General features: G+C 46.2%; 2 protein-coding genes and 1 long non-coding RNA gene across 15 annotated transcripts in view; all 3 read right to left on the reverse strand.

Annotated features, from left to right (window-relative positions):
* Window positions 1–8607: 8607 nt before the first annotated feature.
* On the reverse strand, window positions 8608–10902 carry LOC136588707 (uncharacterized). The gene is made up of 2 exons (XR_010787600.1): window positions 10241–10902; window positions 8608–8733 (listed from the first exon to the last, which is right to left on the reverse strand). It is a non-coding gene; the product is annotated as an uncharacterized lncRNA (long non-coding RNA).
* Window positions 10903–12609: 1707 nt separating this feature from the next.
* PIGW (phosphatidylinositol glycan anchor biosynthesis class W) lies at window positions 12610–170131 on the reverse strand. 9 transcript variants are annotated; one of them, XM_066587833.1, is made up of 7 exons: window positions 169897–170131; window positions 156082–156211; window positions 150991–151110; window positions 130303–130419; window positions 111258–111377; window positions 98260–98391; window positions 91838–92638 (listed from the first exon to the last, which is right to left on the reverse strand). In XM_066587833.1, exons 1-7 carry the CDS (start codon window positions 169923–169925, stop codon window positions 92453–92455), a joined length of 834 nt encoding a protein of 277 aa, XP_066443930.1. In that variant the 5' UTR covers window positions 169926–170131; the 3' UTR covers window positions 91838–92452. The 9 variants fall into 9 exon arrangements, with proteins under 9 accessions (XP_066443883.1, XP_066443873.1, XP_066443892.1 ...); XM_066587829.1 differs by having other exon boundaries at window positions 150991–151113; window positions 169897–170127; XM_066587786.1 differs by lacking the exons at window positions 91838–92638; window positions 98260–98391; window positions 111258–111377; ... (1 more) ...; window positions 156082–156211; window positions 169897–170131 and adding exons at window positions 12610–16207; window positions 16321–16384; window positions 48112–48234 and having other exon boundaries at window positions 150991–151079.
* Window positions 170132–201989: 31858 nt separating this feature from the next.
* LOC136588552 (leucine-rich colipase-like protein 1) overlaps window positions 201990–288358 on the reverse strand; it is a 148950-nt gene continuing 62581 nt past the window's right edge. For 2 of the 5 annotated variants that reach the window (XM_066587888.1, XM_066587877.1), the window contains 3 exons: window positions 243765–243884; window positions 205252–205383; window positions 201990–202884 (listed from right to left, as the gene is read on the reverse strand). In XM_066587888.1, coding sequence (XP_066443985.1) covers window positions 202699–202884; window positions 205252–205383; window positions 243765–243884 — 438 coding nt within the window. In that variant the 3' untranslated portion in view covers window positions 201990–202698. Of the gene's footprint in view, window positions 202885–205251; window positions 205384–215766; window positions 215859–243764; window positions 243885–288358 lie in introns of all 5 variants that reach the window. The other 3 variants (XM_066587904.1, XM_066587896.1, XM_066587912.1) reach the window with 3 other exon arrangements.

The following is a 288358-nucleotide window of genomic DNA, read 5'->3' on the forward strand; positions in this document are numbered from 1 at the left end:
GATTTCCCCAGGAGCTACTATTGAAAGTTAGTCCTGTTCTACCTAGGCTTCTCGCAACCCAAAGGTTGTACCTATTTACAGGTCAGAAGGGGGCTTCATGGCTTATAATTGGCCTGTACAAACATGGCCTGTATCTCTGCGCTACGTTCCACAATACTCAGACTAGGAGTAGTACATATAAACAAATACCAACAGCCAAGCAAATACCTTCTCACTCAAGCGACATATCAGCCCATGTGGGTTATTATTGACTTTAGGTCTTACTTACAAGAAAGCATGCACACCTACCCTCAGATCTGGAGAAAGATCAACCAGGAAACACAGACCAGGTTGGCAAGATAATGTCTTACCGTACAGAGCTGTTTTTCAGTCTGTGGTTCTGGTGCTCCCTCCCACTCATGTTCCGAGAGTCGGGGTACAATGACCTACCTTCTGTCGCCTCAAGCCCCAACGTTGGGTGGCAAGTTTGTTAGGGATAATCCAGGGACCCCAAATTATATGTTGCAAAGTTCCAAATTATTATATATCCGGCCGGAAGGAATCAATGCGATACAGACAGCTCTCTGTATTCCGAAGAATTCTATGTATATTGCTACAGACAAGAGTTATCAAGAAAAGGAGTGTACATGGCTTTATGCCAAAGCTTCACATAAGGTCTCGTGTAAAACTATTCACTTAAGCAAGTTTTCATTCTCATGTGAAACTAACATTGTATATATCTACAAAAACTTATAACATTCTTTGATAACTGAACAAACTATTTCAGGAGAGTCTCTCTCGGTATTGTAGTCCATTCATTACTTTAGTTGCCCACCTTTGTCCCTGCTAAAGCCATAATATGTACTTCTTGAGTACTGGTACCCAAAACTGTCAACAATATTCCATGTGTGGTCTGACCAGTGACTTATAAGAGGAAGAACAATGTTCTTGTCGTGCACCCCGGTACCTCTTTTGCTGTACCCCATGATCCTATTTGCCTCAGCCACAGCTGCCTGACACTAGTTGTTCTAGTTAAGCTTACAGTTAACTAAAACCCCCAAGTCCTTTTCCATGTCTGTGTTCCTCAGTGCTTCCCCATTTAGTGTGTAATGGTAACATATATTTCCTCTGCTCATGTGAAAAACTTTACATTTATCCGTGTTAAATCTCATTTGCCACTTTTCTGCCCAAGCCCCTAACTTATCTAGATCCTCTTGCTATCTCCTTGCGTCCTCTTGTGTTAATATCCCTACATAGTTTTGTGTCATCTGCAAATATTGATTTTTTACTGTGCAATACTTCTACCAGGTTATTAATAAATATTTTTAAAAGAATAGGGCCCAAAATGACCTGTGGTACCCACTAGCAATGGTGACCCAACCAGAGTATGTACCATTTATAACCACCCCCTGCTTTCTATCACTGAGCCAGTTACTTATGCACTTACACATTCTCACTCAGACCAAGCATTCTCATTTTATATACCCACCTTTTATGCAGCACAGTATTGAACACTTTAAAAAAGTCCAGATACACAAGATCCAATGACTCTCCCTGGTCCAGTCTAGAATTTATCTTCTTGTAGAAGCTGGTCAGGTCGGTTTGACAGGAGCGATCTCATAAACCCATGCTGATACGGAGTTATACAGCCATTTTCCCTGAGGTACTCCAGGGTAACATCTCTTAGAAATCCTTCGAATATTTTACTCACAATAGAAGAAAGACCTACCTGCCTGTAGCTTCCAGGTTCACTTTTTGACCCTTTTTCGAATATTGGCACCACGTTGACTACGCTCCAATCCAATGGAACAGATCCGTCACTATAGAGTCCTTAAATATAAGAAACAAGGGTCTTTTTGTCACATTACTTAATTCTCTTAGAAACCCAGGAGTGTACGCCATTGGGACCCGGCCGTTTGTCTATTTTAATTTTTTTAAGTTGGATCTGGACTTCTTCCTGGTTTAGACTGGTGACTTTAATGGAGAGTTTACTTGGTCACCCTGCATCTCATCTGACATTTCATTTTCCTCTGTGCATACACTGGAGAAAAAGCTATTTAATAGATTTGTTTTCTCCTCATCACCTATAATTTTTCCTACAGTTTTTATTAAAGGGCCAACACTTTCTATATTAAGCTTTTTACTATTTATATGTGTAAAGAACAGTTTAGTTAGTTTTACTCTTTGGCAATAAGTCTGTCTCCATCTTTGCTGCTCTTATTTCATTTTACCTCATTTTTTTCCTTATACGTTTTTAGTGCTTCTTGCTGCCTTCTTTTTTTAGTCGTTTAAATGCGTTCTTCTTCCTGCTTATTGCCCCCTTTACATCTTTATTAAGCCATATTGTTTTTCTCCTATTATGAGGATTGTGTTTTTCCTTTTATGTAACTCTACCCATAGAGACTCCACATGTTCATCTCTCTCATGTATATCCTCACATAGTGTGGGCTTTAAACAGGGTTTTACATAAAAACAAAATTTTTATGTAAAAAACTTTTCGGTTTTTATGATTTCTTTTGAACAGACTGCAAGCCTGGGGAAGCATTGGGGGGGACTTATAAATCAGCATGTACAGGACAATTGTGGAAATGACAATGTAGATAGAAGACTGGCTACATCCGGACCATATTTTAATATTGGACTGTTTCAATGGGCAAAGGAGAAACTGCAAGAATCATTTCTTTTTCCTTGTCTAATATAGTACAAGACAAGGGGGAAGGAGAAGAAAATTTCTACTGTAGACTATAGACCAGATGGACTGACTTGGGATATAACTGCATTGAAGAGATGGGTAACACTAGGTTTGCTTCAGCATTTGTGGACGGACTAAAAGCCTCCCCTCACCCTTATTACAGGCAGCAAAAGGGATCGAACTAAATGAAAAATCAGAAAAATCTGCCCCTACCAAAAACATCATGATAGGCCAAGGAGAGGGCAAACCTAAAGCACACAATTTTAAATGTAATTTTTGTGGAAAACCTGGTCATTTCAAGCGTGAATGCAGGGAATTCCTGGGACAAAAATGTTACCATGCAGGGCGGCGCAGGGTCCCGCGGTCGGCGTGCGTCGCTCCGGCGTTGCCGTCCTGGAGCTCTTGTGTCGGGGCTCTCCCGGCGGCTAGGGGCGGCCGGCGTCGTGGGCGTGTCCGCCCGTAGGGTGCCGCCCGCACGCCTCCATCCTTCTTATGCAGCAGTGGGAGGAGTTGCCTCCTTCCACTCTCCACCACTGGGCGGAGCCTTGTAGTTAAAAGACTGGCAGTGATCTGAGCTCACTGCCAGTTATTGGTTCTGTCAGCGTCTAGTTAGTCTGTCTGCAGCTAGTCTCAGCCAGCTCATAGTTTGCCTGTCAGCTTCCTCCAGCTTGTCTGCAGTTCAGTCTGTTTCTGTTTGGTCATTTCCATCTGCCTCCCTGTTGACACTCTGCCCCGTTAGGTAGTTCCATCTTGTATAAGTCGCCAGGTCCCTAGCCAGGGTTTGGACTGCCGTCCAGCTGTCCGCCTGGGGTTAGCCAGGGTCGAGGCAAGTAGGCAGGGACAGTGGGGGTGCGGGAAGTTCAGGGCACCCCACCTGGCGCTCAGGGGGTCAGAGTGCCGTAGCAAAAAACAGTCTAACATTATGCCCCGTCCTCCTCTGGAGGGACAGGCATGAAAAACAGGTGACCCCCCCTTTTTCCATCACTGTAAAAGCAGAAGGTATAGTGGTCTACATGAAGGGGGAAGTTTTACATCATGAATTCCATTTCTTATAGATATGCAGAGTACACAATCAGTAGTGCGGTTAGGAGGGAAAACTGTTGCATTACAAGAAACTGAACCCCTTTCCATTCAAATTTAGGGGTCAAATGGTAATGGCTAAGCTGCTGGTCAGTAATGACATTCCTATCTCTGTTCTTAGCACTGACCTCTTACAAACCTGATCAGCATCTATCAAATTCTCACTGGATGGATCGGCACAGGTTGAGACCTCAGATGCCAGTTCAGAAGAATTTTGCAAACTAACTGCTCTCTTGGTGGATCTGGCTCATGTGTTTGTCCTGACAGCCACTGAAGACACCCAGCTTTTCGCGGTTCCTGATAAATTGTGGGCCACCTCCAAGACAGACATAGGGAAATTGAATGTACCACCTCTGATGGTATATCGGAATCCAAAATATACACCCCCCAGGGTCAAACAGCATCCCCTTAGTTTCTCACAAGAAGATGCAATTGGGGAACAAGTGGGAGTCTTGGTTCAAATGGGGGCTTTGCGCAAGATATGTTCTCCAGCAAACACCCCTCTTTTTCAGGTCAAAAAAAAAAAGAGACAAAAAAGGTCAGCCAGACACCTACTGGATGGTCCATGAACTACGTGAGGTGAATAAGGTTACGGTTTTGGATACTCCTTTAGTACTCAAATGCCAAACCTTACTGGGGCTAGTACCCTCTACCGCCATATACTTCACAGTGTTGGACTATTTCAGTGTGCCCCTCCACCCAGATTGTCAGTACTTTGTTGCCTTCACCTTTAAAGGTATACAGCATGTGTGGAGGGTTCTCCCGCAGGGAGCTCAAAATTCACAAAACCAACACTCAGGCACTCCAGTCAAGAGTTGCAAGGTTGGCCCACCCACCTGGAGTGGTACTTCTGCAATATGTTGATTTTTTTTTCTGTGTGCACCTGACTTGGAAGCCTGCCAACGGGTCCCATTTTCACTGTTGATGTTCTTTGCAAAAATTGGCTGCAAAGCTTCAAAGGAAAAACTTGAGTTTTGCGAAATAAAAGTTTTCTTGGGTCATTGCCTGGCTCAAGGAACCAGTCACTTAACAGAGGAACAGAAGGCTGATGTCCAAGCCATTCCTGTGCCTTTCTCTGTTGCTAAACTCTGCACCTTCTTGGGTCTTGTCTCGTACCGCCATCCGTGGATCCGCTCAGCTTCATCTCTTATGCAGTCACTTTATGTCTGCCTCTGTCACTCCTTTCTTACCTGAGGCAATTGACAACTTTCATACTTTAAAACTCTCTATCCTCAGCTCTCCAGTCTTGGGAATTCCTAACTACACCTTTACCCTTCACCCTCTTCGGCACTTAACTTCCTGGTCACGCAACAGCAGTACTTACGCAAAAACACAGAGGCCATCCTCGACCACTTGGGTACTACTCCATGTTTCTGGATCCAGTATTTCAGGGAGCTCCCTCATGTATCCGTGTGGTGGCAGTAGTACAAGCAATGGTTAACAAATCCTCTGATTTGGTATTAGACTACCCCTAGTGCTTCTCACCCCTCATGACATCCAGAGCATACTAACGCAGGTTCAACCTAAGCATTTGTCCCTGGCACGTCAAATCTGGCTAGAATGTGCCCTTCTCATGCCTCCTACCATCTCTTTTCAGTGGTGCCATACTCTGAACCCGGCTACTCTTCTTCCAATCAAGTACTCTGGTTCAAATGAGGGAGGGGGAAGATCTAGGTACTGCAGATCAGTTATTTTTAAATTCTTTGCAACAAGATTCTGATCTATTTAAAGTAGAACATCAGCATGATTGTCTGGCATTGTTTCAAAACCTGCAGTTTTTTGTTGCATCAGTTACTGGAACCCCTGTAGACAATGCATATTTTGAGCTTTTTGTAGATGAGTCGAGGTACCAGGGTGCGGATGGACTATTCCATACCGAATATGCAGTGGTCACAACATGATGTCCTAAAAGCAGAAGCTCTGCCTATGCATGTCTCAGCACAAAAAGTGGAACTAAAAGCCCTCACTGGAGGGGTGTAGAGTGGCAGAACGCAAGATGGCAAAGATTTACACTGATTCCTGGTATGCATTTGGCATAGCTCATGATTACGGCCCAATATGGAAGGCCAGACAGTTTCTTACCTCAACTAGAATAACCAATTAAGAATGGTGCAGCAAGTGCAGAGTCTTATGGAGGCCCTACTTCTACCTGACAAAGTAGCAGTACACAAGGTGAAAGCTCACACCAAAGCCAACACTGGAGAAGCGAGAGGCAATGCCCTTAGTATACTTTACAGCCAAGGCAGCGGCCCTCAAGCCATGGAAGAAAGGAACAGAAGATACTGACAGCACAAGTCAGAGACAAAAATGTGGACATTGAAAAAACTTGGACATTGATATGCTAAGGACTTTACAGTTACAAGCCAGCAAGGAAGAAAAGGACAAATGGACTAAAATGGGAGCAGCAGAACAGGACAACGTATGGCGAAGTCAACAGAACTTGCTTACCACTGTCCCTGTACCCCATGATGGCTCAGCTGATGCACGGAAAGACACATCTATCAAAAGCAGCAATGATGTCAACGCTTGAGAAAGGTTGGGTGGCTCCAGGATTCGCTGTAGCTGCTGCATCATTTGTCCAATCTTGCATGATCTTTGCCATAAGCAACCCAGGAAAGAAGGTAAAGGTGCCACAAAAACACTTGCCTAGGCTACTCTACCCATTTAAAAGATTGCAAATTGACTACATTCAGCTCCCACCTGTTGGGAAGTATGAATATGTGCTTGTTGTTGACGTCTTGCAAGTAATCGCAAAGAAGCTCATGAATGAGGTAATCTGCAGGTACGGGGTACTGGAGGTGAATAAGTCAGACAGAGGTACACACTTCACAGGTGAAATAATGCAACACATCATGTCTCCTATCATCCACAAAGTAGTGGGAAAGTAGAAAGGATGAACGGTACCCTGAAATTAAAATTGCAAAAGGCAATAAGGGAAATGGGCAAACCTTGGACAGAGTGCCTTCCATTAGCCCTTTTCTCAGTTAGGTACATACCTAATAGATAGACAGGATTGTCTCTCTATGAAATTTTGTTTGGCAATGTGCCAAGGCTGGGCCTGTACTTTCCTCAACAACTGCAGGCACAGTTTGGGACACTATGTACAGTCTCTAAGCAAACGTCTGAAAGTAACACACGACCAAGAATTCGCTTCCATTCCAGATCCTAATTCTTTTGAAGGTACACATGACCTGCAGCCTGGAGAATGGGTTGTCATCCAGAGGCACATGAGGAGAGTGCTGCAACACAGATTTGACAGCTCTTACCAAGTCTTCCTCACCATCAGCACTTCAGTGAAGCTGGAAGGAAAGCCAAAATTGGATCCACCCCTCACACTGCAAAAAGAAAACCAAACCCCATGGGCAATGAGACCTGTATCCCTTACAGCCTGCGGTATAACGGTCATGGTCTTTGCATTTTTCCTCTTGTTTCCTACCAGCTAAGGAAACAGAGCAGCCAAGGCATGTAAAGAGGTGGATGCAATGGGCAGAAGGGCACGCCAGCATGTAAGAAGATCTGGCCCAGGATGTATTAAATATTACTAATATGTGTATGGCCAACCTTAAGAGCAGTGAGGACATACTGCGTACCTGTCTGTTGGCAGTACCTACCTCAACTTCAGTACTAAAAAGTGTATTCCCAATGATTCATAATGACAGCGAGGTAGAGGACAGTAATGTCCAGAATTTTATAAATATATATCACTACTGGCGAGTGCCCACAAGTAGATCACACCCAGTGGGCAAAGATGACTATGTTTCAAATCAGACAGATGGCGGGAGCAGAGGTCTGTTATAACTTCATCTGCAACAAGTCTGAGATAGCGATCAGTAGAAGTAAATAAAGTCTGCGGCAGCATTAGTGGATGCAGATAAAAAAAAACAAAAAAAAAAACAAAAACTTTTAATCCTCCATTGTAAAAAAGCTGCAACGTTTCGATCTTAAACAAGATCTTTGTCAAGCATAACAAACCATTAAACTACATCTCCTATATATAGCAGCAGCATTAAAAAAAAAGCAAACATAAAAACAGCTGACAAACCCCAAATACCTTCTCCATATGTGTATAGCTCGTCTATGGCAGCCAGAGACTGCAGCGTCCATCATAGCGTAACTAGCATGTGCGGGGAATCCAAGTCCCGCGATACTTAAGTGATGACAGTCATCATTATCAGTATGACTACTACGCATGCGTAAAAAGTGAATAGCACGCGAGACTTGAGTGATGATCTAGTCACATGGCTAGTCCAAGTACTATGCACACGTCACAAAGCTGTGCATGCGTAGAGAGTCAAAGAATTTTTAATACGGAAGCCCCGTACCAACAAAACCAGCAGGTTAATATGGAGACTGCACATATGCGGAGAGCAAAAGGCATTCTGCAAAACCTAGCATGACTAACTTGTGTATTATATGTGTAAATTAAACAGACTAACAATAAAGCATCCAGCCTCTAGTATCATTAATGCGATAGGGGATACATATATATGTAAAACCCAATTTTGACCGACAAGGTCAATATATCAACTGCACTTGCAAGGCACAGCCCCTGCATATAAAGCAGCTGTCAAAAAGTGGATAAAAGTTGATAAAGTATTCATATAATCCTATTATGTAATATGGATTTGACGAATATCAACAGTATTGCAAAAAATTACCTAATGTATCTAATTTTAAACCCATCCTACTCGGTATATATATTAAACTTCTATCATCCATCGCATATCATCGAATGTGTAGTACTACTGGTAAAGAGATGGCAAACATTTGAATTCTACAACTAACATGTTTGACCAGAGAGAAAAGTAAACGCAATAGATATAGAACCAAATGAACAATGGCGTCACTCAAGTCAATGCAAATAAAAATTCTCTTTATTAAATATTAGTATCATCATTGATGGAGCCGCATCAAAAGCAATAGAGAAAAACATATAGGACAATCAGCCAGGGACGAGTAACATGTGTAGACATCACAAACACCTATAAAGAAAACAAAATAAACACAAATGTAGTTAAAATTCAGAATAGAAAAAAGCCATAAATACAAAATCTACAAAAACCTATACGGAAATCTTTCTATAGATGTGGCACATATGGATATTCCAAACTTAGACCAGATAGAAATAAAGTGTCCAATTCGTGTATCCATCTCAGTTCCTTACGCTTCAATAGACCAATTCGGTCTCCACCCTTTGGCAATGGAGCCACCCCGTCAATTATTCTAAATGTGTGTATGTAATATAAAAATTATATATATACACACACACACACATATACACACACACTAAATATATATAATTATTATACACACACAATACATGTGTGCGAGTGTATATATAATATATATATATATGTAACACTGTACGTACACACACACACACACACACACACACACACACGTCTTGATGCTGGGAGTTCTCCACGGTCACCTTTGGTACATCAAGAAGCAGGGGAGTTAGGCCAGTGTCCCGTGCAACACCCAGGGCATAAGCAAACCACACCGAGGGCCAGCGGCCTCAACAGCCTCTATCTAGGAACTCCTGTGAGCTGTGCAGAGACCAGCAGTCATCAGCCCATAGAACTAGATTGCTGAGCAGCTTCACCCAGCTCCGCACCGCCAGCACCAAGAACCCGTCACTAGACAGCAGAAATGTGTTGGGTCAACAGTAGGCATGACAAGTGATAGGGGCTCTCAGTTTACTGCTAAACAAGTTGTATAACATGGCATTGACATCAACATCTTGGCACCCAGGACAAACCATACCCCCACCAGCTGTGCTCTGTGTAGGAACAGGAGGCTTCACTCAATGGCTAAAGGGCAGCAGGAAGCAAAAGCAGTCCCAACGCTGCTGAGGGCGGAGTTATCACCTTCAAAACCCCGAGTACTCTGCGTCATGTAGCGCGGTGTTGTAGCCACCATTTTTTTTAAATGTAAAATCAAATTTAACGATTTACATAAAAAGCTGAATCAAGAGCCCCTTAAAGGGTGAATTACTTTGATTTCCCAGTTGTAGAAATAGATCATAATTTTAATCTAAATCCAGGGTACAGACAGGCAGCTTGAACGCCAGAACAAGGCGGCCAGAGCCAGGGTGAACACAGAGATAATCCAACTCCCCAGAAACAGGAGAGTCCAGGTTTATATAGAGAATAACAAACACATTAACAGATGCCACTGACTATGAGGGCATTAACCCTTCAGTTACTGAAGGATTCCATAGTGCTGAGCGCAGCCTGCATAGTACAGATGGGTCTGTCCAACAGCCTAGGTCTAGAATCTTCCTGCAGGTAGAAATACAGGGAGGGAAAACTAACAAAATCCTGTTGTCTATAGGCCACCAAAAATAACAGAAAGAAACTGAAAACTTATTACTAAGAAGAAAAAAAAAAAGAGAAGGGGTGTCAAACCACAATGAAGTAATTATGGGCAAAACCTGTGAATCTCACAAGGGTGATAAGTTCTTGAGAATTAAAGATAACTACCTACCCCAACTTGTACGGGAGCCAACTAGAGGGAGGCCATCCTGGACTACTTATTATTAACCAACATACCAGACAGAATCATGGGGTGCAGGTTGAGGGACACTTGGAAAATAGTGACCACAATATAATAAATTTCCAGTTGTCATTCAAAGGGAGCTACAAAAAAAAACAAAAAAAAACAAAAAAAAAACTAAAACTTTAGTAAAACAAAATTTGATCAGCTCAGAATAACACTTGGCAACATTAAATGGGACAAAGTCCTCAAAAATAACAGTACAAGCAAGAAATGGGAGAAGTTTAAAAACATCTTAAATACCTCATGTGAGCAGTTCATACCCTTCAGAAATAAAAGAACTACAAGTAGAAGGAAACCAAATGTGGCTCGACAGGACTGTAAGGCAGGGGAAATGAGCAAAAAGAAGAAAGCATTTAAAATATTAAAACAAAAAGGCAGTGAAAAAGCACTAAAAACACTGGGAGAAAAACAAATTATTGAAGGAAAAGATCAAAAATGGCCAAGGAGAAGGCAGAACTACTGATTGCCAAAGAAAGCAAAAATAACTCTAAACTATTTTTCAAATTATATAAATGGTAAAAGGATCTACACTAAAAGTACTGGCCCTTTAACAAATAATGCAGGAGAAACCATTGAAGATGAGTAGGGGGGGGGGGGGGTAGGCGAATCTATTAAATATTTATTTTTCGTTGGTGAATACACTTGAGAAAAACCTGTCATGCAAGATGCAGGGAAATAAAACAAAGCCCTCCCCCCACCACCACTAAATATCACCTGCCTAACGCAGGAGGAAGTGCAGAGTCAGTTTTAAAAATTGACAAATCGCCGGGGCCAGATAGAGTACACCCAAGGGTTCTAAGTGAATTAAGTGACATGATAGACAGACTGTCATTTCTTATATTTAGGGACACTATTGAGACCAGGGTTGTACCACTGGATTGGCATATTGTCGTTCCAATATAAAAAAGGGGGTCTAAAAAGAGAGCCGGATAACTACAGGCCAGCAAGTCTCACTTCGATAATTGGAAAAATATTCGAGGGGGTTCTGAGAGACGCCATCCTAGAATACCTCACGGAAAATAACTAAAGTTACAAAGTACAATTTAAATAAATTCATTGACAAATAGCAGATTTGTCACGATCCGGATTATTGTTGAGGCAGCGCAGGAGCACCTTTGTAACTTTAGCGCTATTCATCCTTGTGGGTCCAACCATACAGTTGGACACAGAAGCCCTGCAGCGGACCCCAATCATCAGAGGGATCCATCGGCACTAGTGTAAAGATCCATTGTGATCTGATAAGCGGACCTGGACGAGGAGGTGTTGGTGAGACTGACAGCAGGAGATCTCACCATACACCGGGTGAGTCCCTTTTATACATTGTCTTTTCACCACTTCATTATAGTCACTATGTTCATTCAGGCCTACACTCCTGGCAGCCCCTTAGAAGCGCCTCCCTGACGTATTTATGCTTTTACAGAAAACAACGGTATATCTCCTCATCAGCATGGGTTTATGAGGGGGTCGATCATGTCACAGCAATTTGAACAGCTTCTACAATAAAATAAGTTCTAGGCTGGACCTGGGAGAGTCTATTGATCTCGCATATCTGGATTGTTCTAAATTATTTGACACTGTGCCGCATAATACGTTGATATATAAAATGAGACCGCTCGGTCTAGGCAAAAACATCTCTAAACTGGGTAAAGAACTGGCTTGGAGATAGAACGTACAGGGTGGTTATAAATGGTTCGTGCTCCGATTGGGCCACCATTGCTAGCGGGGTGCCACATAATCAGTATTAGGCCCCATTCTGGTCAATATATCCATCAACGACTTCTCTGCACACTCGGACGTCAGTGTGCACCCGGGATCCTCCTCCCCAAGTCCTTTCCCCTTGGTTCCGCAGGAGAGGACAAGGGAGGAAGAGTTCCAGGCTCACACACAGATGTCAGTGTGCACCCGGGATCAGCACCAAGAAGAGGAGGAGCTGTGCTGACTACAAGGAGGAGGTAAGCATATGGGTTGGGAGGGGGCTATTATTACTGTGAATACTGTGAAGTTAATATTACTGAGCGGGTTAATCTAACTAACAGAGTTAATATTATTACTGTGGGGTACCCTATTACTACTGGTGCCACTATGGGGTACCCTGTTACTACTGGTGCCACTATGGGGGTCAATTTTACTGTGGCCACTATGAGAGTCACTATTACTACTGTGACCACTTTAGTCACTAGTAGGGCTCATTCACATGGACATAATCTTTTTGTATAGCGCCAACTTATTCCACAGCGCTTATTTTGGTCGCACAGACACTGCATTTTTGCCCAACGGAAAATCATTTATGCCTGCGTATTTCGGCAATGCAAAAAAAAAAAAAAAAAAAAATGCAGATGGGCCCAGTAAAATGGTGCACAAATATGCAGTGAATACACAGGTTTCCTGCGCATTTACTGCGCATTTGCGTGGCCCATTTCCTGCAATGGCCTACTGCGGTGGGTAGTACACAACATAAATCGGTCATGCTGTGTAAAAATATACATTCACGTGAATGAACTCATTGAAATCAATGGCTTCTATTCACTGCATATTGCATACGCAAATACGCTTGTGTGAACAAGCTCTTACTATACAGTCTTACAATTACAATCAGCCCTTTGAAGGTAACCATAAGGCTGATGTGGCCCTCGGTGAAAATAAGTTTGATACCCCTGGTCTAGAGGAAAGAAGGTTTCATCACCAACACAGAAGGGGGTTCTTTACTGTAAGAGCAGCGAGACTGTGGAACACTCTGCCTGAGGACGCGGCAATGTCAAAAATCGATAGGAGTTTAAGAACGGACTAGACGTCTTTTAGAGGGCCATGACATTACAGGATAGAGACATTAAATAACCAGCGGGGTTGTTGATCCGGGTCTTGGAGACAGGAACTATCAAACGTTGGTCCAGGGAGTATTCTGACTGCCATTATGGAGTTGGAAAGGAATTATTTTTCTCCCACAATGACTTCTGCCTCATTGGGATTTTTTTGCCTTCCTCTGGATCAACAAAATAGGGTGGAAACAGGCTGAACTAGATGGACATTGTCTTCTTTTGGCCTAACATACCATGTCACTATGTTGGGCAGAGAGGTTCTGGGTAGTGCGATTCGGTTTGTTCACTCACTTCTAAAACCGTGGCAGAAGTTTGTGGCTATAGCCCTGTCAATGAACAGAATGCTTGTGGAATTTCCAACATGTTTCCATGTAAAGTAGCGAGATGTCACTTCTACACTTGGATCTATGCCTAAAATTCCACATGCAGATTTGGCCCACACCGATTGGTAAATCTGCATAAGAATCCACAGCAGTATAGCTGTAGCTTTCCATTACTGTTCTAGAGGCAGAATCTGTGCTGAAAAATCTGCCATGTGAACATACTCCTAAGGCCTCCTGCGGCCAGGTCGGATCCCGCTACGAGATTTCAGGTGAGCTGTGCCCCTGTAGTGACTGCTGCGGCTCACCGGCTCCCGCCATCTTTTCTCTGCGCTGTGCAAGGGCTGGCCCACACAGAAATAGGCCATGCCACGATCGGTTTTCTGCGTGTGTTTTCACGCAGACAAATCGCGACTGTGTGCATAGGATTGCATCTGATGCAATCCTATGGCAGCGGGCACGAGCGGACATTCTGCAGGAGACCTAATACATACATTAATTCTGGTGCCTCCTTATTAGGACTCCGTATTACGTTGTTCCTTGTTACTCCTCTGCGAAAAGCTTAAAATTAAGCGACAGTTTAATAATAACACAATGAGTATTCAGAACAAATATGATAAAAAAAATACTCCAACATTGTTATTGCATGGGAAACACAGGTATTTACTAAGACAGGCACGTCAGAAGACCACTTGGGTGCTTTTCAAGTTTTCATATTGTATAGAGGAGGCAATAAAAGGAGATAATTCCTGGCACCTACAGTTTTTCGTTTTCTGAATATTTTTCTCAGTTGTGCAACCCAAATTAGTTTGTACTATATGGACAAAAAGTCATTTTAATATACCGCTATCTAACTCACCTTGAGGAAGGAAGAAATAAATCAAATGATCTATAATCCTTTTTTTCAATCGGAACATTTTTCATTGGAGACAGAATACAATACAATTTACACAAAACACATTATATATATTTTGAGTGGCGTAAGGAATAAGAGAAAAATAATTCTAATTAAATGCGATATATTTCATCATGAGTTAAGGCTTTCATAATCATAATCCGGCCTCGGGGAACGCAGTGAAAGCTCTCCATAGCGTTCTAATGGAGAGCGTCCCCCCCCCCCCCCTATCCACGAGCGGGGAATCATTGCGATTCAGATAGGCTGACAGCGGAGATCCGTCTGCCAGCTCCTGCTCCTGCGCGGCGGCGAACTGCCACGGGATACCGCAACGCCCTTGGACAGGCAGCCTTAATTATTTACCCATTATTCACCACAACTTAACAGTTATATTACTTACATGTAAAATATATGATAACAAGCAGTTTACAGACATGTATGTAAGAAGTACGATGAGAGAAAAACAACTGCTACTGTGAATAGTATCTATCTTTAGGTTTACTAGACCTGTCAGAATGTTGGAGTGCAAGAAGAACAACAACTGATTCCTATTGATAGCATGAATTAAACAGAAATCCATTTCTTTTCTTTGGTCTTTTTTCTGATGAGAATGCGTGAAGTTGCCTATAGTCCACGTGCTTGGAACGCAGCTTCCAGGTAACAAATACTGAACAAACACTAGAATCAGATCACAGAAATAGATGAAGCTAAGCCAACCTGTACACTGGCCAATAGCCCAAATACAAAATGGTAAATTGGCCATCCTGCGGGAAATTGGCTCAACGTAATTTTGAACTACAGTCATAATTATGAAGATCATAATCGAAATTATTATTAACTTAATAAATAATTCTAGCAATTCTTTTACAAATATCCTTTTCTTTAGAAGATAAGATCCTATTTGAACGCCAAACATATAAATGACAACATATCCAATTACAGAGAATATCCCTTCTCGGTTTGATTGAAGAAACCCATGTCTTTGGCTTTGATCACTGCCATACAAGATAAAAGTTTTCAAATTAGTCATTTCAAGAACGATTTGATAAGTACAAATAATGACTGTGGCCACAATCCAGATTTTTTGTTTCCAAATTAAAGTCAGCAGAAATGATGTAAGCACTCTGACGAATGCCAAAGTGAAGAAGAAGTTCCAGTGAACACCGTACTCCGAAACGTGCTCATGATAATCTATCGCTCTCACACTGATAAGTCGTCCGAAGCCAAGAAAAACCAAAGGCCAGACTGAAAAAAGCTGCTTCTTCACTCGGTGGAATGCAGATGTGGTTTCTTCAAGCGGCGATCTAGCTTCTGGGGAAACAAGGGCATTTGCAAAAGTAAAACATGCCACGCCGAGATCCATTATGCCAGTGCCGTATGTTTCTGTTTTAGCGTAACGCCTTGGAAACACAGGAAAGTCCACAGCTAAAATGGATATAGCAGTAAACAAATTAATGAGAACACGAAAAGTTGTAACAGATGGCACATGCTGGTCTTCAATCCGTGCATGCAGAAAGGACTTGCAGATCTTTTTAAGTGATGTGTTTTTGTACAAAGTCCTGTTCCTGTATATCAAGTAAAGATGTAACACACACATTACTGAAATGCATCCCACCACTAGGTAGAGGAAGTCAGAGAGGACCGTGCAGGACAAGACCTGTGGAAGGACTAACAAGGAAAAGTCAAGAAAAAGGCAAGACTTCCATGAGTAAACTATTTTCCCAAACTTCTGATAAAGGGAAATAAATATCAAACCCCTGCTGAGTATGCAGAGAGGGGCTATGCTTAAGCCCAGTGATATCTCTCCGATGCTTGTCCCATTGAGGTTGCTTACAAAGGATTCTTTTAGGTGCTTTTCAGACATCTGTGATAATAATAGAAATGGAATATTTGCATGAATGTATGAAACAGAGGTTCACTTCCTTAAGAAATTAACAAAAAAAGAAACCTAGAATAAATGCATATGTTGAAAGTTACCTTTTCTCTGCAAGAAGTTTGGATACCCAGTCAAATGGCTCCCCCTTTTCCATAGAGAGGTTACCTGCATAGAGAAAAGATACATTGGCGAAACGCAGAAAGCAGAACTAGACCCTCACAGTCCAGTGACTGCGCACCTACAACCAGAGAAAACAAAAACGTGCAATTCACAGTAAAATAATGACAGGACAGTAACTTGGGGGCAACTTTAAAGGGGTTTACTTACACTTCTGGCTCTGCATTAGTCATCAATAGTATTGTAATTGGTGGCCTTGCTCCCACTGACTTCAATAGAATCAAAGCTGCCCTTAGGCTTCCGACTCCGACCCCAATGACACTGCACTGGCAGAGATCACATCAGATCCTAAACAGTGGATCCCTGGTAATCAACTATTAATGACCTATCCTGAGGACAGAAATACAAAATCTGGGCATCACCAACCTCCCTTTCCTGTTCACCTTATCTAGTTAATCGCTTGGAGTGCAATAGAATATCAGAATCACCGGGGTGGTACGCCAAGTATAAATCCATCTTCAAGTAGCACCATGAAGTCAGCATATCCACAGTACAATTTTATTTAAACCCAAACACATACAAATGGTGGCGACAGTTCAATTCCCCAGAACCCTTTTCAAGCCTCTAAAATCAGTCAATACAAAGCTAATATACATCTCCAGAAATATATATCCACAAGCAAGTGTACAGCAAAACACATTTAAAACATGATACATTTTCTCCGATGTTATCATAGCTACATATTGCACAGGGTAGATAGCCAATCAAATCATAACTTGTAGGTGAATGCCGCTAGGTTTTCAGCAATCTGATCCACAATGCTCTGGCATCTCCACCGAAGACCATGCATGTCAGTCAATCCTCCCAATGCACCTGCTCCAATCAAAGAGTCCATAACTGCGTGAAGTTGAAGTCTCACAGGGTCCGCCTCCTAACCTGTACTTACATTACCTATTGGATACATTAGCAGAACAGAAGTCCTGCTAAGTACAAAAATGAGCCTTGCGTGGCGCAGAGTGTAAGCTCTCGCTCATGACCTGAAGGTTGCAAGTTGCAATCAGGAGGCTGGAATCCGCAATGGAACGCACAGAGCCCACGGTGCACCATGGGAGAAGACCTGCTGTCCACCTTGGGTGAAGATCCTGGCGGCCATCTTAGCAAGGTAAGTAAGAAGTCGCCGCAGCGCGGGGATTCGGGTAAGTACTATCCGTTTTGTTTTTTTTACCCCTGCATCGGGTTTGTCTCGCGCCGAACGAGGGGGGGGGGGGGGGGGGGGCTATTGAGAAAAAAAAAAAAACGTTTCGGTGCGGGACAACCCCTTTAATAAGGCCTCATGTCCACGGGCAAAAGAAGAATTAAAATCCGCAGCGGATTTTAACTCTTCTCCTGCCCGCGGATCCACATCCCATAGGGATGCATTGACCACCCGCGGGGTAGATAAATACCCGCGGATGGTCAATAAAAGGGATTTTTAAAAAAATGGAGCATGAAAAAATCTGGACCATGCTCCATTTTCGTGCGGGTCTCCCGCGGGCTTCTATTGAAGCCTATGGAAGCCGTCCGGATCCGCGGGAGAACTAAAATAGGAATTTAAAAGAATTAACTCACCCGCAGCGGGCCGGGAAGGTCTTCTCTTCCTCACAGCCGGATCTTTCTTACTTCGGCTCGGCGGATGTGCCCGGCGCATGCGCGCGGCACGTCGGAGACGTGCCGCCAGTGTGACAAGTTTATCCGCCGGCCGAAAAAGAAGATCCGGCCGTGAGGAAGAGAAGACCTTCCCGGCCCGCTGCGGGCGAGTTAATTCTTTTAAATTCCGATTTTCAGCCCTCATGTCCGCGGGGCAGGAGGGACCCGCTGCAGATTCTCCATGGAGAATCCATAGCGGGCCTGATTTTCCCCGTGGACATGAAGCCTAAAAGTTATATTTTAGTTTCATTAGTTTGTAGGTCTACGAAGTAAGTCCCTTTACCTGGCACTGGACCTGTACTGCCTCTGTGAAATATGTTTCTATATGGACCAATTATGCACTATCCAAAAACAATCTCACTATAATGGGTGCCACCAAAAGGTTGGCCCGGGGTCCACTTCTGATCAGTTCTCACTTATTTACGTGAGTAAATATAGTCAGTTTATGTATGGACTGGTTGTATACCGACTAGAGATGAATAAGCATACTCGCTAAGGCAAACTACTGGAGCGAGTAGTGCCTTATCCAAGTACCTGCCCGCTCGTCTTTTAAGATGTGGGTGCCGGCGGGGGAGAGCGGGGAGGAACGGAGGGGAGATCTCCCCCCTGCTCACCGCCGCAACTCCCTTCTCACCCGCGCCGGCAGCCGAATCTTTAAAGGCGAGCGGGCAGGTACTTGGATAAGGCACTACTCGCTCCAGTAGTTTGCCTTAGCGAGTATGCTCGCTCATCTCTAATACTGAGCTAAATTAGTCTGACTAGTACTGGGAAGTACCATTAAAGGTTAGCCCAAGATGAAGAAAAAAGGGGAAAAGACCATGAATACTTGATCTCAAGAACTCCCAGAGGCATAAGGGAGTTTTATTGTTAATAGTAATTCCTCTAAGAGGTTAATCTCCCCTAAGGCTAATAGTTATTACACAGAAATAAATCTGGTCCTGGTCCGACGCGTTTCACTCCAAATTGGAGCTCTGCAGGGAGCCAGATAAGCCTCTCTATATCGAGTACAAATGATCTTTAAAAACACTATTGTTTGAGTGAGCACCAATGACTTGTGAGAGCACAAAAGTTTAATATGTGCAACCCAGACTACTAGATCTCAAGTTTTTTGATGTTTGCAGAACCAACCTATAGTGATGAGGGAGGGCCAGATGTACGATGAAAACGTAAACACCCACCACCATATAAATGACCAAAAGTATCGCCTTGGTAGAATCCATATATATATATCTCCTTGATAGGTACAATACCACAATCGGTATCTCAGTCTATTACCTGCCACTTCAACTCAACAGATGTAACCCGTTTCTATATCTTTTGGAGGTATCTGATATTTCCTCCACTAACAGGTTTTTAGAATCTACTTACTACCTGAAAGATATCAGAAACTCTCTATTAGCCAATCACTAATTCATTTCTCTTCTTTTCCATCTTCTTTCTAGGGTCATGAATATAGCCAATAACTAAAAAAAGTAAATAAACTGAGGATAGAGAGAGGAGCGGCAGGCCGACAGTCAGAGGTAGGCTAGTGGTATCCCTTGTTCTATAATCGATATCTAGAACAAAAAGTCCCCCCCCCCCACTTCTTTTGTATTATATAATCTACAAGTTTTTAAATACAAAAATGCAGGTACCGGGCAGCATCAGAGAACGGTGCAGGTTACAACTCAACCATGTCTGGAAGAGTTACTTTATTGGATGCAACTGCAGCATAAATCAAGCAGCACCGTTTGGACCCCCAGCAACAACTGGGTCTGTCAAGCAAGGAGTGCTGCTGGAGTTAGCTTTTTTTTCTTGGACATTAAGGGGTCCTGCTAAAGGGGTGTCACAAAATTCTTTGCAATTCTTGTGAGTTTATTTGGATGAAGGAGAGTTAAAAACAGATTTGTTCATAAAACCAGCAGGTAGGAACAATTTACAACATATGAGACAAAAGCTCTATTGCAGGCGCCGCCGTCAGCCTCTCACCACCTTAGTGAATACTGACCAGGGGGCTGCGGCTTCCCTGCCGGTATTCACTCAGCAGCACTGATCCCGGCACACACTGTAACTTCAGTGTGCGGCCAAGTCCTCCTCCCCCGATGTCTCCTCTCAGGTTCGCGAAACCCAATGAGGTAGAAACTAATTTTCCTAGTTTAAGGGGAAAAAAATCCTTCCCAACTCGCAGGTGACTGATTGCAGCTATTGCCTGCGGGTGTCAGCTGTATAAACATCCGACGCCCATACTGTATGAAGAGAGGCCGCTCCGCGATCTTTCTTTATACATACCCCGAACCTGCACGACGTAAATGTACGTCACATGGTGGGAAGGGGTTAAGACGGCCTGTCCACTGGCATAGCGGCCGCCCGGGAGCCAGCAGACAGATCTCAGCAGTGAGCCTGACAGATAGGCTCACCACGGAGCATCGCAACAATTCACAGCATGCTGCGATTGGCCCGCTGCGAGTGGAGAATGGCTATGATTCGCCGCTCGTGGACAGGGGGGCGGCGCTCTTCATAGCAAAGCTATGGAAAGCGTACATTGCGTTACCCTGCGGCTGGATTATCGCTGCAGGGAACGAAATGCAAAAACGCCCGGACAGGCAGCCTAATTTAAAAAAATTTTGACATTGTTTTAAAAGGTTTGTTATATTTAATTGCTCATTGGTAATTGATATACACGTGGTATTAATGACTCATCGATGTAATAACTAATTTATGCAAAGGTTCATTCACACAGAGGGGGAAGTGGTGCGGATTTTGGGCTGCTGAAAATCTGCTTTACACGACTGAGGAGGATTTTTTTTGCAGATTTTTATGTTTATCTGCAACAAACTTTAGTCCTACATTTGAAAGTGTGAAATCAGCTGCGGATCCACATGAAGAGCTGCAACAAATAGGATTTTGATACGGATTTGCTCTAAAATCGACAGCGCAAAATCTGCTGCGGAATCTGCTGCATGTGAACGTACTCTTATAACTTACAATGTATTTCTAGATTAACCCTATACTACACACTCACCTATCGTAACTAAATAGTATAGGTGATTGTAATAGAAGGGGTTAATGTTGGCTTTGTATTGAAGATAAGGACAAGAAGGGGTTAATGTGGTGCTTGAGACCGGCTGCTCAGCTCCCTTCTAATCTTGCACACTGACAGGAGACGGGGGAGCGAGCAGCTTTTAGGGTGCCTTCACACTTGGGATCGCGATATCGCTGCGGTTCTTTTTAACGCGAATGTCAATAGCGCTTTCTAATGTTGAAGACTAGAGATGAGCGAACGTACTCGGATAAGCACTACTCGTCCGAGTAATGTGCCTTATCCGAGTATCGCTGTACTCGTGCTGAAAGATTCGGGGCGCTCCGCTGCTGACAGGTGAGTCGCAGCGGGGAGCGGGGCAGAGCGGCCGGGAGAGAAGGAGAGAAAGATCTCCCCTCCGTTCCTCCCCGCTCTCCCCTGCAGCTCCCCGCTCCGCAGCGCGTCCCGAATCTTTAGCCCCGAGCACAGCGGTACTCAGATAAAGCACATTACTCGGACGAGTAGTCCTTATCCGAGTACGTTCGCTCATCTCTATTGAAGACGCATCGCACAAAAATTGCAAAACACAAACTGGCGATTTTTGTGCGATGTGTTTTTAACATTAGAAAGTGCTATTGACATTCGCGTTAAAAAAAACGTGATATCACGATCGCAAGTGTGCGGGCACCCCTACAGGGCTGCAGATCTGGGAGAGTTTACTACAACTAACTTCCAGCCAGTTCTCCGATTGGCTGTAACTGCAATTGCGTCATCAGGACCTGGGCCAATCAAATGGCCATGACAACAGCTGAGCCGCAGGCTTTTAGTCGTGGCCTGCTCTGGAGCTTGGGATTGTCCGCCGAGAACAGGACATCCAACCAGCGCCCAGGCAGTAGCTTGGAAAGTTGGCGGTGGTGAAGGGGTGAAGGAGTAAAATCTGCGGTTGTTGGCAGCAAGGAGGAAAATAGTGCTAAATGCTGGATAGCAGACGTGTAATGGCCAGTGTTATTGCTCGTGTACACCTTAACCCCTTAAGGGCCCAGCCTTTTTGATGTAAGGATTCTTGAGGACTTTCAGCAGCATTTTCCGAAAGACATAAGTATATTTCGGTCAGGTGGCAGTAGAACGGTTGTTCTCTGCATGGGGGGCTGTCGTCGTCATGGATACCATTTTGGGGCACATGTAATGTATTGTAGCACCTATAGATTCTGGGGGGGGGGGCTGGATGAAAAAAACATCAATTCTATGATTTATGGCATTCACTATGCGGTAAACACAACTGTTTTCTGCAGGTCAGTACGACTCGGACGATACCAGGATTAGACATTTTTTAGGTTGTTCCCCTTTACATTAAACCCCCCCCCTTTTTTTTTTTAAATGTTCTTTTCAAAAGACAAAATACCTTTTCCTTTCCCACTGCTGGGGTCCCGTGATGGGGTTGTGTGACGAGCAACAGCTTTTAAGGGTACAGCGGTACCTCGGCTTGCGACAGGCTTTTACCCAAATGTTTGCTCTGATTTAAGAGCCAAAACTCAGGTTCCAAGCCGGCTCACACGCTGAGGCTCGGGGTGAGAGGGGCTAATACGCACCTACCGCCGGCGGTGCAGTCCTCACGATGGTCTGCAGCGTTCTCTTCCACGCCAACAGGGCATTTCTTCCTAGAAGCGGGGCTTGAATACCCCACCTCCAGCACGCTAATGCTCTGATTGGTTAATCCAGCACATTGGTTAATCAGCCAATGAAAGCCAGCGCTGGATTAACCAATCACAGCCATTCAATTACATCCTTCATCGCAGGGAACACTTTCCACAGAAGAGTTTTCTCTCTTACAACCTCTGCATTATTTTAGTATTGGAGAACAAACCCTATTTTTAGGACACGCGGGTACGCGGTCACACGGGGCAGCAGCATGGCGACAGCTCTTCTTTTTTCTCCTGTGTAAGGCCTCCTTCCCACGAACGGATTTCCGCCGCGTAAGTCGCGGCGAAAATCCGCTGCGTTGCCCGCAGCTATTAGGTTCTATTGAACCTAATAGCTCAGGGCACACGGTGCGGAATTCCGCACCGTGAAATCTCCCGTCCTCACCCGCGGCATGCTCTATTTGTCGCCGGTGTACGCGCGGACGGCTTCCATTGCAGTCAATGGAAGCCGTCCGTTCACGCTATCTTCCACTGTAACAGCGGCCATGTGACGTGGCGGCGGTGGGCGGGGAAGCGTCATGCGGGAGCGAAGACACCGGATCCGCTGCTAAGTATGGGGTCTCTGGGGGGCGCCGTGACGGGCTTCGCTGCGGCGGAGCCCGTCACGCTCGTGTGCAGCCAGCCAAACGGCTTGAAAACTCGGCAGCCACAGAGAAGTGGAAATGTGCGCAGAATACGAGGTGCCGGCCTATACGGTAGACTGGGGGAGCGGGCAGAAGGAAGGAGGCGGCGGGCAAAGGCCTACAGACTCGTGTGGCATGGTGCAGCGGGATTTACCTCAGTGGTACGAAGAGCCAGCCACGACAAGCCGCTGGTGGAGCTTCTACACGCGGTCGCTGCATCTTTAGCACCACGGGCCTCCGTACACAAAAATATAGTGGGCTGAAGGAGGTCGGAGGTCAAAGGTCAGCGGATATTTCTCGGTCACATGACTCCAGCAAAGGCCGGCAGCATGCCGCGCTCTGTAGAGGCGCAGGGTCAGCGGGCGATGCTTGGGGAGTGACCTAAAGCGGGTGTCCTCTCTTAATACTAACTTTATAAAATAAGAGTCAAAACGCTTAAAACCAAGAGTACTTACCTGTCCCCAAGGCTGAGATAGGTGACGGCCACCTTTCAATCAGAGGCTGCGGTGTTACCGTTCATACTAGAACACATGGTGGCGCTGCAGCCTCTGATTGGATGGTGGCGATCACCTGGCCTCTGCAGTCAGCAGACGCAGCAGGAACAGGAGGGCTTACATTGTTTAAAGTTTATTCTTAGCGGACACCCTTTAACCCCTTCAGGACAACAATACACCTCCCCCTGACCTCATTAATGGGCCATAAACCTGGACAGACAGCTCTTTAATTCATAGCTGTGGCTTACGGCCGGTCACCAGGAACCTGCTGGGCTTCTCCTCTCCCTCCGGCAGCAGCTGGCAAGGTTCCAGCTTTCGCCTCTGCTCCAAACAACGGTCGGACGGCAAGTCCTGCCGCCCAGGTCAGTGTTCACATCACAAGTCCCGCCGCCCAGGTCAGTGTTCACATCACAAGTCCCGCCGCCCAGGTCAGTGTTCACATCACAAGTCCTGCCGCCCAGGTCAGTGTTCACATCACAAGTCCTGCCGCCCAGGTCAGTGTTCACATCACAAGTCCTGCCGCCCAGGTCAGTGTTCACATCACAAGTCCTGCCGCCCAGGTCAGTGTTCACATCACAAGTCCTGCGTCGCTCACTGATTGGCCTGGTTGCGTCAGTATGTGTATACCGGAAGCTAGGGGTTTGACAGGGGGAACGCCCATCTCACACCCCCAGCTCCCGCTGGCATATTAACACATTCTGCCGCAGTTCTACAGCGCGGCCGATTCAGCCAATCAGCTGGCTGGAATCGGCACCACGTGACACAGCGGCGTGCCCGCGCATTGCCGTGCACGATGAGCTGTGCCCGCGCGTCACGTGGGCTGTGACGTCACCGGGCCTTGCATTTGCCCGCGGATTTTGAACAGTATTGATCTACGGAGGAAGCAAGCTGATGGTTGGAGCCTTTTCCCCAATTTACAAGAGATGGGAGAGTAAGATTTGTGCTCTACGTGTGGTGAGTACCCACCTGAGATTTGTGCGCTGTGCGCTACGCTGTGCGCTACGTGTGGAGACGCGGTTACCTGAGATTTGTGCGCCGTGCGCTACGCTGTGCGCTACGTGTGGAGACGCGGTTACCTGAGATTTGTGCGCCGTGCGCTACGCTGTGCGCTACGTGTGGAGACGCGGTTACCTGAGATTTGTGCGCCGTGCGCTACGTGTGGAGACGCGGTTACCTGAGATTTGTGCGCTACGCTGTGCGCTACGTGTGGAGACGCGTTTACCTGAGATTAATGCGCCGTGCGCTACGCTGTGCGCTACGTGTGGAGACGCGGTTACCTGAGATTAATGCGCCGTGCGCTACGCTGTGCGCTACGTGTGGAGATGCGGTTACCTGAGATTAATGCGCCGTGCGCTACGCTGTGCGCTACGTGTGGAGACGCGGTTACCTGAGATTAATGCGCCGTGCGCTACGCTGTGCGCTACGTGTGGAGACGCGGTCACCTGAGATTTGTGCGCCGTGCGCTACGCTGTGCGCTACGTGTGGAGACGCGGTTACCTGAGATTAATGCGCTGTGCGCTACGCTGTGCGCTACGTGTGGAGACGCGGTTACCTGAGATTTGTGCGCTGTGCGCTACGTGTGGAGACAACACCCAAGATTTGTGCGCTACGTGTGGTGAGTACGTCATCTGAGATTTGCGCGACGCCACCTGGCGCAACCTGTCTTTTTTTGCAGATTTGTGCGCCTTATTGCAAAATTACGTGTGGAGAGGATCCTGACGTTTGGATGCGTTTCGAGAAGAATTTCGCTTCGCTCGGACCCCACCTGACATCACTCAGCGAGGTAAGCTGCTGCATCTGCCCAAATTTTCATCGCGTGCATCTGCTCATATGCGCATATTTGGCGCATATTTGCAGGTTTTCGCTTGCATCTGCTGATATGCGCATACTTGGCGCATATTTGCAGGTTTTCGCTTGCATCTGCTGATATGCGCATACTTGGTGCATATTTGCAGGTTTTCTCCTGCATCACCTGATATGTGCATATTTGCAGGTTTTCGCTTGCATGTGGTGATATGCTCTCCGTTTTCCACAGGACGACTCGTGTGGAGAGGAACCTGACATTTGGCTGCGTTTTGTACAACGTACGGAACCGGAGATTGGCGTTTTAGGTGCTGATCTCACATTTGCCCCCCGCCTTTGGGAGAGGACGACTCTTCTGGAGAGGAATTTCGCTTCGCTAGGACACCACCTGACGTCACTCGGCAAGGTAAGCTGCTGCATCTGCCAAATTTTTCATTGCTTGCATCTGCTCATATGTACACGCATGCCTGTATGCGTACACGCATGCCTGTATGCGTACACGCATGCCTGTATGCGTACACGCATGCCTGTATGCGTACATGCATGCGTGCCTGTATGCGTACATGCGTGCGTGCCTGTGTGCGTACATGCGTGTATGCGTATATGCCTGTATGCATGCCTGTATGCGTACATGCGTGCATGCCTGTATGCGTATATGCGTGTGTGCCTGTATGCGTACATGCGTGCGTGCCTGTATGCGTGCGTGCCTGTATGCTTATATGCCTGTATGCGTGCGTGCCTGTATGCGTACGTGCGTGCCTGTATGCGTACATGCGTGCATGCCTGTGTGCGTGCCTGTATGCGTACATGCGTGTATGCGTATATGCCTGTATGCGTGCCTGCCTGTATGCGTATATGCGTGCATGCCTGTATGCGTATATGCGTGCATGCCTGTATGCGTGCGTGCCTGTATGCGTACATGCGTGCGTGCCTGTATGCGTGCATGCCTGTGTGCGTGCCTGTGTGCGTGCCTGTATGCGTACATGTCTGTATGCGTATATGCGTGCGTGCCTGTATGCGTACGTGCGTGCCTGTATGCGTACGTGCGTGCCTGTATGCGTGCGTGCCTGTATGCGTGCGTGCCTGTATGCGTGCGTGCCTGTATGCGTGCGTGCCTGTATGCGTACGTGCCTGTATGCGTGCATGCCTGTATGCGTGCCTGTACGCGTGCGTGCGTGTCTGTATGCGTGCGTGCGTGCCTGCGTGCGTGCGTGCCTGTATGCGTGTATATGTGCGTGTATGCGTGTATACGTGCGTGTGTGCGTGCATGCGTGCGTGTATACGTGCGTGTGTGTATGCGTGCATACGTGCGTGCACGCATGCGTGTGTGCGGGCGTGCATGCCTGTATGTATACGTGCGGGCGTGCATGCCTGTGTGTATACGTGCGGGCGTGCATGCCTGTGTGTATACGTGCGTGCGTGCGTGCATGCCTGTGTGTATACATGCGTGCATGCCTGTATGTATGTATGTCTAATTCTTCTGTCCAGGTTGGGGGAGTAGTGGTCATTGTAAGTGGGTTGAGCGGATCTAGGAATCAGTAATACTGGTGGGATGTGACTGTTAACCTGCTGTTTTCTCGTCATTTACTGCAGATCTGACGTCCTTGAGAACGGGAAGGCTGGCAGACAGTGAAGAGACCCTCAACGTTCAGCAATCTTGAAACCCTTCTTTTTATGAACTGTTTTTTTCCCAGTGACTCCCTTTTTTTAGATACGCTTTTTCTTTAAAAGAATTATGACGCAGGATCCTGAAAAACTGCGCAATATTTTACTGCAATGCATTAAACAGAAAAGACCCACAAACACAGCGGCCTTTGGTCTATATCACGGAATGAACCTTGTTGTAACATCCACACTAGCAATAAATTATAAAATCTGAATTGGGTGGAGTCTGTCTGGTTTTCACTATACATTGCAGTTGGCGGCGTGCCCTGTCCTGCTCCTGATGCAGTTGGCGGCGTGCCCTGTCCTGCTCCTGATGCAGTTGGCGGCGTGCCCTGTCCTGCTCCTGATGCAGTTGGCGGTGTGCCCTGTCCTGCTCCTGATGCAGTTGGCGGTGTCTGTTATGTGGCATGTGTATGACTCCTGTTCTGTGGTGTGGCTCCTCGGATCTGCTAGGGCCCAGTTCTTAAGATCGCTGGGCCGCCCTCTTACTCGGCTGATGTCCCCGCTTAGGTAGGGCCACTGTCATCCTCCCTGTAGCACAGGCTTGGTTGCCTGGATTCTGTGTGACTCTCCTGTGTTCCCTGTGTGCGTGTATACTACTAGACTACCACTCCTTTAGTCACGATCGTGTGGGCCCTCTGCTTTATCTGCTCACACGATTGTAACAGTCTCTTCAGAAAGCCACTGACTACTCCTTTCTTTTTGGGCCCAGTGGTGCATACAGACATAACATTAGGGCCACGCTGTGTATACTTGTGAACACGAGACAAAACAGGGGTATCCATTTCGGAGGTTCAATCCTTTTGATGTGCAATATAGAAAAAAAAAGGTCTTGAAAAGGACATGTTTTCTAAAAATTAAATATTATTTGGTCTCCTAAATTGCATTAATTCCTAAAAATAAATGTGGGGTCAAAATACTCCTGACCCTCTCAGAGAATACATTAAGGGGTGCAGTTTTTAAAATGTGGTAATTTGTAAGTATCTATCATTATGACTAAGGATGAGTGAGTATACTCGGTAAGGCACTACTCGTTCGAGTAATGTGCCTTAAACGAGTATCTCCCTGCTCGTCCTTAAAGATTTGGGGGCCGCCGCAGGGGGAGAGCGGGGAGGAACGGAGGGGAGATCTCTCTCTCCCCTGCGACTCACCTGTCAGCCGCAGCGGACCCCGAATCTTTAAGGACGAGCAGGGAGATACTTGTCTAAGGCACATTACTTGAACGAGTAGTGCCTTAGCGAGTATACTCGCTCATCCTTAATTATGACACCTAGCAGCCTTTGCAAACTTGGATTGGTGTAGGAAAACTAAGGGCTCATGTCCACGGGCAAAATAAGAATTAAAATCTGCAGCGGATTTTAACTCTTCTCCCGCGCGCGGATCCGCACCCCGTAGGGATGCATTGACCACCCGCGGGTAGATAAATACCCACGGATCGTCAATAAAAGTGATTTAAAAAAAAAATGGAGCATGAAAAAAATCTGGACCATGCTCCATTTTCATGCGGGTCTCCCGCGGGGACGGCTCCCGCGGGCTTCTATTGAAGCCTATGGAAGCCGTCCGGATCCGCGGGACACAAAAATCAGATTTTACTCACACGCTCCGGTTCTTCTCTTCGCCGCGGCGCCATCTTCTCTCATTCGCGGCCGGATCATTTTGCTTCGGCATGGCGCATGTGCGGGGCACGTCACCGACGTCATCATGCACATCCGCCGAGCCGAAGAAAGAAGATCCGTCCGCGACGAGAGAAGATGACGCCGCAGCGAAGGAAGTATCCGGAGCGTGTGAGAGGTAAGTTAATTCTGATTTATTCCTATTTTCAGCGCTCATGTCCGCGGGGCAGGAGGGACCCGCTGCAGATTCTACATGGAGAATCCGGAGCGGGCCTGATTTTCCCCGTGGACATGAGGCCTAAGTGTTCCTCTAAATTCCGAAAAGAAATGTTAAATTTGTACATCTCCTAAATGGAAAAAATAAATTTACAAAAGTTTTAAACCGTGCATCCAGAATAAAGTGAACAGATGGAAATCTATATGTTCGCACAGATTTGTACAGTATGTTTGCACTTATTTTATGACATTTGACAATGTGAAAAAATGAAAATTCAAAATTGTGCAAAGTAGCAATTTTAATAAATATACACAACTTTTAACAGTCCTTTTTTACTACCTAACAGAAGTACAACAAGGGGAAGAAAACAATGTCAGTCACTTGGATATGCAAAACCTTTACGGACTTATGATATGTCAAGTGACACATGTAAAGTTCCAAATTTTCGGTCTGTCACTGAGGCGCAAACAGGCTTGTTCTCTAAGGGGATAAATAGCTTAGTGTATAAACTGTGAACCGACTAACGAGGGACAGTGAGCAGCATCACATGCAACCTGACAATCCTCATCGTACTGCTCCATCAGATCCTGATGTACTTCCATAGCAGGTGATGGGCCATTTCCAGCTTTTAAGCGTCCTCCGGAGCCAACATCTGGGAACTTCTGGCTCTCTGGTGATTCAACTCTGTGGTTGCGAGCAGCGGAAACGGTTACCACAGTGCAAGATTCTGACCAAAACGTATCAGCTGACCTATAACGAGGAAGAGAAAAAAAATTGACCCTGCCTGCAACTGGCTTAATTCCGTGGGTTTTCATAGTTATTGCACTGTCCCTGCTTTTCTTCACTCCTACTTTAATAGATAGACATCGTATTTGGACAATTGGTATGGTTCTCCGAAGGTTTGTTCAGTTAGTGCAAATTAGGTGCAGTATTGTGATGGAACCTGTACGTGTGCTAAAAAAAGGAATTAAATGCTCAAATCTAATGTAATGTCTTTCGGCCAATAAGACGAATTTAACACAGCAAGTGTGTGTGTGTGAGAGAGAGGGGGTGGCTGAGTAAGTGGGTGAGCATACATGCATGTACGCATACAGGCACGCACGCACGCATACAGGCACGCACGCATATACGCATACAGGCATGTACGCATACAGGCACGCACACAGGCATGCACGCATGTACGCATACAGGCACGCACGCATCTACGCATACAGACATGTACGCATACAGACATGTACGCATACAGGCACGCACGCACACAGGCACGCACGCATGTACGCATACAGGCACGCACGCATGTACGCATACATGCACGCATATACGCATACAGGCATGCACGCATATAGGCATGCACGCATGTACGCATACAGGCACGCATACAGGCATATACGCATACACGCATGTACGCATACAGGCACGCACACAGGCATGTACGCATACAGGCACGCATGTACGCATACAGGCACGCACGTACGCATACAGGCATGCACGCATACAGGCATATAAGCATACAGGCACGCACGCATACAGGCACGCACGCATGTACACATACAGGCACGCACGCATATACGCATACAGGCACGCACGCATATACGCATACAGGCACGCACGCATATACGCATACAGGCACGCACGCATATACGCATACAGGCACGCACGCATATACGCATACAGGCACGCACGCATATACGCATACAGGCATGCATACAGGCATATACGCATGTACGCACACAGGCACGCACGCATGTACGCATACAGGCACGCACGCATGTACGCATACAGGCATGCATGCATTACGCATGCATGTACGCATACAGGCATGCATGTACGCATACAGGCATGCATGCATGTACGCATACAGGCATGCATGCATGTACGCATACAGGCATGCATGCATGTACGCATACAGGCATGCATGCATGTACGCATACAGGCATGCATGTACGCATACAGGCATGCATGTACGCATACAGGCATGCATGCATGTACGCATACAGGCATGCGTGTACGCATACAGGCATGCGTGTACGCATACAGGCATGCGTGTACGCATACAGGCATGCATGTACATATGAGCAGATGCAAGCAATGAAAAATTTGGCAGATGCAGCAGCTTACCTTGCCGAGTGACGTCAGGTGGTGTCCTAGCGAAGCGAAATTCCTCTCCAGAAGAGTCGTCCTCTCCAAAAGGCGGGGGGCAAATGTGAGATCAGCACCTAAAACGCCAATCTCCGGTTCCGTACATTGTACAAAACGCAGCCAAATGTCAGGTTCCTCTCCACACGAGTCGTCCTGTGGAAAACGGAGAGCATATCACCACATGCAAGCAAAAACCAGCAAATATGCACATATCAGCAGATGCAAGCGAAAACCTGCAAATATGCGCCAAGTATGCGCATATCAGCAGATGCAAGCGAAAACCTGCAAATATGCGCCAAATATGCGCATATCAGCAGATGCAAGCGAAAACCTGCAAATATGCGCCAAATATGCGCATATGAGCAGATGCACGCGATGAAAATTTGGGCAGATGCAGCAGCTTACCTCGCTGAGTGATGTCAGGTGGGGTCCGAGCGAAGCGAAATTCTTCTCGAAACGCATCCAAACGTCAGGATCCTCTCCACACGTAATTTTGCAATAAGGCGCACAAATCTGCAAAAAAAGACAGGTTGCGCCAGGTGGCGTCGCGCAAATCTCAGATGACGTACTCACCACACGTAGCGCACAAATCTTGGGTGTTGTCTCCACACGTAGCGCACAGCGCACAAATCTCAGGTAACCGCGTCTCCACACGTAGCGCACAGCGTAGCGCACAGCGCACAAATCTCAGGTAACCGCGTCTCCACACGTAGCGCACAGCGTAGCGCACAAATCTCAGGTGACCGCGTCTCCACACGTAGCGCACGGCGCACAAATCTCAGGTGACCGCGTCTCCACACGTAGCGCACAGCGTAGCGCACAGCGCACAAATCTCAGGTAACCGCGTCTCCACATGTAGCGCACAGCGTAGCGCACGGCGCACAAATCTCAGGTAACCGCGTCTCCACACGTAGCGCACAGCGTAGCGCACGGCGCACAAATCTCAGGTGACCGCGTCTCCACACGTAGCGCACAGCGTAGCGCACAGCGCATTAATCTCAGGTAACCGCGTCTCCACACGTAGCGCACAGCGTAGCGCACAAATCTCAGGTAACCGCGTCTCCACACGTAGCGCACAGCGTAGCGCACGGCGCACAAATCTCAGGTAACCGCGTCTCCACACGTAGCGCACAGCGTAGCGCACGGCGCACAAATCTCAGGTAACCGCGTCTCCACACGTAGCGCACAGCGTAGCGCACAGCGCACAAATCTCAGGTGGGTACTCACCACACGTAGAGCACAAATCTTACTCTCCCATCTCTTGTAAATTGGGGAAAAGGCTCCAACCATCAGCTTGCTTCCTCCGTAGATCAATACTGTTCAAAATCCGCGGGCAAATGCAAGGCCCGGTGACGTCACAGCCCACGTGACGCGCGGGCACAGCTCATCGTGCACGGCAATGCGCGGGCACGCCGCTGTGTCACGTGGTGCCGATTCCAGCCAGCTGATTGGCTGAATCGGCCGCGCTGTAGAACTGCGGCAGAATGTGTTAATATGCCTCCCGCTGCGGTCAAGCCACCAAGGTCCTCGTAGCCAAGTGTGCAAAAACACTGCCTGTAAGCCTCACCCCAAGGTCCTCCGCTCACAGACGCCGCCCTCACTGCTGGTGTTCGGCTTCCTGTTCGCTGCTGCCGCTCTTCTGCTCATCCGGTGGGACAGTCAGCTGCGTGCACGGCGCTTCCCCGCGGACAGCTGCCGCCCTGAGCGCTTGTGCTTCTCCGCTGGCACAGTGAGATCCCTGGCAGCCGGACCTCCGATGACAGCTACCAGCGCCCTGAGGGCTTCTGCTTCTCCGCCGGCAGAGTCAGATTCCTGGCGGCGGGTCCTCCAGTGACAGCATGGGGCCATCTGCGCTTCGGCTCCGTCGCCGGGAAAGCTGGGAAGGGCGCCGGCGTGTGCTCCTGCACTCTGCGGCCGGGGCATAAGACTGTCTGTCCCCCCAGCCCTGCAGCGGTCGGTATGCCACACTGAAGTCGGGTGGGGGTGCCTGTTGTGGTGCACCCGGGGGGCATATTAGCAGTCTACGCTTGGGTTAAGCAGCGCCGCTGATTAGAGCCACCTGATTGGCTCTTCGGCACCACGTGACTAAACAGCGTGCCCGCGCATTGCCTTCAGCAGTCGTGCACTACACACTACAGTTAAGCAGCACTGGGTTAGGTTTAGGGTTAGGTTTAGGATTACCTAAACACTAACCCTACACCTAACCGTAAACCTAACCCTAAACCCTAACCCCGTGCTGCTTAACTGTAGTGTGTAGTGCACGGCTGTTGAAGGCAATGCGCGTGCACGCTGTGTAGTCACGTGGTGCCGAAGAGCCAACCAGGTGGCTCTAATCAGCAGCGCTGCTTAACCTAAGCGTAAACTGCTAACATGCACCCGGGGGGCGGCCCAGCAAAAACAGCTGCAGGACGCTTTAGCCTCATTGCTAAAAAATGGAGCCCGGTTCTGCCGTTTGCAGCAGGCCTTGGTGTATGTTTTTTCCCTCCACTTTGGTCCCGCTGTATGTTTTCTGCGGGCACTTTAGTGGGCTTCCAGGACTTTTTTGCAAGGCTGCTGAGCAACCTTTCAGGTACAGGGGGCGTCACCCCCTTATCAATCTTGAGTTCACCAGGACTTCCTGGTGGCGTCAAGATACACTAATACTGGCCGTGTCTAACCTCTGCCATCCTTGGAGAGTCGATGGCGAGTGCGCATGCATCCCTGCTTCCTGGCGCACTTCCGCACTCGCCATCGACTCTCCGTGGACGTCAGAGGTTAGATATGGCCAGGTCGGCCTGAGCGTGCAGCAGCCAACCACTCACGCACGAGGTAAACAACAGAGGGACCAAGCACATTCAGCTGAGCCAATCAGAGGCAGCCTTCACTCACCCATTCATGAATTCATGAATGGGTGTGAGTGAGATCTGCCTCTGATTGGTCAGGCTGTGACCAATCAGAGGCAGCTCATTCAGCAGGCGGGGATTTTAAATCCCCGGCTGCTGAATACTACAGAGAGCAGTTCAGGAGAACTGCCGCTGGCCGCAGCTGAACTCCGTCTGCTGGGAGCAGGTGAGTATACATATTTTTTTTTTTTTTTTTTTTACACATTTCTGGATGAATTGCAGGTAAGGGCTTATATATTTAAGCCCTTCCCGACAATTCATCCCGCGATCGCCGGCAGCCCATTGCTTTCAATGGAGCCAGCTGTATTGCCGGCTCCATTGAATTCAATGGTCAGTGCTCGTTTAATCGAGACGAGTACCGCGTGGTGCTCGTTTTGAGTAACAAGCATCTCGAGCACCCTAATACTCGAACGAGCATCAAGCTCGGAAGAGTATGCTCGCTCATCTCTATTTAATACTTATTCCCAGACGACCATAAAATCATCACCAGACTTGATATGCTTTCCGTCGGGCGGGCCCGAGACCCCCAGAGAAGGCTGGATAACCGCAAGGACACTAGAAGCCCATGTTTAATACCAAAAACTGTCAGGTGGACTGACCCCGCCCCCTGGATAACCTCAGGACACTAGAAGCCCTTGTTTAATAACAAAACCGAGGCGGAACCACCATACACTAAAAACCCTCAATTATCAATACCCAATTATCGAAACCATCATTCTTAATAAAAAACATCAGTAAATAAACCATCACTATCAATAAAATTGATTATCCACGAAACCATCAGGCGGGCTGACCATGCCCCCCGGATAACTGTATTTATTAACAAAAAAAAAAAATTGCCACTGCCCATGGACTTTCTTTATTATCATATGTAAGGTTTTATTAATCAAACATCGGGTGTTCTCAAACCATCAGAGAACCGTATTTTTTAACCAAAAAACTGAAGGTGTTATTAATCAACCAAATCATCTGTCGGGGCTGACCACATCCCCAGGAAAACCGTATTTACTAACCAGAAAAAAAAAGGTCAGACGGGCTGACCACGCCCCCTGGATGACCCTGGACCTTTTTATTTATTTTCAAGTGTAAAGTGTTATTAACCAACCATTCGGTGGGGCTGACCATGCCCCTTGGAAACCGTATTTATTAACCAGAAAAAGAAAACATCAGGTGGGCTGACCACGCCCCATGGAGGACTTTTTTAAAATTTATTTTCAAATGTAAGGTGTTATCAACCAACTGGAAAACCGTATTCATAAGAAAAACCAACTGCAACTTAAAAAAAAAAAAAATTTAATTATGAGTGTATAGACTTTTATTTTTTTCCTCGCTAGCTGAACCAAATACCCATATAAACACGTTTTTTTCTCCACCAAACCTTCCAACAACACCACAAATAATGAAGAGAACATATAAACTCCATGCAGGTTTTGTCCTTGGTCAGATTTGCACATAGTATTCCAGCATTGGAAAGCAGCGGTCCTAACCACTAAACTACGCACCCTGCAGAATCAACAATCTTTAGACCTTTGGCGGGATCTCCATCTGCCAGGTTAACAGTTGCGAAAGAAAAAACTGCCCTATCCATCAAGTCAGGCAGGCCCGCGACTGGTGCCTGGCTGGTCAGTTTTTGATCAATTTGTACTGTAATAATCTTAAGACCGTAACCAAATCTCCGTCACTCGTTTCTCTTGCGGGGTCCAAAAACTTTTTCCAAGCATTCTAACATGATGACTTACCAGCTCGACCGACCTCCGGCGCTGCCAAGGGTAGGGTCCTCGCCAACCTGCCCCGTTGACTGCCGCGTTGACTCCTTCTGTGTCAGGCCAAGTGCTGCCTCCCGCTCCTAGGCAAAGCCCCTCGAGCCCATTCCCTCTGCGATGCTCCTGCCTGGACCTGACCTGGCGGCTCCCGTGAGTGCATCTCCCTCCTGCGGCGAACCTACCTGTCACTTGGCGTATGACGACAAAATGGAAGGCGGTCAGTGACGACCCGACTGGTAATGCTGTTCCTGATGCCTGCTCTCTACATCACCGCTACCAGCCTCGCGTGCCCCTGCATTCCTCCTACTGCTCACCGACCTCCTCCTCCATTCACCTTCAAGCAGAGAGTGTGAGAGGCACTGTGTTCCCTTGTGACCTCCATCTACCTACTGCCCCCCCCCCCCCATGTCTGGTTATATACAGGGGTCTGGGGATTTACAGTATACTATGGCTGGTTATATACAGGGGTCTGGATTTACAGTACACTATGGCTGGTTATATACAGGGGTCTGGGGATTTACAGTACACTATGGCTGGCTATATACAGGTGCCTGGGGATTTACAGTACACTATGGCTGGTTATATACAGGGGTCTGGGGATTTACAGTACACTATGGCTGGCTATATACAGGGGTCTGGGGATTTACAGTACACTGGCTGGTTATATACAGGGGTCTGGGGATTTACAGTAAACTATGGCTGGCTATATACAGGGTTGTAGGGATTTACAGTACACTATGTCTGGCTATATACAGGGATCTGGGGACTTACAGTACACTATGGCTGGTTATATACAGGGGTCTGGGGATTTACAGTACACTAGGGCTGGTTATATACAGGGGTCTGGGGATTTACAGTACACTATGGCTGGTTATATACATGGGTCTGGGAATTTACAGTATACTATGGCTGGTTATACACAGGGGTCTGGGGATTTACAGTACACTATGGGTGGCTATATACATGGGTCTGGGAATTTACAGTATACTATGGCTGGTTATACACAGGGGTCTGGGGATTTACAGTACACTATGGCTGGCTATATACTGGGGTCTGGGGATTTACAGTATACTATGGCTGGTTATATACAGGGGTCTGGGATTTCCAGTACACTATGGATGGTTATATACAGGGGTCTGGGGATTTACAGTACACTATGGCTGGTTATATACAGAGGTCTGGGGATTTACAGTACACTATGGCTGGTTATATACAGAGGTCTGGGGATTTACAGTACACTATGGCTGGTTATATACAGGGGTCTGGGGATTTACAGTACACTATGGCTGGTTATATACAGGGGTCTGGGGATTTACAGTACACTATGGCTGGTTATATACAGGGGTCTGGGGATTTACAGTACACTATGGCTGGTTATATACAGGGGTCTGGGGATTTACAGTACACTATGGCTGGCAATATACAGGGGTCTGGGGATTTACAGTACACTATGGCTGGTTATATACAGGGGTCTGGGGATTTCCAGTACACTATGGCTGGCTATATACAGTGGTCTGGGGATTTACACTATACTATGGCTGGTTATATACAGGGGTCTGGGGATTTACAGTACACTATGGCTGGTTATATACAGGGGTCTGGGGATTTACAGTACACTATGGCTGGTTATATCCAGGGGTCTGGGAATTTACAGTATACTATGGCTGGTTATACACAGGGGTCTGGGGATTTACAGTACACTATGGCTGGCTATATACTGGGGTCTGGGGATTTACAGTATACTATGGCTGGTTATATACAGGGGTCTGGGATTTCCAGTACACTATGGATGGTTATATACAGGGGTCTGGGGATTTACAGTACACTATGGCTGGTTATATACAGAGGTCTGGGGATTTACAGTACACTATGGCTGGTTATATACAGAGGTCTGGGGATTTACAGTACACTATGGCTGGTTATATACAGGGGTCTGGGGATTTACAGTACACTATGGCTGGTTATATACAGGGGTCTGGGGATTTACAGTACACTATGGCTGGTTATATACAGGGGTCTGGGGATTTACAGTACACTATGGCTGGTTATATACAGGGGTCTGGGGATTTACAGTACACTATGGCTGGCTATATACAGGGGTCTGGGGATTTACAGTACACTATGGCTGGTTATATACAGGGGTCTGGGGATTTCCAGTACACTATGGCTGGCTATATACAGTGGTCTGGGGATTTACACTATACTATGGCTGGTTATATACAGGGGTCTGGGGATTTACAGTACACTATGGCTGGTTATATACAGGGGTCTGGGGATTTACAGTACACTATGGCTGGCTATATACAGGGGTCTGGGGATTTACAGTACACTATGGCTGGTTATATCCAGGGGTCTGGGAATTTACAGTATACTATGGCTGGTTATACACAGGGGTCTGGGGATTTACAGTACACTATGGCTGGCTATATACTGGGGTCTGGGGATTTACAGTATACTATGGCTGGTTATATACAGGGGTCTGGGATTTCCAGTACACTATGGATGGTTATATACAGGGGTCTGGGGATTTACAGTACACTATGGCTGGTTATATACAGAGGTCTGGGGATTTACAGTACACTATGGCTGGTTATATACAGAGGTCTGGGGATTTACAGTACACTATGGCTGGTTATATACAGGGGTCTGGGGATTTACAGTACACTATGGCTGGTTATATACAGGGGTCTGGGGATTTACAGTACACTATGGCTGGTTATATACAGGGGTCTGGGGATTTACAGTACACTATGGCTGGTTATATACAGGGGTCTGGGGATTTACAGTACACTATGGCTGGCTATATACAGGGGTCTGGGGATTTACAGTACACTATGGCTGGTTATATACAGGGGTCTGGGGATTTCCAGTACACTATGGCTGGCTATATACAGTGGTCTGGGGATTTACACTATACTATGGCTGGTTATATACAGGGGTCTGGGGATTTACAGTACACTATGGCTGGTTATATACAGGGGTCTGGGGATTTACAGTACACTATGGCTGGCTATATACAGGGGTCTGGGGATTTACAGTACACTATGCCTGGTTATATACAGGGGTCTGGGGATTTACAGTACACTATAGCTGGTTATATACAGGGGTCTGGGGATTTACAGTACACTGGCTGGTTATATACAGGGGTCTGGGGATTTACAGTACACTATAGCTGGTTATATACAGGGGTCTGGGGATTTACAGTACACTATGGCTGGTTATATACAGAGGTCTGGATTTACAGTACACTATAGCTGGTTATATACAGGGGTCTGGGGATTTACAGTACACTATGGCTGGTTATATACAGGGCTCTGGGGATTTACAGTACACTATGGCTGGTTATATACAGGGGTCTGGGGATTTACAGTACACTATGGCTGGCTATATACAGGGGTCTGGGGATTTACAGTACACTATGGCTGGTTATATACAGAGGTATCTCCCCAGTTTACACAAGACAATGTGATGCCGGCAAACAAGGATCTTCATATCCACATAGTAAATCAGATCTGCTGACAAGGGAGGGTTTGCTTGTTTGTCAACTGATTGCGGCAAAATTTCATAAGAGAACGATCAGCAACGAGCATTCATATTAACCCTTGTGCTGCTGATCATCAGCCCATGGTAAAGAGTTTTAGATAGAACATAAGTCCGTGTGGCAAATTCAGCCCCGTGTTAAGTTAGGGCTAATTCCCACGGGCGGATTTCCGCCGCGTTGCCCCGCAGCTATTAGGTTCTATTGAAGCTAATACTGCAATGCTCATGGTGCGGAATTCCGCACCGTGAAATCACATGTACTCACCCGCGGTATGTTCTATTTTGCCGCGGGGCGGACGGCTTCCATTGCAGTCAATGGAAGCTGTCCGTCAAGCTATCTTCCGCTGTAGCACAGCGGAAGATAGCGTGAAAGCGCTTCCCTGCCTACCGCAAGCCGCGTCATGTGACGCTATGGGCGTGTCACATGACGCGGCCGGCGCGACACATGACACTGTCGTGCGTCATGCGCTCTACTGCGCATGCACTCGGGAGCGTCATGCGGGACGTCGGGTGGCGGATCCAGAGGTAAGTATGGGGTCTCTGGGGGGGGGCGCCGTGATGGACTCCGCTGCAGAATTCCGCTTGCGGAGCCCGTCACGGCCGTGTGCATAAGGCCTTACCTTTACATGAGACAGCTATTGTATGAATAATCTCTGGAAGCAGCAATTTCTGTGATAACGGTTCTTTATTAACATGGCCACTGACAGGGCAATGAGTGATAATCTGCTCACTACTTGCTGGTCGTCTCATTGCAGCTCACTGAAATAATAGTTGCTGGTTAATCAAAAGTCCTCTTGTGTAAAGTAACAGTCGTTTGTGCTTGACTGATTTGTGCATTTGTTTAAATGGCTGTCTCCTATGATGATATGTCAGCAAAGAACTATTGAACAATAAGTTATCTGCGTAAATGCAAATAATAATTCCCACTTGTACACTTCAGTGACACTTTCTGAGCTGGAGCCTGACAGACACTTCCTTCATGCAAGGGTGCATTCACACGAGTGTGTGCGTGTGCATACATATGTGTGCACAAAAGCGGCGCACCCACATACGTGCACAAACATGCATGAATTTATGTCCGTGCAGCATTGCTTTCAATGGGGCCACGGCTGCTGCCAGTGGCCCCATTGAAAGCAATGGTCTGTCGGCAACCGCTGCAGTGATTTTCAGGGAAGGGCTTTAAATATAAGCACTTCCCTGAAAAATCATTCCTATCTGGTGTAAAAAAAATAAAAAAAACACAGTCACCCCTCCGCCGCTGGCAGGGGCTCAGGCGCAACTAGTCGCTTGGGTCCCATTACTGTAATGAAGTTCTTCCAGCAGGCGGGGATTTAAAATCCTTGCCTGCTGAAAGGGCTCTGTCTGATTGGCTGAGCGCTTAGCCATTCATTGAATGACAGCTGAGTGCTGCCTGTGATTGGCTGAATGTTGTGACCAATCACAGGCAGCGCTCAGCTGCCATTCAATGAATGGCTAAGTGCTCAGCCAATCAGATGCAGCCCTTACATCAGGCAGGGATTTTAAATCTCTGCCTGCTGAAAAAAGTTCATTACAGTGACGGGACCCAAGGGGCTATACACGTCTGAGACCCAGCAGCGGCGCAGAGGTGATTATGTATGTTTTTTTTAATTTTTTACTACAACTAGGATTGATTTTCAGCGAACGGCTCATATTTAAAGCCCTTTCTCAAAAATCACTGCATGGGTGCTGGCATCCTATTGCTTTCAATTGAAATCAATCGGAGAGCTTTGCAATCCTCTGTCACAGCTGCGGCAGAGTATTCTTTGCTCCCCGCGGGGAGTCCCATTGTTACTGAACATTGTGACAGTGCTGTCAGTATTCAGTGGTGAGGGGACTCCCCGCGGGGAATAATGACACGCACCACTGAGCTATGGTGCACGCATGTCCTATCTTTTGCAGGTGCACACGTTTTCATGCTTGTTAAACACGGACATGTGAACACACCATAGAGTACCGATGGTTCTAATAGACGAGTGGTTATGTGCGCACATATGTATGGACATAAACACGCTCGTCTGAATGCGCCCTAAAGTTACCTTTCAGCATCACAGATTGAATTCCTGACCACTTTGTCCGGAATATGAAATTGTCTTTTTATATAACTCCATATTCACAAACAGTGCAAAATTTATGCTGCAAATCCACCTTAAATTTCTGCGTTAAGTTCTGCAATAAAATCAGCCCATTATTAGCGACCCCTGGGACCTGCACCTATCTCTAGTTGTGGACCCCACTGCCCCGGACTGACTGTATGTAGTGGCCAGGTGTGGTCAGCAGTTACGGAAAAAGCCGAGTAGTCCTATAATATGGCTTTTGCTTCAGCCATAAATAGTGAAGTACATACAGCAGTCTCACTGTACTACTGGTGGGCTTCTTAATATTACTTCTACATAACATGGTATATGGGCATCTTCTTCCGGCACCTTGTACGCCATACTACACAGGCCAGTCAGCAACCACCACATTGTGACATAACAACTGCCATATTGTGACATAACTATAGGGGTGGACAAAAATATGGAAGCACCATACAAAATGCATGCCATAAATTACATGGAATTATAAATCATATTTCAATAAACATGTAAAGTCCAATTTTAGGTGGAGATAATATGACATAGATGCTGCTGGGCAGGAATGAACATCTGCCTGAGCAACAAGGTTCCATTAGTCAGGCCTTTGAGTCAAACAGCTTCTGTTACCAGCTGGTCCCAAAACCCTTCGGAGCACAACAAAAGGGGAAGTAAACACAAATTTGGTGGGGAATCTCTCAACCAAGCAGGGGTCAAAAGAGAAGCTCAGTACAAATAATTAAAACCCCATGCATTTCATACGGTGTTTCCATATTTTTGTCTACCCCCTGTATGTACTGTATTTGCATCTAGCAAAAAGATCAATATAAATGACATTGAGGAAAAGCTCTGTAATACTTTGGCAAGACACCTTGTCCATCATACATATAACATAAGAACAAGTGACAAAGCACCAGACTGGAGGAGACGGGAGGAGGATTCATGATACACAAACCATCGCATGGCACGCTGTGTAAGAAATGAGCTCGTTAAGATACAGTCACAGCCGGCAGCACAAAGGAGGCACTATCACTGTGTAGGGGGGGCAAAAATGGGGTAGTATAATTGTGTGTAGGGGGACTACTCTTGTGTAGGGGGCCCAAAGTGGGCACTATTACCGTGTGGAAAACCAGTGAATATATAGCTCCAGCACGTCTCACAAAAAATAAGACAATGGGTGCCTGCACACGAACGGAATTTCAAGCGCGTTATTTTAGGCACATAATCCGCCCCAGACCGCAGCCAATATACTCCTATGAGGATCCGCAGTTGTCCCCAGACGGACGGATTTGTATCGCGTTTTTTCACGCGCGTGAAAAAATCAGCGACCTGTTCTAATTTTGGTCGGATCACGCGCGTGAAGCCTCCAATACAAGTGAATGGGTGCGTTTTTTCACGCAGTACATCCGCAGTGCAGCTGCGGATGGAGTCACTGGTTGCTATGACTACAGGAAGTAGGCATGGTAGGAGGCGTCCCAACACACAGCACAGAGCTTCACAGGCAAATTTCAGCAGCAGCACTGCCCTTCCAATCACCTCATCCACCAGACAGCAGCCAGCAGACACCAGCCTGCAGCCACCAGCCTGCAGCCACCAGCCACCATACGAATAATGATCGACATGGGGAAACTTGTCGCAATGATGCAGGACTTCCCTACCATATGGGACAGTAACCCAGACTACTTAGACAAGAATAGAAAGGAACAATCCTGGCTTCAACTGTCCGCCCAGGTTTATGGGGATGCCTGGACGAACGCAATAGAAGCGGAAAAGAAGAACTTGCGTGAGTATTATTCGCTATTGCGTCAAATGTACTTTTTTTTTTTCATTTTAACCCCTTAGTGGCCAGTTTTACTTTTGTTTTTATTGTGCTTTTTTCCATCCCCACTTTTAACCCCTTAGTGACGGAGCTTTTTTGCTTTTTTCCCTTTTTTTCCCCTACTCCCTAAAAAAATCGTAGTTCCTTTATTTATCCATCGACGTCGCTGTATAAGGGCTTGTTTTTTTGCAGGGCAAGTTGTATTTTGCAATGGCACTATTTATTGTACCATATAATTTACTGAAAAACCTTTAAAAAAATTGTAATCGGAGAGAAAAAAAAAAGACTTTCAACCATCTTTCGGTGCGTCCTGTTTCTGCAGCGCGCAAAGTGCAGCAAAAACGACCTGATATTTTTATTCTATGGGTCAGTACGATTACTACGATACCAAACTTATATAGTATTTTTTTTGCTGTAGTACTTGTATATTTTTTTATAAGATATTTAATTTTTTTAAATTATTTTCTGTGTCCATTTTCCGCATGCAATAACTTTATTTCTTTGGCGACATAGTTGTGTGAGTCTGGGTGTTGGTTTTTAAGCTGTTTTCCAAGGAATGGGCAGTTCTCTAGGGGTTGGGTTTACAATAAGGGGCATCTGCTGGTTTTTCTGCGCGTTTTTTTCCGCAACACATCCGCGTATATCCGCGCATGATTTTTCACGCATCCGCACCTATCCGCAAGCACATTTAGGTACCATACGCGCGTGAAAATCCGCTAGCGGAATCCGGAACGCTCGTGTGCAGGCGGCCTTTGTTAGAATATTTTCACAGAAAGAGAAAAACGCCTCACATGTGCGCACTTCAGCAAAAAACTAAGCCTCAGTCACAGCATATAGCCCGTACAAGAAGAAAGCAACCTAAACCGCTTTATTCTAATAAAGATCAATTTTTGATAAGAAGTGCTGCAGCTATATAGTATGCATTGTTTTTTGCACATTGCATTCCTGAGACACCGGGTCGGCGTTGTCCTCCGTACCCTCCCCTTAGCGGAGGTTGGCTCTTTGGCATAATGCTATGGATCAAGAGATTTTATGTGAGCTGTATTTAACCTTTTACTATTTATATTACTATGTGTGGTGGCATAGAGAGGGTACTATTACTGTGTGTGGGCAAAAAGGGGCTCTACTAGTGTGTATGGGGGCACTATTACTGTATGTGATAGTCCTGACTATAAATCTGTTTACTTCACATATAAGTCCATGTTCACACTGGCAGTAGGGATTGTGAAAGCCTCTAACAGCCTAAAGAAACACATGAAAGGGTTAATGAAGACACTTATGACTTCCAACTCCACTTGTTATTAAAATTCAAAATTGAAAAAATCACGGAAGGCGGCCATATTTACTGATAGTGAGATACAAGCACAGGAACACCCCAGATCCCTGCAGCAGGCAGTATGCTATATGGGGGAGGAGCGTTGGTGCAGAATACTGATGTACGACCGCTCTCACACCTACCGTACACTGGGGGGGCTGCTTAGTAATATACATGCACATAGATGAGGCTTGTATAGAGGGCCAGTCACACAGATATGTGTAGTGCGCCATGCAGGCAGCAGCCTGGCCCTTAAATTCTGGGGGGCCCAGGTTGTCAGTGCTTTGTACACTTAGGGCTCGGTCAGACGATCGGAGATTTGCTTGCTTTTCTGCACGGAAAAAAACACAATGCATGTGCAGGAAAAAATCTGCATGACCAGGTCCATTTCCATCCACTGCTCTCTCCTAGTTCTCCTCCTATCTCTCTGACCGCTCTTTCAGTGTCTCCCTTGCTGGCTCTATCTCCTCTCCACTTCCTCTCGCTGTTGGGGTACCCCAGGGCTCGGTCTTTGCTCTCCTTCTCTTCTCTATCTATACTGGCCCAATTGGACAAACCATCCACAAGTTCGGCCTCCAATACCATCTCTATGCTGATGACACCCAACTATGCACCTCCTCTTGTGAGATCTCTGGACCATTCCTCCAAAATATCACCGACTGTCTGTCCATTGTCTCTAATACTATGTCCTCCTTTTTTCTTAAACTAAACCTCTCTAAAACTGACCTCCTCATTTTTCCACCTTCCAACCGACCTCCCCTCAACATCTCCATTCCAGTGTCTGGCACCATCATAACCCCCAGACAACATGCCCGATACATTGGGGTCACGCTGGACTCTGACCTCTCCTTTACTCCCCCATATCCAATCTCTGGCCCAAACATGCCACATGCACCTCAGAAATATTGCTAAAATACGGACGTTCCTCACACAGACACTCGTGGTCGCCCTCATCCACTCCTGACTCGACTACTGCAGCTCGCTACTCATCCGCCTCCCCTGCACCAGAGTCGCTCCACTCCAATTCATACTAAATGTGGCAGCTAGGCTCTTTATTTTATCCAGTCATGACTCAGACGCCTCTGCACTATACCAGTCACTGCATTGATTGCCTATCCACTGCAGAACTAAATTTATGCATGATGCATGATGCACTACATGTATCTGTGTGACTGGCCCCCTATACAAGCCTCGTCCATGTGCAGGTATAATACTAGCAGCCCCCCAGTGTATGGTTGGTGTTAGAGGGGTCAGACATCAGTATTCTGCACCCGTACCCCTCCATATAGCATTGTGTCTTTCTGCCTGCGGCAGGGAGCTGCTGTGTTTCTGCTCTTGCATCTTTGTATCAGTAGGTTTTCTGGGTTTTTTTTTTTTAGTTGGATTCGATCATTTTTAGTGAATCGTTTGAAAAATTTAAACTCAGTGTTTGGAAATGCAGCGTGGGGCATCAGCAATTGTATTGTTTTTTTCCTTGAATGACAACAGTATTTTATGTCGTCTTTAGCTGCGCGGCTCGTATGGATGAAACAAGGTTTTAATATTTTGTATCTGTAAAACCCATGCATCCAAACACTGCATTGGAAATGTGATATGCAGTAAAAGTGTGCGGCGCACTAATGCTACATGTACAAGCACTCCGAGAGTGGATTCAGCTGTACATTTCCAGGAGGGATAAAAGAGGATCGGCTCCATGTAGGGTTAGAAGATAAATTGCTCTGGATTTTTTTTTATAGGCAATGCAAATAGTTACTTAGACAGACATGTCTTATAGTTCTTGCTTTCATGGGGTATTTTGCCTCACCCAATGTTATGCCCAATTCACACCATTTTAGCATTCCATGTATTGGCAGGCAGATCTTGGCTGCAGATCATAAGGGATACATCTTTCTCCATGCAGATTTTCAAATCCACATTGCAGCAATAATATTGGCTTGATAAAGGTGTTATTATTACACCGAAACGCGTTGCCTATGCCTCCTAGAAATAAAGTGAAGACTTGAGCCGCTTGCCGTGCAGTAATATTTGCGACCGGAGGGATTTTGAAGAGTCAGCACTTCAAGGAGGGGGCTTCTTGTTCTATACATCCCCCCTCCTCCAGAGTAAGTGCTGTTCTTATTTCTTGCTTGTCTCGGATTGAAGACCTATTTGGGTTATCTTCTTGCATATTTTACGAGCACAAAGCTTTTTTATTTAAAACTTGTTGTTTGCTTCTTTTCTGGGGGCCATTCTCCGTGAGAGAAACCCCCATATGTCGTTGTAGCTCTCCTCGACTATGAAGGATATGAAAATGCTAAAATGAATAACCCACCATTAATCCTTTGGCGCTATCTGAACTGTTGTGATTTTTGAACATTACAGCAATAAGAATTGACATGACAATCACACGGAAACCAGATCCGGCGGGCGAATGCGTATTTACCCCATTGACAAGAGCTGCAGCAGAACTCCAAACTATAACTTCAATATTCTACCATGGATTAAATGGACAGACCCAAGGAAGAAAAATCTAGCATGGATATGGCAGTTTGAAACCCGTGTAAACGACACCTTAGGGCTCAGTCACACGGGCGTTGTGCCGCACGAAATTTTGAATGCATCAGTTATGCGTTCAAAAATTTGCGTGCCCGAAGGAGGCGTCACGGCAGGAAAAATTCTGCTAGCAGCATTTATTAGCTCAAAAAGTGCGCTGCCCGCTATCCCCTGCTGTGACAGCTGCAGCAGGGAATTCCTTGGATGTGAAACCCCTGGATGCTGCCACATCCAGGGGTTTCACCTGTGGTCAATGGGGCTGGCGGCAGCTGCGACAGCCCCATTGACATACAGAGAACATTGTGATCCTCTGCTACAGCTGTGAAAGCGGTGGCTGAGGATTTCTTCATCTCCGCGGGGAGTCCCATTGTCACTGGACACTGACAGCATTGTCACAGTGTCCAGTTAAAATGGGACTCACCATGGAGATAAAGAAATCCTCTGCCACAGCTGTGGAAGAGGAGAGCAATGTTCTCGCATTGAATTCAATGGATCTGGCAATATTGAATTTAATGGGAGAACATTGCTCTCCTCTGCTGCAGCTGTGGCAGAGGATCGCGATCTTCACTATATGTTCTCAATGGGGGTCAGCGCTGCTGCCGCCGGCCCTATTAAGGGCAAGGTGTTTCACATCCACGAGTTTCACATACACAGAACACCGGTTTACCGCAGTTACATGCTTTCTGCGAACCGGTGTCCTATAATTTTCGCCGCGTGTGTTTATGCGCATGTAAAATCCGCACATGTGCACACTCCCATTGAAAAGCATTGGTTCTATTTAAATGCAGCCGGCAAACACAACTGACAGATGTGCGTACAAACGCCCGTGTGACTGAGCCATTATACTGTGTGTGGATAAGCAACCAGGACAACAGCTGGTTACAGGTACTCACCGGGCCGAGACATTTCCGAGTTTTGTCATATTTTGGTACACAAAATGCTTTGTACACAGAGCTCCCAGGATAGCAACACCCGCTGTTACATTGGTGACTGCGAAAACATGGATTCCCATTGTTCTAAATGTAAAACAGACAAAATAGGAGTTAGTGAAGATTATTACATGCTTGTCAACTCTTCCATAACGTCCATGAGCGTTCCAAACAAAGGGGATAACTCCCAGATTTACGACAGGGTTGTCAAATCTGCCATATGTCACCAAAGCCTCTTGAAAGATGTCAAGATAAATATCCTGTGGCCCTGGCGGCAGATGTATGGCAGGCAGTCAGGGACATGCAGACTTCCTGCTTATCTCTCCTCAGGGTTCCCAATCTGAATTTTAAAAATAATAGTTAGAGATAAGCGAGCACCAAAATGCTCGGGTGGTCGTTGCTCGAGTCAAACTTTCCGCGATGCTCAAGAGTTCATTTCGAGTAATGAGCCCCATTGAAGTCAATGGGCGACTCGAACATTTTTGTATATGACCCATGCCCCCGCTTAGGTTTTCACTTGTGAAAATCTGGAAAACCTACGAAAGTGATGGAAACGCCATGGAAACGGATAGGGGAGGGGAGGGCCAGCATGCAGGGCTGCATCTCAGGCTCCCAGGTCTCACTATTAAGCCACAATAGCGGTGAGAGTGTGCCCCCCCCCCTAACAATTTTTATTTCGGACAAACCCTCATTAGCAAGGCACACCTTAGCTAAGCACCACACTACCTCCAACCAAGCACAATCACTGCCTGTGGGTCACACCGCTGCCTCTTCTCCTGGGTTACATGCTGCCCAACCCTCCGCACGACCCAGCGTCCACAGTGCACACAAAAGTGTCCCTGCGCAACCTTCAGCTGCCCTCATGCCACACGCTTGCTTCATAGCCACACTACCCTCATGTCTATTTCCAAGTGCGTCTGCCATGAGAAGGAACCAGAGGCATACACTGCAGAGGGTTGGCAGGGCCAGGTAGCGACCTTCTGTAAAAGGGAGGGGGGGCGATAGCCCACAATGCTGTTGAGAATCAATGAGAAATTGACGTTCGATCTTCATTCCAATAAAGTGCCAACCTCCGTCAGAAGCTGCAAACGTGGGCATGAGTTACAAAGCTATGGGGAATCCATGTGCCCACACAGTATTCATTCTGTCTAGGTGTCGGATAGCTCAATCGACACCACAAGGGGAAGTCCATCTGCACTCTGCCCCTTACCCAAGTCAGTCAGTGTCTTTGCGCCAGACAGGTAAATCACTGCAATGGGAAGTCTGTTTGCACCCACAGCATAGGTGGGTCCTAGGCGACCCAAGACATGAACCATGAAGAAATCAGAGTGCCCAAACATGGCAGACTTTCACTGCGTTGAGGACATAGGCCTCTGCACAAACCCTCAGCAATCAAGGGCATGAAGCGGTCACCGATGCTAGTTCAGCTGCAAAGGTCTCAGTAAATCACTTAAGTTTTTTTCACCGCTCCAATGACTGGATTAGCCAGAAAAAAATTCCACAGGCCCAACCTTGCGCAGTTGCAGTTCCCCCGGGACGTAGGCCTCGGCCAACAGCTTCAGCAATCGTAGGCATGAAGCGGACTTCGATGCTAGTTTATCTGAGACGGGCTCATTAAAACAGTTACGTTTTCTTTCACCGCTCCAATGACTGGATTAGCAGGAAAAAGTTCCACAGGCCCAACCTAGCACAGTTACAGTTCCCCCGGGACCTAGAAATCGGCCAACAGCTTCAGCAATCGTAGGCATGAAGTGGACTTCGATGCTACTTCATCTGCGACGGGATCATTAAATCAGTTATGTTTGCTTTCACCGCTCCAATGACTGGATTAGCCAGGAAAAAGTTCCACAGGCCCAACCTGGCATACTTGCAGTTCCCCCGGGACGTAGGCCTCGGCCAAGAGCTTCAGAAATCGTAGGCATGAAGTGGACCTCGATGCTAGTACAGCATTGAATGTCTCATTAATGCAGTTACGCTCCTCTTTTTTTGCCCAAACCAGTGTATCAGACAACTGTCGTAACACGACAGCAAATACATGATGCCCAGTGCTGATCTCCTGACCCCAAGCAGGAGATGGAGGTGGCCTTACAAGGCCAAGAAACCATGACCAGGACCCGCTGTAGCCTGTGTGGGAAGTATGTGAGCGGGCTCTTGGTCAGGCTCGGTCCCAGCAAACAAACTGTGTGACCCAAGGTGCCGCGAGTTACATAGCAATGGGCAATCCGGGTCCTCTCACACTATTCATTCTGTGTTGGTGTCGGATAGCTCAATCGACACTGCCAGGGAAAAGCCATCTGCACTCTGCACCCTACCCAAGTCAGTCAGTGACTTTGTGCCCGACAGGTAAAACATCGCAATGGGAAGTCTTTGTGCACTCACAGCATAGGCGAGCAGAAGGAAACCCAAAAAAGTAATAAACATGAAGAAATTACAGTGCCCAAACATGGCAGACTTTCACTCCACCGAGGACATAGGCCACTGCACACACCCTCAACAAACGCGGGCATAGAGCGGACTTCGATGCTAGTACAGCTCATTAAGCCAGTAACGCTCCTCTTCAGTGGCCCAAACGAGTTTCACAGATAACTCTGGTAACACGAGAGAAAATACATATTGGCCTCGCCCCACAATTCATGACCTAGTCAATGAGTGTTTTTGGGCCTGATAGGTAAAACACCACGATGGGAAGTCTGTGTGCACCCATAGTATAAACAGACCCCTGTAACATTCCAGTAGAAAAAGTGTAAGTACACCCCAGTAACATTTTGGTTGCAGTAGTATAGGCAGACCCCGGTACCATTTCTTTAGTAGAAGTATAGGCAGACCCCTGTAACATTTAAGTGGCAGCATTATAGGCAGACCCCTGTAGCATTCTTGTAGCCGCAGTATTGGCAGACCCCTGTAGCAATTACGTGGCAGAAGTATAGGCAGACCCCTGTAACATTTTTGTAGCAGCAGTATAGGCAGACCCCTGTAACATTTAGGTGGCAGCAGTATAGGCAGACCCCTGTAACATTCTTGTAGCAGCAGTATAGGCAGACCCCTGTAATATTTACGTGGCAGAAGTATAGGCAGACCCCTGTAACATTTAAGTGGCAGCAGTATAGGCGGACCCTAGTAACATTCTTGTAGCAGCAGTATAGGCAGCCCCTGTAACATTTATGTGGCAGCAGTATAGGCAGAGCCCAGTAACATTTTTGTAGTAGCAGTATAGGCAGACCCCTGTAACATTTAAGTGGCAGCAGTATAGGCAGACCCCTGTAACATTCTTGTAGCAGTAGTATAGGCAGACCCCAGTAACATTCTTGTAGCAGCAGTATAGGCAGACCCCTGTAACATTTACGTGGCAGAAGTATAGGCAGACCCCTGTAACATTTAAGTGGCAGAAGCATAGGCAGACCCCTGTAACATTTACGTGGTAGCAGTATAGGCAGACCCCTGTAACATTCTTGTAGCAGCAGTATAGGCAGACCCCAGTAACATTCTTGTAGCAGCAGTATAGGCAGACCCCTGTAACATTTACGTGGCAGCAGTATAATGAATGAGAGTGGAAAGGTTCTCCTTATACCGTGGATCAAGAAGGATGTACACCCAGTAATCCGTGTTGGCCTGAATGCGTCTAACGCGAGGGTCACGGGAAAAGCAGCCTAACCTGAAGTCTGCCATGTGTGCCAGGGTCACAGTACGTAACACATCGCTGTCCTCACTAGGAAGATGCCTTTCCGGATCCTCCTCCTCCTCTACAACCCATACACGCTGCCAACATGTGCAGTGTAGAATTCCAGCGTGTGGGCACGTCGCACAGCAGTCGATGCTCTGGCAGCTGAAACCGACTTTGCAGGGTCCTCAGGGTGGCAGCGTCCGTGGCGGACTTGCGGAAATGTGCGCAGACACGGCGCACCTTGCCGAGCAGGTCAGACAAGTGGCGGTAGTTTTTCAGAAACTGCTAAACCACCAGATGAAAAGACGTGGGCCAGGCGTGGCACGTGTGTGGGGCTGCCGAGCTGCAGAGCCGCCACCTGGTTACAGCCGTTGTCACACACGTCAATGCCCGGTTGGAAACTCAGCGGGGAAAGCCAGAGGTCGGTCTGCTCTGTCATACCCTGCAACAGTTCGGGGGCCGTGTGCCTCTTGTCACCTAGGCTGAGGAGTTTCAGCACGGCCTGCTGACACTTGCCCAACGCTGTGCTGCCGTGCCGCGCCACACCGACTGCTGGCGACGTGCTGCTCACATTTCTTAATTGAGAGGTAGAGGCTGTGTAGGAGGAGGGGGAGGGTTTAGAGGAGGTGGCATAGACCGCCGCAGATACCAGAACCGAGAAAGGACACGCTATTCTGGGTGTGGGTAGGACGTGTGTGTAGAGATGAGCGAACACCAAAATGTTCGGGTGTTCGTTATTCGGAACGAACTTCCCGCGATGCTCGAGGGTTAGTTTCGAACAACGAACCCCATTGAAGTCAATGGGCGACCAGAGCATTTTTGTATTTCGCCGATGCTCGCTAAGGTTTTCATGTGTGAAAATCTGGGCAATTCAAGAAAGTGATGGGAATGACACAGTGACGGATGGGGCAGGCGAGGGGCTACATGGTGGGCTGCATCTCAAGTTCACAGGTCCCACTATTAAGCCACAATAGCGGCAAGAGTGCCTCCCCCCCCCCACTGTCAGCATAAAGATCGTCCTCCTCTGGCACAGCTGTAACAGCTGTAGCAGAGAAGAACGATGTTTGCCCATTGAATTCAATGGAGCGGCAATACAGCATGTTCCACTGAATGCAATGGGCTGCCGGCGATCGCAGGATGAATGGTCGGAAAGGGGTTAAATATATAACCCCTTTCCTGCAATTCATCCAGAAATGTGTTACACTAAAAATATATACCGGCGTATAAGGCGACCGGGCGTATAAGACGACCCCCCAACTGTCACCTTATACGCCGGCAATACAGTGGAGCAAAGAATAAAAAGCATTACTTACGTTTTTAGATGATCTGCGGCGCTCCTGCAGGCTGTCACTCCCTCCTAATCCACGGCAGACAAGCTTTCTCTATGAAAGGCTTTAAATCCCTGCCTCCAGAAAGACACGTGCCTTCAGCCAATCACAGCCAATGACAATGATGTCATTGAATGGCTGTGATTGGCTGTGTTTCTGGAGGCGGGGATTTCAAGCCTTGAAATCCCCGCCTCCAGAAACACAGCCAATCACAGCCATTCAATGACATCATTGTCATTGGCTGTGATTGGCTGAAGGCACGTGTGCTTCTGGAGGCAGGGATTTAAAGTCTTTCGTGGAGAAAGCAATACTCTGCCGTGGACCAGGAGGGAGTGACAGCCTGCAGGAGCGCCGCAGATCATCTAAAAACGTAAGTAATGATTTTTATTCTTTGCTCCACTGTATTACCGGCGTATAAGGTGACAGTTGGGGGGTCGTCTTATACGCCCCGTCGCCTTATACGCCGGTATATATTTTTAGTGTAACACATTTCTGGATGAATTGCAGGAAAGGGGTTATATATTTAACCCCTTTCCGACCATTCATCCTGCGATCGCCGGCAGCCCATTGCATTCAGTGGAACATGCTGTATTGCCGCTCCATTGAATTCAATGGGCAAACATCGTTCTTCTCTGCTACAGCTGTTACAGCTGTGCCAGAGAAGAAGGATTTGTCTTCTATATGTTCTCAATGGGGTCAGCGCTGCTGCTGCTGGCCCCATTGAGCGCATATAGAATGCATCCATAGCGAACCGCGGGAGGGGCAGACTTTCATATCAGGCGGACACCTTATCTCCCCAGCCACTCACAGCAGGGGGGTGGTATAGGGCTTAAACGTTGCAGGGGGAAGTTGTAATGCCTTCCCTGTCTTTATATTGGCCAAAAAAAAGCGCTAACGTCTCAGGGAAGAAAGTTTAAGTAACCCGGACACCGCATGGTGTTCGTTACGGATAACGAACATACCGAACACCCTAATATTCGCACGAATATCAAGCTCGGAAGAACACGTTCGCTCATCTCTACGTGTGTGGTCCCAGGCTCTGACTCAGTCCCAGCCTCCACCAAATTCACCCAATGTGCAGTCAGGGAGATATAGTGGCCCTTCCCGCTAGTACTTGTCCACGTGTCCGTGGTTAAGTGGACCTTCCCAGTAACCGCGTTGGTGAGGGCATGATTGATGTTGCGGGAGACGTGCTGGTGTAGGGCAGGGGCGGCACACCGGGAAAAATAGTGGCGACTAGGGGCCGAGTAGCGTGGGACTGCCGCCGCCATCATGTTTTTGAAAGCCTCCGTTTCCACAAGCCTATACGGCAGCATGTCCAGGCTGATCAACTTGGCAATGTGCACGTTTAAAGCTTGACCGTGCGGGTGCGTGGCGGCATATTTGCGTTTTCGTTACAACGCTTGCGCTAGTGACGGCTGGACGTTGCGCTGAGAGACATTGCAGGATAGGGTCGAGGACAGCGGAGGTGAGGGTGTGGGTACAGGTCGGAAGGCGCTCGTGCCTGTGTCCTGAGAGGGGGGTTGGATCTGAGTGGCAGGTTGGGGCACAAGGGGAGAGGCAGTGGTGCGACCCAGAGGCGGTGAACGGCCTTCGTCCCACCTTGTGGGGTGCTTGGCCATCATATGCCTGCGCATGCTGGTGGAGGTGAGGCTGGTAGTGGTGGCTCCCCGGCTGATCTTGGCGCAATACAAGTTGCACACCACTGTTCGTCGGTCGTCCGCGCTCTCACTGAAAAACATCCACACCTTTGAACACCTAGGCCTCTGCACATTGGCTTGCCGCGAGGGGGTGCTTTGGGAAACAGTTGGGGGATTCTTCGCTCTGGCCTTGCCTCTACCCCTGGCCACCCCACTGCCTCTTCCAACCTGCCCTGCTGCTGCACTTGCCTCCCCCTCTGAAGATCTGTCCTCAGTTGGCTTAGCAAACCAGATGGGGTCAGTCACCTCAGTGTCTAACGGCTCTTCCTCCGAATCCTCTGTGCGCTCCTCCCTCGGACTTACTGCCCTTACTACTACCTCACTGATAGACAACTGTATCTCATCATCATCGTCCTCCTCACCCACTGAAAGCTCTTAAGACAGTTGCCGGAAGTCCCCAGCCTCATTACCCGGACCCGGGAACGTTCTAAATGTTGGGCATCGGTCACGACAAACTCCTCAGGTGAGAGAGGAACCATTTTTTCCCAATCAAGGCAGCGACCCGAGAACAGTTCCTGGGAGTCTGCCTGCTCATCAGAATGTGTCATTGTAATGGAGTGAGGTGACTATGAGGAAGGAGGAGCAGCAGCCAGAGGTTTCAGAGTTGCAGCAGTGGACGGCGTAGAAGACTGGGTGGTCGATACATTGCTGGATGCATTTTATGCCATTCACGACAGGACCTGCTCACACTGCTCTGTTTGTAATAAAGGTCTACCACGTGGACCCATAAATTGTGATATGAAGCTGGGGACCCCAGAAACTTGCCTCTCTCCTAATCCCGCAGCAGCCGACTGCGATTGACCTGGACCAGGAACTCGGCCTGTGCCCACACCCTCACTTGGACCTCCGCGTCCTCGCCCGTGTCCACGTCCATGTCCTCTATCCCTACCCCTACCCCTCAGTATGGTGGATTACGAATACAGCAGACACAGAGCGGTGTGAATAATTATGGAATTATTTGTGTAAAGTTGGAGGCTGCCAGCGGTATTGTAACGCTAACTCCAGGCAGAAACAAAGAATACGGAAGGCTGCAAACAGGCTTAGCTGTGCAATACTGATCTACTGCAACTCCCACCAGACACCCAATAAATTTCAGACGGTCAGAGGTAGCCGTAAGAAGGAGCTTTTATTTTAATTTTCTTGAAAAAGAATACAGGCTATATAGCGGGTATATGACTTTCCCTCTATCAGTGACTGTGGCCGTAAGCTGTTCGTGAACTTCACGGCAGACACAGACCGCTGTAAGAAATTATGGAATTATTGATGTACAGTTGGCGGCTGACAGCGGTATTGTAACGCTAACTCCAGGCAGAAACTAAGAAAACAGAAGGCTGCAGACAGGCCTAGCTGTGCAATAATGATGCACTGCAACTCCCACCAGACACCCAGTAAATTTTAGACCGTCAGTGGTAGCCGTAAGAAGGAGCTTTTATTTTAATTTTTTGACAAAAGAATACAGGCTATATAGCGTGTATATGACTTTCCCTCCATCAGTGGCTGTGGCCGTACGCTGTGCGTGAATTTCACGGCAGACACAGACCGGTGTAAAAAAGGCTGACAGCGGTATTGTAACGCAAACTGCAGCAAGAAAGAAAATTATACGGAAGGCTGCAAAAAGGTCTGGCTCTGCAATAGTGATGCACTACAACTCCCACCAGACAACCTGTAAAAGGCACACAGTCAGAAGTAGCCCTAAGAAGGACCGTTGGGGTTCTTGTAGAGAGGATTCTACACTACCACTGTCCCTCTCTCAGCAGCACTGCCCCTTTACTCTGTATAATTGACTGCAGACTGAGAACGCTATAGCTGTAATAGCCTGCACAGCCCGAGATGAAAAAAAAAAAATTTGGTGCAAAACTGCTCCCAGCAGCCACAACCTTAATGCACACGATCAGATGTGGCCCTAAGAAGGACCGTTGGGGTTCTTGAAGACAGGAACCTACACTAACACTTTTCCTATTGCAGCAGAGGCACTCTCCCAGTTTGTGTCTGAGGCGAGCCACGGGCGGGACTGCTTTAAGTACTCAGCGGTCACTTGATCTCACCAGCCACTCACTGCAGGGGGGTGGGATAGGGCTGGAACGTGACAGGAGGAAGTTGTAATGCCATCCCTGCATTTCTATTGGCCAGAAAATGGTGCTAAACATGCAGGGAAGGAAATGGAATTGACTCAAGTACCGCATGGTGTTCGTCTCGAGTAACGAGCATCTCGAGTACCCTAATATTTGAACGAGCATCAAGCTCGGACGAGTATGCTCGCTCATCTCTAGTATCAATGTGTTAAAACACACTTTTTTAAAAAGACTCATCATTTCAAACATGCCCTTCTTTTATACAATTACATGGCAAATTGAATTAGGATCATGGCACAATATAATTTTTTTTTTCTTTCAATACATTTTTATTGTAACTTACTTTGCAAGATTATACAGATATCGCTTGAACTTTAGTGGCTAAATAGATTCAACAGGTGGTTACATCCTTGTTCTCTGTAGATAGTCAATTCTCAGTACGATACATTTTGTAAATAAGAAAGAGGAGACAGAGTTACAGTTAAATTCAGTGAGAGCAAAAGGGGGATGAAAAAGAAAAGGGGAGGAGGAAGAAAGAAAATTAAAATCAGGCAAGGCATAAGGTTAGTATCACATTTCAGACAAGTCAACCTTACTTGTCAAGCGTAACTTTTAGACATCACGACGGAAACATTTTGTTCCAAGGATTCCACATATTTTCATAATTAACTAGATTATTGTTTTTAAGGGCGAAGATTTTCTCATATATGCTATGTTCTGAGATCAATTGTATCTGCTCTTTCATTGTAGGGAGCTCCGCAGTTCTCCATTTCCTGGCTAACAAAAGTTTTGCTCCCATCAAAATGTGTCCAATCAGCCGTCCACTCACGGGTTCTATTTTCTCTAGATCCAAGAGTAGCAGAGCCGTGGCTGGTGTATTTGGGACCGTCTGTTTCGTCAGTTTGTTTAAGATAACATAGATATCCTTCCAAAAGTTTAAAATTAAAGGGCAGGACCAGAATATGTGTGAAAGTGAGCCATCTTGGCCACAATTCCTCTAGCACAAGGCCTCTGGAGTTAAGTGTCTAGTTTTAAGTTGTAAAGGGGTGTAGTACCATCTCATTAGTATTTTCAATTGTACCTCTACCAAATTTGCACATCTGAAAGCTTGTTTTGTGAATCTGAAAGATTTTAGCCATACTTCTGTTGGATAATTTACCCCCTGATCTCTTTCCCAATTTAGAAAATGGCACTTCTTCCCTGTTTTCATATCTCCCACCATTAAGTCATAGAAGTGTCTTGTTATAGGGTTTTTAATTTGTCTAGTCATCGTTAGACTTGTATAGATTGATTGTGGGAATTTAAATGTATGTATGGGAGTTTTTGTAGTAAAGAGCGAATTTGGAATTCCGAATTGCTCCATTAAAGGTGTAAAGGACCTAAGGATATTGTCTTTAAACAGGTCTGCTATATATTTGATTCCCCTCTTGATCCAATTTGCATGTTGTGGATAAGAGTTTCTAGAGTTTCCATAGGGATTTGTTTTAGTTGGTGGGAACTTGTGGCTTCTTAAGTTTTAAGAAGTCTGCCCCAGGCCTCTAAAGTTGCTTTCATGGGGAGTGAGATCCTATTTAGATTCGCTAAAAGATATAGAATTTTTGTAGAGATGATCGAGCATACTCGTCCGAGCTTGATGCTCGTTCGAGCATTAGGGTGCTCGAGATGCTCGTTACTCGAGACGAGCACCACGCGGTGCTCTTCTCGATTAAACGAGCAATGACCATTGAATACAATGGAGCCGGCAATGCAGCCGGCTCCATTGAAAGCAATGGGCTGCCGGCTAGCGCGGGACGAATTTTCGGGAAGGGCTTAAAAATATAAGCCCTTACCTGAAAATCATCCTAAAATGTGTAAAAAGTAAAAAAAAAAAAATACTCACCTTGTCCCGGCAGAACGATGTTAGCCCATTGATTCAATGGAGCCGGCAATACAGCCGGCTCCATTGAAAGCAATGGGCTTCCGGCGATCGCACAATGAATTTTCGGGAAGGGCTTAAATATATAAGCCCTTCCCTGCTATTCATCCAGAAATGTGTAAAAATAAAAAAAAAAAATATATACTCACCTGGTCCCGGCAGACGGAGTTCAGCTGCAACCAACTGGCAGTTCTCCTGAACTGCTCTCTGTAGTATTCAGCAGCTGGGGATTTAAAATCCCCGCCTGCTGAATGAGCTGCCTCTGATTGGTCACAGCCTGACCAATCAGAGGCAGATCTCACTCACACCCATTCATGAATTCATGAATGGGTGAGTGAATGCTGCCTCTGATTGGCTCAGCGCAGCTCTCAGCTGAATGACAGCAGTTCAGCACCACAGTGCAGGGGACAGCAGGAGAAGACGCGGCTGTTCCCCGGCAGCTGAAGGGAGGTGAGTATCTATTTTTTTTGTTTTTTAAATCACTTTTAATTCATTTCCAGGGAATGGCTTATATGTAAAACCCTTCCCTGAAAAAGAATTCAGGTGTGCCAGCAGACCATTGTCTTCAATGGAGTCGCCGGCAGCAGCAGCGGCTCCATTGAAGAGAATGGCTGCATTTTTATTCTTTTTTACACTAAAATCTTTCTTTTTCAGGTAAGGGCTTATATTTTTAAGCCCTTCCCGAAAATTCATCCCGCGCTCGCCGGCAGCCCATTGCTTTCAATAGAGCCGGCTGTATTGCCGGCTCCATTGAATTCAATAGGCTAACATCGTTCTTCTCTGCCACAGCTGTTACAGCTGTGGCTGAGGAGAACGATCGTTATGCTGACAATGGGGGGGAGGGGGTCTCACTCATGCCACTATTGTGGCTTAATAGTGAGACCTCGGAGCCCAAAATGCAGCCCTGCATGTTGTCCCTTGCCTGCCATATCCATTTCTGTGTTTTTTACATGACTTTGGTGATTTGCTAAGATTTTCACAAATGAAAACCTTAGCGGAGCACCAGTCATATACAAAAATGCTCGAGTCGCCCATTGACTTCAATGGGGTTCAGTAATCGAAACGAACTCTTGAGCATCACTGAAAGTTCGACTCGAGTAACGAGCACTCGAGCATTTTGGTGCTCCCTCATCTCTAATTTTTTGCGGTAATAATTTTTGCATAAATCAGGGAAGATAGGGAAGAAATGCCCGCCACTTCAAATTCTATATTAGGCCAGCTAATCATCCCTGAATTTGAAAACCATGGGAGAGATTCTTTTAATAGTAAAGCATTACAATATGCCTCTAGGTTAGGTAGATCAGCTCCTCCCTGGGTTCTATGAAGAGACAAAATAGAGAGGGACACCCTGGGGGTTTTTCCCAACCAGACGTAATTTGCCAATTGTTTTTGAAGTTTTGACATTATTGATTGAGGAGTTGGTATTGGCAGAGTGCGAAAATAATATAGTATTTTAGGGAGAATTAGCATCTTATAGAGTACCAGGTGTCCGAGCCAAGTAGTCTGTTGTTTTTTGAAGGCATCTAATTCCTCCTGAATCTTTTTCAATAGCGGAAGAAAGTTATTAGGCACCAAGCCCAACAAGGGAAAGCAAATATTAATACCTAAATAAGGAATACTCAGATTTTGCCATTGAAAAGGAAATTCTCTTTTTATCTCACCTTTTTGTTCTGCATTGTCATGTATCCCTAAAATTTGTGATTTAGATACATTCAACTTATAGAAGGAGACTGCTGAGAATTGAGTAAGAATTGAGTATACACTGCGGAGAGAGACTTATGGGTTAGTTAATGTTAGTAGTATGTCGTCTACAAATAGGCTTACCTTGTGAGGCCTGGCGCCAGCCTGAATTCCATATATATTGGGATGCTGTTTAATAAATTCCACCAGAGGTTCTATTATTAAAGTAAAAAATAATGGAGTCAGTGGGCAGCCTTGTCGGGTGTTGTTTGATATGTAGAAGGAATCAGACAATGTTCCATCTACTAAAACTCTAGCTGAGGGGGAGGTGTAGAGTGTCTTAATTGCTCTGAGTATGTTTCCTACAAAGCCAAATTTTTCTAGGGTTGAGAAGGCATAACCCCAATGAAGCCTATCAAAGACCTTTTCAGCGTCCAAGGCCTCTAATTTTGATATAAGATTTTAAATTCTCCTTGTTCCATCTGGCGCTTGACTCCCTTTGGTAAAGCCTACTTGGTCTGAATGTATAACATCTGGCAGGACTTTGAGGAGTCTCTGTGCTATGATTTTTGAATAAAGTTTCGTATCACAATTTAAAAGAGAAATAGGCCTGAAATTAGCCAGAGAGGAGGGATCTTTACCGGATTTGGGAATGGTGACAATCGTAGCTGCCAGCATTTCTGTCAGCAATTTGCCTTGCTCTATACTTTGATTAAACGCCAGGGTCATGTGAGGAGTCAAAATATCAGCAAAATATTTATAGTACTCATTAGAGAATCCATGTGGTCCTGGGGATTTTTGGGATGTTAGCAATTTAATTGTGTCTAAGATCTCTTTATGTGAGATAGGCTCACTCAGGGAGTGCTTTTGGGGTTCTGAGATGGTCGGGAGATTAACTCTAGCCAAAAAGGACCAGATTTCTTTTTGTGTCGGTTGAGGAGTAGAGACGTCATCTTTCAGGTTATATAATTTACGAAAACACTCAGCTATCTGTTTTGGATGATGTATTTTTGTTCCCGTGTTATTTGGGCATAGGATGTAAGGAACTTTTGCTTTTAAAATTTTCTTTTTCACTAAGCTGGCCATCAGTCTGGAAGGTTTGTTGTTTGATGTATAATAGTTTGCTCGGGGAAACTTTATGGCTTTATCGTAATTATCCAGTAATAAATTACGTAGTTTTTGTCTTAACATAAAAAGTTGGTCTTGATCTGCTCTTGAGTGGGAGGTTTGGAGAATCTTTTCCGTATTTGAAATTTGTGAGAGCATCTCAGTTATCTGTCCTTCTTTTTCTTTTTAATGGTTGACGCTCATCTTGATGAGGACCCCCCCTAATAAAAGCCTTATGTGCATTCCAGACCGTAAGGGGTGAGACTCCCGGAGTGGAATTGATAGCAAAGTACTCTAGTAAGGCCTCAGAAATACCTTTCGGGTGTTGTGCGATCCCAATCAAGAAAAGATTGTTTCACCAGGTTCTGGCTCCCCCCGCATGTTGTCCCCACGAAAAGATAGCTGATATCGGCGCGTGATCCGACCAGGTAGCGGTGCCAATCTTTGCTTCTGTAACGAAAGATAATGACCATCCGTCCACCAAAATTAAATCTATCCGAGAGAATGTTTTGTGTCGAGGGGAATAGAAAGTATATTCCCTAGAGGAAGCATTTAAACACCGAAATACATCGTATAGTGCTTTTTTGTGGAGCCAAGGCTGTAAGGTAGAAGTTTTCCTAGGAAGATAGCAGGAAGAATCCATATCCCAATCTGGTATAAGATTAAAGTCTCCACAAACTATTAATCTTCCCATTGCATGCCTCCGCAATTTCTTAATGGTTTTATTTAGAAAGCTTATCTGTGCGGAATTGGGCGCGTAAACATTCAATAACGAAAACGGGGTGGAGTTTAATTTACCAGAGAGAAGAATGTATCTTCCTGTAGGATCTTGTTCTAAAACAGAGATCTCCGTAGTGACCGTGTCTTTGAACGCAATCAAGACACCTGCTTTCTTTTCAGATGCACAGGCTTGGTAAATATTGGGAAACCTCCTATGGGACATTTTTGGACAAGCGGAGGCATCAAAATACGTCTCCTGGATATAGAGGATATCAACATTGCTAGTGAGGGCTTCTTTCCACACTGAAGATCTCTTAAAAGGGGAGTTCAACCCATTGGCATTTATAGATATAAGTTTAACCGCTATATCTGGCATATAAAATATCATACAGTAATGTGGAAGCAGTCGGATGTCTTACATTAACAAGAAAAAAACAAACATTTTTTGTAAATAAGAAATTAGATTTCTTCAAAAGAATCCTATTAAGAAAACAAGTCAGAACAGCAAGTCCATTGATTCCACAACTGGACTTGTATTTAGGGGTGCGCAAAGTTAATCTGAATGAGAACTGCAGCAAAATATCAGGAAGTCCTTCACGGATAAGATTTCAGAGATTCAATGGCCCATATCTTCAGGCATGGGCCTCTTCTCCTGTGTTCTAGGACACCTAGACGGACTGCCGTAACTGGCTCTACGATATGTATGTCCCAAGTGGACAGCAAACTAGACGCTTCTTTCGGTTTGGAGAGAATATAGGTTGTACCATCTTTCTGGATTATTAGTTTGCACGGAAAGCCCCACTTATATGGAATTTTTTCTTGTCTAAGGGCGTTAGTGATGGCTGAAAATCTCCTCCTCGCCTGAAGCGTAGCTTGAGAAAGATCTACGTAGAGACATACATCGCTGAATGGCATTGGTAGCTGATTTGTTTTCTGAATTGCTTGCATGACAGCCTCTTTGATATGGAAGAAGTGTATGCGTGCGATCACATCCCCTGGTGTTTTTTCGGGTATAAATTTAGGTTTAGGTAATTTGTGGGCTCGGTCAATAATTAAATCAGTAGTGGCCACACCTGGCAAGAAAGCTTTTATCAATTGTTGTTGATATTTAGTAAGCTCCATTGGCAAAACCGACTCTGGTATTCCCCTGACTTTAACGTTATTCCCGCGGTTTCTGTCCTCCATGTCAGCTTGTTTGATTTTTAGTTTGTCCACCTCGTCAGATAGAACATAATGAGAGTTAATAAGGTCATTATGGGAGTGTGTTAATTCTCCCATTTTGCTTTCAGTATGGGTAATCCTCTCATCAAACTAGATTTCAGTGTAGATGTTAGTGAGTCGAAGTTAGCCTGAAGAGAATTTTTTAGTGCCACTACCATCGCCTTCATAAAGGTTTCCGTCACTGGTTTCTCCGAGGTGGGCATATCAGAGATCATGTCCTCTACATTAGATGAGGGAAAGTTCTCTGGGTGCTCTTGCATAAGCCTCTGCTTCTGTTTAAGAGGGCTAGCAGAGGGAGACACCTGCGTTTTTTTCTGGAGAAGGGGAGCCGGTGCCATCTTAGACACATGCAGTGTCCCTCTGTGGGAGTTCTTCCCTCTAGAGGCCATTATAAACTCCTCTGCAAACAAAAAAGATCTAACAGAGGGGTCCTGGATGGGGCTCACCTGAGTTTGCCCCTTCTGGGTGGGCTGTGTGATCAGCGGTGCGGGGCTCTCAGATGTAGAAGACTCACTCCCTTCCTCCGACGGAGCGGGTGCAGAGGCCAGGATCTCGGGAACAGCGCTGCGCGTCCTGCTGCGGGCTATTAAGAAGTTCTCCAAGCATCCCGGCTGAGCGCGAGAGGGCTTGCAGCGGTTCATCAGCTGATGGAAGAAGCTACAGCAGTGTCGGTGAGAGGGCTGAAGAATCGCTGTAAGTTGCTTTTCAGGCTGCAGGTTCTCGGAGCTCCGGTATCAAACGGCCATTCCGGTGCTCAGTCAGACCACGCCCCCCACAATATAATTTTTTTTAAAGGGAACTGTATTTGTACCCAAAAATAAGTCTTCCACAACAATGTTTTGTGTTAACAATTCTTTTTATAATCAAACTTAAAATGTAGTCAACACAAAATGCCTTCATTGGCAATATATATTTAATAAGGAAAATAAATGTTTATGTTTCTTGTGCAAACTAGAAAGGAAAACACAAAGTAAAAAAAAAACAAAATATATATAATATATATATATATATATATATATATATGTTCCTAACTTTCCCAGCAGCCCCGGCTTGCTCGAGGCTTGGATGCGCCTTGGGAATGACCCCTTTTTCGTGGACGACCCCGTGGCCTTCGGGTAGGAGGGCTGCCCTGTCCCACACCTCCTCGGTCTGGCCTTCTCCAGGATCATTTTCTCCTACCTCAAGCACACATTCCTGGAGTGGTACTGGAAGTGGTAGAGGCTGCAGAGATGCCTCATCAGCCTCTCTTGCTTCTAGGGCGCCTTGTACATCACCCACAATGTTGGGCCCAACAAAAGCAGGTTCTGCCTCAGAGTCCCTGCATTGCCCTGGGTGCCTACTTTCACTGGGCTCTATGGGGAGGCCTGGCAGGGGCACAATCCCTGAAGGGCCAGGAACCGGGGAGGGCCAGGGGGTTGGCACAGGAGGCGCAGGGAGAGCTGAATCCTCTGTTGGAGGTGCTGCCCCAGCGGATGGCTCTTGAGAGGGAATTGTGTGCACATCATTCTCCTCACTCAAAGGGCTAGGACCCTGACCTACATGCCTCAGGGAGGCATATTCGGAGGGACTGTCACCAAAAGGTGGTGGTGTATACGTATCCTCCTCTGAATCCTTACCATATAGGTCAGGAGAAAAATCACTCCTTCAATCCTTTGCATCGTGGAGCCAGCGTTCATAGGCCCGCCTCTGGCGGTGCCTTCCCCTGCCATTGAGGCACCACAGGTCCAGCATCCAGAACACTTCATGGGCTGGTTCTGGCTGCATGGCTGCATCAAGGACGGCCTCAAGGGCCCTTCTCACTCTCCCCTGCAGCATTGGGGGGACCTCTCGACAATGAGGGGCTAGCCCCCGGCAGAACATGTCCACCCAATCCTCATCAACCCAAAGTCTCAGGTACTGCAACACTGCTATTTCTACCTTTGTGCCAGACAGGTAAAACACTGCGATGAGAAGTCTGTGTGCACCCACAGCATAGGCGAGTCCAAGGAACCCAGAGACAGTCTGCCCAACCATGGCAGACATTCACTGCGCCGAGGACATAGGTCTCTGCACAAACCCTCAGCAATCGCAGGCATAGTGCGGACTCCGACGCTAGTGCAGCAGTGAGCATCTCATTTCTGCAGTATCGCTTCTCTTGTTTGGCCCAAAGTAGTGCCACGGATAACAGTGGTAACGCAAGAGAAAATACATATTGGCCTTGGCCCACAATTCATGCCCTAGTCAGTCAGTGTTTTTGGGCCAGATAGGTAAAACACAGCGATGAGAAGTCTGTGTGCACTCATAGTATAAACAGACCCCAGTAACATTCCAGTAGCAAAGGTATAAGCAGACCCCAGTACCATTTCTGTAGTAGAAGTATAGGCAGACCCCTGTAACATTTCTGTAGCAGAAGTACAGGCAGACCCCTGTAACATTTCTGTAGCAGCAGTATAGGCAGATCCCTGTAACTTTTCTGTAGCAGCAGTATAGGCAGACCCCTGTATCATTTCTGTAGCAGAAGTATAGGCAGACCCCTGTAACATTTCTGTAGCAGCAGTATATGCAGATCCCTGTAACATTTCTGTAGCAGCAGTATAGGCAGATCCCTGTAACATTTCTGTAGGAACAGTATAGGCAGACCCCACTAACATTTCTGTAGCAGCAGTACGGGCACACCCCACTGATATTTCTATAGCAGCAGTATAGGCAGATCCCTGTAACATTTATGTATCAGCAGTATAGGCAGACCCCAGTACCATTTCTGTAGTACAAATATAGGCAGACCCCAGTAACAATTCTGTAGCAACAGTAAAGGGAGACCGCAGTACCATTTCTGTAGCAGAAGTATGGGCAGACCCCTGTAACATTTCTGTAGCAGCAGTATAGGCAGACCCCTGTAACAATTCTGTAGCAGAAGTATACGCAGACCTCTGTAGCAATTCTGTAGCAGAAGTATAGGCAGAACCCTGTAACATTTCTGTAGCAGCAGTACGGGCACACCCCACTGATATTTCTATAGCAGCAGTATAGGCAGATCCCTGTAACATTTCTGTATCAGCAGTATAGGCAGACCCCAGTACCATTTCTGTAGTAGAAGTACAGGCAGACCCCAGTAACATTACTGTAGTAACAGTATAGGCAAACCCAAGAATCATTTCTATAGCAGCAGTTTAGGAAGACTCAAGTAACATTTCTGTAGCAGCAGTATAGGCAGATCCCTGTAACATTTCTGTAGGAACAGTATAGGCAGACCCCACTAACATTTCTGCAGCAACAGTATAGGCAAACCCCAGAGCCATTTATGTAGCAGCAGTATAGGCAGACCCCTGTAACATTTCTGTAGCAGCAATATAGGCAGATCTGTGTAACATTTCTGTATCAGCAGTATAGGCAGATCCCTGTAACATTTTTTTTAAAAGCAGTATAGGCAGACCGCAGTACCATTTCTGTAGTAGAAGTATAGGCAGACCCCTGTAACATTTCTGTAGCAGCAGTATAGGCAGACCCAGTACCATTTCTGTAGTAGAAGTATAGGCAGACCCCAGTAACATTTTTGTAGCAGCAGTATAGGCAGACCCGAGTACCATTTCTGTAGAAGAAGTATAGGCAGACCCCTGTAACTTTTCTGTAGCAGAAGTATAGGTGGACCCCTGTAACATTTCTGTAGTAACAGTATAGGCAAACCCAGGAACCATTTCTGTAGCAGCAGTATAGGCAGACCCCTGTAACATTTCAGTAGCAGCAGTATAGGCAGATCCGTGTAACATTCCTGTAGCAGCAGTGTAAGCAGACCCCTGTAACATTTCTGTAGTAGCAGTATAGGCAGACAGCAGTACCATTTCTGTAGTAGAAATATAGGCAGACCCCTGTAACATTTTTGTAGCAGCAGTATAGGCAGATACCTGTAACTTTTCTGTAGCAGCAGTAGGGACAGACCCTTGTAACATTTCTGTAGCAGCAGTATAGGCAGATCCCTGCAACATTTCTGTAGGAACAGTATAGGCAGACCCCACTAACATTTTTGTAGCAGCTGTATAGGCAGACGCCTGTAACATTTCTGTAGCAGCAGCATAGACGGACCCCTGTACCATTTCTGTAGCAGAAGTATAGGCAGACCCCTGTAACAATTCTTTAGCAGCAGTATAGGCAGATCCTAGTAACATTTCGGCAGGAACAGTATAGGCAGACCCCACTAACATTTCTGTAGGAACAGTATAGGCAGACCCCACTGACATTTCTATAGCAGCAGTATAGGCAGACCCCTGTAACATTTCTGTAGCAACAGTATAGGCAGACCCAGTAACATTTCTGTAGTAATAGTATAGGCAAACCCCAGAACCCTTTCTGTAGCAGCAGTATAGGCAGACCAAAGTAACATTTCTGTAGCAGCAGTATAGGCAGACCCCTGTAACATTTCTGTAGCAGCAGTATAGGCAGACCCCAGTAACATTTCTGTAGCAGCAGTATAGGCAGATCTCTGTAACATTTCTGTAGGAACACTATAGGTAGACCTTACTAACATTTCTGCAGCAACAGTATAGGCAGACCCCAGTAACATTTCTGTAGCAGAAGTATAGGCAAACCCCAGAACCATTTCTGTAGCAGCAGTATAGGCAGACCCCTGTAACATTTCTGTAGCAGCAGTATAGGCAGACCCCTGTAACATTTCTGTAGCAACAGTATAGGCAGACCCCTGTAACATTTCTGTAGCAGAAGTATAGGCAGATCCGTGTAACATTCCTGTAGCAGCAGTGTAGGCAGACCCCTGTAACATTTCTGTAGCAGCAGTATAGGCAGACCCCAGTACGATTTCTGTAGCAGAAGTATAGGCAAACCCCAGAACCATTTCTGTAGCAGCAGTATAGGCAGACCCCTGTAACATTTCTGCAGCAGCAGTATGGGCAGATCCCTGTAACATTTCTGTAGCAGCAGTATAGGCAGACCCAGTACCATTTCTGTAGTAGAAGTATAGGCAGACCCCAGTAACATTTTTGTAGCAGCAGAATAGGCAGACCCGAGTACCATTTCTGTAGTAGAAGTATGGGCAGACCCCTGTATCATTTCTGTAGCAGCAGTATAGGCAGATCCCTGTAACATTTCTGTAGGAACAGTATAGGCAGACCTCACTAACATTTCTGTAGGAACAGTACGGGCACACCCCACTGACATTTCTATAGCAGCAGTATAGGCAGACCCCTGTAACATTTCTGTAGCAGCAGTATAGGCAGACCCCTGTAACAATTCTGTAGCAGAAGTATAGGCAGACCCCTGTAACATTTCTGTAGCAGCAGTATGGGCAGACCCCAGTACCATTTCTGTAGTATTTGTATAGGCAGACTCCAGTAACTTTTCTGTAGTAATAGTATAGGCAGACCCCTGTAATGTTTCTGTAGCAGCAGTATAGGCAGACCCCAGTAACATTTCTGTAGCAGCAGTATAGGCAGACCCCTGTAACATTTCTGTAGCAGATGTATAGGTGGACCCCTGTAACATTTTTGTAGTAACAGTATAGGCAAACCCCAGAACCATTTCTGTAGCAGCAGTATAGGCAGACCCCTGTAACATTTCTGTAGCAGCAGTATAGGCAGATCCGTGTAACATTCCTGTAGCAGCAGTGTAGGCAGACCCCTGTAACATTTCTGTAGTAGCAGTATAGGCAGACCCCAGTACCATTTCTGTAGTAGAAGTATAGGCAGACCCCTGTAACATTTCTGTAGCAACAGTATAGGCAGACGCCAGTACCATTTCTGTAGCAGAAATACAGGTAGACCGCTGTAACATTTCTGTAGCAGCAGTATAGGCAGACCCCTTTAACATTTCTGTAGCAGCAGTATAGGCAGAACCCTGTAACATTTCTGTAGGAACAATATAGGCAGACCCCACTAACATTTCTTTAGGAACAGTATAGGCATACCCCAGTAACATTTCTGTAGTAATAATGTAGGCAGACCCCTGTAACATTTCTGTAGCAGAAGTATAGGCAGACCCCTGTAACATTTCTTTAGCAGCAGTATGGGCAGACCCCAGTACAATTTCTGTAGCAGCAGTATCGGCAGACCCAAGTAACATTTCAGTAGCAGCAGTATAAGCAGATCCCTGTAACATTTCTGTAGGAACAGTATAGGCAGACCCCAGTAACATTTCTGTAGCAGCAGTATCGCAGACCCCAGTACCATTTCTGTAGTATTTGTATAGGCAGACTCCAGTAACTTTTCTGTAGTAATAGTATAGGCAGACCCCTGTAATGTTTCTGTAGCAGCAGTATAGGCAGACCCCAGTAACATTTCTGTAGCAGCAGTATAGGCAGACCCCTGTAACATTTCTGTAGCAGATGTATAGGTGGACCCCTGTAACATTTTTGTAGTAACAGTATAGGCAAACCCCAGAACCATTTCTGTAGCAGCAGTATAGGCAGACCCCTGTAACATTTCTGTAGCAGCAGTATAGGCAGACCCCTGTAACATTTCTGTAGCAACAGTATAGGCAGACCCCTGTAACATTTCTGTAGCAGAAGTATAGGCAGATCCGTGTAACATTCCTGTAGCAGCAGTGTAGGCAGACCCCTGTAACATTTCTGTAGCAGCAGTATAGGCAGACCCCAGTACGATTTCTGTAGCAGAAGTATAGGCAAACCCCAGAACCATTTCTGTAGCAGCAGTATAGGCAGACCCCTGTAACATTTCTGCAGCAGCAGTATGGGCAGATCCCTGTAACATTTCTGTAGCAGCAGTATAGGCAGACCCAGTACCATTTCTGTAGTAGAAGTATAGGCAGACCCCAGTAACATTTTTGTAGCAGCAGTATAGGCAGACCCGAGTACCATTTCTGTAGTAGAAGTATGGGCAGACCCCTGTATCATTTCTGTAGCAGCAGTATAGGCAGATCCCTGTAACATTTCTGTAGGAACAGTATAGGCAGACCTCACTAACATTTCTGTAGGAACAGTACGGGCACACCCCACTGACATTTCTATAGCAGCAGTATAGGCAGACCCCTGTAACATTTCTGTAGCAGCAGTATAGGCAGACCCCTGTAACAATTCTGTAGCAGAAGTATAGGCAGACCCCTGTAACATTTCTGTAGCAGCAGTATGGGCAGACCCCAGTACCATTTCTGTAGTATTTGTATAGGCAGACTCCAGTAACTTTTCTGTAGTAATAGTATAGGCAGACCCCTGTAATGTTTCTGTAGCAGCAGTATAGGCAGACCCCAGTAACATTTCTGTAGCAGCAGTATAGGCAGACCCCTGTAACATTTCTGTAGCAGATGTATAGGTGGACCCCTGTAACATTTTTGTAGTAACAGTATAGGCAAACCCCAGAACCATTTCTGTAGCAGCAGTATAGGCAGACCCCTGTAACATTTCTGTAGCAGCAGTATAGGCAGATCCGTGTAACATTCCTGTAGCAGCAGTGTAGGCAGACCCCTGTAACATTTCTGTAGTAGCAGTATAGGCAGACCCCAGTACCATTTCTGTAGTAGAAGTATAGGCAGACCCCTGTAACATTTCTGTAGCAACAGTATAGGCAGACGCCAGTACCATTTCTGTAGCAGAAATACAGGTATACCGCTGTAACATTTCTGTAGCAGCAGTATAGGCAGACCCCTTTAACATTTCTGTAGCAGCAGTATAGGCAGAACCCTGTAACATTTCTGTAGGAACAATATAGGCAGACCCCACTAACATTTCTTTAGGAACAGTATAGGCATACCCCAGTAACATTTCTGTAGTAATAATGTAGGCAGACCCCTGTAACATTTCTGTAGCAGAAGTATAGGCAGACCCCTGTAACATTTCTTTAGCAGCAGTATGGGCAGACCCCAGTACAATTTCTGTAGCAGCAGTATCGGCAGACCCAAGTAACATTTCAGTAGCAGCAGTATAAGCAGATCCCTGTAACATTTCTGTAGGAACAGTATAGGCAGACCCCAGTAACATTTCTGTAGCAGCAGTATCGGCAGACCCCAGTACCATTTCTGTAGTATTTGTATAGGCAGACTCCAGTAACTTTTCTGTAGTAATAGTATAGGCAGACCCCTGTAATGTTTCTGTAGCAGCAGTATAGGCAGACCCCAGTAACATTTCTGTAGCAGCAGTATAGGCAGACCCCTGTAACATTTCTGTAGCAGATGTATAGGTGGACCCCTGTAACATTTTTGTAGTAACAGTATAGGCAAACCCCAGAACCATTTCTGTAGCAGCAGTATAGGCAGACCCCTGTAACATTTCTGTAGCAGCATTATAGGCAGATACTGCTATATATTTAGAAGAAACGTTACAAACAGTGGAGGCTCATGGAAAGGTGTGTCTCAATACTATGTGGAAGAGTCACTTCTTGCAAGTGTGTCTCAAATTGGCCCTGCTCCATAAAAATGGAGATGGGCTAAGGCACAAATACAGTCTTTTGTGTGCATGTTGTATTTCACTATTGTACTCTCTTGCATATTTGAGGATTGCCACATACTCCAGAGACAAAGCAGTTGAGTTTACTCTAGTGTGCTTAGGAATGTAGCCAAACAGCATACTTAGGGCGCCCACCCACTGGCGTTTTTTTTTCCCTGCGAAATTCGCACATTTTTTTTCTGCAGGGGTCTATGGGACTTGTAATGTTAAAATCGCGACCGCGCAAAATCGCAATTTACCGCGATTCGCGGGGACACCAGAAACGTGCCTCTCTCCTAATCGCGCAGCAGTCGGCTGCGACACACCTGGATCAGGAGCTTGGCCTGTGCCCACACCCTGACTTGGCCCTCCGCGTCCTCGGCCGCGTCCACGTCCTCTAGGCCTACCCCTACCCCTCAGCATGCTGTACTACCAGTGATTTGATTTCACAGGCAGCTAATAAATTGGCGCAAGACTGCAGGCCAAATATAATTTTTTCCCTTTTTTGAAAACGAAAGGCCCCACTGCCTCTAGTGAATGAATAATCTAAGTTTAATAACTGTGCTGTTTTCCTGCTAATGTGTCACAGAACGTGAGGGTAGCAGAGTTATTAACTGTGGCAGAGCAGGTATTTTTTTTCCCAATTAAGGAAAGCAAATGGCGAAGCCAGGAGTAAAACGTAGCTGGGTGCGTATGATTTTTACAGGTTGCACACGCAGCCGACACGTGTCCACCGGCGTTAGGACGGACAGAGGCAGGACAAATAGAATTATTTTCCGTTTTTTTGCACCAAAAGGCAGCACTGCGTATATTCTATGAACATGAGAAGTTTAATAACTGTGCTGTTTTCCTGCTAATGTGTCACAGAACGTGAGAGTAGCAGAGTTATTAACTGTGGCAGAGCAGGTATTTTTTTTTCCCAATTAAGGAAAGCAAATGGCGAAGCCAGGAGTAAAACGTAGCTGGGTGCGTATGATTTTTACAGGTTTCACACGCAGCCGACACGTGTCCACCGGCGTTAGGACGGACAGAGGCAGGACAAATAGAATTATTTTCCGTTTTTTTGCACCAAAAGGCAGCACTGCGTATATTCTATGAACATGAGAAGTTTAATAACTGTGCTGTTTTCCTGCTAATGTGTCACAGAACGTGAGGGTAGCAGAGTTATTAACTGTGGCAGAGCAGGTATTTTTTTTCCCAATTAAGGAAAGCAAATGGCGAAGCCAGGAGTAAAACGTAGCTGGGTGCGTATGATTTTTACAGGTTGCACACGCAGCCGACACGTGTCCACCGGCGTTAGGACGGACAGAGGCAGGACAAATAGAATTATTTTCTGTTTTTTTGCACCAAAAGGCAGCACTGCGTATATTCTATGAACATGAGAAGTTTAATAACTGTGCTGTTTTCCTGCTAATGTGTCACAGAACGTGAGGGTAGCAGAGTTATTAACTGTGGCAGAGCAGGTATTTTTTTTCCCAATTAAGGAAAGCAAATGGCGAAGCCAGGAGTAAAACGTAGCTGGGTGCGTATGATTTTTACAGGTTGCACACGCAGCCGACACGTGTCCACCGGCGTTAGGACGGACAGAGGCAGGACAAATAGAATTATTTTCCGTTTTTTTGCACCAAAAGGCAGCACTGCGTATATTCTATGAACATGAGAAGTTTAATAACTGTGCTGTTTTCCTGCTAATGTGTCACAGAACGTGAGGGTAGCAGAGTTATTAACTGTGGCAGAGCAGGTATTTTTTTTCCCAATTAAGGAAAGCAAATGGCGAAGCCAGGAGTAAAACGTAGCTGGGTGCGTATGATTTTTACAGGTTGCACACGCAGCCGACACGTGTCCACCGGCGTTAGGACGGACAGAGGCAGGACAAATAGAATTATTTTCCGTTTTTTTGCACCAAAAGGCAGCACTGCGTATATTCTATGAACATGAGAAGTTTAATAACTGTGCTGTTTTCCTGCTAATGTGTCACAGAACGTGAGGGTAGCAGAGTTATTAACTGTGGCAGAGCAGGTATTTTTTTTCCCAATTAAGGAAAGCAAATGGTGAAGCCAGGAGTAAAACGTAGCTGGGTGCGTATGATTTTTACAGGTTGCACACGCAGCCGACACGTGTCCACCGGCGTTAGGACGGACAGAGGCAGGACAAATAGAATTATTTTCACTTGTTTTACAAGCAAAAGGCAGCACTGCGTATATTCAATGAATAATAACTGTGTTGTGGCCCTGCCTATACAATTCTTTCCCTGCAGTATCAATGGAGGGTGGAATGCTCTGCAGAGGCGATTTTGAGAAGCAAAAAAAAATGCAGCACAGCTAGCAGCAGCCTGGACAGTACTGCACACGAATAAATATGGCCCTAGAAAGGACCGTTGAGGTTCTTGAAGGCTACACTCACTCCTAACACTCTCCCTGCCTATGCAGCACTTCTGTCCCTAATGCCGGGTGCAACGCTCTGCAGAGCCGATTTTGAGAAAAAAAAAATGGCACTGCTAACAGCAGCCAACACACAGCTATCAGTGGCCCTAATAAGGACCTTTGGGGGGTCTTGAAGCCTACACTAGCTACCAATTCTTTCCCTACAGCAGCTCCGGTACAAACAGCACTGTCCCTCACTAACTCACACGGCATCTGAGCCGAACCGCGGGAGGGGCCGACTTTTATGTTCGGGTGACACCTGATCTTCCCAGCCACTCACAGCAGGGGGGTGGTATAGGGCTTGAACGTCACAGGGGGAAGTTGTAATGCCTTCCCTGTCTTTCAATTGGCCAAAAAAAGCGCGCTAACGTCTCAGGGAAGGAAGTGAAAGTAACCAGAACACCGCATGGTGTTCGTTACGAATAACGAACATCCCGAACACCCTAATATTCGCACGAATATCAAGCTCGGAAGAACACGTTCGCTCATCTCTAGTAGTTATACATTAGACGTTAGAATTTCCCTGAATGTCAGTCAGAGGAAGAGAAGGCGGGCTGAAATGGCGTCGGTACCAACGCATGCCAAAGACACCAGCGTTCAATATAACAGTTCAGTAAATAAGGAGATAGAATAATATCTCAGTCACTCAGCAACCTTGGCACACAATATGTGAATTGCAGTACGTTACCAATTAGATGGAGATGCCTGGCAACTAAGACTGCATCTACCCGGTCGCCGGAGGGACGACCGGGAACAAGTCTGGGACAAAAACTGTTGTAAAAGTAAATTAGCCACGTTTTACCTTATAATCCTGTCTATCTGTCTCTTCCAGTCTGTGTTAGAGAAGGGAGAGATTTTAAAAAGAGGAAGTCCCAGGGAAGTTACATTTAAATAGTTTAAACTAGTTTAAATAGTTACATTTAATAGAAGTTAAAATAAATAAATTACAGTGAGTAAGAGGTAGATCTAGGTTAAGCAGAGAAGCCGAAGAATGGGAAACAAGCAGGTGACGATAAGGCCTAGTATCCACAGGAGGGTCGGGGGAGTTTGACCCGTAAATTGTAAATTGTGTGATGCATAAGACTTTATTTGGTTGTGATGTGTATCCGAGGACTGCAAACGTTGAATGAGAAAATGAGGAAGCAAGTGATCAGCCAAATTCAGAGGGGTGGAGCTAGATGATGCAAGAATACGTAATGGGTCATCTGTCTCTTGTATAAGGAGCGGGTGAGAATCATAGATAGCCAGGAAAAGTTTTGTTTTTTTCTCCTGTCTCAAATTTGATGAGACATTGCAGGCAGGATCAGAATAAATTTAATAATGAATTCTCTTAAATAATATCACATTTTAAATATGGCTGCCGGATGGAAGGCATGTCTCTGTTATTGGCACTGATATTTTACAAATGGATCCATCATAATACATCTGAATGTGCCCACCATGATAACATATATGAGACCCGGATACCCACTCCTGGGTCAAACAGTATCCCCTTAGTGAAAAAAAAAAGGGGTGAAGGGTCAGCCACACATGTTAGGTGCTGTGTGCTGATGCTTTGGAAAAACTGCCGACCGGCCACAATTTCACTGTTAATTTCCCTTGCAGAAGATGGCTGTAAGGCCTGGAGGCCTCCAGAGACAAACTCCAGTTCTGTAAGAAAGTTTGTTCTCCTGGATCATTGTTTAGCCAGGGAAATAGACATCTGACGGAGGAACAAAAGGCTGCTGACCAGGCCATACCTGTACCTATATTCGTTGCCAAATTCCGCACCTTTCTGGGCCTTATTTCATACTGCCGCCCATACAACAGTATTGACACAAAAGCACGGAAGACAACCACAGCCACTGGGATACTACTTCATGAGGTTGGATCCAGTGACTCGAGGAGCTCCCTCATGTGTTTGTGCGGTGGCAGCAGTACAGGCAATGGTTGACAAATCTTCTAAGTTGGTATTGGCACTTATCTCTGGCCTATTAGATCCGGCTACAATGTGCTCTTTCCATGCCTCCCCCAATATTTCTTTCCAATGTTGTACTAACTTGAACCTGGCTACTCTTCTTTTAATCGGGTATTTCGGTTCAAACGGGGCAGAGGAGGCATAGGTGATCTGAGTATGGCAGATCAGCTATTTTTAAAAATTTTTAAAAATTCTTTGCTACAAGATTCTGACAAAAACTGTTATTAGAATCCACTGTTAATGATGCATATTTTGAGTTTTCTTTTGTAGATGGTACCAGGGTGAGGATTGATGACTCCGAACCAGATATGCAGAGGTCACACAACAAGATGTCCTAAACGCAGAAGCTCTGCCTCCGGATGTCTCAGTGCAAGAAGCGGAACCAAAGGCCCTCACTGAGGCGTGTAGAGTGGTAGAAGGTAAGACGGCAACTCTTTACACTGACTCCTGGTATGCATTTGGCATAGCTCATGATTACGGCCCAATATGGAAGGCCAGACAGCTTGTTATCTCAGTAGGACAGCCAATTAAGAATGGTGCAGCGGTGCAGAGTCTCATGGAGGCCCTACTACTACTACTACTACTACCTGGCAATGGAAAGCTCACACCGATTCCTACAATGGAGAAGCGAGAGATGACACCCTCGCCGACAGCACAGCAAAGGCAGTGGCCCTCAAGCCGTGGAAGAAAGAAGAAAAGATACTGACAGCATGAGTCAGTGGCAAAAACTTTGGACATTGATAAAACCTTTGGACATTGACAAAAACTTTGGACATTGATATACTAAGGACTTTACAGTTACAAGCCAACGAGGAAGGAAAGCAAAATGGGCTAAAAGACGGGAGCAACAGAACAGGACGGCGTATGGCGAACAGTCAACAGAACTGGCCTACAGAGGTCCCTGTACCCCATGATGGCCCAACTGGTACACAGAATCAAAAGCAGCAATGACGTCGAGACTGAACGAGAATGGGTGGCACCTGGATTCTCTGTAGCTGCTGCATCATTTGTCCAGTTTGCATGATCTTTGCCATATGCGAGTCAGGACAGAAGTAAGGTGGCCATATAACACTTGCCTGGACCACTCTACCCATTTCAGAGATTGCCAATTTGACCACATTCAGCTCACACCTTATGGGGAGTATGAATATGTGCTTGTTGTTGCTGGAGTCTTTTTCAGGTTGGAGGCCCACCCTGATACTAAGGTAAATGAGCATGTAACCACACAGAAGCTCATGAATGAGGTAATCTGCAGATACAGGGTACATGAAGTGAATGAGTTAAGCGAAGGTACACACTTCATAGGTGAAATAATGTGACATCATATCTGCTCTGGGTGTATCCCTGGCCTTTAAACACTCTAACATCCTTAGAGTAGTGGAAAGGTGGAGAGACTTAGTGGCACACTAAAAAGTGAGAAGTGGAAGAAGGAATACTCTATAACTACTTAAGTGTTTTGCACCGGAGAGAGTATTACTGACTACCCTGGAAACTACACCTGCCAGACAAATGGGCAGGGAGGAGGGAGATTTTTGAGGAACTCACTAACGGGTATTGCTCTTCCTACGGTACGATAGGAGGGGAATGGAAGTAGAATCAGGTCCAGTCCTTAGGAGACGTTTACTGGCTTTGTGGAGACATGAGGTGGAGGACCCACCTGGAAGGTAATTGGACAGGGGAGTGTGCCTTAGTAAAGCTCTTATGCTCCTCCACATCCTGTCAGACAGCATTGAGGATAATGAGGTTACCCCCAATAGTTACTTTATCTCGATCCAGCTCTGTCTGTGTTTTGTGGTTTTCTTGTCATGTTGGTCTATCCTTGTTTTCTGCATAGGTACGGCGGTTCCTTCCAGTCAAGTCACTAGGTAGTGTAGGGTCAGTATTGGCGGCCTGGACCTGTCCACCTTCAGGGCTATCTCCAGGAGGGACATTGGTGTGGATGAAGATCAGGGAGTCCCACGCCGTGCGTACCTGTGCATACTACTAGTATTGTAACAGTACACTAGAGTGAGAAGAGAGGCTCCTGGTGGTAGTTTTGACCTACACATGTACATTGAAGTCATAGGACAGCCAAGGGGGGAACCTGACGAGTTTTCAAAAATTAGAGACCACGTTAAAGCTAGATTCGAGTCCATTTTTCCTGATCATTATGGTAAATAAAATGTTGACTGGATTAATTATGTTTATAATTAGCAGCGGTTTATAAATTATACTAGAGATGCCTTATAGGGACCAGTCGACCAATAGGACCTACCTCGACTACGACTTTTCAAAATAGAATGGCCTCCAGGCAAATAAGTTTTAAAACATTGTGTATTTAGAACACTGTGATAGGTTTTCGCTAAGGTTTTGCTTTATTTTATCTGCAGTGCACTCTGCTCATGCCACGCAACATGCCGGTGTTACAACGCCCCTGGTCTCGCTACCTTGCCGCCTCTGGAAAAGGGAAGTGGGAATAATCACCTCGTAGTTTTCCTTCCAGACTGATAGATATGATTATGCACTTACTAATGAGACAGGGGTTCAGTCATGTTGATCAATCATTAGATAGTCCTAATTTTGCACTCTTTGTGGATGAATCGAGGTAGCGTCAAGAAGGCGGGTTCTACACAAGTTATGCAGTGTTTACCTGAAATAGTAAAAGCCACACCTCTCCTAACCTAATGCCTCGAGATCCCAGGTGGTAGCCTAGACCTCCACATGTACCAAAGACCCGATTGCCTTGAACCCACACCTAGGTATCAGAGGGGCATTTACAGCCTAACCGACAGTTGTGAAAGACCGCCACTCTACTGAGTTTTTAGAACATTCTACACTGGAGTTTATTCTAATAAAGAAGTTATTAATTATATTTGTTGCCAGTATAGTTGTCCTAATTTCTGTTTGTTGTTGCATACAATGTATTCCGAGCCTGATGACTGCCTGGTCCACCCGTCTCACTATGATGTCCAACAAAAAAAGCCCACTGTCAGTGCAAACGTCGTCATCATGGATCCAGAATATGATGATGTCCAACCATCCTATACCCCCATGGCAGCAGTAGCTCCAGTCTACAACACAATGCAGATCTGGGGTCAATGGTGGGGGATTGGGGTGGGACAGAGTAGGGACACGTAGTGTAGTGAGTTTAGTGAAACAGATAATTTCAAGGGGGGTCTGTAGTGGAAACCCAATATATCTATATTTTGGACTGTGGACCTTTGTAGTGGACAGTGAACCTGTTTTTGTACGCTTAACATTCTGTATAACAAATGACATGTTTGCCTTCTGTTCTGATACAAATATAGATATATGTTCTTACATTTATGCAATATTTCTACTTCCTTTAATGAAACATCTTTTTCCTAAACTCTGCTGACAAGATGATATTTAACATGAACACGCTATATTTTTCCATCTGTTTTGTAATTTTAGAAGAAGTAAAGATCAGACAGATAACCGCAGGTTAAGCAAGTACCGCTTTTAGAATACTGCAATAATAACCCAAGCAGTTTTACTGGAAACTTATGCAAATAACACGGGGGGGTTGTGCAATTAATAGTTCAAGCTATAATATCCAATCATATCGAAGGAACCACACGTGGGTCCGAGACAACCCACTCATCTCGACCACTCCCTGATGGCCAATCACAGATGACCGGAGGATGGAGGAATTGCAAGATGCTTTTCCAATAATCAAACAATACATTGTATCTATGTAATCTTTGACCTGCCCAGATGGGAAGATATGTTAAACTCTTTAAAAGAGGCTGCACGCCCAACAATAAAGCAGAATTGAGGAAGCTTATACATGCTGAACCTGTGTCAGTGTGAAATCTTCTTATGCGCATAATCAATTCAAAATTAATCTGGAAGGGTGTAAATATTCCTAATTGAGTAAGCCGTGGTTCTACAAAGGAAATCCACCACAAAACATCATGTCATCACGCTGAATTGCCAATTTTTCTACGGCCCAAACGGATGTGCTTACAATTTTTTAACAATTTTTCTAAGTTTCAAAAGCATTGATACTTTAACATGAACCAATTTTTTTTAACAGGGCTGCCTCCAGGCTTTGTTACATATTAAGCAAATGCGAGCTGTATCTTTCAATAATTATTTATGGGTTTCACCTGCCCTCTCAGTTGAGCAATGTTTCAGGGGTACATATGTACTCTTGCTACACTAATTTTTCAGGCACTCATCTATACTCATATCTAACTAATTTTTCCAGCCTTCGCCTACACTCATGGTACCCCAATGTTTCACGGGTTTGCCTATACTCTTTCGACAGAAATGTTACTGGGGTCTGCCTATACTGCTGCTACATAAATGTTACAAGGGTCTGCGTATACTTCTGCTACAAAAATATTACTGGGGTTTGCCTATACTTCTGCCACGTAATTGTTACAGGGGTATGTCTATAATTCTGCCACGTTAATGTTACAGGGGTCTGCCTATACTTCTGCTACTGAAATGTTAGAGGGGTCTGTCTATACTTCTGATACATAAATGTTACAGGGGTCTGCCTATACTTCTGATACATAAATGTTACAGGGTTCTGCCTATACTGCTGCTACATAAATGTTACAGGGGTCTGCTTATACAGCTGCTACATAAATGTTACTGGTGTATGTCTATACTGTTACTACAGAAATGTTACTGGGGTCTGCCTATACTTCTGCTACAGAAATGTTACAGGGATCTGCCTATACTGCTGCTACAGAAATGTTACAGGGGTCTTCCTATACTGCTGCTACATAAATGTTACAGGGGTCTGCCTATACTGCTGCAACACAAATGTTACAGGGGTCTGCCTATACTGCTGCTACAGAAATGTTACAGAGGTCTGCTAATACTGCTGCTACATAAATGTTACTGGGGTCTGCGTATACTTCTGCTACTAAAATGTTACTGGGATCTGCCTATACTTCTGCCACGAAATGTTACGGGGGTCTGCCTATATTTCTGCTACAGAAATGTTACAGGGGTTTTCCTAAGATTCTGCAAATGATATGTTACTGGGTTCTGTCTATACTGTTACTACAGAAATGTTACTGGGGTCTCCCTAGACTTCTGCAACATAACTGTTACTAGGGTCAGCTTATACCTTTGCTACAGGAATATTACAGGGGTCTGTGTATACTATGGGTGCACTAAGTCTTCCCATTGCGGTGTTCCACCTATCTGGCCCAAAGAAAACCACTGAATATGGCATGAATTGTGGGCCGAGGCCAACATGTATTTTCTCTCACTTTACCACAGCTATCTGGGGTACTGCAATGGGATTTCTTTATGTACTGTCTCTGGGTTCCTGGGACCCACCCCTGCAGTGGGTGCACACAGACTTCCCATAGTGCAGTTATACCTGCCTGGCACTAAAAAAAAACCCCAGACTAAGTAGGGCATGGAGTGTGGGCCCCGGCCAACATGTATTTTCTCTCATGTCACCACAGCTATCCGGGGCACTGCAATGGGATTTCTTTATGTACCTTCTCTGGGTTCTTGGGACCCACCCATGCTGTGGGCGCACACAGACTTCCCATAGCAGTGTTGTACCTGCCTGGCACTTTAAAAAAATAAAAAAACAGACTGACTAGGGCATGGAGTGTGGGCCGAAGATAACATGCATTTTCTCTCACATAACCACAGCTACCCGGGGCACTGCATTGGGACAAACAAGAGGAGCGATACAGCGCTAATGAGACGTTCACAGCTACGCTAGCATCGGAGTCCGCTCTATGCCCGCGATTGCTGAGGGTTTGTGCAGAGGCCTATGCCCGTGGCGCAGTGAAAGTCTGCCATGTTTGGGCTCTCTGATTTCTTTATGTGTACTGTCTTTAACCCCTTAGTGACTGGGCTTTTTTGTTTTTTTCCATTTTTGTTTTTTCTTACTCCCTTTTAAAAAATCGTAGCTCCTTTATTTATCCATCGAAGTCGCTGTATGAGGGCTTCTTTTTTGCGGGACGAGTTGTACTTTTCAATGGCACTATTTATTGTACCATATAATGTACTGAAAAACTTTTTAAAAATTCTTAGCGGAGAGCAATGGGAAAAAAAAACGACATTCCACCATCTTTCGGTGCGTCCTGTTTCTACGACGCACAAACTGCAACAAAAACGACCTGATATTTTTGTTCTATGGGTCAGTACGATTACTACGATACCAAACTTATATAGTATTGTTTTTGCTGTAGTACTTGTATTTTTTTTTTTAAGATATTAAATTTTTTTTTTAATTATTTTCTGTGGTCATTTTGTGCGCACGATAACTTTTTTATTTTTCCGTCGACGTAGTTCAGCAAGGGCTCATTTTTTGTGGGATGTCCTGTAGTTTCCGATAGTATCAATTTTGAATACATATGACTTTTTGATCGCTTTTTATTGCGTTTTTTTCTGGGAGACAGGGTAATTAAAAAAATGCATTTCTGGCGTTCTTTATTTTTTTTTTTCGGACGACGTTCACCGTGCAGAAAAATAATGCACTACTTTGATAGATCGGACTTTTACGGACGCGGCAATATCAAATACATATTTTTATTTTATGATTTAGATTTTTTAATAATAGATATGGCAAAAGGGGGGTGATTTAAACTTTCATAACTTTTTTTTTTTTTACAATTTAAAAAGCTTTATTGATCTTTTTTTTTACTTTACTTTGAAGTCCCCCTGGGGGACTTTAACATGCGATGCTTTGATCGCTCCTGCAGTATGACGTAATGCTATAGCATTACGTCATACTGCTTTTTTACAGGCAGTCTTTCAAGCCACCCTGATAGGCAGTCTGCTAAGGCAGTCCTGGGGCCATTCATTAGGCCCCCGGCTGCCATGACACCTGCACGAATCCCCCGATCTCACCGCGGTGGGGCCGTGCGGGACCCCCAAACAGCGTTCGGGGCATTTAAAGGGTTAATAGCCGCGGGTGTCAGCTGTAATAAACAGCTGACGCCCGCGCTGTATGGAGGGAGATAGCGGCTCTGCCTCCATACACGTAAAAATACAGGACGTAAAAACACTATGGCCCGACTTCCCATAGAGATGTTTTACCTGCCTGTCCCCAAAACACTGACAGACTTGGGTAGGGTGCAGAGTGCAGATGGTTTACTCCTTGCGTTGTTGATGAGGTATCCGACACCCAAACAGAATGAGTAGTGTGTGGACACATAGATTCCCCATTGCTATGTCACTCGCAGCACCTTGGGCCACACAAGGTGTTTGCTGGGACAGAGGCTGACCCAGGGCCCGCTCACATACTTGCCACACAGAGTATTGCTGCATTGTGGAGATGTGTAGAAGTGCTGGGCTGGCACCTGAGTCCCCTTTATGCCCACGTATGCAGCTCGTGACATTTTGCAATGGAGGTGCCACGGGATTGTAATGATGATCGAACGTCAATTTGTCATCGATTCTCAACAGCATTGTGGGCTATCGCCCCCCCCCTTTTGAAGAGGGTCGCTGCCTGGCCCTGCCAACCCTCTGCAGTGTGTGACTCTGGTTCCTCCTCATCGCAGACGCACTTATAAATAGACATGAGGGTGGTGTGGCTATGAAGTGAGCATGTGGCATGAGGGCAGCTGAAGGCTGCACAGGGACACTTTTGTGTGCGCTGTGGACACTGGGTCGTGTGGGGTGTTAGGCAGCATGTAACCCAGGATAAGAGGCAGCGGTGTAACCCGCAGGTAGCTATTGTGCTTGGTTGGAGGTAGTGTGGTGCTTAGCTAAGGTGTGCCTTGCTAATGAGGGTTTGTCCAAAGTAAAAATTGTTAGGGGGGGGGCGCTCACTCTTGCCCCTATTGTGGCTTAATAGTGAGACCTGGGAGCCTGAGATACAGCCCTGCATGCTGCCCTGCCCTATCCGTTTCTGTGGCATTTCCATGACTTCCGTATGTTTTCCAGATTTTCACAAGGGAAAACCTAAGCAGAGCATCGGTCATATACAAAAATGCTTGAGTCACCCATTGGCTTCAATGGGGTTCGTTACTCGAAACGAGCTCTCGAGCATCGTGGAAAGTTCAACTTGAGCAACGAGCACCCGAGCATTTTGGTGCTCGCTTAGCTCTAATGCTCAAGATAATAGTGTTGTTCATTGTAAAGAGTTGCAAACAGGGTTAATTATTGTCTTTCAAGCCAAGGGTGGAGGTATTTCTCAAATAGCACAGATTGTGAAATGTTCACCTGCTGCTGTGGTGAAGGTGTATCGTGAGTGATCAAATTGCGGAGCACCACAGGCCATTGATGTGAGAGGTGAATGTCCACTATGAAGGTGTACGAGAGCCTACGGATATGCTACAATTGAGCAGCTTAGCATGAAAATAAACCGGAGGTCCAAAAGACATGTGTATAACACAACAGTTCAGTGAACCCTACTGCATATGAATGGTCACTGAACCTATGCTAACAAAGGTGCATAGGAAGGTAAGGCTTCAATTTGCACGGCAGTGCTGGAATTGGACCATCACAGATTGGCAAAGGGTTTTCCTTCTCCGAAGAGTTATGTTTTCTGCTTCATTAAACAGATAAACATTGTCGTGTGAGGCAAGAAACATCAGAAAACAAAAACCCTGCAACCATTGCTGGTAGAAAACAAGCTGGTGGCGGCAGAGTTATGGTCTTGGGAGTTATTTCATGGCATTCTCTGGTTTTGCTCGTCCATGTGGAAGGCATTCTGAACTGATTTAGTTGTGAATCCATCCTTGCAAATTCTGTACACCCATACATGCTGCTTGTCTTATCTGGGGCAGATAGCATCTTCCAGGAAGACAATGCAACACATCACACAACTAGAAATGTACAACAGTTCTTAGAAGAGCACAACCAAGACTTCCAGGTACTTCCCCGGCCCCCAAATCCTCAGACTTGAACCCAATTAAGCCTCCGAGGGAGGCTTTCCCCACACACCCTCCGACAACTGTGGGATGCAGTCAGCATGGCTCCAGACACCTGAGATCACCTGTCAGTACCTTATTGAGTCCATGTATGCCATGCAGCTGTTATCCGTGCAGCACACAGTGGTTACTCTGGATATTAGCTGCTGGTCATAATAATGTGACTTAACTCTGTATTATAACTTATATAGCCTTCAGCAGGTCCATGTATCATATATAATCTGTACCTATACAGTCCTGTATCCAACTCTTATACGTATATACCACTGAGTATTGTGGAAGTTATGTAGAGTCTACAATCTACAACTTTCAGTAGCTGGAAGATCCTGTGTGATGTGTTGTGGATGGCAGAATAGCAACAAATTCTCACTGAACACAAAAATACAGAAGCCCGAAAAAATGGTGACTGGCTTGACATTGTTCTTACATCAAAAATATCCTGTGCTGCAGATAAAGGAGGATCGGGGGCGTTTTTGGATGTTCTATTTCTAAAAGCTGCTCAATTTGAAGAACAAACATGGAAAAAGATATACTCCCCTTCCATGTCGCAACTCTTCTGCTGGCACTCAGTCCCTGCTAGTCTTCACTTTGGGGTGTAAGAAGCTCACTGACACCAAGACCATGTAACTGCTGCAGCCAATCACCAGCTCACTTATGTCAGTGATTAGCTGCAGTGATAACATGACCTGAGGGTCAGCCGGTTTGTGGGAGTGGAAGGGATGCGGAGAACGTGAGTATGTCTTATTTTATGCTAGTTCTGCAACCTGAGGATCCAAGGAAAACATGACCCGGGTATAACGGAGTCGTCGCTACTGTGACCCTCTCACTCACTCCCCCCCACCCCCCCAACCTCCCATTACTTGAAATAACCATGGACACTATCTCTTAGATTAAATTTGGCCAGAACAACCATATTTATTAATAAACACAACATTAATACAATTTTAATAGAGATGAGCGAGCACCCAAATGCTCGGTTTATTCGAGTCAAGCTTTTCCTAAAATCCGAGAGCTCTACTCGAGTAACGAACCCCATTGACTACAATGGGAGACCCAAGCATTTTTGTATGTGGGACGCCGGGTCCCGAGCTTTTTTTTTTTCTTGGTTAGTGCGTTTTCTCTCTCTCTTTGGCGGGGTCGAACATGACTTGATGCTCGTTCGAGTAATGAGCACCATCGAGTACGCTAATACTCAAACGAGTATCAAGCTCGGCAGAGTATGTTCGCTCAACTCTAAATTTTAACATTTTACCCCCGTAGAAAAAACCTAAGGAGAGATCCTTGGAGCCCCCAAAACTACTGTCGACTCACCAAGCACAAGTAATAGTTGTACCTGTTGCCCATCGCATCCTACCCAACTCGGGCAACACTATTTCCCTAACCACTCCTCCCGCTGCAAGTCGACAGACTCGGGAGGCCCACCACTCACCAACTAGCCTCTAGTTGACGACCTCCCAACCCTGAGGCTGGCCAGCCATACCCTGGCTAACCACTCCCACCGTCTTTCCCCCCCACCTCCCTGCAAAGCAAAGAGGCGACAGCCTATGTACTACCAAATCAAAGGGGAAGGTAGCTATGCAGCCCCTGCCTTCCCCCCTACTGTCCTTCTGTGCTGACTCCAAGGACACCTCAACCCCCGCCAGAGCCTGCACAGCTTGACTCCCTCAAGCCTGCGCTGCCTGCCACAACACCAAGGCTCGTTTGATGCCTATATGCACTCCTTCCAACCATAGATCTGTCCCTATTTAAATGAACCACATCCGATCTCCAATAATTCCCTACCCCCCCTTATAATCCCACTTTCAACTTCAGCTAACACACTGCACCATGACATCCCCATAATTCCCATCGACTGCAGTAATGCCTCACTCCCCACCAACCTTAACTGCCTCCCATTAAACCGCAGCCCTGCCCGCTTAGCTCCCCAAAAACATATGAATGACCAAAGATCCAGACTAACGCCGGACATCGACCTGCAAAACAATAACCACAATTCAGTAATCCCCTTAACAATCCAAAAAAATTCAACCTAAACACTCCCCCCCGACCTCTAAAGCAAGTGTGGCCGCACATACAATTTAAAATGCCCAAAATCCCACCGACCTATTCCCTTAACCGCTTCTTCTTCCATACCCTGTACAGATGCCTCCATTACCGCCCCACCCTGAACGAATGCGAGCCAAACTGTCCAAACGAATGCAAGCTAACTGTCTAACCCAGCAGCCTCAAGCACCTTTTTAAATACCGCTGTAAATTGAAAACGCAATAGAAACTGTCCATCACCATGACGCAACAATGGGCCTGCACCAGTACCTAACACCCGGCTGTACCTCTCCCAGGATCTTAGTGAGCACATACTGACCCCTGACCCTCTCCAAGCCCGATCACCTAACCCCACCCCCGTTGATCCGTCTTTGATCGACGAATAAACAGTTCCAACCTCCCCTCCACCAACCTCACATCCTCTCTCTGCAAACCACCCCATGTAGACTTGCTTGGCGAAACTAACTCCCCTACCCGTAATGCCCCAAAAACACTAGCAAAAGTGCCGCTCTAAAAAGCAGGCGTTCAAAATTATAGCTCCAGATAACATCAACTGCCCCTCCCAATATCTCCAAAGCCGTGAACGTCCGGGATATGAGATGCCACCTCCACTTCTCCTCCTCCTCCTTTTTGAACTCTGTTCTCTTTCACTTGTCCAAATTAAATTTCTCCAAGAAGAGGAGGGAGAATATTTCCACATATTCATCTCTCCAGATTTTTTCCCTAACTTTCTTCTTCAAGTGGGCCCTATAAAGGCCCCTCAAAGCAAACATAAACGTCGCCTTTGGCTCCATCATTCAGGCGAATCCCCTCCCCATCTTTCTCTGTTTGCACCGCCACCGTCACCCCAGCTGAACAGCTGACCTCTAAACCCCCAGTGACGCCTCCACCCAAGGCACTTTTCTTGTGGATGGTGCTCCCGCCTGCGAACCACATGTCGAAATCGGCCAGGAAGAGGGACAAGCCTCCGTTACCCCTACCACCTGTCCCACCCCAGTCCCTCCAGCCAATGTTCCGCTCGGAGCCCTGTCTCTGCTGGATGACGCACTACGTGGCGTACTCCACGTCGCGGCAGGCGATGAGGCATGTGCTACCCCCTGCCTCCTTAACAATTCCCACATAACACCCAGCAGCGCCGTCATCTCACCACCTACGCCTGGCGCGCTTGCTAACGCAGCACCACCCCCTCTAACTGTCCTAAACTACTCCCCGCAATCGTTACCTGGCTAACAACATTTTGCACACGTGACATAGAGAGTAACTCACCTTGCTGCATAGGGGCTGTGAACCCACTAGCCGCCGGTCCGTCATCCAGCCGATCTGCACTGTCTCTGCTCCATGAAGATCTCACTCCTCTGGTCTGTGACTGCTCCTCTGAGACTGCAGCCTCTGTCGATCTTCTTGATGCCAATCCACACCTGGCCACCCCTGTCTCAACCTCACACTGTCTTGAAGCCTCTTCTGCTCGACCACGGGCCTCTGCGGGCCGCCCGGATCTGTTGCTGCTGCAGGGCTGCTCCCCGACCGGTACATCGCCAGGTGAGCAACCCCCAGCCCTCTCCAGCCTCTCCGATGCCGTGCAGCACTGGGCCCAACACCCCTCTCAGCACAAGGCCTTGTGCTGGACACCATGCCGCGCCGCCTTGCAGGAGTCCTCCCAGCCCTGCTCCCCCTGCCTGTGGTGTTGCCGGGGAAAGCCTACTCAGGGGGAGGCGGGGAAGAGCTACTTAGTTGTGGTCGGTGTGTGGGCACATGCTCGGGGCTCAACCTTGCCAGTGAACATGCCCTCCGGGGTCTCCCCTCCCCTCTGGCCCTGCCGCTGCCGAAGCCGGCCCTGCCGAAGCTGGCCCTGCCGCTGCTGATCCTGCCACCACTGCTGGCTTTGCTCATGCTCCCGCTGCCTCATATCCCGCTGCACCCAGGGCCTCTCTGGACGGCTGCTCCAGCCAGTCCAGACCACTTTCCACCGCCGCTGCCCGGATCCTCGCAAGGAGCGCCTCCATATTCTCGCCGGTAAGACTCTGACTTCGGGCTCTTACTCTTCTGCTTCTTCCCCGGGGCTTTACCTTCTTCTATCTGCATCCGGCTGCTATCTCTAGGTCTGGCTGTAAATCTTTGGTTCTCCTGCATTTCTTCTTCTTCCCCTTTGTTCTTCACTCTTCTTAGCTCCTCTGTCCTCATGCTTCTTCTTGTTGCACACTGCTGAAATGACCCCTCCTCCTACTTCTTTGCGCCGTTTTGCTTCACCTCCCCCTTTATAGTCACCCCCCTTCTTTGTTTCCAGACGTGATAAAACTGTTAGTTAAACACATCAGGAGTAGAGCTATTAGTTCTCATTCACATCGGTGTATGTGTATTTCGGTTCGTGGATGCACAAAATGTCACTGACTTAAAATAACCTAGTGCCTATTTCAGCTGCTCTGGTGGGGTTTTTTTTGCGAGTGTAATCGTTATCAAACGACCACTTGTCCGTTGGTATGTATGCATGCATGTGTGTGCTTATCATGCTCTGCCCACTGGTGATGTCATTGCAGGTCCTACAACATATATAAAACACAAAGTCGGACAGAAAAACAAAGGTAGGGCTCTTGGAAGAGGAGAAAAATAACAAAATGAGAATACAACTAATCAGTTATTATCTCAGACACAACTCAGTGGTCCTTTTAAAAGACACCAACCTACAGCCACCACAGAGATCTGGTGGGCTGAAGGACCTGTGGTGATGCCACTGTTATGGGAGGAGCCATTGTGCTGTTTGGTAAAAAGAGATCTGATGGGCTAAATGACCTGCGGTGATATCACTGCTTTTGGAGGAGCCCTTTGGCAGTTTGTTAGAAAGTTCTGTATACTGGATGAGCTAATTTCAGCCACCAGAACCTGTTTTGACATGGGGTGATCACTGTATTCAGGAGTCTGCTGAGCTGGTGATGTCTGTAAATCAGCATGCATGTACCAAATGTATGTGTATGTGATGTGTGTGAATCAGGATGCAGGTAGTAGAGCTGTGTGTATAATATGCTGTGTGTGTCATGTGGGGTCAGGATGGATTTAGCAGAGCTGTGTGTTTTATGTGTTGTGTGTGTAATGTGTGGGGATCAGAATGTATGTAGTAGAGTTGTGTGTGTAATGTACTGTGTGTGTAAGGTGTGGGGTCAGAGTTGATGTAGTAGAGCTGTGTGCGTAATGTGCCGTGTGTGTCATGTGTAAGAATCAGGATGGATGTAGCAGTGGTGTGTGTGTAATGTGCTATGGTTGTAATGTGTGGGGTCAGGATGGATGTAGCAGAGCTGTGTGTGTAATGTGTGGGAATCATAATGAATGTACAGTGTAATAGAGTTTTGTGTAATGTGCTGGGTGTGTAATGTGTGGGAATCAAAATGTATGAAGTAGAGCTATATGTGTATTGTGTGGGGATCTTAATGCATATACCATAGCTGTGTGTGTAATGTGCTGTGCGTTTCATGTGTGGGGTCAGGATTGACGTAGCAGAGCTGTGTGTGTGTGTGTGTAATGTACTGTGTATGTAATGTGTGGGATGAGCATGCATGTTCCATTTCTCTGCATATCATACCCAATGCATTGCATAGTGGAATGGACAGTGTTTCAGTTCTGTTCAGAGCAGGGAATTAAAAAAATAAAAATCCCACTGCGCATGTGTTTCTCTGCTGGCAGAGCATGTGTGCTGTAATGTGTAAAACTGTGTGGAAGACCCTCAGCATTTTGCGCGCACAGCCGTGGGCATGAGCCCTTACTCCTGTTCTAGACTCCTGGCTGATGCACTTTGACAAACTGCTGCTGTGTGAGCCAGACAAGACGAAGGCTTTTCAGCCTCTTTCACACGAGCGTGTGTGTCTTCATGTTGGTCACACACAGCTGGAAATCTAATCCCAAAATTAATTTGCGTTTTCTCATCCATCCACACGGGTGTATTGCGTAAAAAATACGCTGCCGTGTGGAATTTCGTTGATCGGGAAAATAACTTCTACTAGCTGAAATAGCTTAGAGCCAGCTGTTTTCGTTTCCAAGCGGCAGATGCAGGTAAACTCCCCCCCCCCTCCCTTTTTTTTTAGCTACCATAGGAATATATGGGAGCCTGCAGCATTTTTTTGTTAAAAGATAGGTCAAGACTAGAGATGAGCGAGCATACTCAGAAAAGCACTACTCGCTCGAGTAATTTGCTTTATCCGAGTATCGCTGTGCTCGTCCCTGAAGATTCGGGTGCCGCTGCGGCTGACAGGTGAGTCGCAGCGGGGAGCGGGCGGGAGAGAGGGAGAGAGAGATCTTACCTCCGTTCCTCCCCGCTCTCCCCTGCAGCTCCCCGCTCCGTGCCGGCACCCGAATCTTCAGGGACGAGCACAGCGATACTCGGATGAAGCAAATTACTCGAGCGAGTAGTGCTTTTCTGAGTACGCTCGCTCATCTCTAGTCAAGACCTACCTTTTAATGCAGCAAGAAAAATTGGCGACCGATTGGCGGTTGTCTATTTGACGATTTTATGGCACAATCTTTTTCATGTGCCTATAATTCACCCATGTGAATGAATGCATTGGAATCCAATGCTTCACATGGTAGCGATTTTCGGCTGACGTTTTATCGTGGCTAAATAGTTGCGATAAAATGCTGATGTGAAAGACGACTCTGAATATCAATGTTTTTATTTACTTACAGCAAGCAGAGCTCTTGAAAGCAGAAAGGAAACACAAAACTTAGTAGGAAGTTGTACAAACTTTACTTTCTTACGGGCTTATTCACATGAGTATATATCGGCTGCCGTTTTCACCTCCTCTCTCGCTTCCCCTTTGGCTTTTTGCCATGGGAGGGGGCGAGACGGGGACGGCGCTAAGCTTCCCCTCCCCGCCTCTTGTCAAAGCCAGCAATGTGAGGGTGCGGAGCGGGTTGGAGCTTAGCTCCACCCCTGTCCCGCCAACCTTCTATTGCAAACAGTGGCAAGGGGCAGAGAGGAGAAGGGGGAGGGAGTTTAGCAGTTACGCTACTAAACTCCCTCCCATCTCCCTTCTCCCACTGCTGTCATTGGCTCCCATAAGAGTTAATGGCAGTGACCGTTGTCCAGCCAGGAAGATAGTTTTTATGCCACGGGAATACGTCTGTGTGATCTGATGCATTGGAATCCGATGCATCAGATGGTAGCCTATATCAGCTGGCCGCTATATGCTCGTGTGAATAAGCCCTAAGACTGACAACTTCTTGTAGATCCATGTAGATACTGGTGGATACTTTCTCAGCTCTTAGATTCAGTTATTTGCTGTGTTTGGCTTCCTGCAGATTCTTCTGTTTGTGACATTTAAGAGCAATTTCATCATGTTCACTTGTGAAGCTTTTTCTAGGTCCTTGAGTAGGACGGCTAGGTCTCTAGGTATACCTTTTTCACATACAAGTCCACTCTCACATGGGCAGTAATCATAGAGCCCAACATCAGGCTGAAAGGAGAGATGATAGGGTTAATGAAGACACTCATGACTCCTAGCCATCTGTCACTAACATATAAGATCAGCGGTGGGAGACGCAGCGTGAGGCCGGGGGTCCCATTACTGAGAACCTCATGTCTGATGCTACACATCCAGTGTGATGTTATTCTGTGAATACTGATGTCACTGTGGGGCGTTTTACATCCGTTTTTGTGTATTTAGCGCACAAGTGTCATCTGATTGCAATCCGGTTTTCACATGGCTGAAAAAAATGCGAGGTGACCCAACTGGTAGAATTTAAAACTCCTATTGAATTCAATGAGTGTTAAAAAAACCAGCACAGAACTCGCTCCCCGCCATGCAAGAGCATTGTAAGAGAATCCCACCAGAGCCGGACGTGCCGCAACTATTGTTTCATAAGCACCATTGGTCTGGGACAGAAACTGCACATGTAAGTGAACCCAGTGACTGCAAGGGCCTGGGAAAAATGCCCCATCATCACAGTGTGTGCGCGGGCTCCATACGTTTTTGATGCATGTGTATATTTTTTGCATCCATATTTAATGCATTTTCATTCATGTAAAACACTAAACGAAGAGCAATTGTTTTAGCGCCCCCCCCCCCCCTCCACACTGTCTCCTAGCAACATGTATAAAAAAAGCAGTGAATGCGCGTTCCCATTGACTAAAATTGATGATACACACAACAAAAATAGGACCTGCCTCGGGGGTTTTCACACACATAAAATATACACTTCTGAATCCACCAATGCAAATCAATGGGATTGTATGCCGTCCATTGGAAATACAGCTGCAATACGGATAGATAATACGCCCCTTTGAATTGTTCTAATGGGTCCAAGTCTTGTCCAAATTCTGTCAGTTTTTAAACTCTGATAGAACCTAAATGATAAAATCCTCCGTGTGAATAAGCCCTTATAGCAGTTTTTCAATGCAGTTTCTGGGCACTCAGCTTGTAGAGATGGAACACAAGGTTTTAGGGTGCATCTAAAATTGTGGTAATTTGCAGTAAAAGCTCATGTCACATCACTGCTGAGTGTACAAGCACCCCACTGTGTATCTATTCATACACTTCCAGGAGGAATAAAGGAGGAACAGCTCCTTGTAGAGTTCCAGTATAAGATACTTCTCACCTTGCAGCACAAAAAACACACGGAGATATCACTAAATGCTTTCAATGGGGCCTGCAGTAGCGCCAGCCCCATTGAAAGCTTAGGGAGTATATCGCGGACTTCTGTCACAGCTATGGCAGGGATTTCCTTCATTGATGAATGGCTAAGCACTGCCTGTAATTAGCTGAGCACTCAGAACATCAGGAGGTGGGTATTTTTAAATCCCCACCTGCTGAAAGCGCTTGACAGCAGTGCAGGGGAGCCAGCCGGAGGACGCGCCTGAGTGGCGGAGAGGGGAGTACATAATTCATTTTTTTCACCAGCTAGGGATGATTTTTAGGGAAGGGCTTATAGTTCAAGCCCTTCCGTGAAAATCATGCTGCAGGGTTTGCCTAAAATGACTGCTTTCAACGGGGCAGGCAGCTGCGCGACCCCATTAAAAACAATGGGATAGCATCTTGGGCTGTCATAGCTGTGGCAGAAGTCTGCGATATACTCCCTATGTTTCCAATGGGGCTAGTGCTGCTGCCGCCATTGAAAACACCAAACGATATCGCAGATTTCTTCTCTGCGATGCAAAGTTCTACTGAAACATCGCAAATAAGTATGAAACCATTGAAAATCATTGGTTTCAGAATCATCGCAAGTATTTAGTCAATCAGACATGTGAGGAGAGGTGACGGCTCCTCTGTAGGATGGTCATATGTATAAGGCCGTATTCACACCGCTGATACTTCTGTGCAGGTTCTTTCCGTGTCTGAGATGACTGAACATGCACAGAAAATTAATTTATTTAAATAGGTTCATTCACATGAGTGAATTTTCTCACAGATTGATGATCCAAACTGGAAAAATCGTTGCGTGTCCACGTTTTGTGCAAATCTGGCACAAGAATGAGCCCCGTAACCTGCAGTGCACTGCGATGCGTGTTGCTCCCCAGAATCTCAAGCGTAACTCACTCTCACCCATTTAAATATGGCCTCACGGCGACTTCACATGGCCATAAGCATTTTTGCACATGCAATATATTTGCGCTATGAATGACTCCTTCTCCGCATATTGGCGCATTTTATTGTACTTTTTGCACATGCAGGGATGTTCATGTCCACACGGCAGGCAAACACCCCCCCGATTTAAATGGCTATTTTTCGTAATGAGTTCCAGAAGTGTTATTTTTTTCACAGAATTATGCATCTGTGTGCGCGTTGCACATCTTTGATGGACTTCTATGAGGACTCTCGTTGCGCAAATGAGCATGTCCTATATTTTTTGTGCACAAGAGAAATGCGTTTAACCCCTTAGTGATGGCCCCATTGCCTTTTTACATCCTAGCTAAGTGGGCTTTAATCCTAGAGGATGTAAAAACATGCATCCTCTTTGGATTAAAACTCTCTTAGCTGAGGATGTGACAGCTCTATGCTGTCAGTGCCCGCAGGTAGCGGACAGCATGGAGCTTTCATCCTGGGCTGCTCCAATGGATAGCGCCAATCGCAATAAAGTTTAAAAAAAGTTAAAGATTCAGCTGCCCTAATGTATCGGATCCATCAGGGCAGCTGGAATTACTTACCCGCCTTGTCTGTTTTGCCCCGCGGTGAAGCGGTCCTCCGGGACCCGGCGCCGCTGTTCTTCGCATGCACGGCAGACGAATGACGCTACGCGCATGCGCAGTAGGCCGGGAGCCCTAGTAAATTTAAAATCTCCTGGCTCTCAGCTCCTGAAGGTAGCCGGGAACCAGGAGATGTCACCGGGGACTGCATTGAGTGGTCCCCCGGTCCGCGATCCCCGCAATCCAATGGATAGCAGCGATCGCGAAAAAGTTTTAAAAAAGTCTAAAAAAAAGTTAGTTTCACAACCCCACATGGATCGGATCCATGAGGGGTAGTGAAAATGCTCACCTTGGGTCTTCAGCAATGTTCTGGTTTCCCGGAAACTGAAGTTCCCTGCTGCGCATGTGCGCCCAACGTCAATCATCGGGAGCGCACACAGAGGAACTCAGGCCCTGGGAAATTCAAAATACCTCTGCTCCTGCCTACTATGTGTAGCCAGGAGCCAAAAGATTTCACTGGAGATGTGAACACTGTTATCCAATGGATAATAGTGATCATTTAAAGTAAAAAAAGAAGTGTAAAAAAGTTTAAAAAGCTGACGTTTCATCTCCCCTCACGGATCATATCCGTGAGGGAGGATGAAATTACGTATCTAAGGCCCCCGGATTTATCCGCTGACGTTACCACAGCTTCTGTGCACGCGCCCGTCGACAAAAGGGAAGACGCATTTGCAAAAGCTGTGGATTGCCAGGGTAATTTAAAATCTCCCTGCTCTTGGCTACAAAACTTAGCTGAGAGCCTGGAGCTTTTACGGGCAGCGGCGTTGAGCGGTACCTGGTCATGTGTTCGACGTTATCCAATGGATAGTGGCGATCACGTAAAAGTTTAAAAAAAGTTGACATTTCATCTCCCCTCACTGAGGTGCCCAGTGAGAGGAGATGAAACTTTTTACTGGAGGCCTCCATGTTTGAACCTCGTCTCATTCCTCCTCCGCAGACCTTCCCGAAATTCTGCGCATGCGACCGCCGGCAAAATACTGGACACATGCACAGGAGGCATTTGGCCCATGAAACTTAAAATCTCTTTGCTCCTGTCGACCAACGGTTGCCGAGAGCCTGGAGCAGTGAGTGGTCCCCGGTCACATGATAAAAAAAAAAGCAATCTACCAAAGGCCGGTCTCCCATGACCGGATAGGAATTGCAGATCCCGTATGTGTCTGATCCGCAGTAATACGCAGAGCAATTGCATTGGATTACACAATTCAGCTCACATTAGGGGGTTGGAATTACTTAATCCACTCACAGAAAACAGAACAGCAGGTTCTATTTTACCACGGATATCCGCAGCATAGAGCCCATTGTGCTCCATGGTCGCGGATATCCCGCAGACCATACATAACTACATTGTCTACCGCCTGCTGGTACTCATGTCATCGCTAAGCGATGGCGCCGGAAACACAAACAAAAAAGGTGTACTGCGCATGAGTGCCTGCGTGAGTAGGCAGTTATGCGCAGTACATCACGAGTCCATATGCAGTGCCACGGCCAGGCTCACAGCTGGGATCCGCTGTGGCCCTCCACAAGCAGATTCCACATATGGCTGTGTAAGACCGGCGTTATTCAGAGCGCTACCTGTAATACGTAATTTACAAGAAGCCCCGGGAACGCTCACCTTCCTGCTGTTCCAGGAGCAGCTTGTTGAACGCTTTCTGTGTGAAACTGCCACGGAGACTCACAGAACGCCACTCTACACCACATCCCCGCCGCTGAGGTCATGAAATACCCCCCAAAAAGGATAAGTGGGGGGGATACCAGATTTTATTGCCCCATGTACCCATCCCAACCAGGCCCCTGTAATTACCCCGGTCTTCGGAAAAAAAACCACACAGTTTACATTATTACTTTTATCTAAAATTTGGGGAAGGCCAAAAAGGGCGCGGAGCGTGTGTGTGTGGGGTGGGGGTGTGGGTGGGATTATTTTTAAGGAGTCAAATTTTCTTTTCCGCACAAGTGAGCAATGGGGCCTGGAATTTATTCAATTGTGCTCTGCAATCTAATAGGTGTTCCTTCCATTATAGGCCTAGCCATGTGTTCTGTAAGTAGATTAGGGCCAGAATGGGTATGTTTCTGAACACAGAACAAACGGGGGATGCATTTTGGGCTGAAAGTCTTCATTCCTATGTACACTGTACAAAAAAAAACAGTTTTTAAACAATTGCCAAAAAAAGATGAAAATTGTAATTTTTTCCTTCTTCTTTGGTTAGATTAATTCAAAATATGCAATACACCCCTAGAGGAATTCGTTAAGGGGTCTAGTTTTCAAAATGGGATATTTTGTGGGGTTTTCTATGGTTTTGGCCACTCAAGGGCTAGTGGGCAATAAGTGGGCAATACAAGTGGACTGTATTGGCACTTATAATAAATATACACAAGTTCTAACGGTCTATTTTTACCACCTAAATGAAGCACAATATGTCGCAAAAAAATAATGTCAGAATCACTTGGATATGCAATGCATTTACAGAGTTATAATATGTTATATTGTGACATTACATGTCAGATTTTCAAAATTTGGCTCCGTCACTAGGGCACAAACAGGCTTCGTCACTAAGGGGTTAAATCCACTTAAATCTATGGGTTCTGTTTTCCGCATAGTGTGCACACAAATATGCCTGTGAGAGGCCGCCTTGAGGGCTTATTCCGACGTGTGTATATTGGAGGGGCAGGGCGGGGGCGGAGCTAATTTCTGCCCCATTCTGCCCCCTCCCTTTGCAAATAGTGGCAAGGGGCGGAGAATGGGTGGAAGCTCAGTGCACTGCTCCCAGCCTGCCCACCTCCTCTCTCTGCAGAAAGAAACAGCGTATATCAGCCGGGCGTGAAAACCCAGCCAATATACACACATCAGAATAAGCCCTAAGGGAGAAACCAGTACAGCAGTTGCTTACAGATACTCACCTCAAGGTTACATTCTTCATTTTCGGCTGCTTTTGGTCCACATTTACCACTCTGGTAAGTCCTTGAAACAGATGTGCTTCGGCAGCACCCACTCTTACATAGGGTACTTAGAACACAGTAATTTCCATCTTCCTAAATGTAAAAGAGAGGAAATAAATATTGATATGTGAATTATAATTCTGTGTATAAGGCCTCCTTCACACCACCGTATACAGGCTTATGTTTGGCCGTATGCAGCGTTTATTTGCATGAATGAATATTTGACGCAAACTTTATTCGTGCATTTCATGTCATTCATATGGGGTACTGCTGCGTGAATGTTAATAAATACACGGAGGAAGGAACGACTATTAGGGACAACTCAGACCGTCATTTTTCCCATCTGTGCTGTCCATGTAATTCACGGCACACGGACACATATTTGCCAATAAGGCTATTCACATGAGCGCTATTTCATGTGGGCTATGTCCTGTTCTGGTCCGTGTCATAGATGAGGGTAAGATATGTAGAATATGTAATGTCCACTACCCGCTGCTCAGACACTACATGGACCTGCATCCGTGTGCTGTCCGCTGGGAGGCGAGTCCTAGATTGTCACGCACAACGTGCAACTGTCTGTCTGAACGCAGTCTCAGCCCTCATTCACACAGAATGTTTGTCGGCATTTCAATTGTCCTTTTGGTCCTTTTTTTTCTGTAGAAGTTCTGTTTAAAGACTGTAAGCGGTGAGAGCTTTATGACAATACCCGACAGATGCTTTTTATTAAAGTTTAAGAATACTCATTAGTGTGCATATATACACGTTTTCATGGAGGCTGCTAGCAGGTCTTAAGGTCCATTTAGACACAACGATTATCGCTCGAAAATCAGTCAAAAAATGTGTGATAATCATTACTTCTAAATGCGCGGTCGTCATGCACTGCTTATTCATGGCTCATTTCTAGCCAGCTATAAATTAGCAATGAGCCTTATCAGCACCTCATGCTGATATCTCAGCTGGCAGTACTGATAGCATTCTTTCAGCTGGTATTCTGCTGGCAGTTCTCAGCGGGACACCAGCTGAAAGCACGGAGAACAATGCAGCTGTTTGCATAATCAAAACAGCTGCATTGTTTTCCGAGTTATCGCTGCATTATCCCACTACATAACTCTTAAGTAGCTAAGTAGCTACTGTAGACTATGCAAAGATAATAGCTGAAAACTGTCCCTCAAACTGTTGAGGGACTGTTTCTTCACCTAGAGGAATCAACACCATGACAAATGATTGCGGTTATGAAGGCCAAAGAGGTCCAATGTGTTACTAGTTGTGAGTCACTAATAGAGTGGCCATTCAGTGTATGTTTATAAGTGGGATTGGAGGAGAAATGTCTGTGTATGAGGGTTATGGAGTAATGCTTCCCTCCAGCTGTTCCTCCTCTCTATCCGTGGCTGCGGGTGGACGGGGTCGGGGAGGGAATGGAGTTTATATTCAGATTTGTACATTTTAAAATATAAGAAATCAGTTACAGGACTCCGATGAGAGATGCTGGTGCTGCATTGGTGGATGGTTCTAATGGAAAAAAAAACTGTGCATATAATTAAAATATTTTTTTGCTATTCTACATGGGGGATTATTTTGTCTCCATATAGTGTGTAACAACTTGAGGATTGTTCTCACACCAGATCGTTATCTTCCCTCCACCAGATAGATGGTCGCACACCAGTAGACTACATCCAGGACAGAAGTTTGGTACAAACTTAACAAATCCGTCCATTTTTGTGGCAAACCAACAGAACCCATAACATAATCTTCACACTGTTGTCATGCATCAGAGTATACACAATCAGATACAATTTCCTGAGCATCTGGCTGCTATATAACACAGTCATTAGGCCTCTTTCACAAGGAGGGCAGCGATATCAGCGCTATAAAATCGCAGCTGTGTTCCCGCTATTTTGTAGCGTCACTGGTGCGTTTTTCTTGTGAAAAATCATGCATCGTTTCACTGCTGACAGCGATAAAATAGCGGGATAAACTCGCATGATTTAAAAAGAAGGGGAAGGTGGTGGGAGAAGGGAAGAGGAATTGTTTTTCTTTTTTAGTGAAAGCGTATGGTAATATCATTTGCCATAATTTGCACTAATATGGTTTAGGATAAATTAGGGATAAATCATTCTGGGGTCAACAATAGCCACTAATAAAGTATATAAATATACATGTTTAACTGAGTACTATGAATATCAATTTTTTAAAACATACAATAACAAATTTGTCTGTTAAACCTGTGGGGGAAATTACCCAGCATCCCAGCTTGTGTGATATTATTTTAGATTCTACTGTTTCAGAGAAATCATTTCTTGTATTAGAATCACCATGTATGAACCTTAGGCTTTGCTAGAATCTCAGCCTGCCTTAACCAGCAATAAACCATAGCCATAGTTAGTCATAAGATTGATAAGAGAGGGAGCTACAGATTGATAATAGATAATGTAACAGAAATTCATAGGTATAAGCAATATACTCACCCACAAATAAAGCAATAAAAGATAAACATGTACTGATAAGTAGTTATGCTGAAACATTATGAAATGTTAAATGTTTAGACACGTATAAGGAAATATCAGAACTGCTGAAGAATGGAAAATATTAGGTATCATGAATGGACTTTGATTGAATATGTGGCAAACTACTGAATGATGTAAACAAAATATGTAATGTTTGGCTCAGAATCAACGTCACTTTAATTATATGATATGCTTATAAAAGACCTCTTGTAACGCCAATAAAATCGACGTAGATGAATGTGTACATTAAATGCATATGTACGGTCTCTCTTCCTGCCGATCGGTATTACTTAAACAATGATGAGTACTCCTTACAATTTGGACGCCGGATGACATACTAACGGGAGTTTTTCCCTAACAAACTTTAGAATAAATGTGCAATCTATCTATGATTCGCTGGCGAGCGCTGGATCTACGTTGCACATACTTTCTTCAAGTACCGAAGGGGTTAATCATCTGGTGGATTTTAATGATAATTGGTTTTAAGGAAGCAGATTGGGTTGTGTGGATGAGGTGAACAAGATCTCTACGAAGATTGAAAAGCGTTCTCCATGAACATGTAGCAACTCTGATGTATTGAGCACTATTCTTCAATAAAGCAAAGGAATGTTTTGTCACAATAGTCCGAGCTCCCGCAACTCTTTTCTATATGTGAATAGAACAACCACTGGGATCGAGTAGTAGTGGACGTGAATTCATTCCTGCACGGCAAAAGAAAACAAGGAAAAAAATAAGAGCGAGCACAACTCAGCGTAAAGGTGGGAACTTTCTTATTTATTCACAGATATTATTTTTGGAAACCATATGGGATATGAGTTGTACTATAGTTCAGTATCACCCAGATGCTGTATGACACAATGAGGGGTCACACAAGAGCAGCACGAGTTGGGCAAAGCTAAGGATGAGGAGCCATAAGGGCATCCAGCGAGCACATGGAACGAGGAGACAGGGAGAAGCGTGTGGGCTTGGTTATTGTGGTTAAGTTTGCCTTTAGGATGGCGGGTAGGCAGTTCCTTTCCCCAGCAGATAAAACAATAAGTACAGCTAGGAGGAGTTCAGTGAAGCTTGGACCATCGCTAGGAAACTCTTACATAGTGAGCATTTAATGGAAACATTATGTGATAATGAGTTGGAAGTCATGAAGCGGTGGAGAAATGCTGGCAGAGAGACCATGAAAAGCATGCATAGTCCCAAATCATAACAGAAAACACAGAGAGCCAAGTAAAGAGATTCCAATGTACAGCGTTTCCAAGGCTGCCATTTAGAGGTGCAGGAAGGAGGACATGAGTGCAGAGAATACAGTTTATTCCCACTCTCATTAGCAGAGCCTGAGTGGAGAATGTAGGGCATAACAGCCACACTGTGCCCTCTCACCTATTGTCAACCCTGTAATTGGTCCCAAGTAAGGGCACAGACACAGGGTTCGTGCAAGAAAGTCTGTGCCAGCAGCCAGGTGTGGGGTTCCCAAATGCCCCATTGCAAGAAGTAACCAGGGGGAGGAGGACCAGCCCAGATCTGGAAGAGGAGGATTACCCAAGCAATATCACAGCACCAGAACCGTGGCATGACTAGTAATTAACCAGATTTCCAGCAGCAATAGGCGTGTTGGGACTATCATCACTGTCCACAACTATGGAGAGAAGGACCAGACTGTTTCCAGCAGATGTGTACCCCACAGGTGCCATTGCAATGCTGGAAGTTGAATTAAAGTCATTGACTGTGCTTTCATGTACCCTCCAGGCACCATGATGGGCCACATCAGAAATGACACCAATGGGCAGTGCCAGGTTGCTGGATAGCATAGCGAGCTCCTCTCTGGTGCTGGATGCAACTAGCAGGCCAAAACCCTTCTTACTCCAGCAAAAGCATGACCCAACTCAGACACATCAGACAGGGAAGTGATGAGTGCAACCAGGGGAGTTTCCGGCACAAACTAAGACTAAACTAACTAAAAATGCATCACAAAAAGGGGCAATAGCTTGTTACATAGTGTTACCCCCAAGAGGGAGGGGAACCATACTCGTGTTTCGGTGGTTATACAGAAATTACACAATGGAGGAGGATGTACCAAATAGATTATTAGTTGGTCACCACAAAACTCCATCAGCACCAGTATCCTGTGGTGGCAATGAAGGTGGGGAACTAGCCAAAATTACCATTTACATGGGCAGGTGTACAGTTTGCAAAGCCTCTTCCATATACAGTAATCCAATAAACAGGGAATCTGCACTACACGTTCACAACTCACACCCATGTGAATCACAAGGTCTCAATTTAGCACACTGGCTTGTCAACTGCTTATCACAATTCCCAAGGGGGTGCTACTGGTTGATAGCTACCCTGCTGTGTCGTTGCTCTCTCGCTAGTAGCCTGCAGGAAATATATACCAGGAAGACCGATATGCATAACTAAGCGGTATATCACAATAATGGCAAGGAGGCGTCTTTCACACAACTGAATGCATTTTCACGCTGGCCACATATCACGTGAAAAGAAAAGAGCCGCAATCATGTCCCAATCTAAATTAGCATTTTCTTGTCCATTCACACAGGTAGCTGCTATGTATTAGTGAAATATACACTGCAGCTTGGAAATCCCTTGGTCGGCATAAATCCTCGGAATGACTTCTACTGCTTTACTAGAGCCAGCTGTAACCTTTTCCCAGCTCTGAACGCTGCTAAACTCTCTTACCCTTCTTTTTTTTCAGCTTCGCTACCTTGCTACTTTTCAGCTGTTGAATTACCTTGATGGGGTGGGAATTTCATCAAGTTCTGCTTTTTTTCTGGCTGTTTTGCAATGTGATGTATTGCTGAATTTTGGACCATGCAGTTGGGGCTAAAGCTGGTCTTATTGTCCAGACCACTAATTTACAAAAAAAAAGCCTCATCTCTTAGGAGTGTTAAACCATCTGCACTGCAGAGGTGAGCATGCTTTTCAAGCATGTTTAGTAGACTTTTCAGGTGAAGTACACAGTATACAGTACTTACCCCATCCTCTACACTTGCGATTTATCTGACATGGCCTAACAAGCTTGGACAGTTACAATGAGGTCCACAAGTTATAGGTTTTTACATCAGAGTTGTCCATCTCTTAGGTTTGTTACCAGCCATGGTGAAAGAGTGCAGCCTTCCCATCCCGCCTTACACGCTTTCTCTCTGACAACTCACTCCTCGACCCCCTCCAGTCTGGTTTCCGCTCTCTACACCCGACCGAAACTGCCCTTACAAAAGTAACAAATGACCTAATGACTGCAAAGTCTAGAGGTGAGTACTCCCTACTAATCCTCCTTGACCTGTCTGCTGCATTTGACACTGTCGACCATGACCTCCTTCTCACTATGCTCCGCTCTATTGGTCTAAAGGACACTGCTCTCTCCTGGTTCTTTTCCTACCTCTCTGACTGCTCTTTCAGTGTCTCCTTTGCTGGTTCTATCTCCGCTCCACTTCCTCTCGCTGTTGGGGTAGCCCAGGGCTCGGTCCTTGGTACCCTTCTCTTCTCTATCTATACTGCCCCTTCAATACCATCTCTATGCTGACGAAACCCAACGATACAGCTCCTTTCGTGAGATCTCTGGACCATTCCTCCAAAATATCACCGACTGTCTGTCCGCTGTCTCTAACACTATGTCCTCCCTTTTTCTCAAACCAAACCTCTCTAAAACTGACCTCCTTGTCTTTCCACCTTCCAACCAACCACCCCTTAACATCTCCATTCCAGTGTCTGGCACCATCATAACCCCCGGTGCCTTGGGGTCACACTGGACTCTGACCTCTCCTTTATCCCCCATATCCAATCTCTGGCCCAAACGTGCCACCTGCACCTCAAAAATATTGCTAAAATACGGCCGTTCATAACCACGGACACGCTAAAGACACTCGTGGTCGCCCTCATCCACCTCTCGCTTGACTACTGCAACATATCGGCCTCCCCCGCATTAGACTCACTCTGCTCCAATCCATACTAAATGCGGCAGCTAGGCTCATTTTTCTATCCAGTCATTACTCAGACTCCTCTACACTATGCCAGTCGCTGTATTGGCTGCCCATCCACTGCAGAACTAAATTTAAACTCCTCAACCTCACTCACAAAGCTCTGCATGGTACTGCGCCAACATATATCGCCTCTCTCCTGTCAGTACACCACCCAACCCGCTCACTCCAATCAGCTAACACACTCAGATTTAACACCTCTGTAATACGAACTTCACATGCTCGCCTACAGGACTTCACCAGAGCAGCACCCATCGGCTGCAACGCTCTACCCCAAGGCATCCGGACAATTCCTGATGCGCGAAATTTCAGACGTGCCTTAAAAACGCACATCTTCAGGGAAGCATACCAAATCTCCTGACCTTGTCCCCTGCCCCTCCCTATGGTGCCCCCCCCCCCCCCGTTTGCCTTCTAATAATTGATCTTCACTTGAATTTCCCTATTGCCTGTGTTCCCCATGCCTTGCTCCTCCCCCCACCCTTTGCACCTCCTGTATCAGCCCCAACCCATTTGTGTCAAACCCAATCTACCTCACATTGTATTTGTTGTATTGTTTTGCATTTATCCATGCCTGAAAGCGTTGTGGAATAAGTTGCCGCTATACAAATAAAGATTATTATTATTATTATTATCATCATCATCTGGGTGGATATGCTTAGCCTGGCTCCCCAGTTGAAACCTGTCTGGCATAGGTGGCACTACCAGTAGAATACTAGCATAGCTTATAGCCTTATCAGAGCATGTAGACTCCTCCACACAACAAGGGGTCATCCATGGAGGGACTTTCTGCTTCAACTATTAAAGGAAATGCAGTCATTGCTAGACTTGTTGAACTTTGCTTGCAGAGTACTTCCAATAGGTAGAGGCTTCTGCAGGTGACTGGAGCAAAGCACTGCAGGAGTCAGAAAACCATTCTCTAAAGCCAAAAGAACCAAAGCGTTGAAAGCAGACCTGGCAGTGCAGGGGGTCTCCCTCAGAAATTTTAATGGGATAATAGTAGGATCAGGAGCCCTGAAATCAAATCGCAATGAGACTTTTATATGGATGCCTCTGGGGCAATTATGTTTTGCCATGTATGTGTAGAGTTGTTGATGCATGGGACAGTGGCCAAAGCCCTGGGAATTCAATGACCTATGGCACAACATGACACTATTAAAGCCATTTCCTATTGTAGTAGCAGGAGAGTTATAGACAAGCCACCTAAAGAACCAGCATGACGTTTTCTGGACCGATAACATGAATGCAGTTGATGTGGTAAATAACATCCTCAACCTCAGTTCCAATTATCAATATATTGAAATATCTGGTAATGAAGTGCATATAGTTCAATATCCATTTTAAGCCAAAGCATAATCTTGGGGTGAACAACATTGTAGCTGATACACTATCCAGAGGAAAGCTAGAGGAATTCTTTTAGCTAGTACCAAATGCTAATGAGGTTGGTGAACATTGTTGTAAGCACTTTTGGCAGGTTGTTACCCCATTATAGGTGACCTTGTGAAGAATTCCCTAGGGAGCAGCACATGGGCAACATACAGAAGCATTAAGGAAGATGGATAAACTTACAGAAGCAAACAACGACATTTCCTATGGTTTTATTACTATTAGGACTAATGCCCAAGGCCGATTTACTCCGCAGCTATTAGGTTCTATTGAACCCAATAACTAAATGTTCACGCTGCGGAATTCCACCTTGGAATTCTGCAGCGTAATATAACCCGCGGAATGTAGTCGATGGAAGCTGGCCGTCATGCTATACTTCCGCTGTAGCACACACTGTAGCACACCGCCGGCCGCGTCATATGACACTGCTGGCACGTAATGTGCTGTATTGTGCATGCGCACAGGCATGTCATGCAGGACTCCCACAGTGGATCCGGAGGGGAGTATGGGGTCTTTGGGAAGGGGGCGCCGTGACGGACTTTACTGCGGTATTCCGATTGCAGAGCCCGTCACAGCCATGGGCATCAGCCCTTAGATTGTAATCCCTACAATAAAATCTTTATTATGTTAAAATAAAACTACCCAACAGCAGAAAAATCTGAATTAAAATGAGGGCCCAAATGACAAGCCTAGAGCAAGAGACCTAACCCATCTCATAACATCTATCTCTCTCTCTCTCTGAATATATATATATATATATATATATATATATATATATATATTCATTCTAATATCTAAGTTATAGAATTAGAAATAACACAGGGGTGCCAATACTTTTGCACTTAACATTGAATTTTCGAGTTGTGGCCACTTTACTTTTCCTATGCCTATGTAGGACTTAAAGAATGCTCCTGCCAAATTTCATGTTTGTACGACATCAGGAAGTTAGAGAATTAGTGGCGAGTCAGTCAGTGAGGACTTTCACTTTTATATACTGTATACATATATACCCACAGGCTTTTTTTGCACCACACTTTGCCTCACCTTAGGAGCGTGATTTTGCTGTTTTTTGATTTGTTGGATTCTCACCACTGCAGTAAAATCCTGAAATTTGAGCTGGATACACTGAGTGACTCATCGGGCCCTGTTAACGTTCCCCATGTTAAAGTATAACAGCCCTTCAGGATTCAAGCGTTGCTAAGCAACGCTCATAGTCACACAAGATACAGTGGCAGTTCAGACAAATGAAGCTCTAGAAGGGAGACGGCCACAGCAGAGAGATTCAAGCGACGCACATGGGGGGGGGGGGGGGGGGATTCAAGCAAGGCCATAGGAAGGAAATTCGAACAACACCCACAGGAGGGAGAGTAAATAATCCTACAGGCTTTTTCTTGCACCACTCTTTGACCCTTTTATAAGACTTCTGGTGGCTGATTTTGGTGTCAGTGGTTTTGTAACATCCTCACCACCACCGTAAAATCCTAAAATTAGACTTTTATACAACAAGTCACCTGTTAGAGCAGGTCAAAGTTCCCAATGCTAAGTCTATGGGCACGTGGCTAAGTGTGGCGACATGTTGTTACAGAGTGTGACGTCATATGAGGAGAACAGCCGATAGCTCTGCTCTCCTCACCAACTAATTCATGTGGACCTGCGGATCACTCACCTCCCGGAGCACAGCTGATTCACTGGAGAGGTCAGCATGGCCAGAAGAGAGCTGGCAAAAGTGTTCCCCAAGTGTTAACAGAATCCTTCCCTGCACAGGGTTTTGGCGCTCCTCCTCTGCCAAAGGCAAACAGAGCTGGCAGCCTGTCAGACTCCCATCAGGTAAGAGCAGGGGATTTGTATGGAGAAAGCTGGCTGGGCTTCCAAATGGCATCCAGTCAGAGGAAAAATACAGGAAGTGAAGGGTCAGGTACACACACTCAGCACTACTACGGATAGGTACACACACACACACACACACACACTCAGCACTGCTAAATGCAGGCACACACACACTCAGCACTACTACATTCAGATACACACACTCAGCACTGCTACACGCAGGTACACACACTCAGCACTACTACATGCAGGTACACACATGCACTCAGCCCTGCTACATGATGCAAGTACACACACACACACTCAGCACTGCTACGCACAGGTACACAAACACTCAGCAACGCTACATGCAGGCACACATGTAGTGGCCCAGTACATTACATTATCCTGGTCCCCTCCATAAATGTCATACATGTAATGTCTTATGTAGATGCACTGTGCAAAAATGTCTTGCCATTCTAGTATGTGTATTGCACAGTTGCAGCAAATGATGAGTTAATGTCTGCAAAAATTAGTTGACTGTCTGTAAATGTATCTATTATGTCTTGTCACGTGGTATAAGAGAGGCTATAAATGTGAGTCCTTGAGAGCGGGAAAAGATAGTTGGTCCATCTTCTGGAGCTGAGAGAGAGAAAAGCACAGAGGCACATGGAGGCACCTTCAGCCTTCACGTGTTGAAGTATAGAAGAAGAGGGGAGGTTTTCCCAGAGTGCGTGGGTAAGGAATGACGATGGAGTGAGCCCCCAAAAAGAGAGAGTGATCAGCAAGCGAGTGCAGTCTTTCAAGGCCTAGTGCAGAGGTGCTCAATTATTTGTTTCATGTCCGCGAGTCCTGAAGCCTTGGACTGCTCGGTGGAGGTACTCTACAGTCATTGTTCCCATTCAAGCATTCGCAAGTCTTGGTACATGTCTTTAGTTAGTCACGCACAGGCGACCTGAAGTCTGGATCTGCCATGTGGAAGTACTCTAGCTTCTTTAATTCCTGCACTTGTCAAACCTGTCATTTATGACTTATTAAAGTTTATTCTGCAAGTAAAAGTTATTCCAGGCCCTGACCGTTCCTGGGTACCTGAGGTACTATATCTACTGCCTGTGGCTCGTTTATTTCCCCACCGATGTTCATGCCAGGAGGAAAGGGAGGGGGGACCGGAAGAGCGGCATCACCCGTGGCAACCACAATCCCTGTTCCCCAGTTTATTGGGCAGGCAATAAGAACAGTTACCACAGGGTTGGCTACCAGGAGAGTCCTCTATAAGGCTGGGATGTTATATCAATGTGGCTGTAATGTGAATGCAATACTGGGTTGTTTAGTTATGATACTTTCCAATTAAAGATCTGCTAGCAAAATTGGCCAGTATTTTTTCAGGATTTCCATAATTTTGCTGCTATGTCCATCAAATGTACCAATGCTTCTAATGATCTTCTTATCATCTGTCTCATTTTTGACATAGAATACAACTATAGTTTCGGAACCGTACATGGATCGCTGAGCATTACAAAAACCATTAAAGCTTTAAAATCAAAATAATTTGTAGATAACATGGACAATGACAGTGTTAAATATCTTATTGTAAAGAGGAGTTACCAATGCACCTAGCAACAAAAGGCTGACCTCAGTATGACAATATGCAATAGTGCTGCCATCTTGAGGTACTGAAATCACTGTGCCGTGCGGCTAAAAATGAGTGTAGCTCTGGACTCCATCATACTATCACGTCATATGAACTGTTTGATTCATCTCAGTTAGTTCTACATATGGTGAAAACAAGTAAATTGTCAACATTTGAGAAAATATTGGGGCAAAGCACTGCAAAAATGTCTTTCTTTTGCAAAATGTGGCTAAGAAATGGCGTCAAAATTAGATGCTAAGCCAGAACTTTAGCCACAGCCAGAACATAGGTGCCAGGTTGTGCTGCTAGGATCTGTTGTACTACTGGGTTCCAGGATCACACCTTCACGGGTAGGGGTTAATTCAGCCCGTGGGGTGTGGTATTCCCCAGCAGCCAATCCTTTTTAGTCTGCAGCATATAAAAAACAGCATCTCTCAGTAGTTGAGGCTGGTCTTTGTACTCCTTGGATGTCATCTGTCTTGGATCCATTCAGAGCTGTGTTTCCATGTAGGTCTGTTGTGTCGCTCTGCTTTCCAAAGACAGTTTAGACACCTAAAGTTATTGTCTGTATCATATGCAGACCCCCTCTTCCCTTCCCCTGACAGGTGCAGCCTCCAAACGTCTTATGTCTTGTTGTGTGTCAGATGGCTGAGGTCTAACTCAGTTCTCTATGTCAGCATGGTGGCTGACTCTCTATCCCCCTGGTATGAGGACACTTTAAACTTGCTGTGGAGTTTCATCTGTGTGCATGTGAGCTCTAGGTGGAGTGCGCATTGAAAGCACTACCTGTTGTAGTCTGGTGTGAACAGTGACTAGTGTTGTATGTCTGCACAAGTGGCCAGATATGTTGCGTGAGCAGTCCTGTTCTGTGTACAGTGTGTGTGTGTCTACAGTGTCATGTCAGTATGTCTCGTAGTGTCTTGTTAGAGTAGGGACTGCAAGACATGAGTAGCCTTGACGTGGCTTGCAGCTTAAGTTCATTGGCCAATGCACGAACTAATTCCTCGCTTTTTATATTCAGTTTTTCCATCTACTGTACAGTGCGAGGTTTGTGTGGTGAGTTTGTGCATTCTGTCAGTTCCGGTTGGCTGCGAGTGTCCCCCCTGCAGGGAGAGTAGGGCCAAGGTTCTAGCGTGTGGCTGCCTTTATTGAGGTGATCACCCTGCTTTTTTAGGTACGGCCATGTCATCCTTGTCAGCAGTATAGGGCCACTTGTTCCTAAGCCCGTGCTTTCGGGTCACGTTCGTGTGGATCCGATGCTTAGTTGCCCACACAAACGTAACAATAAGGCAGAAAGCATTCTCTGGGCATTGTTTTGGGGCATAGTGCCACCCTCTGCCTTTCTTTATATATAAAATTTTCAGAAACAAGCTGGGGAGGTAAACAGAATATCTACAAGGGTGACAGAAGAAGCACGAGGGACTCTGCCTAGTCACGTCTGTGTTTTGATTTGTCTTCTTTGTCATCTTTGTCCGTTTTTCAAAGAGGAGCATCATTTTGTTGTTTGCATTAAGCTGTCAAACACATGTTGGAAAAAAAAACAAAAAAACAATGTGGAATCTGACACGTTAAAGCCCGTGTGAATTAGGACGTTCTACTGTATGTACAGAGGAGAAACCAGTACAGCAGCTGGCAGCAGGTACTTACCGCACCGAGACATGTATATTCTGATTTTCTTACACATATTGGAACCTTCCCAAGAGTTTCCAGATTGTAGCAACACCCGCTATGACACTGGTCACTAGAATAACAGAAATCTTCAAAGTTCTAAATGTAAATCAAAGGAAAGAAAAGTTTTATCAGTTCATTTATAAGCTTTCACATTTATGTCACATAAAGAAGTGTGCTTTACAAACATTTTTTGACATGTCATAGGGGCGTGTGAAAAGTTTTTATCACTTGGGCTGCAGATGATGAGACCCCACTGATTTGCTAAAAATAAAGCAGCCGAAGCACTCATACAAGCGCTGTCACTGCTTGTCCGCTGAAGGTGAGCCCATAGACTTTGTATTGGGCCTGTCTTCAGTTAAATAGCAAGGACAGCAATCAGATGAGCTCTTTGGCTGACTTGTTCTAGCAATCTTTGGGAGTCTCAGCAGGGGCATATCTAAGGGCTCAGGGTCCTGGGTGCAAAAGTTCAGCTCAAGCCCCTCCCACCTGTACTTGTACCCGGACCTACAGCATGCTGCATACAACTGCAAAACAAATTTTCATACATGATGTAGCCCCTTGCATAAACTTTGCAAACATGACTCATTTCTTGGACTACGTGAAAATTTGTTTGCAGCCTCTTAAGCTGTGTTCATGTTTTTCGTTACATTTTAGAATCACAGTTAAAAAACACATAAAAAAAACTGCATGCAGTATTCAAAAACAGAGTTACACCGGTATGCTCCATATTACTACATACAAGGAACTGTACATACATAATTATTATAGCTTTTACCTGTGACTTCATCCACATGAAATTTGTACACTTTCTAGATGATACAAATTGAAACTATCTTCAGAATTATTATGCTGCTAATCCATCACTAATTATCTGATGTTATAAACCTTTAGCTTTCATTATCAAATATCTTTGGTGTTTCTAATTATATAAACCATTCTCATAATATCTGTATCATGAAAGGTGCTTTAGTAATCCAGATTAGTGAAGGACCTCTTTGTAAACTACATTCACATTATTACCTTTGCATTATTTCTAGTACTGAATCTTTAGATTTATATTGTAATTCTTCTCCTTTAAATGAATTCAACAAATGATTAATAGCAGCTGCTTTGTCACTTTTGGGAGTTACAATCCCACGCTCACATAACCACTTTGATGTCAGAGATGTCAGGGTATACCTTGGCAGTCAATTCTGTAAGAGATGTCACCACTATGGCTAAGCTTAGTGTTCTGATAATCTTACCTTCAACTGTAAAGTTTTCTCAATCTCCTATTTTAAGTAACATCTCAGAAAAATGGCCATTAAAAGCATGACCTCCTAAAAGAACTCTTATATTTGGTATTATGGTGAGCTTCTGAATATGAGGCCACAAATATGAAGATTTTAAACATAACCATACTCCTTCAGCTTGTGTTCCCCTGGGCATGACTGGTAAAGTATTCCTAAAGTCTCTAGCTGAGAGAACCGTAGCACTCCTCATTAAGTTATCATTTCCCCTTTTATCTTTCAGTGTTCGACTGAGCACTTCAACTCCACCTTTATGAGCCATGGCGCATTCCTTCCATACTATTAGCTTAGTCTCTTTAGCATCTGTGCCTTATTACTCCACTTTGATATGTTGCACAGAGGTATCATTACATGCATCAGATTTAAGGGCAGTTTAAGAGCAGAATAAGCTACATTACCTCCATTTAGTAATGTGGCAGAAGAGGCAAAAGCCAAGGCTAGCCCACGATATTCTAGCTATTAGTAGATTTAGGAGCATCCAGGGAAACTATAGGACTAATGCCCTTCTAGTGCACTTTCTAAAATCTGGTTGTAAACTTGAAACTGTTCTTCAGTTAACAAACTTTCATTGTTAGACACATCTTGTGCCAAGAAAATTGTGCTGTAACTAATTTCTCTAAGGTAATCTCTATTTCGTAAGACTGTATCACATTTTGTTGGTTGAGGTAAGCCATAGTGTTCCAAAAATTATCCTCCCACAAGACAAGACTGCTTCTTCAATAGAAATCAGGCATATATGTATTTAAATTTAATCCATGATGTGGTTAACATTTTCTCACTATTCTGACCCTATATGATGCTTTATGTCCTCTAACATAATATCCTTGTATTTTTCCCAAAGACATAAAGTGTCTGATAATTGACAACGTATCAACAATACTGAGAAAAGTTTCAGTAGTCTGAATGGAGAATCGCAAAGAAAAACTTCTTCCATAGTGGCATTCCAGTGCTTGTCATCCTACAGACTGATTGATATGTCAGGTGAACAATACTATTACCAGTCCTCAAATCCAAGAATTACATTGGACTTCTAATTTCATGAAGTACAAGGTGAAGATAATAGCACTTAGCATTATTATGGTGGATGATGTACACTCTGCCCAAAGCTTGATCCCTTTTTACTTCTGGGCAGCCATTCATGTCATTTCCACATTTTTCTCCTCTCAAATCCGTTACTTTTCCATGCATAATAGGAAGAAACTTCCACATAAAGCGGAGTTTTTGCAAAATCACGTGTTTTGCATAGGTAAAAAAAATGCTAAAAGTATAGTTTTCTGGGGGCTATTAACCTTCTGCAGCAAATTATTGTGGAATTGGCGGTGGTGAGCGGCAGGGGCTAGCGGGGGGGGGGGAGTGAAAGAGATCTCTGTCTCCTCCCCGCTGCCCCCCACAACCCGCCCCCCCCCCCCCCCCGAGCACGCTCAGACCAGTAAGCAGTTACTTAAGAAGAGTTACTGCTGTATCCGAGCATGCTTGCCCATCTCTATTGGAAGCCTTTTGTGTATAGGAAATGCCAGAATTATCCAGATGGCTACAGAAATGCAAATGTATCAGTCGGTTTCATATAATTTTGATCTGATCACAATCATTTTCAAGACCAAATGAAGCCTGATCGCTGTTTATTAAGATATTTCTATGTATTTAATAGATTTTACAGAACCGCAATACTCTGTGTTAATATAGGCAACAGGATTATAAGGCATCACCCAGCAGTTATCCAGGCTTACACCATTGTCTCATGTTTAACCCCTTCATGACATGGGCCTATTTTGGGCTTAAGGACGCAACAATTTTTGGCGGATTTTCTTCTCCGCTTATCAAAAGTCATAACTTTTTTATTTTTCCGTGGACGCGGCCGTATAAGGGCTTGTTTTTTGCGTGGCGAACTGTAGTTTTTATCGGTGCCACTTTTGGGTACATAGACTATATTGTAAAACTTTTATTATTTTTTTTATGAAAGCAGGGAGAGAAAACACATCAATTCTGCCATAGATTTTTTTATTTTTTTTTTACAGCGTTAATCATGCAGCATAAATGAGACATTCCATTTTTTCTGCGGGTCAGTACGGTTACAACAATACCAAAATTCTTACATTTTCTTTAGGTTTTTCCACTTTTCTGCAATAAAAACCCTTTTTTTTTAAAATCTTTTTTCTATTCTAAATCTCTGCATTCAGAGTCCTGTAACTTTTTTATTTTTCGATGTACGGCGCTTTATGAGGGCTTATTTTTTGTGAGACAAGCTATAGTTTTTACTGGTACCATTTTGGGGTACATACAGCTTTTTTGATCACTTTTATTGCGTTTTTAGTGAGGCAAAATGCTAAAAATTAGCATTTTGCCTCAGTTTTTAAGCGTTGTTTTTAGCGTTTTTTTTCCGTGCACAGTCAAAAGCATGTGCAACTTATTGTACGTGTTGTTATGGATGCGACAATACCAAATATGTGGGGTTTTAATTTTTTTTACTTTTTTTTAAGCTAATCTGAGAAAAAGCATAAAAAAATGTTTTTTTTACTTTTTTTAAATTTTTTAAATTCATTTTTTTAATCTTTGTTTTTTTTACACTGTTTGTGTCCCTCTGAGGGACTTTAACCACTGCCCTGATGATCGCTGTCATAAGGCATGGCAGAGCTACTGCTCTGCCATGCCTTATCGCTTGTACAGCGATTATAGGCATAGGCAATACAGGACGCCAGTGTCTGGTGTCCTGTTGCCATGGTGACAGGCCGGGCTCTCGCAATGACATCGTGAGTTCTGGCCGGAGACACAGAGGGAGCCGCACTCCCTATGTGAACTCTTTCCCTGCCGCGTTAGATCGCGGCAGGGAAGGGGTTAACAGCGGGAGGGGGGAATCTCCGATGCCCCCCCCGCTGTTGCAGCAGGACGCCGGCTGTGACTGACAGCCGGCTCCCACTGCGGGATAGCGCGGGATCATGTGTGATCCCGCGCTATCTCCAGGATGTAAGTTTACGTCCTGTTGCGGGAAGTACCAGGTTGCCCGGACGTAAAATTACGCCCTGCAGCGGAAAGGGGTTAAGTTTGTTTTAGGAGTGGTCGGGGATACTTTTTGCTGAAGCGACCTTCTTTCATACAGGGTGCATTAGTGTTTAACTCCTTAAGGACACAACAATCTTTGGGGGATTTTCATTTCCACTTTTTTATTTGCCCGTCGACACGGCCGTATAACGGTTTCTTTTATGCATTGTGAAGTATAGTTTTTATTGGTACCATTTTTGGGCGTATGTAATATATTGTAAAACTTCTAGTATTTATTTTTTGAGAACAGAGGAAGAAAACACATGAAATCTGCATTGTATTTTTATTTTATTTTAGTTAATCAAACTGCATAAATGACACAACACATTTTTTTCTGCGGGATGGTACTATTATAACAATACCAAAAACATTAACATTTTTTAAAGTTTTTCCACTTTTGCACAATTAAAATCCTTTTTTGGGGGAAATTCTATATAATTTTTGCATTGCTGCATTCAAAGTCATTTTTCCATGGACAGAGCTTTCTGAGGGATTTTTTTTTGCATCACTACCTGAAGTTTTTATTTGTACCATTTCGGGGTGCATATGGCTTGTTTGATCTTTTTTATTGCACTTTATTGGAGGTAAAATGAATAAAATAAACATTTTACCTCTGTTCTTCTTTACGGTCTTCGTTATGCAGGATAATTAGTGTGCTCAAATTATAGTACAAATTACAGTACAGACTGTTACAGATGCGATGATACCACATATGTGGGGTTTTTCTTCCATTTTTTACTTTTTTCAAACAAATAGCGGAAAATGAGCAAAAAAGGTTTATTTATTATTTTTTATGTGTTTTTCTATTTCTTTATTTTATTTTATTTTTTTACACAATTTATGTCGCTGTAGGAGATATGTACCATAACACCAATGATCGCTATGGTAAGGCATTGCAGGACCTTTGTCCTGCAATGCCTTATCGCTGGTTATACCAAGCAGGGAAGACACCGGGCTGCCGCTGCATTGAGCGTGCTGGACTGCCGGGGACACTGACAAGGATGAGCACCAGGAAAAGTTGGGGGAATACGCCGGGGACATGTCTAACCTGCCACTGCTATTGCCCCTTCCTGCTGCATCTTGTCTCCCAATCAGAAGCTAGGGGCGCGACAGGATGAGACCACAGAGTGTCTCCCATTGTAATCTATGGGGAAACCTCACATTAAAAACAATGGGCCATGCAATAGCACTCCCAAAGATAAGACATGCCGTGATGTGGCGGAAAAAAAATCACTTATGTGTACGACCCCATTCAAAAAAATGGGGTTCATATTCGTGTGAGGTTTATGCATCTTGCACAATTCTTATGCAACAATCTCGGCAATAGAAAACCGGCCTTAGTCACACGGGCGTTTTTTCACGCGATTTGCGGATCACATGACGGATGCGCATCCGCAAATCGCGTGACCGGTGCGCGCAAATCGCCCGAAAATCTGCTCCTAGACGCGTTTCATTAGAAACGGGCCGGAGCTGTCCAGCGCATTGCATTCAATGGAGACGGCAATAGAGCCGGCTCCATTTAAAGCAATGCGCTGCGGGCGAGCCCGGGATGAATTGTCGGGAAGGGCTTAAATATATAAGCCCTTCCCTGCAATTCATCCTAAAATGTGTAAAAATAAAAAATATATATATACTCATCTTCTCCCAGCAGCCGGAGCTCCGCGTGGCCGTCCTGCAGTGGGTGTGAAGGGGGTGTGAGTCAGACCTGCCCCCTGATTGGCTCAGCGCTGAGCCAATCAGAGGCATGTCTCACTCACACCCATTCATGAATGGATGTGAGTCAGACCTGCCCCTGATTGGCTCAGCGCTGAGAAGCAGCAGTCACTCACCCATTCATGAATTCATGAATGGGTGTGTGAGTGAAACCTGCCTCTGATTGGTCAGGGCTGTGACTAATCAGAGGCAGCTCATTCAGCAGGCGGGGATTTTAAAGCCCCGCCGGCTGACTAGTGCCGAGCAGCAGTTCAGGAGAACTGACAGCGGCTGCGGCTGGACTCCGGCTGCAGCGGAAAGGTGAGTATACAATTTTTTTTTTATTTTAACACATTTTAGGTTGAATTGCAGGGAAGGGCTTATATATTTAAGCCCTTCCCGACAATTCACCCCGCGCACGCCGGCAGCCCATTGCTTTCAATGGAGCGGCTGTATTGCCGGCTCCATTGAATTCAATGGGCAAACATCGTTCTTCTCTGTCACAGCTGTTACAGCTGTGGCAGAGAAGAATGATTTGTCTTCTATATGTTCTCAATGGGGTCGGCGCTGCTGCCGCTGGCCCCATTGAGCGCAAATAGAGAAGAGAACAGGAATATCTGTTCTATAATTTATCGGACGAGCGCATAAAAAGCGCTCATGTGTCCGATACCATTGCAAAGCAATGGTTTTATAAAATCGCTGGACGCATGCGCATGCGCAAATCGCGGCTAAAAACGCCCGTCTGACTAAGCCCTTAGTGTGCATTTACACATGACTGGTTTGGTATAGATTGTGCGGAGCTAAACATTTACAATTTATATGTCAAAATTTGCACCTTTGGTGCTGTTTTAACGTTGATTTTGATGCAGACCTGCAGCAAGTTTCACACTTTCAAGTTTTAACCTCTTAGTGACCAAGCCTGTTTGCGCCTTAATGACCAGACCAAATTTTGGAAATCCGACATGTGTCACTTTAACACAGAATATCTCTATAAACGTTTTGCGTATCCAAGTGATTCTGACATTGTTATTTCGCAACATATTGTACTTCATTTAGGTGGTAAAAATAGACCAATAGAATTTATGTATATTTATTAAAAGCACCAATATTGGGAAATTTTTAAAAAAATTCTCATTTTTTTCAAATTTTCAATTGTAATATATCAAATATGTGCAAACATGCTGTACACATTTTTGATAAGATATATATTTCTGTTTACTTCATTTTGGATGCATATTTGAAAAGATTTCATATTTTTTTAACCATTTAGTAGACGTACAAATTTAACATTGATTATCAACATTTTGAGGAACACTTTGTTTTCCTGCACCAAACCAAGATTGCAAAGGCTCATAGGAGTCAGAATGATAAATACTCCCACTCATGACCCAATTTTAAAAACTACACCCCTTAATGTATTCACTGAGGGAGGGGGGGGGGGGGTCATAAGTATTTTGACCCCACAGTTTTTTTTCAGGAGTTAATGCAATTTAGAGGAGAAAAATACCATTTCATATTTATGCAAATATATGATTATAAAGGAATTTTTTTTACTGTAGTGAACATGAAAATAAGAATTTACACCCCAAAATGGATACCCCTGTTTGTCCTGTGTTCAGAAACATACCCATTGTGGCACTAATACTATGTCCGTATGCACAACGGGACCCAAACCGAAAGGAGCAGCCGATGGCTTTCAGAACAGACCTTTTGCTTGAAGGTGATTTAAGCCCCATTGCTCACTTGTTGAGCCCTTGAGCGGCCAAAATGATGTCTAACCCCCACAAATAACACCATTTTGAAAATTAGACCCCTTAACAAATTCATCTAGGGGTGTACTGCGCATTTTGACACCAAAGTATTTGAATGAATCTAAGCAAAGCAGAAGGAAAGAAATGCGATTTTCATTTCTTTTGGCAATTATGTCATTTTAAAAACATTGTTTTTGAGCAGCGTACATAGGAACTAAAACTTGCGCACACAACAATGGATCCCCCTGTTTGTCCTGTGTCCATAAACATACCCACTGTGGCCCTGGGGGGACGTACCTCTTGAGGAGCGATTTGTGGAAAACTCTGTGGATTCTCCACGTATCTGGTAGTGTCAGCTTGTACGCCATAGGACTAATCACTTTAGTGACAGGAAAAGGGCCCACAAATTGTGGAGCCAGCTTCAAAGAAGGCACTTTTAACTTCAGGTTTTTTGAAGACAATTACACCGACTGGCCCACAGACAAAGGTTCAGAGATAGTGTGCGTACTTCTACTCCTCCTAAGCACGGCATCCCTGAACTGCTCCAAGTTGCCATGCACCTTCACCCACACATCCCGCAGGTCCTGAACCTGAGCGTCTGCAGACAGATTGTTAGAGGAGGAGGGGAAGGACACTGCAAACCTGGAATTAAATCCAAAATTACAGAAGAACGGAGACACGACGGACGCCGAATATGTATAATTATTGATAGCAAATTCAGCCAACGCTAGATAATTAACCAAAGATTTTCAGACAATCACTCACATACACTCTGAGGTACAGAAACAGTTCCTGGTTCATACGTTCCGTCTGCCCATTAGACTCCGGGTGGAAGGCAGAGGAAAACGACAACCCGATATTCTTACAAAAAGCCCTCCAAAACCGGGCAACAAATCTCCCCGGTCATAAACAATATCCTTAGGGACCCCATGCATAGGCACAATCTCCCCGATAAAGATGGTGGCTAACTCAGGAGCGGACGGAAGCTTCTTTAGAGCAGTAAAATGTGCCATCTTGGAAAATCTGTCGACGAGCACCCAGATGACCGAGCACCCCTGGGACTTGGGCAGGTCAGTAATAAAATCCATCGACAGATGGGTCCATGGCCTCTCCAGAATGGGGAGAGGACAAAGCAGACCCTCAGGTCGTCTCCATACACTCTTCCCTCGAGCAAAAATAGGGCAGGACTTGACAAATTCCCTGACATCCCGAGATATTTGTGGCCACCAATACAAACGGCCACACAGCTCCAAGGTGCCTCGGACCCCTGGATGCCCTGCTAAAACCGAAGAATGAACCTCCTCCAGTATGAGGAGCAGCAAGGCACTGGAAACAATAAGCCTCCCCTCAGAGAGGCCTTGGGGAATGGACTGCTGAGCCGACCGGAGTACAACAGAGGTGTCAGACATTAGAGTGACTACAACCATGCCTGGGCCCAGGATACTCTCTCGCTGAGCCTCCTCTATCTCAGGAACCCGGGAACATTTCTGTTGTCCTAATCTACTTACAGGACCCATGGCAAGTCCTATAACGGAGGGAACACCCATTGGATTGCAGGGCACAACTGAATAAATTCCAGGCCCCATTGCTCCCTTGTACGGAATAAAAATTGACTCCCCAAAAATAACTCCCCTCCCCCGGGTGCCCTTTTGGCATTCCTCAAATCTAAGATAAAAGTAATATTGTGAACTGTGTGGTATTTCCAAAGACAGGGGTAATTACGGGGGCCTGGTTGGGATGGGTAAATGGGGCAATAAAAACGGGTATCCCCCCCCTCCTCCCATGCTTTTTGGGGGTTATTTCTTAACCTTAGCGACAGGGATGGGGTGTAAAAAGTAGCGCTCTGTGAGGCTTTGTAATCTTGCTGAGGTGCCGCGTTCTCACACAGAAGGCGCTCAACAAGCTGCTCCTGGAACTGCAGGAAGGCGAGCGTTCCTGGGGCTTCTTGCAAATTCCATTACAGGTAGCGGTCTGAATAATGCTGTGTTCACACAGCCAGCTGTGGAATCCGCTTGTGGAGGCCCGCAGCGGATCCAGCTGTGAGCCTGGCTGTGGCCCTGCATACTACCGCGTAATGTACTGCGCATCACTGCGTACTCACACAGGCAGTAATGTGTAGCACAACTTTTTTTTATTTGTATTTCCCGCACCATCGTTTAGCAATGACGCGGATACCCGCGGCCCGTACACAATGTTGGAGCACAATGGGCTCTATGTTGCGGATATCCGCGGTAACATAGAACCTGCTGTGTTCTCTTTTCTGCGAGTGGATTACGCAATTCCAACTCGCTAATGTGAGCGGAGTTGTGTAATCCAATGTGATTGATCTGCATATTACCACGGATCAGACGCATGCATAATCCGTAATTCCTATCCGGTCATGTGAGACCGTCCTCAGGTTCATAGCTACCTTTTTATCACATGACCGGGGATCGCTCAACGAGGTCACTAATTCAGGCTCTCTGTGATCGTTGGTCACTGGAAGCAAGGAGATTTTAAATTTCCTGGGCTCTCTGGCTCCAGTGCAAATGTCCGGTATTTTGCTAGTGGTTGCATGTGCAGAATCCGGGAAGGTTCATGTCACATCAAGGTTCAAATACAGAGGTCTCTAGTAAAAAGTTTCATCTCCTATCACCGATCGCAATGGTGATGGGAGATGAAACGTCAACCTTTTTTTACTTTTACGTGATTGCCATTATCCATTGGATAACGGCGAACATGTGATCAGGAATCGCTCACCTCGGCCCCCCGTGAAATCTCCAGGCTCTCAGCTAAGTTTTGTAGCCGAGAGCAGGGAGATTTAAAATGACCCTGGCAATCAACGGATTTTGCGCATGCGTCTGCCATTTTGGTAAGGTCCGTGGATAAATCCGGGGGCCTTAGGTATGTAATTTCATTCTCCCTCATGGATATGATCCATGTTGGGAGATGAAACGTAAGCTTTTTATACTTTTTTTAACTTTTTCAAACTTTTTTTTTTACACTTTTTTTACTTTAAATTATCACTGTTATCCAAGGGAGAAAAAAAGGGCCACTTTTTTTTTGCTAGTAAGATATACATATAATCGAATATGCAGGCTAACTGCTCTGTAAAGGTCAGCCAAGTGTAATGTTATTGGTTAATAATGGGAATTTTAAATAGTTTCTTGTATATTTATTCTTACCAATACAAATGTGAGGCTTAACCACAATAGATATAAATAAAGTGCAACTAGGGGTTAATCTTGTGTAGAGGTGCACTATAGAGAATGGCCTGTAGGGGGCAACAGACAGGCATTCTGGTGCCGGAGAGAAAGGAAAAACACCCACAGGTATGGTATGGAATGGAAGATATATGTCACAGAGGCTTCTGTGATGTAGATCGGTCCAATATTACTCCAGGCCAGATCTTCTACCTGGACCAGCAAGCCATGTAAAGAGACAGGTGGAAGTAAGGAGGAGGTGTGTGTGTCTGGGAGAACCAGACTAGTGTTGTGACCAGATTTCTGTTTAACCTGACTCCTGTTGTAAGCAGAGAGAGTCGTTGCCCCGGCAGGACACTTGGGGTACTCTGGCCCTAGGATTGGGGTCTGGAGATGCTACAACACAAAGACAAGTTGCGCTTCTGGACTACTATAGGTCTGTAAAAGTAAATGGACTTATTGCTGTTTAGCTGAGTTGTGGACTTAATTGCGCCTCTTGTGGGCTGTTGGAGGATGAAATTAATGGACTTTGCAAACTTTATTGTTTTCTGTAGATCCAGTCGTTTCTGTTCTGCTAAAACTTATGTTGAATAAACTAACAGAGAAGTAAAAGTGACCATTGGAGTACTTATTAACCCCCGTGTTCTTAGACTTGCGATAAAGAGAATTTATGGACTTTTGGTAGAGCGCCCGATGGTATCCATTTCGTGTTATGTTGATATTTGCAGTGTCACAAGCATTATCTTACCAGTTATAGTTTAATGTTTCTGTGTATTTTCCCTTTGCGGTTATCCAGAGAAGGCTGGATAACCGCAAGGACACTAGAAGCCCATGTTTAATAACAAAAACCGAGGCGGAGCCACTAAAAAACCCTCAATTATCAATACCCAATTATAGAAACCATCATTCTTAATAAAAAACGTCAGTCAATAAACCAACACTATCAGGTGGGCTGACCATGCCCCCTGGGTACCTGTATTTATTAACAAAAAAAAAATTGCCACTACGCTTGGACTTTATTATCATGTATAAGGACTTATCAATCAAACATCGGGTATTATCAAAACCATCAGAGAACCGTATTTTTTTACGGTGTTATTACCAACCAAATCATCTGGGGGGCTGACCACGTCCCCTGGAAAACCGTATTTATTAACCAGAAGAAAAAAAAAACGTCAGACGGGCTGACCACGCCCCTGGACCTTTTTTTTTTATTTTCAAGCGTAAAGTGTTATTAACCAACCATCTGGTGGGGCTGACCACGACCCTTGGAAACCGTATTTATTTACCAGAAAAAAAACGTCAGGCGGGCTGACCACGCCCCATGGATGACTTTTTTTAAAATTAATTTTCAAATGTAAGGTGTTATCAACCAACTGGAAAACCGTATTCACTAGAAAAACCAACTTCAACTTTACATTTTTTTAAAAAAATTGTGAGTGTATAGACTTTTATTTTTTTCCTCACTAGCTGAACCAAATACCCATATAAACGCGTTTCTTTCTCCACCAAACCTTCCAACAACACCACAAATAATGAAGAGAACATATAAACTCCATGCAGGTTTTGTCCTTGGTCAGATTTGCACATAGTATTCCAGCATTGGAAAGCAGCGGTCCTAACCACTAAACTACGCACCCTGCAGAATCAACAATCTTTAGACCTTTAGCGGGATCTCCATCTGCCAGGTTAACCGTCGCGAAAGGAAAAACTGCCCTATCCATCAAGTCAGGCAGGCCCGCGACTGGTGCCTGGCTGGTCAGTTTTTGATCAATTTGCACAGTAATAATTTTAAGACCGTAACCAAATCTCCGTCACTCGTTTCTCTTGCGGGGTCCAAACAATTTTTCCAAGCATTCTAACATGATGACTTACCAGCTCGACCGACCTCCGGCACTGCCAAGGGTAGGGTCCTCGCCAACCTGCCCTGTTGACTGCCGCGTTGACTCCTTCTGTGTCAGGCCGAGTGCTGCCGCACGCTCCTAGGCAAAGCGCCTCGAGCCCATTCCCTCTGCGATGCTCCTGCCTGGACCTGACCTGGCGGCTCCCGTGAGTGCAGCTCCCTCCTGCGGCTAACTTGTCCGTCACTTGGAGTATGACGACAAAATGGAAGGCGGCCCGACTGGTAATGCCGTTCCTGATGCCTGCTCTCTACATCAGCGCTACCAGCCTCGCGTGCATCTGAGTTCCTCCTACTGCTCACCGACCTCCTCCTCCATTCGCCTTCAAGCAGAGTGTGAGACGCACTGTGTTCCCTTGCGACCTCCATCTACCTACTGCCTATGCTGTGTTGGCTAAAAGACTCCTCGCCTTCTGCCTTTAAATATAAGCCCTTCCCTGAAAAATCATACCTATCTGGTGTAAAAAATAAAAAAAAACACATAGTCACCTCTCTGCACCTGGCGGGGCTCAGGCGCAACTAGTCGCTTGGGTCCCATCACTGTAATGAAGTTCTTCTAGCAGGCGGGTATTTAAAATCCTTGACTGCTGAAAGGGCCCTGTCTGATTGGCTGAGCGCTTAGCCATTCATTGAATGACAGCTGAGCGCTGCCTGTGATTGGCGAAGGGCTGTTACCAATCACAGGCAGCGCTCAGCTGCCAATCAGACACAGCCCTTTCAACAGGCAGGGATTATAAATCTCTGTCTGCTGAAAAAGTTCATTACAGTGACGGGACCCAAGGGGATAGACGCGCCTGAGACCCAGCAGCGGCGCAGAGGTGATTATGGTTTTGGGTTTTTTTTAATACAACTAGGATTGATTTTCAGCGAAGGGCTCATATTTAAAGCCCTTTCTCGAAAATCACTGCATGGGTGCTGGCATCCTATTGCTTTCAATTGAAATCAATCGGAGAATATGTCCTATCTGTTACAGGTACACACGTTTTCACGCCTGTAAACACGGACATGTGAACACGCCATAGAGAAACAATGATTCTAATAGACGAGTGGTTATGTGTGCACATATGTACGCACATAAACACGCTCGTCTGAATGCACCCTAAAGGTACCTTTTCAGCATCACAGATTGAATTCCCGACCACTTTGTCTGGAATATCAAATTGTCTTTTTATATAACTCCATTTTCATAAACAGCACAAAATTTATGCTGCAAATCCACCTTAAATTTCTGCACCAAGATTTTCAATCAAATCAGCCCATTATTAGCAGACCCCTGTGACCTGCACCTATCTCTAGTTGTGGACCCCACTGCCCCGGACTGACTGCATGTAGTTGCCAGGTGTGGTCAGCAGTTACGGAAACAGCCGAGTAGTCTTATAATATGGCTTGGGCTTCTTAACATTACTTCTACATAACATGGGCATCTTCTTCCGACACCTTGTACGCCATACTACACAGGCCAGTCAGCAACCACCACATTGTGACATAACTATAGGGGTAGACAAAAATATGGAAGCACCATACAAAATGCATGCTATAAATTACATGGAATTATAAATCATATTTCAATAAGGCATGTAAAGACCAATTTTAAGTGGAGATAATATGACATGGATGCTTCTGGGCAGAAATGAACATCTGCCTGAGCAACAAGGTTCCATTAGTTTGAGTCAAACAACTTCTGTTACCAGCTGGTACCCAAAACCATTCAGAGCATGGCAAGAGGTGAAGTAAACACAAATTTGGTGGGAAAGCTCTCAGCCAAGCAGGGGTCAAAAGAGCAGCTCAGTACAAATAATTAAAACCCCATACATTTCATACGGTGTTTCCATATTTTTGTCTACCCCCTGTATGTACTGTATTTGCAGTGCCATCTAGCAAAAAGATCAATATAAATGACATTGAGGAAAAGCTCTGTAATACTTTGGCAAGACACCCTGTCCGTCATAAATATAACATAAGGAGAACAAGTGACAAAGCACCAGACTGGAGGAGACGGGAGGAGGATTCATGATACACACACCATCACATGGCACGCTGTGTAAGAAATGAGCTCGTTAAGGTACAGTCACAGCAGGCAGCACAAAGGAGGCACAAAGGAGGCACAATCACTGTGTAAGGGGGGGGCAAAAAGGGGGCAGTATAATTGTGTGTAGGGGGACTACTAGTGTGTAGGGGGACTACTAGTGTGCAGGGGGACTACTAGTGTGTAGGGGGACTACTAGTGTGCAGGGGGCCCAAAGTGGGCACTATTACCATGTGGAAAAAGAGTGAATATACAACTCCAGCACGTCTCATAAAAAATAAAACTTAGAATATTTTCACAGAAAGAGAAAAACGGCTCACATGTGCGCACTTCAGCAAAAAGCTAAGCCTCAGTCATAGCATATAGCCCATACAAGAAGAAAGCAACCTAAACCGCTGCAGCCATATAATATACATTGTTTTTTCCACATTGCATTCCTGAGACACCGGGTCGGCGTTGTCCACCGTGCCCTCCCCTTAGCAGAGGTTGGCTCTTTGGCATAATGCTGTGGATCAAGAGATTTTTGGTGAGCTGTATTTTACCTTTTACTATTTATATTACTCTGTGTGGTGGCATAGAGAGGGTACTATTATTAAGTGAGGGGGCACTTTTACTGTGTGCAGGCACGAAACGGGCTCTACTAGTGTGTATGGGGGCACTATTACTGTATGTGATAGTCCTGACTATAAATCTGTTTACTTCTCATATAGGTCCATGTTCCCACTGGCAGTAGGGATTGTGAAAGCCTCTAACAGCCTAAAGAAACACATGAAAGGGTTAATGAAGACACTTATGACTTCCAACTCCACTTGTTATTAAAATTCAAAATTGAAATCACGGAAGGCGGCCATATTTACTGATAGCGAGATACAAGAGCAGGAACCCCCCAGATCCCTGCAGCAGGCAGAATGCTATATGGGGGAGGAGCGTTGGTGCAGAGTATTGATGTAAAACCGCTCTCACACCTACCGTACACTGGGGAGGGCTGCTTACTAATATACATGCACATAGATGAGACTTGTATAGGGGGCCAGTCACACGGATATGTGTAGTGCGCCATGCAGGCAGCAGCCTGGCCCTTAAATTCTGGGGGGCCCAGGTTGTCAGTGCTTTGTACACTTGGGGCTCGGTCAGACGATCTCTCTGACCGCTCTTTCAGTGTCTCCCTTGCTGGCTCTATCTCCTCTCCACTTCCTCTCGCTGTTGGGGTACCCCAGGGCTTGGTCTTTGCTCCCCTTCTCTTCTCTATCTATACTGCCCCAATTTGACAAACCATCCACAAATTCGGCCTCCAATACCATCTCTATGCTGACGACACCCAACTATACACCTCCTCTTGTGAGATCTCTGAACCATTCCTCCAAAATATCACTGACTGTCTGTCCATTGTCTCTAATACTATGTCCTCCTTTTTTCTCAAACTAAACCTCTCTAAAACTGACCTCCTCATTTTTCCACCTTCCAACCGACCTCCCCTCAACATCTCCATTCCAGTGTCTGGCACCATCATAACCCCCGGTGCCTTGGGGTCACGCTGGACTCTGACCTCTACTTTACTCCCCCATATCCAATCTCTGGCCCAAACATGCCACATGCACCTCAGAAATATTGCTAAAATACAGACGCTCCTCACCACGGACACGCTAAAGACACTCGTGGTCGCCCTCATCCACTCCCGGCTTGACTACTGCAACTCGCTACTCATCGGCCTCCCCTGCACCAGACTCGCTCCACTCAAATCCATACTAAAGGCGGCAGTTAGGCTCTTTATTTTATCCAGCCATTACTCAGATGCCTCTGCACTATACCAGTCGCTGCATTGATTGCCTATCCACTGCAGAACTAAATTTAAACTCCTCAACCTCACCCACAAAGCTTTGCATGGCGCTGTACCACCCTACATCGCCTCCCTCCTACCAGTACACCACCCAGCGCGCTCACTCCAATCCACTAACACACTCAGACTAAACACCCCTGTAATACGAACCTCCCATGCTCACCTGCAGGACTTCAACAGAGCAGCACCCATCCTCTACCCCAAGGCATCCGGACAATTCCCGATGCACGAAATTTCAGACGTGCCTTAAAAATGCACCTCCTCCCTTGCACCTCCTGTGACACCGTCACCCCATTTGCTTCAAACTGAATGTACCTCACATTGTAATTGTTGTATTGTTTTGCATTTATCCCATGCCTGAAAGCGCTGCGGAATAAGTTGACGCTATACGAGCCCTTAAAATGTGCAGGACAGCCCTCTTGGTGTAATAGTAGAGGCGTCACTAATAGCTGTAAGCCTGCATGATGCACTACACGTATCCGTGTGACTGGCCCCCTATACAAGCCTCATCTATGTGCCGGTATAATACTAGCAGCCCCCCAGTGTATGGTTGGTGTGAGAGGGGTCAGACATCAGTATTCTGCACCTGTGCCCCTCCATATAGCAGTGTCTTTCTGCCTGCGGCAGGGAGCTGCTGTGTTTCTGCTCTTGCATCTTTGTATCAGTAGGTTTTCTGGTTTTTTTTTTTTTTTTTTTTAAGTCGGATTTGATCATTTTTAGTGAATCATTTGAAAAATTTAAACTCAGTGTTTGGAAATGCAGCGTGAGGCATCAGCAATTGTATGGTTTTTTTCCTTGAATGACAACAGTATTTTATACGCGGTTTTTACAGATGAAACAAGGTTTTAATATTTTGTATCTGGCAGAGTGCGTTCACACGAGCGCATAAACGGTGCGTTTTTGCGACCAAACGTATATACGTGACCATCTGAGGCGTTGGTTTCGAATGTATTCGTTCACATGGGCGATTTTACGGCGCGTAAAAACGGCAACTCGAAAAAAAACCGGAACATATGTGACCGAAATACGCGCCAACACACATTCGATGGCCGAAAAGATAGTTTGCAAAGTAGGAACAAACGAAAATACGCTTTCTAGCTCTGGTCGTGATCGGCGAAAAACGTTCTCTCCGGCGACTATACGTTGCACTCGTGTGAACGCACCCTAAAACCCATGCATCCAAAAACTGCATTGAAAATGTGATATGCAGTAAAAGTGCGCGGCGCACTAATGCTACATGTACAAGCACTCCGAGAGTGGATTCAGCTATACATTTCCAGGAGGGATAAAAGAGGATCAGCTCCATGTAGGGTTAGAAGATAAATTGATCAGGATTTTTTTATGGGCAATGCAAATACTTACTTAGACAGACAGAGGTCTTATGGTTCTTGCTCTCATGGGGTATTTTGCCTCAGAATTAGATACAGATTCTGCACCCAATATTATGCCCAATTCACACCATTTTAGCATTCCATGTATTGGCAGGCAGATCCCGGCTGTAGATCATATAGGCCGCCTGCAGATGAGCAGGTTGGATCCGGCAGCGAGAATTCTCGCCGCGCGATCCGACCCGAGCGCCTGCAGGGACGAGCGCGTACTCACCCGTGCCTGGCGGCCCCGGCTCTTTCATGTGCCGGCTGCCGCGCAGCCGGCGCATGCGCAGACCGGCGCCGGTGGCCGGGTGAATGCATGCCCCGCAGAAAATTAGGACATGCCGCGGTTTGTTTGCCGCGCGAGATTTCGCGCGGCCAAACCGCGGCCGTCTGCATAGGAGTGCGTATGTTTATTTATTTATCCCATCGCATTGCCACAGTGTCTAGTGAAAATGGGACTCACCATGGAGATAAAGAAATCCTCTGCCACAGCTGTGGAAGAGGAGAGCAATGCTCTCCCATTGAATTCAATGGCTCTGGCAATATTGAATTCAATGGGAGAACATTGCTCTCCTCTGCTGCAGCTGTGGCAGAGGATCGCGATCTTCACTATATGTTCTCAATGGGGGTCAGCGCTGCTGCCGCCGGCCCCATTGAGTGCAAGGTGTTTCACATCCACGGGTTTCACATACACAGAACACCGGTTTGCCGCAGTTACATGCATTCTGCGAACCGGTGTCCTATAATTTTTGCCGCGTGCATTTATGCACATGTAAAATTCGCACATGTGCGCGCTCCCATTGAAAAGCATTGGCTCTATTTAAATGCAGCCGGCAAACACAACTGACAGATGTGCGTACAAACACCCGTGTGACTGAGCCCTTATACTGTGTGTGGATGAGAAGCCAGGACAACAGCTGGTTACAGGTACTCACCGGGCCGAGACATATATTGTCATATTTTGGTACACAAAATGCATTATACACAGAGGTCCCAGGCATGCAACACCCGCTGTTACATTGGTGACTGCGAAAACATGGATTTCCATTGTTCTAAATGTAAAACAGACAAAATAGGAGTTAGTGAAGATTATTACAGGCTTGTCAACTCTTCCATAATGTCCATGAGCCTCCCAGACAAAGGGGAGAACTCCCAGATTCACGACAGGATCCTTAAATCTGCCATATGTCACCAAAGCCTCTTCAAAGATGCCAAGATAAATATCCTGTGCCCCTGGTAGCAGATGTATGGCAGGCAGTCAGGGACATGCAGACTTCATGCTTATCTCTCCTCAGGGTTCCCAATCTGAATTTTAAAAATAATAATTATAATGCCCACTATTAATGGTGGCCCACAGAATATGTACCATTTATAATTCCCCTCTGCCTTCTATTACTGAACCAGTTACTTACCAACTTACTCACATTCTCACCCAAACCAAGCATTCTCATTTTATATACCAACCTTAGAGTGGCTTCAGAAGAGCGTGTATTTTGTGTGTGGATATGTGCGCACAAAAACACACGTCTATTAGTCCCAATGCATTCCCTATGGTGTGTGCACATGTCCATGCTTTACAAACATGTGCCTGCAAAGATAGGACATGTGTGCACCATAGTGAATGTACTCATTCTTTTCAATGGAGCCGTGGCTGCAGCCGGTGGCTCCATTGAAAACAATGGTCTGCAGGGAACCCCTGCATTGTTTTTCAGGGAAGGGCTTTACATATAAGTAGAGATCAGCGAGCACCAAAAAGCTCGGGTGCTTGTTGCTCGAGTCGAACTTTCCGTGATGCTCGAGAGTTCGTTTCGAGTAACGAACCCTCAATGGGCTAATCGAGCATTTTTGTATATGACCAATGCTCCGCTAAGGTTTTCATTTGTGAAAATCTGCAAAACCTACGAAAGTGATGGAAACGCCACAGCAACGGATAGGGCAGGCGATGGGCAACATGTTGGGCTGCATCTCAGGCTCCCAGGTCTCACTATTAAACCACAATAGCGGCAAGAGTGTCCCCACCCCCCTTAACAATTTTTACTTCGGACAAACCCTCATAAGCAAGGCACACCTTAGCTAAGCACCACACTACCTCCAACCAAACACAATCACTGCCTGCGGGTCACACCGCTGCCTCTTCTCCTGGGTTACATGCTGCCTAACCCCCCGCACTACCCTGCGTCCGCAGCGCACACAAAAGTGTCCCTGCGCAGCCATCAGCTGCCCTCATGCCACACGCTTGCTTCATAGCCACACCACCCTCATGTCTATTTCCAAGTTCATCTGCCATGAGGAGGAACCGGAGGCAGACACTGCAGAGGGTTGGCAGGGCCAGGTAGCGACCTTCTGTAAAAGTGGGGGCGACAGCCCACTATGCAGTTGAGAATCAATGAGAAATTGACATTCGATCTTCATTCCAATAACGTGCCAACCTCCGTCAGGAGCTGCAAACGTGGGCATGAGTTACATAGCTATGGGGAATCCATGTGCCCACACAGTATTTATTCTGTCTAGGTGTCGGATAGCTCAATCGACACCGCAAGGGGAAATCCATCTGCACTCTGCCCCTACCCAAGTCAGTCATTTTTTTGTGCCAGACAGGTAAATCACTGCAATGGGAAGTCTCAGTACACCCACAGCACAGGTGGGTTCTAGGCGACCCAAGACATGAATCATGAAGAAATCAGAGTGCCCAAACATAGCAGACTTTCACTTCGCCAAGGACATAGGCGGACTTTGATGCTAGTTCAGCTGCGAAGGTCTCAGTAAATCACTTACATTTTCTTTCAGCGCTCCAATGACTGGATTAGCCAGGAAAAAGTTCCACGGGCTGAACCTGGCGTACTTGCAGTTCCCCCGGGATGTAGGCCTTGGCCAACAGCTTCAGCAATCTTAGGCATGAAGCGGACTTCGATGCTAGTTCATCTGCGACGGGCTCATTAAATCAGTTACGTTTGCTTTCACCGCTCCAATGACTGGATTAGCCAGGAAAAAGTTCCACAGGCCCAACCTGGCATACCTACAGTTCCCCCAGGACCTAGGCCAAAAGCTTCAGCAATCGTACGCATGAAGTGGACTTCGATGCTAGTTCATCTGCGACGGGCTCATTAAATCAGTTATGTTTGCTTTCACCACTCCAATGACTGGATTAGCCAGGAAAAGTTCCACAGGTCCAACCAGGCGTACTTGCAGTTCCCCCAGGACCAACAGCTTCAGCAATCGTAGGCATGAAGCAAACTTCGATGCTAGTTCATCTGCGACGGGCTCATTAAATCAGTAACGTTTGCTTTCACCGCACCAATAACTGGATGAGCCAGGAAAAAGTTCCACAGGCCCAACCTGGCATACTTACAGTTCCCCCGGGACGTAGGCCTCGGCCAACAGCTTCAGGAATAGTAGGCATGAAGCGGACCTCGATGCTAGCACAGCATTGAATGTCTCATTAATGCAGTAACGCTCCTCTTCTTTTGCCCAAACCAGTGTATCAGACAACTGTGGTAACACGACAGCAAATACATGATGCCCAGTGCTGATCCCCTGACCCCAAGCAGGAGGAGGAGGTGGCCTTACAAGGCCAAGAAACCATGACCAGGACCCGCTGTAGCCTGTGTGGGAAGTATGTGAGCGGGCTCTTGGTCAGGCTCGGTCCCAGCAAACAAACTGTGTGACCCAAGGTGCCGCGAGTTACATAGCAATGGGCAATCCGGGTCCCCTCACACTATTCATTCTGTGTTGGTGTTGGATAGCTCAATCGACACCGCAAGGGGAAAGCCATCTGCACTCTTCGCCCTACCCAAGTCAGTCAGTGACTTTGTGCCCGACAGGTAAAACATCGCAATGGGAAGTCTGTATGGACCCACAGCAAAGGTGAGCAGAAGGAACCCAAAAAAATTAATAAACATGAAGAAATTACAGTGCCCAAACATGGCAGACTTTCACTCCGCCGAGGACATAGGCCACTGCACACATCCTCCGCAAACGCGGGCATAGAGCGGACTCCGATGCTAGTACAGCAGTGAATGGCTCATTAAGCCAGTAACGCTCCTCTTCAGTGGCCCAAACGAGTTTCACAGATAACTCTGGTAACACGAGAGAAAATACATATTGGCCTCGCCCCACAATTCATGCCCTAGACAGTGCGTGTTTTTGGACCTGATAGGTAAAATACTGTGATGGGAAGTCTGTGTGTACCCATAGTATAAACAGACCCCTGTAACATTCCAGTAGAAAAGGTATAAACAGACCCCAGTAACATTTTGGTTGCAGTAGTATAAACAGACCCCAGTACCATTTCTTTAGTAGAAGTATAGGCAGACCCCTGTAACATTTAAGTGGCAGAAGTATAGGCAGACCCCTGTAACATTTAAGTGGCAGAAGTATAGGCAGACCCCTGTAACATTTACGTGGCAGAAGTATAGGCAGACCCCTGTAACATTTAAGTGGCAGCGGTATAGGCAGACCCCAGTAACATTCTTGTAGCAGCAGTATAGGCAGACCCCTGTAAAATTTACGTGGCAGCAGTATAGAAAGACCTCTGTAACATTTACATGGCAGCAGTATAGGCAGACCCCCAGTAACATTCTTATAGCAGCAGTATAGGCAGACCCCTGTAACATTTTTGTAGCAGCAGTAGAGGCAGACCCCTGTAACATTTTTGTAGCAGCAGTATAGGCAGACCCCTGTAACATTTACGTGGCAGCATTATAGGCAGACCCCTGTAACATTTACGTGGCAGCATTATAGGCAGACCCCTGTAACATTTACGTGGCAGAAGTATAGGCAGACCCCTGTAACATTTACGTGGCAGCAGTATAGGCAGACCCCTGTAACATTTACGTGGCAGCAGTATAGGCAGACCCCTGTAACATTTACGTGGCAGCAGTATAGGCAGACCCCTGTAACATTTACGTGGCAGCAGTATAGGCAGACCCCTGTAACATTTACGTGGCAGCAGTATAGGCAGACCCCTGTAACATTTACGTGGCAGAAGTATAGGCAGACCCCTGTAACATTTACGTGGCAACAGTATAGGCAGACCCCTGTAACATTTACGTGGCAGCAGTATAGGCAGACCCCTGTAACATTTACGTGGCAGAAGTATAGGCAGACCCCTGTAACACTTACGTGGCAGAAGTATAGGCAGACCCCTGTAACACTTACGTGGCAGAAGTATAGGCAGACCCCTGTAACATTTACGTGGCAGCAGTATAACATAGTAACATAGTAACATAGTATGTAAGGCCGAATGAAGACAATGTCCATCTAGTCCAGCCTGTCTATCCTACTGTGTTGATCCAGAGGAATGCAAAAAACCCCAAGGCCAGAAGCCAATTAGCCCTTTTGGGGGAAAAATTCCTTCCCGACTCCCTAATGGCAATCAGACTGTTCCCTGGATCAACCCCTAATAGTTCCTACCTGCCTGTATACCAGGATTGACACTTAACCTAATATTTATATCCTGTAATATCCTTCTCCAGAAAGACATCAAGTCCCCTTTTAAACTCCTCTATGGATTTTGCCATCACCACTTCCTCCGGTAGAGAGTTCCACAGTCTAACTGCTCTTACAGTAAAGAACCCCCTTCTGTGTTGGTGATGAAACCTACTTTCCTCTAATCGTAGCGGATGTCCTCTTGTTACCGTCGTGGTCCTGGGTGTAAACAGATCGCGGGAGAGATCCATGTGTTGTCCCCTCATGTACTTATACATGGTTATTTGGTCGCCTCTTAACCTTCTTTTTTCTAGAGTAAATAGTCCCAATATTGATAACCTCTCGGGGTATTCCAGTCCCGTCATTCCATGTATTAGTTTAGTTGCCCTTCTTTGAACCCCCTCAAGCACTGTGACATCTTTCCTGAGCACCGGTGTCCAGAATTGTACGCAGTATTCCATGTGAGGTCTGACAAGTGCCTTATATAATGGAAGGATAATGTTCTCGTCCTTCGCCCCTATACCTCTTTTGATGCACCCCAAGACTTTATTTGCCTTTGCAGCAGCTGACTGGCATTGGTTACTCCAGTTTAGTCTATTATCCACTAATACCCCCAGATCCTTTTCCATATCACTTTTCCCTAGTGGTACCCCATTAAGTGAATATTTGTGACATCCGTTCCTCCTGCCCATGTGCATAGTCTTACATTTTTCAACATTGAACTTCATTTGCCATTTTTCTGCCCAAGCCCCCAGCTTATCCAGGTCCGTTTGTAGCCGCACATTGTCCTCCGTTGCATTAATTATATTGTATAATTTTGTGTCATCTGCAAATATTGATATTTTGCTGTGCAGCCCCTCTATCAGGTCATTGATAAATATGTTGAACAGAGTGGGGCCTAATACTGAACCCTGTGGCACCCCGCTAGCGACTGTGGTCCAATCAGAGTATGAGCCATTTATTACCACCCTCTGCTTTCTATCGTTGAGCCAATTTTTTACCCACTTACACACGTTTTCACCCAATCCGAGCTGCCTCATTTTGTATATTAGCCTATTATGTGGCACGGTGTCAAAGGCTTTAGAGAAGTCCAGATATACAAGATCAATAGATTCTCCCTGGTCCAGCTTAGAGCTTACTTCATCGTAGAAACTGATCAGATTTGTCTGACATGAGCGACCCTTCATGAATCCATGCTGGTGAGGAGTTATTCCCTTAATCTCCTTGAGGTACTCATCGATGGCGTCTCTCAGAATCCCCTCGAAAATGTTTCCCGTTACTGAAGTGAGACTTACTGGCCTGTAGTTACCAGGCTCACTTTTGCTCCCTTTTTTGTAAATTGGAACCACGTTGGCAATGCACCAGTCCACTGGTACTACTCCGGTCTTGATAGTGTCTAGAAATATTAGGTATAGCGGCCTAGCTATCTCGTCACTTAGTTCCTTTAGTATCCTTCGGTGTAATCCATCTGGGCCCGGTGATTTATCAATTTTAGTTTTCTTTAGACGCTTCCGCACCTCCTCCTGCGTTAGGTATGAGATATTTTGTGAGGGGTTCGTTTTATTCCCCTGCATCTCGTGTGGCATTTCCTTTTCTTTGGTGAATACACTTGAGAAGAAACTGTTTAGTAGATTTGCTTTCCCTTCGTCATCATCAATGATTTCTCCTGCATTGTTTTTTAAAGGGCCAGTGCTCTCCCTGCAAATCCTTTTGCTGTTTATGTAGTTGAAAAATAGCTTCGGGTTGTTTCTGCTCTCTTTTGCGATCCGTCTTTCTGCTTCCTCCTTGGCAGTTTTGATCGTATCTTTGCATATTTTGTTTTTTTCCCTGTATGATTTTAGCGCTTCTTCGCTGCCTTCTTGCTTTAGTAGTTTGAACGCTTTCTTCTTTTCGTTTATTGCCCCTCGTACCGTCTTGTCGAGCCACATTGGTTTCCTTTTAGCTGAGTTTCTTTTATTTTTGAAGGGAATGAACTGCTCACATGAGGCGATTAGGATCCTTTTGAACTTTTCCCATTTTTCCTCCGTACTGATATTTTTGAGGATGTTGTCCCAATTAATGTTACCGATAGTAGTTCTAAGCTCATCAAATTTTGCTTTACTAAAGTTTAGTTTCTTTGTCGCTCCTTGATAAGGCTTCCTATTGATTGACAGCTGGAAGTTGATTATATTGTGGTCGCTGTTCCCCAAGTGCCCCTCAACCTGCACCCCCTTTATACGTTCCGGTTTGTTAGTTAATAGTAGGTCCAGAATGGCCCTCCCTCTTGTTGGTTCCTGCACAAGTTGGTTCAGGTAATTGTCTTTAATTACTCTCAAGAACTTATCACCCCTGTGAGATTTGCAGGTTTCGTTCTCCCATGTTATATCTGGGTAATTAAAGTCCCCCATGATAATTACTTTGTTTCGTTTTGACACCTCTTCTATCTGCCTTAGTAGTAAGTCTTCAGTTTCTTTTGTTGCTTTTGGTGGTCGATAGAAGACCCCTATCAGGATTTTATTTTTTCCTCCCTGTATTTCTACCCACAGAGATTCCGCCTGTTCGTCTCCTACCCCTATATCCTCCCGTAGCCTCGGCTTCAAGTTCGATTTGACGTACAGACATACCCCTCCCCCTTTCTGGTTCCTTCGGTCTCTTCTGAAGAGATTGTACCCCTGCAAATTCACCGCCCAATCGCACTTATCATCAAGCCATGTTTCAGTAATTCCGACTATATCATAGCTTTCATCAGTCATTCTCGCTTCAAGCTCGCCCACTTTACCGATCAGACTTCGTGCATTCGTGGTCATACAATTTATATCATTTTTTTTGTTTTTTAAATTTGTTTTGTTGCTATTCGTACTTATGGCTGATCTATCAGTTCTAACTGTACTAACCCCACCCCCTGCTTGTCCCCCATTCCCTTTGCTTGGACCCAGATCGCTAATTACACTGGCTACCCCACTATTTCTCATTTTACCCTCCCCCCCAGTCCCTAGTTTAAACACTCCTCCAGCCTTCTAGCCATCTTTTCCCCCAGCACAGCTGCACCCTCCCCATTAAGATGCAGCCCGTCCCTACGGTAGAGCCTGTAGCCGACCGCAAAGTCAGCCCAGTTCTCCTGGAACCCAAATCCCTCCTTCTTACACCAACTCCGGAGCCACTTGTTTACCTCCCTAAGATCCTGCTGCCTTTCTAGTGTGGCTTTAGGTACAGGTAGTATTTCCGAGAAAACTACCCTGGAGGTCCTTGCCCTGAGCTTGGACCCTAAGTCCCTGAAATCATTTTTGAGGGCCCTCCATTGACCTCTAACTTGTTCATTGGTGCCAATGTGCACCATGACTGCTGGATCCTCACCAGCCCCTCCCAGTAATCTGTCAATCCGATCCGCGATGTGTCGAACTCGAGCGCCAGGAAGACAACACACCGTTCGACGATCCCGGTCTTTATGGCAGATTGCCCTCTCTGTCCCCCTAATAATTGAGTCCCCCACCACTAGAACCTGTCTAGCCTGCCCTGCACTCCTCGTCCCCGTCTCACTGGAGCAGTCATCTCCCTGGCCTTCAGAGGGCGTGTCGTGCTGCAGCGGTGCTGGCTCTGTAATGGCATCCCCCTCATCTGCCAATCTTGCAAATTTGTTGGGTTGTGCCAGTTCAGGACTAGCCTCCCTGGTTCTCTTCCTTCTATCCCTCCTTCTTTCTGTCACCCAGCTGACTGCCTGCTCCCCCTGCTCTTCCGTAGCACCATCCGCCCCCGCCTCTACCCCAGCGAGTGCCTGCTCAGTGAGCACCAAACTCCTTTCCATGATGTCAATGGCTCTCAGTGTTGCCAGTTGCCCATTTAGATCCAGAATTTGGGCTTCTAAATGTGCGACGTGCATGCATCTTGCGCAACAGTATGCACCCTCGATCGGCTGATCAAGGACCGCATACATTGCACAAGTAGCACACTTGATGACATTGCCAGGCATGGAGCTCATCCTAATGGGGATCTACAATTTACTTGTGGAAGTAGTGAAGATAGACTTGTTCACACTCCGCTGACCCGCTGCCGCAACCGCTGACCCGCTGCCGCAACCGCTGACCCGCTGCCGCAACCGCTGTCCCGCTGCCGCAACCGCTGTCCCGCTGCCGCAACCGCTGACCCGCTGCCGCAACCGCTGACCCGCTGCCGCAACCGCTGACCCGCTGTCGCAACCGCTGTCCCGCTGTCGCAACCGCTGTCCCGCTGCCGCAACCCCTCACCCGCTGCCGCAACCCCTCACCCGCTGCCGCAACCCCTCACCCGCTGCCGCAACCCCTCACCCGCTGCCGCAACCCCTCACCCGCTGCCACAACCCCTCTCCCGCTGCCGCAACCCCTCTCCCGCTGCTACCTCTGTGCAACCACTCACACGCTGCCCCTCTCGCGCAACCTCTTACCCGCTGACACTTATGCGCAAGCAGTCAAAATTTTTTTTTTTTTTTTTTTTTTTAAATTCCCCCCTCACAAACACTTAGACCCCCAGACACACACACACAGAAGACACAACTAACCAGATACACAGAAGACACACACTTAGCTCACAAACACACACAGAAGATACTTATCAGCTCCTCCACTCCTCCGCTCCTCCTGGTGACGTCACCCGCTGTCCCGGCGGCCGCTCACTCTGCCCTCCTGTCTCAGCTGCTCCGCTGAACTCTTGGTGGCCTCTTGGCGCCGGCTGCTGCGCTCCGGTCTCACTGGTCACTCCTGACCCCGCATCTGCTTCGGCTGCCGCTGCCCCCGGACCTGCTTCGGCTGCTGAGCTGCTCCGCTGTCCCCTTCAGCTCCCCGCTCGTGCCTCCGTCTCGTGTCGCTGCTCCTGGCGTCTGACATCACTCAAGTAAACGAGCTCTACTGACCGTTCCCAGTTTTGCTCAGCAAAACCTGTAACATTTACGTGGCAGACGTATAGGCAGACCCCAGTAACATTCCTGTAGCAGCAGTATAGGCAGACCCCAGTAACATTCCTGTAGCAGCAGTATAGGCAGACCCCTGTAACATTCCTGTAGCAGCAGTATAGACAGACCCCTGTAACATTCTTGTAGCAGAAGTATAGGCAGACCCCTCTAACATTCTTGTAGCAGAAGTATAGGCAGGCTCCTGTAATATTTACGTGGCAGAAGTATAGGCAGGCTCCTGTAATATTTACGTGGCAGAAGTATAGGCAGGCCCCTGTAATATTTACGTGGCAGAAGTATAGGCAGGCCCCTGTAATATTTACGTGGCAGAAGTATAGGCAGGCCCCTGTAATATTTACGTGGCAGAAGTATAGGCAGGCTCCTGTAATATTTACGTGGCAGAAGTATAGGCAGGCCCCTGTAATATTTACGTGGCAGAAGTATAGGCAGGCCCCTGTAACATTTACGTGGCAGAAGTATAGGCAGGCCCCTGTAACATTTACGTGGCAGAAGTATAGGCAGACCCCTGTAACATTCTTGTAGCAGATGTATAGGCAGGCAGATCCCAGTAAAATTGCTGTAGTAATAGTATAGGCCAACCTCTGAAACACTGGCGTACCATGAGCTTAGGCGAAGGCCGGAAAAATTAGTTGCATAAGAGTGTAGGCGTGGGCCCGAAAAATAAGTGTACCAAGAGTACAAGTGTACCTCTGAAAAATGTATCAACCGAGAGGGCAGGTGAAACCCATAAATATTTTTTGAAAGATACACCTCGCTGTTGCTTAATTTGTAACAGAGCCTGGATGCAAAATTGGTTCATGTTAAAGTATCAATACTTTTGAAACTTTGAAAAATTGTAAAAACATTGGTAGATGAGCCTTTTGGGCCGCAGAAAAATTGGCCGTTCAGCGTGATGACATGTTGTTTAAGCAGGAGGAGTAGCAGAATGAGGACAAATGTCAGAGAGAGATTGACAAAGCTAAATGCCCCGTTTTCCCAGTGATAAAGAAGAGTGCTTTTATCTGCTGTTGCAGCGAAAAGAATCTTTAGGTTCCGCTGCTCTCCGCTGGTGGAGAAGAGAAGTCTGGGGAAATCCAGGCTTTGTTAATCTTTATGAGTGTAAGCCTGTTGGCACTGGCAGTTGACAGGCGGGTACGCTTGTCCGTGATGATTCCCCCAGCTGCACTAAACATCCTCTCTGACAAGACGCTAGCGGCAGGGCAAGCCAGCATCTCCAGGGCATACAGCGCAAGTTCGTGCCACGTGTCCAGCTTTGACACCTGTAAGACAGTGACTGACAAAGTGCTGGAGGGTGGATACGTGCCACTGAGCGGCCTGGGAGGAAGCCAGCATTTCTGTGTCAGTAACGCTATGTTACTGACACGTTGTAGTTTGGTAAGTGGCTCCAAGCCGCATAGTCCGGGCCGGCTTTCCGGGAGTGGTCAAAGTGAAGGGTGGGATGGCCACTCCCATGTACCAGGTGGGGCTGGTACCAGGCCTTATAAAGCCTGGGCCTGCAGGTTAGAGATGGACAGAAAGCATCTGGCTGAGAGCCAGAGAGAGGGCTCTGTGGAGAAAGGAGCCCAGCTAGCCCAGCGTGTGGGTGAGAGCGCAAAGGTTGACAGGGTGACGCCCCTAACCTCAACACCCAGGAGGGTGTGGTGAGACCTCCACAGGTCTGAGGACAGGACTGGCTGTGGACAGCAAGCAAGAAGTATTCTGACGTTTTGAAGTGAGTAGTCAGGAACAAGCTTATGTATAGTGAGAGCTCAGACGAGCAGGATTTATTTTATGCTGGCCTGAAGTCAAGGCCTGTTTTGTTTGTTTTATGCTGCAATAAACCCAGGCCAAGCCTGGACTAAAGAACGTTGTTGCCCGGTGTCACTGTCTCTGGCCGCGGATGCCCACGCTGCTACTGCCCCTAAACACTAGTCCCTCACTCACCCAATAGTTGTATGGAACAGAGGCATCACGGAGGACGATGGTGCGATTGGCTACGTACTCCCTTACCATCTTTTTACAGTGCTCCCTCCGACTCAGCCTTGACAGGGGAGTTGTGACGCAGTCTTGCTGGGGAGCCATAAAGCTGGCAAAGGCCTTGGAGAGTGTTCCCCTACTTGGCCCTCGAAACTGCGTCTTCTGCCACTAGCGCTGTCAGATGGGAAGTTTTAACATCACTTTTTCCACCAGGGCCCTGTAGTATTGCATCACTCTTGTACCCCTTTCCCCTTCGGGAATGAGATTGGAAAGGTTCTCCTTATACCGTGGATCAAGAAGGGTGTACACCCAGTAAACCGTGTTCACCAGAATGCATCTAACGCAAGGGTCAAGGGAAAGGCAGCCTAACATGAAGTTAGCCATGTGTGCCAGGGTCCCAGTACGCAACACATAGCTGTCCTCACTAGGAGGATGACTTTCAGGATCCTCCTCTACAGCCCATACATGCTGAACAGATGAGAGGCAAGCAGCGTGGGTACCCTCTGCAGTGTGCCCAGCTGTCTCTTCCCCCTCCTCCTCCAAAACACGCTGAGATATAGATATGAGGGTGGTCTGGCTGTCAAGCGACATACTGTCATCCCCAATCCCCTGTTCCAACCACAAAGCGTCTGCCTTTATGCTTTGCAGCGAACTTCTCAGCAGGCAAAGCAGCGGGATGGTAACGCTACTGATTGCCGCATCGCCGCTCACCATCTGAGTAGACTTCTCAAAGTTTCCGAGGACCTGGCAGATATCTGCCATCCATGCCCACTCCTCAGTAAAGAATTGCGGAAGCTGACTACCACTCCACCGCCCATGTTGCAGCTGGTATTCCACTATTGCTCTACGCTGCTCGTACAGCCTGGCCAACATGTGCAGCGTAGAATTCCAGCGTGTGGGCACATCGCACAGCAGTCGGTGCTCTGGCAGCTGAAACCAATGTTGCAGGGTCCTCAGGGTGGCAGCATCCGTGGTGGGCTTGCGGAAATGCGCGCAGACGCGGCGCACCTTGCCGAGCAGGTAAGACAAGTGGGGGTAGTTTTTCAGAGACCGCTGAACCACCAAATGAAAACACGCGGGCGAGGCATGGCACGTGTGTGGGGCTGCCGAGCTGCCACCAGGTTACGGCCGTTGTGACACATGACCATGCCCGGTTGGAGACTTAGCGGCGAAAGCCAGAGGTCGGTATGCTCTGTCAGACCCTGCAGCAGCTCGGGGGCCATGTGCCTCTTGTCACTTAAGCTGATTAGTTTCAGCACAGCTTGCTGACGCTTGCCCACCGCTGTGCTGCCGCGCTACGTGCCACCGAGTTCTGGCAACGTGCTGACACTTCTTAATTGAGATGAATAGGTGGCAGAGGAGGAGGAGGGGGAGCGTTTGGAGGAGGTGGCATAAAACGCACCGAGGTAGGACCCGCTATTCTGGGTGTGGGTAGGACGTGAGTGGTCCCAGGCTCTGACTCGCTCCCAGCCTCCACCAAGTTCACCTAATGTGCCGTCGGAGATATAGTGGCCCTGCCCGCCAGTACTTGTCCACGTGTCCGTCGTTAAGTGGACCTTCCCAGTAACCACATTGGTGAGGACACGATTTATGTTGCAGGAGACGTGCTGGTGTAGGGCTGGGACGGCACACTGGGAAAAATAGTGGCGAATGGGGACCGAGTAGTGCGGGACAGTCGCCGCCATCATGTTTTTGAAAGCCTCCATTTCCACAAGCCTGTACAGCAGCATCTCCAGGCTGATTAATTTGGCAATGTGCACGTTTAAAGCTTGTGGCGGCATATTTGTGTTTTCGCTCCATCGCTTGTGTTAGCGACAGCTGAACGCAGCGCTGAGAGACATTGCTGGATGGAGTGCAGGCTGGGGCACAATGAAAGAGGCAGTGGTGTGACCAGGAGGTGGTGAATGTCCTTCGTCCCTCCTTGTGGGGTGCTTGGCCATCATATGCCTGCGCATGCTGGTGGTTGTGAGGCTGGTAGTTGTGGCTCCCCGGCTAATCTTGGCACGACACAGGTTGCATACCACTTTTCGCTTGTCGTCCATGCTCTTACTAAAAAACATTCACACCTTTGAACACCTAGCCCTCTGCACAGAGGCTTGCCGCGAGGGGGTGCTTGGGGAAACAGTTGAGGGATTCTTCCCTCTGGCCCTGCCTCTACCCCTGGCCACTCCACTGCCTCTTCCAACCTGTCCTGCTGCTGAACTTGCCTCCCCCTCTGAAGCCCTGTCCTCAGTAGGCTTAGCAAACCAGGTGGGGTCAGTCACCTCATCGTCCAGCCTCTCTTCCTCCGAATCCTCTGTGCACTCCTCCCTCGGACTTACTGACCTTACTACTATCTCACTGATAGACAACTGTGTCTTATCATCATCGTCCTCCTCATCCACAAAAAGCTCTTGAGAGAGTTGCCGGAAGTCCCCAGACTCATAACCCGGAACCCGGGAACTTTCCAAAGCTTAGGCATCGGTCATGACAAACTCCTCAGGTGAGAGAGGAACCATTTTTTCCCAGTCATGGTAGGGACCCGAGAACAGTTCCTGGGAGTCTGCCTGCTCACAATATATCATTTTCATGGAGAAAGGGGGCTGGGAAGACTGGGTGGTCGATACATTGCTGGACGCATTTTCTGCCATCCACAACAGGACCTGCTCACACTGCTCTAATTGTAATAAAGGTCTACCACGCAGACCGGTAAATTGTGATATGAAGCTGGGGACCCCAGAAACTTGCCTCTCTCCTAATCCCGCAGCAGCCGGCTGTGATTCACCTGGACTAGGAACTCGGCCTGTGCCCACACCCTCACTTGGACGTCCACGTCCTCGTCCCTTACCCCTACTCCTCATTATAGCAGATTAATAATAGAGCAGGGCCCAAATAAATTACCCCACTGTACAGCACTGACAACTGTGGCTTAATTCACCGCACACAGAGTGTTGTAGATAGTGGAGACTCTGTGACTTGAAAAAATTAACCCGCTGTCTTGCGCTGATACCTAGGGGTAATTTATCGCTTGCAGAGACTTGTAGATAATAGAGGCTGTGTGGAGTGGGAGAAGACTCTAAAGCCAGTGGATAGTGCTGGTAACTGCGGCTATCTCAACCCCACCAAGGAAATGGTAGTGTGAGACGCTCTGCACAGCGGCAGAGCTGAAACACTTTGCAGTGGCCCAGGAAATATTACAGTACTGTTTAGCGGTAAGACCTCTGTCTAATGCACTGCAGACACAGAACGGTATAACTGAAGTTGTTTGCAGTAGGCTAGGAAATATTAGAGAGCAATTTTCATGGTGAGAGCTGGTTGTACAGCACTGCAGGCTGGGAACGTAATTACTGAAAGGCTGGGAACAGGCCTAGATGTGTAATACAAAAATTGATGCACTACTACTCCCAGCCAGCCACAACTATAATGCACACGGTCAGATGTAGCCCTAAGGGGTTCTTTAAGACAGGATCCTACTCTAACACTTTCCCTATATAAGCAGCTCTTTCCCTAAACACTGCATAATACACTGCAGACTGAGAACGCTATAGATATAATGGCCGGCACAGCCCGAGATGCTTAAGAAAAAAAAATTGGTGCACTACTGCTCCCAGCCAGCCACAATAGTATTTCACACTATGATGAGTAGCCCTAAGAAGGACCATTGGGATTCTTGAAGACAGGATCCTATTCTAATACTTTCCATATATCAGCAGCAGCACTTTACCTAACCTCTGCTAGCATGTGTCTGAGGCGAGCCACGGGCGGGACCAGTTTAAAGGGGTTGTCTCACGCCGAAATGTTTTTTTTTTTATTCAATAGGCCCCCCGTTCGGCGCGAGACAAACCCAAGGGATGGGTTAAAAAAAAAAAAGTTTATTACTTACCCGAATCCCCGCGATGCGGTGACTTCTTTCTTCCTTTACCAAAATGGCCGCTGGGATCTTCACCCACGATGCACCGCGGGTCTTCTCCCATGGTGCACCGTGGGCTCTGTGTGGTCCATTGCCGATTCCAGCCTCCTGATTGGCTGGAATCGGCACACGTGACGAGGCGGAGCTACGAGGACCAGCTCTCCGGCACGAGCGGCCCCATTCACCAGGGAGAAGACCGGACTGTGCAAGCGCGTCTAAAAACGCCAGAAGACAGTGAATTTAGACAGATCCATGGCGACGGGAACGCTAGCAACGGAACAGGTAAGTGAATAACTTCTGTATGGCTCATAATTAATGCACGAAGTATATTACAAAGTGCATTAATATGGCCATACAGAAGTGCTGAACCCCACTTGATTTCACAAGACAACCCCTTTAAGTACTCGGCGGTCACCTGATCTCGCCAGGCACTCACTACTGTGGGGTGGGATAGGGCTGGTACGTCACAGCAGGAAGTCGTAATTCCTTCCCCACATGTCAATTGGCCAGAAAATGGCGCTAAACATGCAGGGAAAGTGTTCGTCTCAAGTAACGAGCATCTCGAGTACCCTAATGCTCGAACAAGCATCAAGCTCGGACGAGTGTGCTCGCTCATCTCTATTGACTATCTGTTCATCTGTGAAAAATGTATACAAACGATCGCTGGACTGGAGGTGGGCTTAATTACAATTTTAGATCACGCTCCTATTTCTTTGAAAATTTCAGTGCAAGACCTACCAGCTAAGGAATAGACCTGGCAGCTCAATCCTAAACTCACTGCAGATGAGAAACACAATAGCCTACTGCCAGAGAAATTGGGGGGTTATTTAAACTAAATGACAGGCCAGAAAGCTCCACTCCAGTAGTCTGGGAAATACAAAAAGGCGAGTTGATTGCTATGGGATCGAGAATTAAAAAACAAAGAGAACTTGGAATTAACTCCATTCTATCCTGAATTTCTAGGGCAGAGAATCTATACAAAAAGTCCATAAACTCTGATTTGCTCCCTGATTTTAATAGTCTTAGAAACAAATTAAGGGATCTACTAAATGTTAAAGCTGCTAAAACATTTCAACTCTCTAAATTCAAAATATATGCACATGGAGCCAAAGGCTCTAAAGCCATGATCATCAACAAAATCCAATCCCCCACAACTAATACAGTTACAGCTACCACAGAGATCACCAAAGAATTCTGAACTTACTTAGAAGCTTTGTATAATTAACAAATATTTCCCTCTTTGTCTCCTCGTCTGCAATCTCATCTGCCAACATCCCTTTTCCAGATTCAATAACTCTTCCTGAGGTTACGGAAGAGGACAAAGCACAGTTACTCAACCCATTAACAGCTCCAATGTTACGATTATTTAAAAAAATAAACAAATTGCTAGGTCCCAATAGCATACACCCCCAGGTTCTATGGGAATTAATTAGTGAGATATACAAACTATTGTTATATTTAAGGACTCTATAGTGACAGGGTCTGTGCCACTGGATTGGCCCATCGCAAAAGTGGTACCAATATTAGAAAAGTGAAGTTAGAAAGCAAACTTGGAAACTACAGGCTGGTAAGTCTAACTTCTATTGTAGGTAAAATGTTTGAAGGGTTTTCTAAGAGATGCTATCCTGGAGTACCTCTAGGAAAATAACTGTAAAACTCCTGCCACACCAAACTATGAGGAGGTAACTTCTAGATTAGATTAGGGAGAGCCATTGGATCTTGTATGCTGTGCCACAAAAAGGGTGGCTTCACACGAGCGTGTTTTTCTGCGTACATAAATGCGCACCCATGTACGTGCAAAAACACGTGAATTCAGGTCCGGCTGCTGCCGGTGGCTCCATTAAAAACAATGATCTGCCGACACCCCTGCATTGCTTTTCATGGAAGGGCTTTACATATAAGCCCTTCTCTGAAAAACAAAAATTTTAGTGTAAAAAAATAAATAAACAAACTTGCCTCTCCACCGCTTTCCCTGTCACATGCCGCAGATGTTTCCTTCATCCCTGCTAGTAAAAAGAATTCCCTGCTGCTACATTTGCCACATCTGGAATTCTTCAATTCTCTACCGCAGCTGTCACAAATGACAGCTGCGGTAGATGATTCTGCTGCCGGCACCCCGTCAATTGATTTCAGGGAAAGGCTTTAAATGTAAGCCCTTCCCTGAAAATCCAGTAAAAGTGGTGTAAAAAGAACAAAAGAAAAATATATACTTACCTCCTCCCTTCAGCTGCCGGGGCTCAGCCGCGTCTTCACCTGCTGTCCCCTGCTCTGCAGCGCTCATCTATCAGCAGGAGGGTATTTTAAATCCCCGCCTGCTGAAAGACCTGATTGTGATTGACTGAGGTGCTCAGTCAATCACAGGCAGCTCACGCCAAATGAATGACGGGCGAGAGCTGCCTGTGATTGGCTGAGCACCTCAGCCAATCACAATTAGCTCTTTCAGCACGCGGGGATTTGAAATCCCCGTTTGCTGATAGATCAGCACTACAGAGCAGGGGACAGCAGGAGCCCTGGTAGCTAAAGGGAGGTGAGTATGTATTTTTTTGGTTTTTTACACCACTTGTACTGAATTTTCAGGGAAGGGCTTACATTTAAAGCCCTTCCCTGATCGAGCAATTGTCCTTAGCGAGTATGCTCACTCATCTCTATTCTTCATCCCCGCGGGGGACATGGCAGTGGCGAAGAGGTAAGTTTACTTATTTTTTACACTAAAATTTTTCTTTTTCAGGGAAGGTCTTATATGTAAAGCCCTTCCCTGAAAAACAATGCAGGAGTGTCGGCTGCAGCCGCGGCTCCATTGAAAACAATGCGTACATTTACTATGGTGCACGCATGTCCTATCTTTGCAGGTACATACCTGTAAAGCATGGACCTGTGCACACACCATAGGGAATGCATTGGAGCTAATAGACGTGTGCTTTTGTGCACACATATCCACACACAAAATACACGCTCTTCTGAAGCCACTCTAAGGTTGGTATATAAAATGAGAACGCTTGGTTTGGGTGAGAATGTGAGTAAGTTGGTAAGTAACTGGCTCAGTAATAGAAGGCAGAGGGGAATTATAAATGGTACATATTCTGATTGGGCCACCATTAATAGTGGGTTACCACAGGGGTTGTTAAAATATTAATATTTGCAGATGATACAAAAGTCTGTAAAGTAATTAAAACCAGAGAGGACACTGGTCACTGGTCAGACCGCACATGGAATAGTGTACAGTTCTAGACACCGATAATCAAAGGACATATCAGAGCTTGAGGGGCTCAGAGGTGGACAGCCAAATTTAATAAATGAAATGGGCGGACTACAATACCCAGAGATGTTATCAAAATTGGAGTTATTTAGTTTTAAAAAAAAAAGACTGCTTAGGGGCAACCTAATAACTATGTATAAATATATCAGGGGACAATACAGAGATCTCTCCCAACTGCTTACACCCAGGACTGTGACTGTAACAAGAGGACATCCACTGTGTCTAAGAGGAATGGAAGTTTCTACACCGATATAGAAGGGGGTTCTTTACTGTAAGAGCAGTGAGACTATGGAACGCTCTTCCTGAGCACATGGTGATAGAAAACTCAATAGAAGAGTTCAAGCGGTGCCTAGCCACCTTTCTTGGTTGTACTATTTCATATTATAATTACTAAGAACTTCAGAAGGATCGGTAATGTGGGAGTTGTTCTGATTGCCTGTCTTGGAGTTTGAGAAAATGGAGAAAATTGTTTTTTTTTTTTTGCTTTTCTCTGGATCAACACTGGGGGTGAATAGGCTGAATTGGATGGACGCAAGTCATTTTTCACCCTAAAATACTGTTGCTATATGTTAAGATTTATTCTGTTATTTATTTAGACACACAATGTGATCTTTGGTGCTCAATACGGCAAAGAATTATTCCACATGCATCTAAAACTGCAAAGCCATCTATTAGGCCATGCTGAAGGATCAGTCTAATAATCACACAATGGTAGGCTGCTTGCAGGCCTTTCCTAAGTTTCTGCCTTTCTATCTAATCACCTAGATACCATGGTCGTTGTAGATCGCGGGGTGTAAGGAGTTAAGTAATTGGGATCAAAGCACAGAAACGTCACTGCTGACACGCTGACTCTGCTCTGCGCAAGCGTGGCTGTGCGCCTGCCAGCACATCACAGAGCGGAGAGAGAAGACGCCGACAGGTAAACGGGAGGTCAATGCCGGGGCACGGCTCGCATTCCCCTGAGTGAATCTTGCAGTCAGAATCTGACTCAGCCGCCGGCATGAGGCCTTCCTTTCATGTCTCCCTGCGCGGGCTCTGGTGCTACTTCCAATCAAGCTTTGCTTCCCAACTGTCACTCCACCATCAGATAGGCAATCAAATTGTTCAACTCTCCAGACAGACTGGTCTAGGGAAACCAACTATGGGGAGATATGTCAGAGATCCCCCTGTAGTTCCACCCCCACTCTCTCTTCTCTCTCGGGGGGAATTCCTAGCCTGCTTTGTGATCTTCTATTGATTTCAATGGGCCAGAGCTGCTGCTGCCGACCCCATTGAAAACAATGGGCAATATCGCACATTCTTCTTCGTGATGTGAGGTTAGTGTGAAAACATCGCTAATGAGAATGAAACCATTGAAAATCATTGGTTTCATTATCATGTGTTTTCACTCACTCTTGCATCGCCAGTGGGTGTGAGCCCTTAGGAATAAAATACCAACCCCTCCATGTATAGTTCTCATATAAGATGTCCCGGGTTTTACATTGCATAAGAAACGGCCTCGTTCACATGGTAAAATATACTTGCACAATTGGGCACAGATTCCGCACCCAAATCTGCAGCTAAATCAGCGTTACTTTAGGATTGTATTGAATGCTCTGCCAATCCGAGCTGCAGGTCATCTAGTGGGAATTCTCACTCATACAGTTTCACATTGGAAGGATTACACGGACCTGTCAGTTCAAAGCCTCTCTGAACCAGAAATTAGGGCTCATTCACACAACTGTATTTGAATTGCGTATTACGCAGCATAATACACGGTGCATCGTAGCAATTCAAATACGTTGATTTCCGCATGTCCCACTCACACTGGTGTTTTTCATTGTGTATAATACGTGTGTAAAAAAGACGCAGCATTATCTATTTTAGGGCGGATTCAGATGATCGCGGTTTTGTCCCCTTTTACTGCCGTGATAATCACAGCCATATAATGGGACAAAACCAAACCACTGATCTCTATGGGATTCAAGTGGTTTCATTTTCACCACCTCTGTTCCCGGCCGTAATTTGTACTTTTGGGGAAAGATGGGCCTGCCCTATCTTACCCGCACGTAGTGCATACCATATACACAGCGATACCCCGGCTCACACATTTTACGCATACGTCCGTGAAAATGAGCCCTTATACTGAGTGCATGAGAGAGAAACCAGTACAACAGCGGCTTACAGGTACTCACCGGGCCGTAACATCTCACACCTCCCATTGATTTTTGGACACATTTCCCAGAGCCCTTAGGGGAATCCCTGTGACAACACCGGCTCCCACAATCAGCACTATATATACACGGATCTCCATCCTTCTAGATGTAAAACACAAGAAATAAATGTTTAGTGAATTTGTTTATAAGGTTTCACATTTATGTCACAGCAGGAAGTAAAGGCGATTCATACTTGTCACCCGGAATGTCCTTAAAGGAGATGTCCCGAGGCAGCAAGTGGGTCTATACACTTCTGTATGGCCATATTAATGCACTTTGTAATATACATTGTGCATTAATTATGAGCCATACAGAAGTTATAAAAAGTTTTTTACTTACCTGCTCCGTTGCTAGCGTCCTCGTTCCCATGGAGCCGACTAATTTTTGGCCTCCGATGGCCAAATTAGCCGCGCTTGCGCAGTCCGGGTCTTCTGCTTTCTTCTATGGAGCCTTTCGTGCAGGATGCCGGCTCCGTGTAGCTCCGCCCCGTCACGTGCCGATTCCAGCCAATCAGGAGGCTGGAATCGGCAGTGGACCGCACAGAAGAGCTGCGGTCCACGGAGGCAGAGGATCCCGGCGGCCATCTTCAGCGGTAAGTATTGAAGTCACCGGACCGCCGGGATTCAGGTAAGCGCTGTGCGGGTGGTTTTTTTAACCCCTGCATCGGGGTTGTCTCGCGCCGAACGGGGGGGGGGTTTAAAAAAAAAAAAACCCGTTTCGGCGCGGGACATCTCCTTTAAGGTTCCCAGAAGGAGGAGCGACCTCCCGGATTCCATGAAGAATCTACTGCACATCACTGAAGGCTCTTTGAAGGGAGCTTTTATAAAAGGTTTCCCTGAATGTATGCAGCACCCTGGACATCCTGCTGACCTTGTTGCCACATGCCTGCCCTCCCTAGGAGATCAGCAGTGCCCCCTGTAGGTAGACCCCATGGAAAATACATTGTTCATCAGGATGAGTGAGGCAGAGCCCAACAGCGGAGTAGCTGGTGCTCATCCCAGAGGTGCAGTAGAAGTGTGCCTTTTTCATGCCATGCTTGGACATATATAAGTCAATAATTGAAGGCAGCAAATGACTTTTTTCAGAAGGCTCTGTGCCCGCACTCCCTAGCAGGCAGCCCAAGCGGCAGTAAAAAAAACAACAAAACAATAGATCACCTAGGAGGCCCTGCCCGGCTCTGCAGCACAACTCCTCTGAAGCTCCGGCAGACTTGTTTATAGTTTCCCCCTCTCCTCAGGGCCGCCGCTGCGTTTACATTCCCCTCAATATGCCATTCGCCTCTACAGTAAGGCTATGTCCACATGGGATGGATTTGCTGGGGATCATCCGCAGCGGGTATTCCACAGCAGAAAATCCATACCAAAAACTGCACCATTTGGTAAGAAATTTGATGCGTATTTTAACGCGGATTTTGGTGTGGAATTCATTATTAGACATGTATTCCGCAGCATATCCAGTGCTATAATTGTAATTCCGTGGATTTAAAATTCTGCACTGCATGGCAATCTCCGCATGGGTTTTGTGCGATTTTTTTTTTTTTTTTTTCCCAGCGCATGCGGATGAGATTGTGAAAATCTCACCCTCTTTGCTGCTACTGTAAATGTTGCTTATTTTCTGTGTGGAGCATTTACATTGCAAATCTGTGGCAAATCCACCCCATGTGGATCTTTATTCATTAGTGATTGTTCCTGTGAGTGTCGGAAGTGCTCAATAGACTTGATACCACCAGCATGATTGGCCACGGAGTCCAAGAGACTGTACAAAGATATATAAATGCAATATACTGAGCATTATTTGCCCTCTCTGCTGCCATCTACCACTCATCCATCAAAACATGTTTCCTTGTGGCACCATATTAGTAAATGAAATGCAACAAAGCTACAAGTATAGGAATCTGCCCCATTTAGGGCGCCCTCACACTGGTGATGAAATCGCGCGAGATTTGTGCATTGTGAGACATACAAATCTTGCACAAATACGAAACCCATTCTTGTGAATGTGTTCATTAACGTCTGTAATGTTTACCTGCGTTGCAGTGCTAAGCAGAAAGCAAATCACAGCATGTCCTTTCTCCAGCTGTAGCGCCGGCCTCATTGAAATCGATGGGAGAAGATCATGGAACAGCCTTGTATTCCAGCGGGGCTGAATGAATCCCCCATAGAGAGAACAGAGAGGGGGTGGAGCTACAAAGGATTTCCTAGAGATCATCCCACATTTTGAGAGATAGGGGTGGGGCTAGACCGCTCCCCCAGGGCATTCATGAGAGCAAGGGTGAGAGAGGGCTGGGCTAGATGGGGTTTTTATAGTGATTTACTCTAGCCAAGAGATGTGCAGGAAAAGGAATCTAGCTCCAGATCTTTTCTAGCCCCATCCCTCTCATCCCTGCTATCGGAAGCCCTCTAGCCCTACCACCCTATATCTCCAAATATGATATCTATAGAAGATCCTCTGCAGGTCTGCCTCCCTCTCTCTTCTTGCTTTGGGGGATTCATTCAGCCCCGCAGGGATGCAATGCTGTTTCCATGCATCCATGGGTTTTGGAAGGTTTGTGAGAGCGATATCAAGACTTGAATAACAGCCCGATATCGCTCTCGCCAGTGTGCAGGAGGCTGTAGAAATGCTTCTCCAGTCTCTGTCGGGGTGTATATATAATATTTTTTCTCAGCTTTTTGTAATAAATGTTCCCTATTGTTAGCACAGAGAGAATCTAAATATAGAAGCATGAACTCTCTATATAATTGCAAATATACAATGTGTAAAATACAAAATCTGATATAAAGAATTTACTTTACCTTCAATTTAGGCTGGCTTCACACGAGCATGTTTTTGTGTGTACATAGGTGCGCACCTATGTACGTGCAAAAACACGCATGCATGAAGGTCCGTGCATTGCCTTCAAGGTAGCCGCAGCTGCTGCCGTCGGCTCCATTGAAGGCAACGGTCTTCCGGCACCCCTGAATTGTTTTTTAGGCACCCCTGAATTGTTTTTTTTTTTGGAGAAGGGCTTTACATATAAGTCCTTCCCTGAGAAAAAAGCATTTTAGTGTAAAAGAAATTTTTAAAAATACTTAACTGCCCGCCGCTGCCATGTCCCCCGTGGGGATGAAGAACACATCTGCCGCATGTGGCAAATTTTTTCTTCAACCCCGCGAAAAAGAATTCCCTGCTGCACCTGCCACATCTGTGACTGATGCAGCAAAAGAATTCTAAATCCCCATGGGGAATGAAGAATTCCCTACCGCAGCTGCAATAGCTGACAGCTGCGGTAGCAGATCCAGCTGCCGATACTCAGTAATTGTTGTTCAGGGAAGAGCTTTAAGTATAAGCCCTTCCCTGAAAAAAAGGAAAAATGGTGTAAAAAGTAATAAACACAACATACTCACCTTCCTTCAACTGCCAGGGCTTATCTGCATCCTTCCAGTGCTGTCACCGGCTCTGAAATGCAGTTCTTTCAGCAGGCGGGAATTTAAAATCCTTACCTGCTGAAAGAGCTGCTTGTGATTGGCTGAGGTGCTCAGCCAATCACAGGCAGCCCTCGCCTGTCATTCATTCAGCGAGAGCTTCCTGTGATTGGCTGAGGTGCTCAGCCAATCAGACAGCTGCTTCTGATTGGTTGAGCACCTCAGCCAATCACATGCAGCTCTCACTGAATGAATGACAGGCGAGAGCTGCCTGTGAATGGCTGAGCACCTCAGCTAATCGCAAGCGGCTCTTTCAGCAGGCGGGGATTTTAAATCCCTGCCTGCTGAAGGAACTGCAGTGCAGAGTCGGGGACAGTGTTGGAAGGATGCAGCTAAACCCTGGCAGTTGAAGGAAGGTGAGTATGTGGTGATTATTATTTTTTACACCATTTTTCCTTGTTTTTCAGGGATTTAGAATTCCTTTACTGCATCTTTCACAGATGTGGCGAGTGCAGTAGGGGATGAAAAAACAAACAAACATCTGCTGCATGTGGCAGATGTCTTTTTCGTCCCCGCGGGGGATACAGCAGCGGCGGACAGGTGAGTTTAGCTCTTCCCTAAAAAGCAATTAAGGGGAGCCGGCAGACCATTGTCTTCAATGGAGCCGCCTGCAGCAGCCGCGTCTCCATTGAAGACAATGCCTGCATTCTCTATTGTGCACGCATGTCCTATCTTTACAGGCATGCACCTGTAAAACACAGACATGTGAACACACCATAGGTAATACAGGTGATGTAATAGACGAGTGCTTTTGTGCGCGTGTATGCATGCACAAAAACACGCTCGTCTGAAGCCATCCTCAGACTGTGCGACCTCAAAGCAGAGCGATAGGCACAAAAACAGCAAGATGGTCATAATCCGATGTTGTGCCATTTCTGCAGCGATAAAAGCTATGGCCACGACTCGAACGTTTACAGCAAGCCTGCAGGCAAAGACAGGGAGACTGAAGAATGCTGGGTGCAGATGACAGGTACATAGTTCCCTCAGTCACACATCAGAAAGACTTATGATTAAGGAAGAAGGTAAACCGCCCGGAGCTTACTGTCCCACTCTGCATCCAACCTGTTCTTCCAGTTAATAAAGTGTAAATATTCTTGACTATCTCTATGATGGGAAAACAGAAATATGTGATGCTTCATGACCACCATAACTCCTATCACATGTAATGACAGTCTACCAGAAATGTATTTCTATTAAAAGCTATGTGCGCAGCTGATTTCAAGTCAAAATCCTCATTGAAGCCGATTTTGACTCTGTTTTGGATGCAGAAATGTTGCAGAATTTGTTGCAGATATTCAGCAGCATTTTGCACCCCATGTAAAGATACCCGGGTAAAATGTGTTTTTTGATGCAGATTTTGGTGTAGGTCTGTACCAGAACATGCTATGGCACCGGGCACATTGAGAACAATGGGAGAAGATCATAAAACAGCCTTGCATTCTCCAGCCTCTGTCGGGGTGTATATATAATATTTTTTCTCAGCTTTTTGTAATAAGTGTTCCCTATTGTTAACACAGAGAGAATCTAATTACAGAAGCCTGAACTATCTATATAACTGCAAATATACAATGTGTAAAATACAAAAACTGATATAAAAAATTTACTTTACCTTCAATTTAGACTGTGCGACCTCAAAGCAGAACGATAGACACACAAACAGCAAGATGGTCATAATCCGATGTTGTGCCATTTCTGCAGCGATGAAAAGTATGGCCACGACTCGAAAGTTTACAGCAAGCCTGCAGGCAGAGAATGGGAGAATGAAGGATCACATCAGAAAGACTTATGATCAAGAAGAAGGTAAACCGCCCGGAGCTTACTGTCACACGCTGCATCCAACCTGCTCTTCCAATTAGTAAAGTTTAAATATTCTTGGCTATTTCTATGATGGGAAAACAGAAATATGTGATGCTTCATGACCACCTGAACTCATATCACATGTAATGACAGTATATCAGAAATGTATTTCTATTAAAAGCTACGTGCGCAGCTGATTTCAAGTCAAAATCCTCATTGAAGAAGATTTTGACTGTTTTGGATGCAGAAATGCTGCAGAATTTGTTGCAGATATTCAGCAGCATTTTGCGCCCCATGTATAGACACCCGGGCAAATGGAGGTTTTTGATGCTGATTTTGATGTAGGTCTCTCAAAACATGATACGTGTGAATATAGCCTAACAGTAGTGTCCCTGGCCTGATCCCCTCTCCAAGTAATAATGGCCCGTGGTTTATTTTTTTGTTTTTTGACAAATACACCAGCAGAATGGAGGGAAGGGGGGCATGACTGCACTGACAGCACACAATTCCATACTTTAAGATTGTAAATGCAGCGTCCGAGGAGCAGGCCATCAGCCTAGGAGACAGCGGGGTAGAGTTGTGGCCTTGTCATGGGGCTCTACTGTCTCCCACCCTGAGGGTAGCAAAGGGATCCGAACCAAGGAACCGAGGGATGGCTATTAAATGGGTGGTAACTCAACTGACGTTTACCCCAAGTCCAATGTCATATGTAATGCCACCGTTCCATCCACAGCAGGGAAAACAGACAATGTTGCAAATAAAACAGTCCACACACAGGGATAACTATTACGGAGCAGAGAGGGGAACGGATGGAGCACTCGTTTACTGAACAAACAGTCCAAGACACTTTACATCCAGCAACAATTGAATAAGCAAATCGGTATGTGGTGTAACAGCGAGGATTCACAGGTAGGCAAGAGAAACCACAGTCCTGTAATCTGTGTTTCCCCCAGTCGTCTCCACGACAGCACCAATTGAGATCGCCTCCTCCTGGTAGGACAGGAACATACTGAGAGGTTAAAAGCTCCCCCCCCCCCCCCTTCCCCACTTTCCTCAGTGTCTTCCTGTCCTGCCAGGAGGCAGGATCGCTGAGAGGAGCTGGTGGAGAAGCCAGCAAAATTCTATATACAGGCGGATCGGAAGGCAGTGGCTCACCCTGTCCTCCCTTCTCAGCCAGACGACTCCCGGGACGCCACATGGGGTGGTAACTACCGGGCCAGGTTCCTCCCGCGGCGGCCCATGGGGGGTACAAAGCGGGAGCCTCAGTCCCCCTCGTCCTCCGGCAGAAATTACAGCGCGGTGCTCCAGGAAGCCCTTTGACGGCAGGGGGCGGGGCGCCGCGTCACGTGTTCAGCGCAATGACGTCATCGCGTCTGCATCAGGAGCGGAGGGGGCGGGGCTTAGCGCAGGAGCGCGAAAATTCAAAAGAAATAGGAACCTGAGAGAAGCCAGAACATACCAGCACTACAGGTCGCAGGGTGTCTGCAGCACCAGTATAGAAATGAGTGCTCCAGCCCCAGAGACAGCTGAAACCTCAGCCTCAGCGGCCGTAAGTAGCCAGTGCGGCAAAAAATACAATGCAAATATCCAGTATGTTGTATATGGAAAAATTGCATGTTTACCCGCAAAAATGCTTTGTTTGTCAGGGGGATAAAAAAGACATCCCCCCCAGAACAAAACTGCGAAAATACGTGGAATGCGGGACGAGACTGCCAGCCACCTACCAGAGGCCTCTATGCAAGGCATGCGTGGCTAGGCTAGTCAGAGAGGAATCGGGGGGATTCCTGGATGACGTTAGGAAGCTGGTGAAGGAGGAGGTTCGATCAGCCCTAACGTCACAGCCGGCACCGCCAGCAAAACGCCAGAAAAAGGCGTATGCTCCCGAGGAGCCTTCTGATTCCGAGAATTCCATCGGATCAGAGCAAGAGGAACAGGCGGCCGAGGAATCCTCAGAGGAGGAGGACTACAGGAAATATTTATTCCATCAAGACGATTTGACGGAATTAATTAAATCAGTCAGGGCTACACTAAAAATGGAACAGCCCAGAGAGCCACGGACTCTACAGGATGAAATATTCGGTGGACTTGGGGAGAGGCGTAAACATACCTTCCTGGTCCACAAAAATATCACTAAAATAATTCAGAAAGAGTGGAGTAAACCAGACGCAGGTTCCTTCTCCGCTCGAGGCGTAAAAAGGAGATACCCTTTCGAAGAGGAAGTTTGCGCAAGCTGGGATGAAATACCTAAAGTAGACATCCCGGTGGCCAAGGTAGCCAAGAGGACGACTCTTCCCTTTGAGGATGCCGCACAGCTAAAAGACCCCATGGATCGCAAAGCAGAGGGCCTCCTAAAGAAATCATGGGAGGCAGCGGCAAACATCCTTAGGCCAGAGATCGCAGCCACTTGCGTGGCGCGGACCCTGGGGGTATGGTTAGAGCAGCTGGAACTACACCTAACCAACAAAACGCCGAGGGATCAGATCCTAAACTCCCTTCCCATCTTGCGCATGGCAACTAACTTCCTAGCGGACGCCGCGGCCGAGACCGTCAAACTTTCAGCAAAGGCCACAGCCCGCTCTAACTCAGCCAGAAGGGTGTTATGGCTGAAATCATGCTCAGGCGACCTGGCCTCAAAAAATAAATTATGTGCCCTCCCATTCTACGGCCAATTTTTGTTCGGACCGGATCTAGACAAAATTCTAGAAAAAGCGTCCGACAGAAAAAAAGGGTTCCCTGAAGAAAAGCCACAGAGAGGGAAGACCTTTTCCCGGGCTCCAATGCAGCAGCCCGAGGCCTACCGAGGCAAGGGCAAGACAGGCCGCTGGAGTTACCCCAAGGGGGGCAGAGGAAGGAATATCCTCTTCAACCCCCACCAGGGGGAGCCGAAGCAGAGACCCTGACGCCATCCCCGTAGGGGCAAGGCTGGGGAGCTTTGTGGATCAATGGGCCGCAATCTGCGGGGGCCCATGGATCCCAAAGATCCTACAGTACGGATACCAGATAGAGCTAGTGTCCGTCCCCAGAAGGAAATTTATTACCACGGAAGCCTCAAAAAAACAGTTACATCTACTAAGGCAAAGCGTGCGCGACTTGCAACTATTAAACGCAATATCTCCCGTACCGCGAAACGAGGAAACCCAGGGCCATTATTCCAGGCTCTTTCTAGTAAAAAAAACCCGGCGGGAAACATCGGATGATAATAAATCTGAAAGACCAGAACACCTGCGTCCGATACAGGAGATTCAAAATGGAAACCATCTCCTCGACGATAAAGTTGATCCCCAGAGGAGCCTACATGGCGTCCATCGACCTAAAGGACGCTTATTTTCACATTCCGATCCACAAAGAGTCTCAGAAATACCTGCGGTTCGCAGTGGACATGGGCAGAAGAATAGAGCACCACCAATTCAGATGCCTGCCCTTCGGGATATCCTCAGCCCCCAGAATCTTTACCAAAATTATGGCGGAGGTAGCCGCCCACCTGAGGAAAAAAATCGATCCTAGTAGTACCCTACCTGGACGATGTTCTATTAATAGCAGAGTCCAAAAAACTCCTAACAAAACACCTGGAGACAGTGCTAGAACTTCTCCAATCGTTAGGATGGATCATAAACTGGGAAAAATCCAGCCTAGATCCCGACAAGCAGAAGATGTTTGTGGGAATAACTCTCGAATCGCAATGCTCCTACCTACCTGAGGAGAGAATACAAAAAATCCGCAGAATAGTCAAAACTTTCCTACGAAGACGATTCTGCACAATTCGGGAGGCAATGTCTCTCCTGGGGAGCTTGACATCATGCATTCCAGGAGTAGCATGGGCCCAGGCCCACACCAGAGCCCTGCAGGCCGTAGTCCTATCCTCGTGGGACAAAAGGCAGTCCTCGTTAGGAGCAAGCATGTACATCCCAAACAGGGCGAAAACATCCTTGCGTTGGTGGACAACCCAGAGAACCTGCGGAGAGGGGTTCACTGGCTACAAAACCCAGCCACCCACATCACAACAGACGCAAGCGCCTGGGGATGGGAGGCGCATGTGGGGAACCAGTTCTTTCAGGGTCCCTGGCCTTAGAGGATAAAAGAACAGTCCTCAAATTACAGAGAACTACAGGCAGTTTGGCAGGTTCTACAGCAGTTGGGCAACTCGCTACAGAACGAACACATAAAGATACTGTCAGACAATATCACCGCGGTCGCCCATATACGACACCAAGGGGGCACAAGATCTCCCGCACTGCAAAGAATCACACAGAAAATCTTTCACTGGGCGGAGGGCCGGATCCTTTCGATCACGGCAACCCACTTGAAGGGGACACTAAACGAAAAAGCAGACTTCCTCAGCAGGAAGCAAATAGACCCAGGAGAGTGGTCCCTCTCCCCAGAGGCATTCAGAATCCTAACCAACCGGTGGGGAACCCCACAGTTGGACCTCTTCGCAACCAGGGAGAACACAAAAGTAGGCAACTTTTTCTCCCTCCGGCCAGGAGATCGTCCGACAGCAGTAGACGCCCTAGGCCAGGACTGGGGACAAGGGCTGGCTTACGCCTTTCCTCCCATACCACTAATCCCCAGGGTCTTACAGCACTTCAGAACCCAGGGATGCACGCTAATCCTGGTGACCCCCTTTTGGCCGAAAAGAAGCTGGTTCGGTCTTCTGGCAACACTGAGCGTCCAGGACCCAGTCACCTTCCCTACCTGGACAGATCTTCTATCGCAGGGGTCACTGAACCACCCCGGCCTAGACAAGCTCCATTTAACGGCATGGCTCTTGAGGAATCCTCACTAAGAAAGAAAGGATTCTCAGAGAAAGTAGTAGAAACCCTAATGTCCAGTAGGAAAAAGACGACCCACCTGATCTACCAGAAGGTCTGGAGAAGGTTTTCCTCATGGAGACAGGGAAGGGATCGCGGGGATTCTATCCCCGACACTCCGCTAATCTTAGAATTCCTGCAGGAGGGCTTAGAGATGGGCCTCTCCCCGAGCACCCTAAAGGTCCAGGTCTCAGCCCTTAGCGTCATTTGCGACACAAAATTCGCAGACGACAGATGGGTCCACAGGTTCCTAACAGCGGCAGCTAGACTACGCCCTAGGCCCATAAACCTGTTTCCAGACTGGAACCTTAATTGGGATCTAAGGGCCATGACAGCGGTACCATTCGAGCCGATCGAGGCGCTACCTATAAGAATGCTTACAATCAAAACCATCTTCTTAGTAGCCATCACCTCCGCAAGAAAGGTTAGCGAACTACAGGCCTTGTCCATCCGCCACCCGTTCATGAAAATCGCAGACACCAAACTAATATTTAAAACAGACCCTGCCTTTATGCCGAAAGTAGTGTCAGATTTTCATAGGTCCCAGGATATAATAATCCCCTCATTTTTCAGTAACCCAAAAAACGAGGAGGAAAGAACCCTAAGCTGTCTGGATGTTAGGAGAGCAGTCCTAGCCTACATAGATGCAACAAGCCACTGGAGACGGGACGACAACTTGTTCGTCCAGTTCAGTGGCCCAAATAAGGGTAACAAAGCAGCAAAAAGGTCCATAGCCAGGTGGATCCGCCTGGCCATCATAGAATCCTATAAGGCCCTCGGGAAGGAGATCCCGTTAGCTCTTAAAGCCCATTCCACAAGGGCAGTAGCGTCTTCATGGGCCGAACACAGCTCAGCCTCGGTCGAGCAAATTTGCAAGGCCGCATGTCTGGAAAAAACCCCACACGTTCACTAAACACTATAGGGTAAAAGTGCAGCAGGACGAGGACATGGCCTTCGGCCGCAAAGTCCTCTCGGCAGCAATCCCACCCTAATAAACTTTAGTTGGTACGTCTCAATTGGTGCTGTCGTGGAGACGACTGGGGGAAAAAATGGATTATACCTACCTGATAATCGGGTTTCCAGTAGTCTCCACGACAGCACCCGTACCTTCCCCCCCCCCCCCCCCCCCCCTAAGAAAGTAATATAATATATAAATTCAAAAATAAAAAAACCCCGGTTAGGGGAAGAAATTTAAGTTTAGCTCCTGCCCCGGCAATTCGTTAGAATCCACTGAGGAAAGTGGGGAAGGGGGGAAGCTTTTAACCTCTCAGTATGTTCCTGTCCTACCAGGAGGAGGCAATTTCAATTGGTGCTGTCGTGGAGACTACTGGAAACCCGATTATCAGGTAGGTATAATCCATTTTTTCCTGGTCCCGGCAACACTGTTCCTTCTCTTCAGCTCTCTAACGGTACACACTCACAAGTCCCGTTGCACTCTGTGTGGGCTGGCAACTCCTATCACTTCTTTCTCTCTCTGTCTCCAGGCTGCAAACTCCTGAGGGCAGGGGCGTAACTATAGAGGATGCAGGGGATGCAGTTGCACCCGGGCCCAGGAGCCTTGGGGGGCCCATAGGGCCTCTCTTCTCCATATAGGAAGCCCAGTACTATGAATAAAGCATTATAGCTGGGAGTCCCGTTACAGGTTTTGCATTGGGGCCCAGGAGCTTCAAGTTACGCCTCTGCCTAAGGGTAGTAGTCCCCAAGCAGCCATTGGGCCATCCTCTTGGCCTCCTCCATTCTGGGCCTCAGTAAGGCAAGGCACAGTTTCCCCTAAAACATAGCGGAGTCGCTCATGCCCTCCTCTGCAGAACTTCAGACCGACTCTTGCATAGACCACCTCTCTTACCGACTCACTTAGACTAGACTGACTAACTGACTCACTCACATTCTGCAAACATTAATATAAAGCATAGTCAGGTGACCACAAACTCACAGCACAAGACGATACATTTGCAGATATAGACAGCTCATTTGCAGACATTAACCCTTTAATTTCTGAAAACACCAATACACATTTTGCTGAATCATATCACACTCAAAGACAATATACAAGACAATACAGACTGCATATAGCATGCATTTCTATGAATGGAGCCCTGTTGTCCTGGGCCACTACATAAACACCATTCCTTGGAGGAGCATGGCACAGTCATGGGATTCATGGCCGATAGTGTGCGCAACAAAACTCCTTCCAGGAGCAGGGGTCATGGGAGGTGGAATCTGGGTGCACATACTGCTATCAGCAATGCCATGCTGATTACATTAGAGGCACTTGGAACTTCAAGGTACAGGATGGTGTGCTGTCAGTGGGGCTGTGAGGGCTCACTTACAGTGTATGTGTCCCAAACAAAATATGCAGTACAATATGCACCCTGTGCCAGTCACTACGCTGATGCTCCCATCCTGTGCCAGTCACTACACTGATGCTCAATTGCGGTGCCAGTCACTACACTGATGCCTCCACCCTGTGCAATCACTACGCTGATGCTCCCATTCTGTGCCAGTCACTACACTGGTGCTCCATTGCGGACCTATCACTACACTGATGCTCCCATCCCGTGCCAGTCACTACATTGATGCTTCCACTCTGTGTTAGTCACTACACTGATGCTTCCACTCTGTGTTAGTCACTACACTGATGCCTCCACCCTGTGTTAGTCACTACACTGATGCTCCATCATGGTTCCAGTCTGAGTGTACAATAATTATAGTGCATAAAAAGTAAGTAAAAGAGCAAAGAGAGAGAAAAAGAAAAAAACTGTAAAAAAGTCATACAGTAAAGCATTATGCACTGTTATAGTACACAGTGATACAATAAATACTATAAATAATGTAATATAATAATACAATCCTATATATAAAAAAAAAATAAAACCGTGATCCGTCTTCGGGATTCTGGTGGCGTTTTTTTTCTGTTGAATGAGTTTTTATTGGATATAAGCGATACAGTTTCAATACATATGTAACATTTGAAGCCTCTTATATTGTAAATTTAGACATCGTATAAGAAGAATAATGATTATCTAACTTAGTATAACATACATTAAATCTATTTGACTATCATTGACTTCCAACATTTTAACTGTTTGGTACTAATGGGAGGGGGAGGGGCGTTGGGTCAGGTGAGGTAGGTGGGGGAAAGTAAGGGAGGGAAGGGGAGGGATGGAGGGAGAGGGGTTGGGGAGGGAGGAGTAAGGTAGCTTACTTATTCTATCATCAATATGGTTTCTTCTTTCTCTGCATACATTGAATTATAAATTCCTTCAAATCGTGCCTAGGTCCGGTCCCACTGTATTTATGATTTCAGGTTGATCATTATCTGGTCTGGGTGGAAGTATGTTATCCAGGGGTCCCATGTCTCTACAAAGCTAGGTAATCTATTTTGTCTAAGAGCGTAGATTTTCTCCATAGTCATGTGATCAGACATCAGATGGGTTATGGTTGAGATAGTCGGGGTTGTTTGGGATCTCCAATTCCTTGCTATCATAAGTTTAGTTACTAGGAGACCGTGGATTATGAGTTTTCTTAGTCCCTGAGGTATCTTTCCCAAACCCAGCAGTAAGATTGTATTTTCTGGCTTTGGGGGAACTCTAATTCCTGTAATCTTTTTCATAAGATCCAGGAATTCCCTCCAGACTGTTTTGATTTTTGGGCAGCTCCAAAAAATATGGAGTAGTGTGCCTCTCTCTCCGCAGTTCCTCCAGCATCTATCCGAGGTTTCTGGAAAAAAGTCCGCCAGTCTCACTGGGGATCTGTACCAGCGTGTAATTAATTTATAATGCACCTCTAGCAGGGATGCACACATAGAGGCCCTATTCGCCCAGCTGTGGGCTTGAGACCATTGTTGAATTGTGAAGGTTGTCCCCGTCTCCCTTTCCCAATTAAGAATATGGGCTTTCTTTTTTAGGTTTGGCCCAGTATTTTTTCCCTGGCAGAGGATGTCGTAGATCTCCCTCAAGAGGATTTTCTGGGGGGAGGGGTTAAAGAGGAGATTGTGTATATATTTAGGTAAGGATCCAGAGGCCATAGTTGACCATCTGCTTTTCAGTTGGGAAAACAAAAGGAAATCCCCACCCTGTAGCCCAAACTCCTTTTGGAGACTCTTGAAAGATTTCATGTCGCTTCCCTCGGCTAAGTCCGAGATCTCTTTGATACCTCTTGCTCTCCAACCTTTTGTGTTATGGGTATCTGGGCTAAAGTCAACGATTTCAAGAGGGAGGGGGACATCCACTCTAGGTGGTTGACCCTCTAGGGTATTAAGTAACTGCTTCCAGATCTCGACGGTGTTTGATATTATTGGGTTTTTGATCGGGAGTATTTTCATTTTTAGGCTTGTGGCCAAGAGTAAATTTTTTAGTTTTTTGTTCCCTATGGAGCTTTGCTCAATGGATGGCCAGCTGATTCCTGACTGAGAGGTACCCCAAGGTATCATCTGTGAAATTATGTTTGCTCTGTAGTAAGCAACAATATTGGGGACCCCCAGACCACCATTCCCCCTGGAGCAATATAATATGGATGCAGCCACCCTTGGTTTTCTATTGTTCAAAATAAAGGACATTAATTGTTTTTGTAGTTCTTTCAGGAGCCTAGAGTTACATTTTAGGGGAATTGTTCTAAATATATATAGTAGCTTGGGTAGAATCATCATTTTGTAAATCACGATCCTACCCATCCACGACAATTCTGTCTTGTTGAAGCTGGACAAGTCTTGTTGGATTGAAAGTTGAAAAAGGCGACTTATAAGTCGCAGAAACGCGTAGCTCAGATTGTTGGTTATAATGTATATGTAATAAAATTGATTAAGTTAAAATAATCAATTTACTTTCGTTCCTGCTTTTTCCCGTGAGCGCAAGGCTTGTTTTTTCTTTTTCCTTCCTTGTAAGTCTTGTTGGATGTTTTCCTTTAATTGTGTTAAGTTGTAGTCCAATACTTTGCTTAAGGGTAGGTTAATTGTCGTGCCTAAGTACTGTATGCCCATGGGTCCCATTCAAATGGGAATTCTTCTTTTATTAGTTTTTGTAGTTTGTGATGTATATTGATGGGGAGGATTTTTGATTTTGTTGGGTTTATTTTGTAATAGGATATTGTCCCAAAGAATTCCAGAAGTTGAGAGGCCTTTCTGAGGGAGCCTAGGGGGGACGTGAGCATTAACACTATGTCATCAGCGAATAGTCCTATTTTTTGTTCTCTTCCTGCCAGGGGGACTCCTCTTACTTCGCCGCACATGCGTATAGCTTCTGCTAGCGGTTCTATAATAAGGATAAATAGTGTAGGCGATAGGGGACATCCTTGTCTGGTTCCATTGGAAATGGTAAATGGATCCGACATGACTCCATTGGTAAGAACCCGGGCTGACGGGGAGCTATAGAGGGCCTGTATGGCTGACAGTATATTTCCCCCAAAGCTGAAACTCTCCAGAGCCGAGAAGGCATACCCCCAGTGTATTCTGTAGAATGCCTTCTCTGCATCCAGGGTGAGGAGCAGACAAGGCATTCGAGAGTTCTCGACTTCCCACACGACATCCAGCAGTCGGCGGGTGGCATCCGACGCCTGCCTGCCTTTAACGAACCCCACCTGGTCGCTGTGAATGAGGTCCGGGGTGACCTCCAGTAATCTTAGGGATAGGATTTTTGCATATATTTTAGCGTCGTTGTTTAGGAGAGATATGGGTCTAAAGTTGGCGGGTTTTGATGGCTCTTTACCTGGTTTAGGGATGGTCACTATGGTCGCCTGGAGCATCTCAGGCGGTAGAGAGAGCGTCAGCATAGCTTTGTTGTAAGTATTTTCCATATGGGGGATTAGTTGTTTTTGGTAGAGTTTGAAATATTCATTCGAAAAGCCGTCGGGTCCCGGAGCTTTGTCTTGTTTGGCTCTATTTATGACCTGTAGGATCTCCTGATGGGTGATGGGTGAGTTTAGTTTTTTTAGTTGCATATCTGATAGCTTAGGTAACTGTAGTGATGAGAGAAAGGATTTGATGGTTGTTTCCGAAGGTGAGTATTCAGACTGTCCTTTATTGAGGTTATAAAGTTCCTCATAGAACCTTCGGAACTCCTCAGCTATGGCTATGGGGTGGGATATTTTATTTTTTTGAGTTGGGGTCATACACAAAGGGTATTTTTGTTTTGGTTCTTTTTTGTTTGACTTTGTTAGCCATCCATTTGGTGTTTTTGTTGGCGTCTGTATAGTAGGTAGTTTTGATAAATTTTATGTTTTTTTCGTGCTCATCTATTAGTATGTTTCTGACTTTCAGTCTAGCCTCTCTAATTTCTTTGCTTATAGAAGGTGGAGGGTTGGAGTGGGTAGATTTTTCTAAATTTTTTAGGGTTTCCGTAGCAATTCTTAAAAGGTTATTTTTTTCCTTTTTATATATGGCCCCTTGTTGTATCATTGTGCCTCTAATGACGGATTTATGCGCGTTCCAGAGTGTGAAACGGCACATATCTGGGGTGTCGTTATAGTGGAAATACTCCACTATCGCATCTCTTATCTTGTTTTGAAATTTTGGAATCTTTAACAGGAAGGTGTTATTTCTCCAGGAGTTAGGGGAGTGTATACGTGGGGCTAATTTTATCTTCAATGAAATCGGGGCATGGTCCGACCACGTTGTCACCCCTATTGTGGCTTCTTGGGTTTTGTTTAAGATCTGGAAGTCCCCTAAGAACATATCTATTCTTGATGAAGTTGCATGTCTAAATGAGTAAAAGGTGTACTCCCTGGAGCTAGTATTCAAGGCTCTAAATAAATCATACATATCGTTGTTGTGGATCCAAGATGCTAGGCTCAGACCTCTATTTTTCCTTGTGTGGCTAGAATCCAGGGAGTTATCTGATATTGCATTAAAATCTCCACAAATAATTAACGAGCCCTGTTGGACCTTCTTAATTTTCCTTGTCACTCTGTTCAAAAATCTGATTTGTCTGGAGTTGGGAACATAGACATTGACCAGGGTGACAAGGAAGCCATCAACCTTACATATTAACATCAGATATCTACCCTCGGCGTCCCAGATTTCTTCAATCAGATGAAAGTCCACCGAGTCCTTCACTGCTATTAGTACCCCTGCTTTTTTCTTAGTTGCGTTTGCTAGAAAACATCTGGTAAATTTGGGGTGAGATATTTTCGGAGGGTTGTGTTTGTTCAGGTGTGTCTCCTGTGTGCAGAAAATGTCCGCTTTAGACAAGATGGCCTCTCTCCAGAGGGCGGATCTTTTATATGGGGAATTCAAACCCTTTACATTCAGGGAAATTAGTTTCAGTTCCATCTTAAAGTTGGGGTTCCTTCTGCTTGGCATGGGTGGTGCTGATGAACTTTGGGTGTGAACCAGATTATTCTGCACGGTCTGAAGAGTATACGAGAGGGTTTATTGTGACGAATCTTCATATTCCTTTTCGGTGGGATGGTTGGGGGATAAGACTGGGGTGATAAACGAAGGGATAAGGTTTCTTCGTGTTTGCGTTGAGTCATAACTTGCATTGCAACCAGCAACTGTGAGTGAAGAAAAATAGAAATGGACCTTTCCAAATTCAGGTTCTCAGACCCTGGGAAGGTCTTGGTTGGGGTGCAAGGATCAGCCTGTGCTCTGAGCTAGATCTTGGAATTTACGCTCGAGGGCATTGATCGAGCATATTTTTAATCTTGTGAGGAAGATTCAATGAGGTGGAGCTTTATTTCTGTTTGGTCTGTTTGGATTTTTGCGGGTCCAGTCTTTGTTAACATGCGATGGATTGTGTTCTTGAGGGACTGGGAGGTTCCATTTCTTTAAAAGGAGCAAACCCTCCTCTTGTGTTAGGACCGTCGTTGTTATCCTGTCTTTGTTAATGTAGAGCTTGGTGGGAAAGCCCCATCTATAGGAGAGGTTGTTATCTCTTAGCACTTTTGTTATCACGAGGAATTTTTTACATGCTAACATCGTGGTTTGGGAGAAGTCTGCGAATAGTTTGATGTTGTTGTATGGAGGTGGGAGGTCTTTCATATTTCTTGCTTCTTTCATCATGCTGTCTTTTGTGTGAAAGAAGTGCACCCTTGCTATCACGTCTCTTGGTACGTTGTCGGGGATATTTTTGGGCTTGGGGAGCCTGTGGATCCTGTCTAGTATGCAGTCCTCTTTCTTAGAGGTGGGAAGGAGGATTTTTATAAGATCTTGCACGAAATTGTTTAAATCCTCTGGTTTAACGGACTCGGGAATTCCTCTAAACTTAATGTTATTGCGTCGGTTCCGATCTTCAATGTCTGCTATTTTATTCTTTAGGAACTCGACCTCTTCCTCAAGTTTGTAGTGAGCGTCAATTAAGTCGATATGCGAACTAGTGATCTCTCCGGTCTTGTTTTCTAGGTGATCGACCCTTCCTTCTAGTTCGTTTAGAGAGGAGAAAATTTTAGCATTTATTTCTGTAAAGTCTCTTTTGATAGAGCCTTTCAGAGCTAAGACCATGTCTCTGATGAAATATTCTGAGGCCGTTTGGTCTGAGCAAACTATATTAAGTAAAGGGTCTGTATCTTCAGGGTCTTCGTTCCAGTTCTGTATAGAGCTGTTTGGATTTGGGTGGGATGAGTCCCTTCTAGGGCGCCTCTTTTCCGGGCTTATACTAGGGGAACTGAAGCCTCTTTTTTCTGCACACTGTGTTGTTGTTGGACACTGTGCTGATGAGTAGGGGGAAGATGGTGTCTGTTCTCCTGCTTCATTCCCCCCCCCCCTCCTCTCCATGGGGTGCCAACACTTCTCTCCTCTCACTGTTTGTGTTTGCAGGGATGGAGCTGCAGTGTGAAGGGCTGTTTGATTGTGCTGGGAGCTGTGTTGTGAGTTGAGGTTTGCTTACCGGTCCCGCTCAGTGTTTGGTCCGGCCATCCTGCTGACAGTGTTTCTCCGTCTCCCTCAGCGCTGCTGGAAGCCGGCTCTGCTGCATTCTTTCCCTCTGCACCACGTGTCGGGTAGAAGTCAGTGAGGCGCTTCGGACCTGTTTTCCCTGTTCTCTTCCGGGCTGCCATTAGTATCAGGCAGGTTTTCCTGTTCTCTCCTGCTGTTTAATTGTCCTCAGCAAGCTGTCAGTTGCTTTTTTATCAGGCTAGAGCACGGAGCTACTCAAAAGATGACTGCCATCGGCTCCTTCAGGCCACGCCCCCCCCCCCCCCCCCGCATTTTTTTTTGTATGGTGGAGAAATATATTGCAACATATTAGAAAGGAAACTAACTTTATTAAATAGTCATTAAAAGACAAAATGTGTGTATGTTAAAAGTACCTTTAAAACTGCTATCATAAGCAATATTAAAAGTTATGGGACCTTGGTAGTTTCCAGGGGGGAATAGAAAAACTACACTAAAAGACTAGTTGTGGATTCCAAATGAAACAGCAATAGGTAAACTCAAGCATAATTATTAGGTTAGAGGACTTACCCTTGTGTTCACTGCTGGTATGTGCATGGTGTACCAGGCAAAAAGGGAGAGCTGTGTGTGTATGCATTCTACCCTGGATGAAGGCGCGTTCACACGAGCATGTGTGTATGCGTTAATACTCGCGCACGTACGTGCAAAAATGCGGCGTGAACGAAGGTCCGTGTTTGTTATATGCGTGTAAGAACGTTGAATTTTGGCTGTGTGGAGCGCACATAGATGCGCTCCATACCTTGCGCTCTATTAGCATACCAGGAAATATACACGGCGCCAATAGTTAGGCATTGATAGTTCTGAGCGTCAGGATTCTATTGGCGCCACAGCGATTCTTTTATTCCTACCTTTTTTTCCTTTACCCACAACCATTAGCTATGTATGTATATAATATATATATGTATATACTCGCTGATATACCCGGCTTCGCCCGAGTTAATTTGGTACTGGTGTTTATCTGGTGTTCACACGGAAAATCTTATGAAGTCGTGGTTACTTTAGAGATACTGAGGAAAAACATATGTTCACCATTTTGCATGGTTCTTTGCGTTACCCAGGAAACACCACGGGGAGGCAACCATGGGACGTTTCCTTCATATAAAAATAAAATTAAAAAGATTTGTGAAAAAACAAATAAGAAAACAATTGAATTTTAACAGGAAATAATAATTCCTCGTTAAAACTAAAAGTAGTTTTTTGTTGTAAATAACAAATAGGAATGTAAAATACTAAACTTAGGAATCTAACTCTCAGCATAGGTAAGGTTAAAACTTTGCTTAAAAGAAACATTTAAAACTTCACATTTTTCATAAATTTTACAAATAGAAAACAAATAATGGTATTAAGTGGTGAGGGCCTCTTTGTACACTCTGTTGGCAGTTTCACCCCCAGGAGCCAGTATGAACAGGTTACTTGGCTGGCCGACTCAGGAACACGCCACATAGAACTGTCCATGAGAGAAACAGCCCTGTCTCACATCTATACCTGCCTTTGTCAGTGACTGCCCCTGCGATTTGTTAATAGTCATGGCGAAACATAATTTAATGGGAAATTGAAGCCGCTTAAATTCAAAAATGTAGTCTGAAGGGATTATAGGTATCTGTGGAATAAACACAGTTTCACCTTCACCACAGCCTGTGAACACAGTCGCCTCAATAACATTCGGCCGCAATGTCTTTATTTGCAGTCTTGTTCCATTACACAGTTTTGGAGGGTTCAAATTCCGTAACAACATTATGGGCGCTCCAACCTTGAGAGTAAGGCGGTGAGCTGGCATTCCTGGCGGCTCCAGTGTATTGAGAAACTCAGCAGGATAGTTTACAGCATCATCACTGTTCAGAACTGAGTCAATCGACTTGTAAACAGTCTCACTTCCACCAAGACGTTCCAACAAACAAGCGTTTGTAGGCATTAACAATACTCTTTCTCGTAGCCAAGAGGCAGGTTTCTGTCTGAGGTGTTTAATGTCAGGATATATTTCTGCTATAAGACTGTCTACAGAGTTGACAATAGTACACAGGTTTGGTGGGATCTTAAGGATGCTATGGATGTTGTTAAGTTCTCCATTGCCTATTTTTAACAGAAGATGAGCAAATTCACCGGCACTGATGTCACCCTTCAGATGAACCCTCATATTTGTAGAAAGGGATAATTTTTCTACTTTAGGCCAAAGGAAGGAACTCTTAAAGCAAGCATTGACCTCATCAGCACGAGTACCTCGGGGCATGACAGGTAAATAGAGATGATCGAACATGTTCGGCCCCGCCCCTTTTCGCCCGAACACCGAACTTTGCGAGTACTTCCGTGTTCGGGCGAAAAATGTTCGGCGGTCGCCGTGGCAGCGCGGGGGGGTGCGGCGGGGAGTGGGGGGGAGAGGGAGAGAGAGAGGGCTCCCCCCTGTTCCCCGCTGCTGCCGCCCGCGCTGCCACGGCGACCCCCGCCCCCCGGCGGCCCCCGAACATTTACGCCCGAACACTGAAGTGTTTGGGAAAGCCGGTGTCCGGGTGCGTAAGTGTCCGTAACGGACACGTTCGATCATCTCTACAGGTAAAGTTTGCCTGAAGTCTCCTGAGAACAACACTGTGACTCCTCCCATAAGTTTGTTGCTGTTACAGAGATTTCGAAAAGTGCGGTCAACTGCCTCTATGCCGGCTTTATGCAACATTGTATATTCATCCCACACTATAAGTTTACAGTCTTGGAGTACTCATGCTTCAACTCGATTTAAATTTAATGGCAGCTTGAAGGTGGCGTGTGATGTTTTTCCTCCCTGTAGTAGTGTAGCAGCAATGCCTGAGGATGCTACAGCAATTGCAATGTTTTTTTTTGTGCTCCTTACTTTGGCCAACAACAAATTTATCAAATAGGTTTTTCCAGTTCCTCCTGATGCATCCAAAAAAAAGACTTTGTTTGAATTAGACTCAACACTTTGTAGTACTTTATGGTAGACAATCTTTTGGTCATCAGTAAGGCATGCTTCATGTTTTGTCACTGTGTCTTTCAGTATTGCAACATCGTAATTAATTTGCTTCAGATATTCTCGGTTTTCCAAAATGTCATCAGTTCGTATTGATTCTGGTAAGCTATACTCTTGTAAGGTTCGACCTCCCAAAGACAGAATGATGTCTTCCAGCAAAATCAAGGTCTTGTTATAAATATGCTCTATATTTCGATGTATATTTCTTGATTATGTCTCTGCACTTGCCGCAAGATATCCTCAGAGAAATTGTCTTTGTGAGTCTCCCACAACAGCAATGGCTCGGACACCTGACAAAAGACCACCATGATGGCAAACAATTCTCTCAACCTAACTGTTGAATCAGACAAAGCTGCTTCTTCCAATGTTTTGTTCCAATGACTATCATCCTCAAGTAAACCGAGTGACTTACATGCTGACTGGAATGTTAGATGAAGCACACCGTCAACAGTTTTTAGATGACTGAAAGATGTGGGGCCCCGAACCTCATGCAGTAGCAGTCGCAAATGGTAACATTCAGAGTTATGTGGATGCACTGTATAAACTCTACCAAGGACTGTGTCTTTTTTCACTCCTGGATATCCGATAACACATGTTCCTTGTTTTTTCGAACAAATCTATCTTTTTTCCATAAATAGAATGAAGGAACTTCGTGGTATAGGAGGGTTCTTGCAAAGCCATCAACCTTACACAGTTCAAAAAATCCTATAAGAGTAGTTTTTGAAGGGGTGTTAATTTTGTCTATTGCGTTATCTGCAGTAAAATAGACTCTTTGCCCATTTTTCAGATGAATCGCAAGGTGCATTACTGAAGGGAATCTTTCATGGATTTGAAAAGAGAAAATACGCCAAATGGCTTCAGAACTGCTAATATAGCGACCTCTCTGGCATGTTTATTTCATCACATTCATTCTCCACTGCAAATGTGGCCTGATCACTACCTTTATTCACATACCTGCAATTATATTCATGAATGGGTGTGAGTGAGAGCTGCCCCTGATTGGTCCTTGCGCTGAGCCAATCAGAGGCAGCACTCACCCATTCATGAATTCATGAATGGGTGTGAGTGAGAGCTGCCTCTGATTGGTGAGGCTGTGACCAATCAGAGGCAGCTCATTCAGCAGGCGGGGATTTTATATCCCCGGCTGCTGAATACTACAGAGAGCAGTTCAGGAGAAATGCCAGCCAGACGCGGCTGAACTCTGGCTGCAGCGGAAAGGTGAGTATACATTTTTTTTATTTTTACACATTTCTGGATGATTTTCAGGTAAGGGCTTATATTTTTAAGCTCTTCCTGAAAATTCATCCCGCGCTCGCCGGCAGCCAATTGCTTTCAATGGAGCCAGCTGTATTGCCGGCTCCATTGAATTCAATGGGCTAACATCGTTCTTCTCTGCCACAGCTGTTACAGCTATGGCAGAGGAGAATGATCTTTATGCTGACATTTTTTTTTTTACACATTTTAGGATGATTTTCAGGTAAGGGCTTATATTTTTAAGCCCTTCCCGAAAATTCATCCTGAGATCGCCGGCAGCCCATTGTTTTCAATGGAGCCGGCTGTATTGCCGGCTCCATTGAATTCAATGATCAGTGCTCGATCTTTATGCTGACAGTGCAGGGGGGGGGGGGGACTCTTGCCGCTATTGTGGCTTAATAGTGGGACTTGGGAACTCGAGATGCAGCCCAACATGTAGCCCCTTGCTTGCCCTATCCGTTGCTGTGTCGTTCCCATCGCTTTCGTGAATTTCCCAGATTTTTTACAAATGAAAACCTTAGCGAGCATTGGCGATATACAAAAATGCTCGAGGTGCCCATTGACTTTAATGGGGTTCGTTACTCGAAACGAACCCTCGAGCATCGCGGGAAGTTCGACTCGAGTAACGAGCACTCGAGCATTTTGGTGCTCGCTCATCTCTAGAGATGAGCGAACGTACTCGTCCGAGCTTGATACTCGTTCGAGTATTAGCGTGTTCGAGATGCTCGTTACTCGAGATGAGCACCACGCGATGTTTGAGTTACTTTCACTTTCATCTCTGAGACGTTAGTGCGCTTTTCTGGCCAATAGAAATACAGGGAAGGCATTACAACTTCCCCCTGCGACGTTCAAGCCCTATACCACCCCCCTGCAGTGAGTGGCTGGCGAGATCAGGTGTCACCCGAGTATATAAATCGGCCCCTCCCGCGGCTCGCCACAGATGCATTCTGACAGAGATCAGGGAAAGTGCTGCTGATGCTGGAGCTGCTATAGGGAGAGTGTTAGGAGTGATTTTAGGCTTCAAGAACCCCAACGGTCCTTCTTAGGGCCACATCTGACCGTGTGCAGTACTGTTGAGGCTGCTTTTTGCAGTGTTGCACTTTTTTTTTTTTTTTGCATATCGGCCGTGCAGAGCATTGCGTCCAGAGCATTGCGTCCTGCAGTAATTTTACATAGTCCACGGCCAGTAGTGGTGGTGAGGCAGGGACAGTGAAAGACATATCCAGTCTATATACGCAGTGGGCTTTTCCAAAAAAATTTGGGAAAAAAAATCTATTTGGGCTGCCTGTGACCGTCCTGACTGTACTGCGTCTCTGCTGGGGGTAGTTGTCCTAATTCATACGCAGCCAGCTAAGTGTTACAGCAGGCTTGCGCAAAATTCTTTCCTGCCTCTGCTGTGCGTTCCGTAAGCGAAGTCAGCCTCCAACCACAGGCCAATAAGCGGCATATTTAATTACAGCGTTCTGTTTCTGCACTACTGGTAATACAGCATGCTGAGGGGTAGGGGTAGGCCTAGAGGATGTGGACGCGGGCGAGGACGCAGAGGCCCAAGTCAGGGTGTGGGCACAGGCCGAGCTCCTGATCCAGGTGTATCGCAGCCGAAGGCTGCGGGATTGGGAGAGAGGCACGTTTCTGGCGTCCCCACATTCATCTCACAATTAATGGGTCCACGCGGTAGACCTTTATTAGAAAATGAGCAGTGTGAGCAGGTCCTGTCGTGGATGGCAGAAAGTGCATCCAGCAATCTATTGACCACCCAGAATTCTGCGCCATCCACTGCTGCAACTCTGAATCCTCTGGCTGCTGCTCCTCCTTCCTCCCAGCCTCCTCACTCCATTACAATGACACATTCTGAGGAGCAGGCAGACTCCTAGAAACTGTTCTTGGGCCCCTGCCCAGAATGGACAGCAATGGTTCCGAATCCTCTCCCACTGGAGGAGTTTGTCGTGACCGATGCCCAACCTTTGGAAAGTTCCCGGGGTCCGAGGGATGAGGCTGGGGACTTCCGGCAACTGTCTCAAGAGCTTTCAGTGGGTGAGGAGGACGATGACGATGAGACACAGTTGTCTATAACTCAGGTAGTAGTAATTGGAGTAAGTCCGAGGGAGGAGCGCACAGAGGATTCGGAGGAAGAGCAGCAGGACGATGAGGTGACTGACCCCACCTGGTTTGCTACGCCTACTGAGGACAGGCCTTCAGAAGGGGAGGCAAGTGCAGCAGCAGGGCAGGTTGGAAGAGGCAGTGAGGTGGCCAGGGGTAGAGGCAGGGCCAGACCGAATAATCCACCAACTGTTTCCCAAAGCCCCCCTCGCGCCATGCCACACTGCAGAGGCCGAGGTGCTTAAAGGTCTGGCAGTTTTTCACTGAGAGTGCAGACGACCGACGAACAGTGGTGTGCAACCTTTGTCATGCCAAGATCAGCCGGGGAGCCACCACCACCAGCCTCACCACCACCAGCATGCGCAGACATATGATGGCCAAGCACCCCACAAGGTGGGACGAAGGCCGTTCACCGCCTCCGGTTTGCACCGCTGCCTCTCCCCCTGTGCCCCAACCTGCCACTGAGATCCAACCCCCCTCTCAGGACACAGGCACTACCGTCTCCTGACCAGCACCCACACCCTCAACTCCGCTGACCTCGGCCCCATCCCCCAATGTCTCTCAGCGCACCGTCCAGCCGTCGCTAGCGCAAGTGTTGGAGCGCAAGCGCAAGTACGCTGCCACGCACCCGCACGCTCAAGCGTTAAATGTGCACATAGCCAGATTTAGCAGCCTGGAGATGCTGCCGTATAGGGTTGTGGAAACGGAGGCTTTCAAAGGTATGATGGCGGTGGCGGCCCCGCGCTACTCAGTTCCCAGTCGCCACAACTTTTCCCGATGTGCCGTACCAGCCCTGCACGACCACGTCTCCCGCAACCTTGTACACGCCCTCACCAATGCGGTTACTGCCAAGGTCCACTTAACAACAGACACGCGGACAAGCACAGGCGGGCAGGGCCACTATATCTCCCTGACGGCACATTGGGTGAATTTAGTGGAGGCTGGGACAGAGTCAGAGCCTGGGATCGCTCACGTCCTACCCACACCTAGAATTGCGGGCCCCAGCTCGATGGTGGTATCTGCGGCGGTGTATGCTTCCTCCACTAAACCACCCTCCTCCTCCTCCTACGCAACCTCTGTCTCACAATCAAGATGTGTCTGCAGCAGCACGTCACCAGCAGTCGGTGTCGTGCGGCACGGCAGCATAGCGGTGGGCAAGCGTCAGCAGGCCATGCTGAAACTACTCAGCTTAGGAGAGAAGAGGCACACGGCCCACGAACTGCTGCAGGGTCTGGCAGAGCAGACCGACCACTGGCTTGCGCCGCTGAGCCTCCAACCGGACATGGTCGTGTGTGACAACGGCCGTAACCTGGTGGCGGCTCTGCAGCTCGGCAACCTTACGCAAGTGCCATGCCTGGCCCACGTCTTTAATTTGGTGGTTCAGCGCTTTCTGAAAAGCTACCCACGCTTGTCAGACCTGCTCGTAAAGGTGCGCCGGCTCTACGCACATTTCTGCAAGTCCCACACGGACGCTGCCACCCTGCGCACCCTGCAACATCGGTTTCATCTGCCAGTGCACCGACTGCTGTGCGACGTGCCACCACGGTGGAACTCTACGCTCCACATGTTGGCCAGGCTCTATGAGCAGCGTAGAGCTATAGTGGAATACCAACTCCAACATGGGCGGCGTAGTGGGAGTCAGCCTCCTCAATTCTTTACAGAAGAGTGGGCCTGGTTGGCAGACATCTGCCTGGTCCTTGGAAACTTTGAGGTGTCTACCCAGATGGTGAGCGGCGATGCTGCAATCATTAGCGTCACCATTCCTCTGCTATGCCTCTTGAGAAGTTCCCTGCAAAGCATAAAGGCAGACGCTTTGCTCTCGGAAACAGAGGCGGGGGACCCTCCTGTCTATATCTCAGCGCGTTGAGGAGGAGGAGGGGGAGGAGCATGAGGAGGAGGGGAAAGAGACAGCTTGGCCCACTGCTGAGGGTACCCATGCTGCTTGCCTGTCATCCTTTCAGCGTGTATGGCCTGAGGAGGAGGAGGAGGAGGAGGAGGAGGATCCTGAAAGTGATCTTCCTAGTGAGGACAGCCATGTGTTGCGTACAGGTACCCTGGCACACATGGCTGATTTCATGTTAGGATGCCTTTCTCGTGACCCTCGCGTTACACGCATTCTGGCCACTACGGATTACTGGGTGTACACACTGCTCGACCCACGGTATAAGGAGAACCTTTCCACTCTCATACCCGAAGAGGAAAGGGGTTCGAGATTGATGCTATACCACAGGACCCTGGCGGACAAACTGATGGTAAAATTCCCATCCGACACCCCTAGTGGCCGAAGGCGCAGTTCCGAGGGCCAGGTAGCATGGGAGGCGCGGAGATCAGGCAGCATGTACAGCACAGGCATGGGGAACACTCTCTAAGGCCTTTGACAGCTTTCTGGCTCCCCAGCAAGACTGTGTCACCGCTCCCCAGTCAAGGCTGAGTCGGCGGGAGCACTGTAAAAGGATGGTGAGGGAGTACGTAGCCGATCGCACAACCGTCCTCCGTGACGCCTCTGCCCCCTACAGCTACTGGGTGTCGAAACTGGACACCCAGTAGTGGGCCTGAACTCGCGCTGTATGCCCTGAAGGTGCTTGCTTGTCCTGCGGCTAGCGTCTTGTCAGAGAGGGTGTTTAGTGCGGCTGGGGGATTCATCACAGATAAGCGTACCCGCCTGTCAACCAACAGTGCCGACAGGCTTACACTCATCAAGATGAACAAAGCCTGGATTTCCCCAGACTTCTCTTCTCCACAAGCGGACAGCAGCGATACCTAAACAATACGTAGGCTGCACCCGCGGATGGAAGCATTGTTCTCTATCACCATCAAAAACGTGGACCTTTTAGCTTCATCAATCTGTGTGTAATATTCATCCTCCTCCTCCTGAAACCTGACGTAATTACTCCGAACGGGCAATTTTTCTTTGGCCCACAAGGCTCAGTCATATAATTTTTGTAAACAATTTTTATATGTTTCAATGCTCATTAAAGCGTTGAAACTTGCACCTGAACCAACTTTTATTTTAACTGGGCTGCCTCCAGGCCTAGTTACAAATTAAGCCACATTGGGGCGTGGCTTGGTGAGGCTCTGGAGCGGTCGCTTGAGCTCGGGCTCCGCTTAAGATAAGGACTCCAAGCAACCACAAAGCGTCTGAAGAGGGGGAAAAAAACATCCCAAGGCTCCGGCAAACCTCCCCAGCACCTAGAGATGACGAAAGGAGGACGGCCAGAGGAAAACCGGCAATATTGGAGGAGTTCTTCTCAGCGCGCGCTACCTCACCTAACGTGGCGCCGGAGGAGACGGCAGCTGACGGCGCGCCGATGGAGGAGCGGCAGACAGCCCTGAAAGCTGGGGAAACACTAGCAGTCACGGAAGAGGGCTCCGATATACTGATAGAGGGACAAGCGGCAGAAACAGGCAGTGAGGGTGACAGAGGGAAAGGGGACAAGAGACATAGAATGGCGCCACACATGCGGCTGCAATCCCCCCCTCACCCACAAACAGCCCAGAGAAACAAAAGCAAAGGCTGTCAGATGAGCCCTGTTTAAACAGCTCTGACACCACATACAACCCCTCTAACAATATGAAAGAAAACAGCCTGGCTGATCTATCTGCTTCAAATAAGCCAGCCTCAGAGCTTTATATTAAAGAAATCATCATGGCTCTGCACAATACTATTCATCTCGACATCAAAAACCTAACTTCCTATGTCGACTCCTCAGTCAAAGAAGTTTATACCTGCATAGAAAGAATGGAGACAAAGATGGGAGAATTGGTCAGGTCCCATAATTCACTAATAGACTCTCACTATGACCTAGAGGCGAGTGTCACCAGACTGCAACAAAAGCTAACTGACCTTGAGGATAGAAACAGGCGTAACAACGTCAAAATAAGGGGTGTATTAGAGAAGGTTTCCAACTCTGAAATTATGAGCTTTGCGTTACGCTTCCTCCGCAAGGTCCTCCCGGACGTCCCGGAACAGGAGCTAAAAATCGATAAAGCCCACAGGCTCCCTCTCCCAAAATTTTTGAAAGAAAATACACCGAGAGACATTATTATACGCATCCATTATTATAGCACCAAAGAGGCTCCGATGAACGCCGTCAGGAAATTAAAAGCATTACCAAGCCCATATGCAGATCTCCGTGTTTTCATAGACTTGTCTCAGGCCACAATGGAAGCAAGAAGGAGCTTTGCAAAGGTGACGGCAGCTCTTAGGGAAGCTGATGTTCCCTATAGGTGGGGATTCCCCACGAAGCTAATCGTTTCCAGAGAGAACGCAATACACGTGCTTCAGAACCCCACCTCTGCCTCTGAAACCTTACAATCTTGGGGCATTAGGATACCGGACCGAGTCCCAAACAACCCCGCCAGCGGAGGTCTGGGGAAACCCGACACAAGAAGCAGGAATAATAACACTTATTCTCAAGAGTGAGAGGCGAACCAAGACCCACCAGGGACTTTCTCTACCCCTCTTCCCCCCCATACTCTGTCTGAGAGTGAGTCTACTCACCACAAGGACTTATCCTCCCCCAAACGTGAATGCAAGCGAAAGCTTGTACAAAACTTAGGATTTACCCGCATTCCTGCTGTGTAAGGTCTTCTGCACATGGCAATTCCATCCGCCAAAAAATGTGTAATGACCTCGGCGAGGAAATGTTACTAACCATGCTACCTGTTAAACTGTATGTCATGGATATTGTTGTTATATGTTTTTGTAGTTTCTGTTTTTGGCAGCACCATGCAGATCTTTCCACCCCCCCGTACATCTTTTAACAGAAGCAAAACCAGGATGAGATGTCGATCAAAATAATGTCACAGAACGCCAACGGCCTGAATACTTCCTTTAAAAGAAGTGCAATGTGGAAGGAAGCCGTCCGCCGCGACGTGGATATAGTATGTATGCAAGAAACACACCTGTTAGCTACAGATAGCCACAGATTGTCACATAAAAAATTCCCACAAATTATACACGCATGTGCACACAAAAAGCAGGCAGGGGTCTCAATTGCGTTCAGAGACATAGCCTCATTCAAAATAGAAACACAATTATGTGATCCGAAAGGAAGATACATAATTTTGGTAGGTTCTTTAAAAAACTCACAATAATTAACGTATGCGTCCCCAATTCTAAACAAATACATTTCTTAAATAAGCTCCTAAAGAAGGTGAATCAGGTGGCCAAGGGAGCGTTGATTGTTAATGGTGACTTCAATTTAGCTCCAGATAGAGCTATTGATACCTCAACCCGCGAAACTAGAGGAGGCAGATCTCTGAGCGAGTGGATCAGAGGAGCTGCATTATACGACACATTCAGGTGTCTTAATGCATCGGCTAGAGAGTATTCCTTCTTCTCGCCCCGCCACAGGTCTTTCTCTCGCATAGACCTAAGTTTGGTGGACAAATCACTCATAGCCTCGGTGGTTAAAGCAGAGGTGGGAGTTATAACATGGTCGGACCATGCCCCAATTGTAACCTCCCTGGCTTTTGGAGAAAATAGACTGGCCAATAAGCTGTGGAGGAACAACACCTTTCTGATGAAGTTACCAAAATTTCAAGAAGAAATCCAAAAAGAATTAAAAAACTACTTCACATCAAACGATACACCTGATGTTGGTCCTGAGCTCCTCTGGACGGCCCATAAGGCCTACATGAGGGGCATATTTATAAAAATTGGGGCGAGATACAAAAAGGAAAAACTAAAAAACATGGAGACACTAATGTTGAAAATTCAAAAGTTAGAGAAACAAATACAAGCCCAACCCTCTCAAACATTATTTTCAGAATTATTCAAAACCAGGCTAGAATTACGTAGAGTGTTGCAAGGAGACTTCGACAAAGAAATAACCTCCCACCGTGCCAATATTTATGTCTCAACCAACAAACCCACGAAGTGGATGGCCAACTTAATAAGAAAAAAACAATTAAAGCTAACATCCCCTATGTCTGGGACCCCAACAAAAAAGAATGTAAGATTACCCATCCAAAACAAATACTTGAGACATTCCACAGCTTCTACAGCAAATTATATAATTTAAGAGAGGACCCGCACCTGCTTCCCCCAACGGAAGCGAGTATCAACTCCTTCTTGAACAGGATAGACCTCCCACAAATTAGCAAACCACAACTAGCCACCCTTGGTAGCCCGATAACACCTCAGGAGCTATCGGACACAATCGTTTCCATGAAAGGTCAGAAGGCCCCTGGGCCGGACGGCTTTTCGTCCGAATATTACAAGCTGTTCTCGGAGCACCTCTCCCCATATTTGGGGAAAACCCTAAACTCTATAATGACCAAAGGAACATTCCCAGAAGAGATGCTCCAGGCCACCGTAGTGGTGCTGCCTAAACCGGGCAAAGAACCGAACAACCCTGAAAACTTTAGGCCAATATCCTTACTCAACACTGACACCAAAATATATGCAAAGATATTGGCAACTAGAATGCTCAACATACTTCCTAGCATTGTGCATTCTGACCAGGCGGGTTTTGTAAAGGGGCGGCAGGCTTCGGACGGCGCGAGAAAATTACTTAACCTTATCCATTCAGCAAAAATCTCGGGCACCCCAACCACTATACTAGCCGTAGACGCGGAAAAGGCGTTTGATAGGGTTCATTGGGGATACGCTTTCCAAACCCTAGAAAAATTTGGTTTCGGGGAGGGTGTGATTCGCGCCATCCGAGCCCTGTACTCCTGCTCTACCGCCAGGGTGTTGATTGATGGGGCATTGTCTGACAAATTTGTAATATCTAACGGGACTCGGCAGGGTTGCCCCCTTTCACCAATTTTGTATGTCTTAATGGTGGAACCATTGGCGGAGGCGATAAGATGCTCTCCCGATACAAGGGGAATCTGACAAAACCTCCGACAGCACAAAAGTGGCTTATTCGCCGATGACATCGTCCTCACGTTGCCATCACCTTTAGAGTCCCTGAGAGGAGCCTACCATATCTTACAACAATTCGAAAAAGTTTCATACTACAAGCTCAATGTAGACAAATCAATAATATTGGGAATGAATATTTCAAAAGACCTCAAACAAAAAATTCAAACAGAGTTCCCCTTCAAATGGAAAACGGAGGGTATCCCATATCTAGGCACAACACTATCAGCAAACCTAAACGAATTGGAGGATTTACATTTCACACCACTCATAACTTCCATCCAGAAAGAGCTGGACCGCTTATCGAAGATTGGCCTCTCTTGGCTAGGGAAAATTATGACATATAAGATGAAGATCCTGCCTAGTATCCTGTACCTCTTTAGGGTATTGCCAGTCCCGATCTCTAACAAAACTCTTAAAGGATTACAAAAACAATTAACAAGCTTTGTCTGGCCCGGGGACAGGCCGCGTGTAGCCCTCTCAATTCTGTCCTTACACCGTAGAAAAGGGGGAGCGGATGTACCGGACATAGGGAAATATTTCACCGCCACTATTTTAAACCAAACTAGAAACTGGTTGAGGACTAACGGAGCGATGGCTTGGGTCGGAATGGAGACGTCTTACATCCATCCCCTCAAGGGAGACTCGTTATTATTGGCTGTGTCGCTTACAACGACCAAAAACCACCCCGATTTAAAAATCATCCTGGGGTGCTCGCCCCCGATGGTAGAGGCCTCTATAGAAGCCTGGAAGGAGTTTTCAAAAAAAGCGGCCTCACAAAATTCAAATAAGAAACCGGTCCTTCCACTGAGAATATTAAGCTTATTCATACCAGATATAAATGTTGATTCCTGGGTCCAGAAAGGTATGAAAACACTGGACAACCTCACCACAGAAAGAGGGATAAAACCCTTTCACATATTAAAATCAGAATTTGACCTGACAGGTAATGACTTATTTAACTACACTAGAATATCAGCCTTTTTAAGAAAAAATCCCATTTTCGGCACCAAGATCCCGAAAACTGTTCTTGGGAGGATTACCTCGCCTCCTTTGATGGGCAAATCGGATACCAGGTATTTTTATGATATTCTAACTGATAATCTCAACGCACACAAAAAATCTCATATTCTCAACTGGGAAAAGGAAATAGGCGAAAGTATCCCAATCGAGAGATGGGAAACAGCTTACAAACATGCATGTGGCTCTACAAAAGGAATGGGCATTCTAGAAACACAACTTAAAATATACCTAAGATGGTATTACACGCCTAGTTTGCTTGCCGCCAGATTCCATCACAACAACGATAAGTGCTGGAGAGGTTGCAATCAAAGGGGTACAATCTCCCGTGTATTCTGGTCATGCTCAAAACTGAGCAACTTTTGGAATTCAGTCCTCAACCATGTAGACGGGACCCTAAATATCCACATAGAAAGGAAGGAGAAAACCACCCTATTATTGTTAGGGATGGAACAATATCCCCCATGTACTAGATATTTACTATCCCATGCAATGATGACAGCCAAAGCACTTATAGCTAAACGCTGGAACTCCCCTCTCCCTCCTACATACAGTGAATTTATAGACCGTATGGCTGAACAAAAACATTCGAAAACTGGTTAGCGCTGAGAGACAATTCATTAAAAAAACACAAAGAGGTTTGGGGACTTTGGAAAATAACTTAACACAACTCTATGATCTGCCAATGTTTTGTTACGTCATGTTCGGTATAATTGTTTATTTTATAGTGTTACAACACAAATTCACAGAGGTACATGATGACAAGTTAAACAACTGAATTTCAAGTATATATACAAGTATGTTGTGCAACGTTTACCCCCCCCCCCCCCGCCCTCTTTTCCTCCCTTCCCCCCTCCCCCCTCCTCCCCTCCCTAACTCTTCTCCAAATCTATGTTCTTCAATCTTGTTATGAAATATCAGAAAATACATATTGCGATAACTTCACTGTCACTAACATGTGTCGACATTCAACTTCCGAACTGTATGCATACAGAAAATGCTAATAAAAAATTTAATGTTTAAAAAAAATTAAGCCACATTAACCAAAGCGATTAATGGGTTTCACCTGCCCTCTTGGTTGGGCATGGGCAATTTTTCTGACGTACATTAGTACTGTTGGTACACCAATCTTTTGGGGCCCTCGCCTACAGTGTAATCCCAATTAATTTTTTGCGCACCTGCATTAAAGCTGACGTTACATCAGCTGTGCTGGGCACTGCAATGGGATATATTTATGTACCGCCGGTGGGTTCCAGGGAGCCACCCATGCTGTCGGTCCACACAGAGTTGTAACTGCATGTGTCCACTTCTAAAGAACCCCAGTCTGACTGGGGCATGCAGTGTGGGCCGAAGCCCACCTGCATTAAACATGACATTACCTCAGCTGTGATGGGCAATGCAATGGGATATACTTATGTACCGCCGGTGGCTTCCTGGCACCCACCCATGCTGTCGGTCCACACGGAGTTGTAACTGCATGTGTCCACTTGTAAAGAACCCCAGTCTGACTGGGGCATGCAGTGTGGGCCGAAGCCCACCTGCATTAAACATGACATTACCTCAGCTGTGATGGGCACTGCAATGGGATATATTTATGTACCGCCGGTGGGTTCCAGGGAGCCACCCATGCTGTGGGTCCATAGGGACTTCACAATAGGGAGTTGTACCTGCCTGTGTCTATGAATTAAAAACCCCGGTCAGGTTGGGGGAGGTATGCAGTGTGGGCCGAAGCCCACCTGCATTTAATCTGACGTTAGCTCTGCTGTCCAGTGCACTGCAATGGGATACATTTATGTACAGCCGGTGGGTTCCAGGGAGCCACCCATGCTGTGGGTGCACACGGAATTCCCATTGCGGAGTTGTACCTGCCTGTGACTATTTATAAAAAAACGCGGTCTGACTGGGGCATGCAGACACCTTGACAGAATGAATAGTGTGTGGCACATAGGTTCCCCATTGCTATGCCCACGTGTGCAGCTCCTGATGGGGGTGGCACAGGATTATATTTCTCATTGCTTCTGTACAGCATTGTGGGCTATCGCTGCCTAGCCGTGCCAACCCTCTGCAGTGTGTGCCTGCGGTTCCTCCTCATGGCAGATGCACTTATAAATAGACATGAGTGTGGTGTGGCATGAGGGCAGCTGAAGGCTGCGCAGGGAAACTTTGGTGTGCGCTGTGGACACTGGGTCGTGCGCGGGGGGGGGGGGGGTTGGGCAGCATGTAACCCAGGAGAAGTGGCAGCGGAGTGTCATGCAGGCAGTGATTGCGCTTTGTTGGAGGTAGTGTGGTGCTTAGCTAAGGTATGCATTGCTAATGAGGGCTTTTCAGAAGTAAAAATTGTTGAGAGGGGGGCACTCTTGCCGGTATTGTGGCTTAATAGTGGGACCTGTGAACTTGAGATGCAGCCCAACATGTAGCCCCTCGCCTGCCCTATTCGTTGCTGTATCGTTCCCATCACTTTCTTGAATTGCCCAGATTTTCACAAATGGAAACCTTAGCGAGCATCAGCGATATACAAAAATGCTCGGGTCGCCCATTGACTTCAATGGGGTTCGTTACTCGAAACGAACCCTCGAGCATCGCGAAAATTTCGTCCCGAGTAACGAGCACCTGAGCATTTTGGTGCTCGCTCATCTCTACTCATCTCTAATCTTAATATTAATTTGTTCTTCTTCAACACCGACAAAATAAATTTGTAAAAGCGTATGCTGATGTTCAGGAGATGGCAATAAACTACCTATTAAGTGGTAAACCTGTCCTTGAACTTTGAAGGTAGGCATGAAATGCCCTTCCACAACCTGCTTAGCTCCAAAAGAAGTCATTTGGAAAGCACTGTTGTATTTTCGGATTGAATTTAAAAAGTGTTCACTTTCAGGATGTTCCCCTATGAAAAGGGAATTAAGAAGTATGGGTAGGTATCTAAATGGAGGAAGTTGAACTTTACCACTACAACAGCACATTCCAGGAGTCTCATCTTTCCACTTTAGAGCTTCACAGAAAACACAAATAGTTTCCATACCTCCTATAGTGACAGATCGATCACTTTCATATAAAATATCAGGATCATATGTAAATCCAGAATTTTCCTTTTTACTCCAAACTTGCTTTTTACGCTGAAGTCGTTTTTCATTGTGTGGATCATATCTGGAAACAGCGGCTCGAATAACATGTGGATGAGTCTGGACATATTTTACTGCAGCATCTTGATGAACTTTAGGATTTGACCTAGTGTACTTTTTAACACAGGCTCTATTTACATCAGGGTGTTGTTGGGTGTATTTAGCAACTGGCTTCACGTGTACATCAGGGTGTTGTTGGGTGTATTTAGTAACTGCCTTCCTGTGTACATCAGGGTGTTGTTGGGTGTATTTAGTAACTGCCTTCCTGTGTACATCAGGGTGTTGTTGGGTGTATTTAGCAACTGCCTTCCTGTGTACATCAGGGTGTTGTTGGGTGTATTTAGCTGCTGCGTCTCTATGAGCTTGTGGATTTTTTTCAGTGTACTTTCCTACAGATTTGCGATGGACTTCTGGGTGAGATTTTGCATATTTTGATGCAGCGTCTTGTTGCTGTTTTTTCCTGGCAGCATCTGAAAATTTCCCTTTGTACCTTCGACGTTTTGGTTTAATCCCTTAGTGACCAAGCCTGTTTGCGCCTTAATGACCAGACCAAATTTTGGAAATCTCACGTGTCACTTTGACATAGAATAACTCCGTAAAGGTTTTGCTTATCCAAGTGATTCTGACATTGTTTTTTCGCCACATGTTGTACCTCATTGAGGTGGTGAAAATAGTCCGATAGAATTTGTGTATATTTATTAAAAGCACCAAAATTGGGAAATTTTTGAAAATATTTTCATTTTTTCACATTTTCAACTGCGATATCTCAAATATGTGCGAACGTACTGTACAAATTCTTGATAAGATATATATTTCCATCTGTTTACTTTATTCTGGGCGCACATTAGAAAAAGTTCAGGTTTTTTTTAACCATTTAAGAGACGTGGAAATTTAACATTGATTTTCAGCATTTTGATGAACACTTTATTTTCCCGCACCAAGCCAAGATTACGAACGCTCATAGGTGTCAGAATGATAGACCCCCACAAATGACCTCATTTTAAAAACGACACCCCTTAATTTATACACTGATGGGGGTCAGGAGTAGTTTTACCCCACAGATTTTTTTTTTCAGGAATTAATGCAATTTAGAGGAGAAAAAAATAAAATTTCATGTTTTTGCAAATATGCCATTTAAAAGATGGGATTTTTTTCTATAATGCACATGAAAATGCATATTTGCACCCAAAATGGATACCCGTTTGTCCTGTGTTCAGAAACATACCCATTGTGGCCCTAATCTTGTGTCCGTATGCACAACAGGGTCCAAACCGAAAAGAGCAGACTGTGACTTTCAGAACAGTCATTTTGCTTGAAGGCGATTTCAGCCCCATTGCCCAATTGTAGAGCCCTTGATGGACCAAAACGATATAGAACCCCCACAAATGACCCCATTTTGAAAACTAGACCTGTTAATGAATTTATCTAGGGGTGTGCTGCGCATTTTGGCCCCACGGTTTTTGAATGAATCTAAGCAAAGCAGAAGAAAAAAATTACGATTTTCATTTTTTTGGCAATCATGTCACATTTAAACCCATTTTTTTTAGACAGCATACATATCAATGAAGACTTGTACCACAAAATGGATACCCCTGTTTGTCCCGTGTTCAGAGACATACCCATTGTAGCACTTAACAAATTCATCTAGGGGTGTACTGTATATTTTAACCCCACAGTTTTTGAATGAGTCTGAGCAAAGCAGATGGAAAAAATTACGATTTAAATTTTTTTGGCAATTGTGTCATTTTTAAACATTTTTTTCTGTGTAGCGTACATAAGAATTGAAAAGTTCACCCCAAAATGGATACCCCCGTTTGTCCTGTTTTCAGAGACATAGCCATTGTGGCCTTAATATTATGTCTGTATGCACAATAGGGCTCAAAAGAAATGGTGCATCAAACTTCAACCGTGTCTTAACTTTTACGTAATTGCCATTATCTATTGAATAACAGCAATCACGTGACCGGGGACCGCTCACTGCGGCCCTCGGTCACTGCTCCAGGCTCTTGGCTACATTTAGTAGCCAGGAGCAAGGAGACTTTGAATTTCCAGGGCCCTCAACAGCTTTTGCGCTTGTGTCTGCCATTTTGCTAATGGGCACATGTGCCAAAGTTGGGGAAAGGTTTGTGGATAAAGATCCTGTCGGGGGACATCGACAGGGGCCTTAGGTAAGTAATTTCACCTCCCCTCACGAATCTAATCAGTGATTGGAGGTGAAATTTTCACTTTTTACTTTTACCGATTACGTGACCAGGAACCGCGTTTTGTGGGCCCCGGCGATCATGTGACTGGGGGAGGGTATCCACGGCCCGGAATGGCAGCTCCAGGTTGCCGGCTACCTCCCTGAGACGGCAGCATGGAGCTGTAACGTCCTCAGCTTGCAGAGCCCTAATCCCTGCAGGGAAACCTCAGGGAATAAGGCCCAGCAAGCTAGGATGTAAAAAGGTAGTGGGCTGGTCACTAAGGGGTTAAGGGACCTGTCTTCATCTGAACTGTTTTCTTGACTTGTTCTCATGTTTACCTCATATTTTTGTGTCTTAGCAGGTGTTGCCACACTTAGTGTGTGTTCTTTGACAGTTTGAGGTAAGGCTACAACTTCTTCATAAACGTCAAAGTGACCATTGCTGAAAGCATCACCGCTAAATCGAAGTCTTTTGACAGGCCTCGCTTGTTGACCAAAAGCATGACATAGTTTGTTTTTATTGTAATACATATCAAAGTAAAAAGGAAATATTTCTCCTGCTGCCACCAACTCGCAAGCACAACCATAGGTAGTGGGTTTTAACATTTCCTCCCTGTAATCTTCTTCTGTTAAATAATTACTACCTCTCCCATCATCCGTCCAGACTTTTAACCTCTGCCAACAGCACAGTACATGGTTGACAATAAGACAGCGGATGGAGTTGCTTCTAGTCAGATTTTCATAAAGTAAATAAGATAAAGAGTGGAAAAGACATGAACCATCCGGAGGAATATTTACCACTTTGTGTGGGGTAGGGCGTCCATCAACAATAATGAATTCAATAGACATTTTGTTTACAAATAAATTCAGAGAAGATAGATTTAATAGTTTAATGGGAAATAAATTAAATTTCTTTCAAGATTCACAATTGTATTGTAAATTATCACGAATGGACAATAAATTTCTCAAAAACACCTGCCCATTACCTGACGTTAAAGGCCGAAAGGTAGCGTGTGTGCCAAAAAGAACTTTCTAGGCTTTATATATGTTTGAAAATAAACCCTCTGTCATAAATTTTATTTCTTGCTGAATTTCAGTGCATAAGCCGATAGAAGAGAGATTTTTTCATTACACACAGGTCAGATAGATTCCTCTCAGTGTATAGGCAGATAGGAGAGAGATTTTTCTCAAACTGTATGTAAAAATTTCCCTCCATAAAATGTCCACCCCTCACACACACTGTTTATTACACACAGGTAAGTTAGATTTTTCTCAGCGTATAGGCAGTTAAAAGAGAGATTTTCCTCAGACTGTATGTGAAAATATCACCCCAAGGAATGTCCACCTTACACACGCTGTTTATTACATACAGGCCAGTTAGATTCTTTCAGTGTATAGGCAGATAGAAGAGAGATTTTCTTCAGACTGTATGTGAAAATTTCCCTCCACAAAATGTCCACCCCTCACACGCTGCTCATTACACACAGATCAGATAGATTCCTCTCAGTGTATAGGCAGATAGGAGAGAGATTTATCTCAGACTGTATGTGAATATGTCACCCCACAGAATGTCCACCTCTCACACACGCTGCTCATAACACACAGATCAGATAGATTCCTCTCAGTGTATAGGCAGATAGGAGAGAGATTTATCTCAGACTGTATGTGAAAATGTCACCCCACAGAATGTCCACCTCTCACACGCTGCTCATAACACACAGATCAGATAGATTCCTCTCAGTATATAGGCAGGTAGGAGAGAGATTTATCTCAGACTGTATGTGATAATGTCACCCCACAGAATGTGCCACCTCACACACTCTCCTCATTTTTAACCTGAAAGGTAATGCCCCTTTTTATTCAAATTTCCTACCCAGACCGAAGGTTGCAGCCCCTTGTTATACTTAAAGGCATACTCCATCCCAGCAGTCCATGTTCACTTCCTTTTGTACTTTACAGCCTTTCAATACATACAACAGTCAGTTTTATTCCTGTCAGTATATACTCATATTTCTAAATGCGTTTTGTTTTGCTGAAAAGATAACTGTCCCATATATTGCGTGGTACAAATATGTTATTAGTTGCATAACATATTTCAATCTTGTGCAGTACAGATGTGTGTTATTAGTTACATTACATAGAGGGTCACATACTTTTATGCATAGGATTGAATAATCAAGTTGCAACCCTTTAAATTTCCAATATTTAGTACGTAAAGAATGGTCATAGCAAATTTCACATTTGTGCGGTAAAAATTTGTGTAATTATTTGTTGTATCGGGAAGTAAGAGAATTAGATTACGTACCTAAAATGTGGACGCTAATTCTTTTGCGCTTAGAATTGAATAATTGAGTTGGAACTCATTAGCTTTTCCTATTAATGACATAATAATCAATGCTCATGCCAAATTTCAAGTGAGAGAATTAGATTACGTACGTAAACTGTGGACGCTAATTCTTTTGTGATTAGAATTGAATAATCGAGTTGGGACCCATTAACTTTTCCTATTTATAACAATCAATGCTCGTGCCAAATTTCAAATTTCTATGCCATCGGAAAGTGAGAGAATTAGATTCTCTACATAAAATTTGGGCGCTAATTCTTTTGCACTTAGAATTGAATAATCAAGGTGGGACCTCTTTACTTTTCCTATGTTGGACATAATCTATGCTTGTGCCAAATTTCATGTTTCTACGACATCGGGAGGTGAGAGAATGAGATTCCGTACTTAATATTTGGACGCTAGTTATTTTGCGCTAGAATTAAATAATCGAGTTGAGCCATTTACTTTTCCTATTTTGGACATAATCTATGCTTCTGCCAAATTTTATGTTTCTACGACATCGGGAAGTTGGAGAATTAATGGCGAGTCAGTCAGTGAGTGAGTCAGTGAGCGCTTTCATATCTCTATATATATATATATATATATATATATATATATATATATATATATATATATATATATATATATATACGCGGCAAGCCTCCGTGCAGAGGGCTAGGAGTTCAAAGGTGTGGATGTTTTCTAGTGAGAGCACGGATGACCGATGAACAGTGGTGTGTAACCTGTGCCGCACCAAGATCAGCCTGGAAGCCACTACTACCAACCTCACCAACACCAGCATCTGCAGGCATATGACGGCCAAGCACCCCACAAGGTGGGACAAAGGCCATTCACCACTTCCGAGTCACACAACTGCCTCTTCCCCTGTGCCACAACCTGCCACACATATCCAATCCCCCTCCCAGGACGTAGGCACGAGCGCCTCCCGGCCTGCACCCACACCCTCACCTCCATTGTCCTCCACTCTATCCATCAATGTCTCTCAGCGCCGCGTTCAGCTATTAATAACACAAGCGTTTGAGCGAAATCACCAATTTTTCTGCGGGCCAAAAGGCTCTGTTAAAACCAATGTTTTCAGAGGGCTGCCTACAGGTCCTGTTACAAATTAAGCAAAAACAAGCTGTATCTTTAAAAAATGTTTATGGGTTTCACCTGCCCTCGGGGTTAATCAATTTTCAGGGATAGGCTTGTACTCTTGGTACACCAATTTTTCAGGCGCTCGTCTATACTCTTAGCCAACTAATTTTTCCTGGCATCGCCTATAATCCTGGTAAAAAAAAATTTCAGGTGTTCGCCTATACTCGTGGTACATAAATGTTTCAGGGGTCCGCCTATACACTTGCTACTGAAAGGTTTGAGGGGTCCACCTATACACTTGCTACTGAAAGGTTTGAGGGGTCAGCCTATACTCTTGCTAGAGAAAAGTTTCAGGGGTACGCCTATACTCTTTCTACAGAAATCTTTCCAGGACTTGCCTATACTCTTGCCACAGAAATGTTTCAGGGGTCTGCCTATACACTTGCTACTGAAAGGTTTGAGGGGTTCCGCCTATACTCTTGCGACAGAAATTTTGGCTGCTCTGGTGTTTTTTTTTTTGCGAGCGTAATCGTTATCAAACAACCACTTGTTCGTTGGTATGTATGTATGTGCTTATCACGCTCTGCCCCCTGGTGACGTCATTGCAGGTCCTACAATATACATAAAAGACCGGGCCTGACAGAAGAACAACAAAGTTAGGGCTCTTTGAGGAGGGGGACAAAAATAACAAAATGAGAATACAACTAATCTGTTATTATCTCTGACACAACTCAGAGGTCCTGTCAGAAGACACCGACTCACAGCCGATCTGGTGGGCTGAAGGACCTGCAGTGATGTCACTGCTATGGGAGGAGCCATTGTGCAGCTTTGTAAAAGAGATCTTGTGGGCTAAATGACCCATGGTGATATCACTGCTGTTAGAGGAGCCATTCTGCAGTTTGTTAGAAAGCACTTTATACTGGATAAGCTGATTTCAGCCACCAGACAGGGATCACATGACCAGGGGCTGATCACTGTATTCAGGAGTTTGGTGAGCTGGTGATGTTTGGAAATCAGCATGCATGTACCAAAGCTGTGTGTGTAAATCAGGATGCATGTAGTAGAGCTGTGTGTGTAATGTGTGTGAATCAGGATGCATGTAGCAGAGCTGTGTGTATAATATACTGTATGTGTAATGTGTGGGGTCAAGATGGATTTAGCAGAGCTGTGTGTGTTATGTGTGGGGTCAGGGTGGATGTAGTAGAGATGTGTGTGTAATACTCTGTGTTTTTAATGTGTGGGGTCAGGGTGGATGTAGTAGAGATGTGTGTGTAATACTCCTCTGTATTTTTAATGTGTGGGGTCAGGGTGGATGTAGTAGAGCTGTGTGTGCAATGTGCTGCCTGTGTCATGTGTGGGAATCAGGAAGGATGTAGTAGAGGTGTGTATGTAATGTGCTGTGGTTGTAATGTGTAGGGTCAGGATGGATGTAGCAGAGCTGTGTGTGTAATGTGTGGAATCATAATAAATGTATAGTGTAACAGAGCGCTGTGTGTAATGTGTGGGAATCAAGATGGATACAGTAGAGCTATGTGTGTATTGTGTGGGGATCATAATGCATGTACCATGTAGCACAGCTGTGTGTGTAATGTGCTGTGTGTGTAATGTGTGGGGTCAGGGTAAATGTAGCACAGCTGTGTGTGTAATGTGCTGTGTGTGTCATGTGTGGGAATCAGGAAGGATGTAGTAGAGGTGTGTGTGTAATGTGCTGGTTTTGGAATATGTAGGGTCCGGATGGATATAGCAGACCTGTGTGTAATCATAATAAATTCAGAGTGTAACAGAGCTCTGTGTGTAATGTGTGGGAATCAAGATGGATGCAGTAGAGCTATGTGTGTATTGTGTGGGGATCATAATGCATGTACCATGTAGCACAGCTGTGTGTGTAATGTGCTGTGTGTGTCATGTGTGGGGTCAGGATGGATTTAGCAGAGCTGTTCGTGTGTAATGTGCTGTGTATGTAATGTGAGGAGTGAGCATGCATGCTCCATTTCTCTGCATACTGTATTATACCCAATACATTGCATATGGACAGTGGTTCTGTTCTGTTCAGAGCAGGGAATTAAAAAAAAGAAAAATCAGGGGCGTGGCCTGGACAGAATTAATTGCGGATGCTGAAATCTAAGCTCGGTTCTTTAACCACCCTTAGCTTTCATAAGCAACAATAAAAAAGGCGTCGAAGTCCCGGAGCCTCAGAAGATGTCCAGAAGAAGGCTGCTGAAAATGGGTCCTAAGCACCTGTCAGACTTCTTCTCGGCACGCGGAGCGGGAGCAGGAGATGGAGGAAGCATTGGGCTGCATGACAAGCGGTGAGGAGATGGAGGAGGCGAGAGGAGAGAACCCCAAGCCCAAGAGGAATGGTAAGCGGGCTTCCTCCTGCCCTCCGACTTCCTTGCAGTCCCAACACAACAATAAATCACAGCCCCTGATACAAAAATCTTCAGTCTCTAATCACCATAAGAAAGCCTTAGAGAATATGGCTCCGAGCAGCCCGGGAGAGATGGGGGAGGGGTCGGAGAGGAGAGCGCCATCTTCACCTCCTAAAATAAATCACATTAAACAGAAGGAGGTAGAATTTAACCCCTCATCTCCCAGCATAAGCCCAGAGAAAAGAAGACCCAGAACAGAGCAGGAATATAATTTCAGCTCACATAACAGCAACAGGACACCCGAGACAGCTTACGATCCCATAGGCAATATAGCATGCTCAGGACAGGCAGCTTCAGATATCTTCATAAAAAAACATGATTCTGGCTTTGAGGGGCTCCTTAAAACAAGATATCGTGGACATTAACACAAAAATCGGATCCGCTATTACAAATCTGGGTGATAGTCGATCATTTAGAAAATAAAACCAGTGAAATTACAAGCTCGCATAACGATTTGATCGATGCACACTACAAACTAGAAGAAAACTTTGAAGCGCTCAAACAAAAAATGGCGGACCTTTAGGACCGTAACAGGTGCAATAATATTAAATTCAGGGGGATCCCAGAGTCGGTGAAGACAGAAGAGCTTAATACATTTGCGCAAAACTTAATAAAGTCGCTCCTACCAAATTCAAAACCGGAAGACCGTATACTGGATAGAATCCACAGATTACCTAAACCTAAAAGCATCTCCCATAATATTCCCAGGGATGTTATTGTCAGGGTCCACTTCTTTCATATTAAGGAAGAACTCATGCAAGCATCCAGAACCCTTAAAGAATTTCCCCATCCTTACGGAAATATCAAGTTGTTTTCCGACTTCTCACAAATTACCATGCAGGCAAGAAGAAATCTCTCTGCAATTACAACAGTTCTACATGAGAATAAAATCCTTTACAGATGGGGTTTTCCAACCAAGTTGCTCGTAAACAGAGAAGGTAACCTCAATATTATAACTTCACTCGAAGAAGGACTTGAATTAATGGAAAAGTGGAATCTCCGCATCCCACGCGAGAAGATACCCTCACACATTAACAAAGACTGGTCTCGTAAACAGGGAGCTGGCTCCAACAAGCGAACCTTCCCCCATCGCTGACAGATTAAATGCTAGCAGGTTTCCGGTTACCCCTGAGTCCCCCTAGAGTTCGTAAAGGGTGGAAAAAGTCTGTTGGCTGAACTGTTAATCCCCCCATCCATGGCTTTACGTGCTTGGAAATTTCCTAAGCCCAAAAAAAGGCTCAGTTTCTTTAATTGCTACCATCTACGTATTTCAGTTGGTATTTGCAAAAATTTAATTTTTAAACCCTGTTCTATATCCCTACCTTTCCCAAACCAAAAATGGATCATTTTGCAAACAAACTTTATAACTAAATCCCCTCTTAAACAAGGTAACCAAGCAACAACGAAACACAAGGTCAAGGCTAAAAAGATGTACTACAAACTACCTCAATGGAACTCAATTTACTTTCACTAAATGTAAGGGGCCTGAACTCCCCTTACAAAAGATCGGCGTTGTGGAAGGAGGCCCTTTCTCTCAAGTTGGACATTGTTTGTGCCCAGGAGACCCACTTTTGCCCAAAACAAAGCTCCCAACATATCTCATCCAAAATTCCCCAACATATTTACAGCAAACGCTCCTAAGAAAAAAGCTGGAGTCTTAATTGCTTTCAAAGACTCATTAAATTTCGAACTAGAAAGGGAGATTGTGGACCCCGAGGGAAGGTGCTTAATTTTAATTGGCAAAATTGAAGGACTCCCGTTGACCATCTCTAATATATACTCTCCAAACTCAAGACAAATAAGCTTCTTGAACAGGGGGTTGAGGATAATAAGGAAGGCTGAACAAGGTGACTTAATCCTATGCGGAGATTTTAATCTCATAGCAGACAACATACTGGACACCAGCTCCACAAAAAAAAAAAAAGAGGAGGCCAGACCCTATCCAAGTGGATCCATGAAGCAAACCTACATGATGCCTTTAGATGTTTAAATGTCAACTCTAAAGAATTTACCTTTTATTCCTCACATCATAGGTCGTTCCCGAGGATCGACATGTTCTTGGTGGATCTTCCGATATTACAAAGACTTCAAGAAGCCAAGGTAGGAGTAATATCATGGTCAGACTATGCTCCAACCACTATCAAATTAAAAATAGGCCCACGGATCCCACATTTTGGAAACTGGAGGAATAACACTTTACTGTTGAAAAACCACAATTTCCAGGAGAGAATCAAAAAGGCCATAATAGAATATTTTAAATTTAATGACCTCCCCGGGACATGTCGATCTACCCTGTGGAACGCTCATAAACCAGTGATAAGAGGAGTAATGGTCCAACAAGGCTCTATCTATAAAAAAGAGAGAGACAGAATGTTTAAAAACACTCTAACAGAAATCACAAAAATAGAAAAGGAGCTCCAAATCTCTCCATCAACATACAACCACAGAAAACTCATGGACCTGCGCTTGAAATTACGCAACACCCTCATAAACAAGTATGAGAAAAACCTGAAAAACCTAAAGGCTTCTTACTATATTAATAACAACAAATTTACTAAACTAATGGCCAATAGGGTGAAACAAAAAAGAATTAAATCAAAAATCCCGTTTATTATAGACCCAAAATCGGGCAACAAAATAACAAATCCAATAGAAATAGCCAAAGTTTTTAGAAATTTCTACCACTCTCTCTATAACTTAAATAGTGACCCCCCCCCCTAGATCAACCATCATCTCAGAATATTGAACACTTCCTGTCCTCCATACACCTTCCAAAACTAAATAAGAAGCAACTTGATGATTTAAATGCCCCTTTCACTCTGAAGGAGGTGACCCAAGTAATTGACAGTTCTAAGAAGGATAAGGCACCTGGGCCAGACGGCTTCACTAGTGAATATTACAAAACCTTCAAAGATCTTCTAGCACCCCACATGACGAATATATTTAACCATGCCATGTTGAGGGGCTACCTCCCCCCAGAAATGCTCCAGGCAAATATCATCACAATCAATAACATCCCTAAGCCTAACAAAAACACATCTTCCCCAACTAATTTCAGACCCATCTCGCTTCTTAACAGCAATACTAAATACTAAAAAATACTAGCCCTACGTCTTTTAGAGATAATCCCCAGCCTTGTACACAGTGACCAAACGGGATTCGTCAAAGGTAGACAGGCCTCGGACGCAATCAGAAGGTTGCTGAACATAATGGGGGAGGTCGAGGATTCACGAACGCCTTGTATGCTCCTCACCTTGGACGCAGAGAAGGCGTTTGATAGGGTCCATTGGGGATACGCCTTCTCAGTGCTACAGAAGATGGGGTTCGAGAAACCTATCTTAGGAGCAATTCAAGCTCTATACAAACTCCCCACCGCTAGAATCCTAATTAATTGAGTCATTTCCAGTCCATTTGAAATCACTAACGGGACCAGACAGGGGTGCCCTATGTCCCCTACCTTGTTTATCTTAATAATGGAACCTCTAGCTGAAGCAATCAGAAGGAATCACAATATTAGAGGTGTGCCTTTGGCACTCAGGCAGCATAAAATCAGCCTTTTCGCTGATGATATAATACTGATACTAACCTCCCCGTTAGAGTCCCTTGGAGCTCCCTCCGAACTCCTGAAGTGCTTTGGGGAATTCTGATTCTACAAAATTAATGCAACAAAGTCAAATATCATCCCTATCAACATCCCAAAAAGACTCCAATTGCTAATTGAAAAAGAATTCCCTTACGCGTGGGAGACCTCAGGGGTCAATTACCTGGGAATAACAATCCTATCCCCCTTCAAAAATATAATGGCATCCAATATTTCAACATTACTAGAAGAGTTTCGGGAGACTCTTAAAATCTACCAAAAGGCAGAGTTTTCCTGATTAGGTACAATCGTACTATGTAAAATGATGATTCTCCCAAAAATCCTATACAGATTCCGCACAATAGCGCTTAGCTGCCCTAAAAACTACTAAAAGCCTTACAAAAACAAATAATGACTTTCATATGGGGCAACAAAAAAACGAGAGTAGCGGCATCTATAATGTACAGCCCCAGAAACAGAGGAGGAATGGGAGTACCAAACATAGAAGCTAATCATAAAGCAATAATAATCTCCCAGGTGAGAGCTTGGTGTGTACCACAAGAGGGAATCAGCTGGCCAAACATCGAACAATCTATAAAAGGCAACAAATCATTATGAAATCTCGTACTAGCTTCTAGCCTGGACCCTAACATAATCCACATAATTAAAACAATGGTGAAGACCTGGAATGTGTCATTGCAACAAACAAAAAAAACACTCCCCCAGTAGACTGGTCCAACTCCCCATAGAAATTTTAGAGTTTTGGACAGACAACATACAAACTCTTGGTTGGAGAAACAAGAAAAACCCTTTTCATATCAGATATAGCTGACGGTAATAAACTGAAACCCTTTAAGGTCCTCCAAGACAAATATTGTCTCCCAGATAAAGAAATTTTCCTCTATTCTCAAATACTCAGTATGTGGAAGACCTTACCAACATATTTACACAGATTCATATTTGACGCTCTCCCATACAAGCTAAAACTTAAGACTCTTTATGAAACCTTTTGCGGAGAAAGCGAATATGATCAAAACCTAAATAAAAAAGCACACATTCTAAACTGGGAAAGGGAAATCGGTTGCTTCTTCCAAACCAAACAATGGAACACGGCACACAGATGGTCGAGTAGGGCCTCCTCGTGTGCAACCCTAATAGAGGTTCACAATAAGGTGGTTACGAGGTGGTATAGATCACCAGCTAGACTCGCGGATTTCTTCTCGGAATTGAGCGACAGATGCTGGAGGGGTTGTGGGGGTCGAGGCTCTCTTTTACACATTTTTTGGAACTGTCATTGCGTACAAAAAACCTGGCAGGTCCTTTCCTCACTGATGCAGAAAATAACCAGATACAAGCTATCGTTATCCCCAGAACTCATGATCCTGTCACTGGGTGTTGAGAATATCCCACCTAATGTTAGGACACTTATCATACACAGCCTACTAGCCACTAAGCTCCTGATTACTAGGAACTGGGGTACGGGCAATAATCCCTCATCATCTGATATCTCCCAGATGCTCGCACAGCACTATCTATATGAAAAACTGTTTGCATATAGACAGGACAGAGTGGTGCAATTTGAGGAAACATGGAGGCCTTGGACAAAATATTTTCATTTAGAATAATTCTTGACCATATTACGAATACACAGTTTTTGAGAGGCCTAAACACAGTCTCCTCAAATACTTTAACATATTTCTAATACTTAATTTAACAACAAAAGAGAGACCTACAGATCTGATCCATTCTGCTTTCCCTCCACCCCTTTCCCTACCCCCTTCAGTCTTCCCTCCCCCACTTCTTCCCTTCCCTCCCTCATCCTTTTATTCATTCAAGAAACTAGATACATCGCAAAAAAATGTGATGTTTTGAAGTTGCTTGGTTAAATTAAACACAATCTTACATGTCAATATCTACGATTTATTTTTGCAGAGTTTTTGTTCGATATAATACTGCAATATTGTAATATTTTGGTAATTAAATTCTATTTACAACCAAACGTTTCTTTTCTTTGTTACAAATAACAAATGTGATAATTGTAATGCCACAATATCCAATAAAAAATGATTGAACAGTAAATAAAGAAAAATCCCACTGCGCATGTGTTTCCCTACTGGCAGAGCGTATGTGCTGTAATGTGTAAAACGGTTTGGGAGACCCGCAGCACTTTGTGCGCACAGCCGTGGGCATGAGCCCTTATTCCTGTTCTAGACTTCTGGCTGATACATTATGACAAACTGCTGCTGTGTGAGCCAGACAAAGTGACGGCTTCTCAGCCTCTTTCACATGAGCGTGTGTGTCTTCATGTTGGCCACACGCAGGTGAAAATCTAATCCCAAAGTTAATTGGCCTTTTCTCATCCATCCACATGGGCGTTTTGGGTAAAAATTATGGTGCCGTGCAGAATTTATCGATCGGCAAAATGGCTTTAACTAGCTGAAATAGCTTAGAGCCGGCTGTCTTCGTTTCCAAGCGGCAGATGCAGGTAAACTCCCCACCCTCCCGTTTTTTTCAGCTCCCATAGGAATATATGGGAGCCTGCAGCGTTTTTTGTTAAAAGATAGGTCAATACCTATCTTTTAATGCTGCAAAAAAAATTGTCGACCGAAAACGGTCGTCGATTTGACGATTTTATGACGCAATATTTTTCATGTGCCTATAATTCACCCATGTGAATGAATGCATTGGAATTAGAGATGAGCGAACGTACTCGTAATGAGTACTTACGCACCCGAGTACCGCCATTTTCGAGTACTTCAGTACTCGGGCGTAAAGATTCGGGGGGCGCTGGGGGGCGGGGAGAGGCGCGGCGGTGCGGGGGGTAGCAGCGGGGAACAGGGGGGAGCCCTCTCTCTCTCCCTCTCCCCCCCACTCCCCACTGCTACCCCCCGTGCCGCCACGGCGCCCCCCGAATCTTTACGCGCGAGTACCGCTGTACTCGAAAATGGCGGTGCTCGGGTGCGTAAGTACTCGTAACGAGTACGTTCGCTCATCTCTAATTGGAATCCAATGCTTCACATGGTAGCGATTTTTCAGCTGACGTTTTATCGTGGCTAAATAGTTGCAATAAAATGCTGGTGTGAAAGAAGACTCTGAATATCAATGTTTTCATTTACTTACAGCAAGCAGAGCTCTTGAAAGCAGGGAGGAAGCACAAAACGTAGTAGGAAGTTGCACAAACTTTATTTCCTTAAGTGCTTATTCACATGAGTGTATATTGACTGTCATTTTCACGGCCAGACGATATATACTTCCATCTGATGCACAGGCTCGGTGTATATGCCATCAGTAGGGGAGACAGCTTAGCTCTGCTAAGCTGTCTCCCCCTTGCCGGCTCACCTCCTCTCTCCTCACCTTCGGCTGTTTGCCTAGCTAAGCTCTCCTTCCCTGTCTCTTGTCCGCAGCCAGCAATGAGAGGGTGCGGAGTGGGTTGGAGCACAGATCCACACTACCCCGCCCCCTTCCATTGCAAACAGTGGCAAGGGGCAGAGAGGAGAAGGGGGATGGAGTTTAGCAGTCCCGCTGCTAAACTCCCTCCCACCTCCCTTCTTCCACCGCTGTCATTGGCTCCAATAGGAGTTAATGGTGGCAGACGTTGTCCGGACAGGAAGATAGCTTTTATGCCACGGGAATACGTCTGTGTGATCTGATGCATTGGAATCCAATGTATCAGATGGTAGCCTATATCAGCTGGCCGATATACGCTCGTGTGAATAAGCCATAAGACTGACAACATCTTGTAGATCCATGTAGATACCGGCAGATACTTTCTCAGCTCTTAGATTCAGTTATTTGCTGTGTTTGGCTTCTTACAGATTCTTCTGTTTGGGTTATTTAAGAGCACTTTGATCCTGTCCTCGGCCGACATTTTTCCTACGTCCTTCATTGTATAGGTTGTGTTTCTCGATGTACCCTTTTCACATAAAAGTCCACTCTCACACGGGCAGTGACGATAGAGTCCACCAACAGGCTGAAAGGAGAGATGATAGGGTTAACGAAGACACTCCTGACTCCTGGCCATCTGTTACTAACATATAAGATCAGCGGTGGGAGACGCAGCGTGAGGCCGGGGGTCCCATTACTGAGAACCTCATGTCTGATGCTACACATCCAGTGTGATGTTATTCTGTGAATACTGATGTCACTGTGGGGCGTTTACATCAGTTTTTGTGTATTTAATGCACAAATGTCATCTGATTGCAATCCGTTTTTTACATGGCTGAAAAATAACGAGAGGTGACCCAACTGGTAGAATTTAAAACTCCTATTGAATTCAATGAGTGTTAGAAAACAAGCACAGAACTCGCTCCCCGCCATGCAAGAGCATTGTAAGAGAATCCCACCAGAGCCGGACGTGCCGCTACTATTGTTTCATAAGCACCCCCCCTTCACACTGTCTCCTGGCAACATGTATAAAAAAGCAGTGAATGCGTGATCCCACTGACTACAACTAATGATTTTTGTCCATAAACACAACAAAAATAGGACATGCCTCGGGGTTTTCACACATGTAAAATATACCCTTCTGAATCCACCAATGCAAATCAATGGGATTGTATGCTGTCTGTTGAAATACAGCTGCAATAGGGATAGATAATACGCCCCTTTGAATTGTTCTAATGGGTCCAGGTCTTGTCCAAATTCTATCAGTTTTTAAACTCAGCTAGAACTTAAATGATAAAATCCTCCGTGTGAATAAGCCCTTATAGCAGTTTTTCATTGCAGTTTTTGGGCACTCAGCTTGTAGAGATGGAACACAAGGTTTTAGGGTGCATCTAAAATTGTGGTAATTTGCAGTAAAAGCTCATGTCACATCACTGCTGAGTGTACAAGCACCACACCGTATATGTATTCATACACTTCAGGAGGAATAAAGGAGGAACAGCTCCGAGTTCCAGTTTAAGATACTTCTTAAAGTATTAAGGGGGTTGCCTAAAACCACTGCTTTCAATGGGCCCAGCAGCAGCAGCGCCAACCCCATTGAAAGCAACGGGATAGCATCTTATGACAGCTGTGGCAGAAGTCTGCAATATACTCCCTATGTTTTAAATGGGGCTAGCACTGCTGCCACCGGCCCCATTGAAAACACTGAGCGATATCACAGATTTCTTCTCTGTGATGCGAAGCTCTACTAAAAATCATTGGTTTCAGAATCATCGCTGGGAAAATTATCGCTATTGGGTAAAAGCCCTTATTTTGTGGGCAGTGCATGTATTTAGTCAATCAGACATGTGAGGAGAGGTGACGGCTCCTCTGTAGGGTTGTCATATGTATAAGGCCGTATTCACACCGCTGATACTTCTGTGTAGGTTCTTTCTGTGAGATGGACACAACATGCACAGAAAATTAATTTATTTCAATAGGTTCATTCACATGAGTGAGTTTTCTCACAGACTGATGATCCAAGGTGGAAAAATCATTGCGTGTCCAAGTTTTGTGCAAATCTGGCACAAGAATGAGCCCCGTAACCTGCAGTGCACTGCGATGCGTGTTGTTCCAAAGAATCTCAAGAGTAACTCACTCTCGCCCATTTAAATATGGCCTAACGGCGCCTTCACATGGCCATAAGCAGTTTTGCACATAACTCAGTGCAATATATTTGCGCTATGAAGGACTCTTTCTTGTCCGCATATTGGCACATTTTGTTGTACTTTTTGCACATGCAGGGATGTTCATCTCCACACGGCAGGCAAACACCTGCGATTTAAATGGCTATTTATCCTAATGAGTTCCGGAAGTGTTATTTTTTTCACAGAATGATGCATCTGTGCGCGTTGCACATCTTTAATGGACTTCTATAAGGACCCTCGGTGTGCAAATAAGCATGTCCTATATTTTTTGGGCGACAAGAAATGAGTGCACAAAAAAGGAAGTTCGAATCCATTTAAATCTATGGGTTCTGTTTTCCGCATAGTGTGCACACAAATATGCCCGTGAGACGTCGCCTTGAAGGCTTATTCTAATGTAAGTATATCGGCCGGGTTTTCATGCCAGGCTGATATACGCTGTCCCTTTCTGCAGGGGAAGGAGGTGTGTTTTGCCGGAAGCAGTTCACTGAGCTCCCACCCCCTCTCCGCCCCTTGCCACTATTTGCAATGGGAGGGGCAGGGCAGGGGTGGAGCTAAGTTATGCCCCGTTCTGCCCCCTTCCATTGCAAATAGAGGTAATGGGCAGAGAGTGGGTGGGAGCTCAGTGAACTGCTCCCAGCCCGCCCACCTCCACCCCCTACAGAGAGAGACAGCGTGTATCGTCCGGGCGTGAAAACCCGGCCGATATACGCACGTCGGAATTAGCCCTAAGGGAGAAACCAGTATAGCAGTCGCTTACAGATACTCACCTCAAGGTTACATTCCTTATTTTCTGCTGCCTTTGGTCTACATTTACCAGTCTTATAAGTGTGATAATACAAAGGGCCTCGGCAGCACCCACTCTTACATAGAGTATTTAGAGTACAGTAATCTCCATTGTCCTAAATGTATAAGAGGGGAAATAAATATTGATATGTGAATTATAATTCTCTGTATAAGGCCTCCTTCACACCACCGTATACAGGTTTATGTTTGGCCATATGTGGCGTTTATTTGCATGAATGAATATTTGACCTGATCTTTATTCGTGTATTTCACGTCATTCATATGGGGTACTGCTGCGTGAATGTTAAAAAATACACTGAGGAAGGAAAGACTATTAGGGAAAGTTCAGACCGTCATTTTTCCTATCTGTGCTGTCCATGTAATTCACGGCACACGGATCCATATTTGCCAATAAGGCTATTCACATGAGCGCTATTTTGCATCGACTATGTCCTGTTCTGGTCCGTGACATGAATGTTGGTAAGATATGTAATGTCCACTACCTGCCGCTCAGCCAACACATGGATGTACATCTCTGTGCTGTCCTAGATTGTCACGCACAATTTGCAACTGTCTGTCTGAACGCAGTCGTAGCCCTCATTCATACAGAATGTTTGTCGGTATTTCAAATGTTCTTGTGGCCCTTTTTTTCTATAGAAGTTCTGTTGAAAGACTGTAAGCGGCGAGAGCTTTAATTAAAAAAAAAGCATCAGTCTGGTATTTTAATAAAGTTTAAAAATACTTTAACTCATTAGTGTCCATATGTACGCTTTTTCATGGAGGCTACTAGCAGGTCTTAAGGCCCATTTAAACACAATGATTATCGCTTGAAATTCACTCAAAAGCTGTCTTTTGAGCGATAATCGTTGGATCTAAATGCGTGGCTATTGTGCACTGTTCATTCATCGCTCATTTCTAACCAGCTAGAAATTAGAGATGAACCTTATCAGCATTGCATGCTGATATCTCAGCTGGCAGTACTGAGAGCATTCTTTCAGACAGTATCCTGCTGGCACTTCTCAGCAGGACACCAGCTGAAAGCATGGAGAACAATGTAACTGTTTGCATATTCAAAACAGCTGTATTGTTCTCAGAGTTATCACAGCATTTTCCCACTCTGCCTGCATAACTTTTAAGAAGCTAAGCAGCTACTATAGACTATGCAAAGATGATAGCTGAAAACTGTCCCTCAAACTGTCGTTTGAGCGATTTTTGAGCCATCATATGGGATTTGGCTAATGGGATTTTGGTTCTGGAGATCTTTTTCTTGACTAAGTTTGCCATCATGCGTGTGGGTTTGTTATTTGATGAATAGTAAGTTGCTTTTGATGATCTCATTTCTTTTTCATAATTGTCAATCAGTAGATTTCTAAGATTTTGTCTAAGTTTGAATAGTTCGTTGTGGAGGGAATCAGAGGGGGATCTGGACAGTTGGCTTTCTTTTTCAGTGATTTGTGATAGGAGTTCGTTTGGTTGGTGGCTTTTTTTTTTTTTTATATCTTGCACTAATTTTAATTAAGGTTCCTCTAATGTAGGCTTTATGGGCATTCCAAAATATTAGCACTAAGACTATTAAACATATTACCCAATTTAATCCATTCAGATCAAGTAGGATTCGTAAAAGATAGACAAGCCTCAGAGGGAACTAGAAGAATACTCAACCTTTTATACAAACTCGAAACCACACACACTCCCTCAGTCTTACTTGCCCTTGACGCTGAAAAAGCCTTTGATAGGCTCCATTGGAAATATGCCTTTGCCACCCTACAAAAATTTGGATTCTCTGGCAACATACTTAAAGCTATCCAAGCCCAGTATACTTCACCATCGGCAAAAATCTTTGCTGACGGTATGCTATCATCCTCCTTTCCAATCACCAACGGCACACGCCAGGGCTGTCCGCTTTCCCCCCTAATATTTACCTTGGTTATGAAACCCCTAGTGGAATATATAAGAACTTGCCCGGACGTTCAAGGAATAGTAGCCGGCTCGAGACAACACAAAATAAGCCTATTTGCCGATGATATCCTACTTACGCTCTCCAACCCATTCTCATCCTTAAGAACAACGCAAAAAATACTAAAAAAATTCTCGGAAATCTCCTATTATAAATTGAATATTACCAAATCACAAATTTTAGGCATAGACATACAAGAAAATCCCTTGGCCCTCCTTGGAAAAGGACTTTAATAACCAAAAACCCTTAAAACATCTTCTAATTACATCTATCATTGGTACTATACACCCCACACTATCGAAACCATTTAAAAACTCATACCTCTCTCCACCAATGAGAGCATCGATAGAAGCCTGGACTGATCTGATACGCAACCTCGATAACTCCACACCCTCTACCCCTTTGAAAATACCTTTGGAAACTTTAGAACTTCTTATTCCTAATCTAAATACTAGGTCATGGTCCAGACAAGGCCTTGAATCTATATATGACCTTTTCTCCTCAAATAAACTCCTCCCCTTTCGGGACTTGACCAACAATTTCCAACTCCCATACTCAGACATCTATAAATACATTCAAATATACTCCTTCTTACATAACCACCACCTAGAAAATATCAGAATCCCTAAAATTGTTTCATTCTTAGATGAACCACAAATCAAAATGTGCACCCGAATATTCTACGACATCTTCTCAGGAAACCTGAGACCACCAGGCAAATGTCATCTCATAAATTGGAGCAGGGATTTCGGGAAGGAAATACCCCTAGACCAGTGGCTCAGGGCCTTTGATTGGGTTAGACAATCCTCGCAGGGCGCAAACCTAATCGAGACACATTTGAAGCTCCTCACATGTTGGTATTACACCCCTCTGGTTCTAGCTAGAAGGGGACTTTCCGATAGCGACAGATGCTGGAGAAACTGTAAAAATAAAGGCTCCCTCATCCATATTCTTTGGTCATGCCCTCTCCTAACCCCCTTATGGAAAGAAGTATATAATCTTATATATAGACTTACAGCTTTCAAACCCCCTTTTCTCCTGAACTTGCCTTACTGCTCCTAAACACAGCCAAAATGCCCTCCCATCATAAAAAAAACTGGTAGGTCATATCCTTTTGGCAACAAAATTCCTGATAGCCAGACGTTGGAAATCTGAGACAGTCCCAACACTGACAGATCTCATCAACCTAGTGTCGGAACATAGTCTATATGAAAAGATATTAGCCCTCAGAAACAATGACATCAATAGATTTGAAATGATGTGGAAGCCTTGGAACAGCACATTCCATCCTTAATAACAACAATTTCGGTGAATCTATGCTTTTCATTCTTTCACTATCAAACATCCCTTGCTTTCTACTTTCCTTAACCCACCACCACATCCCAACTCTCCCTTACCCCTCACCCCTTATCCCCCCCCATTCACAAACACGCTTACATTATGTTTCAAATCAGTTTCAAACTGTTTATTCTTCACCAACTAATATCGAGAGGTTACTCGATAGCTATGAATACCGGTTTAACTACTGTTACGCATAAATGAGTACCACTTATACTAGACTTATGTATATTGTCTATACTCAGAGTGTGATTTTCTATTTCTGTAACCTTCTTAATAAAACAATAAAAAACTATTGAAAGAAAAAAATATTTTTTTTGCTATTCTACATGGGGAATTATTTTGTCTCCATATAGTGTGTGACAACTTGAGGATTGTTCTCACATCAGATCGTTATCTTCCCTCTACCAGATAGATGGTCCCACACCAGTAAACTACATCCAGGCCAGAAGTTTGGTGCAAGCTTAACAAATCCGTCCTTTTTTGTGGCAAACCAACAAACTCATAACATAATCTTCACACTGTTCTCATTCGTCGAAGTGTACGCAAACAGATACAATTTCCTGACCATCTGGCTGCTATATAACACAGACATTAGGCCTCTTTCACAAGGGAGGCAGCGATATCGGCGCTACAAAATCGCAGCAGGTGTTTTTCCCGCAATTTTGTAGCGTCACTGATGTGTTTTTTTTTGTGAAAAATCATGCATCACTATGCTGCTGACAGCGATAAAATAGCAGCATAAACTCGGCGGTTTAATCGCGAGAAGGTTAAGCACTACCCCTTAAATAAGCCCAAGCTGAATTTCCTGAAAATAAAATGGAACACTTACCTAAAAGGCTCAGTCCTTACCGCTGCTCTCCAGAGCTCCGCTCGGAGTCCTGCAGTCCTCGTTCGCTCACAGAACATCACTTCCTGGTAGAGGGATTCAGAAATCCGAACAAGAGGAATCGATGGCTCTGATTGGTTCATCCAGCGCTACTCAGCCAATCAATGCAGTGCTCAATGAACCAATGCGAGAACTGTGATTGGTTCATCCAGCTTTGCATTGATTGGCAGAGCAGAGTTTGAAAAATACCAATGACGTTGTGGAGGTGGGAATTTAGGAATTGGCTGAGCCGCAGAGCTCTGGACAGCAGCAGAAGGACCCGGACCTCCTCTGCTAGATAAGTATTCCATTTTTTCTGGGAATGTAGCTAGGGCTTATTTTATGGGTAGGAAACGCATCGCATCTCACAAAAATGGCTTGTTCGTTAGATGCGATAAACAAGAAGTCTCTATAGGGAAACATGGGTTACAAAACATCACAAACTGCGGCAGTACAGAGAATGCCACTTTTTTTTCTCACAGCATAGATTCGGAGAAAACATCGCTAATGTGACGGAACCCATAGGAAAGCATGGGCTTTACATACATGCGATTTATAGCACTGTCACACCGTGAGAAAATCACACAATTTTGTTGCCCATGTGAAAGCGGCCTTACACTGTCTAACCTATAGGCCTAGGGTTTCAAACACATAGCAATGTCCATAACACTATACCAATCCAGGATGTCAGTCTAGGGGTGTAACTCTCCCATCAGTCACAGCAGCTTAGTCTCCACCGGATCTCTCAAGGACCATTCCCATGGGACACTGAACTGAGCAAGACCAGAGCCACATCCACAGAGGTGTTCTCTTATTAATCAGCAGACTTAACCCTATCCCTGTTAAATATTTCTCAGTAAAGCCTGCTCTCCAGCCCCTACTGGCTATTTGTGATACTGCCTTACCACAGGTGATATTTTTTTTTAAATATTATAATAGTAATGTTATATGGAGAAAGAAATATTTATGCTTTATAGATTAAAAAAAAGGATTAGTGAGGTTTATTATTAGAGATGAGCGAGCACCAAAATGCTTGGGTGCTCAATGCTCGAGTCGAACTTTTCGCGATGCTCGAAAGCTCGTTTCGAGTAACGAACCCCATTGAAGTCAATGGGAGACTCGAGCATTTTTGTATATGACCGATGCTCCACATAGGTCTTCACTTGTGAACTTGGAAAACATCCGAAAGTCATGGAAACACCATGGAAACGGATAGGAAAGGGCAGGGGCAGCATGCAGGGCTGCATCTTCGGCTCCCAGGTCCCACTATTAAGCCACAATAGGGGCAAGAGTATGCCCCCCCCCAACAATTTTTACTTCAGACAAACCCTCATTAGCAAGGCACACCTTGGCTAAGCACTACACTACCTGCAACCAAGCACAATCACTGCCTGCGGGTCACACCACTGCCTCTTCTCCTAGGTTACATGCTGCCCAACCCCCCGCACGACCCGGCGTCCACAGTGCACGCAAGTGTTTCCCTGCGCAGCCTTCAGATGCCCTCATGCCACATGCTCGCTTCATAGCTACACCACCCTCATGTCTACTTCTAAGTGCATCTGCGGCCTAGTCAGTCACTGTATTATTTTTACCAGATAGGTAAAACACCGCGATGGGAAGACTTAGTGCACCCATAGTATAGACAGGTCCCTGTAACATTCCTGTAGCACAAGTATAGGCAGACCCCTGCAACATTTCTGTAGCACAAGTATAGGCAGGCCCCTGTAACATTTCTGTAGTAAACGTATAGAGACCCCAGTAACATTTCTGTAGTAGAAGTATACACAGACCCCAGTAACATTTCTGTAGCAGAAGTATAGGCAGACCCCAGTAACATTTCTTTTTTTTTTTTTTTTGAATAACAATTTTATTGAGTTTTTACAACATAAAGTTTCATACAGGCCGGGTTGCAATGATACAGCTGATATCAGTAAGAATTCTTATCCTAACAAAGGCACTATTAACGGTCTTACAGTTCTCATTCCTGCTGCAATAACCTGCATTCTTTGCTTTCTGTAACAACAATAAACTGTATTGAACAAAAATTTTTCTTTGGACCGTATTTGCTCCAGTAACGTCCAGATAGTGGGGTTGCTGCCTACGGGTGAGCCCATATATCTAGCTGCACTTGCTCGGTTGGCATCAGTCCACTGCGGTCGAGCAGCTTCGTTTAACGGTCTGATGTAATTAACTATACATTAGGAGGCTACCCGATACATCATGGCAGCCTTCGTTCTGTATAAACATATTGCGCATCGTAACATAAGTGGGGAGGGGATGGGGGTGGGAGAGAGGGGGTAGGGGGGCGGGGGGTGGGTGGTTCTTAGGGTTTGTACTTGGGGTTAATCCCCTCGTTCTTACTTTGTAGTCGTTGTGTCTTTCGGGGGTATAAGGTGCGTGTGTCGGTTGTGACCGATATAGCATGGGTGCTCCCCGCCTGTGCCAGCCTCCGCGCCAGTTCCAACGTCTGGGGCCGCTTTCCCGGCAATGCCCGGGTGTTTGTTTCAGTGTTTTAGGTGTGGCTGTGAGTGGGAATACTCCGCCTTTAGACCCATGGGTCTCCCATCATCTCACGTCTTGGTCCAGGGGGACTCCAGAGATTGTGGGCTGAGCTACTCTAAGGTATTCTTTTCCACAGCTCCCATTCCTTTATGAATTTGTCTCGAGTGTTGGTTTTCCAACTCGTTAGTTCCTCCAGGTTGTATAATAAGTCCACCCTGTCTCTCCACTGTGCTGCGGTTGGGGGGGATTTTTGTAGCCACATGGTCGGGATTAGGGCCTTCGCGACGTCTAACAGTAGGGCAATGAGTTTGTCTTTGAGGGGGTGGAAATTGTCTGACGGTTTCCATAGGAGTACCAATTCTGGTGTTAGTTTTAGATTTGGTTTTACGGTTTTGATTAATTCCTCAATGTCCTTCCAGAACGGGCCAAGTGCTGGGCAATCCCACCAGATGTGTTTGTATGAGCCTGTCGCGGCGTCACACCTCCAACACCTCTCGTGGGGGGCTAGTTTATGTGTGTATAGCCATTGAGGAGTTCTATACCACCTTGCTAGTATCTTGTAGTGGCTTTCTTGTAGGAGCACACAGGGGGATAGTCCAAAGGCTAGTCTAAGTATGATTTTTGTGTCCTCCGCCGAGATTGTGGTGTTAAGTTCGCGTTCCCAAGAGCTAAGGTAGGCAGGCTTGTACCCCTTGGAGGGTGAGATGTATTTTTTTTGGTGGTTCGCGATGACCTTGATTTTTGGTGCCCCTTCTAGGTAGAATTTTTCGAACGGTGTTGCGGGTCTGGTTGATCTGTAGTTTTTAGCGAAGTCCTCTATTGTTTTAGTGACCTGGACTTTTTGTAGAAAAGGGATATTTAGGTCGGGGGCTAAGAGGTGTATCGCCTCTCCGGCTCCTCGATGCACTATGGGTTGCAGGTCGCCCAATTTGATTCCTGCGAGTTTCTCCCATACACTCCTAGACGCCGGGTCTGGTGCGATACCCAGTAGTTTGCCCAGCGTGTTTAATGGGGTGATCGGGGAGGGGTTAGGGGCTATGGTGGGTCTCAGTATGTCCCAGGTCTCGCAGGGGGCTCTCAACAGAGGGTTAAAACCCTTGGAGCTATAGCGGTGTCTAGAGGGGTGCCAGAGGTCGTCTAATGTGGGGTCGCCATGGGAATGTCTAGCTAGTTGTGGCAAGAGGGGGTCTCTTGCTGGGTGGACAAGGTCCAGCCAGTAGCTGAGTTGAATAGCTCTGTATATGTCGGGGACGTGCGGCAGGTCGATGCCCCCCTCTCCTCTCCTCCTGATGAGTAAGGTGTGGGCTATGCGCGGTCTCTTCTGCCTCCAAATGTACTGAGAGAAGAGTCGCCGAAGGGATTGAAAGAAGGGTCCGGGTATATGGATCGGGAGCATGCGCATTTTGTATGTTATGATGGGAAGGACGTATGATTTGACAATATTTTTTCTTCCGAACCATGAAATGTAAGGTAAATCATAAGTTCGTAGAATATTTTTTATTAGTGAGAGAAGAGGCTGGAAGTTGGATGTGTATAGGTTTTCAATCCTTTTGGTAATTTTAATGCCAAGGTAGTCTATGGCGTCTTCCGTCCATGTGAAGGGGGAGTTGGACTTTAGGGCGGTGCTAAGTGTCCGTGGGATCGATACGTTTAAAATGGTCGATTTCGAGTAATTTATTTTGAAGTCCGATATGGTGCCGAATGATTCCAGCAATGAGATCAGTTTGGGGATTCCTGTCGCCGGGTTAGTTATCATAAACATAATGTCATCCGCGAAAGCGGCTGTTGAGAATGATTGTCTTCCTGCTGTGATCCCTCTTATTTCTGGGTGTGCTCTGACTGTGTGTAGCAGTGGTTCTAGGGCCAGCACGAACAGGATCGGGGAAAGCGGGCACCCCTGTCGGGTTCCATTGTGAATCCCGAATGTGGGTGAGAGGATATTATTAATCCTCAGCCTCGCGTGTGGGTTGCTATATAAGGAGAAAATTGCCGATATCCAGGCTCTGGGGAAGTTGTAGTTGGCTAGGACCCTTTCTAAGTATATCCAATTTACCCGGTCGAACGCCTTTTCGGCGTCGGTCCCTATTAGTGCCAGTGGGATTTTTTGGGTTTGGGCTAGTCTTATTGCGTGCAGTATTCTATGGCAATTGTTCTTTCCCTCCCTTCCCTTTATGAATCCTGTTTGTTCCTTGTGGATCAATGTGGGGACGATGTCTTCCATCCTCTTGACCAGGAATTTTGCCCATAGTTTCATGTCGTGGTTAATGAGTGAGATTGGCCTATAATTTGAACAGGACGTGGGGTCTTTGTTGTCTTTGTGTATGTGTGTGATGTGTGCCTCGAGGGCTTGCTTAGGGAGTTCTCCTCCTTGTAGTAGGGAATTAAATAGTTCTTTTAATTTGGGAGCAAGAATTGGTTTAAAGGATTTATAATATCTATCTGAGAAACCATCCGGCCCCGGACTCTTGCCCGAAGGGCTTGAGTCAATTAGCTCCTCGACTTCTTGGTCTGACGCTGGTGACATGAGAGCTAATGCAGATGTCTCATCAAGTTTTGGAAGGTTTATTGTACGCAGGAAAGAGTTTATTCTTTCTTTTTGTAGGTCTTGGTCTGCTGGGTTTGGATGGTCCCTCAGATTATACAGTTTAGAGTAGAAAGCGTGAAAGACATTGGCTATGTCTTGAGAGTTGTTGGCTATCTTTTCCGTCTGGTCTTTTATTGTGTTGATGTGGTTTCTTGTCTGGGATTTTTTGAGTAGGGCTGTCATGTATTTGCTGCCCTTATTGCCCTGGATATATACTGATTGTTTGAGGTGTAGGTGTTTTCTATTGAATCTAGAGCGTAAAAGGCAGCCCAGCTCTCTCCTTTTATCTGTTAATTCATCAAAATTTCTTTTTTTTGAGTGAGAGTTTGGCTACTCTTTCTAGTTTTGCTATTTGAGAGAGAAGGGTGTCAATCTCTTGGTGTTGTTGTTTCCTAGCTCTCGCTCCCAGGGCGATGAGTAACCCCCTCATATAGGCCTTGTGGGTCTCCCAGACTATCGGGACTTTTGGTAGGGCCTCGCTATTGATCTGGAAGTACTCCTCTAGGAGTTCCGTGAGCTTAAGCCTGTCCTCTTCTTTGTCTAGCAGTGTGTTGCTCATGCGCCACGTCCTCTCTCCCGGGCCCTCTGAAGAGATTCTGACATCTATGTGGATAGGCGCGTGGTCCGAGATCGAAATTACCTCGATTTTAGTGTGTACTACTTGCGGCAGAAGGGAGTTGGAGATAAATAGATCATCGAGTCTTTGATAGGACTCATGAGGTTGCGAGTAGTGAGTATAGTCTCTGGTCGTGGGATTAAGCATGCGCCATGCATCCGTTACACCCAGCTCCTCTAGTTCCTTAATTAGTCTACTTAGGCGCCCCTGCGAGACCCGGGATCTGCCCTTAGAGGAGTCGAGAAGGGGATTAAGGGTTACGTTTAGATCACCGCCCAATATAATTGCACCGGTGGCGAATTCTCTTAGGATTTTTATTTGTTTAGTGATCCACTCTGTTTGGTGGGTGTTTGGGGCATAAAGGTTTGCTATTGTAAGTTTTACTCCGTTAAGGGTGCCTTTTATGAATAGGGACCTACCCTCTTCATCTGAGTATTCCGCAAGGGTCTCGAAGTGCACCGTCTTGTGGAACAAGATCGAGACCCCCTTGGAGGCAGAAGTGGGATGGGAGCTGTGGAAATGCTGTGCGAATTGTTTCCCTGGTAGTGAGAAAAGTCTGTCCCCCTTGATATGTGTCTCCTGTAAGAGGAGGATTTTTGTGTTGTATTTTTTTAGGAGTTGGGAGATCCCATACCGTTTTCTCGGTGTGTTGAGGCCCCGGATGTTGAACGACGTACATCTCAGCTCCTCCATCGGCGGCGCAGGCTGCGGAATGTTGCTGGTCATCTGTAAAGTAAGGCAAAAAATTTAGGACTGAAGTGAAGTGGTTTGGTGCGGGGTCTAGGCGTTGGTCTCTGCAATGCCTTCAGGTAGAGGCGGTCTGGAGGGTATAACCAAAGTGCTCTGTGGTCGGCTAGGTTGGTTTCCGGCGCCCAGACCACACAGGCGAGATGTGTGGCTAGTTGGTTTGGGAGTGGGTAGGTAAGACTGGGGTGGGTAAGAAGGTTTGGGGTAGAATTTACTAAACAGTATTAATAACAACAATAGACAGGTTGGTTCCTCTCTGTCTGTGAGAGGGCTGTAGGCGAGAGTCAGACTATGGTCTGCTCCCGTCCGTCATTTGGGGTCGGGGGTATTTGTAATAGGATTTGGTTTTAAACAGGAAAAGCTTGCCTGATCTGGATGAGGCAAACAAGCACCCATTATAAGAAGGGGTAACAGTAATTATTATGCTTTTTGGGAAGCAAGGTAGAATAGACAAGGCAGGGGCCATAGTGTCATGATCCCTAGTTGGTGAACACGAGAGGAGGGGGGGGGCCCGGGACAGCGGCGGGGTTCCCCCGGGGTTTCCCTCAGACGGGGACCGTTCCTCAGCGGTTCTGGAAATGGTGATGCGTGCGCCCTATGTTGGACTCCTCGGGCGTAGGTTCCGCTGTGGTCTCAGTTTGCGGGTAATGTGGGGAGTGTGCGGCCCGCATTCAAGGGTCGTTTTCTGTGCCTTCCTCCGTGGGCTTCTGCTTGTGCTTATTTCTGAGGGAGTTTGCATGGGGCACCACCCTCCAGTTTTCTGTGTCTGGTAGCCGGGGTAGAGCAGAAAGATCCGGCAGGGGGAGCCAGCTTGGAAGGTTTATCGGCTCTAAGTCCAAAAGTCGCCAGCTGCTCTTCAGGTCCTCCGGTGTTCTTATGTTGATCCTTTTGCCTTTGTGACTTATCCCCAGGCCAAAGGGGAATAACCACGCGTACTTAATGTTTTTTTGGCTTGCAAAGTGTCCAGTAGTGGTCTTAATAACCTTCTCTTGGCCAAGGTGGTGGGGGATAAGTCCTGGTATAATTGGATCGCGGCCCCTGCGTATTGTAGATCACGTCGATTTCTCGCTGCATCCAGGATGGCCACTGCATCAGGGAAGGCCAGCAGTTTGCAGATAAGGTCTCTCGGAGGGTCCCCTGCTGCTGGTTGCGGGCGTAGGGCTCTGTGCACCCTCTCTATCCTCATCTCCTTTGCTCTGTCTGAGCCCACTAATGAGGCGAAGATCTCTAGGGTCACTTTTGTGAGGGCTTCCGCCGCCCATGACTCAGGCACCCCTTTAATACGCACGTTGCTTCGCCTGCTTCGATTCTCCAGGTCTTCCTGCATAAGGAGAGACCTGTTGAGCTGCTGGTGCTGTGCCTTTAAGATGTGCTCCATCTCCAGTGCGTGGGAGGTGATGGTTTCTGAGGTGCTCTCCAGCTCTTCCACCCTCCTCCCCATGTGCCTCATTTCTTCTTTAATGCCCGTCAGCTCTGACAGGACTGGGCTCAGGGCGCTGGATATGAGCTCCCTCATGAAGCTTTTTGATACAACGCCATCCTCTTCTCCCTCCGAGGATGACTCACCCTCCCTCACTGTCGGCGGTGCTGTGGCTGCTGCGGGCGCCATCTTGCCTGAGGAGCGCGGGGAACTCGTGGTGCGCTCCTTCAAGTACCTTTGCATGTCGGCTTGTCCGCGCGCCGGTCGGGGGGTGCTCAGCTGGTCTCCGCTTCTCTCTCTATTGATTTTGCCCATTTCTATGTAAGATCGCTGCTGTGAGATGCTTGCAGGCTTGCCTCGATGCCGGAGCTGTCTCACTACACGGCCATCAGTCTCCGCGGTCAGGCTCCGCCCCCCCCCCAGTAACATTTCTGTAATAAAAGTATAGATATAGCCTAGTAACATTTCTGTAGCAGAAGTATAGGCAAACCGCAGTAACATTTCTGTAGCAGAAGTATAGGCAGACCCCTGTAACATTTCTGTAGCAAGAGTATAGACGAACGCCTGAAACATTGGTGTACCATTAGTGTAGGCAAAGTCTGGAAAAATTAGTTAGAAAACAGTATAGCTGAGGGCCAGAAAAATTAGTGTACCAAGAGTACAAGTGTACCTCTGAAAAATGTATCAACCGAGCGGGCAGGTGAAACCCAGAAATATTTTTAAAGATACACCTCGCTGTTAATTAATTTGCAAAAGAGCCTGGTGGCAGCTCAGTGAAAAAAAATCGGTTTCTGTTAAAGTATCGATACTTTTGAAACTTTGAAAAATTGTAAAAAACTTGTAAGCAGAGCCTTTTGGGCCGCAGAAAAATTGGCAGTTCAGCGTGATGACATGTAGTTTCAGGAAGAGGAGTAAGAGGAGGAGGACTAATATCCGAGAGTGATTGACAAAGGTAATTCCCTCTGTTTTTTTTCCGGTGATAGAGAATGCTTATTTATCCGCTTGCAGCAAAAAGAATCTTTAGGTACCGCTGATTTCCACTGGTGGAGAAGAGAAGTCTGGGAAAATCCAGGCTTTGTTCATCTTTATGAGTGTAAGCATGTCGGCACAGGCAGTTGACGGGTGGATACGCTTATCCGTGAGGATTCCCCCAGCTGCACTAAACACCCTCTCTGACAAGACGCTAGTGGCAGGGCAAGCCAGCCCCTCCAGGGCGTACAGCGCAAGTTTATGCCACGTGTCCAGCTTTGACACCCAATAGTTGTATGGAGCAGAGGCATCACAGAGGACGGTGGTACGATTGGCTACGTACTCCCTCACCATCTTTTTACAGTGCTCCCTCCGACTTAGCCTTGACTGGGGAGTGGTGATACAGTCTTGCTGGGGAGCGATAAAGCTGGCAAAGGCCTTGGAGAGTGTTCCCCTGCCTGTGCTGTACATGCTGCCTGATCTCCACACCTCCCCTGCTACTTCGCTCTTGGAACTGCGCCTTCTGCCGCTAGCGTTGTAAGATAGGAAGTTTAGCATCACTTTTTCCACCAGGGCCCTGTGGTATTGCATCACTCGTACCCCTTTCCTCTTCAGGAATGAGAGTGAAAAGGTTCTCCTTGTACCGTGGGTCAAAAAGGGTGCACAACCAGTAATCCGTGTTGGCCAGAATGCGTCTAACGCGAGGGACACGACTAAGGCAGCCTAACATGAAGTCAGCCATGTATGCCAGGGTGCCAGTACGAAAGACATGGCTGTCCTCACTAGGAAGATGTCTTTTTCAGGATCTTCCTCCTCCTCCTCCACAGCCCATACACGCTGAACAGACGAGAGGTAAGCAGCATGGGTACCCTCTGCAGTGTGCTCAGCTGTCTCTTCCCCTTCCTCCTGCTCCTCCCCTCCTCCTTCTCCTCCAAAACGCGCTGAGATATAGACATGAGGGCGGTCTGGCTATCAAGCGACATACTGTCATCCCCTGTCTCCTGTTCCAACCACAAAGCGTCGGCCTTTATGCCTTGCAGGGAACTTCTCAGCAGGCATAGCAGTGGGATGGTAACGCTAAGGATTGCAGCATCACCGCTCACCATCTGGGTAGACTTCTCAAAGTTTCCGAGGACCTGGCAGATATCTGCCATCCAGGCCGACTCTGTGGTAAAGAATTGGGGAGGCTGACTACCACTACGCCGCCCATGTTGGAGTTGCTATTCCACTATTGCTCTACGCTTCTCATAGAGCCTGGCCAACATGTGGGGCGTAGAATTCCACCGTGTGGGCACGTCGCACAGTAGTCGGTGCTCTGGCAGATTAAACAGATGTTGCAGGGTCCTCAGAGTGGCAGCGTCAGTGGTGGACTTGCGGAAATGTGCACAGATGCGGCGCACCTTGTCGAGCAGGTCAGACAAGTGCAGGTAGTTTTTCAGAAACCGCTGAACCACCAGATTGAAGGTGTGGGCCAGGCATGGCACGTGTGTGAGGCTGCCAAGCTGCAGAGCCGCCACCAGGTTACAGCCGTTGTCACACATGACCATGCTCGGTTGGAGGCTCAGCGACGAAAGCCAGAGGTCGGTCTGCTCCATCAGAATGTGCAACAGTTTTGGGGCTGTGTGTCTCTGGTCACCTAAGCTGAGTAGTTTAAGCATGGCCTGCTGACGCTTGCCCACAGCTGTGCTGCCGCGCCACACGACTGCTGGCGACATGCTGCTCACATTTCTTAATTGAGAGATAGAGGTTGCGTAGGAGGAGGAGGAGGGGGGGGGGGTTTAGAGGAGGTGGCATAGACCGCCGCAGATACCAGAACCGAGGTAGGACCCGCTATTCTGGGTGTGGGTAGGACGTGTGCGGTCCCAGGCTCTGACTCGGTCCCAGCCTTCACCAAATTCACCCAATGTGCCGTCAGGAGATATAGTGGCCCTGCCCGCCAGTACTTGTTCACGTGTCCGTGGTTAAGTGGACCTTCCCAGTAACCGCATTGGTGAGTGCACAATTTATGTTGCGGAAGACGTGCTGGTGTAGGGCTGGGACGGCACACCGGGAAAAATAGTGGTGCCTGGGGACCGAGTAGTGCGGGACCGCCGCCGCCATCATGTTTTTGAAAGCCTCCGTTTCCACAAGCCTGTACGGCAGCATCTCCAGGCTGATCAATTTGGCAGTGTGCACGTTTAAAGCTTGTGCGTGCGGGTGCGTGGTGGCATATTTGCGCTTTCGCTGCAATGCTTGTGCAAGCAACAGCTGAACGTTGCGCTGAGAGACATTGCAGGATGGGATCGAGGACAGTGGAGGTGAGGGTGTGGGTGCAGGCCGGGAGGCGCTCGTGCCTGTGTCCTGAGAGGGGGGTTGGATCTAAGTGGCTTGTTGGGGCACAGAGGAAGAGGCAGTGGTGTGACCCGGAGGCAGTGAACGGCCTTCGTCCCACCTTGTGGGGTGCTTGGTCATCATATGCCTGCGCATGCTGGTGGTGGTGAGGCTGGTACTGGTGGCTCCCCAGCTGATCTTGGCGCGACACATGTTGCACACCACTGTTCGTCGGTCGTCCGCGCTCTCACTGAAAAAAATCCACACCTTTGAACACCTAGCCCTCTGCATGGAGGCTTGGCGCGAGGGGGTGCTTTGGGAAACAGTTGGGGGATTCTTCGCTCTGGCCCTGTCTCTACCCCTGGCCACCCCACTGCCTCTTTCAACCTGTCCTCTTGCTGCACTTGCCTCCCCCTCTGAAGACCTGTCCTCAGTAGGCTTAGCAAACCAGGTGGGGTCAGTCACCTCAGCGGCTCTTTCTCCGAATCCTCTGTGCGCTCCTCCCTCGGACTTACTGCCCTTACTACTACCTCACTGATAGACAACTGTGTCTCCTCATCATCATCCTCCTCACCCACTGAAAGCTCTTGAGACAGTTGCCGGAAGTCCCCAGCCTCATCACCCGGACCCCAGGAACTTTCCAAAGGTTGGGCATCGGTCACGACAAACTCCTCAAGTGAGAGAGGAACCATTTTTTTCCACTCAAGGCACAGACCCGAGAACAGTTCCTGGGAGTCTGCCTACTCATCAGAATATGTCATTTTCATGGAGTGAGGAGGCTGGGAAGAAGGAAGAGCAGCAGCCAGAGTATTCAGAGTTGCAGTCCCTAAGCCGGGAGTAGTGGACTGTGTAGAAGACTGGGTGGCCGATACATTGCTGGATGCATTTTCTGCCATCCACGACAGGACCTGCTCACACTGCTCTGTTTGTAATAAAGGTCTACCACGTGGACCTATAAATTGAAGCTGGGGACCACAGAAACTTTCACCTGGACCAGGAACTTGGCCTGTGCCCAGACCCTCACTTGGACGTCTGCGTCCACGTCCTTGACCCTTCCCCTACTCCTTATCATGGCGGATTACGAATAGAGCAGGGGCCAAATAAATTACCCCACTGTACAGCACTGACAACTGAGCCTTAATTCGCCGTACACAGAGACTTGTAGATAGTGGAGGCTCTATGCTGTGACTAGGAAAAAAGTAACCCACTCTCTTGCGCTGATACCTCGGGGGTAATTTACTGCTCGCAGAGACTTGTAGATTATAGAGGCTGTGTGGAGTGGGAGAAGACTGTAAAGCCAGTGGATAGTGCTGGTCACTGCTGCGATCTCAACCGCACCAACGAAAATGGTATGGTGAGATGCTCTGCACAGCGGCTGAGCTGAAATACTTTGCAGTGGCCCCGGTAATATTACAGTACTGTTTAGCGGTGAGACTGCTGTCTAATTCACTGCAGACAGAGTACGGTATGAATAAGTATGGAATTATTTGCGCCCACTTTCGCGCTGTGAGCGGTATTTTAACGCAATCTCCAGCCAGAAAAAAAAAATAACGGAAGGCTGTAAACAGGCCTAGCTGCGCAGTAGTATAATGGAAGCACTACAACTCCCAGCAGCCACCCAGTAAAATGCACATGGTCAGATGTAGCCCAACGAAGGAGCTTTTGTTTTTTTTTCAACAGAGGATACAGGCTGTATAGAGTATATCACTTTCTTTGTAGAATTGGCTGTGGCAGTACGCTGTTGGTCTAATTGACTGCAGACACAGAATGATCTAAATAAGTATGGAATTATTTACGTACACTTTCACACTGAGAGTGGTATTTTAACGCGCACTCCAGCCAGAAAAGTTATTACGGAAGGCTGCAAACAGTCCTAGCTGCGTACAACTAAAATGCAAGCACTACAACTCCCAGCAGCCACCCAGTAAAATGCACACGGTCAGATGTAGCCCTAAGAAGGACCGTTGGGGTTCTTGTAGACAGGATCCTACACTAACACTTTCCCTATCTCAGCAGCACTTTCCCTATACTCTGTATTATAGACCGCAGACTGAGAACACTATAGCTGTAATGGCCTGCATAGTCCGAGATGAAAAAAAAAAATTGTGCAAAACTGCTCCCAACCAGCCACAAGAGTAATGCACACGGTCAGATGTAGCCCTAAGAAGGACAGTTGGGGTTCTTGAGGACAGGATCCTACACTAACACTTTCCCTATCTCAGCAGCACTTTCCCTATACTCTGTATTATAGACCGCAGACTGACAATGCTATAGCTGTAATGGCCTGCATAGCCCGAGATGAAAAAAAAAATTGAGCAAAACTGCTCCCAGCCAGCCACAGGAGTAATGCACACGGTCAGATGTAGCCCTAAGAAGGACGGTTGGGGTTCTTGAGGACAGGATCCTACACTAACACTTTCCCTATAGCAGTGATGCAGCCGTGCTGAGGCTTGCACCATGCCTGCAGGCCAGACCAGGTTTTGGGTGTGCCCTTGCTTCTCCAGGAGCTGAGGGGTGTGGTAGTTGCAGGAGGATGGTCAGTCAGCACCTGGTGCTGAGTAGCCTGGCTCCTATTTAAACAGGGCCAGCACTATCTCCTGTGCTGGTCAATCACTTCAGTTGCATTTTGGACAGCGACGGAGCAACACAGCTTGGCGGAAGCTCTCCTTGCAAGCTAAGTTCTTTTCTGTTTTGTTTGGTTCTGTTTCGCTTCTATTTTGTGCTAGGGCTCCCTGATAGGGACTGGTTAGTGGCCCAGGCACGCGTGCGGGCTCGCATTTGTCAGAGCGATCGGTCCGCCGAGTAGCAGGGCCCCCTCCCTGGTTAGGGGACTATAGGGAGAGTATTCCCCATATTGTTATGCTTCCTTTACATAGTTGTGCCTTTGATTTATGTTATTGAGGTTGCACGTCTGCAGGACGCAACAAGCAGCAGCAGCACTTTCCCTAATCTCTCCCAGTGTGTGTCTGAGTTGAGCCGCGGGTGGGACCGCTTGATTTCGCCAGCCACTCACTGCATGGGGGTGGGATAGGGCTGGCACGTCACAGGAGGAAGTGGTAATGCCTTCCCTGCATGTCTATTGGCTAGAAAATGGCGCTAAACATGCGGGGAAGGAAATGGAATTGACTCGAGTACCGCGGGGTGATCGTCTCGAGTAACGAGCATCTCGAGCACCATAATGCTCGAACGGGCATCAAGCTCGGATGAGTGTGCTCGCTCATCTGTATTTATTATGGATTAATTATATGCTTATTGTAGTTTATATTTTTTATAAAAAGGAGGAAGAGGAGAAGAAAAAAGGGAGAAAGAAAAAAAGGAGAAAGAAAAGGAAGGAGAAGGGGAGGAAGGTAAGAGAAAGAATAGAAGGGGATTTTTTTTTTTTTGGAAGCGTATGGTAATATTATTATGTGCCATAATAGCAAACTAATATGGTTTAAGATAAATTAGGGATAAATCATTCTGGGGTCAACAATAGCCCATTAATAAAGTATATAAATATACATGTTTAACTTACTATAAGTATCAATTTTTTTATTACCTAGGATAACAAATTTGTCTGTTAAACTTTAGATATAGTAAGAATAAATGTGCAATCTATCTATGATTCGTTGGGGAGCGATGGATCTACGTTGCACATACTTTCTTCAAGTACCGAAGGGGTTAATCATCAGGTGGATTTTAATGATAATTGGTTTTAAGGAAGCAGATTGCTTTGTGGGGATGAGGTGAACAAGATCTCTACGGAGATAGAAACGCGTTCTCCATGAACATGCAGCAACTCTGCTTTATTGAAGAATAGTGCTCAATACATCAAAGGAATGTTTTTTCACAAAAGTCCGAGCTCCTGCAACTCTTTTCTATATGTGAATAGAACCACCACTGGGATCGAGTGGTAGTGGACGTGAATTCATTCCTGCACAGCAAAAGAAAACGAGAAAAAAAATAGGAGCGAGCACAACTCAGCGTAAAGGTGGGAACTTTCTTATTTATTCCCAGATATTATTTTTGGAAACTATATGGGATATGAGTTGTACTATAGTTCAGCACACCCAGATGCTATATGACACAATGAGCGGTCACACAAGAGCAGCATGAGTTGGGCAAAGCTAAGGATGAGGAGTCATAAGGGCATCCAGCGAGCACATGGAACGAGGAGACAGGGAGAAGCGTGTGGGCTTGGTTATTGTGGTTAGGTTTGCCTTTAGGATGGCAGGTAGGCAGTTCCTTTCCATAGTAGATGAAATAATAAGTACAACTAGGAAGAGTTCAGTGAAGCTTGGACCATCGCTAGGAAGAGTTCAGTGAAGCTTGGACCATCGCTAGGAAACTCTTACCTAGTGAGCATTTATTGGAAACATTATGTGAAAATGAGTTGGAAGTCAGTAAGCGGTGGTGAAGTGCTGGCAGAGAAACCATGCATAGTCCCAAATCGTAACAGAAAACACGGAGAGCCAAGTAAAGAGACTCCAATGTACAGGGTTGCAAAGGCTTCCATTTAGAAGTGCAGGAAGGAGGAATTGGGCACAGGGAATACAGTTTATTCCCACTCTCATTGGCAGAGCCTGAGTGGAGAATGTAGGGCATAACAGCCACACTGTGCCCTCTCACCTATTGTCAACACTGTAATGGGTCCCCAGTCAGGGCACAGACATAGGGTTCATGCAAGAAGGGCTGTGCCAGCAGCCAGGTATGGGGTTCCCACATGCACCATTGCAAGGAGCAACCAGGGAGAGGAGGACCAGCCCAGATCTGGAAGAGGAGGATTAACTAAGCACTATCACAGCACCAGAACCGTGGCATTACTAGTAATTAACCAGATTTCCAGCAGCATTAGGCACGTTGGGACAATCATCACTGTCCATGTCTACGGCGAGAAGGACCAGACTGTTTCCAGCAGATGTGTACCCCACAAGTGTCATTGCAATGCTGGAAGTTGAATTAAAATCATTGACTGTGCTTTCATGTACCCTTCAGCACCATGATGGGCCACATCAGAAATGACACCAATGGGCGGTGCCAGGTTGCTGGATAGCATAGCGAGCTCCTCTCTGGTGCTGGATGCAACTAGCAGGCCAAAACCCTTCTTCTTACTCCAGCAAAACCACGACCCAACTCAGACACATCAGACAGGGAAATGATGAGTGCAGTCAGGGGAGTTTCCAGCACAAACTAAGACTAAACTAACTAAAAATGCATCACAAAAAGGGGCAATAGCTCATTACATAGTGTTACCCCAAAATTGAGGGGGCACCATACTTCTGTTTTGGTTGCTTTACTGAAATTACGCAATGGAGGAGGATGTATCAAATAGATTATTAGTTGGTCACCACAGAACTCCATCAGCACCAGTATCCTGTGGTGGTGATGAAGGTGCGGAGCTTGCTAAAATTACCATTTACATGGGCAGGTGTACAGTTTGCAAAGCCTCTTCCATATACAGTAATCCAATAAACAGCGAATCTGCGCCATAAGCTCACAACTCACACCCATGTGAATCACAAGGTCTCAATTTAGCACACTGGCTTGTCGATTGCTACCCTGCTGTGTCACTGTTCTCTCGCTAGTAGACTGCAGGAAATGAGTACCAGGAAGACCCATATGCATAACTAAGTGGTATATCACAATAATGGCACTTAGGCCTCTTTAACACAACTTAATGCATTTTCACGCTGGCCATATCACGGCCAAATGTCACGTAAAAAGAAAAGAGCCGCCAACAAGTCCCAATCTAAATTAGCTTTTTCTTGTCCATTCACACAGGTAGCTGCTGCGTATTAGTGAAAATATACTCTGCAGCGTGGAAATCCCTTGGTCAATATAAATCCTCAGAATGAATTCTAATGCTTTACTAGACCCAGCTGTAAACGTTTCCCAGCGCTGGATGCTACTAAACTCTCTCACCCTTTTTTTTAGCTTCGCTACCTTGCTACTTTTCAGCTGTTGAATTACCTTGATGGGGTGGGAATCTCATCAAGTTCCTTTTTTTTCTGGCTGTTTTGGGATGTGATGTATTGCTGAATCTTGGACCATGCGGTTGGGGCTAAAGAAGGTCTTATTGTCCAGACCACTAATTTAGAAAAAAAGCCTCATCTGTTAGGAGTGTTAAACCATCTGCACTGCAGAGGTGAGCATGCCTTACAAGCATGTGTAGTAGAATTTATAGTAGGAGTACACAGTATGTAGTACTTACCCCATCCTCTACACTTGGGATTCATCTGACATGGCCTAACAAGCTAGGACAGTGACAGTGAGGTCCACAAGTTATAGGTTTTTACATCAGAGATGTCTTTCTCTTCGGCTTGGTGCCAGCCAAGATGAAAGAGTGCAGTCTTCCTATCATCTGGGTGGATATGCTTAGCCTGGGTCCTTTGTTGAAACCTGTCTGGCATGGGTGGCACTACCAGTAGTATACATTACCACTAGCATAGCTTATAGCCTTATCAGAGCATGTAGACTTCTCCACACAACAAGGGGGCATCCATGGAGGAAGTTTCTGCTTATACTATTAAAATAAATGCAGTCATTGCTAGACTTGTTGAACTTTGCTTGCAGAGTACTTCCAATGGGTAGAGGCTTCTCCAGGTGACTGGAGCAAAGCACTGCAGGAGACAGAAAACCATTCTCTAAAGCCAAAGAACCAAAGCTTTGAAAGCAGACCTGTAAGTGCAGGAGGTCTCCTTCAGTACTTTTAATGTGATAATAGTATGATCAGAAGCCCTGAAATCAAACCGCAATGAGGTTTTTTCATGGATTCCTCTGGGGGAATTGTGTTTTGGCATGTATTTGTAGGGTTGTTGGTGCATGGGACAGTGGCCAAAGCCCTGGGAATTCAATGACCTATGGCACAACATGACACTAATAATGCTATTTCCTATTGTAGTAGCAGGAGAGTTATAGACGAGCCACCTAAAGAACCAGCACATAGTTTTCTGGACCGATAACATGAATGCAGTTGATGTGGTAAATAACATCCTCAATCTCATGTTACCCCATTATAGGTCACCTTGTCAAGAATTCCCTAGCGAGCAGCACATGAACAACATACAGAAGCATTGAGGAAGATGGATAAACTTACAGAAGCAAACAACTACATTCCCTAGGGTTTTATTGCGATTAGGGCTAATGTCCAAGGCTGGATTCGCCCCGCAGCTATTAGGCTCTTTTGAACATAATAACTGAATGTTCACGCTGTGGAATTCCGCAGCGTAAAATAACCCGCAGAATGTCCTATTTGCCGTGGGAATACATGCAACCGGCTTCCATTGTAGTCAATGGAAGCTGGCCGTCACGCTATACTTCCGCTGTAGCACAGCAGAAGTATAGTGTGAATGCGCTACCCCGCCCACCACCGGCTGTGTCATATGACACTGCTGGCGCGTCATGTGCTGTACTTTGCATGCGCACCGTCCTGTCATGCGGGACTCCCACAGTGGATCTGGAGGTGAGTATGGGGTCTTTGGGGGGGCGCCGTGACGGACTCCGCAGGGGTATTCCGCTAGAAGAGCCCGTCACGGCCATGGGCATAAGCCCTTAGTTTGTAATCGCTTAAATAAAATCTTTATTATGTTTAAATAAAAATACCCAACAACAGAAAAATCTGAATTAAAATGAGGACCCACATAAAAAGCCAAGAGCAACAGACCTAAACCATCTCATACCATCCATATATACACTCATATCTAAGTTATAGAATTAGATTTGGTATATTACACAGGTGCGCCAATACTTTTGCACTTAGCATTGAATTTTCGAGTCGTGACCCGTTTTACTTTTCCTATGTAGGACCTAAAGAATGCTCTTGCCAAATTTCATGTTTATATGACATCGGGACGTTAGAGAATTAGTGGTGAGTCAGTCAATGAGAACTTTTGTGGTAGACATGATTAGTCAGTGTAAAATGTCTATCGAGTTGTACTAAACTAGATGTATTACGCAGCTGTAGTGACTTTAACTCTTTAAGAGGCTAATGACTGCATAATTTCATTATAGTAATTGCTGGACAATGGCATGGTGAAAAGATGTGTGTGTGTGTGGTATAATGTTAGCCTAATATTATATATATATATATATATATATATATATATATATATATATATATATATATATATATATATATATATATATATATGTTGCACAAGCAGCCTCTAAGAGTTAAAGGTCATAGTATTACATGTAATACCTGTATTCAGTACTGAGTGTTTTCCTAGCCCTTTCCCACCCCCCACACAGACACTACTTAAACAATGACTTGTCACGTACACAGAAATTCCTTCAGCTTAGACTGCATGCTAAAGAGGACAAAGTCCAAACTACACTGGACTTGAGGAAGGGTGGGCAGGGAGGCGGAGGATTCCATATAACCTAGCGAATAAGAATATATATATGTTACTGATGTAATCTGTTAAACGCCCATAAAGGGCAAGTATTATGTTTTCAATAAAAGGGGCTGTCTGGACGTCTCTGCCAGAGAGCCATTTTAGACATGAGACTGATACCTTACGTCTGATCTGGTCGATGATTTGTGCACACTATACGATTTGGAAGCTACAGAATACCCCAAAACCTGCTGGAGGAAAATATGATCCAGTTCAATTTGGCGTCCCTGGGTGGGCCGAGTAGAGATTTTTGATTTCTTTCACTCTGGAAAAATACAGAGATCGGCAGATAACACGTAGAACTCAGGGGCCCGAAAATCTACAGAACACGGTAAGATTGCTTTATGCAAATCTACCGATGTGAGCTGATTTCTAACTGTCAATCTGCCTATGTCTAATCCAGAGTGATAAATCAATGAAAGGCAGGTAATATAGTCCTTTCTGCTCGGAAAAAAAACACCGTTTTAACCTGCCTAAGGGGTATTCTGTATGCTGGGTATGATATGTCTGAGACGGTTAAAGATTGTGTATACAAGACCAAGAGATAAATTCTGTGATGGTTAATGTGTCAGAAGGGAGGACTTGGCTGTTTAAGTCTGAGGGAGCGCGCCAGAGACACTTACTCCTAGGTAACTAGTGTGAGGTCAGGAAAATTTATGATACGCGTATGCACTTGTATGATTGAGTGTGTTATGTGCTCTCATATGTGAAAGGATACACAGGGTTTAAAAAAAAAAAGGTGATTTACGAGGGATATAATAAGAGGTGGAATTTGGTAAAGGAGTCTTATTGTGTTCAGATATTTCAAATAGGATAGAATAAGCAGGCAGAATAGAATACGGGATCAGTGCAGGATGTTTTGGAATATGCAAAACATGTAGAAACGTTTTACAAAGAAAAGGTTCAGGAAAAGTTGCAGAAAGAAATGTCGAGTTATGGACAGATAAGCAGAAAGAAAGGTGTTTTTAGATTGCTAGGAGGAGGTATAATGTAGGAAAGCGATTCAAGATGAGAAAGTGTAGTGGAGGATGTATATTGCCTGTAATATGAATAAAGGGCCCATAAAGGGCAGGTATTATGTTTTCAATAAAAGGGGCTTGTTACGTACGCAGGGCGAGGGCAAGGAAGGAAAGGCTCTTAGGTTGTGGAGTGACTGGTACCCAACTTTCCAGACTCCTGAGAAGCGACCATGAGCCACAGCCACAACTCTACAGCAACCCACCTGGCCCTGCACTTATTAACAATTTGTCCCTCACTGGACAAGAGGAGAGAGGGGAAGGGACGATACCTATCGATCCTGCCTCTGGTCCTCAAACACTGCAGTATTGCAAGCTGGCAGTTGTTAGAATACAGGCTGGTTTGTATTTAGCGTTCTCCGACTTCTGCACGCATGCGAAGCGGAAACTCAAATCACCAACCTGGTCAGTTCTAACGCACTCCAGAGCTCTACAATATGCATACAAAACGCTGCCACCACCAATTTGGTTACGGTAAATTGGAACCCGATCTATGACTTATGAATACAATCTTCGGAGAATATGGTTTCGTGTTAACACGGACGAGGCTCACTAATTAATTTAACGTTTAATTCTCAAAGAATAGAGCAGTGCTTATTTACAGAAAAATACGAAAATGATGTTACAAGATAAATGGCAAGAGACTTACATATGATATCACAAACAGTAAAATAACAGGGATTAAAAGAAGAGTGTTACCATTCTTTGGCGTGGAGTCGCGCCAGAACTGCGGACCAGACCTCACGTATAGTGACCTCCAAGGGGCTGACCCTGAGCACACATTCGTGTGCGATTTTTAAACTCTCACTGGGGTAACTCCCACATAGTTCCTTTCAGCCCCCATGGGGGTTGGCTCATCTTGGAACACATAATTCCCTGAAATACATATTTCCTTCATAACTCCGTGTGGGTGTGACCCACCATGAAAATATGACAACGATGTTTCCTGTTGTGATTTTACGTGTGTTTTGAGCCCACGCATGATTAGTTTTGGACGCATCTGATCCGAGATACGCAATCCTCGGTTTCTGAGCGTCGTGCAAATGTAGGAGTCCCTGCATCTTATTTGTGGGGATGCGACGTTCCATAAAATATCCTCGTCCGCGGGCTGCGACGTACAGATCTTTCATAATTCCTAAATTACATTTTCCTTTGTCTTACGGGCACGTTCTTTTGTTAACTTTGCCTCCAAAAGTTATCAGGTCAGTTACGACCATTTGGACCAGTAAGGGAGGGAAAGAGCAACTGAGGTGTGAAGCCTATTTCCTCTCCTTATTTCCTAACAAACATTTGCTGGCTCTGGCTCCAGAGGGGCTGTAGGACATCAAAGACCCCCTGGGGGAGAAGTGTAACAGTCTTTCCTGAAGTCTACTTCAAAGGTAGCTCAGCACTCAGCTTTCCTATATGCGGAAAGACCATTAACTTTTCTCTCTACAAACTATACAAAATGACTGACAGACTACAATTTTCACATCACAATGCATATCTATCAATCTCTTATCTTTATCTATCACTCTGGTATCTATCTACCCTTCTAATCTCTATCTAGTAAGGGGGAAGGATGTCAGCTCAGCTTTTCTAGTATCCTGAACGTCAGCTGATTGATACTGGACAGCTGGGGGGACACTTTATTCAACTCTTTTTACTACACCTCCCCTTTTTAGAGTGGGTGTAGTAGGTTGATCCCACAGATCGCCTACGAAACCCACCTCTACTCCGCTTTAATGGGACATAGCAGCCTTTAGGGATGAAAAGGAACACTCCCAATTGGTGGTCCAGCTGACCACCTGTAGCTGATGCTCTTTTGTCTCAGGTATCTGCCAATACCATTGGCTCAGATCCATGATAGTTATGTATTGGGCCTTGGCCAGCCAGTCCAACAGCTCAGCGAGGCGGGGCATCGCATAAGCTTCAGACACAGTGATGACGTTCAACTTGTAGTCCAGACAGAACCGGGTTGTCCGGTCCTCCTTTGGCTCCCGGACTACAGAAGAGGCCCATGCACTCTGGGGCTTCTGGAAGATGTCCAGGTGCAACATCTCCTCATCGTCCCACTTCATATCTGCCTGCACCTCTGGGGAGACTTGGTAGGTAGACTGCCTACCCGGGGGATGGCTTCCAGTGTTCACCTGGTGAACTGTCAACTGGGCCACCCCTGGTTTCCTAGTGAAAGCAGACATGAAGGGGAGTAGGCCTTCCTGAAGCTGGGACCGCTGGTCCCCAGAAAGCTGCAGGCTGTGATCTGTGTCCCTGATGGATTCGTCCACCAGCGGGGTGGCTAGCAGATCCACATGAATATTACCTTCATCGGGCACAGACAGAGGTTCCCTCGTAAGGTCCCTCAACACCCCCAAGCTGGCATCAGAAGGCCCAGCGGCATGCAACTCCTGGCTGTGAACAGCCAGGGGGAATGTCAAGTACAGGACCCCACTGGGGTCGCGCCAGTATGTCAGCTGGATTCTGGGGGAATGCCACCTCTTTCAATCCAACTGGGCATACTTCTGGGTCAGCGTTGTTTACTGGTCAGCTTTCACCTGCCGCATCACACCATGCGATGGTACGTGCAGGCTCTGACCGAGCACAATTCACATTGCTGTTATTTCTTGGACTACCGTCCGTACTTATTACCGGAGATATGGGGAAATCCTCTGTGACATCACACACAGGTGTGACATCACTGAGTTCCACCGTGTCACAGGACACCTCAACATTATTAGGCTGCGTCAGTTCAGTGAGCTCAAGAGTGGTGCACATCGCGTCGTCGCTGCCACTGCTACACCATTCAAGAGCATCACCAACCTCCGCAGGAACACACATGACATCAACATCTTTATTCATAGCAACAATGACTTCATACTTGTGCATTTCATCAGATCTTAGCAAAACATTGGCAGGCAGGTCATCAGATACCTCCACCTCCCGCAAATCCCTCCCTGCACCCATATCGGGATCCACCCGGATCATAGGCAGGGTAGGGTGGGTGTCCCCAATTTCCATCACAGTCACAGTCCTTTCAGGAATCATGTCCGTGGGGGACACCAGTTCAGTGTGCATGATGGTCATCTCTGCATCAGTATCATGCAGCTCCACAGTCACAGTCTTTCCTACAGCGATGATTTGCAGGTTGCCAGTGTCCTTTCTACTACCCCCACCTGCCCGGATAATACCTGCGGCAGGCTCAGGAGGCTTGGAGAAGGGGGCTGTCTTCACGTCAGGGCAAGTGGCGCTGACGTGGCCCACTTTATTGCAGGAAAAACATTGGCATGTCTCCCTATGAGACTTGGAGGGTGGAGAGGGAGCAGACCCCCCTGACGATCTAGGCAAAAGGGGTAAGGGTTGGTCAGAGTCACTGTTCTGCTTACCCTCTCTCCAGCTGGTTTCAGATACCTGCAGATCCGGCCTCTGGTCAGCGACGTAGCTATCCGCAGCTTTGGGGTCACAGTCCAGAACACACTGGCGGATGTCCTCCGTACCAGTCTCCAGGAACTGCTCCTTCAGCATCATATCTCCCAGGTCCGCAGACTGGGTGATGGGTTGTCCCTTGGTCCACTTCCGGATCAGGGCTGCTTTGATGACCTCGTAGTCACCATTCTGTTCTTGGGGCACTTCCATAAGCACCTCCAGGGCCTTGCCCGTAAGCCCTGGGGTCAAGTACCTGGCCCATTGCTCGGTGGGCAGCTGGTACTGGTGGCAGACCCATTCAAAGTCCCTCAGGAAAATGTCCAGGTCTCCGTCTTCCTCTAGAACAGGGAAGAAATCTTGTTGGGGTTGCACGTTCCTCGTGCCGTTGGACCCACGTGTCCGTGCTCTTAAAATCTGCGCATCGAGTTCTGCCATTCGCAGCCGATGCTTACGCTCAGCTTGGCGTTCACGCTCTGTGGCTTCTCGCTCTGCCTGGCGTTCACGCTCTGCGATTTCTTGCAGCTTGCGAACAAATGACATGTACCGCTTAGGGTTCTTTGCACTCAGCTGTTGTAGAGCCTCTCGGATAGGCAAGTCAAAGTTCTCTTCTCCGATGGAGTAATCCATCTCTGTATCGGGGTTCGCTGTGGTTTGGTGCGAGAAATCGTCTTCTCCCAGCACCTCGGTCACCTGCCCCTTTAGCTTAGCGGCCTGGCTTCTAGTTGCCATTTCCGCAGTTGCTTTGCCAAATAAAAGATAGAATAGAAAACAAGAAGAAAGGGAAGGGGACTGTCTGGGGATATCGTAAGTCTCTTACACAAAAAGCACTGAGTGAAACCTCGTAAGAAGGGCACCAATCTTCGCAAAGACTGGGTGCTTCTTTTCGTACAAGGACTAACTGCTTAATCCTGGCACGAACATGTTAACGTTATCCCACCGCTGCCACCAATTTGTCACGTACGCAGGGCGAGGGCGAGGAAGGAAAGGCTCTTAGGTTGTGGAGTGACTGGTACCCAACTTTCCAGACTCCTGAGAAGCGACCATGAGCCACAGCCACAACTCTACAGCAACCCACCTGGCCCTGCACTTATTAACAATTTGTCCCTCACTGGACAAGAGGAGAGAGGGGAAGGGACGATACCTATCGATCCTGCCTCTGGTCCTCAAACACTGCAGTATTGCAAGCTGGCAGTTGTTAGAATACAGGCTGGTTTGTATTTAGCGTTCTCCGACTTCTGCACGCATGCGAAGCGGAAACTCAAATCACCAACCTGGTCAGTTCTAACGCACTCCAGAGCTCTACAATATGCATACAAAACGCTGCCACCACCAATTTGGTTACGGTAAATTGGAACCCGATCTATGACTTATGAATACAATCTTCGGAGAATATGGTTTCGTGTTAACACGGACGAGGCTCACTAATTAATTTAACGTTTAATTCTCAAAGAATAGAGCAGTGCTTATTTACAGAAAAATACGAAAATGATGTTACAAGATAAATGGCAAGAGACTTACATATGATATCACAAACAGTAAAATAACAGGGATTAAAAGAAGAGTGTTACCATTCTTTGGCGTGGAGTCGCGCCAGAACTGCGGACCAGACCTCACGTATAGTGACCTCCAAGGGGCTGACCCTGAGCACACATTCGTGTGCGATTTTTTAAACTCTCACTGGGGTAACTCCCACATAGTTCCTTCCAGCCCCCATGGGGGTTGGCTCATCTTGGAACACATAATTCCCTGAAATACATATTTCCTTCATAACTCCGTGTGGGTGTGACCCACCATGAAAATATGACAACGATGTTTCCTGTTGTGATTTTACGTGTGTTTTGAGCCCACGCATGATTAGTTTTGGACGCATCTGATCCGAGATACGCAATCCTCGGTTTCTGAGCGTCGTGCAAATGTAGGAGTCCCTGCATCTTATTTGTGGGGATGCGACGTTCCATAAAATATCCTCGTCCGCGGGCTGCGACGTACAGATCTTTCATAATTCCTAAATTACATTTTCCTTTGTCTTACGGGCACGTTCTTTTGTTAACTTTGCCTCCAAAAGTTATCAGGTCAGTTACGACCATTTGGACCAGTAAGGGAGGGAAAGAGCAACTGAGGTGTGAAGCCTATTTCCTCTCCTTATTTCCTAACAAACATTTGCTGGCTCTGGCTCCAGAGGGGCTGTAGGACATCAAAGACCCCCTGGGGGAGAAGTGTAACAGTCTTTCCTGAAGTCTACTTCAAAGGTAGCTCAGCACTCAGCTTTCCTATATGCGGAAAGACCATTAACTTTTCTCTCTACAAACTATACAAAATGACTGACAGACTACAATTTTCACATCACAATGCATATCTATCAATCTCTTATCTTTATCTATCACTCTGGTATCTATCTACCCTTCTAATCTCTATCTAGTAAGGGGGAAGGATGTCAGCTCAGCTTTTCTAGTATCCTGAACGTCAGCTGATTGATACTGGACAGCTGGGGGGACACTTTATTCAACTCTTTTTACTACACCTCCCCTTTTTAGAGTGGGTGTAGTAGGTTGATCCCACAGATCGCCTACGAAACCCACCTCTACTCCGCTTTAATGGGACATAGCAGCCTTTAGGGATGAAAAGGAACACTCCCAATTGGTGGTCCAGCTGACCACCTGTAGCTGATGCTCTTTTGTCTCAGGTATCTGCCAATACCATTGGCTCAGATCCATGATAGTTATGTATTGGGCCTTGGCCAGCCAGTCCAACAGCTCAGCGAGGCGGGGCATCGCATAAGCTTCAGACACAGTGATGACGTTCAACTTGTAGTCCAGACAGAACCGGGTTGTCCGGTCCTCCTTTGGCTCCCGGACTACAGAAGAGGCCCATGCACTCTGGGGCTTCTGGAAGATGTCCAGGTGCAACATCTCCTCATCGTCCCACTTCATATCTGCCTGCACCTCTGGGGAGACTTGGTAGGTAGACTGCCTACCCGGGGGATGGCTTCCAGTGTTCACCTGGTGAACTGTCAACTGGGCCACCCCTGGTTTCCTAGTGAAAGCAGACATGAAGGGGAGTAGGCCTTCCTGAAGCTGGGACCGCTGGTCCCCAGAAAGCTGCAGGCTGTGATCTGTGTCCCTGATGGATTCGTCCACCAGCGGGGTGGCTAGCAGATCCACATGAATATTACCTTCATCGGGCACAGACAGAGGTTCCCTCGTAAGGTCCCTCAACACCCCCAAGCTGGCATCAGAAGGCCCAGCGGCATGCAACTCCTGGCTGTGAACAGCCAGGGGGAATGTCAAGTACAGGACCCCACTGGGGTCGCGCCAGTATGTCAGCTGGATTCTGGGGGAATGCCACCTCTTTCAATCCAACTGGGCATACTTCTGGGTCAGCGTTGTTTACTGGTCAGCTTTCACCTGCCGCATCACACCATGCGATGGTACGTGCAGGCTCTGACCGAGCACAATTCACATTGCTGTTATTTCTTGGACTACCGTCCGTACTTATTACCGGAGATATGGGGAAATCCTCTGTGACATCTCACACAGGTGTGACATCACTGAGTTCCACCGTGTCACAGGACACCTCAACATTATTAGGCTGCGTCAGTTCAGTGAGCTCAAGAGTGGTGCACATCGCGTCGTCGCTGCCACTGCTACACCATTCAAGAGCATCACCAACCTCCGCAGGAACACACATGACATCAACATCTTTATTCATAGCAACAATGACTTCATACTTGTGCATTTCATCAGATCTTAGCAAAACATTGGCAGGCAGGTCATCAGATACCTCCACCTCCCGCAAATCCCTCCCTGCACCCATATCGGGATCCACCCGGATCATAGGCAGGGTAGGGTGGGTGTCCCCAATTTCCATCACAGTCACAGTCCTTTCAGGAATCATGTCCGTGGGGGACACCAGTTCAGTGTGCATGATGGTCATCTCTGCATCAGTATCATGCAGCTCCACAGTCACAGTCTTTCCTACAGCGATGATTTGCAGGTTGCCAGTGTCCTTTCTACTACCCCCACCTGCCCGGATAATACCTGCGGCAGGCTCAGGAGGCTTGGAGAAGGGGGCTGTCTTCACGTCAGGGCAAGTGGCGCTGACGTGGCCCACTTTATTGCAGGAAAAACATTGGCATGTCTCCCTATGAGACTTGGAGGGTGGAGAGGGAGCAGACCCCCCTGACGATCTAGGCAAAAGGGGTAAGGGTTGGTCAGAGTCACTGTTCTGCTTACCCTCTCTCCAGCTGGTTTCAGATACCTGCAGATCCGGCCTCTGGTCAGCGACGTAGCTATCCGCAGCTTTGGGGTCACAGTCCAGAACACACTGGCGGATGTCCTCCGTACCAGTCTCCAGGAACTGCTCCTTCAGCATCATATCTCCCAGGTCCGCAGACTGGGTGATGGGTTGTCCCTTGGTCCACTTCCGGATCAGGGCTGCTTTGATGACCTCGTAGTCACCATTCTGTTCTTGGGGCACTTCCATAAGCACCTCCAGGGCCTTGCCCGTAAGCCCTGGGGTCAAGTACCTGGCCCATTGCTCGGTGGGCAGCTGGTACTGGTGGCAGACCCATTCAAAGTCCCTCAGGAAAATGTCCAGGTCTCCGTCTTCCTCTAGAACAGGGAAGAAATCTTGTTGGGGTTGCACGTTCCTCGTGCCGTTGGACCCACGTGTCCGTGCTCTTAAAATCTGCGCATCGAGTTCTGCCATTCGCAGCCGATGCTTACGCTCAGCTTGGCGTTCACGCTCTGTGGCTTCTCGCTCTGCCTGGCGTTCACGCTCTGCGATTTCTTGCAGCTTGCGAACAAATGACATGTACCGCTTAGGGTTCTTTGCACTCAGCTGTTGTAGAGCCTCTCGGATAGGCAAGTCAAAGTTCTCTTCTCCGATGGAGTAATCCATCTCTGTATCGGGGTTCGCTGTGGTTTGGTGCGAGAAATCGTCTTCTCCCAGCACCTCGGTCACCTGCCCCTTTAGCTTAGCGGCCTGGCTTCTAGTTGCCATTTCCGCAGTTGCTTTGCCAAATAAAAGATAGAATAGAAAACAAGAAGAAAGGGAAGGGGACTGTCTGGGGATATCGTAAGTCTCTTACACAAAAAGCACTGAGTGAAACCTCGTAAGAAGGGCACCAATCTTCGCAAAGACTGGGTGCTTCTTTTCGTACAAGGACTAACTGCTTAATCCTGGCACGAACATGTTAACGTTATCCCACCGCTGCCACCAATTTGTCACGTACGCAGGGCGAGGGCGAGGAAGGAAAGGCTCTTAGGTTGTGGAGTGACTGGTACCCAACTTTCCAGACTCCTGAGAAGCGACCATGAGCCACAGCCACAACTCTACAGCAACCCACCTGGCCCTGCACTTATTAACAATTTGTCCCTCACTGGACAAGAGGAGAGAGGGGAAGGGACGATACCTATCGATCCTGCCTCTGGTCCTCAAACACTGCAGTATTGCAAGCTGGCAGTTGTTAGAATACAGGCTGGTTTGTATTTAGCGTTCTCCGACTTCTGCACGCATGCGAAGCGGAAACTCAAATCACCAACCTGGTCAGTTCTAACGCACTCCAGAGCTCTACAATATGCATACAAAACGCTGCCACCACCAATTTGGTTACGGTAAATTGGAACCCGATCTATGACTTATGAATACAATCTTCGGAGAATATGGTTTCGTGTTAACACGGACGAGGCTCACTAATTAATTTAACGTTTAATTCTCAAAGAATAGAGCAGTGCTTATTTACAGAAAAAATACGAAAATGATGTTACAAGATAAATGGCAAGAGACTTACATATGATATCACAAACAGTAAAATAACAGGGATTAAAAGAAGAGTGTTACCATTCTTTGGCGTGGAGTCGCGCCAGAACTGCGGACCAGACCTCACGTATAGTGACCTCCAAGGGGCTGACCCTGAGCACACATTCGTGTGCGATTTTTAAACTCTCACTGGGGTAACTCCCACATAGTTCCTTCCAGCCCCCATGGGGGTTGGCTCATCTTGGAACACATAATTCCCTGAAATACATATTTCCTTCATAACTCCGTGTGGGTGTGACCCACCATGAAAATATGACAACGATGTTTCCTGTTGTGATTTTACGTGTGTTTTGAGCCCACGCATGATCAGTTTTGGACGCATCTGATCCGAGATACGCAATCCTCGGTTTCTGAGCGTCGTGCAAATGTAGGAGTCCCTGCATCTTATTTGTGGGGATGCGACGTTCCATAAAATATCCTCGTCCGCGGGCTGCGACGTACAGATCTTTCATAATTCCTAAATTACATTTTCCTTTGTCTTACAGGCACGTTCTTTTGTTAACTTTGCCTCCAAAAGTTATCAGGTCAGTTACGACCATTTGGACCAGTAAGGGAGGGAAAGAGCAACTGAGGTGTGAAGCCTATTTCCTCTCCTTATTTCCTAACAAACATTTGCTGGCTCTGGCTCCAGAGGGGCTGTAGGACATCAAAGACCCCCTGGGGGAGAAGTGTAACAGTCATTCCTGAAGTCTACTTCAAAGGTAGCTCAGCACTCAGCTTTCCTATATGCGGAAAGACCATTAACTTTTCTCTCTACAAACTATACAAAATGACTGACAGACTACAATTTTCACATCACAATGCATATCTATCAATCTCTTATCTTTATCTATCACTCTGGTATCTATCTACCCTTCTAATCTCTATCTAGTAAGGGGGAAGGATGTCAGCTCAGCTTTTCTAGTATCCTGAACGTCAGCTGATTGATACTGGACAGCTGGGGAGACACTTTATTCAACTCTTTTTACTACAGGGCTGTCTGGACGTCTCTGCCAGAGAGCCATTTTAGACATGAGACTGATACCTTACGTCTGATCTGGTCGATGATGTGTGCACACTATACGATTTGGAAGCTACAGAATACCCCGAAACCTGCTGGAGGAAAATATGATCCAGTTCACTTTCACCTTTATATACTGTATACTGTATATTATATACACACACCCACAGGCTTTTTTTGCACCACACTTTGTGCACTTTGCCTCACCTTAGGAGGGCGATTTTGCTGTTTTTCGATTTGTTGGATTCCCACCACCACTGTAAGAGCTGGATACACTGAGTGAGTCATCGGGCCCTGTCAAAGTTCCCCATGTTAAAGTACAGCAGCCCTTCAGGATTCAAGCGTTGCTAAGCAACGCTCATAGTCTCACAATTTACAGTGGCAGTTCAGGCAAATGAAGCTCACAGGAGGGAGACAGCCACAGCAGAGAGATTCAAGCGACGCCCACAGAGGGAGATTCAAGCAAGGCCATAGGAAGGAGATTCAAGCAACACCCACAGGAGGGAGTGTAAATAATCCTACAGTCTTTTTCTTGCACCACTCTTTGACCCCTTTATAAGACCTCTGGTGGCTGAATTTGGTGTCGGGGTTTTGTTACATCCTCACCACCACCGTAAAATCCTAAAATTAGATTTTTATACAACAAGTCACCTGTTAGAGCAGGTCAAAGTTCCCAATGCTAAATTTAAGGGCACGCGGCTAAGTGTGGTTACGGAGTGTGATGTCATATGAGGAGAACAGCTGATAGCTCTGCTCTCCTCACCAACTAATTCATGCGGACCCACGGATTACTCACCTCCCGGAGCACAGCTGATTCCCTGGAGAGGTCAGCATGACCAGAAGAGATCTGGCGAAAGCGCTCCCCAAGCGCTAATAGAGTCCTTCCCTGCACAGGGTTTTGGCGCGCCTCCCTCCTCCTCCGCCGAAGGCACACAGAGTTGACAGCCCGGCAAACCCCCATCAGGTAAGAGCAGGGGATTTGTATGGAGAAAGCTGGCAGGGCTTCCAAGATGGCATCCAGTCAGAGGAAAAATACAGTATGTGAAGGATCATGTGCACACACGCACTCAGTACTACTACGCGCAGTCACACACACACACACACACACACACTCAGCACTGATACATGCAGGTACACACACTCAGCACTGCTAAACACAGGCACACACACTCAGCACTACTACATGCAGGTACCCACACACACACACACACACACACACACACACACAGAACTGCTTCCTGCAGGCACACACACTCAGCACTACCACATGCAGGGACACACACACACACACACACACACACACACACTCTCAGCACTACCACATGCAGGCATGCACACACTCAGCACTGCTACACAAATGCACCCAGCACTACTACATGCAGGTACACACACTCAGCACTGCTACATGCAGCTACACACATGCACTCAGCCCTGCTACATGCAGGTACACACTCAGCACTACTACACACAGGTACACAAACACTCAGCAATGCTACATGCAGGTACACATGTAGTGGCCCAGTACATCATCCTGGTCCCCTCCATAAATGTCATACATGTTATGTCTTATGTAGGTGCACTGTGCAAAAATGTCTTGCCATTCTAGTATGTGTACTGCACAGCTGCAGCAAATGATGAGTTAATGTCTGCAAAAATGAGCTGACTGTTTTGTAAATGTATCTATTATGTCTATTATGTCTTGTCAAGTGGTATAAGAGGCTATAAATGTGAGTCCTTGAGAGCGGGAAAAGATAGTTGGTCCATCTTCTGGAGCTGAGAGAGAGAAAAGCACAGAGGTACATGGAGGCACCTTCAGCCCTCATGTGTTGAAGTAAGGAAGAAGAGGATAGGTTTTCCCAGAGTGCGTGGTTAAGGAATGACGATGGAGTGAGCCCCCAAAGTGAGAGAGTGAGCAGTAAGCGAGTGCAACCTTTCAAGGCCTAGTGCAGAGGTGCTCCATTATTTGCTTCATGTCCGCGAGTCCTGAAGCCTTGGACTGCCCGGTAGAGGTACTCTACAGTCATTGTTCCCATTCAAGTATTCGGAAGTCTTGGTACATGTCTTTAGTTAGTCACACACAGGCGGCCTGAAGTCTGGATCTGCCATGTGAAAGTACTCTAGCTTCTTTATTCCTGCACTTGTCAAACCTGTCATTTATGTCTTATTAAAGTTTATTCTGCAAGTAAAAGTTATTCCAGGCCCTGACCATTCCTGGGGACCTGAGGTACTATATCTCCTGTATGTGGCTCATTTATTTCCCCGCTGATGTTCATGCCAGAAGGAAAGGGGGGGGGGGGGAACGTGGAGTGTTGTATTCCCCAGCAGCCAATCCTTTTTAGTCTGCAGCATATAAAAACCAGCATCTGTCAGTAGTTGAGGCTGGTCTTTGTACTCCTTGGATGTCATCTGTCTTGGACCCACTCAGAGCTGTGTTTCCATGTAGGTCTGTTGTGTCTCTCTGCTTTCCAAAGACAGTTTGGACACCTATATGTATCATATGCAAACCCCCTCTTCCCTTCCCTGACGGATGTGGCCTCCAAACGTTTTTTGTCTTGTTGTGTGTCAGATGGGTGAGATCTGGTTCAGTTTCCTATGTCAGCATGGTGGCTGACTCTCTATCCCCCTGGTATGAGGACACTTTAGACTTGCTGTGGAGTTTCATCTGTGTGCCTGTGAGCTCTGGGTGGAGCCCATGTTGTATGCACTACCTGTTGTAGTCTGGTGTGAACAGTAACTAGTGTTGTATGTCTGCCCAAGTGGCCAGACATGTTGTGTGAGCAGTCCTGTTCTGTGTACAGCGTATATGTGTGTCGACAGTGCCACGTCAATGTGTGTTGTAGTGTCTTGTTAGAGTAGGGACTGCAAGACACGAGTAGCCTTGACGTGACTTGCAGCTTCAGTTCATTGGCCAATGCGCGAGCTAATTCCTCACTTTTTATATTCAGCTTTTCCATCTACTGTAGAGTGCAAGGTTTGTGTGGTGAGTTTGTGCATTCTGTCAGTTCCGCTTGGTTGTGAGTGTCCCCCCTGCAGAGAGAGCAGGGCAAAGGTTCCAGCGTGGGGCTGCCTTTATTGAGGTGATCGCCCTGCTTTTTTAGGTAGGACCATGTTGTCCTTGCCAGCAGTATAGGGCCAGTTGTCTCTAAACCCATGCTTTTGGGTCACGTTCGTGTGGACCCGGTGCTTAGTTGCCCACACGAACGTAACAATAGGCCAGCAAGCATTCCCTGGGTATTGTTTTGGGGCATAGTGCCACCCTCTGCCTTTCTTTACATATAAAACTTTCAGAAAGAAGCTGGGGAGGTAAACAGAATATCTACAAGGGGGACAGAAAAAGCATGAGGGACTAGTTAAGTCTGTGTTTTGATTTCTTTTCTTTGTCATCTTGGAATGAATGTCATCGTTTTTCAAAGGGGGAGCATTTTGTTGTTTGCATTAGGCTGTCAAACACATGTTGGAAAAAGCTCCCCAAAAAACAATGTGGAATCTGACACTTTAAAGCCTGTGTGAATGAGGCCTTATACTGTATGTACGGAGGAGAAACCAGTACAGCAGCTGGCAGCAGGTACTCACCGCACCGAAACAATGATCTTCTGATTTGGTTAAACATATTGGAACGTTCCCGATAGTTTCAAGATTGTGGCAACACCCGCTATGACACTGGTCACTAGAATAACAGAAATCTCCAAAGTTCTAAATTTAAATCAAAGGAAAGAAAAGTTTTATCAATTCATTTATAAACTTTCACATTTATGTCACATTAAGAAGTGTGTTTTACAAACATTTTCGACATGTCATAGGGAGGTGTGAACATTTTTTATCACTTGGGCTGCAGATGATGAGACCCCACTGATTTGCTAAAAATAAAGCAGCCGAAGCACTCATACAGGTGCTGTCACTGCTTGTCCGCTGAAGGTGAGCCCATAGACTTTGTATTGAGCCAGTCTTCAGTTTAATAGCAAGGACAGCAATCTGATGAGCTCTTTGGCTGACTTGTTCTAGCAATCTTTGGGAGTCTCAGCAGGGGCATATCTAAAGGTCCAGGGTCCTGGGTGCAAAAGTTCAGCTCAAACCCCTCCCACTGCCAGGGAAATTCCAAGTACAGCACCAATCAGGCCCACCACAATGTCCTGCTCTCGACGGTAAAGAAGAAACACCACACACAGAAGTCTGGTATAGCTCCTCACACGGGAAAAAACTGTGCACTTTATTACAGATTACATGGGGTCCTATACTTTTTGGTCACGTCACTAGAAATGGGTAATAGTCTCATTGGCTCAAATCCACCGCATAACCATATATGTAAAGTCCGCAGCTGTGCCTGAGGCACTGGAGGTCATATGCATAGTTGAACGGTCTTCATCTTGATAAGGCATACTTGGTCTCTGGCTTATGTACAGAAAATCACGTATTCAATTAACTCCAGTGCAAAGAATCAGGCACTCAATTCTGAGAAAGCAGCTAAGCATGCATTCTTCATATCTCTTTTCTCCTTCACTTTCACCTTCATCCTTCATCTAGTTTCTTTGGACATTCTTTCTCTGTTTGCCTTGCAAAGCATCTTGGCATATCTGATATAAGGCGAAGTATTAAGTTTTTCATAGAGTCAGTACATATAAGAATAAAGTTAGTATAAATATAGAAAGAAAGGCACATAATTATATATTAAAATATATACACTACCGTTCAAAAGTTTGGGGTCACCCAAACAATTTTGTGTTTTCCATGAAAAGTCACACTTATTCACCACCATGCGTTGTGAAATGAATAGAAAATAGAGTCAAGACATTGACAAGGTTAGAAATAATGATTTGTATTTGAAATAACATTGTTTTTACATCAAACGTTGCTTTCGTCAAAGAATCCTCCTTTTGCAGCAATTACAGCATTGCACACCCTTGACATTCTAGCTGTTAATTTGTTGAGGTAAGCTTGTGAAATTGCACCCCACGCTTCTAGAAGCATCTCCCACAAGTTGGATTGGTTGGATGGGCACTTCTGGCGTACCATACGGTCAAGCTGCTCCCACAACAGCTCAATGGGGTTCAGATCTGGTGACTGCGCTGGCCACTCCATTACCGATAGAATACCAGCTGCCTGCTTCTGCTGTAAATAGTTCTTGCACAATTTGGAGGTGTGTTTAGGGTCATTGTCCTGTTGTAGGATGAAATTGGTTCCAATCAAGCGCTGTCCACTGGGTATGGCATGGCGTTGCAAAATGGAGTGATAGCCTTCCTTATTCAGAATCCCTTTTACCCTGTACAAATCTCCCACCTTACCAGCACCAAAGCAACCCCAGACCATCACATTACCTCCACCATGCTTAACAGATGGCGTCAGGCATTCTTCCAGCATCTTTTCATTTGTTCTGCATCTCACAAACGTTCTTCTTTGTGATCCAAACACCTCAAACTTGGATTCATCCGTCCACAACACTTTTTTCCAGTCTTCCTCTGTCCAATGTCTGTGTTCTTTTGCCCATCTTAATCTTTTTCTTTTATTGGACAGTCTCAGATATGGCTTTTTCTTTGCCACTCTGCCCTGAAGCCCAAAATCCCGCAGCCGCCTCTTCACTGTAGATGTTGACACTGGTGTTTTGCGGGTACTATTTAATGAAGATGCCAGTTGGGTACCTGTGAGGCGTCTGTTTCTCAAACTAGAGACTCTAATGTGCTTATCTTCTTGCTTAGTTGTGCAACGCGGCCTCCCACTTCTTTTTCTACTCTGGTTAGAGCCTGTTTGTGCTGTCCTCTGAAGGGAGTAGTACACACCGTTGTAGGAAATCTTCAATTTCTTAGCAATTTCTCGCATGGAATAGCCTTCATTTCTAAGAACAAGAATAGACTGTCGAGTTTCAGATGAAAGTTCTCTTTTTCTGGCCATTTTGAGCGTTTAATTGACCCCACAAATGTGATGCTCCAGAAACTCAATCTGCTCACAGGAAGGTCAGTTTTGTAGCTTCTGTAACGAGCTAGACTGTTTTCAGATGTGTGAACATGATTGCACAAGGGTTTTCTAATCATCAATTAGCCTTCTGAGCCAATGAGCAAACACATTGTACCATTAGAACACTGGAGTGATAGTTGCTGGAAATGGGCCTCTATACACCTTTGTAGATATTGCACAAAAAACCAGACATTTGCAGCTAGAATAGTCATTTACCACATTAGCAATGTATAGAGTGCATTTGTTTAAAGTTAGGACTAGTTTAAAGTTATCTTCATTGAAAAGTACAGTGCTTTTCCTTCAAAAATAAGGACATTTCAATGTGACCCCAAACTTTTGAACGGTAGTGTATATTCCATTTTTTTCTTTTCTACCTACAAGGATATATATATATATATTTCCTTCTCACAACCTATACTTAAAGGGGTTCTGACATGAAAAAAAAAAAATTGTACTCACCTTGCCTGGCCTGGCCCGATCGCCAGGCATGTCCCCTCCAGCCGGCATCTTCTTCTGTGCCTTTAAAGCAGAGCAGGAGCGGTCAAAAAGACCGCTTCCTGCTCTGGTCCGTCCGTCAGGCACTTCCGAGGTCAACGGACGGACCGCCACAGCAAGCACGTCACAAGCAGTGCTTGCTGTGGGCGGCCTGTCCGTCCGGCTGAACTCCGGAGTGCTGCGCATGCGCAGTGGAGACGCAGCCCGTCCTGACTCCTGTCAGAGGGCACCTCTCCACTGCGCATGCGCGCGATCCCGGAGCGGCGCGGCTGCTGGAGGAAGAAGACTGCCTGCCGGGAGGCATACTAGCACTTTCTGCTTAGGTTAAGCAGCGCTGCTGATTAGAGCCACCTGATTGGCTCTTCGGCACCACGTGACTGCACAGCGTGCACCAATCAGGTGGCTCTAGTCAGGCTGCTTAACCTAAGCAGAAAGTGCTAATATGCTGCCGGAAGATGACCCCCCGTTGTCAACAACAACAGGAGACAAGGTAAGTATAAGATTTTTATGCTTTAGCAGCCATTAACCCATGGGTTCCCTGGGTCCATTAGGCAGACCAGGGAACAATGGCTGCTAAAGCATAAAAAAAATTATTCATGTCAGAACCCCTTTAAAGCATTGTGCATACAACTGCAAAACAAATTTGCATACATGATGTAGCCCCTTGCCATAAACTTTGCAAACATGACTCATTTCTTGGACTGCTTGAAAATTTGTTTGCAGCCTCTTAAGCTGTGTTCATGTTTTCGTTACACTTAGGCCTCCTTCCCACGAACGGATTTACGCCGCGTAAATTCGCGGCAAAAATCCGCTGCGTGGCCCCCTGCTATTAGGTTCTATTGAACCTAATAGCACAATGCTCACGATGCGTAATTCCACCGCGGAATTACGCACCGCGATTTCTCCCGTCCTCACCCGCAGCATGCTGTATTTGCTGCGGGTGAGGACGGGCTGTACGCGCTGACGGCTTCCATTGCAGTCAATGGAAGCCGTCCGTTCACGCTATCTCCCGCTGTAACCAGCGGGAGATAGCGTGAAAAAACGCTTCCCCACCTACCGCCGCAGCGTCATTTGACGCGGCCGGCGCGTCACGTGACACTGCCGGCCGCGTCACGTGATGCGGTGGGCGTGTCACACAACGCGACGGCGGTGGGTGGGGAAGCGGCTTCACGCTATCTCCCGCAGGTAAGTATAGGGGCTCTGGGGGGCGCCGTGAAGGGCTTCACTGCGTAATATTACGCGGCGGAGCCCGTCACGCTCGTGGGAAGGAGGCCTTAGAATCAGTTAAAAAAACACATTAAAAAAACTGCATGCGGTATTCAAAAACCGAGCTACACCAGTATGCTCCATATTACTACATACAAGAAGCTCTACATACATAATTATTATAGCTTTTACCTGTGACTTCGTCCACATGAAATTTGTATACTTTCTACATGATTCAAATTTAGAGATGAGCGAACGTGCTCGGCCCCGCCCCTTTTTCGCCCGAATACCGCGATTTTCGAGTACTTCCGTACTCGGGCGAAAAAATTTGGGTGTCGCCGTGGCGGCGCGGGGGGTTGCAGCGGGGAGTGGGGGGGGAGAGGGAGAGAGAGAGGGCTCCCCCCTGTTCCCCGCTGCTACCCCCCACGCCGCCACGCCTCTCCCCGCCCCCCGGCGCACCCGAGTACTTTTCACCCGAGTAGTGAAGTACTCGAAAATCGCGGTATTCGGGCGAAAAAGGGGCGGGGCCGAGCACGTTCGCTCATCTCTATTCAAATTGTAACTATCTTCAGAATTATTATGCTGCTAATCCATCACTAATTATCTTATGTTATAAACCTTTAGCTTTCATTATCATATATATGGTGTTTCTTAATTATATAAACCATTTTCATAATATCTGTACTATGAAAGGTCCTTTAGTAATCCAGATTAGTGAAGGACCTCTTTGTAAACTACATTCACATTATTACCTATTATGCCAGAAGAGGCGACAGCCAAGGCTAGCCCGCGATCTTTCCATATTCTAGCTATTAGTAGATTTAGGAGCATCCAGGAAAACTATTGGGCTAGAGACCTTCTGGTGCACTTTCTAAAATCTGGTTGTAAACTTGAAACTGTTATCCAGTTTGAGTAACTGCCTAATCCGGTGAAAAGATTAAAGGGGTGCCGGGGGTGAGCGGGGGGTTGCGGTGGGGAGTGGGGGCGAAAGAGAGAGAGAGCTCCCCCCTCATAACCCCCCCCCCCCCCTCCATCCCGCTGCCCCCGGCGCCCCCCCGGATCTTTTCGCTCGAGTAGGCAGTTACTTGAAAAAAGCGATGCTCGATCGAGTAATTGTCCTAAAGGAACACGTTCGCTCATCTCTAGACACAACATTTTTTGGGGGATTTTCATTTCCACTTTTTTCTTTTTCCCTTGACACGGCCGTATAGGGGTTTCTTTTATGCATTGCGAAGTATAATTTTTATTGGTACCATTTTGGGTGTATGTAATATATTATAAAACTCCTATTATTTTTTTTTTTTTTGAGAGCAGGGGAGAAAACACACCAATTACTGTTTTTTATTTTATTTTAGTCAATCAAACAGGATAAATGACACAATATATTTTTTTCTGCGGGTTGGTACGATTATAACGATACCAAAAACATTAAAAATGTTTAAAGTTTTTCCACTTTTGCACAATTAAAATCCTTTTTGTATTGTTGCATTCAAAGTCACATACCTTATTTTTTGCATCACTCACTGCAGTTTTTATTTGTACCATTTCGGGGTACATATAGCTTTTTTGATCTTTTATTGCACTTAATTGGAGGTAAAATGAATAAAACAAGCATTTTACCTCAGTTTTTCTTTACGGTCTTTGTTGTGCAGGATAATTAGTGTGCTCAAATTATAGTAAAAATTACAGTACAGACTGTTACAGATACGATGATACCACATATGTGGGGTTTTTCTTCTTTTTTCAAACAAATAGGGGAAAACTAGCAAAAAAGGTTCATTTATTATTTTTTAATGTGTCTTTCATGCAAAATAGATTGTCTCACCTCACTTTATCCATATGCGCTCACTGCATATTGCTTCAGTAGAGACAGATAGATACTCATGTCCGAAAAATGCCACTCGATCAGGTGGTCTGTATAGTAGAATGCATCCAGATAAATGGGAACTCGGACTTTGGTGAATAAAATCTCTTTATTGAAAAATGTGCTTTATAAAATCAGTAACATGGCGGACGCGTTTCAGCTCGATTGAGCCTTGATCACCTCATGCATTACGTCACTGTCTGTTTATTTAAATAACATATCCAATTTTAAAAATCAGCTGATTAGTAACCCCTGAAAGGGGTTGTCCCGCGGCGAAATCAATTTTTTTTTTTTCAATAGACCCCTGCATTATGCCCTGTTAAAAAGAAAGCATTTGTTAGTTTTTAAAAATAACATTTCGCTTACCTGCATCAGCGTTCTGCAGCTTCTTCTTTTAAAGATGGCACCGCTGGTCTTCTTCCACGGTGCACCGCGGGTCTTCTCCCATGGTGCACCGTGGATTTTCTTCTCCTGTCTTGCGTTCCACTGCCGATACAGCCACCTCATTGGCTGATCGGCACCACGGGACGGAGGCGGAGCTACGATGACGACGTGCAGACCAGCTCTCTGGCGCGAGCGCGCCGGAGCGGCCCCATTCACCAGGCAGAAGACCGGACAGTGCAAGCGCGTCTAAAGATGCCAGAAGACACAGAAATTAGTCGGAGCCATGGAGACAGGGACGCCAGCACCGGAGGGGGTAAGTGAATAACTTCTGTATGGCTCATATTTAATGCACGATGTACATTACAAAGTGCATTAATATGGCCATACAGAAGTGTATAACCCCACTTGCTGCCGCGGGACAACCCCTTTAAGGCACTTTTAACGTAAGGTTCTTGGAAGACAATTACACCGACTGGCCCACAGACAAAGGTTCAGAGATAGTGTGCGTACCTCTACTCCTCCTTAGCACTGCATCCCTGGAGTGCTCCAAGTTGCCATGCACCTTCTCCCACACATCCTGCGGGTCCTGAACCTGAGCGTCTGCAGATGGATTGTTAGAAGAGGAGGGGAAGGATACAGCAAACCTGGAATTAAATCCAAAATTACAGAAGAACGGAGACACGCCAGATGCCAAATGAGTATGATTATTGATAGCAAATTCAGCCACTGCTAGATAATTAACCCAGAGACTCTGACAATCACTCACATACATTCTGAGGTACTGAACCGGTTCCTGGTTCATACGTTCCATCTGCCCATTAGACTCCAGGTGGAAGGCAAAGGAAAACGACAACCCGATACCGATATTCTTACAAAAAGTCCTCCAAAACCGGGAAACAATTTAGACTCCCCGGTTGGAAACAATATCCTCAGGGACCCCATCCAATCTCCCGGATAAAGATGGTGGCTAACTCAGGAGTGAACTGAAGCTTCTTTAGAGCAGTAAAATGCACCATCTTGGAAAATCTGTCGACGACCACCCAGATGACCGAGCACCCCTGGGACTCAGGCAGGTCGGTAATAAAATCCATCGACAGATGGGTCCATGGCCTCTCCGGAATGGGGAGGCGACAAAGCAGACCCTCAGGTCATCTCCTTATACTCTTCCCTCGAGCACAAATAGGGGAGGACTTGACAAATTCCCTGACATCCTGAGACATTTGTGGCCACCAATACAAACGGCCACACAGCTTCAGGTTGCCTTGGACCCCTGGATGCCCTGCTAAAACCAAAGAATAAACCTCCTCCAGTATGAGGAGCCGCAAGGCACAGGGAACAATAAGCCTCCCCTCCGGGAGGTCTTGGGGAATGGACTGCAGAGACGACTGGAGTAAAACAGAGGTGTCAGACGTAAGAGTGGCTACAACCACGCCCGGGCCTAGAATACTCTCTCGCTGAGGCTCCTCTACCTTGGGAACCCCGAAGCTGCGAGACCGCACATCAGCTTTGACATTCTTGGACCCAGGCACAAATGTGACTACAAAATTGAAACGTGAAAAAAACAATGACCACCTTGCCTGACGAGCATTCAATCACTTTTCGGACTCCAGATAAACCAGATTCTTTTGGTCCGTGAGGACGAGTGCCCCCTAAGAAATGTCTCCACTCATCAAATGCCCATTTTATGGCTAATAATTCCCTGTTGCCAATATCATAGTTGCGTTCTGCCTGATTAAACTTCCTGGAAAAGAGCGCCAGGAGATTCTTGTGAGAGGACTGCCTCCACCCCATGCTCAGATGCATCCACTTCAATGATGAACGGGCGATATAGCTCCGGCTGAGCCAACACCGGAGAGAGCCCTCTTGAGATGTGCAAAGGCCTTCTCTGCCTCTTGAGACCAGGAATCAACCCTAGCCCCCTACCTGGTCAAGTCAGTCAAGAGTTTGGCCACCACCGAAAAGTTCTTAATGAATCTCCGAAGTTTACGAACCCCAAAAAGTGTTATAACGCCTTTAAGTTGGTGGGTTGCACCCAATCAGTGATGGCCTTGACCTTTGCCTTCCTCTGGATCAACAACATAGGAGGATAAACAGGCTGAACTAAAAGGACATTGTCTTCATTCGGCCTTACGTACTATGTTATTATGTTGTCCGAGTCCATCCGGATGCCCGATGGAGAAATGACGGATGAGATTATAAGCTCCCCGAAGGTCTAGCTTAGAGAAACAATGGGCCCCTACGACCTGGTTGAGGAGGTCAGGAATCAGGGGTAAAGAGTACTGGTTCTTGATGATAACCAACACAGGGCTGGAGGCCACCATCCTTCTTCTACACGGAAAATTAACCCTGCCCCTGCGAGTGATTCGGAAGGACGTTTATGTGCCTTGGCGAGACTCTCAGTAATATACTCCTTCGTTGCCTCGCATTCAGGAACAGTTACATTACATATTCCTCCCTTAGGGATCTTGCTCCCGGGAATAAGATCGATCTTGCAATCCCATTCCCGGTGCAGGGGTAATGTCTCTGAAAGTTGTTTGGAAAGCATGTCAGAAAAATCTTCAATATACGGAGGTAACCAATTTACCTTATACTCTGTGGAATTCACCTGGGCGGAGACTAAATGCTCACCACAACCTTGCCCCCACTGTACTAGTTCAGAGGTGGACCAATCAAGCTGGGGTGGACCAATCAAGCTGTGCTGCCGCAGCCTGGGTAACCCGAGGACTAAATCTACGGAAAGGCTCTCCATCACCAAGAATGAACACACCTCAGAATGTAGCGCCTCTATGGAAAAAAAACTAGTTCTGGAGTCCTCTTACTGATTAACCCCGCTGACAACAGAGTGGAATCGATACCCGAGACCCGGATAGGAGGATTCAGTGGTAAAAGACATGCAGACATAGAATTGATGAACTCAAAATTAACAAAGTTCGCGGCAGCCCCCGAATCAAACAAGGCCTGACCATTAAGGAGATTAGCATTATATGAAATAGAGAACGGCACTAACAATTTAGAACATTCCGGAAGTACCTGAGCTCCTAGGTGATCCCTCCGGACATCGCCTAGAAGTTTTCCCACGGCTGTTTCTTGGGGCAGTTGGTGATCCAATGATCTGGACCTCCGCAATAAAGGCATAATTGGTTGCTGAGCCGAAATTCCTTGCTCTTCTTTAAGGACAAGGAGCCCACTTCCATTGCCTTGACTCCGTTGGTAGCTGAGGTCAAGAGTGGATTATTGGACCGGGTCACAGGCGGTTCGATCTGAGTCTAGCGTCGGGCCCTAAGACGACGGTCCGCCTTTATCGCGATAGTTATAGCCTGTTCTAACGTCTCGGGTTCCGGCTGCAACAACAACAGATCTTTAACAGACTAGGACAACCCAGTACAAAACAAATCTTTCAGAGCGCAGTCATTCCATCTAGACTCCACACAAAACTGCCGATACTGAGAGCAGAACTCTTCTGCAGGACATCTTCCCTGCCGAAGACTCAATAACTTACTCATGGCATATCTCGCCCTATCTGGTTCGTCATAAATCTGCCCATGGGCTGTAAAAAAAGGCATTGACCGATTGGCGGGGCTGTGAGTCGGAGGGCAGCGAGAATGACCAGTTTTGGGGGTTGCCTCTCAAGCGTGAAATTACAATGCCTACCCTCTGGTATTCCCGACCAGTGGTGGCGTAATTCACAATATAACCTGCACGCTTCCCGGAAAACAAAGAATATTCTAAGGTCACCCGAAAAAAAGTCAGGTAGCGCAATCTTGGGTTCTGCGCAAAGGTCTGCTCCTGATTGCTTGAGCCGAGCGGACAGATCTTGCACCAACCCTGTTAAGGCTTGCACCTGATTAGCAAGGGCTGCAACAGCCTCCATATCAGAGTTCAAACGGGAAGGTCAAAACAGGTTCCCAGTAACAATATGGCCAGTATTTCTGTTAGGGCTGGTCAGGGCAGATGGACAGGGAATTCCTACATCAACCCTCTCCCGTGTCCCTACCTACGTGCCCCCCTGGTCTAGGCCCCAGGGTGATAACTGGGCGATGGTCCCTGCGCTGCACTAGTGTCAGGGACCCCAAGAAGGTGGGAATGGGAGACCGACAGGTGGGAACCATGAGCTGAATAGGACAACAATGCGCTAATGCGAAAATAGTCGAGACAGCAAGCTAAGTCAAACAAAAAAGTCACGTGCGCAGTACAGGAGGGCAAAAACAGAAACAGAGTCCGATGCAAGCCGAGGTCAAACCAAAAGACATGTTCGAGGTACAGGAGGGTAAGGCAGAAGCAGAGTCAAATGCAAGCAGAGGTCATACACACTATGGTCAGGTCAAAGATTGCGGGTGTAGTCAGAAACAAGTCAAAACAAACACTGGCACTGGAGTCTGGGCCAGCAGGGTTTATATGCAGACCTCCAGCCCTTCTGGAGGGAGTCATAAAGCCACCTCCCCCTAGCGGGGCACGGCCGACCAGCGGACTGGCATAACCGCGCAGGACATGGGACGCGCCTCCGGCAGACATGACCAACCAGGTCCCAGCGCCCCTACTGGTAACCCCATCTCTAACAGCTAGGCCTATAATGGAGGGAACACCTATTGGATTTCAGTGCACAACTGAATAAATTCCAGGCACTATTGCAGAAAAAAAAATTGACTCCCTAAAAATAATTCCCCTCCGCACTCTTTTTGGCGTTCCCTAAATCTTAGATAAAAGTAATTATGTAAACTGTGTGTTATGCCTGAAGATAGGGGTAATTACTAGGGCTGGTTGGGATGGGCAAATGGGGCAATAAAACCAGGTATCCCTCCTCCTCCCATGCTTTTTTGGGGGGGTATTTCTTGACCTTAGTGGCAGGGATGTGGTGTAAAAAGTGGCACTCTGCGATCCTTTGTAAGCTTGCTGAGGTGCGGCAATCTCAAACAGAAGGCGCTCACCAAGCTGGTCCTGGTACTGCAAGAAGGCGCGCATTCCCGGGGCCTCTTGTAAATTACGTATTAAGGTAGCGGTCTGAATAATGCCGGGCTCACTTGGCCATATGTGGAATCTGCTTGTGGAGGCCTGCAGCAGATCCCAGCTGTGAGCCTGGCCATGGCGCTGTGTACGGCCGTGTACTGTGCATAACTGCGTACTCACACAGGCAGTAATTCACAATATACCGGCTTTTCTTTGTATTTCCTGTGGCGTCGCGTACACAATGTAGTTAAGTATGGGCTGCTGGTATACCCGCGACCATGGAGCACAATTGGCTCTATGTCGCGGATATCTGGGGTAAAATATAACATGTTGCGTTCTGTTTTCTGTGAGTGAATTATGTAATTCCGACCCGCTAATTTGAGCGGAATTGTGCAATCCAGTGCATTTGATTGGTCCGCGGATTACCGCTGATCAAACGCATGCGGAGTCCGCAATTTCTATCCAGTTATGTGAGACCGGCCTAATGGTAGATCGCTACCTTTTTATCATGTGACTGGGGACTGCTCCACGAGGCTAGCGGTCACTAATCCAGGGTCTCGGAGACCGTTGGTCGCCGGAAGCAAGAGATTTAACCCCTTAGTGATGAAGCCTTTTTGCGCCTTAGTGATGGAGCCACATTTTGGAAATCTGACGTGACTTAACATAGCATGACTTCGTAAAGGCTTCGTATATCCAAGTGATTCTGACATTATTTTTTCGCCACATATTGTACTTCATTTAGGTTGTAAAAATAGATCAATAGAATTTGTGTATATTTATTAAAAATGCCAACATTGGGAAAAATTTGAAAAAGTTGTTACATATGAATGAAGACTTGCAACCCAAAATGAATACCCCGGTTTCTCCCATGTTCAAAGACCTACCCATTGTGGCCCTAATCCTATGTCTCTATGCACCACGGAGCCCAAAATGAAAGGAGTAGTCGGTGGCTTTCAGAACAGAAATTTTGCTTGAAGGGGATTTAGGCCCATAGTGCACCTGTAGGGCCCTTGAGCGGCCAAAACGACAGACAACACCAACAAATGATCCCATTTTGAAAACTAGACCCCTTAACGAATTCATCTAGGTGTGTACTGTGTATTTTGACCCTACAATTTTTTGAATAGATCTAAGCAAAGCAGTAGGGAAAAAAATATGATTTTCATTTTTTTGGCAATTGTGTCAATTTAAAAATTGATTTTTTTCTACAGCACACATATGAATGAAGACTTTCACCCCAAAATGGATACCCCTGTTTGTCCCATGTTCAGAAACATACCCACTGTGGCCCTAATCTACTTTCAGGACACATGCTTAGGCTTATAATGGAAGGAGCACCCGTTGGATTTCAGGGTTCAACTGAATAAATTCCATTGCCCACTTGTAGAGCCATTGAGAGGCCAAAGCAAAAAAAAAGAACAATGACCCCATTTTGAAAACTTAACAAATTAGGGGTGTACTGTATATTTTGACCCCACACTATTTGAATGAATTTAAGCAAAGTATAAGAAAAAAAATTACGATTTTCATTTTTTTGTCGATTGTGTCAATTAAAAATATATTTTTTTGTACATTGTACATAGGAATAAAGACGTTCACCCCAAAATGGATACTCCCATTTGTCCTGTGTGCAGAAACATTTCCGTTGTCCTAATCTACTTACAGGACTCATGACAAGTCCTATAATGAAGAGAACACCCATTGGATTGCAGGGCACAACTGAATAAATTCCAGGACCCTTTGCTCACTTGTACAGAATAAAAATTGACTACCTAAAAATACCCCCCCCCCCCCCCCCCCCGGGTACAGTTTTGGCATTCCTCAAATCTTGGATAAAAGTAATAATGTGAATGACAGGTGTAATTAGGGTGCCTGGTTGGGATGGTAAAATGGGGCAATAAAATCGGGTATCCCCCCTCTCATGCTTTTTGGTGGTTATTTCTTAACCTCAGCGGGATGGGGTGTAAAAAGTAGGCGAGCATTCCCGGGGCTTCTTGCAAATTACGTATTACAGGTAGCAGTCTGAATAACGCCGTGTTCACACGGCCATACGTGGAATCCGCTTGCAGAGGCCTGCAGCGGATCCCAGCTGTGAGCCTGGATGTAACCCTGCATATGGCTGCGTAATGTACTGCGTATCACTGCGTACTCACACAGGCGGTAATGTGTAGTACACCTTTTTTGTTTGTATTTCCTGTACCATCGCTTGACGATGATGTTGGTACCCGCAGCCTGTACACAATGTTGAAGCACAATGAGCTCTATGTTGCTGATATCCGCGGTAAAATAGAACCTGCTGCATTCTCTTTTCTGCGAGTGGATTACACAATTCCAATCAGCTAATGTAAGCGAAGTTGTATAATCCAATGCAATTGATCTGCATTACCATGGATCAGACGCATGTGGAATCTGTAATTCCTATCCGGTCATGTGAGACTGGCCTCAGGTACATAGCTATCTTTTTATCACATGACCGGGGATCGCTCAACGAGGTCACTAGTCCAGGCTCTCGGTGACCGTTGGTCGTCGGAAGCAAGGATATTTTATATTTCCTGGGCTTTCTGGCTCCTGTGCAAATGTCCAGTATTTTGCCAGTGGTTGCATGTGCAGAATCCGGGAAGGTTCATGGAGGAGGATCATGTCGAGGTTCAAATACGGAGGTCTCCGGTAAAAAGTTTCATCTCCTCTCACCAATCGCAATGGTGAGGGGAGATGAAACTTCAACTTTTTTTTTACTTTTACGTGACTTTTTCGTGACTCACGAACACGTGATCATAAATCGCTCACCTTGGCCCCCCCGTTAAATCTCCAGGCTCTCGGCTACGTTTTGTAGCCAGGAGCAGGGAGATTTTAAATGACCCTGGCAATCAATGGCTTTTGCGCATGTGTCTGCTATTTTGGCAACGGGCACATGCGCAGAAGCTGGGGTAAGGTCCGCGGATAAATCCAAGGGCCTTAGGTACATAATTTCATCCTCCCTCACAGATATGATCCATGATGGGAGATGAAACGTAAGCTATTTAAACTTTTTCAAACTTTTTTTAACACTTTTTTACACTTTTGTTTTACTTTAAATTATCACTGTTATCCATTGGATAGCATTGATATCGTTCCTGATGAACTCTCTCTTCTCCTGGCTAAACGGTAGCCAGGAGCAGAGGGATTTTGAATTTCCCGGGTGCAAGTCCCTCTGTGCATGCGCTCGATGAATGACATCGGGCGCATGCACAGAAGGGGACTTCAGGTCCCAAAAGACTGGGACATCACAGAGGATCCGGGGTGATTTTTTGTTTACCTCCCCCATGGATCCGATCCATGAGGGGAGGTGAAACTTAAACTTTTTAAAACTTTTTCGTGATTGCCGCTATCCACAGTCCCTGGTGACATCTCCTGGTTCCCAGCTACCCTCACGAGCCAGGAGATTTTAAATTTGCCGTGACATTATCCGTCTGGCACACATGCACAGAAGAGCGGCGGGTCCTGAAGGACCAGTTCACTGAGCGACACCACAGACAAGGCGATTAAAGGGGTTGTCCCGCGCCGAAACGGGTTTTTTTTTTTTCAACCCCCCCCCCCCCCCCCGTTCGGCGCGAGACAACCCCGATGCAGGGAAGTAAAGAAAGTTTACCGGAGCGCTTACCTTAATCCCCGCGCTCCGGTGACTTCAATACTTACCGCTGAAGATGGCCGCCGGGATCCTCTGTCTTCGTGGACCGCAGCTCTTCTGTGCGGTCCACTGCCGATTCCAGCCTCCTGATTGGCTGGAATCGGCACGTGACGGGGCGGAGCTACACGGAGCCGCTCTCTGGCACGAGCGGCTCCATAGAAGACTGCTGAAGACCCGGACTGCGCAAGCGCGGCTAATTTGGCCATCGGAGGCCAAAAATTAGTCGGCACCATGGAGACGAGGACGCTAGCAACGGAGCAGGTAAGTAAAAAACTTTTTATAACTTCTGTATGGCTCATAATTAATGCACAATGTATATTACAAAGTGCATTATTATGGCCATACAGAAGTGTATAGACCCACTTGCTGCCTCGGGACAACCCCTTTAAGTAATCTCAGCTGCCCTGATGGATCTGATCCTTCAGGGCAGCTGAATCTTTAACTTTTTTAAACTTTTTCTTTTCTTTATTTTGATCAGCGCTATCCACTGGATGGTGCCAATTGCATTGCGCATTGGATAAAGGCGATCATGTGACCAGGAATCGCATACCACGGGCCCCCGCGACATCTCCAGGCTTTTGGCTACCTTTAAATTTCCTGGGAAATCCTTGACTTTTGCGCATGCGTCCGCCCTCATGCTGACAGGCACATGTGCCGAAGCCGGGGTAAAGTCCGCGGTTCAAGATCCCATCGGGGGTAAAATTTGGGGACCTTGGGTACGTAGTTTCGTCTCCCCTCACGGATACTATTCATAAGGGGAGATGAAACTTTAATTTAAAAATTTTTTATTTTTACATTTTTTTACTTTTTATGATCACTGTTTTCAGATGGATAACAGTGATCATGTGACTGGGAACCACATACAGCGGTCCCTGGGGACATCTCCCTGCACTCGGCTATCTGTGACATCCGGGTGCAGGGAGATTTTGAATCTGCTGGGCTCACCGGCCTTCTGCGCATGCGCGCCACCTTGGCACATTTACAGAAGCCCGCGGCAGCTGCACATCGCTGCCGGAGATCATGGAGGACTGGGGTGAGTATTTTCACCTCCCCTCATGGATCCAATCCATGAGGGGCGGTGATACTTAAACTTTTTTTTAACTTTTATTTTTACTTGTCCGTGATCGCCATTATCCATTGCATAACTGATAGACTGCAGCTGTGATCACTTATAACTGCAGTCTGTCAGTGGAAGGAGCACGTTGTGTGAGTCTGCAGCTTAAAATTGGGCGGCTCCATGGTAACAGCCCTCCCTTCCTCCTCCACACACTAGTATTGGCTGCAGCAATTGCGCAGTTGACAGTGCCAAAGCAAGAAGAGTGCATTCTAAATATGGCAAGGGCTCTGGGCCACCTTAGTGAATGGGCCAGGTCGCCATTGCAACCCCTGCGACCCCTCACAGTACGCCAGTGGTATGAGGATTTACAGGACTGTAGTGGGTTACAAACGGGTCTGGGGATTTACAGTATACTATGGCTGGTTATATACAGGGGTCTGGGGTTATATAGTATACTATGGCTGGTTATATACAGGGGTTATATAGTATACTATGGCTGGTTATATACAGGGGTCTGGGGATTTACAGTACATTATGGCTGGTTATATACAGGGGTCTGGGGATTTATAGTACACTATGGCTGGTTATATACAGGGGTCTGGGGATTTATAGTACACTATGGCTGGTTATATACAGGGGTCTGGGGATTTATAGTACACTATGGCTGGTTATATACAGGGGTCTGGGGATTTATAGTACACTATGGCTGGTTATATACAGGGGTCAGGGGATTTATAGTACACTATGGCTGGTTATATACAGGGGTCAGGGGATTTATAGTACACTATGGCTGGTTATATACAGGGGTCAGGGGATTTATAGTACACTATGGCTGGTTATATACAGGGGTCAGGGGATTTATAGTACACTATGGCTGGTTATATACAGGGGTCAGGGGATTTATAGTACACTATGGCTGGTTATATACAGGGGTCAGGGGATTTATAGTACACTATGGCTGGTTATATACAGGGGTCAGGGGATTTATAGTACACTATGGCTGGTTATATACAGGGGTCAGGGGATTTATAGTACACTATGGCTGGTTATATACAGGGGTCAGGGGATTTATAGTACACTATGGCTGGTTATATACAGGGGTCAGGGGATTTATAGTACACTATGGCTGGTTATATACAGGGGTCAGGGGATTTATAGTACACTATGGCTGGTTATATACAGGGGTCAGGGGATTTATAGTACACTATGGCTGGTTATATACAGGGGTCAGGGGATTTATAGTACACTATGGCTGGTTATATACAGGGGTCAGGGGATTTATAGTACACTATGGCTGGTTATATACAGGGGTCAGGGGATTTATAGTACACTATGGCTGGTTATATACAGGGGTCAGGGGATTTATAGTACACTATGGCTGGTTATATACAGGGGTCAGGGGATTTATAGTACACTATGGCTGGTTATATACAGGGGTCAGGGGATTTATAGTACACTATGGCTGGTTGTATACAGGGGTCTGAGGATTTACAGTACACTATGACTGGTTATATACAGGGGTCTGAGGATTTGCAGTACACTATAGTTGGTTGTATAAAGGGGTCTGGTTATTTACAGTACACTATGGCTGGTTTTATACAGGGGTCTGGGGATTTATAGTACACTATTGTTGGTTGTATAAAGGGGTCTCGTTATTTCCAGTACACTATGGCTGGTTATATAAAGTGGTCTGGGGATTTCCAGTACACTATGGCTGGCTATATACAGGGGTCTGGGGATTTACAGTACACTATGGCTGGTTATATACAGGGGTCTGGGGATTTACAGTACACTATGGCTGGTTATATACAGGGGTCTGGGGATTTACAGTACACTATGGCTGATTATATACAGGGGTCTGGGGATTTCTCGTACACTATGGTTGGTTATATACAGGGGTCTGGGGATTTGCAGTACACTATGGCTGGTTATATACAGGGGTCTGACGGTTTACACTATACTATGGCTGGTTATATACAGAGGTCTGGGGATGTACAGTACACTGTGGCTGGTTATATACAGGGGTCTGAGGGTTTACACTATACTATGGCTGGTTATATACAGGGATCTGGGGATTTACAGAACACTATGACTGATTATATACAGGGGTCTGGGGATTTCCAGTAGACTATGGCTGGTTTATTTACAGGGGTCTGGGGATTTCCAGTATACTATGGCTGGTTATATACAGGGGTCTGTGGATTTACAGTACACTAGGGCTGGTTATTTACAGGGGTCTTGGGATTTACAGTACACTATGGCTGGTTGTATACAGCTATCTGAGGAGTTACAGTACACTACCGCTGGTTATGTACAGGGATCTGGGGATTTACAGAATACCAAGGCTGGTTATATAATATACAGGGGTTGGGGATTTACAGTACACTCTGGCTGGCTATATACAGGGGTATGGGGATTTACAGTATACTATGGTTGGATATATACAGGGGTCTGGAGATTTACAGCACACTCTGGCTAGTTATAAACAGGGGTCTGGGGATTTACAGTACATTATAGCTGGTTATATACGGGGGTATGGGGATTCACATTTTACTATGGCTGGTTATATATAGGGGTCTGGGGATTTCCAGTACACCACGGTTGGTTATATACAGAGGTCTGGGGATTTACGGTTCACTATAGCTGGTTATATACAGGGGTCTTTGGATTTACAGTACACTCTAACTGCTTATTAACAACGGTCTGGGGATTTCCAGTACACTCTAGCTGGTTATATTAGGTGGTCTGGGGATTTCCAGTACACTATATCTGGTTATATACAGGGGTCTGGGGATTTCCAGTACACTATGGCTGGTTATATACAGGGGTCTGGGGATTTCCAGTACACTATGGCTGGTTATATACAGGGGTCTGAGGGTTTATACTATACTATGGCTGGTTATATACAGAGGTCTGGGGATTTACAGTACACTATGGCTGGTTATATACAGGGGTCTGAGGGTTTATACTATACTATGGCTGGTTATATACAGGCGTCTGGGGATTTACAGTACACTATGGCTGGTTATATACAGGGGTCTGAGGGTTTACACTATACTATGGCTGGTTATATACAGGGGTCTGGGTATTTACAGTACACTATGGCTGGCTATATAGAAGGGTCTGGGGATTTTCAGTACATTATGGCTGGTTATATACAGGGGTCTGAGGGTTTACACTATACTATGGCTGGTTATATACAGAGGTCTTGGGATTTACAGTACACTATGGCTGGTTATATACAGGGGTCTCTTGAATTACAGTACACTATGGCTGGCTATATTCAGAGGTCTGGGGATTTACAGTATACTAGTGCTAGTTATATACAGGGGTCTGGGGATTGCCAGTACACTATGTCTGGTTATATACAGGGATCTGAGGATTTACACTATACTATGGCTGGTTATATACAGAGGTCTGGTGATTTACAGTACACTGTGGCTGGTTATATACCGGGGTCTGGGGATTTACAGTACACTATAGCTGGTTATATACAGCGGTCTCTGGATTTACAGTACACTATGGCTGGCTATATTCAGAGGTCTGGGGATTTACAGTATACTAGTGCTAGTTATATACAGGGGTCTGGGGATTGCCAGTACACTATGTCTGGTTATATACAGGGATCTGAGGATTTACACTATACTATGGCTGGTTATATACAGAGGTCTGGTGATTTACAGTACACTGTGGCTGGTTATATACCGGGGTCTGGGGATTTACAGTACACTATGGCTGGCTATTTACAGAGGTCTGGGGATTTGCAGTATACTAGGGCTAGTTATATACAGGGGTCTGGGGATTTACAGTATACTAGGGTTGGTTATATACAGGTATCTGAGGATTTACAGTACACTATGTCTGATTATATACAGGGGTCTGGGGATTTCCAGTACACTATGGCTGTTTATTTACAGGGGTCTGGGGATTTGCAGTACACTATGGCCTGTACTATATAGGGTCTGGGGATTTACAGTACACTAGGGCTGGTTATTTACAGGGGTCTGGGGATTTACAGTACACTATGGCTGTTTATATACAGGGATTTGAGGAGTTACAGTACACTACCGCTGGTTATGTACAGGGATCTGGGGATTTTCAGTATACTAGGGGTGGTTATATACAGGGGTTGGGGATTTACAGTACACTCTGGCTGATTATATACAGGTGTCTTGGCACTTACAGTACACTCTGGTGTCATGGAATATAAAGTGTTAAGTGTCAGAATGCAATAAGTGTATATTTCTTATCTTGTATTGGACTATTTGCCCTTAAATAGAAGACTAAAACCTATGCTTTGTAGTGTTGGTAACTAGGTTTCTAAGATAAGGAGTCAACAGACAAATTAAATAAGGCTAAGCTATGTTAACAGAGAAGATACACAACTAGGGCAGAAATAGTGTCTAGAGCAATAACAATTTCATGACTAGTGTTTTTCATGTCTGAGACGAGTCTTAAGAGCTTTGAGACTATTTGGTAGATGTCAATAAGTCTTATGATCAATAAGCATTTTCACCTTTGTAACAGTAAACTATGTAACTCTAATCTTTGTACCTCTTCTTTCCGTATAAGAGTTGGCAATGTTAATAATAAAGTAGAATTTCATTGAGATTCTCATTGGAGAAGTGTATTGACATAACATGGAGTAATTTCATGCTATTGATAGATAATTGCTAGCAAATCTTCTTATCACGGGCTTCCATATGTACCAATTTGGTACCCGGCAACGAGGTCATCAGATCGGTACCGGTGTGGTCCGATAACAGCTGACGCCCGGAACAGGGACCGAGTGACCAGAACCTCTGACCCGACTTACTCTCCAACGGACAGAATGCACAGACCCATAATCAGGACAATGCCGGCTGGTAAGAAACTGTTATTCTTATCCCTCATTGTGTCTCTGTGATTCTGTCTGGTCGAAGTTAGGTAAGTGTGTTTATTTATATTGAATGTTTCATTTAAGGTCTAAGCTCGGTCTATTTTATGACAAAGAACCCTGTCAAGTACGCTGTCTCGTTGTCTAGGTTTGATTGAATGTGTAATTCAGTGTGTTTGAAGGACATAATAGTACCAATAGGCTAAATAATTGTCCTAGTGTGGATATTCTATGATCTAAATTCCCTAATCTACTGGTAACATGTTCCGGATTCCTGACGAGGGACCGATGGTTTAGGTGGGTCCTGCACTGTGAAGCCTGAGTTTTTAGGGTCACGCAGCGGTAACACTCGTACTGTATGTTGTCTGTAGGAAAAGTGTCTGATTTGTGACAAGAATCTCTTGCCATAGTCGACATGATATCCTTAGACGGGGTTACCCTCTCCACAGATAAGGAGGAAAAAGGTTATTAAAAGCCCATATAGATTACCAGTAAAACATGGGTAATGGATCGTCTAAGAAAGCCTCCTTGGATGAGTCAGAATGGACAATGGCCAGAAACATAGTAAGGAATATGGAAGGTAAAGAGATAGCTAAAGAGTATAAGGCTTTGATGTCTATCATGAAACAAGACACTAGACATGGGACCCTTAGTCACCATCTGTGGTGAAATGCAATGATAGAATATAAAGGTAGTTTTAAGGATGCTAAACTCCTGGAGGCAGCTGAAGGTTGGAACAGATGTGCCCACCTGGTTGCTAAAGGGAAGATAGAAGAAAAAATTGAAAATGATGGTGTCAGTAAGTACAGCATGAGAAAGATAATATTACTAACAATGCCAGTGTTACCATACAGCGCGGCACGGGATCCCGCGGTCGGCGCGCGTCGCTCCGGCGTCGGCTCCAGCAGCCTGGAGCCCTGTGTCGAGGTTATCCCAGCAGCTTGGGACGGCCGGTGGGCGGCGGCATGGGCGTGTCCACCCGTAGGGTGCCGCCCGCACTCCTCCGTTCGTCTTATACAGCAGTGGGTGGAGTTGCCTCCTCCCACTCTCCGCCCGGGGGCGGAACCTTGTGGTTAAGAGACTGGCAGTGATGTGAGCTCACTGCCAGTTATTGGTTCTGCTTTCATCTAGTCAGTCTGTCTGCAGTTTACCTCAGCCAGTCCCTAGTTGTCTGTCAGCCCTGCTATCCTTTCTCAGCCTGTTTCTGTTGGTCCTGCTAGCCTCTAGTCTGGTCTGTCCCAGTCAGCACTAGTTGCTATTCAGGTCCTGTCTATCTGCCTGTGAGCTCCATCTCCAGCCCTGCTTGTACTTGTAAGTTTTGTTGGTTTGTTACACCTGCCTCTTCTGTCGGCACTCTGTCCCCTGTTAGTAGTTCCAGCTAGGCAGTCGCCAGGTCCCTAGCCAGTGCAGGGACTGCCGCCCAGTTGTCCGCCTGGGGTTAGCCAGGGCCGAGGCAAGTAGGCAGGGACAGTGGGGTGCAGGAGATCAGGGCACCCCAACTGGCGCTCGGGGGGCAGAGTGCCGTAACATAATAACTGGCCCTTAAAATACCTTTTTTTTCATGGCGGCGATCAGCGCCCTTGCAAACCAGCTGCAAGACCTGGTGCCGGTGATCCGGGATTTGTCAGCTCGCATGGTGGCCCAGGAGCAGTGGGCGTTGTCGCAGGGGCAGAACGCCTTTACCAGTCCCGAACCCAAGTGCCCTCTCCCCGAGGTGTTCTCTGGGGAGAGGAACAAGTTTTTCGTTTTTCAACAGGCGTGTCGCCTGTTTTTTCGGATGCGTCCCCGTTCTTCGGGCTCAGAGGCCCAGAGGGTCGGGCTTATAATGTCCCTGCTGCGGGGCTCTGCCCAGACTTGGGCCTTTTCTATTCCCGAAGGTTCCCCCTCCCTGCAGTCGGTGGACTCCTTTTTTCAGGAACTCGGGGGCATCTTCGATGAGCCGGACCGAGTGGGGTTGGCGGTTTCACGGTTGCTGGCGCTGCATCAGGGGTCGCTTTGTGTGGAGGATTATTGCTCCAGTTTCAGACGCTATGCGGGCGACACTGCATGGAACGAGAGTGCCCTGAAGGACGTTTTTCTGCAGGGTCTCTCGGACGCGGTCAAAGAGCTGTTGATCTCCCATCCCATTCCCGGGTCCTTAAAGGAGGCCATGGAGCTAGCGGTGAAGGCAGATAGGAGGCTCAGGGCTGGGAAGCAGGACAGGCAGACCAGTAGAGTCAGGGAGGTCGTTTGTCCGGTTCCTTCCTCTTCCGTACCAGTCTCTGTTCCCGAACCTATGGAACTGGACCCGCTGGACCCCAAGGAGCGACGCCGAGTTCGGTTATTGCATCATCTCTGCCTCTACTGCGGGAAAGCTGGACATCGGGTGATAACCTGCCCCCTGAGGCCTCAGCGCCCACAGTCCAAATCGGCAGAAAGACTCCCAGTCCTAGGCGATTGCAGGGAGGGTCGCCTAGGACCACAGGTACGTCCTAGACTTCTAATACCCTGCCAGGTTAGATTCCGGAACTTCTCCCGCCTAGGGCAGGCATTTATTGATTCCGGAGCAGCCGCTAACCTGGTAAGCATGCGTCTTGTTGAGCCCCTGAGGGCGGAATTTTTGGCGCTGAAGACGCCAATTCGTTTTGCTAGCATTGATGCTACTCCTCTGGCTTCGGGCTTGGTACGATGGAGGACCCCAGTGTTACAACTCACTGTGGGGGGTCGCCATTCGGAAGGTCTATCATTCCTGGTAATGGAGAAAATGTCGGTAGACATGGTACTAGGGATGCCGTGGCTGGCGTTGCATAACCCCCAATTCGATTGGGCCACTGGGGAGCTAACCCAGTGGGGCCCGTTCTGCCATAGCCATCGCGCTTCCCATCCTCCCTGCTCAGTCGAGACCGCACTCAGTCCCCGAGGTCCCACTTACCTTCACACCCCGTCCGCCTGCCCTGCTGCTGATGTCGCCACCGATGCCCTGCAGGGGGGACGGAAGAAAGGGGTGGGGTCTCGTATGCAGTTGCGTTGTGAGGAGAGTCTGTCGGTGGTTGAGCCGTACAGGGCGGGACAGAAGGGGTACCGGTCCTCTGGAAATCGCAAAAGGAGGGGTCGCAGGGGGTTCCATAAGTCTGTGTCGAAACCTGTTGTCCCTTCGGTGATGCCCACCTCCGGTCCCCCGCCGCCCACCCCGGTCCGTGATGAAGTTGAATACGAGGCCCAGGAGATCCTGGATTCTCGCCGGGCTACAGGAACCTTACAATATTTGGGGGCCCGGAAGAGTTTTTTGGAGTATGATAGCTCAGATGACAGTGATTTTAAAGTTGGAGATGCCTCAGATTTTGAAGGCAGCGTCATTGGTAGCGAGGATGGGTCAAAAGACAGTGGTGAATGGTTGGACATTGACTCGGAAGACGACCTGAAACATGACGATATGTCAACGGTTGGCCCTGAAGGAAATGGGGCAGCCACAGACTACCGAAGTCATGGACCTGAGGATCAGCCCATGGTGACCGCCCAGGTGGGTCACATTCTCGGGTTGGTACAGCGTTTTCGCAGCCGCCTCCTGGATAAGCCTGGTCGAGTTTCCGGGGGCCCGGAGGTCCCCCGTCAGAGGGGGGGTAATGTTACCATACAGCGCGGCACGGGATCCCGCGGTCGGCGCGCGTCGCTCCGGCGTCGGCTCCAGCAGCCTGGAGCCCTGTGTCGAGGTTATCCCAGCAGCTTGGGACGGCCGGTGGGCGGCGGCATGGGCGTGTCCACCCGTAGGGTGCCGCCCGCACTCCTCCGTTCGTCTTATACAGCAGTGGGTGGAGTTGCCTCCTCCCACTCTCCGCCCGGGGGCGGAACCTTGTGGTTAAGAGACTGGCAGTGATGTGAGCTCACTGCCAGTTATTGGTTCTGCTTTCATCTAGTCAGTCTGTCTGCAGTTTACCTCAGCCAGTCCCTAGTTGTCTGTCAGCCCTGCTATCCTTTCTCAGCCTGTTTCTGTTGGTCCTGCTAGCCTCTAGTCTGGTCTTTCCCAGTCAGCACTAGTTGCTATTCAGGTCCTGTCTATCTGCCTGTGAGCTCCATCTCCAGCCCTGCTTGTACTTGTAAGTTTTGTTGGTTTGTTACACCTGCCTCTTCTGTCGGCACTCTGTCCCCTGTTAGTAGTTCCAGCTAGGCAGTCGCCAGGTCCCTAGCCAGTGCAGGGACTGCCGCCCAGTTGTCCGCCTGGGGTTAGCCAGGGCCGAGGCAAGTAGGCAGGGACAGTGGGGTGCAGGAGATCAGGGCACCCCAACTGGCGCTCGGGGGGCAGAGTGCCGTAACAGCCAGATCCTGAGAAACAACCCATGGCGTTCTATAGAGCTTGTCTACAGTTAGCAGGAGTTTATGACTGTTGTCATAAAGACCTAGAAGAAGTGGCCAGACATAAGGCTGATCCCATCTTCTTCCCTTTGATGATGGAGGAATTTAATCCACCACCTGACCCTAAGGTGTCAGGTTCAGGGGCTACTTTTCTACGTCATCTGAAAGACTGGGCCTCGAAGCGTATGACAGAGTTAGGAATTACCGTGCATGATGTTAGGCAAGAAAAGACGGAATCAGCAGAAATTTTTTTGTCTTGGATTCTGGTAGCATGGAGTGACTTGGGATACAATCTTAATGTCCCTGCACATGCCCAACTTCTTATGCAAGCCTTTGTGGGAGGTTTCAAAAAGAACCTGAAGGACAAACTAGAAGCTGCCTGTCCCGAATGCCGTGCTCTAGAGCCTCAGCTTTTTCTTCATATTCTCGCGGTTTGGAGCTAGGCTCCTGTACCACGGTACTTGTAAACCTGGACAATAATGAATTCCGAAAACCTACCACTTGCTACAACTGTGGCAAACAGGGCCACATGCGTAGACAATGTAGGGCACCTCCTAAGGCTCAGAATGGACAGTCCAAACCCAGACCGTCCTCCTCTGACTATTGGGAAACAGGCAATCTGGTGTCTGTACTCATTGATGACGTCTGCCCTTTGCAAGTTAGTAAATCCAGAAAGGGCCCAGTACCTATTGTCTCTGACTGTGGGTTTTAGAAGGTCCTCTCCCCTTTCTGGTAGACACTGGAGCAGCCACCAGTGTAATACACAGCAGACATGTCAAAGAGAGTGACCTTAGTAAACAAAGCCTTTTATGTGTAGGAGTAGATGGAACACCAAAAGATACTCCTTTGTCTAAGCCAATGGAAGTGAAGTTCACAACCAATTATTCTCTGACTACTCGATTGTTGGTTGGTGAAACCACTCCTCTTAAGCTTTTAGGAGCGGATTTGCTGCAGAAAATCCACACCTCTTTGAGTTCAGGGAGGATGGGTCAGTTAAAATCACAGGTCAGTTAGCAGAGAAAGAAATCTGTATACTAGCTGCATTTTGTCAGTCCTCAGAAACCCCTATAGCCGTATGCACACCTTTGTTGTCAGAGGAGGAGCTGGAACAATGCTTAAAACAAGTTACAGCCTCGCCTGTGGAGTGAGGGCACAATGGATATAGGCAGACTAGCAGTACCACCAGTTCAGGTTAGGTTAAAACCAGGAGTCCCTTTGCCATGTATTTCTCTATCCCTCTGTATAAAAGACAGTAGGTATTTGTTTGCTTTTAAACACATAGGCAAACAATATACCTGGGTTGTGATGCTGCAGGGATCTAAGAATTCACCTTCCCTGTTCTTATAGCTCATGGGTCAAGTGTTGGAAGGCTGGCAGCCTGAATCACAGGCTGTTGTTTTGTTACAATACGTGGATGACCTTTTGCTCTGTGCTCCAGACAAAGCTACATGCATAGAAGCTTCAATTTCTCTTCTTCAATTCCTGGTAAAGAACGGATGTACAGCGTCAAAGAAGAAGCTCCAGTTTTGTTGTTCCTCCGTGACTTTTCTTGGACATTGGCTCACGGCAGGAACTTGTCATTTCACCCAGGATCGTAAATCTGGCTTTTGTCTTTAAATTATGTACCTTTCTAGGAATTGTTTCTTATAGCAGACCATGGATTGTGAATGCTTCACAGCTGATGTAGCCACTGTATGACTGTCTTAAGACAGTCTTCTTTTGTCTTTTTAGAAACACATATCTTCCCATGAAGTGTCCGGTTGGTAAGCAAAAGGAACCACTTCAGATTCCAGTGGCATGTGGACACTTCACAGGAAGTCTTGTCTTCCCAGAGCCTTGTTTTCAGTGCTAGCCTCCATCACACATGGACTCATGCATGCCTCTAAAACTGCAATGTGTAATCTTGTATACAGGTATTGGTATGCGCCCAGTTTTTCGGTAGTTTCTGTCTCTTATACTCAGGGATGTATGACTTGTGTCCTGTCCAACCCAGGTAAAACTGTCAAAACCATTCTAAACACGCCTCTTAGGCTCTTGGACCTCTTCCAGAGGTTGCAGATCGTCTACATACAACTTCCTCAAATCTGGACCATTTCAATACGTCCTTGTATGTGTTGATCTCTTCTCTGGCTGGGTGGAGGCTTTCCCCGTTTCTGTGGCTACTGCCAAAAACACAGCCAAAAAGCTTCTTTCTGAAGTGGTCTGTAGGTTTGGTGTCCCAGAAACCATTAAGAGTGACCGTGGGACACACTTTACATCAGCAGTCATGACTGAGATGGCAGGGATGTTAGGCATAGAACAGGCATTCCACACACCCTACCATCCTCAAAGCAGTGGGAGAGTAGAGAGGCCGAATGGGACCATAAAAAACTAAATTTTGAAAGCAATGACTGAATTGCACAAACATTGGCCTGATTGTCGTTCCTTGGCTTTGTTTTTAACAAGACACACGCCCACCAAGCAGACAGGTCTCAGTCTTTATGAGATTCTGTTTGGTTCAGCCCCTTGTTTAGGCCTATATTTTCCTCAGCAATTACAGGTTCAATTTGAAAACATGTTAACTTCATTGCAGGATGTCTGGTGGATTTGTGGTGATGGAAGGATGCGTGCAACCCTGCCAAAATTTTGGAAAGGTAAGTGCGCACCTACAAAAGTGCTCCTCCCCTTTCAGCTGTTCGCAGCTGGGTGAACAGGACACACAATCATACCCCCACCAGGACATAAACAATCTCTGCATAGACTGTGATGTAATTTCCCTGGTGGATCTTTTGATGCAGATATTTACATTGATGAAATAGGGATACCCAGGGGAGGGACAAATGAGTTTAAAGCCAGACACCAGATTACAGGAGAAATCAGATCATTCTTTTGTCCTTGGTGCACAATTAATAAAAATATTGATTGGATTAATTATATAAATTATAATCAACAGATATTTGTTAACTACACCAGAGATGCCATACAAGGATTATTGGAACAACTAGGACCATCCTCTATGGCCTTCCAGAACCGTCTTGCTCTGGACATGCCAATAGCAAAAAGAGGAGGAGTCTGCAAGATGATTGGGGATTCATGCTGCACCTACATCCCTAACAACACAGCTCCGGACGGATCAGTGACTAAAGCTTTGCATGGACTACAAAATCTATAGTACTTTGCAGAAAATTCTGGTGTTTATGATCCATTTACATCATGGCTGGAGGACATTTTTGGACAATGGAGTGCTTGGGTCACGTTTCTTTTTACCACTTTGATTATTATAGTAATTGCTTTTGTAGTAGTAGGTTGTTGTGTAGTACCTTGTATACGCCGCATATTGGCAAAATCTGCTGAAAAGATAACACCTACTATGATAGCACAAAATGGTATCTATGCCCAGCTCTTAAGCACACCCGGCTTTGAAATCTTTATATTGGCCAGAACAATAGTGATTTGAAGGAATCCAGTGAAGAAATGTAATTAAAAGGCTGGCAGACAATACTAGGATGTACTGAGATACTTCAAATATTTACTGTTGTTCTGGGTGAAGATAAGAAACAAAAGGGAGAAATGTCATGGAATATAAAGTGTTAAGTTTCAGAATGCAATACGTGTATGTTTCTTATCTTGTATAGGAATATTGGCCCTTAAATAGAGGACTAAAAACTATGCTTTGTAGTGCCAGTAACTAGGATTCTAAGATAAGGAGTCAACAGACAAATTAAAAAGTGCTCAGCTATGTTAACAGAGAAGATAGACAACAAGAGCAGAAATAGTGTCTAGAGCAATAACAATTTCCTGACTAGTGTTTTTCATGTCTGAGACGAGTCTTAAAGGGGTTGTCCCGCGCCAAAACGGGTTTTTTTTTTTCAACCCCCCCCCCCTGTTCGGCGCGAGACAACCCCGATGCAGGGACCTAAAGAAAGCTTACCGGAGCGCTTACCTTAATCCCCGCGCACCGGTGACTTCTATACTTACCGGTGAAGATGGCCGCCGGGAACCTCTTCCTCCGTGGACCGCAGCTCTTCTGTGCGGTCCACTGCCGATTCCAGCCTCCTGATTGGCTGGAATCGGCACGTGACGGGGCGGAGCTACACGGAGCTACACGGAGCCCCATAGAGAACAGGAGAAGACCTGGACTGCGCAAGCGTGGCTAATTTGGCCATCGGAGGGCGAAAATTAGTCGGCTCCATGGGAACGAGGACGCTAGCAACGGAGCAGGTAAGTATAAAGCTTTTTATAACTTCTGTATGGCTCATAATTAATGCACAATGTACATTACAAAGTGCATTATTATGGCCATACAGAAGTGTATAGACCCACTTGCTGCCGCGGGACAACCCCTTTAAGAGCTTTGAGATTATTTGGTAGATTTCAATAAGTCTTAAGATCAATAAGCATTTTCACCTTTGTAACAGTAAACTATGTAACACTAATCTTTGTACCAAGTAACTTTTGTATACGCCCTCTTCTTTCTGTATAAGTAGAATTTCATTGAGATTCTCACTGGAGAAGTGCATTAACAAAACATGGAGTAATTTCATGCTATTGATAGATAATTGCTAGCAAATCTGCTCATCACGGGCTTCCATATCTACCAATTTAGCACCCGGCAACGAGGTCATCAGATCGGTACCGGTGTGGTCCGATAACACTGGCTGGTTAAATACAGGCGTCTGGGGATTTACAGTATACTATGGCTGGTTATATACAGGGGGTCTGGAGATTTGCAGTACACTATGGTTGGTTATATACAGGGGGTCTGGGGATTTGCAGTACACTATGGCTGGTTATATACAGGGGTTGCATTTACAGTACACTATCAGCTGAAATGCATATCTCCTGTTCTCTAGGCAGGCGCCTTAACCAACCAAGCCACCACGCCACGTCTTTGAAGTCCGCTCAAACATGCCATCCAATTCGCCAACTTGTCGCCCAGAATTGCCACAAATCCTGACCAGAATACCAGTATTAACTGGAGCCACCCCAAACCAGACAATAATTTTATCTCCATGTTAGCTAACTCCTCTCTGTCACAGAACCTGACCTTTAAAATTCTCTGCAGATGAAGACCGATTAATGTCTGCACTTTGCGCCCACAATCTCCTTGCAAAAACACGCCTCATCATAGCCTTGGCAGACTTTCCTTGAACATAAAGAGAGTTACTATCTTAAATGTCGATCCAATTCCCAAGAAAAGGAAAACCAAAATATGACACCAGCCCCACTGTATTCTCTTTCAAACAGTAGGACGCCTCCCATCATACATCAGCCTGTGAAAAACAAACAACTGAATGCCCGACTACTCTGGGACAGGAAATAAAACTTATACCACTCATGGAATGCCTACTGAGCTGTCTCTCTGGCTTGTCCTATTTACTGGTTCTACGGTATGCCGAAAAAAGCTCCCGATGAGAAAAGACAAACCGTATCAACCAGAGATGAGCGAGCACCAAAATGTTTGGGTGCTCGTTGCTTGAGTCTAATTTTCCGCGATGCTCGAGAGTTCGTTTCGAGTAATGAACCTCATTGAAGTCAATAGGCGACTCGAGCATTTTTGTATATGACCCATGCTCCACTAAGGTTTTCATTTGTGAAAATCTGGAAAACCTACGAAAGTGATAGAAACGACACAGAATCGGATAGGGCAGGCGAGGGGCAACATGCAGGGCTGCATCTCAGATTCCCAGGTCTCACTATTAAGCCACAATAGCTGCAAGACTGCCCCCCCCCAACAATTTTTACTTTGGACAAACCCTCATTAGCAAGGCACACCTTAGTTAAGCACCACACTACCTCCAACCAAGCACAATCACTGCCTGTGGGACACATCGCTGCCTCTTCTCCTGGGTTACATGCTGCCAAACCCCCCACCCCACATGACCCTGCGTCCGCAGCGCACACAAAAGTGTCCCTGCGCAGCCTTCAGCTGCCTTCATGTCACACGCTGGCTTCATAGCCACACCACCCTCATGTCTATTTATCAGTGCGTCTGTCATGAGGAGGAACCGGAGGCATACACTGCAGAGGATTGGCAGGGCAAGGCAGCGACCATCCTTGAAAGTGTGGGCGATAGCCCACAATGCTGTTGAGAATTGATAATAGATGACGTTCGATCTTCATTCCAATCCTGTGCCACCTCCGTCAGGAGCTGCAAACATGGGCATAAAGGGGACTCAGCTGCCAGCCCAGGACTTCTACACATTTCCACAATGCAGCAATACTCGGTGTGGGAAGTATGTGAGTGGGCCCTGGGTCAGCCTCTGTCCCAGCAAACACCTTGTGTGGCCCAAGGTGCTGCGAGTGACATAGCAATGGGGAATCCATGTGTCCACACACTACTCATTCTGTTTGGGTGTCAGATACCTTATCGACAACGCAAGGGGTAAACCATCTGCACTCTGCACCCTACCCAAGTCTGTCAGTGTTTTGGGGACAGACAGGTAAAACACCGCTATGGGAAGTCTGTGTGCACCCACAGCATGGGTGGCTCCCAGGAACCCACAGACGGTACATAAAGAAATCCCATTGCAGTGCCCCAGATAGCTGAGGTTACGTGAGAGAAAATACATGTTGGCTTTGGCCCACACTCCATGTCTTAGTCAGTCTGGGTTTTTTGTAAAGTGCCAGGCAGGTACAACTCCGCTATGGCAAGTCTGTGGACACCCACAGCATGGGTGGCTCCCAGGAACCCACAGATGATACATGAAGAAATCCCATTGCAGTGCCCCGGATAGCTGAGGTTACATGAGAGAAAATACATGCTGGCTTCGGCCCACACTCTATGCCCTAGTCAGTCTGTTTTTTTTTAGAGTGCCAGGCAGGTACAACTCCGCTATGGGAAGTCTGTGTGCGCTCACAGCATGGGTGGCTAGCAGGAACCCACAGACGGTACATAAATAAATCCCATTGCAGTGCCCCGGATAGCTGAGGTAACGTTAGAGAAAATACATGTTGGCCTCGGCCCACCATCCATGCCCTAGTCAGTCTGGGTTTTTTTTGGAGGCCAGATAGGTAGAGCACCGCGATGGGAAGACTTAGTGCACCCATAGTATACACAGACCCTAGTAAAAAAATTTTAGCAAAGGTATAAGCTGACTCCAGTAAAAATTATGTTGCAGAAGTCTAGGGAGACCCCAGTAACATTTCTGTAGTAACAGTATAGACAGACCCCAGTAACGTTTCAGTAGTAACAGTATAGACAGACCCCAGCAACATTTATGTAGTAACAGTATAGACAGAGAAGAGTAACATTTCTGTAGTAACAGTACAGGCAGACCCAAGTAACATTTATGTAGCAGCAGTATAGCCAGACCCCTGTAACATTTCAGTAGCAGGAATATAGGCAGAGCCCAGTATTAGTAACATTTCAGTAGTAACAGTATAGATAGACCCCAGTAACATTTCAGTAGAAGTAAAGGCAGACCCCAGTAACATTTCTGTCACCGCAGTATAAGCAGACCCCTGTAACATTATTGTAGCAGAAGCATAGGCAGACCCCAGTGACAATTATGTAGCAGCAGTATTAGCAAACCCCTGTAACATTTCTGTAGTAACAGTATAGACAGATCCCAGTAACATTTCTGTAGCAGAAGTATAGGCAGACCCCTGTAATATTTAAGTGTCAGCAGTATGGGCAGACCCCAGTAACATCCTTGTGGCAGCTGTATTGTCAAACCCCTGTAAAATTTACGTGGAAGCAGTAAGGCAGACCCCAGTAACATTTTTGTAGCAGTCGTATACGCAGACCCCTGTAACATTTCTGTAGTAACAGTATAGACAGATCCCAGTAACATTTCTGTAGCAGAAGTATAGGCAGACCCCTGGACCATTTACGTGGCAGCAGTATAGGCAAACCCCAGTAACATCCTTGTGGCAGCATAGCCAAACCCCTGTAAAATTTACGTGGCAGCAGTAAAGGCAGACCCCAGTAACATTTTTGAAGCAGAAGTATAGGCAGACCCCTGTAACATTTACATGGCAGCAGTATAGGCAGACCCCCGTAACATTTCTGTAGCTGAAGTATACGCAGACCCCATGTAACATTTCTGTAGTAACAGTATAGACAGATCCCAGTAACATTTCTGTAGCAGAAGAAAACGCAGACCCCTGTAACATTTACGTGGCAGCAGTATAAGCAGAACCCAGTAACATTCTTGTAGCAGAAGTATACGCAGCCCCCTCTGACATTTATGTAGTAACAGTATAGGCAGACCCCAGTAATATCCTTGTGGCAGCAGTATAGGAAGACTCCTGTAACATTCACATGGCAGAAGTATAGGCAGACCCCTCTAATATTTAAGTGGCAGCAGTATAGGCAGACCCTAGTAACATCCTTGTGGCAGCAGTATAGGCAGACCCCTGTAATATTTACGTCGCAGAAGTATAGGCAGACCCCTTCAACATTCAAGTAGTAACAGAATAGACAGACCCCAGTAACATTTCTGTAGTAACAGTATAGACAGAACCCAGTAACATTTCTGTAGGAGAAGTAAAGGCAGATCCCTGTAACATTTACGTGGCAGCAGTATAGGCAAACCCCAGTAACATCTTTGTGGCAGCAGTATAGGCAAACCGCTGTAAAATTACGTTGCAGCAGTATAAGCAGACCCCAGTAACATTTTTGAAGCAGAAGTATACGCAGACCCCTGTAACATTTCTGTAGTAACAGTATAGACAGAACCCAGTAACATTTCTGTAGCAGAAGTATAGGCAGACCCCTGTAACATTTACGTGGTACCAGTATAGACAGACCCCTGTGGCAGCAGTATCGGCAGACCTAAGTAACATCCTTGTGGCAGCAGCATAGGCAGACCCCTGTAACATTTACGTCGCAGAAGTATGGGCAGACCCCTTTAACATTCAAGTGGCAGCAGTATAGGCAGACCCCTGTAACATTTAAGTGGCAGCAGTATAGGCAGACCCCTGTAACTTTCTTGTAGCATAAGTATAGGCAGGCAGACCCCAGTAAAATTTCTGTAGTAATAGTATAGGCCACCCTCTGAAACATTGGGGTACCATGAGTGTAGGCGAAGGCCGGAAAAATTAGTTGGATAAGAGTGTAAGACGTGGTTCAGGCATGGCACGTGTGTGAGGCTGCCGAGCTTTAGAGCCGCCACCAGGTTACGGCCGTTTTCACACATGACCATGCTAGGTTGGAGGCTCAACGGCGAAAGCCAGAGGTCAGTCTGCTCAGTCAGACCCTGCAACAGTTCGGGGGCCGTGTGCCTCTCGTCACCTGGGCTGAGTAGTTTCAGGACGGACTGCCGACGCTTGCCCACCGCTGTGCTGCCGCACCACACCGACAGCTGGCGACGTGCTGCTCACATTTCCTAATTGAGAGTTAGAGGTTTTGTCATAGGAGAAGGAAGGGGAGGGTTTAGAGGAGGTGGCATAGATCGCCGCAGATACCAGAACCGAGGAAGGACACGCTATTATGGGTGTGGGTAGGACGTGCGCGGTCCCAGGCTCTGACTCGGTCCCAGCCTCCACCAAATTCACCCAGTGTGCCGTCAGGGAGATATAGTGGCCCTGCCTGCCAGTACTTGTCCACGTGTCCGTGGTTAAGTGGACCTTCCCACTAACCACGTTGGTGAGGGCATGATTGATGTCCCAGGAGACATGCTGGTGTAGGGCTGGGATGGCATACCCGGAAAAATAGTGGCGACTGGGCACCATCAAGTCATCATCGTCCTCCTCACCCACTGAAAGCTCTTGAGACAGTTGTCGGAAGTCCCCAGCCTCATCACCCGGACCCCGGGAACTTTCCAAATGTTGGGCATCGGTCACGACAAACTCCTCAGCTGAGAGAGGAACCATTTTTTCCCAATCAAGGCAGGGCCCGAAAACAGTTCCTGGGAGTCTGTCTGCTCATCAGAATGTGCCATTTTCATGGAGTGAGGAGGCTGGGAGGAAGGAGGAGCAGCAGCGATAGGATTCAGAGTTGCAGCAGTGGACGGCGTAGAAAACCGGGTGGTCGATACATTGCCGGATGCATTTTCTGCTATTCAAGACAGGACCTGCTCACACTGCTATGTTTGTAATAAAGATCTACCACGTGGACCCAAAAAATGTGATATGAAGCTGGTGACCCCAGAAACTTGCCTCTCTCCTAATCCCGCAACAGCCGGCTGCGATTCCCCTGGACCAGGAACTCGGCCTGTGCCCACATCCTCACTTGGACCTCCGCGTCCTCACCTGCGTCCACGTCAATGTCCTTTAGCCCTACCCCTCAGCATGGTGAATTACGAATAGAACAGACATAGAGCGGTGTAAATAAGTATAGAATTATTTGCGTACAGTTGGAGGCTGACAGCGGTATTGCAACGCGAACTCCAGGCAGAAACAAAGAATATGGAAGGCTGCAAACAGGCCTAGCGGCGCAATAGTGGTTTACTACAACTCCCACCAGACACACAGTTAATTTCACACAGTCAGGGGTAGCCCAACCAAGGAGCTTTTATTGTAATTTTTTTGAAAAAGAACACAGGCTATATAGCGTCTATATGACTTTCCCTCTATCAGTGGTTCTCGCCGCGCGCTGTGCTTCAAGTTGACGGCAGACACAGAGCAGTGTAAATAATTATGGAATTATTAGCGTACAGTTGGAGGCTGACAGCGGTATTGTAACGCTAACTCCAGGCAGAAACAAAGAATACAGAAGGCTTCAAACAGGCCTAGCCGTGCAATAGTGATTCACTACAACTCCCACCAGACACACAGTAAATTTCAGACGGTCAGGGGTAGCCCTAAGAAGGAGCTTTTATTGTAATTTTTGGGAAAAAGAACACAGGCTATATAGTGTGTATATGACATTCCCTCTATCAGGGGCTGTCGCCGTACACTGTGCCTGAAGCTGACGGCAGACACAGAGCGGTGTAAAAAATTAGGGAATTATTGGCGTACAGTTGGAGGCTGACAGCGGTTATGTAACGCAACTGCAGCCAGAAAAAAAGTATACGCAAGGCTGCAAAAAGGCCTAGCTGCGTAATAGTGAAGCACTACAACTCCCACCAGCCACGAAGTAAAATGCAGACGGTCACAGGTAGCCCTAAGAAGGAGCTTTTTAAAAAAAAATTTGGATAAGAATACAGCCTGTATAGCGTGTACATGACTTTCCCCCTATCAGTGGCTGTCGCCGTACGCTGTGCGTGAAGCTGACGGCAGACACAGAGTGGTGTATAAAATTAGGGAATTATTGGCGTACAATTGAAGGCTGATAGCGGTTATGTAACGCAAACTGTAGCCAGAAAAAATTATACGTAAGGCTGCAAAAAGGCCTAGCTGCGTAATACAACTCCCAGCAGCCACGCAGTAAAATGCAGACGGTCACAGGTAGCCCTAAGAAGGACCTTTGGGGTTCTTGTAGACAGGATTCTACACCAACACTGTCCCTGCCTCACCAGTACTGCCCCTATACTCTGTATAATTGACTGCAGACTGAGAACGCTATAGCTGTAACAGTCTGCAGAGCCCGAGATGACAAAAAATTTTGGAGTGCAAAACTGCTCCCAGCAGCCACAACAGTAATGCACACGGTCAGATGTGGCCCTAAGAAGGACTGTTGGGGTTCTTGTAGACAGGATTCTATGCTACCACTGTCCCTGCCTCACGAGTACTGCCCCTATACTCTGTATAATTGACTGCAGACTGAGAACACTATAGCTGTAATAGCCTGCACAGCCCGAGATGAAAAAAAAAAAATTTGGTGCAAAACTGCTTCCAGCAGCCACAACAGTAATGCACTCGGTCAGATGTGGCCCTAAGAAGGACTGTTGGGGTTCTTGAAGACGCTAACACTATCCATGAATGAGCAGTACCACTCTCCCTAATCTCTGCCTGTGTGTGTCTGAGGCGAGCCGCGGGCGGGACCGCTTTAAATACTCGGTGGGTCACTTGATCTTACCAGCCACTCACTGCAGGGGGGTGGGATAGGACTGGAACGTCACAGAAGGAAGTGGTAATGCCTTCCCTGCATGTCTGTTGGCCAGAAAATGGCGCTAAACAGGCAGGGAAGGAAATGGAATTGACTCGGGTACCGCGTTACTCGTCTCGAGTAACGAGCATCTCGAACACCCTAATACTCGAACAAGCATCAAGCTCGGACGAGTATGCTTGTTCATCTCTAGTATCAACCTATCTCTACCCTTATACCCCTGAAACCTTCTTCCCCATCAGCTGTGGCTCCTGTTGGGGAAAAAGACAGCGATCTCCCGGATGACAGACGGGGATACTACAATTATAAGAGCAAAAACTGTCAAGAAACACACTGCACTAAAATCCCTCTCTCATCACCAAAGGGTTTCTTTTTCTTCCTATTATTATTATAATCATCATCATTATTATCCTCATCACTATATTATTAATAGTAATAACAACAACAATACTATTATAATTATTAAATATATATTCCTAGTTTTTCTGCCACCTTCAACATTAAGGAGAGGCCACACAACCTCGAATTGAGCGAAATAACCGAAGGTGCGCGACTGCACTTTACTTATAACTTTCAAGCTTTTGATAACCACTCTGTTCCTCTTTCCATCGGGTGGGCCCGAGCCCCCGGATAACATCCGGGCCACTGAAAGCTGCTCTTTTACATTTAAAACTTATTCCCAGACAACCATAAAATCATCACCAGACTTGATATGCTTTCCGTCGGGCGGGCCCAAGCCATACAGAGAAAGCTGGATAACCACAAGGACACTAGAAGCCATTGTTTATTAACAAAAACCGTCAGGCGGGCTGACTCCGCCCCTGGATAACCTCAGGACACTAGAAGCCCATGTTTAATAACAAAAACCATTAGTTGGGCTGACCCCGCCCCATGGATAACCTCAGGACACTAGAAGCCCTTGTTTAACCTCTTCCCTCCCCATGATGTAAGGGTACGTCATGGGAGCGGGGTACATCCCGCAAAATGACGTACCCTTACGTCATAGGGATAGCGCGAGATCATAGCAGATCTCGCACTATCCTGCAGCAGGAGCCGGCTGTCACTAGTAGTCCGCCTCCCGGTGCGACAGTGGGGGGCAGCGGAGATTCGCCCACCCACTATTAATATCTTTGATCTATCTGGAATTTTTGGATTCAAGTTCCCTTCTGTGACGTGCATAGTGAATACAGTCCTGCTTTATTGAAGCTAGAAAAGAGTGCTGCTTGTACCTATATTCAATGTTATGTAGAAGTAATATTAAGAAGCCCACCAGTAGTACAGTGAGACTGCTGTATGTACGTCACTATTTATGGCTGAAGCAAAAGCCATATTATAGGACTACTCGGCTGTTTCCATAACTGCTAACCACACCTTGCCACTACATATAGTCAGACCGGGGCAGTGGGGTCCACAACTAGAGATAGGTGCAGGTCCCAGGGGTCGCTAATAATGGGCTGATTTGATTGCAGATCTTGGTGCAGAAATTAAAGGTAGATTTTAAGTATAAATTTTGTGCTGTTTGTGAAAATAGAGTTATATAAAAAGACAATCTCATATTCCGGACAAAGTGGTCGGGAATTCAATCTGTGATGCTGAAAGGTACCTTTAGGGTGCATTCAGATGAGTGTGTTTATGTGCACACATAACCACTCGTCTATTAGAACCATTGATTCCCTATGGTGTGTTCACATGTCCGTGTTTTACAGGTGTGAAAACGTGTGTACCTGTAACAGATAGGACATGCGTGCACCATAGGTCAGTGGTGCGTGTCATTATTCCCCACGGGGAGTCCCCTCACCACTGAACACTGTAACAGCACAGTTGCAGAGGATTGCAAAGCTCTCCATTGACTTCAATTGAAAGCAATAGGATGCCGGCACCCATGCAGTGATTTTCGAGAAAGGGCTTTAAATATGACCCCTTCACTGAAAATTAATCCTAGCTGTAGTAAAACATAAAAAAAATACATAATCACCTCTCTGCCCCTTCTGGGTCTCAGGAGCATCTAGCCCCTTGGGTCCCGTCACTGTAATGAAGTTCTTTCAGCAGGTGGAAATTTAAAATCCCTGCCTGTTGAAAGGGCTGCGTCTGATTGGCTGAGCACTTAGCCATTCATTGAATGACAGCTGAGCGCTGCCTGGGATTGGGCACAGCGCTCAGCCAATGACAGGCAGCGCTCGGCCATTCAATGAATTTAATGCATGGCCGAGTGCTGCTGTGATTGGCTAAGCGCTGTGACCAATCACAGGCAGCGCTCAGCTGTCATTCAATGAATGGCTCAGCGCTCAGCCAATCAGACAGAGACCTTTCAGCAGGCGAGGATTTTAAATCCACGCCTGCTGGAAGAACTTCATTACAGTGATGGGACCCAAGCTACTCTTTATCATGGGCTGATGATCAGCAGCACAAGGGTTTGTATTAATGCTCGTTGCTGATTGTTCTCTTATGAAACTTTGCCCGCAATCAGTTGACAAACAAGCAGACACTCCCTTGTCAGCAGATCTGATTTACTATGTGCACATGAAGATCCTTGTTTGCCGGCATCACATTGTCTTGTGTAAACTGGGGAGATACTTGCAAAAACCATGAAAACAACAGCTGTACAAGCAAATTTACCATCTATAGTGTACTGTAAATCCCCAGACCCTTGTCTATAACCAGCCATAGTGTACTGTAAATCCCCAGACCCGTGTATATAACCTGCCATAGTGTACTGTAAATCCCCAGACCCCTGTATATAACCAGCCATAGTGTACTGTAAATCCCCAGACCCCTGTATATAACCAGCCATAGTTTTCTGTAAATCCCCAGACCTCTGTATATAACCAGCCATAGTGTACTGTAAATCCAGAGACCTCTGTATATAACCAGCCATAGTGTACTGTAAATCCCAAGACCCCTGTATATAGCCAGCCATTATGTATTGTAAATCCCCAGACCCCTGTATATAACCAACCATAGTGTACTGTAAATCCCCAGACCCCTGTTTATAACCAGCCATAGTGTACTGTAAATCGCAAGACCCCTGTATATAACCAGACATAGTGTACTATAAATACCCAGACCCCTGTATATAACCAACTATAGTGTACTGTAAATCCCCAGACCCCTGTATATAACCATCCATAGTGTACTGTAAATCCCCAGACCTTGAAGGCAGCAGAGTGCTTAACGAAGCTGCCAGGGACTGGGGGGCAGGGTTACAGGAGTGAGGTCAGTAACTGGAAATGGATAGGTTTAGGAGCAGGAAGAGGAGGGCACAAAAATTGTTCGATCTTAGCAGAGGGAGGATTTGCAGGGCCAGGGGATAAGGCTCCAACAGTCAGTAAAAAAGGCAGAGGTTCAGCTGCAGCGCGTGCAGGCGGTGCAGGGACACGTGTCCTCAGCGCTCTGATAGCATACAGCATGCTGCCCCATGCTCCCCTGCACGGGCTGCCGGCATGCAGGGCAGATAGTCCAGTTTGGTATTGTGAGCCGGGGGGGGGGGGGGGGGGGGTTGCAGAAGGCAAGGGGTCTCTTAGCCAACACAGCAGGGCAGGCGTAGGTAGATGGAGGTCGCAAGGGAACACAGTGCGTCTCACACTCTCTGCTTGAAGGTGAATGGGGGAGGAAGTCGGTGAGCAGTAGAAGGAATGCAGGGGCATGCGAGGCTGGTAGCGGTGAGGTAGTGAGCAGGCTTCAGGAACGGCATTACCAGTTTAGTCGTCACTGACTGCCGTCAATTTCGTTGTGATACTCTCCAAGTGATGGGCAGGTTCGCCGCTGGAGGCAGATGCACTCACGGGAGCCGCCAGGTCGTGGCCAGGCCAGAGTATCGCAGAGGGAACGGGCTCGAGGGGCTTTGCCTAGGAGCGGGCGGCAGCACTCGGCCTGACACAGAAGGAGTCAACGCGGCAGGTTGGCGAGGACCTTACCCTTGGCAGCGCCGGAGGTCGGTCTAGCTGGTAAGTCATCATGTAACAATGCTTGGAAAAACTGTTTGGACCCCGCAAGAGAAACGAGTGATGGAGATTTGGTTACGGTCTTAAAATCATTACAGTAAACATTGATCAAAAGCTGACCAGCCAGGCACTAGTCGCGGGCCTGCCTGACTTAATCGATAGTGAAGTTTTTTCTTTCGCGACAATTAACCCGGCAGATGGAGATCCCGCCAAAGGTCTAAAGATTGTTGATTCTGCAGGGTACGTAGTTTAGTGGTTAGGACCGCTGCTTTCCAATGCTGGAATACTATGTGCAAATATGACCAAGGACAAAACCTGCATGGAGTTTATATGTTCTCTTTATTATTTGTGGTGTTCTTAGAAGTTTTGGTTAAAAAAAAAGAGTTTTTATATGGGTATTTGGTTCAGCTAGTGAGAAAAAAAAAAAGAAGTCCATACACTCATAATTTAAAAAAAAGTTGCAGTTGGTTTTTCTAGTGAATTCGGATTAGCAGTTGGTTGATAACACCTTACGTTTGAAAATAAATGTAAAAAAAGTCATCCATGGGGCGTGGTCAGCCCGCCTGACGTTTTTTTTCTGGTTAATAAATATGGTTTCCAAGGGGCGTGGTCAGCCCCACCGGATGGTTGGTTAATAACACTTTACTCTTGAAAACAACAAAAAAAAGCTCAGTTTTTGCTATTAACCCCTTAATGACACTGCCTATTTTGGCGTTGAGGACCAAACGATTTTTGGTATTTTTTCATCTTCATTTTTCAAAAGCCATAACTTTTTTATTTTTCCGTTGACTCAGCTGTATAAGGGCTTGTTTTCTTTTCGTGGCGAACTGTAGTTTTTATTGGTGCCATTTTTGGGTACATAGACTATATTTTAAAACTTTATTTTTTTTATGATCGCAGGGAGAGAAAACGCATCAATTCTGCCATAGATTTTTTTTAAAGCGTTAATTATGCAGCATAAATGACATACTACATTTTTTTTCTGCGGATCGGTACGGTTACAACGATGATGTCATGGCCTGGTAACGGCATCATTATGATCTCGCGAGACGGAAGATTCCCGCACATGCGCGGTCCGCTGTTAAGGACGCCGCATTCATGTAATGGAGAGCGAGGACACGTTGGGACTAAACCAATTGTATGTTTGTTTATATGTTTGTATACAGCTGTTTCTTGTTTGATTTTATCTTTGCTGCTATATATGGGAGGTGTAGTGAGTGTCTCATTATGCTTGACAAAGATCTTTTTGAAAGATCGAAACGTTGCAGTTTTACAATGGAGGAAGAATAAAGGATATGTTTTACTGCATCCTTGCATGCTGCCACCAATCATCTTTCTGACTTCTACATAACATGGTATATGGGCATCTCATTCCGCCACCTTGTACTCCATACTACACAGGCCAGTCAGCAACCGCCATATTGTGACATAACTATAGGGGTGGACAAAAATATGGAAGCACCATACAAAATGCATGCCAAAAATTACATGAAATTATAAATCGTATTTCAATAAGACATGTAAAGACCAATTTTATTTGGAAATAATATGACATGGATGCTTCTGGGCAGAAATGAACATCTGCCTGAGCAACAAGGTTCCTTTAGTAAGACTTTTGAGTCAAACAGCTTCTGTTACCAGCTGGTTTCCAAAACCATTCAGAGCACGGCAAGAGGTGAAGTAAACACAAATTTGGTGGGAAAGCTCTCAGCCAAGCAGGGATCAGAAGAGCAGCTCAGTACAAATAATTCAAACCCCATACATATCATACGGTGTTTCCATATTTTTGCCTACCCCCTGTATGTACTGTATTTGCATCGCTATCTAGCAAAAAGATCAATATAAATGACATTGAGGAAAAGCTCTGTAATACTTTGGCAAGACACCCTGTCCGTCATACATGTAATATAAGAACAAGTGACAAAGCACCAGACTGGAGGAGACGGGAGGAGGATTCATGATACACACACCATCGCATGGCATGCTGTGTAAGAAATGAGCTCGTTAAGGTACAGTCACAGCCGGCAGCACAAAGGAGGCACTATTACTGTGTGTGAGGAGGGGGTGGGGTGGGGGGGGCAAAAAGGGGGCAGTATAATTGTGTGTAGGGGGACTACTAGTGTGTGTGGGGGCCCAAAGTGTTCACTATTACCACGTGTAAAACCAGTGAATATATAGCTCCAGCACGTCTCATAAAAAATAAAACTTTGTTAGAATATTTTCACAGAAAGAGAAAAACGTCTCACATGTGGGCACTTCAGCAAAAAACTAAACCTCAGTCACAGCATATAGCCCGTACAAGAAGAAAGCAACCTAAACCGCTTTATTCTATTAAAGATCAATTTTTGATAAGAAGTGCTGCAGCTATATAATATACATTGTTTTTTCCACATTGCATTCCTGAGACACCGGGTCGGCGTTGTCCTCCGTGCCCTCCCCTGATCGGAGGTTGGCTCTTTGGCATAATGCTGAGGATCAAGAGATTTTTGGTGAGCTGTATTTAACTTTTTACTGTTTATATTACTATGTGTGGTGGCATAGAGAGGGTTCTATTATTAAGTGAGGGGGCACTTTTGCTGTGTGTGGGCACCAAGGGGCTTTACTAGTGTGTATGGGGGCACTATTACTGTATGTGATAGTCCTGACTAAATCTGTTTACTTCTCATATAAGTTGATGTTCACACTGGCAGTAAGGATTGTGAAAGCCTCTAAAAGGCTAAAGAAACACATGAAAGGGTTAATGAAGACACTTATGACTTCCAACTGCACTTGCCATTAAAATTCAAAATTGAAATCACGGAAGGCGGCCATATTTACTGATAGTAAGATACAGGAGCAGGAACACCCCAGCTCCCCGCAGTAGGCAGAATTCTATATGGGGGTGGAGCGTCGGTGCAGAATACTGATGTACGACTGCTCTCACACCTACCATACACTGGCAGGGGCTGCTGAGTAATATACATGTACATAGATGAGGCTTGTATAGGGGGCCAGTCACACAGATATGTGTAGTGCGCCATGCAGGCAGCAGCCTGGCCCTTAAATTCTGGGGGGCCCAGGTTGTCAGTGCTTTGTACACTTGGGGCTTGGTCAGATGTGCGGAGATTCGCACGTTTTTCCGAACGGAAAAGAATGCAATGCGTATGGAGGAAAAAATCTGCATGGCCATGTCCATTTCCATCCACTGCTCTCTCCTGGTTCTCCTCCTATCTCTCTGACCGCTCTTTCAGTGTCTCCCTTGCTGGCTCTATCTCCTCTCCACTTCCTCTCGCTGTTGGGGTACCACAGGGCTCGGTCCTTGGTCCCCTTCTCTTCCCTATCTATACTGCCTCATTTGGACAAACCATCCACAATTTCGGCCTCTAATACCATCTCTATGCTGACGACACCCAACTATACACCTCCTCTCATGAGATCTCTGGACCTTGCCTCCAAAATATCGCTGACTGTCTGTATCGCTGACTGTCTGTATCGCTGATACTATGTCTCCCTTTTTTCTCAAACTAACCTTCTCTAAAACTGACCTCATTTTTCCGCCTTCCAA

This window comes from Eleutherodactylus coqui, chromosome 1, assembly GCF_035609145.1.
Source record: "Eleutherodactylus coqui strain aEleCoq1 chromosome 1, aEleCoq1.hap1, whole genome shotgun sequence".
Lineage (NCBI taxonomy): Eukaryota > Metazoa > Chordata > Amphibia > Anura > Eleutherodactylidae > Eleutherodactylus > Eleutherodactylus coqui.

What these genes read in the sequence shown, in the direction of transcription:
- PIGW (XM_066587786.1), bottom strand. Translation starts at nt 16,207, where the DNA reads ATGTCTGAAAAGCACCTAAAAGAATCCTTTGTAAGCAACCTCAATGGG.